At 33.6% G+C, this 264059-nt stretch overlaps 17 protein-coding genes, 2 long non-coding RNA genes and 23 other non-coding genes across 44 annotated transcripts; 12 read left to right on the forward strand and 30 right to left on the reverse strand.

The window, feature by feature from the left end:
• Positions 1 to 4423: 4423 nt before the first annotated feature.
• Positions 4424 to 4504, reverse strand: TRNAL-AAG. The gene has a single exon. It is a non-coding gene; the product is annotated as a tRNA-Leu (tRNA).
• Positions 4505 to 4574: 70 nt separating this feature from the next.
• Positions 4575 to 4655, reverse strand: TRNAL-AAG. Its single transcript has one exon. It is a non-coding gene; the product is annotated as a tRNA-Leu (tRNA).
• Positions 4656 to 26816: 22161 nt separating this feature from the next.
• LOC109172363 (transcription factor BEE 1-like) lies at positions 26817 to 28904 on the reverse strand. The gene is made up of 6 exons (XM_019321558.1): positions 28434 to 28904; positions 27989 to 28108; positions 27834 to 27899; positions 27630 to 27698; positions 27337 to 27414; positions 26817 to 27206 (listed from the first exon to the last, which is right to left on the reverse strand). Exons 1-6 carry the CDS (start codon positions 28797 to 28799, stop codon positions 27075 to 27077), a joined length of 831 nt encoding a protein of 276 aa, XP_019177103.1. The 5' UTR covers positions 28800 to 28904; the 3' UTR covers positions 26817 to 27074.
• A 9523-nt stretch (positions 28905 to 38427) lies between these two features.
• On the reverse strand, positions 38428 to 40596 carry LOC109172364 (40S ribosomal protein S7-like). Its single transcript, XM_019321560.1, has 6 exons — positions 40477 to 40596; positions 40312 to 40396; positions 40147 to 40220; positions 39939 to 40062; positions 38893 to 39075; positions 38428 to 38747 (listed from the first exon to the last, which is right to left on the reverse strand). Exons 2-6 carry the CDS (start codon positions 40384 to 40386, stop codon positions 38628 to 38630), a joined length of 576 nt encoding a protein of 191 aa, XP_019177105.1. The 5' UTR covers positions 40387 to 40396; positions 40477 to 40596; the 3' UTR covers positions 38428 to 38627.
• A 4928-nt stretch (positions 40597 to 45524) lies between these two features.
• On the reverse strand, positions 45525 to 50366 carry LOC109172140 (exosome complex component CSL4). The gene is made up of 6 exons (XM_019321286.1): positions 50058 to 50366; positions 48682 to 48756; positions 47215 to 47303; positions 46772 to 46856; positions 46363 to 46444; positions 45525 to 46065 (listed from the first exon to the last, which is right to left on the reverse strand). Exons 1-6 carry the CDS (start codon positions 50214 to 50216, stop codon positions 45974 to 45976), a joined length of 582 nt encoding a protein of 193 aa, XP_019176831.1. The 5' UTR covers positions 50217 to 50366; the 3' UTR covers positions 45525 to 45973.
• A 251-nt stretch (positions 50367 to 50617) lies between these two features.
• Positions 50618 to 53630, forward strand: LOC109172145. Its single transcript, XR_002052693.1, has 3 exons — positions 50618 to 50628; positions 52879 to 52881; positions 53511 to 53630. It is a non-coding gene; the product is annotated as an uncharacterized LOC109172145 (long non-coding RNA).
• Positions 52527 to 56572, reverse strand: LOC109172144. 3 transcript variants are annotated; one of them, XM_019321293.1, is made up of 11 exons: positions 56478 to 56572; positions 56144 to 56357; positions 55594 to 55689; positions 54683 to 54767; positions 54351 to 54472; positions 54191 to 54215; positions 54012 to 54095; positions 53861 to 53890; positions 53667 to 53772; positions 52907 to 52971; positions 52527 to 52800 (listed from the first exon to the last, which is right to left on the reverse strand). In XM_019321293.1, the coding sequence occupies exons 2-10, from the start codon at positions 56231 to 56233 to the stop codon at positions 52908 to 52910; spliced, it is 702 nt and encodes a 233-aa protein (XP_019176838.1). In that variant the 5' UTR covers positions 56234 to 56357; positions 56478 to 56572; the 3' UTR covers positions 52527 to 52800; position 52907. The 3 variants fall into 3 exon arrangements, 2 of the variants coding, with proteins under 2 accessions (XP_019176838.1, XP_019176837.1); XR_002052692.1 differs by having other exon boundaries at positions 53637 to 53772; positions 56144 to 56561; XM_019321292.1 differs by having other exon boundaries at positions 56144 to 56561.
• Positions 56573 to 66782: 10210 nt separating this feature from the next.
• Positions 66783 to 68749, forward strand: LOC109172123. The gene is made up of 4 exons (XM_019321269.1): positions 66783 to 67027; positions 67212 to 67356; positions 67470 to 67533; positions 68009 to 68749. Exons 2-4 carry the CDS (start codon positions 67247 to 67249, stop codon positions 68318 to 68320), a joined length of 486 nt encoding a protein of 161 aa, XP_019176814.1. The 5' UTR covers positions 66783 to 67027; positions 67212 to 67246; the 3' UTR covers positions 68321 to 68749.
• A 7913-nt stretch (positions 68750 to 76662) lies between these two features.
• On the forward strand, positions 76663 to 78946 carry LOC109172132 (NADH dehydrogenase [ubiquinone] 1 beta subcomplex subunit 10-B-like). The gene is made up of 3 exons (XM_019321277.1): positions 76663 to 77045; positions 77154 to 77223; positions 78610 to 78946. Exons 1-2 carry the CDS (start codon positions 76760 to 76762, stop codon positions 77186 to 77188), a joined length of 321 nt encoding a protein of 106 aa, XP_019176822.1. The 5' UTR covers positions 76663 to 76759; the 3' UTR covers positions 77189 to 77223; positions 78610 to 78946.
• Positions 78947 to 83363: 4417 nt separating this feature from the next.
• On the reverse strand, positions 83364 to 83436 carry TRNAR-ACG. Its single transcript has one exon. It is a non-coding gene; the product is annotated as a tRNA-Arg (tRNA).
• Positions 83437 to 84665: 1229 nt separating this feature from the next.
• On the reverse strand, positions 84666 to 84738 carry TRNAR-ACG. The gene has a single exon. It is a non-coding gene; the product is annotated as a tRNA-Arg (tRNA).
• Positions 84739 to 87073: 2335 nt separating this feature from the next.
• On the reverse strand, positions 87074 to 87146 carry TRNAR-ACG. Its single transcript has one exon. It is a non-coding gene; the product is annotated as a tRNA-Arg (tRNA).
• A 652-nt stretch (positions 87147 to 87798) lies between these two features.
• TRNAH-AUG lies at positions 87799 to 87871 on the reverse strand. The gene has a single exon. It is a non-coding gene; the product is annotated as a tRNA-His (tRNA).
• Positions 87872 to 97508: 9637 nt separating this feature from the next.
• TRNAR-ACG lies at positions 97509 to 97581 on the reverse strand. Its single transcript has one exon. It is a non-coding gene; the product is annotated as a tRNA-Arg (tRNA).
• Positions 97582 to 97946: 365 nt separating this feature from the next.
• Positions 97947 to 98019, reverse strand: TRNAR-ACG. Its single transcript has one exon. It is a non-coding gene; the product is annotated as a tRNA-Arg (tRNA).
• A 1477-nt stretch (positions 98020 to 99496) lies between these two features.
• TRNAR-ACG lies at positions 99497 to 99569 on the reverse strand. Its single transcript has one exon. It is a non-coding gene; the product is annotated as a tRNA-Arg (tRNA).
• Positions 99570 to 99854: 285 nt separating this feature from the next.
• TRNAR-ACG lies at positions 99855 to 99927 on the reverse strand. The gene has a single exon. It is a non-coding gene; the product is annotated as a tRNA-Arg (tRNA).
• Positions 99928 to 101054: 1127 nt separating this feature from the next.
• On the reverse strand, positions 101055 to 101127 carry TRNAR-ACG. Its single transcript has one exon. It is a non-coding gene; the product is annotated as a tRNA-Arg (tRNA).
• A 3047-nt stretch (positions 101128 to 104174) lies between these two features.
• On the reverse strand, positions 104175 to 104247 carry TRNAR-ACG. Its single transcript has one exon. It is a non-coding gene; the product is annotated as a tRNA-Arg (tRNA).
• A 1141-nt stretch (positions 104248 to 105388) lies between these two features.
• TRNAR-ACG lies at positions 105389 to 105461 on the reverse strand. The gene has a single exon. It is a non-coding gene; the product is annotated as a tRNA-Arg (tRNA).
• A 288-nt stretch (positions 105462 to 105749) lies between these two features.
• On the reverse strand, positions 105750 to 105822 carry TRNAR-ACG. Its single transcript has one exon. It is a non-coding gene; the product is annotated as a tRNA-Arg (tRNA).
• Positions 105823 to 106146: 324 nt separating this feature from the next.
• On the reverse strand, positions 106147 to 106219 carry TRNAR-ACG. The gene has a single exon. It is a non-coding gene; the product is annotated as a tRNA-Arg (tRNA).
• Positions 106220 to 106487: 268 nt separating this feature from the next.
• Positions 106488 to 106560, reverse strand: TRNAR-ACG. The gene has a single exon. It is a non-coding gene; the product is annotated as a tRNA-Arg (tRNA).
• Positions 106561 to 107318: 758 nt separating this feature from the next.
• TRNAR-ACG lies at positions 107319 to 107391 on the reverse strand. The gene has a single exon. It is a non-coding gene; the product is annotated as a tRNA-Arg (tRNA).
• A 1691-nt stretch (positions 107392 to 109082) lies between these two features.
• TRNAR-ACG lies at positions 109083 to 109155 on the reverse strand. The gene has a single exon. It is a non-coding gene; the product is annotated as a tRNA-Arg (tRNA).
• A 1218-nt stretch (positions 109156 to 110373) lies between these two features.
• TRNAR-ACG lies at positions 110374 to 110446 on the reverse strand. The gene has a single exon. It is a non-coding gene; the product is annotated as a tRNA-Arg (tRNA).
• Positions 110447 to 111587: 1141 nt separating this feature from the next.
• On the reverse strand, positions 111588 to 111660 carry TRNAC-ACA. Its single transcript has one exon. It is a non-coding gene; the product is annotated as a tRNA-Cys (tRNA).
• Positions 111661 to 112924: 1264 nt separating this feature from the next.
• TRNAC-ACA lies at positions 112925 to 112997 on the reverse strand. Its single transcript has one exon. It is a non-coding gene; the product is annotated as a tRNA-Cys (tRNA).
• Positions 112998 to 114105: 1108 nt separating this feature from the next.
• On the reverse strand, positions 114106 to 114178 carry TRNAR-ACG. Its single transcript has one exon. It is a non-coding gene; the product is annotated as a tRNA-Arg (tRNA).
• A 2596-nt stretch (positions 114179 to 116774) lies between these two features.
• TRNAH-AUG lies at positions 116775 to 116847 on the reverse strand. The gene has a single exon. It is a non-coding gene; the product is annotated as a tRNA-His (tRNA).
• Positions 116848 to 126177: 9330 nt separating this feature from the next.
• Positions 126178 to 126630, forward strand: LOC109172157. The gene has a single exon (XM_019321306.1). The coding sequence runs from the start codon at positions 126178 to 126180 to the stop codon at positions 126628 to 126630; it is 453 nt and encodes a 150-aa protein (XP_019176851.1).
• Positions 126631 to 131821: 5191 nt separating this feature from the next.
• LOC109172131 (carbon catabolite repressor protein 4 homolog 5-like) lies at positions 131822 to 136460 on the forward strand. The gene is made up of 14 exons (XM_019321276.1): positions 131822 to 132238; positions 132430 to 132593; positions 132905 to 132970; positions 133060 to 133112; positions 133252 to 133333; positions 133416 to 133462; positions 133595 to 133676; positions 133750 to 133842; positions 133929 to 133961; positions 134060 to 134154; positions 134353 to 134470; positions 134694 to 134779; positions 134857 to 134941; positions 135903 to 136460. The coding sequence occupies exons 1-14, from the start codon at positions 131902 to 131904 to the stop codon at positions 135969 to 135971; spliced, it is 1410 nt and encodes a 469-aa protein (XP_019176821.1). The 5' UTR covers positions 131822 to 131901; the 3' UTR covers positions 135972 to 136460.
• A 4070-nt stretch (positions 136461 to 140530) lies between these two features.
• LOC109172158 lies at positions 140531 to 141648 on the forward strand. Its single transcript, XM_019321308.1, has 2 exons — positions 140531 to 140855; positions 140966 to 141648. Exons 1-2 carry the CDS (start codon positions 140531 to 140533, stop codon positions 141646 to 141648), a joined length of 1008 nt encoding a protein of 335 aa, XP_019176853.1.
• A 12366-nt stretch (positions 141649 to 154014) lies between these two features.
• Positions 154015 to 156337, forward strand: LOC109172353 (cytochrome P450 CYP736A12-like). Its single transcript, XM_019321540.1, has 2 exons — positions 154015 to 154763; positions 155380 to 156337. Exons 1-2 carry the CDS (start codon positions 154074 to 154076, stop codon positions 156190 to 156192), a joined length of 1503 nt encoding a protein of 500 aa, XP_019177085.1. The 5' UTR covers positions 154015 to 154073; the 3' UTR covers positions 156193 to 156337.
• A 22248-nt stretch (positions 156338 to 178585) lies between these two features.
• On the forward strand, positions 178586 to 196964 carry LOC109172237 (DENN domain and WD repeat-containing protein SCD1). Its single transcript, XM_019321386.1, has 31 exons — positions 178586 to 179087; positions 179500 to 179593; positions 179760 to 179961; positions 180618 to 180759; positions 180863 to 180963; positions 181543 to 181606; positions 181768 to 181881; positions 182782 to 183002; positions 183419 to 183473; positions 183560 to 183643; positions 183872 to 184067; positions 184168 to 184297; positions 184401 to 184464; positions 184541 to 184585; positions 185206 to 185281; positions 185417 to 185490; positions 185576 to 185626; positions 188202 to 188359; positions 189672 to 189719; positions 190623 to 190680; positions 190839 to 190922; positions 191120 to 191378; positions 191458 to 191657; positions 192432 to 192496; positions 192636 to 192759; positions 194539 to 194720; positions 194868 to 194939; positions 195019 to 195179; positions 195315 to 195356; positions 196125 to 196333; positions 196540 to 196964. Exons 1-31 carry the CDS (start codon positions 178914 to 178916, stop codon positions 196633 to 196635), a joined length of 3645 nt encoding a protein of 1214 aa, XP_019176931.1. The 5' UTR covers positions 178586 to 178913; the 3' UTR covers positions 196636 to 196964.
• An 887-nt stretch (positions 196965 to 197851) lies between these two features.
• Positions 197852 to 198717, reverse strand: LOC109172159. Its single transcript, XM_019321309.1, has 2 exons — positions 198117 to 198717; positions 197852 to 197880 (listed from the first exon to the last, which is right to left on the reverse strand). Exons 1-2 carry the CDS (start codon positions 198715 to 198717, stop codon positions 197852 to 197854), a joined length of 630 nt encoding a protein of 209 aa, XP_019176854.1.
• A 12270-nt stretch (positions 198718 to 210987) lies between these two features.
• LOC109172236 (protein PLANT CADMIUM RESISTANCE 7-like) lies at positions 210988 to 215975 on the forward strand. Its single transcript, XM_019321385.1, has 4 exons — positions 210988 to 211207; positions 212073 to 212144; positions 212780 to 212989; positions 215812 to 215975. The coding sequence occupies exons 1-4, from the start codon at positions 211057 to 211059 to the stop codon at positions 215886 to 215888; spliced, it is 510 nt and encodes a 169-aa protein (XP_019176930.1). The 5' UTR covers positions 210988 to 211056; the 3' UTR covers positions 215889 to 215975.
• Positions 215976 to 222215: 6240 nt separating this feature from the next.
• On the forward strand, positions 222216 to 227666 carry LOC109172256 (peptidyl-tRNA hydrolase, mitochondrial-like). Its single transcript, XM_019321415.1, has 9 exons — positions 222216 to 222573; positions 222675 to 222759; positions 223507 to 223574; positions 223664 to 223714; positions 223793 to 223866; positions 224451 to 224509; positions 224593 to 224669; positions 224763 to 224962; positions 227351 to 227666. The coding sequence occupies exons 1-8, from the start codon at positions 222277 to 222279 to the stop codon at positions 224874 to 224876; spliced, it is 825 nt and encodes a 274-aa protein (XP_019176960.1). The 5' UTR covers positions 222216 to 222276; the 3' UTR covers positions 224877 to 224962; positions 227351 to 227666.
• Positions 227667 to 233390: 5724 nt separating this feature from the next.
• Positions 233391 to 241764, forward strand: LOC109172255 (AMSH-like ubiquitin thioesterase 1). Its single transcript, XM_019321414.1, has 14 exons — positions 233391 to 233717; positions 234882 to 234946; positions 235131 to 235206; positions 235292 to 235480; positions 236436 to 236530; positions 237009 to 237114; positions 237200 to 237246; positions 237457 to 237859; positions 237965 to 238054; positions 238144 to 238206; positions 238294 to 238368; positions 239637 to 239699; positions 241098 to 241150; positions 241281 to 241764. Exons 1-14 carry the CDS (start codon positions 233592 to 233594, stop codon positions 241453 to 241455), a joined length of 1626 nt encoding a protein of 541 aa, XP_019176959.1. The 5' UTR covers positions 233391 to 233591; the 3' UTR covers positions 241456 to 241764.
• A 2919-nt stretch (positions 241765 to 244683) lies between these two features.
• Positions 244684 to 247956, forward strand: LOC109172257. Its single transcript, XR_002052701.1, has 3 exons — positions 244684 to 244698; positions 245243 to 245244; positions 247887 to 247956. It is a non-coding gene; the product is annotated as an uncharacterized LOC109172257 (long non-coding RNA).
• A 4318-nt stretch (positions 247957 to 252274) lies between these two features.
• On the reverse strand, positions 252275 to 255990 carry LOC109172227. Its single transcript, XM_019321374.1, has 2 exons — positions 255339 to 255990; positions 252275 to 252997 (listed from the first exon to the last, which is right to left on the reverse strand). Exons 1-2 carry the CDS (start codon positions 255921 to 255923, stop codon positions 252347 to 252349), a joined length of 1236 nt encoding a protein of 411 aa, XP_019176919.1. The 5' UTR covers positions 255924 to 255990; the 3' UTR covers positions 252275 to 252346.
• A 5801-nt stretch (positions 255991 to 261791) lies between these two features.
• LOC109172229 lies at positions 261792 to 262735 on the reverse strand. The gene is made up of 2 exons (XM_019321376.1): positions 261876 to 262735; positions 261792 to 261834 (listed from the first exon to the last, which is right to left on the reverse strand). The coding sequence occupies exon 1, from the start codon at positions 262700 to 262702 to the stop codon at positions 262040 to 262042; it is 663 nt and encodes a 220-aa protein (XP_019176921.1). The 5' UTR covers positions 262703 to 262735; the 3' UTR covers positions 261792 to 261834; positions 261876 to 262039.
• Positions 262736 to 264059: the final 1324 nt, after the last annotated feature.

Below are 264059 nucleotides of genomic sequence, written 5' to 3' on the forward strand. Positions count from 1 at the left end.
CTTTGTGCATAAATGTGCATTGAATTTCTGATAGTAGCTTTGTGCTTTGTGTTTATTTATTTTTATTTTTTTTCGTGTCAGGATGAATGAACGAGTGGAATTAATTATTCATCATGGTTGTAATTTTGTGCAAAAACCTAGGTTCAAGTATTTGAATGGTGAGACACAAGTAGTGGATGTGGACCCTGACTTAATATGTTATCCCCACTTAATGAAGTATATAGCAGACCAAAAATATGGAAAAATAGTCTCACTGACATATAAGTTAACCAATGAACCCTTTACAGCTTTAAAACTACTTCATAATGATGCTAGTACTCTCCACTTAGCTCAGATTGCTAGGGAGAATAAAAGGTGTGAGATTTATATTGAACATGGGGTAGATGACCCTGATGTGGTTGCTTTATCATTACCTGGGTGGAGTGCAGTTCAAGCTGAGGGTGAGGAGGCAGAATTAGGGGGTGAGGAGGCAGAATTAGGGGGGGAGGAAGATGGGAGTGAAGGTGAGGCAGATCCAAGACTTGGTAGTGACTACTACAATGAGGAGGGGACTGGTTTAAGCAGTGGTAGTGAGCAGATTAATTGTGGCAATGAGCAGATTACTAATAAGGGGGACAAGAGGAAAAGGAAAATCAGAGTAGATGATGCACCAATACCACCTTATGTGCCAACACATGAAAATCAGAGTAGTGATGAGGCAGATTCTGTGTATTATGATTCAGAAGATCCACCAACAGTTGAAGAAGATCTAGAAAATGAGGAAGGGAATGAAGTACAATCAAAGTACAATGATAAATACCCTAAGTACAACCCTAAATCAGACCCACCATTTATTCAAATAGGTATGTACTTTGATGACAATGTGCAATTCAAGATGGCTATGATTAGTTATGCGGTACGCACAAAGAGGGATCTGTTTTGGAAAAAGAATGGTTTAAAGTATGTTAGGGTTGAGTGTCTTGGAAAGGGTTGTGATTTTCATGTTAGTGCAGGGTGGGAAGAAAGAACAAGGTGTTTTCAGGTGAAAGCAATTACGTTGGAACATAAATGCAATAATCAATTTACCTTGGGGATAGTTAGTCAGAAATGGTTGGAATGGAAATTTGAAGAGAAGGTGAGGCAAAATCCAACTATTGGTTATTCAGAGTTGAGTAGAGACATAAAATCTGAAATGAACTTGAATGTTACTATTAGTATGTGTAGAAGGGCAATAACAGGGATATTGAAGAAGTTAGATATTGGGTATGAGAGTCAGTTCAAAAGACTTAGGGATTATGCTCAAGAGTGCTTGAATTCAAATTTGGGTTCCACAGTGAAGATACAAACAACCAACACAGTGGAAAACTCACCATTGGTGTTTCAGAGGATATATGTGTGTTTTAATGCCATGAAGAAGGGTTTTGTAGAGGGTTGCAGGAGGTTTATTGGACTAGATGGCTGCTTTTTAAAAGGAAAACTGAAGGGTGAAATACTGACTGCTGTGGGAAGAGATGGGAACAATCAAATGTACCCAATTGCTTGGGCTGTAGTAGAGATTGAAAATAGCTCATCATGGAGATGGTTTCTGAAGCTTTTAAAGACAGATTTGGGAATTGTGGACAACACTCAATGGAGGCATTCAACAAGACATTGTTGAATGCAAGGTCCAAAAATATTATTCCAATGCTAGAAGATATAAGACTTTTTGTGATGAAGAGGGTTGCAAAGAAGAAAGCATTTTCAGAAAGATGGAATGGGAATTATGGGCCATGTGTGATGAAGAAATTGAATGAGAACATACTTGGCAGTGCTGATTGGGAGGTTATCTACAATGGAGCTGATGGATATGAGGTTAAAAAATGAAGATTCCAATTCAAGATCAATTTAGAGTTGAAGACATGTTCTTGTAGACTATGGCAGTTGACTGGTTTGCCATGTTCTCATTCCATTTGTGCTATATTTCATAAGGGGCATCAGCCAGATCAGTACATTTATCAATGGTACAGTAAGGACATGTACTTGAAGACTTATGAGCATGCAATAGAGCCAATGAATGGAGAAATGTTTTGGCCAAGAACTGAAGGAGATGAGATACATGCCCCAGTGCCAAGGAAGATGACTGGTAGGCCCAAGAAAAAAAGAAAGCTTGAAGATGATGAAAAGAACAAGGACAAAAACAAATTGAGTTTAGAGGTTAGAAAGCTATCAAGGAAAGGAAGAATAATGACCTGTCAACTGTGCAAGGGGAAGGGGCATAACCAGAGATTGTGTCCTACCCAACAAGGACAATCTGGTACTGATACTGCAGTTAGAGGAAGAGGGAGGGCTCCTACTAGTGTTAGAGGAAGAGGAAGGGCTCCTACTGGTGTTAGAGGAAGAGGAAGGGCTCCTACTAGAGCTAGTGGCATAAGAGATGACATTGTTGCTGTTGAAAGTGAAACAAGGATAATATTAACTCAACAAAGCACTCTTGGGACCTCAGGTAATTAGATTAAGCTAACACTTTATGTATAATGGTTCTAGGACTGTTGGATTATGATAATAAAGGTTTGTATACGTTTTTAGATTGCACACAACATTGAAGACTTAGAAGATAGCTGGATGAAGGGCTACAGTTAAAGACCTTTTGGCAGCACTGGTTGCAGCACTTTTTGGCTACTGAATTTATGAAGCACTGTTTGCAGTTCTTGAACACTTTTTGTGCATGTATATTGGCAGCACTGTTAATGTATTCTAGGAAGTTTGGATATTTAGTTTTGGCTACTGAATTTATGCAATGATGTTTTGGCACTATCTAAGGTTAATGCAAACTGATATTGGCAGTGAAGTTGAATGTGTATTTTGGCAATGTCTTAAGGTTAATGCAAACTGATTTTAGCAATTTTTGTTTAAAGTTTATGCAGTTCTTTGACTATGTAACAGCTACAGTTCTGGTTTATGTTGTTTGAAGTTTATGCAGTTCTGAATCTGTTTAAGGGGATGGCTGTTGTTTGACTCTGTAACAGCTGCAGTTTGCATGTTGAAAACCTGGAGTGGAGGCATAAGGAGATCACCTAGCTTGGTGGACCTAAAATTTAAACACTGTTGAGTGAGTGGAGGCTTGAATCTGCAAGTTTGATTCAAGTTTGTCCTTAGTGAATTGTGTAATACATCTAGAAAATGATAAAGACTGGAAAACGAATTTAAAATTGGGGCTTCTGTAGCTTGGCTGGGATTTGAATTTGCAGTAATTATTGAGGTCCATAGTGGAAGGACCATGTTCCTAAAATTATGTTCTGGTTGTTGTATGATACATAGTGGAAGGACCATGGTCCTTTTGATGCTGCCTTATATATATTGTTAATTTTTGGCAATGTGTACATGCAGTGGTCATTTTTGTTAACAAAATGCATACTGGAACACTAAATGCAAACTGCATTCTTCATTCTGCAACACAAAAATGCAAAATGCAAAATGAAATCTGAAACTGCAAACTGATCATTTTCATTACAATGTCAACAAATGATTACAATTTCTAACTAAAAATTTTGGATACAAGCACCACAATAACAATTAACAGAACAACACACTTTAAACCGGCGCCACATCAACTTATAACCGGCAACATATAATCAGGTTTACCGGACAACCTGTTAAAAATGCTAGATGAAAAAAAAAAAAAATTGATTTGTGTATCGAATCAGCACTTATAAAAGTTCAGGGTGCGGGATGAATAATCGCTTATAGTTCGTGGTGCCGGATGACACTTGAGCCGAAGGAAATATTACAACTAGGCGCCACATTAGATTATAACCGGCAACATATCATCAGGTTTACCGGACAACCTGTTAAAAATGCTAGATGAAAAAAAAAAATTGGTTTGTATACCGAATCAGCACTTATAAAAGTTCAGGGTGCGGGATGAAAAATCGCTTATAGTTCGTGGTGCCGGATGGCACTTGAGCCTTTAATATTTAATTTTATTATCTAAATATATAATAAAAAAATTTACCCGTGCGATGCACGGGTAATTGAACAATTATTTGTTCAAAATCAAATAGGATTAATATCAGAAAACATAATTCATACGACTCATTTCATCAACTGCACTATATAATATTCGTTGTTATAATTTATATTTGTATATCAATTCAAATATTCTTAAAGTATTATAAAAATCCATTATATGCAACGCACGGTAAAAATATTAGTTTTAAATAATGCATTATATTGTTACATAAAATTATAAATAATGAAAAATGAGCATATATTATAGAATGTTAGATTATAGTTAACCGGAAAAAAAAAAAAAAAATCGCAAACGCAGTTGGAGTGTTGGACACAATAACTGATTGCTATGTATAGAACCTGATAACCGAGAAAAAGTAGTTTGTATACATAAATTTAAATAATAAAACCGGCTCAATACTACTGGAATGGCTTTTTCACTGGGCTAAAAATTGTGTGTTGAGAGTGGGATTTGAACCCACGCCCTTTCGGACCAGAACCTTAATCTGGCGCCTTAGACCAACTCGGCCATCTCAACTAGATGTAATATTTTCAAGAGGTAGTAAATAATACTTGAATACACTTTTTTGTTAGGCTAAAAAACGGAGTGTTGAGAGTGAGATTTGAACCCACGCACTTTCGGACCAGAACCTTAATCTGGCGCCTTAAACCAACTCGGCCATCTCAACTGTGTACAACATTTTCAAAACTTTTAGATATACATTGATGGCCTAACTATTTACTTTTTACTCATAATTAATAGCCATCATAACTTCATGATTTTTACAAGACGTTATAAATAATTTAAGAATTAAAAAAAAAAAAAAAAACCAAAAAGCATATCATAATGTATGTTTCTGATAGTTATCTTAATAATTAATGAATTATAGTCATGGAAAGTCAAATAAAATAGTTTTAGAATCTCTTGTAATTTATAAATTCATATGCAGAGTATTATAGGATTGGCCTATCAAAAGCCATATAACTGAACTTTAAAGCTATGTTTCTTTACTATGATCCCAAAATTTCTTATCATAATGGGAAGTCACGCAAATCCCCTATTATTCATTCATGTTATGTATTTGTTACTATCTTAAAATATTCATGAGATAAGATTTTCAATTTCTAACCAAAAGGAACATAAAATTTTGGAAATTGGAGAAGGAAATAAATAAATCGTAGCATATATAGCCAAAGAAGGCATAAAGTAGGTGCTCTGGCCGATGCTATATCTATGTTCTTTGTTTTGGTTATTAGGTTTGGTTTGCTTTTCTTTCTCTGTTTTTTGTTCTTTCCTTAAATTTAGGTGAACAAAATTTTTAATAAATTTGATTTGATTGTGTTTTTTTTACGGTTCTGGATTAGTAAATTACAACGGTGTGTTTGGTTTCATTTTTGTAGGTAATTAATGATATGAATGATTTGTGATTGATGCTAGCGGATATACAAGGGGTTTGATTGTATTTCCCCCGTTGCTTTGTTTCTTATTTTGATTGTTGTCTCGAATGTGTCGCTTGTCTGCTAAGTTTAATTTATGGGCTTTGCGAACATGATTTTGTGATATTATATGCTGAAATTAAACTGATTATGTATATCAGTTAACCTACCAAATCAAAGTGGGGACATTACATGTTAGTAAATTATTTTTTTTATTTTTTTTTTAAAATTAATTAATTAATTAATATTATTATTATTATTTTATTACAAAAATAATTATTTAATTCTAAATTTATATTATATTTTATATTTACTTTAAACAAATAATTATTTAATTCTAAATTTATGTCAAAACGACGTCGTTTGATGCACAACATAACGATCCAAGTTCCACCAAATTGGCTTAGCAGAATCAATAAACACAGTGAAAATTTCCCCTCCCTATCTGGGCTGACATAGATTTCTCCAAGAGCTCCAATGATACTTATATCCCATTCTCCAAAAGGCTGAATCCCAATCTCAATGGACCCTCACACTCTGGCCCGACAGAGCATTTAGGAGGAGTTAAATCACAGTGACTCAATGACTTAGTAGAGAGGGCTAAATGCCGGTACGCATAACGGATCTGCCACTTTGAATAGGATACTTATATCCTTGTCTTCACTGTAAGCCCAGAACAAATTTGCAAACTATTTCACCAATTTCCTAATGACAGTAAACAGCAGCAAATGTATAAACTGGTAATACTTGAAGGACATTCTTAATAAGAAGTAAGAACAGCTCGATTTTACTCCATTACTTGCCATCCTTTGCATTTGCCACTGGACAAATAAATGTGCACATGAAACAAGTATATAGTAAACTAGATCTATCATGATTCATGAACAACTGCAATATAACCATTTGAGCATAATGGGTATTGGGTTGAGAATATACTAAGGATGCTTAGCTTATTAAAAAAAAAAAAAAAAAAGAATAATAGTTTGAGCACTCTACTCACCAAATAAGCCTTCAGAGCTTCACTGCTTCCAAAATTGCTCCCAAAACTCAAAGATAATTCATGGAAGTTCAATCTTTAGTGTATTAAGTCTGGCCAAAAAAAAAAAAAAAGAACAAAGACTGTTAGGATGTATGATAGGCTTGTATATAGTGGAGTTGAAGTGCACTTTCGTGGCTAGTTCTTGAGTTCCTTATTAAGGATGCCTAGAATTGAAGGTGAACTTTAATTTAGGGAGGGGAAATATCAGACTCTTTTGCAAACCAATAATGGCTTGAGTGATGATGGGAGAGAGAAGAGAAAGCTGAGTGCTAAGTTTGTGGTTGATAGAACGTAACGAAACTCCATTGATCAAGCTTATTGCCATGAAATGACAAAACAGTATCATGGGGTGTTTGGTTGGGGATTTTTGAGATGGGAATGCTAGCCAAGAGTTGTCCACTAAGTCACCTAGCTAGATTGATCTTACAACTCCTTCAGATGGAAGATGGTTGTTGGTTTGTTGAGTGTTGGACTTGAAAATCCCGCATATTTCACTTCCGCTAATAAGGGAGCTTGATTTAGGTTGCACGCTTTGAATACTTGCACTTAGAATACTTGTTAACACATCACCATATGCTCTCTACGCTTGGGATCCTCCTTTTATAGACTAGGAGGGATGAACACCAACTTTGATTTTGAATCTTCTCATCGCATTGTCAATATAATCAACAAGTGGTAGCAGTCCAAAAGCTACCACAATCTCCTAAAATTCGCTGCCATCTGATAAATTTTGCAGCTTATCCATAGGATAATGACTGTTTCCCAATTTACCTTATAAGCACTTTCAAAGTAAAAAAGAGATGCTCCTACGTACTTACCACCAATCTGTCTTATCCATAGACCTCAAGGTTTCAAACAAGTTGTGTCCTTTAAACGGCTCTTTTTGTTCTTCTTTGAATGATCTTCTTCTGATGAGGTTGATCTTCCTTAAAACATCCTTCAATGGGTCTACTACATGCTTAAAATACAGTACAGATTCCCTTTCATCATCTCGGAAAAACTGTCAAGACTTTTTCTAGTCTTAGATTTCTTTCGATCCCCTTACCTCCCTTCCGACCTGAATCTTTCTGCCTGTTTCCTTCCTTATTTCTTCCTTCCAAAGTCTTTCCTTCCGGATGCTTCCTTCTGAAACTGCTTCCTTTCGGTCAGTCCAATTGCATGCAAAGCTTATTTAATTTTACAATAAAAAATGAGGGGTCTAAAGTGCTTATACAATGCTCTTTAAAGCACCAAAATCTATTACCAATATTCCTAACATACATGAATATCCAAATCTAACAAATGAAAAAGAATTGTCTCATTTAGTTATGAATTGTTTAATCCTATCCTTAATGTTGGGACTAAGTTCAACATGAATATGAGATTATATTGATATATATGTATCAATAAAGGATATAAACAAATGCGATCATTTCATCATTGTATAGAATACTAGTTAGGTTTATACCATGCTCCTTATTATCCATGAAGAATGAATTGAAGGAGATGCTAAATTGGTAGGTTGTCAGTGGGAGTTATCACAGTATAAACTGAATTATATATCATACTAACAAGATGCGATGTTTCATCCTAGTACTACATTGTTATCTTATGAGGATACACTTAATAATTTAATATATGAACCGTATCAACTTAAAAATATTAATTAATTAATATGCAAGATGCATGAAAGACATCACTTCTACGATTGATGTGGATAACAAAGATGATTGCAGCCAAGAAATTTGAGAGGATAGTAATGACGAAGAAAAAAAAAAACAATTCATGGATATTATAAGTAAAAGAGGAATAAGACAGAATTTGATTCTTGCCAACACCTTCTTCCATAGAGTCTTCTTAATGCAGTTTATGTTTTCTTTGTAGTTTGAGAACTATTACACAAGAGCGGAGTTTACCTATAGCACATCTCGAAATCGAGAGGCTAGACCGGTGCTCACTGCGCACAAGGAGCCCCCCTCACTTTGAGAGGTTGCTCCCACACTGTCACTGGTGAGACTCAATCTCTAATCATTCTTCCAAAGTTTCACCTCTATGACCAATTGAGCTACCCATGCGGGCATTTTAAATTGATTCATGTCATGTGTTGAAGAAGTCACTTACGTCATAGCACTTTGAAATATATGTAACAATTCAAGGCACCGATTTGATATTGCTAGTGTTATTCGTAGTACAGTTGTTGTACTATTATTTTGTATTAATGCATTTAGATACTAATGTTTATACTTGATAGGAATTCTACAAGAATGTGACAATGACCATTGTTTTTTGCAGCTCGAACCTATTTTTACATTGTGATATCTGATCTATATCCTGTTGATTGAGCCATTTCATAAAAGTTTTATTTTGAGTTAATACTTGAAATGGTCTCTTGACTATGTCATAATTCTAATTTGATTCACTAGTAGAGATTTGACGATAAAAATTAGATCATTAGCACCTGTTGTTCTATTTCGTAGTGCAACTTATTTTAAAAGTTATAGCTTATTTTAAGTTACAAATAAGCTATAAGCTTTGTTTGGTAAAACATAAATTAAGAGCTTAAAATAATAGCTTATTTTGAAACGCTTCTTGTAGTAGCGTTTCAAAATAAACTTCGGGCCTTTTAACTTCTTTTTTCCTTTTTTTATCTTTATTAATTTACAAAAATGATACCATATATATGTCCTTCATTAATCAAAATTTTAATATTTTAGTTTATCTTTTTATGTCTTTTATACACTTATAATAGCTAACTAGTTTTTCTACTCGCTTTGCGCGAATGGGATAATGCCCAATGATTCTTTTTAAATAAGTATTTCAAAATATATCAATGCAATATTATATAGAAGATGTTCATGCATAGGTAAATAAATGTTGAATTTGTTTATTTAAATCAGTAATTTTTTTTTAAAGTATATAAATGCAAGATAATATATGAGAAATTGATTATATATAACTGTCACAAAAATAAATGGAATAAGGTTTAAATTTGCCACTAAACGTAACCTGAAAATACAATTAGATCACTGAACGAAAAAAAAAAAAAAAAAAAAAAAAAAAAAAAGAGTGCAATTAGGCCACTGAACACTCCAAATGTATGCAATTTCACCTGATAGCAGGTTACCATCAATTTTAGCAGGTTACCTGCTTACGTGGCAGCTGAGTTGGCATTTTTAATAATTTTTAATAAATTTTAGTAACAAATTTTTAAAAAATTAAAACAAATTAAAACAAATAAAAAAATAAATATATATTAAAAAAAAAACGACGGGGTGGCCGTCGGCTACGTACCCCGTCTATTTTATTTTTATTTCTTTATTTAAATTGTTTCAATTTTTTTAAAAAATTATTATTAAAAATTATTTAAAATGCCAACTCAGCTGTCACATAAGCAGGTAACCTGCTAAAATTGATGGTAACATGCTATCCGGTGAAATTGCATACATTTGGAGTGTTTAGTGGTTTAATTGCACGTTTTTGGAGTGCTCAGTGGCCTAATTGCATTTTTATGTTACGTTCAATGCCCAATTTGAACCTTATTCCAAAATAAATGTTTGCACCTTTGTAATAACGCTAGTCTAAAATCGATAGTCTAAATAAATACAACTTTTGGTTAAATTTCTCTAATTCTCGTTTGGGTAGCATTGTCATTGTCTTCATCTTCAGTACATGTTTTTTTTTTTTTTTTTATTGGTAGTATGTCATGTGCAATTACGTTATTGTTGGTAGCATAGAGAGGGATTCATCATGTAATGATATTATGGTGTAGGAAGCTTTATATTCGCCTTGTTGTGTATATGACTGTGATTTTAGTTGTGCTATGAACTCTTTATCTTACAAACACATGTTGATATTTGATAGTGGTAGTTTAATTTCCCCTACATGTTTCATGTGTTGTGAGATGTGTGTCATAGGTTATCATGTGAAAGTATTGAACAAAATATTAATATATATTTATTATATTTGTATTAAATACTTGGTAAATATATATATATATATATATATATATATATATATATATATATATATATATATATAACATATTTTGTATTATAATAACTTTGATATTTAATTACAAGATAATGTAAAAAGAAGACAATAGATAATGCAGTGAATATAATAAATTAATAAATTTGAAGGTAAAGAATCTTTGAATTGTATAAAATAAAGATAATATAACTAATGAAATTATATCTCTTTTTAATTTTTTTTATAACGGATAATTCATTTTAAATAAAGGCATTATAGACATCTAATTCTAAATTAATTAAATGCATATGTATTATTTTTTGTTGTAGCTACTAATTTATTTTTTAATTTAATAAGAGCAATAAAATGGCATACATACTTTTCATCCACAATAATGAAATCATTGATTTTTTTATTTCCACTTGTTGTTGACACAAATTGTTTTGAGAGTTTGTCAATGACAATTACTATCAATAGAGGATGAAAATAAATAATTCAAAATATAAAGTTACAATATATATTGGTATAATAATATAGTAAAAATTAATTTATAAATTTCAATTTTTTGAAGTTTTCATGCATTGATAAAAGCATAATTAAAATATTAAGTTTTGTTCTCAATAATCAAAATAAGATTAATTAAACAGAAAAAAAAAACTTAACTTAAATTTATTTTTTTTAAATGAAAGAAAATCAAATGATTTTCAAAGTTCCTGGTTTATAATCATTGAAAGCTATGTATTTAGATGAGCTCATTATTTGACCAAAGTTTATATTAAATTTTATATTATATTTTTAATACTTTGTAACATAATCGTAGTATATGTTTAACAATTATGCCAACTATAATTAGGATGTGGTTCAACCCTAAGATCTTTCTTATAGAAATTATAATGAGTAAGTTAAGAATAATAAATAGTTAACGGAATATTACGTTAAGAAAGTTTATACTAACGGAATTTAAGGTTATTTAAGGGAAGAAAACAATATATATAATAAAGGGTAAATAAGAAAAATCATTAAGAAATACTAAAATTAAAATAATATGAACCATTCATTTTAAGAAATAATTAGGACCGACATTTTTTATTCCAGTTAAGGGCCTAACATTATCGGCTCTTATTAAAATTGTAGATTTATAAATTAATTTTACCAAATATTTTAATTTCAATTAGTTAATTAGATTATTAGCTACTAACATTTCAGCTAGGTGGGTCAAACAAAACCTAACTAGCTAGGAGTGGTTGAAGTTTACTTTTCTCCTATAATAAATAAATTTTGAGACCAATTGCGCTTAGTAATGTGATTTATAGAATTATGGCCAAAATGATAACCCGGAGGATGAAACCCCTAATGAATAGTATTATATCTGAATCCCAGAGTGCTTTTATACCAGGTAGGTTGATAATGGATAATATTTTGATTGCCTCAGAGGTTGGCCATTATTTGAACAGGAAACAGTGTGGAGTGGTGGGTTGGAGTGCCTTAAAACTAGATATGGCGAAAGCTTATGATCGGATGGAATGGCATTTTTTGAAAGGTATGATGACGACCCTCGGATTTAATGATAAGTGGATTGATCTTATTATGATGTGTGTTACGACGGTATCCTATAATTTCCTGGTGAATGGGACATGGAGTGAATCACTAATACCAACCAGGGGCTTAAGACAGGGGGATCCATTATCTCCGTACCTGTTTATAATTTGTGCTGAAGGACTCTCTATGTTGTTACAACAAGCACAAAGAAGGGGTTTAATACATGGATGTAGAGTAGCAAGGGGTGTTCCGCCTATCTCTCATCTTTTCTTTGCTGATGATAGCTTATTGTTTTTTAAAGCAACTGTGCAGGAGGCAAATGAAATTAAAGGATGCCTGGCTCTATATGAAAGTCTGTCTGGGCAAGCTATTAATTACCATAAATCCGGTATATGTTATAGTAAGAATACAACAGAGGAGGTCAGGGAAAATGTGGCATAAGTTTTGGGTGTGGTTCAGGTTCCTAACTTTGGGAAGTATCTTGGATTGCCATCATTCATTGGAAGAAATAAGAAAGCGGCATTTGCTTATATAGAAGACAAGATCAGACAGAGAATAGGATCTTGGAACAAGAAACTATTATCACAGGCAGGAAAAGAGATCTTATTGAAAAGTGTGGCTCAGGCTATGCCTACCTTTTCAATGAGTGTTTTCTTATTGCCTACTAATATCTGTATGGCTATTGAGCGGTTGATGAATAGGTATTGGTGGGGCTCAGGGACTGACCAGAGAGTCCATTGAAAAGCCTGGGATAAGTTATGTATTCCAAAGAAGTATGGTGGATTGGGTTTTAAAGATCTAAGAGCTTTCAATGTGGCACTATTGGGAAAGTAAGCTTGGAGACTATTGACCAATACAGACTCTTTGGTTTCTAAAGTTTATAAGGCAAGATATTATCCTAACCAACCTTTTACTGATGCGGTTCTTGGAAACAATCCAAGTCACTGTTGGCGGAGCATTATGGCGGCTAAGAGTTTAATTTGTAGTGGGGTGAGAAGACGAATTGGGAACGGAGATTCTACCTTTGTGTGGGGACACCCGTGGTTGCAAGATGAAAATGACCCCATGATCCAAACAGAAATGCCACCCCAACTGAGTAATGCCAGAGTGATCAATTTAATTAACCAAGATACAGGCACTTGGGATTATGATTTACTTACTGATATTTTTGGGCCCGGTGACGTGAGTAGGATTCTAAAAACACCAGTCTCCCCAAGCTATGATGATATGTGGTATTGGCATGGGGACTCCAAGGGAAATTACACGGTTAAACATGGGTATAGGTGTATGGTGGGGAACTATGAAAATATTGCAAATGTGGGATTTGCGAAGTGGCTCACATTGTGGAAACAAAAAATACCACCCAAATGGAAAACCTTACTATGGAGGGCTTTGAGTGGTATTCTTCCTACTACCCAAAACTTGCTTATAAAAAGAGTGGAGATTGATCCGGTGTGTGCCATGTGTGGAGTTGCAAATGAAGATATTATGCATACATTGGTTTCGTGTGATTATACAAAGACCATTTGGGCACTATCTAACCTTCCATCTACAAATATTGTGACAAATATGTTTTATGAATGGTTTAGTGAAATATTAAATATTCTAGATTTTGATGGTATTGCCTACGGAGCTGCAATTATTTATCATGTATGGAGAGCTCGGAATGGTGCGGTTTGGGATGCATGTTTGCCCAGACCACGACGAGTGCTCGCCGCGGCCCAGGCCGATATTACAGCATGGCGTCGGGTCCATGCACCGAGAGGGGACCCGAGTCCCGTGACAGCCAGCGCCTTAGCGCAGCCCACTGCCCACGAAGCCGGAAACAGTACAGTCCACAATGCCGCACCCAGCCACACTCCAACGCAACCACCACCATCCAAGTGCTATGTCGATGCTGGATATCGTCACACGGACAACACAGCAACGGTAGGAGTGGTAATGATAGGACCGGGTGGTCAATTTATCTCAGCGTACTCCGCATCTTTGCCACATTGTTTTTCCCCACTCATGGCCGAGGCATATGCTTTTAAGGAAGCTCTTTCTTGGCTACGCGAGCGTGGAGAGCAAAATATAGAGCTTTATACAGATTGCCAGGTACTGCAGAGTTACTTAACGACACCACAGCTGCTGACACGATCATATGTTGGCTATGCAATTGATGGATGCAGGAATTATTTATCTACTTTTAATTATTGTCATGTTAACTTCTTACCTAGACCGCAGAATATTTTAGCACATAGTTTAGCTACTACAGCTTTCCAGTATGACACAGCTATGTATTGGGATACTATCCCACCTGACGCTATTTCAACTTATCTATGAATACAACCCATTGGTTGACCTTAAAAAAAAATTGATAAAATATTTAATCAAAATTTGGATTTTAGATCACCCAAATTTTATTTATTTATCTTGTTTTAAAAGATTGTAAAGCCAAAATATTGTATCACATGCAAAAGAGATCGGAGAAATACCTTGTTCAGTATTGTTCTAGCTCTTCAAAACAATGTAGTTATAATTAACCACTATTCAATCACCATCCATACAATTCTCTCTCCACTTTTGAAAGTGGGCCAAGTCCAATCCAAGAGGGAAATGATGGGCGCGGAGGCTAAGGACCGAATTAGATATATATGTTGTGCAACTGATCTTGGTGATCAAAGGTTGCAACAGGTGCTGGGAGAGGGATTGTTGGGCGTCATCCAGGTTGGTGAGTTCAACCCCTTCTCGGACGTGACATTGTGATTTACCATGGAAGGATGTGGTTAAATAGTTAATACCCAACTACTTATCATCAATTGATTTTAAGTAGGATATGGCAACCAGATATATAGTCAAAGAACTCTGTAGTTAAACATGCTTAACTTACAAAAGTCATAAGATGGGTGCATGTAGTGGCATTTTCGTAATTATCATCAATTTTACTATGCAAACTTGAACACTAAAATCTGCAATTCTAAGAATTTTTCAAATTTGCACATTTAGTATTAACATATTACACATTTAGAATTAAAAGATTGTACTTGCAAAATTGCACTTAGGGTTTCGATTTTAGAGTTTATGACTGCGTTTTTTATTTTATTTGGTTTAGTGGTTCACTTTTTACTACTTAGGATCTAGCATTTACGATTTAAATTTAAAATTTAATTTTTTTCATTGATTTTTTTAAATTTATCCAGGTTTGCATAATTATATGTTACATATTGCATATTTAAGTGTTCAAGTTTGCAAAAGTGAAGTTGACGACAATTACAAAAATACCACCGTATTTTTTTTTTTTATAAATCTAATCTGATCCGTATGGTTTTTACAGATGTAAGGCTAACATTGATTCTTAGTTTTCTCCCGGGGTGTGTTCTCATTGGATCTCTCTCTCTCTCTCTCTCTCTCTCTCTCACACACACACACACACACACACACATATATATATGTATATATATATATATATATGATCATATGAGAACACTTGCTTAGGTGAGAACGTGAGAACAAATTGTGTGCATCCATCTAATATTTTTTAATGGTCTAGATTAGATTAAGTGTGTGTCCGGTTGTCGTGCGGTTGTGTGTGTCCGGTGTGGTTGTGGGGTGAGATGAGAGCCATTGATCTTGTCAAGATCAACGTCTAGGATTAACAAAATAAAATAAAATAAAATGCGGTGGTAATTTTGCATCTAGGTCAAATTTAAGGTGCGTGGTTTTCCTTAGCTTCTTAAGATGCGTGTTTTATTTCTTAAGGTGCATGGTTTTTGTGCTTAAGGTCAGTGTGTTTTGTGTTGTGCGCTTAAGGTGCGTAAGTTGTTGAAAACTTAAGTGTCAGTATAAAGCTTTAGGTGCGTGGTTTTCCTTCTTTAGGTGTGTGATTTTCCTTCTTAAGGTGTGTTGTTTTCCTTTTTAAGGTGTGTCGATCTAAAGTTTTAGGTGCGCGAGTTTTCTTCTTAAGGTGCGTTGTTTTCCTTCTTAAGGTGCTTTGATTTTCTTTCTTAAGAAAAAATAAAATAAAATAAATTTTTATTAATTTTATAAACAATTTCATGAATTTCTTTATGTTATCTACAAGTGCTCAGGTGAGAGCATTAATGGAGAAAGCACTTTTTTTTAAAAAAAATTTCATTGATTTGAGCCGTTGATCTAAATTTGATCAATGACTCATATCTAACCTCATTTTTTACTTGGGAGCAACCCCGCTCTAGAACTCAGCCATAATATGTATGTGTATGTATGTGTATATATGTGTGTGTAGTGTATATATATATATATATATATATATATATATATATATATATATATATATAGAGGGGGTGATCACATGTGGTCATGTTGTTAGGTGTGGTCGTGTGGCGGAATTTCATAATACACCAATAGTTAAGTAAGATATACACCATCAACGTCAGGAAATGCACCACAAAAAACGCACACAAATTAGGTACGCATCACCAACAAAACATCATTAGGTGCGAGTAAAAACACCATACAGTGTTCGAAAATACACCATTGGGGTTGGTGAGTTATATGGTGTATTTTTTGGGTCTGTTGTGTATTTTTTGGTATTTTTTTGCATTTCATTGTGATGTGTTTCCTTTACACTGTTAGTGTATTCTGAAATTCCGCCACACCTAACAACATGACCACATATGAGCATTATTCTCTCTCTCTCTCTCTCTCTCTCTATATATATATATATATATATATATATATATATATATATATATATATATATATATATATATATGTATACATATTTTTTCTCCATAAAGACAACCTAGGTCCCAATTTTTACATATTATTTATTTTTTGATTTACAATCCTTTTGTGAAAATAAGAATTTATAAGTTATTCGAATATAGTGGAAAATCAAAATAAAGCAAAAGGTACTCTTCCTTTAGCCACTAAAGTGAGATACATGACCAAACTATTCCCCCAAACCTCCCTCCCACTTTTCAATTGTTTGATGATGAGAGTTGTTCCTAGGATCCTTGAATTTGCCCATATTTGTTCCTACTACTACCCATCTTTGTCCCAACTTCTTCATCAACTACAACGATATATGTGCTTTAATTTGCTTCTAGTGTATGTGACCTCTGATCTCATCCCCATTTGGAATAATATATGTATCTCTCTCTCTCTCTTTCTCTCTCTCCCTATCTCCACAATGTCAATTAATCCAAAAAAGGGCCCCACAAGTGACCTTCTACACTCCACCCACCACCTTGTTCATGCACAATCCAAATACAAGGCAAAATATTTGGTCAAAAGGGTGTCAAATTGAGGTGTTTTGTTTTGTTGAGTGGGATATAGATAGAGGAACAAAAGTAGCTTTGAAGGGTTGATTAATTGTTATGATTTTAGAGAAAGTTGGGAGATCCCCACATTGCCCCATCCTCTTGTGGGCATCCTATGGCCCATTCAAGCTGTTGCCTCTCCCTCCCTCTTGGATGCAATGCATCTGCCTTAATCCTTTTCCATCTCCCCACCCCATTCTATTCAATTAAACCATTTCTTTTTGTTCTTTGAGAATCGCCAATGCGGCTCTACTAAGCCACACCTTTATTCCTTGTGCTAATAATACTGCTTATAACTTACACATGCAAGGAAACAAAAGGATAATTGATGTCATTGTTTTCTAGTTTAATTTTTTTTTTTTTCTTTTTCCTTCTATTCTCTTGATCTTGCACATAAAACCTCTTATCATGCGTGATGCTTTTCTCTCACCTCGCTCTATTTTGGTCCACGGTACTCGAGCATGTCAAAAATAAAATTACAAGTTATATGAGGAGCGAAATTTACGACAAAACATAAAACTGTCATGACATGCAGGTCAGAGACCAGAATAGTCATTTTTCTCTTGATTCTCTAATCTCCAAAAAAAAAAAAAAAAAAACACTTATCATATGTTCTAGTACGTGAACCGGAATAATCTTTTGCCCTCATTTATTCTCTGATCTCACACCAAAAAAAAAAAATAAAAATAATAAAATAATAAAATAATTAAAAAAAAAAAAAAACAAAAAAACAAAATCATTCTTCCAAAAGGTTGAACCCCAACCCTAAAAAAAAACACTTATAATATGTTCTAGTACATGATACTTTCCTCTCACCTCTATTTGAATTTGTTCTCCGACAGTCATTTGTTTTAATTTAATCCATTGCAATGTTAAAAATATAATTACAAGTTATATGAGAAGCGAAATTTAAAACAACATAAAACGGTCATGACATGGCCGGGGATTGGAATAGTCATTTTTCTTTCCATTCTCCAATCTCGCACAAAAAACCGCTTATCATATATATTGTCCTGATACTTTTCCTTCACCTCTATTTGAATTTGGTCTCTAACAGCCATTTGTTTTAATCTATTTCAATGTTAAAAATATAATTACAAATTATATGAGGAGCGAGCAAAATTTAAGACAAAACATAAAACTATCATGACATGGGACCGAAATAGTCATTTTACCAACAATTAAAACTTACATTTGCAATTTCATGTAACTAATGTAATAGCTATACAAAGCCCTACTATTTTATTAAAAGAATGTTTATAGCACAAATAATTTTAGTCTATAATTTGGATGGAATACATAATTCAATATAGTATTTGAGTGAACAAAAGAATGTGAGTATTAATCTTACACCCTGCCCACCAGGCCACCACCAACATATTTCATGTATTTAGCAAAGTTAAAAATATATATATAAGACCCACACAGTGATCAGTGAACATATAATAATAGATGTGCATTTTAATTTATTTTTTATTTATGGAAAAATCTGCATCCGCTATTCGAAGGGCACTCTGGGTGAAACTCGTATTGCTATTTTAGTTGACAAAAATCTAAAAGGAGTTAAACCAGTCTAGGTTATTCATATAATTGACCAACTCAAACTAATAAAGCTAATAGACATCATCCATGAAAAGTTAAATTTGAAACATTGTGCTTACCAAATCAACTATTTAATTAATTTTTCCGGCTAGATTCTAATATTCATGTGCCCACAAGGAATCCAATCCAGACCTTTCAGCATTCTTGGACCTTTTTCTCATTCATGTTTCCCGTGAGACTCAAACTTTTTTCCATTCATGTTTTCAGTGGGATTGAAACCACCGTACCACACTGTCGTCCATTCATGACCTTTAATCCAGGTGAGGAACAAATTACACTAATCCCTGGACTTTAATTTAAATTTTTATTAAGGTCAAACACATAAACTAAAAGTACATATTATTTAAAATTATCTTTTTAAGAAAAAAAAAAAGGAGAAATTAAAAGAGAAAATTAGAAGGGGATGGATTGAGAAATTCTCTTGTAAGTTTCTCCCCTTCACTCAATGATTCAATTGATGAATTGGCAACATCCATTAGATTTTGAGCATCCATCCATTTGCGGGACCCACCAATGGGGGTTGGCCGACCTGAAAAAATAAATAAATAAAATAAAAATTTCAACTGTCTCTTCTTCTGTTACAAACATTTGGTTGTTCCCTCAAGTTGACACTCAAATGTTATTAACACCAATGAGCTTATGGAGCATGTTCTCCTTCCAAAATGAAACTGACAATATAGTGCTCCTTAATTATGCCAACAACTGGGATTTTTCTACACGTTCTTGCTGGTAAATCTCCTCAATATTTGGCCCTACTTTCCTCCATCATCATAATCCATTATGCCCATCAATTATGTGTTTTACCCTTCATACCTCCAATTACATTAAAATAATAACCGCCCGCATGGACAGCTTAGTTGATCACAGGAGTGAAGTTTGGAAACAATGATTCAGGATCAAGTTTTATCAGCAACAGTGTGGGAGTAATCTCTCAAAGCGAGAGGGGCTCCTTTTGCGCAGTAAGCAAATGTCTAGCCCCTTTTGAGAACAACAACATCTATAATAATATCTACTATTTACTATACTAATAAGAGTCCAAGAGAGTTAGACCTATAATGGGTAGAAAAAATGGTGGTCAAATTTTTTAATCAAATGAATGGCTCAGATTGATCATATTTTAATTTTTCCTTAATATTTTCTAATTTCTACTATACTAATAAGAGCCCAAAAGAGTTAGGCCTATAATGGGTAGAAAAAATGGCGGTCACAGATTTTAATCAAATGAATGGCTCAGATTGATTAAAAGATTGATCAGATTTAAATTTTACACTAAAATTTCCTAAAATACCCACACACCGTTACTAATTCCGTTAAAATTTTAAGAATTACCGTTAGTTCACCATTAACTTACTCATTGATTTCAATAAAAAAAGGTCTTAGGTTCGAACCTCATACCAATCAAAGTTAGCATAATTAGTACTCTGTTTTACTCTTATTAAATTATATAAATAATAATTTAGTAGTTACAACAAAAAATAATACATATGCATTTCTTTAATTTAGAATTATGTGTCCACAATGTCTTTATTCAAAAAAAAAAAAAATTATTCATTATCAATAAATTAAATAAGATAAATAATTTTATTAGTTATATTGTCTTTATTTTTCTTCAATATAAAAATTCTTTATATTCATATTTATTAATTGATTATATTCGCTACATTGTCCTTACAATGTCTTTATTCAGTGAAAAAAAATTATTAGTTATCAATAAATTAATTAAAAGAAATATTTTCATTAGTTATATTGTCTTTATTTTTCTCAAATGTAAAAATTTTTACATTCAAATTCATCAATTGATTATATTCACTACATTATCTATTATCTTTTTTTGTGCACTATTTTTCTAATTAAATATCAAAGTTATAACGTAAAGTAATGCTATATATTTATTTACCAAGTATTTTATTAATACCATGAAAAAATTAAAAAATACAATTAATAAAGTCAACCATATTAACTACTTGAGAGATTTTGTGACAAAGAGAGTATTCAAATCACACAACAAATTGAAGTGAGAACTACCTCGCAATGTCCTTATTTGACAATCAGCAGTTAACGAATTATACTAGCGGATTTGACCAGCGAATTTATTTAATTATTAACATTGGGTAGAAAAAATGACCGCCAAATTATTAAATCAAATGAATGGTTCATATTGTCCAGGTTTTAATTTTGTTCTTTTAAGATTTTCTAATTTATCCTTAATTATATGATTATCCATTTAACTTTTTCGTTAATTCACCGTTAGTCTAATTCTAATATTAAAGTCTAATATAGAATTATATCTACACCATTAATCTAATTCTAATATTAAAGTCTTAATAGAACTTAACCACAAATCCTAATGTTGGAATCTCCTCAAACAATATTAGTATATATGTAATATTTTATGCCCTAATTTTTATTTGTTCTCCCTTATGTCCCGTATTTGGTTTCAACCATACCTATACAATTATTTTATTGACAATTATAATCAATATTGACTATATTATCTTGCATTTGTAAACTTAGAATTACCTATTTAACCCGCACGGGCTTAGCTTAATGGTTTAGTGGGTAGTATTTGGGAGAAGAGACCAAGGTTTGAACCTCGGCGGCGGCAATGCGGGAATTATGTCCAAAGTGGGCAGATTCCTTGTGCGTATTAGCATTTGGCCCTGTCTGCTGAACCATTGAGTCACCGTGATTTACAACTTCCCACAATGCTCTGTCGGGTTGGAGTGTGGGGGGCCCTTGGGGTTGGGGACTCAACCTTTGGGAGAAGAATTACCTATTTAAATACGAAAATTCAACCTTCAATTATCTATGCATGAACAATTTCAATATAATCTTGCCTTAATATACTTTAAAGTACTTATTTAAAAAAAAAAAAAAACATTGGGCATTATCCCAATCGCGCAATGCGCGTAAAAAACTAGTATCCTTAATAAATATGATTATCCGTCAACTTTTCCGTTAAATATTATCTTTTCCGTTAATTTCTGTTAGTTCACCGTTAACATACTCATTGATTTCAATAAGAAAGGTCTTAGGTTCGAACTTCATCCCAATCAAAGTTGGCATAATTAGTACTCTATTTTACTCTTATTAAATTAAATAATAATTTAGTAGCTACAAAAAAAAATAATACATATACATTTCTTTAATTTAGAATTATGTGTCTACAATGTCTTTATTCAAAAAAAAAAAATTATTCATTATCAATAAATTAAATAAGAGAAATAATTTCATTAGTTATATTGTCTTTATTTTCTTCAATATAAAAATTCTTTACATTCAAATTCATCAATTGATTATATTCGCTACATTATCCCTACAATATCTTTATTAAAATAAAATTATTCATTATCAATAAATTAGTTATGAGAAATAATTTTATTAGTTATATTGTCTTTATATTTCTCCAATGTAAAAATTCTTTACATTCAAATTCATCAATTGATTATATTCACTACATTGTCTATTATCTTTTTTGGGCACTATTTTTTAATTAAATATCAAAGTTATAATACAAAATAATGCTATATATTTATTTACCAAGTATTTTATTAATACCATGAAAAAATTTAAAAACTATAATTAATAAAGCCAACATATTAACTACTTGATGAATTTGTTGACAAAGAGAGTATTCAAATCACACAACAAATTGAAGTGAGAACAATCTCGCAATGTCCTTGTTTGACAATCAGCAGTTAGCGGTTAGCGTTAGCGGATTTGACCAGCGAATTATATCAACGGTTGGTAAAAAGATATTTGAAAAATTAACTGTTTAGATTAACATGTAAAATGACTTAAGGATATAATAATAATAATAATAATAATAATAATAATAATAATAATAATAATAATAATAATAATAATAATAATAATAATAATAATAATAATAATAATAATAATAATAATAATAATAATAATAATAATAATAATAATAATTGTTTAAAAATAATAATTTAATAAAAAAATAAAATAAAATAAAAATAATAAAACATATGGGGAGCCGAACGTTCGCCCCCTTAGTTTTGTCATTTTTCCCACATTATGGGAAAATGGCATGGGCAAGCAATGAGCCAGTGAAACTAGCTCTTTTATTCAAGGAGTCGAAATGAATGCCTCTACAGTAATTTTTTTTTTTTTTTTAAATCTAGAGGTGTTTTTGGAAAATCAATCTAAAAAACGCTAAGTGAAAATATTGCAAATTGCAATGTTTGTATTTTCAGGGGTTTGGAACAAATTGTTGCTTCAAACTGTTGAATAACCAAACACTTTCTTTAGCATTTTGATCTTTGGGTTACATCATATTTACTAATCTTCAAATATCTTTGGGTTACATTATAATTATTAAAAATTTTAAATTTTTACTACATCTAAATTCCTTAAATTAGGAATTTCTTTATCTATAATAATTTATTCAACAATAATGGTTGAACTAAATGAACACTGAGGAAAACACATAAAGGACTGGTACCGTTGATTGATTCATTGATCTTGTATAAATGTGCATTCATTAAATATATTAGAAGCCTTTGCAACAAAAATATTTGGTTACTATTTAAAAAAAAGTTTAGTAATAATTATAATGAACCTCCTATATTACATTGTATTTATATATTGTGACTTACATATTTAAATAAACAAATTCGACATCAAATTACTTATGTATGAACTTCTCATATATAATATTGCATTGATATACTTTCAAATATTTATTTAATTATAAACATTGGGCATTAACTCATTCGCGCAATGTGCGTGTAAAACTAGTAATATAATTTTAATAAGAACCAATAATGTTAGGCCCTTAACTGGAATGAAAAAAATGTCAATAGTATTATTTCTTAAAATGAATGGTTCATATTATTTTAATTTTATTATTTTTTTTTAATGATTTTTCTTATTTACCCTCTATTATATTATTTTCTCCCTCTAAATAACCTAATTTCTGTTAGTATAAACTTTAGTAACGGAATATTCCGTTAACTATTTATTATTTTTAACTTACTCATATTAATTTCTATAAGAAAGTTCTTAGGTTCGAACCCCATCCCAATTAGAGTTGGCATAATTGTTAAACATATACTATGAATATGTTAAAATATATTTAAAAAATATGTTAATATAAAATTTAACATAAACTTTGTTCAAATAATTAATCCGGCTAAATACATCACATTCAAAGTTAAGCATCAAAGATTATAAATCAAGAACTTTAAAAATCATTTGATTTTTATGCATTAAAAAAAAACAAAAAAAAAAAAAAAAAAAAACAACAACAACAAATCTAGGTTAAGTTTTTTTTTTTTTTTTTTTCGTTTAATTAATCTTCTTTTGATAATTTAGATCAGAGCAAAACTTAATATTTCAATTATACTTTTGCATTATTGGTATAATTTAGGTCGTTATGGTAATAATATTTTTTGTATTAATGTATAATTTAATTTTTGCTCCTTTCGTTTTGAAAAAATAAAATTCATTTCATTTTAATTAAAAATGCATTGTCATTCATATTAAAATCTCAAAACTATTTACTATTTAGTTCATTAGTTAATATTATTTGAACCATAACCAGGAGGGTGTAGTTGAGTGGAATAAATTCATCCATCTTTAACCGAATATTAAGAGTTCGATCATTGACTTTAGGTATGGAGCAGCCTTAAATCTCCAGGTTCAGCAAAGGATTAATCACTGTGTCCGATGGTGGAAACCCTGGATACACACCCAAAAAAATATTATTTGAACCACCAAAAATTTTTACCACTCTATATATGATTTGATTTAGTCAATTCAATATTGACCAACTAATTCACAATTAACCAATAAATACATACAAAAGATTGTAATATTCGACTCATCAGCCATATCGAGTGATGCGTGCACAAATTTTTGCATAATTAACTAGCAATTTTTCTATTTTATTTTCCGTTGATTGCACCAAATTAGATTTTGAAATCTTGATGTGTTGCATTATGGAGTGACAACTACCTACTACTAAGTACTAACATGATTAATTAGGATGGGAAACAAACAATTAGAGAATAATTAGTAGGGTCAACCCAATTACGTTCATAAGATTTTAGACGAATTTTGTTCCCTCATTATCATCAAATCAAACACACACCATTTATCTAATCCAATTAATTAATTTTCTAAAATTTTGTCAATTCGTTTAGTCAAAAAGTTTCTTTGCATAATTTTAAAAAGCAAATTACGTCAATCTAATCATTATTAGCCGGATCATTATGAAACAAATCGATATATATAGAAAAAGAAACCATTTTTAGATTTTAGCCACGTTCAGTTACGTATATGGTCAAAATGTTTTATATCTTGACCTATATTGAGAGAGAGGCGCTTGACATAATTTTTATAGATAAAATTATATCTCGCATATATACCACGACACATCACGATGATATAAACTTGCGCGTGCTTAGATCAAGTATAATTTTATTGACTTTAATAGTAAAAATGACATGTGACTAGAAAGACTTTGTTTTACATTGAATTGATTATTGGTTTTGATTCAACTAATTAATTATTTCAATTTCTATTTTAAGAAAATAGAAGGAATAATGTAGGCACTCATGGCTTCATGGGAATTGAATTACTTTATTTCATTAGTGTACTTTCGTTATTGCAAATAGAATGAGAAAAACAAAGCTAAGACCGATGGATGATATAATAATCATATAAACTTGACCTTCAAAGTTCAAAGAAATAGGAAAAATAGCAACAAATTAAAAACCAACTAACTCGAGTAATTTTTTTCAATTTCGTCCTAAATGATTTTGGTGACCTAATGTAGTCCTAAATTTTTGTAGCTTTGCTCAATTTAGTCCTCCTTTTGTTATTCATTCCAATTGACATTAAATAAAGGGACAATTCAGTAATCTCAATATTGACATCTCTTTACTGTCAGCCCTACAAAGTGCAAAATCTCTCTTTCTTTTATGAATTACTCCTAGATCATACTTGCAAATCAAATTTTATATCCGCAAGTTTGGGAGTAATTCGTAAAAGAAAGCGAATTTCGCACTTCGCATGTCTAGGAGTAAAGAGATGTCAATATTGAAATTACTTAATTGTCCCTCTATTTAACACCAAATGAATGGAATAACAAATGGAGGACTAAATTGAGCAAAAACACAAAATTCTTGGACTACATTAGGTCACTGAAGTCGTTTAAGTTGAAATTGAGAAAACTCATTATAGTCGAGGATCATTTAGAGTATTAACTCAATAATAAAATTTCTCTTTACCTTTCTTTCCCCGACTAAACCTCAAAAGAAGCAGAAAAAAAAAAAAAAAAAAAAAAAAACTTATAACCCCCCAAGAAAAACAACTTGATATGTCTTCTAATATCATCAAAATCTGCATCCATCTCCTACTCTCTATACAGGAACTAATTAAGGTTGTCCGCATGGACTTAGCTAATTAGTTAAGTAAGCAGTATTTTAGAAAAGAAGAACTAATTAAGGTTAAAGTTTGGATATCTCACAATTAAAAATAGCAATAATAATTTGTGATTGATTGATTCACTAACAAGACAGCAAAATAAAATGGTAGAATTGAATGGGGTGTTTTGCTTGGCCATTTTGAAACTTGTTGTCAAAGTCAAAAAATATTTGGTAGTTACTAAATTGTCATTTAGTCACACGGAAGCAAACATCTTTTCTTGTCTCAAATTAATCATCAAAGATGGAACAATACATCTAATCATGTCTCGTTTAATCAACCAAACTATACTTACTTTGCTACATAATTTAATTTTTAAACGTGCTCTTCCAACAGTTTACTTCATTAACGTGTTATATGAATGGACGTGCACATGCTTTCTTGAGTAACCTTTTAATCAAATTTTTTATTCAACGATATGACATACATAATTAAGTGATCTATCATTATGAGTTACTCACGTAACTACGTAAGAAATAGATAATTATTCTAAAAAATATTTTAATTAGCAGATAGTAAGATTGAATGAAAGCTAAGGATAAAATTTATGTATTCAATAATCCAAACTACATGGCAATTAAGACCGAGTTACACTTAGTTTTCTCAACATTTTCAATATCTAAGTACCCTCAACAGGAAGTAAAAAAAAAAAACTAAAGAGTGAGATTATGCACTATGCTAATAATTGGTCATTTATCACTTTGTATGTTGAATTTATTTGCAAGTGTACAATTTTTAGACTGATAAAATCAGAACTTTCAAGAAAAAGGAAAAAAAAAAAAAAAAAAAAAGGATAATCCTCATGAGGTATTGTGTGGCAATGAAGGGTAGCACCCAAAGCTCTGCTGGTCAAAAGGGTTAGAAGTTGAGAGCCCTTCATACCCATCCTTCACTTGCTTCTGCATTTTCATATCTTCATATGCCTTTGCTCTCTGACAAAAATGAAATAAAATAAAGTTAGACTAATCCCGCTGAGTCTTGGTCGGGCCCCGGGCCCCATTTAGGGACAGCTCTCTCGAGGATGATATAGGAAAATTTAATGTAAAATGAGCAAAATTTTACCTGCATTGTTTCTATAATCTCTGTTTCTGAGTTGAAGTCATAATAGGAGCTTGCCTCTGTGAGCTTCATTGATAGAAACTGAAACCCAAAGGAAATATTGTCAAGAAATGACAATAATACTAATTTTTTTTTGTTAACACACATATTGGCTTTTGCAAACTTCTTTTTTTTTTTTTTTTTTTTTGAGTAGATCTAAAATTATTAAAGATAGAACTTAAAACCTATTCTGTGGAGTTTGGAGATCACTGAATTACAAAATTAGTATGGTACAATAGTGTTTTAACTCGACTTACCTCAACTTGATTTTGCAACGATTGAACATAGTTGATTATTTCATCCAACATTACAGCCATGCCCATTGTCTGCAATTTGATTAAGGAGACATTATTAGGATTAGTTTTATATTACCCAAGACAAACAAATTAAATTTATAATAAAATTAATAGGACTATGTAATTACCAACAAAAACATTGAATTATAAAACTATAATATTTACCTTATAGCATCCTGGTACAATATCTTGCAAGCACTTAAGTCTCTCATTGATTTTCCCTCTCCTAACCTGAATTTAAATAAATAAAAATTGTCAAATTTATCTGCAAAAATTATGGGAATAATGGGGGAAAAGAAAACAAAAAGATTTGAACTGACCCTTTCTGCTAAACTGTGACTATCAGTGGCCTGCCCTCTTCTGGCTCTTACATGCACAACTTCCATTGGTTTTGTATCCTCTTCTTCACTGCTTTTCTTTCTCTTTCCTTTTCCTACACTCTGTAACAAAAATAATATATAATCATAAGTAGGTCGATATTAACCATTTAACCACATCCTTCTTACAGCGTCACGCCGAACTCAGCCTTCCAAGCAGTAGTCCCAACAAAATTAAACCATGAATGTTTTTTTTTTTTTTCAGGTCATGAGGTATTTTGAGCATGCCCTAACTGTAGGAGGCACTTTTAAGTCCGTATCATACTCAAATTAATACTCATTCGCACCGGACCAGCCCAATTAAGGGCAAAGTGTTGACCAGATTGGTTTTTCCAAACCATGAATGTTAGTTAGTTCATCATATTATATATATGGCATTCAAACTTACATGTTTTCTCCTAGTTCCAATCTCAGAAACTGCAGGTGAAGAAGAGTTTGCTGAGCAGCTTTCCATGGTGGTGTAATCTGCAGGCTTCATCTTGGTCTCAAGGGCATCATTTTCGGGTAAAATCACGGCCCGGTGGCCCGTTTTCGCTTCATAATGAAGGGAATTGACTGCATATTCTTGTGGAGAAAATTCTGCAGCAGAAGGCACTTGACTGAGAAACTGGTCCTGCTGGGAGAATCCCATTAAGGTGTGGAAATTCGGGCCCGAAAGGTCTCCGAAATTCGGGTTTAGCTCTGGGAATTGGGCAACCTCCATGCTTGGATCCACGTTGAGTAGAGGAAATAGCTGCCTGAAGTGATCTGCCATGAAAGTTTGGTGCAGAGAGTTTCTCAGGAGGGGAAGGGAGGGATGGAGTGGATGATGACTTATTGGTAAGGGTGAGACTGTGAGTGCTTATATAATATATATACAAAGGGGGGCTACAAAAATAATACTACTAAGCATGGAGGGTGTATTATTTTATTATTTGTTTTGATGAAAAGAGCAAAAAAAGTTTTGAGCTTTTTTAGAGGGCCACGTGGCATACTGGTCTTCTGGGGTTTCTGCTCCCTGGCTGGACCCCATCTCAGGAGATATATCCAATAATATTGGACCAGAGTTTAAACCATTGGTTGCCTTTCACCCTCCCATGAGTTACATCATCAAAATAGTTTTTTTTTTTTTTTTTTTAAACATTTCCTTCTTTCTATGCATTACATTTTTCAGCTTATGCTAAATAAATCATAAGCCTTCAGAACTCCTGCCCAAGAGCGTTGGAGGAGGTAAATCGTCAGTAGCTCAATCAGTTGTTTTAGTAGAAGGAAAAATTAATGTTCTTTAGATTTTTTTTTTGAGTAATGTTATTTAGATTTAATTTGTAATGAAATATTCTTTTTAATAATTTTTTATGTGATGTAATTATTTTAAATTTATTAGTGGCTCACAAATTAATTGATTTCACCTTATATTAATTACTAGTTACCACATGTGTGTTGCGTGAATAGTTCAATGCCCAATGCATTTTTTAAATTAGTATTTCAGAATTTATCAAAGTATCATTCGATATCCTAGCGTATATCAATGCAAGATTATCCAAATTTTCATAAAATTAAATATTTCAATTTTCAAGAATGCATAACTATGACCTATGGCATAATTTTTCATAATTAACTGGTGTAATAGCGATTTTAGAGGGAAGCACCCTCATCAAATAATACTCAAGCATAATTTACAACACAAAACCCTATTAATTGGTATGATTCATGCTTCCTCTTGTTGCCACTTCCGTCAGAAATGAATTCTTGATTTAATCTAGTCTCCTGATGTGTTTCACTGCAATTTTAGTGCATTGGCGCAGTGCACCTTCAAAAACAAAATCAAATCCTCCTTCCCCAAAAGAGAGTGATAATAGGCATAATTTCTCATCGGTATTGAATATATATTGTAAATTAGGTGTACCGTTTTATCAATGCACAATGTGTGGTTCTAATTAATTGACCAAAGTTCATATTAAATTTTATATTGTATTTTTTTTTATACACTCTAACATATTCACTTTATATGTTTAACAATTATGTCAATTTTGATTGTGATGGAGTTCGAACCTAAAACTTTCCTTCTTAAAATCAATGAGTAAGTTAAGAATAATAAATAATTAATAAAATATTTCATTACTAAAGTTTACACTGACGGGACACATGGTATTTAAGAAAAGTAAAAGATATAATAGAGGGTAAAGTAGGAAAAATAATTTAAAAAATTCTAAAATCAAAATAATATGAACCATTCATTTCAACAAATAATTACACCAACATTTTTTTAGTTACCGTTAGGGGCATAACTTTATTGGCCCTTATTAGGTTTGTAGATGTAGATGTAAAAGTATTTCAAATACAAAAGATTTAATGAAAGTAAATTGGTTCATGTAAATTTGTTCTATATATAGTAAAATTCTAAAGTGCTGACCCATACACGTGCCAAATGCACCAAGTGCAACAAACCGGGCGTTTGGTTTGAGGAAATTTAAATTCCATTCTCACTTAATTTCCACATAATTTCAAAGGCCACTAAATTCCTTAGTTTTATTGGAAGGAATTGCAATTCCCTCATTTTCATAGAATTAAAATCCCATGCCCCCTTGGGATTTTAATTCCATGGATTTTAGGAAGAAAATGGGATGATGAGACAAAATTACCCTCCCTTTTTTTAACCTAAAATTGATGCCTGACAACAACAGTACAATGAGCATTTTGGACTTTATACTACTTATTCCCTTTCAATTCCTATGTATACCAAACATTGGAATTGAAATTCCCAGTAATTTTATTCATGCAAACCAAACACTGAAATTTAAATTTCCATTTTATTCCCAGTAATTCATCTTTCATGGAATTGCAATTCATTTCCCACGTAATTCCTTCTTTCCAACCAAACGCCCCGTAAAAGTGAATACAAAATATTTTAGAGTTTGCATCGGTGTAATGGGAACATTATCCTTAAAATTTTCTTCATTACATGCCGGATATAAACCCTGAACTTTTAAATTGCACGTAAGAAGTATCGGCACCAACAGGCGCCATAGATTATATAGATACATATATATTAATGTGTGCGTGCATGCTAGAAGATATTCGAATTTGGTATTTATATATATGTTTAGGGGAGAAGTAAGGAGGATTAGGTTTTGAGTCATAATTCATGTACTTTTGTTGGACTTGGCTAAAGCAAGTTTGGTAGTGTTATTGGGATTAAGGGGGCGTTTGGTTCAGGTTATATAACATAACCAAGGGAATGTAACATTCCAAAACTCAGATTCCTATGTTTGGTTCATATTATCTGAGGGAATCTAACATTCCCAAGGAATGTCACATTCCCTCCACATAGGATTTTGAAGGGAATGTGATTCCCTTCAATTTCTTAGGTTATGTAAGATAACCTTGGTTATGTTAGAGATATTATAGTGTGTGTATAAAAGATAAACCTAAACCAAACATGATTATATAACATACACCAATTTTAACCAAACACAGGAATCTAAGATTCCCAGTAATCTAACATTCCCAGCAATCTAACATTCCCTAAGGTAATCTGACATTCCGTGAACCAAACGACCCCTAAAGGTTTAATGGTTAAGGCAATTGTTTGTATAAATTTTAAACAAATAAATTGTAAAGACCATCATTTAATAAAAAATATCATTAAAATATTTGTGGAGAAAAAATGAAAATAATGACCCTTTTCATTTATTTATACCTAATTCAATTAATGATTTAATGGAAGTATACTGGTCCATGTAAATTTGTTCTTTATATATAGTACGTAAAATTCTAAGGTGTTGATCAACACTGGTGTCAAATGCATCAAGTACAACTAAAAGTGAATACAAAACATTTTGGAGTTTATACTCGGGTAATGGGAACATGGTCCTTACAAATGTCCTTCATTGCATCCGATGTACCTTGTGCAAGAAATATTGGTATCAATCAACACCATAGATTATATATATATAGATACATATACAATTATTTGTATAAATTTTAAAGATTTATACAAACAAATAAATTGTAAAAATCATCATTTAATAAAAAACATAATTAAAATATTTATGGAGAAAAATGAAAATAATGATCCTTTTCATTTACATATGCCTAATTCAATTAATAATAAATATTTACTCAAAGTGTTTACTTTAATTTTGAGATGTATATAATTAAAAGATTCTATTAAATAAAATGATTTAAAAAAAAAAAAAGTGAATAAAGAGTTTGATTTGACTTTGAAATAATAAAAGTTATTACTAGGAATATAAGACCAAACTAAGGGGATTATAATGTTTTGGTTGGAAAAAATTAAGGCTTGAACATGAAGCTAAGAAAGAGTGATGGTGAAGTGTAGACAAAAGCATGAGCAGGTTGTGTTTGGTGGGCAGTTGTTTTTGCAAGTACTATACACTCTCCATTCTCAAGCCAATCCCATCCTAACCTTAGTATGGTGCAATTCTGCAGATCAAATCAGATCCCACCCTGCCCACACATGGTTAGGTTTTGAGTTCAAATCCAAGATAGCTATTGTGTAATATATATATATATATATATATATATATATATATATATATATATATATATATATATATATATATATATAATTAAGTTCTTGTGCGGTGATTAATGTGTGTGAGTATTATACTTAAGGTGCATGAGTTTTGTGCTTAAGGTGCGTGAGTTATGTGCTTAATGTGCGTGAGATTTGGGTTCTTTTTGTGTTCTTAATGTGAGTAGTTGTTGAAACTTAAGGTGTATGAGTTTTGTGTTTAAGGTGCGTGAGTTTTGTACTTAATGTGTGTGAGATTAGTGTTCATAAGGTGTTTTGTTTGTGTGTTTAATGTGTGTGTTGTCCCCACCAAAAAAAATGTGCGTGTGTTGTGTACTTAAAGTGCGTCAGTTTAATGCTTAATTTGCGTCCAACCGCACAACCGCGCGGGAAGCCATATGATCCTTTCCATATATATATATATATATAGGATCCGGATCAGGTAAGGACCTAATCTTATGTGAGGACGTGCGGACTAATCTTGTGCGTTTGTATTTTTATTTGGATGACCCAGATTTGAGTTCTTGAGATGACATGGATTGATCTTTTTTGTTAAAGTGGGTAGTAGTGTCTTTTTCTATTTTTTTAAAGTGTGAACGCATGTGTAATCCTTGGCCAAATTGGTTTCCTATTTTCTTGGATCATCTCCGTTGCAATTTGGAGCCGCGATTTCTTCATCATTGATTGAGTGTTCGCCCATGCAAACTAATTAGCATTTTTTATTTTTTTCGCTCGTTCTTTTGAGTATAATATTGTCTATATTTGGATTGTCGTGTATATGTATAAATGCGTGGGTAGTAAGATTGTGCATTCGTGTGTGCTGATTGTGCAACCTAGTGTTGTAAGTTGTGTACTATAGGCTATAGAGTTGTGTATTATAGCACATAGTTTAGTGCATCGTAGGACATTGGGATGTCCACTGAATGATTTTTGGCGGGGTTTGAATGCACAACAATAAATTTATCGATGCACAACACTCAGTATAGGAATGCACAACACTCAGTATAGGAATGCACAACACTTTGTATAGGAATGCACATCTTTTAATAAGAATGATTTACCCTAAATTTATATATTTTAATATTTTAAAGGGATTTGTTTTCTTAATCCGTGTGATTTGTTCCTTTTAATCTCAGTCATACATCATTCTGATTTAATGGTCTAGATTAGTCCTCACGTCCTCACCTAAGATTAGGTCCTCACCTGATCCGGACCCTATATATATATATATATATATATATATATATATATATATATATATATATATATATATATATATATATATATATATATATATATATATATATATATATAGAGAGAGAGAGAGAGAGAGACACACACACACACACACACACATACACACATTCAGGTGAGAACATGCCTACTTCTTCAGTAATGCACGATAAGTTCTAAAATTATAATTCAATTATAATTTTAGATTGAGGAAATTTCCAAAATGGTCATCCGACTATGGTCCTTTCTCAAATTGATCCTATGACTTTTAATTGAAACCAAATTGGTCCTCCAACTATTAGATTTTAAACTAAATCGGTCCTCCGTTAGTTGGGTGTGAACTTGGCGTCGAATTAAAGGGCACTTTTCCAGCACTTTGCCCCTTAATTGGGCCGCCCTAGTGCGAACGGAGATTAGTCTGAGTATGGTACGAGCTTAAAGGTGGCGCTTACAGTTAGGGTCTGCTCATGAAACTTCGTGGTTTGACAAATATATATATATATATATATATATATATATATATATATATATATATATATATATATATATATATATATATTATTTGCGACTAGCTATTTTATTGATTTTTTAATCAAGATCCCTATCATCAAAAGTTGGAACTACTTGCGAAGATGAAGAATTGAAAATGAATGAGGATTTTTCATTTAAATTTCTTTGAATTATAAATTAATTATTTGTAATTTTTTTAGAACTGGATATTTAGTTGGGTTTATTTTAATGGGATGCTTGAAAAAAAATGTGATTTTGATTTTTGAATATTTGAAATCTTTTATTATAACTTATTGTGTTTTTTTAAACTTAACATTCGACATTCGATCCGCATCTAATCCACCGAATTTGCCATTAGTGAATCGGAATGGATTGGATTCACACCCCTAGCAAATGCAGATGCGAATGAAAATTTTCAAATCCATCTTTAATGGATTGGATGTGAATTCATCCTAAATCCCCCTCCATGCCCACCCCTAAATGTCCTAATATCTATATCTTGTTCATAAAATTAATCTTTATATTTTGTGAAATTATGTTGGTTGAAGTTTCATCTTCAGTTTCCTTTCTTTTCTATAAAAAGGAATACAAAAATGTTTTTGAACGCAAGAAAATAATAAATTTTGCAAAAAAAAAAAAAAAAAAAAAAAAAGGAGAAGGCGAGTTTTTAACTTGAATGCCCATGCTTCAATTCTTGTGTATTTGATCCAAAATGAGGTTTAATAGTTCTTACAAGAGCTAATATTGTTAAATTATAATGTGAACACAAATGGTGTTGGTATAATAAATTATACTAATGACTTATATTTTGTACAAGCTTTCTTTCTTGTATTTTTATAAATACCTTTTAATTTTCGCTTTTAGTTCAGATCTTTTGAGTGTTCAATTACTTAATGCAATGTGAATGTTTTGTTAGAATATAGTATAATGAGTCGATACAAAATCATGAAAATAACATTTAAATATCAATTATGAAACTACAATAATTCAATATTTATTTTGATTATGCAATTTAATTGCCATTTTTTTCTCTGTTGGTATTTTTTTAATGAGTTAATTCCAGCAATGGTCTTCCGACTATATTGATTTTCCACCATTGGTCCTTAGCTTTTAATTTGAACAATTTAGACATTTGACTTTTAGATTCTTTCCAATATTAGTCCTTCCGTCAAATGAAGGTTAAGTGGATGCTAGTTTGAGAGGTAAAATAGTCATTTCACTTGCTTAGTTCAAATAGTCCTTCCGTCAATTATATGCGACACTCTTCCCGGTTGCAAACAAGTCCAATCCGCCGGCAATCTTCAACATCCATGGAAGTTACAGAGAAGAAGATGATGAGCATAATAATAGAGTGAGTGATTGGAGGGCTCCTGGTAAGCTGGTTTCTTCCCAGTTGAACCACGACGATCCTAATGATGATCAGAAGAGATACAACGGCGGGGCGGCGAGCCGAGATTGAAAAATCAGAAGAGAAGAACACTGTGCGGTGAAGAAAACCGCAGGAGCAAAACTCTCGTTCCTGTATGATATGTTCTGTTTGCGAAGGTATTTGTGTGAAATGTGAAGACCATAGCAGCAAATTTTTATTGGATGACAAAAAATTGAACTTGGAACTTTTGGAATTACCCAGAGTGTACTAATTTATTTCAATGAAAAATGCATGCATGTAGGGGTGGAATCAAATGCTGTAATGCCCTACCTTCATTAAACTAAAATAGAACTAGGATGTTTAGGATCTTACTTTCCATCTCTGAGGAATCATGGATCTACTCAGAATCTACATGTAAGAAATCAAGAGTTATGATAACCATCTGTCAACTTGTTTATTGTGGATGAAAGAAACCATGCAACATGTAGTGTAGTTGGTGATCATTCTGGAGCTTCTTCAACTTTAGACCAGCATGGAAAGCCTGGGCTTCAGCTTGCAAGATGAGCAGAAGAAACACTGGAAATATTCGCCTTCTCCATCTTCATCCTCTGTGTCCTTGATACCAACCCAGCGGAGACGAGTGTTTTGCTCCGGCGGTTTTCTTCACCGCATGCAGTGTTCTTCTCTTCTGATTTTTCAATCTCGGCTCGCCGCCGCCCTTGTATCTCTTCTGATCATCATTAGGATCCTCATGGTTCAACTGGGAAGCAACCATCTTATCATCACTCACTCATCATCTTCTTCTCTGTTGTAACTTCCATGGACGTTGAGGATTGCCCGCAGATTGGACTTGTTTGCAACCGGAAAGAATGTCGCATATACAGGAAAGGGATAATTATAAACTAAGCAAGTGAAATGACTATTTTACCCCTCAAACTAACATCCACTTAACCTTCATTTGACGGAAGGACTAATATTGGAAAGAAATCTTCATTTGACGGAAGGACTAATATTGGAAAGAATTCGAAAGTCAAGTGTCTAAATTGTCCAAATTAAAAGTTAAGGATCAATTGTGGAAAATCAACATAGTCGGAGAACCATTGTTGGAATTAACTCTTTTTTTTTTATTGTACAACACGCATTATTTCACTAGTATAGTAATTGTTACAAATTTTTACCAATAGTTACAACCATACATTCATAGTTTCATATTCAAAATTACATTTGAGAAGGTTACAATTTTGAATTAAAATCATAGAAAATTACATTTGAGAAGGTTAAAAATTTGAATTAAAATCATAGAAAATGAAAGATTTCATATTTCTTCAAAAGTTAAAAGCTTTTCCTCTATTCAATTTGAAATCCTCTAATGACTGTTGCTCAATAGAGAATAACCAATTATTGTTGCTCATCTTAGCAAATAGAATAAAGAAGACAATGATAAAGAAATAACTTAAAGAAAAAAACATGACAATAATAGTATACCCATTCAACAAAATCACCAAAACAATTCAATTCAATGAATTAACAATACACATGCTCCAATGGTCCCATGTAAAAGTTTGGGGGGAAAAGAAACACAAATTTAATGCATAAATGTAATTTGTATTTGTATTTTACAATGGACCATATACCATGTGTTGAAGTTTCAAGTACTCAATTTTTGTCTCAAAGCCAATACCCACGTACTATGCTTCCTTCAATATAGGAAGGTACTTGTTCTTCATCATGAAATTAGTATAATGTATTGCTTCAAGCTAGGGCACGTGGAGAATGAAATTAGATCCACTTTTAGGATCTCAATTAATCAACACTTTCACATTTATTTTCATTATATCAATTCAAGTCTATAAATGTTAATTTTATGTGATGATTCAACATGATCCAAAAAATTAAGTCTTCTTCAATAGTGTTAATTCAAATTCACTATATTTGGATAGCAATATGATTGGTAATTATTTTGGTAATATGTTTTCCTTTCAACTTATATATATAATGAATAAGGTCCAAATTGAAACGAAAAAAAAAAATGCAATTAAAACAATGAACACCCCAAATATATACAATTTCACCTACTTGCAGGTTAACACTCATTTAACCCAATTACTTACGTGAATGGTGAATTGACATTTTTCAATAATTTTTAATTACAAAAAAAAAAAAAAAAAACTAAAAAAAAAAATCTTATTGAAAATATTAATAATCAAGGACTATAAATGTGATACAAATTAAATAATCATGCACCTAATTTAAAAACATTAATAGTTATGGACCAAATCTAAACATGTTCAATAGTCAATTGACCGAAAGTGCTATTTTTTCAAATAATAATAATAATAAGTAAAGACGACAAATTCAAAATATAACTTGGAGAGAAGACACACTTAAGAAAGAAGAGAAAAGAAAAAAAAAAAATTAAGACCAACTCACAATCCCCATAAGCCAAACAAAATGGATGGAAACCTATTATCAAGTGAAATTGCATACATTTCAAGTATTGTACTTTTTATTGTTCAGTAGCCTTAATACACTTTCAAGTTAAGTTCAGTGGTCAATTTGGACCAACTTATAATAACCACCTCAATTATCCTCCAACACTATTTTGACTGGCTTAATTCAGTATAAAGAAATTGGTGGGTATCCATCGAATACAAGACAACTTGGTTGGATAAAGCAAACATTCATCTTAGAAACAAATAGGGTAAATTTAAAACAACATGCATGCAGGCTTAAATACAAATAAAGTATAGAACCTAAACATTAAAAGGGGCTGTGTTAATTCACACACTATAGCAAGCAAATAATTAATTAAGTCACAGAAGTTTCAGAAAAGACTTCAAGAGTAATCTGCATTCTAAACCAACAAAAATGCCATCAAATGTCAAAATTTTGAAGGATAAAAACATTAATTTCAAGTCTCAACAGACATAAACAACAATAAGCCGGGCATACTCTTAAGCTTCTGTTAATGGGTACTCAAAGACGACATCTTTTCCTGCAAGTTTCCTGTAAACAGCAGAATATGTCTCTAGCTTGTATTCAGTGTCATTCTTCTGCTTTGGGTCAAGGAAGACCTGCATTCATGCAATTAAAGTGAGAATCACTAACACATAATAATGAAATTAATACTTTCTTATCATATTACTCAACCACAGCCATCTTAACAAACATTAGAGGGGAAAATAATTTAATATATTGATCATTTGTTTTAATATTCACCTTCATTATCTTGGACCCATCAAGGCGGTATCGGACTCGCTTCCCAACAATCTCAGCTGGAACAACAATGTCCTCCAACATGGCTTCATGGACAGCAGTAAGTGTTCTGCTGCGAGGACGCTGAACGGCAGACCCTCTCTTTGGGGGCCTAGCTATCCTCCTAGTGGCAATCAGAACAACATCCTGACAGCAATATTATAAAGAGAAGAAATAACAACAAAAATATCAGATATAAGAATGAAACCATTCTGATACTTAAGCAACATACAAATATCATTCTGATGCATAGATATGAGCATAATGAATGACATCTAGTACATTTGGAAAAAATACAAGGAAGATGCAAGCTCAGATTAATGTTTAACAAATAAATTCCCTGACCTACAAAAGGTCTCATAATGAGCTGGGATAAACATTTGTCATCATTGCTCAACTCCATCACATGCATGCAGTGTTAAACACAAATTCCAATTTTCATCTGTATGTGTTGATGCAAAATAGCTGAAGCACACAACTAAGGAACTTACAGTAAAATGAAAAATATATAAGATAGAATGCATATGGTGTTCTTTTTCAATTGATGAGTTGAAATGGATGATCAATCAGAACCATAAAGAGTACAAGATAATGGCCACATTTCTAACTGATCAGTACCATATTATCATACACATTCCTCATGCCCAATCCAGGAAATAGTGGCCAAGTAATTTCTTTGGGGCTTAGAACTAAGAACATTAAACTCTCTAGGCTTAGTATCTAACGCAATACCACCAATTGATGACTCCCCATTTGGAATCAATTAACATTACACTCCATACCAAATCACCATAATCATCAAGACTTGTGCTTCAACAACTTTATATGTAATATTACTCAACAACTCCCTCTAATGCCAAAATAAAAAAGGTTCTATGAATATTGCTAATTAATGGAATGCCAGTCCCCAAGTGTTTAGAATGTAAGAATATCCACAAGTAGCATCACTGCATCAATGGCATACACAAAACAATCACATCCAAGAATTAAAAAAGATAATATAGAAATACCTTTCCACTGAATTTCTTCTCAAGCTCTCTCACAAGCCTAACATGAATCTTGCGGAAAGCTTTTCTTAGCCTATAAGGCACGTGAACAACAACAGCTTTCCTGTTTCCAGCGACATCAATTTGCCTGCATAAAACCAATGAAATACAAAAGTCAACAATCGAAAACAAAACCAACTAATATCACTAAGCACTCCACAACGGCACTTACACAGCAGAATTAATGTACAGGTCCTTCAAGTCACTCTTGAGCTCTTGATTGGTGTTTTCCAAATCGAAAAACGCCTGTGGAGACAACAAAATTCCAAAACCGATTTACAAATGCAAATGAATAAACAGAAAGCATGCAGTTCACCAGTGTCGGAAATGAGAAAACCTGCGCAACAGACTCCTCGAACTCAGTTGGCTCAGCGTCCTTGTCCTTGCGGATTTTTGCAGCAGAAGAATACATCTTCACAGATCTGAACTCAGAGAATTACGGCTAATGAACGAGAGGCCAATCGATTGAGCAATAAGATAGAGATAACAGAGTAGAAAGTACCTGTGATTGAGCGCCGAAGAGCGAGCAGCTGCAGATCTCTCTTGGCTCTGTTCTGCCTCTAGTTACTATGAGAACCCTAGGGTTTTGGAGATTCATATATGGGCACAGAGAATAGGTTAAATAGTTGGACTAGGCCCTCAGGTTTTGTTTATATGAGTCAAGTATATTAGTGGTGGAATAAAAGAGGCCCAATATTGCTCTATATTAGGCTTAAGCTAGACGGGCCAAAACAAGTGTGCTAAAGCCTAGCCTCGATTTCCCAGTCGTTATATTATAGACCGCGGTGCATGTGCACCGCGGTCAAAAACGACGCCGTTTCTTTAAGTAAAGAAACGGCCCGCCGTTAGAGTTAACGGAGTCCGTTTGTTTGGTATATTAAACATCAACTGACACTACAGTATATTCAAACCGACACTGCAGTTATATCAAAATGATACTGTAGTTATAGTGAAATGAAACTGCAGTGTATATAAACTGAAACTGAATAACATTTCACATATTTGAGTGTATATTGTACAATGAAGCTGTAATTATATCAAAATGATCATGTAGTTGTATTTTAATGAAACTATAGTGTATATAAAATAAAATTAAATAACATTTTCACATATTTGAGTCTATAAATATCGAATGAAACTATAGTTATATCGAAATGAAACTGTAGTTCTGTTCAACTGAAACTGCAGTGTATACAAAATGACACTGAATAACAGAGTTATTTTTTGCAAAAGGGTGCGAAACGGCGGAAATAAACACTGTTAATTTTCATTTAAAAAAAAAAGACGCGCGGTGCATAATATAATTTGCCCGATTTCCTATGAGTTCTAGGGCAAATTATGTTGTGCATCGGTATGCACCAAGCATGGTGCATACTGATGCAAAAACGACGTCGTTTTAATAAAACGCGCGTCTCCTGTAAAAAAAAAAAATCAAGTTCAAAACTATAATTCCATAATCGATGAACTATAATTCCATAATCGATGAACTATATTTCCATAATTGATGAACCATAATTTCATAATCTAATCTATGAACTAAAAATTTCAGAATTATTGAACTATAGTTCCATAATCGATGAACTATAGTTCCATAATCGATGAACTATAATTCCATAATCCATGAACTAAAATTCCATAATGAATGAACAAAATAATGTTGTTACTAGGAATCGAACCTGAATTTTTAAAATGGAAGACGCGCGTTTTTAATAAAACGACGTCGTTTTTGCATCTGTATGCACCATGCATGGTGCATACAGATGCACAGCATAACTATTCGAGTTCTAGTGTTCTACTATGGCAAATTATGCTGTGCATCCGTATGCACCATGTATGGTGCATACGGATGCAAAAACGACGTCATTTTAATAAAACGCGCATCTCCCCTTAAAAAAAAAAAATCAGGTTCGATTCCCAGCAACAACATATGAACTAAAATTCCATAATCGATGAACTATAATTCCATAATCGATGAACTATAATTCTATAATCTAATCTATGAACAAAAAATTTCAGAATGAATGAACTAAAATTCCATAATCTATAAACTAAAATTTCAGAATCGATGAACTACAATTCCATAATCGATGAACTATAATTCCATAATCAATGAACTATAATTCCATAATCTATGAACTAAAATTCTAGAATGAATGAACAATATAATGTTGTTGTTGGGAATTGAACCTGAATTTTTTTTAAAGGGGAGACACGCGTTTTTTAATAAAACGACGTCGTTTTGGCATTCGTATGCACCATGCATGGTGCATACGGATGCACAGCATAACGATTGGTTCTACTATGGGGACTCCTAAATTCGACAAATTATGCCCTGGAAACGTGTTCACCATTCATGGTGAACACAAGTCCAAACAGCGTCGTTTTTATGCGAAAAAAAAAAAATTAGTTAACGTGCTGATTACGGCGCGCGTTTGGTCAAATTATGAATTTTCTGTTATGAGATTATGAATGTAATGTAAATTCATAATCTCATAACAGAAAATTCATAATCGCATAAAAGTAAAACATTTATTAAATTATGAATTTTCTGTTATGAGATTATGAATTTACATTTATGTAATTATGAATTTTCTGTAAATTCATAATCTGAAAATTCATAATCTCATAACTGCACATTCATAAATCCATGCCTGCACATTCATAATTTATGAATGTTGAAGAAGCTTGCGCTACAGAGGAGCAGTCATGGTTTCGGACGGGAATGTGTAGGCATGGTTCCAAAGAGAATGTGCAGGCATGGATTCATAATTTATGAATGTTCGAAATCATTGCTCACCTCAAATTAAAGTGAAACCGCGAAATGTGAAAATGAAGAAGAAAAGTCACGCGATTAATTAAGGAAAAAAAAAAAAGATAACAGTGTACTAACACCGTTGGGACCGTGTTCACCATGGATGGTGAACACGGTTCCATGGCATAACGATTGCATAAATTCTACTCCATCAATTATACTTCTTGATGTGGCAAATTATACCATGCACTAGGGCGCACAATGCATTGTACCTTTTCGCGTGTCCGTTGTTAACTTCTTGAAAATAAAAAATTCATGTTTCGAATGTACAAAACTGTATAATAGAATACACAGAATTTTATACCTGAAAACACAGAATTTATAACTAAATACACATAATCTTTTTTAAAATGATCACATAATCTAACATAATACATAATATACATAAACTCTTAACATAATACACCTAAACTCTTAACTCTTTAAAAAAGATCCATGTTTCGAATGTACAAAATTATATAATAGAATGCACAGAATTTTATACCCGGAAACACATAATTTTATAACTGAAAATTCTCATGTTTCGAATGTACAGAATTATAATAGAATGCATAAAATTTTATACCTGAAATTTACAAAACGACGTCGTTTTGGGAGGCGCGGGGCGCGCATTGATATGTGCGCCATGGTGTACGGTATAACAATTGTCCTGATGTGGCAAGCATGAATAGGACAATTTTTCTTGTGGGTCTAGAAAAAGTTGTCTACATTCCAGATTTGTGAGATGGAGTAAAAGTTGAGAGTAAAATTTGTGAATACAAGTAGTATTTTTTGTTTCTTATTATCTATTGACTTGCTTTGATTCTTTTGAACACGGGTTCCGCGTTTGTTAGACTGGAGCTAAGGGTGTTAGTGAACAGAACTTTGAATAAACTACTCGTATTTGTGTTTGATAAGCGTTTGTTTATGTTCGTTTATTAAGGTAAACGAACATAAATAAACAAATATAGTCTGAATAGTTGTAAGCTCGTTTGTTAAGAGCTCATCAACAAATACGTTTGTGCTCGTTTAATAACGTTCATGAACAAGCAGTTAAGAATATATATATATATATATAATATTAGGTTATGGTGCGGTTGGCAGCCCAGGTGCAATTGGGCGGTTAAATTTGAGCCATTGATCTTGCTTAAATCAACGTTCAAGATTACCAAAATTTTTTTTAAAAAAATGCGGTGGCAATTTGGTAATTTTTGCATCTAAGTAAATTTAAGGTGCTTGAGTTTGAGCTTAATGTGCGTGAGTTTTGTGCTTAATGTGCGTGTGATTTGTGCTTAAGGTGCGTGAGATTTGTGCTTAAGGTGTGTGAGTTGTGTGCTTAATGTGAGTAGTTGTTGAAACTTAAGGTGCGTTATGTTTGTGCTTAAGGTGGGTGGAGTTTGTGCTTAAGGTGCGTGGAGTTTGTGTTTAATGTGAGTAGTTGTGTGAAACTTAATATGTATGAGTTTTGCGCTTAAGGTGCGTGTGTTGTGTGCTTAAGGTGCGTGATTCGCATGCTTAAGGTGTCAGTGTTATAAACTAAGATGTGTGAAGTTAATACTTAATGTGTGCCATTTTAATGCTTAAGGTGCGTCCAACCGCACAATAAGCCATTCCCGCACCTGAACCCTTACTTATATATATATATATATATATATATATATATATATATATATATATATATATATATATATATATATATATATATATATATATATATATATATATATATATATATATATATATAGTCAGGTTCCTGTGAGAACAAGTCTTCCCGTGCGGTCAGTGCGACATACACCATTAGGTATACATAAATGCACCACACAGTGTTCGAAAATACACCATTATGTGTGGTGTAATTTTTTTTTTTTTGTGTGGTGCATTTTTGACATTTCATTCTGGTGTATTCTCGAACACTGTATGGTGCATTTATGCATACCTAATGGTGTATGTCGCACTGACCGCACGGGAAGACCTGTTCTCACAGAAACCAAAATCTATATATATATATATATATATATATATATATATATATATATATATATATATATATATATATATATATATATATATATATATATATATATATATATATATATTCTTGTTCACAAACGAATTGTGATCATAAACATGAGCTTGTGTTTGGTTTTTAAACGTTCATAAACGTGTCCACGAATGTGAACGAACATGTTTGTTCACTGATGAACGCTTAACAAACGAACACGAATAGGATTTTCAAAAACCTTAACAAACAACACGAACACGAACACTCCAAAAATCTTAACAAACAAACCCAAACAACCTTCGTTCGTTAATGTTCAGTTCGTTAACAGCCCTAACTAGAGCAAAAAATGTAGCAGAAAATTAGCTAATGAAGAATGAAAAAAATTTGATGGATCAAGTAATCAACTCTGCCTTGTGACCCATAGCTAACCGACTCAAACCAATGGACAAAAATTCAAACTTATGATCTAGTGATTACAAGTGTAGATCTCGTGCCATATTGATTAGGGTTACCCCGACTATGGCTATCTTAATGGTTAAAATTTTAATAGGCATTTAAGCATAGGAATATGCAATAATCAGTTTTCTGGATATTGGTTTTAAAGTTTTAAAAATATATACATTGATTTTTTCAATTTTTTTTTCTTTATCGGTTGGTTATGCTTGTGTTAACAATTTTCGATTATTTCCATTATTAATCGCAAATCAACCGAAATTGACCATAGCAATCTCTATGAAAAACTATCTTTTTCTAGATATAGTAAAACAAATTTTCTAAATCTAAAAACATTATGTTCATATTATATTCTGATTTCTGTCCATATTTTTAGGACTAATAATACGATTGTATGTTAATTTTAAAATATTGTACATCACATTTAAAATATTGATCTCAACATACATGCAGAAAAATAATCAAGGCATATCCTCAAGCATCTGTAAGTATGTACTCAGACAACATCTTAGGCTGCAAGGTCACTGTAAACACCAGAAAAAAGGCTTCCAGCTCATATTCACTATTTCAGTGTCATTCTTCTGCCTTTGGATCAAGAAAGACCCCTGTAAACACCCAAATCTACCATCCTCAATCTTAAATCAGGACCTTCCATTGACAACATTAGAGGTCTGGGATAACACTGCACAGTTCTCCGGCTTCAATAATAATCGAATCACAAGACAGCAACTACTCTAGTCTTCAATTAGTTAGTCAAGCTTCAACCTTAGCAACCTTTCTCTGTTCAACTTGGCCTGTCTGGGGGCACTGCATCTCTGTCCAACTTATCGGAACCATGGTAGCACCTATTTAATGGCCAGTATAAAAGATTATATTGGTTAATCAAATACAAAGTCACAAACACTTGTAGCATATCTAGTTCTTCACCAACTATTTTGTAGTGTGATGGCACCTCTGTTACCATTCTAAATGAGTGGTCACAGGATCGAAACCCTGTGATGGGGGCATTGGTTCTTTGGACTGAAAAAGCTTGAGAAAGTATAGAACAGATACTACCTTGTAAAGAATCATGATGATACAATAATTCACAAGAGATCAAATTAACACGAGAAATACTATGGAGAAAAGGAAAGAAGTCTCACCAGCTACACTTTCTGCAGATACAACACCGAGCTCATTCTTTGCAGTTGATAGATAATATGCACGTGCGTCTCCAAGTGATAGCTTGTTAAAACAGTAATATTAAGGCCAACTAATCATACTCAACATTGAGTGTTCTTAATATGTAACACAGCTGCGCAGTTAAGAAAATATTTTAAATCTAATTCATCTACCAAGATATGAAAGCCGTATTTGCCTCACTAGGCTTGGATGAGTCATGTGAAATTCGTTTTGTACCAACCATAAAGCACAAAAGGATGACAAATTTCACAACCATCAACAGGCTAGGTAGAAGGAACAGCTCAAAGCATATCAGTCTATTATTCATCAACAAAACAACAAATTCCTATTTTCAGCATTAATAAAGTTCAATTTTAATGCAAAGGATACCACCAAAGCTCTAACAATGTCACCCGGGCGAAAGGATGAATGCATATCAACTTTGTCAATCTCAGTCGCTCTAACATCCTGTTGCCTGTTTAATTCAAGAGACAAAAAGAAGTTTACAATCTTTCTTATATTAGAGAGAAAGAGAGAATGTTTTGACTCTTGGTCAAAGTCTTGCAGCATCATATTCATGAGATTAAGTTTATTTAAAAACCAAAAAATATTTATAACAAGGTTTTCCTACTATACACCTGTGATTAATAGAGTTGGTAACTGTAATTAAATTCAGTCAGCTATTGATAAGCAACCATAAAAGGTGAGAAAATAAAGCTAAGTGGAAAAAAGCTGGGTCCAGAGAGGAAAAACATGGCATTTATGCAAAGCAATATATGATTTGCAAAAAGACTTGATCTCTCACATTGGGCATAAAAACACCCATATATTACCTGATGATACCAGTGAATTTTTCACGAACAGCCTGGAAACCAACACACATTATATCTGCTGAAGCCATCCTGGCCATCACCTTAGTAACCTGCCAAAACCAATCAAGGATACACTTTTAGAGATCTCAAACCACAACTATAGCAAATAGAACATTAAACTTCTAAGTTTGAAGTTTCTTCAGTAAAGCAGTTCATCAAGGCAAGCAACAGCAAACCCCAAAACAAAATAGGGAAAATACATTTTTAAAAAATTTTAGGGGTCGTTTACTAACTTGGAAAAATGGAGAATTGAAGAAGTGGAAAAATGAAAATTGGAAAACTTGTTTACTAAAATCATTCTTCCAAATTCTTACTCTATCTCCATTCTCCATATTTCTTAATGATTTTGGAGAAAGAAAAAACCAACTTCTCCATTTGGAGGAATGGAAAGACACGCGTGAACAGTGTCTGTGCTGAGATCCAGGGATCGATTCCTGCTAGGTGCATGCGCGTCCCTCTTCTCAGTTGCTCACGGTTGGTCATGCATTCCCCTCCCCCTTTAATTATTGTTGCTCCGCATTACTAATTATTATTATATTTTTTCTTTTTTCTTTTTTTCCCCTCATCCTTATTGTTATTACTAATTAAATTTTTGTTATCAATAAATTATTATTATCATTTTTTCTTTTTCTTTTTTTTTTTTCCCTCATCCTTATTGTTATTACTAATTAAATTATTATTATCATTTTTTCTTTTTCTTTTTTTTTCCCTCAAAAATACCATTACCGTTATAACTTCCGTTATTTTTTCCACTATTGTTACTATGTACATGCCATCTACCATATATTTTCTTATATTCTTCAACAATATATATATATATATATATATATATATATATATATATATATATAATATTGAAATTATATGTAAGTTATTTCCTGACATATAAATATCAAATTTATAAAAATATTTTACATTATTATTATTATTATTTACAATAATTTAAATATTTAAAATTAAAATACATTTACAATTTTAATATAATGTACTAATATTTGGTCCCTATTTTTTGTGCATCGTGCATAAAAATACTAGTAATAAAATAAAAATTTAAGAAATTAAAAACGGGAAGAATGGAGAAATGGAAAACTGGAAGAATGGAGAAGGAAAACTGGAGGAATGGAGAAATGGAAAACTGGAAGAATGGAGAAGGAAAACTGGAGAAATGGAGAAATGAAAACTGGAAATGGAAAAACAGAGAAATGAAGTAAACGACCCCTTATTATTGTTATTATTTTGTAAATACAATCAAGAATGTTTATGTTATATTGCCTTCAATGAAGTTGAAAATGATACTATAACTCTAAAGACCAATAGTGTATGAATTTCTAACTAATAAATCATTGTGGTGTAATCCTGTCAAATATAAGCCATGTTTTAACGCCTGACCCATTTTGAATTAAGAAGCTTTATTTTGAGAAATCTTACTCTGGCTGTAACAACAACACCTGGCTGAGGAACAGGTCCATGAGCCTTATGTCCAGTAACCTCCACAGTCAGTCTCTGGTGAATATGTACAGAAACAAAGACACCATAAGCAACAGAAAATTCAAATAAACCATAACAAAATTTCAGCTAAAGAGTAGGACAAATGATTGTCTTTATAGACCAGAGGAAAGAACGATTAATAAAAGAAGTAAAAGAAAACTTCCTATTGCTCTTGCAGAACACTATACTATTCTTCATAAAAAGTAGACAATAAAATATGAACATCAGTTCAACATATGTGCTCAACCAGACCAGAAGAAAGGATGAGAAATGGAGATTAAAAGAAAGAGTTTAGAAAACCTTTTAATTCCTGAATTAATAGGAGTTCGCTGTTCATTAATCCTTATCTTGTTACAAATAATGCAAGCAATTTTTTTAAAAAACAAAATTAGAGAGAGAGTAACTCAAGGTCTATATGCTTCCTTAGTAAATAGTATCAAAAAGACTAATGTCTAGAGTAATCCATGTACCAAAATGAATAAAAAGCAACTCATTTATGAAACACAAATATCTAGTCAAGTGAGATATAATGGTACATGATATCCTCATCAACAATGTTTAAGATAACAACCCCGCTGAAGACATGGGGGGTCACTGGGAGACCCAAAGCCCAAGACATTGATCAGAGGTGATGAAGACTCCTTGTGCGCAGAGTGTACAGGCAGGGGTAGAAACTGAGGACTGATTGGGCGACTCCCAATTTACCTCCTCCAACGCCCTCAGGCATAATTCTAGGGGGCTTAGGATTAATCTAGCGTAAGTTGGGAAACCTAATGTATCAAAAATAAAAAAAAAAAAGTAACAACCCAAACACTTCCTCTCTTTGTTCACCACCGTTTTTTTATTTGGCTACTTGCCAAGTTAGAGTGTCACTTTGGGGCCTAAAATGAATAAGGAATTCAAGTAGCTAAACAGATATTACCCTTATTTTCAACTGAAAATTCACAGGTAAACTACCACTTTATGGCATAAGAAACTAGATATTCCATATTCTTCCTTTAAACAATAGCAAATCCAATTGCAAAACCTTCAACAAATATGTTTCCCAAATAAATATCCAGTTCAATTGAGCACTGTCACCTTTAGCTACAATGCCATTAAGACATTAAAAATACTCTCTCTTTTTTGGCAGATATTCACATTCCAGAAACAACTACCCAGCCATAAAGTCCATAACTAAACTTAACTTGTTCACGGCATACACACATTCAAAAAGATGCTAAGAAACAATTAACCCAGTTCTCGAACCAACTGCATTATAATAAACTTTAAAAATGTGAGTTTTAAGCGGAAAAGTGTGAAGATATGAGAATTACCTGGTCTGAAGAGTCGGAAGGAGGAGGTACGAAGGAGCGGAATCCAGTGATGGAGGCGCACACAATCTTATGCTGTCCTGAAAGGTAAGCCCCTCTCCCCGCTTTGTACTCCAAAGCCGATCCCAACACTTCTCCCGGCGTCACCAACACCCCTTCCATCTCACCTGTTCTTTGTCTCTCACTCTCTCTTAGCTTCTACACTTGCAGCGGCTTCAACTTCTTCTCCAGGAACAACAGTCTTTGGTGCAAATTCAAACCAAAACACTGTCTAAATCTTAAGCAAAATTTTCAAGATGATTAGTAGGAGATGTTAAGCAAGGGAAATAATTACGGCATTAGGGTTTAGCGGTCTGCACGAATTTACCCAACCACCCTTAACAAAAATAGGGAGAAAAAAATATCTAAATCATTCTTGCAAAAGTCGTACTTAGGTGTCGATTAATCGGCGCTTAGGAGTTAGGCGACGCTCAGGGCCTCCTCCGCGACCGGACATCTAGGCGCTCGAATCCAGGTCATTTTTGGTGAATAACTCCTAAAATTTTTTAAAAATTTAAAAAATTGGGCGCTTAGCGTCTTTTTTAACACTGATCTAAATAAAGGAATAAATTGCCAACTATCATGTAATGTGGTGACATTAGTTATCATTTTAAATGGATAGTCATAGGTTTGAACATGAGTGGTGAGAGTTTAGATTCTTTGGACTGAAAATGTTTGAGAAATTATTTTTTTAAAAAAATACTAGTAATTCTTTATAAGGTAATATATGTTCTTTATAAGGTAATATATGTTAATTGCCTAAATGATCCATTAACTATAGCGAAATTATCAATTTGGTCCCTAATAAACGGGCATCTAACATCTAAACAAACGGAGGGCCAAGTAAATTAAAGTTGAGGGACTTAATTAGTCAAAAAAATAGTCAAGGATCAAATTAGTAATTTCGATATAGTCAAGAAACCATTTCGATAATTTAGTATTTTGATTTTGAGTCATCTATTTATTGTTGAGTAGACTGAAAGCTCTTAACCTGGAGGGTGTGGTTGAGTGGAAGGAACTCATCCATCATTAATCAAAGGTCAAAGGGTTCGACCATTAGTTTTGGAAATGGAGCAGTCTTAAATCTTCAGGCCAACGAAAGAATTAATTACTATGCTCGACAATAGAAATCCTAGACATACCCTAAAAAAATAAAAGGCTGAAAGCCCTTTTATGCATATTGCATAGCTTACAAATAGTACTTAAAAATTTTTGTAAAAATAAAAGCTACGTGCTTTATATATATTTTTTGGGACATTGACAAATTAACTGACAGAGATTTCGACACGTTTAGTTTGATCATATTTTTGGAACATTGATAAGTTAATCGACAGAAATTTTGACACGTTTAGTTCAATCATTGAGAGAACCCATTCAAGGAGTTGATATCAAGATACCAACTTAGAACCAATCATTATTGTGTGGACCAAATTGTATGGACCATATTTTGTATACTATAAAATAATGTACATTCAGTACAAAATTAATGTACATTCAATATAAAAATAATGTACATTGTATTCAGGGGATGTACATTATTTGTATACTGAGTGTACATTATATTATATAATGGACATTTAGTACAAAAATAATGTACATTTAGTATATTAAAAATGTACTTTTTGTAATGGTCCATACAACAATGTGTGCACCATGGTCCATACAATAATTTGCCACTTGGAATACTATGGAGCCAAGGAGGGCGTCGCATCTCCTCCTATTTGACTACCTTCACTTGCCTACGTAAAGAGGAGGTACTTTTTTGCCCTTTTTAGGTTTGAATAAAGTGTTTTTTTTTTTTTTTTTTTTTTTTTTTTTAGGACTCAATTACACTATTTGCTTAACATAATTACATAAGGACTTATTTTACTTTTTTTTTTTTTTCTAAACAAATAACTACAACATATAACAACTTGGTAGGCGACTACACACTCTTACTATTTTTCTCAAGATGGAGATATTGCATCTTATCAAAGATTTTTCTTATCTAGACAGAGATAGTAACAAAAATATTCGTATGTGTTGTTATTTTAGATTTGACCACGGACGATACTCTGTCTGTAATATGAATTTATAGGGATTGAATAACATTTTTTTGGCGTACTTCTCCATAAAATGTAGTAGTTGGATATCCATCAAATTCCTTTTGAACTAAAAAATAAAAAATAAAAAAAATCATAATGTGTAATCACAAAGAAGCATTTTGTTTGATGGAACAACCAATTTAGATATCACAAGTAGCTCACTGGTTAGTAAACAGTATTTGGGAGAAAATACCAAGCCACAGTGTAGGGATTATGTCTAAAGTGGACAGATCCCTTGTGCGTACCGACGTTTGGCCCTGTCTGCTAAGGTTGGGGATTCAACCTTTTGGGAGAAGTATAAGAGTAGTTGTCTAACATAAAGAGAAACCATAAATGAAATTTCCCAATCAAATTGTAAAGCTATGGCCATTTTATTTTCCATGTGTGATAAGTTTCAATTACATGAAGAATCCATGACAAATTTCTGCTCTGTTACAGTCCCCATTCTTCACCAAGCAACTGCTAAAGAAGAGGCTGCCATGACAGACTTAAAATTCTCCCATTTTGAACAACAACAAACAATATCAACCTCAATATACAATGTATATATGATGACAAAGTTGTTTGTACTTGGCAGTTTGCATGAACAATATATTCGACTTTTCTATTTGGTTTCCCTCGCCCTGCAATTCAAAGTAGAAAACCAGTTTGTTCTGAAATATAGTACTAAGAGAGAGTAAAAGAATCCGGGGCAGCAGAAGTGAGTGAAGGGTTTACGTGTTGGTTTACCTCAAGATAGGATCACCAGACCGAGGTACGTTGCTGTGCAGAGAAACAAGAATGATATGAGTCCCCTGCAAACCGAAATTCTCTCAATTTTACGATAACAACAGAAACCAATGTTGCAGAAGGCGCTAGGCGGGCACCAGCGTCTAGGCGGCCGAGTAATTATTTAAAAACAAAAAACAAAATAAAAGGTAGTGGGTTGTGAGTTTTTTTTTTTTTTTTGGTATACTCAGGGTTTCCACCGTCGGACACAGTGACTAATTCCCTCGCTGAATTGTAGGCACCCAAAACCCCTCGCCTTGTAGGCACCTCTTTTGGGTGAGACAGCTGACCTAGAGATTTAAGACTGCTCCATTCCCAAAGCCAAGGATCGAACCCTTAACCTTTGGTTAATGATGGATGAATCCCTTCTACTCAACCACACCGTTCAGGTTGTAATGGGTTGTGAGTTGTTAGACTGTAATAATCCCCAAAACTAGTCACGTACACATGTTATAGACTATTAGTTGAGTACCGAAGAATATGGAAGAGGAGCAGCCGAGCAGGTGACGACGTACATGCGAGGAAATTAAAGAAAAAAACCACTCGGCCAAGTTAAGTTAGCCAGCCGACTAAAAGCCGCCTAGGGCTGAAATCCCTTCAGCCTAGGGGCGCCTAGCGCCTAGGCCGATTTTTACAACACTAAACAGATCAATTGGCAATTAGGAAGTATATGATTAAAGAGGTGGCTAACTTGGCACTTCAGTACTGCAAGTATGCTCACCAGATGACACCCCACCCGACACCAGTACAAGGACACGGGCACACTTCCGCAAACTTCTCAGCATCGCTGGTATGAACTCTTCGAGATATCAGATCACTGTAAATATCTGCACGTATATATACACGAGGATATGTTCATAGCATAATCAACCAATCCATCGAGCGTGAAATTTAATGATGTCGGGAAGGGCATACCACAGACAGAAAACAAGCTGTTCATTACACCTGCATGAAATCGAAACACAAATAAGCAACCATATTCTACACTGTATCGAAAGCAAGAAATGCAGCATCAGAACCTGCCCAACAAAAAGGGCATCGCATAGAAAATGGACCGAAATTTTACCAATGAACAGAATAATGTACCGTAGAATACGGATTTTGGTTGTTTCCTGCAGAATCCATATGACAGCAAGGAAGAGAATAAGACCTAAGGTTTAAAATTTAAACATCAGTACCACCAATATCTTATGACCTTTATTATTAGTCGAAAATTTTCTAAATCAAGAAATGAGAAGACCTTACCGATACAAAGCCCCCGAAGAGTCCACTGTTCAAAGGAAAGAATAGATGATCAGTAGAGTACTAGAGTTGCATCGTCATTGCAGAACTATGAAAATCATATTATATGGACAAATCTATGCTAAAATGCAAAAAGCCGCTCTAGAAGTAAATGGGAAATTACATTTTTAGCCACACAGAGAACAACAAGTAGCGTGACAGCTAAACATCCAGCGGCAACTCTTGCTGTCAGAAGATTTGTAGAGGCGAGGACTAAAACCATTCCCCAGAAAGACGAACCGAGGTCTGAAGTGAGATAAAAGGTAGACTTCAATTACTTCCATACACATCAATATATTCCACTAAGGATGTTCGGGCAGTTTGCAAATTTTGTATGGCCAATTAGTTTAAATAGATTTAGATGGTTAGACAAGCTTTATGGTTCAATTCACCGAAAATTGAAAATGCAGATGCACAATAAGACTAATAAGTCAAACAGGAAAGTCATGACGGTACATCCAGCTGGTAGAATGAACCAATATACACCACCACGTGTTTCGGTACTGCCACCTTCATCAGCATGAATCTGGATGCCTTCCACCTGCCAAGCTAAACAGGCATTACATATGAGCAACAGAGCAAGTGCAAAAATAATAAGTCCTTTTGAGGGAGTGATGGATCTGAGCACTGCTCTAAGTCAAGCACGCTTAACCACAGAGTTCTTTGGCTATCTGGTTGTCATATCCTACTTAAAACCAATTGGTGATAAATAGGTGAACATTAACCATTTAATCACATCCCTCCATGGTAAGCCACAGTGCCACGTCTAGAATCGAGCAAGGGCTGAACTCAGCCAACCAGGTTGACGCCCAACAGAGAGGACAAGAAAATAGTTGTTAAAACAGAATTAGCTCGCATGAATAGGTTGAATAAATCTTATTATGCCACTACAAGATATCGCAATACCCCATAGAAAACAAAATAATCACCCGCAACTTCTTCCCCAAAAATAGACCAACGCGAGGATTTGTTGTATTTGCAATATGCAGCAAGATGAAATTGGTTCATATTTAAATCTCAGGCCAAATATGATATATCTTGTGTTCTACCAATCGTTTCCATCATCATAGGCAGTAATCTGAAGTTTTTGCCCCTGTTTTGTAAGCTTGAAAATCTAATAACGGATTACTTGATAATGTAAGCAAAATAACCAAATTTGATCTTTTGCAGATTCATAATATATAAGTGCATTAACCTCTCTCTTATTAATGAGGGTCAACACTCAACGTAACATACCACATAGGATAACAATATCATGCATCTCACTATCACTTTAACAAATTATTCTTCACGATGTCCTCTATTCAATGCGGTTATATTCACATAATCACACACACACACAAAAAAAAAGGTGAAGTGTTGCTTACATGACCGCAAGTAAGTTTGCAAGCAATAGCATGACTAGCTTCATGAATGAATACAGTAACTAGTTTGAATGGCAGTAGCAGAACTGTCCTCCATAGCTACAACAAGAAATCAAGATAATTGTTAGAAAAGGGGTCCAAGATTAGGAAACTTCAACACTTAAAAGAGTTATTTTTTTTCAATTGGTATACTTTGAGCCCAAGATCACTTACCAATATGAGCAATTGGGTACCTATATACATTTGGTTCAAATGACATGAACATTTCAATAAACTGAATATTTAGTATGAATATTAGCACTGGCCATGGATATTTAGTTCAAAATTGATGATTTTGTTTAAATCATAATGAAGATCTGTTAACATTAACCTAGCAAGGTGAGCACCAACCCCCCCCCCCCCCCCCCCCCCCCCCCCCCCCTTCAAAATCCAATTCCAAATGAACAACTAGAAATCAGCTATTTCCAAGAAGAAAAAGAAAAACTAGAAATCAGCTAAAGTTAGAATCTTTATGAGAATAAACAGTAAAGGGAATTGAGAGAAAAGAAAGTACAGCAAGAATGACGACAGTGCAGACACCAAGTGTGGCAAGAAAGACCACTTGCTCGTGATTGCAGCATTTCCTGAGCTCCCAATTTGGCATTCCTTTTCTCTACTATTGGAGTAAGATAAATGGCAAATACCCTTTTAGATGGTGTTTTGGGGAGTTATCAGCGTATGAAGTGAAGTGTGGGTATTTCAATAATGGCAGCCACTCGAAAAGCGAGCTGGATTGAATAGTAAAAGGAATAGAATAATTTGATGCACAGAACTGAAGATGGACGGTAACGCTGCTCATCAACTCCATGATTGAATAATCTGTGAATCTTGGGAGGAAAAAGATTTACCTCATTTTTTTTAACCCTAGGATCTTGGCTTGGCGCATTGGGGGTTGAAATCACACAATCAGGATATGACAGAGTAAGAAATGGAGTAGAAAATGGGACTATGTGCAGTATTACTCAAAATTTAGGGAGAAAGTAATGAATAAACTTTTGTGTTTTAAATTTTTTAGTACAAAGTATGAATAACAAAAGTCTTTTATTTGCCTTGTTTAAATATAAAGCAAGGGCTCGAACTTATAACATCCCACATAGGAGTTTAACTCGAATGCCATCTGAGCACAAGATGCTTTACCAATTTGATTTTAGTTAAGTTTGAAGATCTTTTGAAGTTGTTTGTTTGATATAGATTCGATAAAATGTAAAGTACTGAATATAAGTGTTTGAAAATAAAAATGTAGAAAAAGATGTATAGTGGTTCAGCAGAAAGTGCACCTCTTAATGAACTCTCCTTATTATCAAGGAGAAAACCAGCTAATGTATATATAACACCAATATACAAAGGAGCGAGCTCAACTTTTTAAAATCTTTAAAAATATTTTTCTTGAGTCAAACAATCTGAAGTCTCAAATATTCTTTAAGGAAAATGTTTTCATACCTCAAAATATGTTAGAAAATAGTTTAAATTCAAATCTCAGTATGAAAAGATTAAAAATATTTATTGTGTATGTCTCAACTCGTTACTAGAAGATGACATGTGTTGGAACGTAGTAGAGCGAAGCAAGTAGATACCATAGTATACTCGATCTATCTCCTAAAATCTACATTGCTTTTATATTTGATGATAACACTTTAATTTAAAAATCAATATAACACATAATTTTTAGTTTTCATCTCCTAAATTAAAAGATCAAACTTGACCAAACTTATAACTTTTTTTTTTTGTTGGATACATCCAAAAAGACCTAGAGTAGAACCCAACACATCTTAACCCTAAGCTTTGAAAATTTTGAGGCATGTATTTGGGGGAAGCTAAGTTGGCCATATCATTTGGAGGTTAGTTAGTTGTTTCAGCACTAACATGCATGCCCCAATCCCTTAACTAACCCAAGTTAGCCACAGACATATATATATATATATAACTTGTTTGCTTAAGTGTTTTGCTATGGTTACTTAGTTGATGAGTCGGTGGGAGAATGTAAGTATTTTTCCTAAATACAATATATTATAATATATTGTATTATTGGGTGGCTGTAGTGCAAGTAGGAGATTGAGTCAATTAGTGACTTAATCTGTTATGCAACTCAGGATATTCAGTTAAGCTTTAACTGAATATCTGCCTATGTTGATGGCATGTAGGCTTCTAAGCAAAACAGTCTTCCCACAGCTCCCGAGTTCAGGACACGCACCATCACGTATTCGGGAGAGTAGTGGTAGACAAAACACTTTCTACAGGTTTACCATTCCAGAGGCAATTTCCACAACTATGGCTAGGAATGTTCAAAGGTCCTAAAGCTTCCGCTGTAACGAGTCAGGTTACTCGTTTATTTCAGTTTATGTTAACTTTATTATTATCTAACATGTGAGCCATCAAAACCCATTAATTGTATGTTGTATGGTTAGCTAAGAAACCCTACAAAGTGTTTTGCTGGTTAATTACTTAGTTGATAAGTGAGCCATCAAAACCCACCAAGTGTACGTATTGTTGTAGGGGATTAGCTAAGAAATTAAAAGCTACAAGTATTGTAAGGGTAGCATACTAGCATAACCAGCAAGGGCTATTTGTTGAAAGGTCAAACGTAGAATGCATCTTGCTCGAGAAGTGAATGAAAAATCTAATAAATTAAATTATGAAATCCATAAGAGCATCCATAATGTGTTGAGGATATTTGATGATATGAGACTAATTGATTCGGGATATGTGTGAATCAATAACCCTTGCATAAAATATAAAGAGTAAAATGGTAAAGGCAAATAATTATAGTAATATTGAATAGATTAATGTAAGAATATTACAGGAAGGTTGTAATAAGAGTAAAGCATGATTTGTCTAAATTGACATAAGTTATTTATACAAGTATCCAACCAACTTAATTAACTTCGTGGTGAACCGCGGGGTTGGGTCAAATCTCGTCGCCCAGGCCCCGGAGACGGGCTCTGAGGCGAGATGGTGAGTTGCCCGAGCCTGGGTGCGGAGGCCGGGCCTCGGACCCGAGACTTGGGCTCCGGGTCTCCGCTCCCAGCTCGCCTAATCCGAGTCCTTCATCTCGTGCCTCCGGATCCTCCACCTCGAGCTTCCGGGTCCCTCGCCTTGGGCTGCCAAGTCATCCATTTTGGATCGCCGGACCTTCTTATTGGACCCCAGGCTCTGGGCTCTTAGATCCCAAGTCCCCATTCTTAGATCGTCTTCAATATCTCCATCAATATTTCTCATCCACATTATCATTGGATACTCATCTATCTCTAGTACCTTGTCTTTTCATTGTGCATGGATATTTGTTGAGTCACCATCATTTAAATCATTTTTTAGTTATTTATTATTTATTAATCTTATTTTAAATTAAATAATATTTCAAATTAAATATATTATAATTATAATTATTTTTAATATAATTTATAATTCAATTATAATTATTTATAGTATATGAGTATTTACATTACACATGTCCAACAAACACAGTATGAAGCATCAACACTTATATTTAAAAATCAAGTTAAATATAAAGTATGAACACAGTATGAAGTACTTTTGAGTCCTTGTAGTCTAGTGATACCAAGTTATTATTTTATGTGGGAGGTTGTCGGTTCGAGCCTCAGTGGAGGTATTGACTTTTTGTGCTTTAATGGAACTGCATTGTAACAGAGTCAGTAGTTATAAAAAAAAAAAGTAGCTGATTGTAGAAAGATGTTTGGTAAATTAGTTATGAAAAAAAAAAAGTAGCTGATTGTAGAAAGATGTTTGATAAATTAGTTGTTAACTAATAGCTGTTTGGTATAATTTCTTTTCTTAAAAAAAAACTAATTGAGAAAGTTGCTTTGAGCAACTTTTTTAATTTTAACATTTTGGAGTTACAAAAAGCTAATTAACCAAACACTTATATTAATTTTTTAACAAAGTCAAACAACTAATAGTAGTGGTCAAATAAGTTAAAATTGGCCTATAGGCTAACTATTTTACCAAACAGTGTTATATATGTTGATACTATTATAGGCTAGCTCTACTGGATTTGATGAACTTATGGTGTGTTTGGTTCGTACATGGGAATCCGAATCAGAATGAGAATCAAATATTTTGGTAATGTGTTTTGGTGAAAGTATTTTGCGGGTGGAATTGAAATGGTTACGAATATTGATTTTGGTTGTGTATGACCCTATAATGAGAATAAATGTTTTAAAAATACAAAAATAAAAAATCAAAGCAATTGATCCTATATAAAGACACCCAAAGCATCAATATGAACAAAAACAAAATAAAAAAATTCAAAACAAAAATCTAAAAGTACTAATCCAAACTTAAAACTAGATTACCAATAAGATGAAATGTTACCCCTTTTTAATTAGGAAATAAAAATTTTAATTGAAGGGTAATCAAAACCCATAATTATGTTTTTAAAAGATATCAATCAAACACTAACTATGATTTTGATTCACATTCCTAATGTGTAAACCCATGAACCAAACACACCCTTAGGGTTCATAATTGGAGATTTGGCAGAAAATTATGTAGTTATTTTTGCTGCCCAGAGTGTATAACAAGGATAATGGGAGTATTTGGTAAATAGCTGTTAGCTGATTGAGTTAGTGGGTTTGACAAGTTAATAACAGTAGTTGATTGTAGAAAAGTGTTTGGTAAATTAGCTGATAGCTGATTACATGCAAAATTACTTTTTCAACAAATTGATTGAAAAAACTGTTTTGAGAAGTTTTTTGAATTTTAACATTTTGAAACAATAAACGATTACAAAAAAAAAACTAATTAATCAAACACTTATTTAATTGTTTAACCAAGTCAAATAATTAATAGTGGTTAAATAAGTCAAAATTGACTGATAAGTTAAATATATTACCAAATAGGGTCAAAGGCTTGGGAGGGAAAAACCGAAAAAGAGAAAATAGACATGATTTCTTCAAATCAATATCTTCATGTTTCTCATAATTCTGATGGAGATTATGGCAATTCCAATGAGTTAAATCCACCATCCACCTACCTAACAACTAAAGTTAAATCTACCACCATCCTAACAACTAACAAATGCGGATGTTAGGAATTAAGTTCATTGTTTCAATATAATTTTTTTTTTTGGGATAAAAACACCATTTTCAAACATTTAATGCGGATGTTAGGAATTTCAACTGTTTTTGTCAAAACGCTCAAACCTTCTTTACATTTAGAACTTTTCATTCATTTCTGAGTATTATATTTTTGCGAACCCCTTTTTTTAAGCAGTGTCATAAGTACCTTGACACGTATATTGATGACTCTAACAATGCATTGAATTCAGCCGTTTTGGGGTGTTATATTACATACATTGATTGACTTATATATGAGTCTATTAAAAATTATGTGTTGTTGAGCGTTGGTATTCAACACTGTACTACTAAAGACACACTCTCCTACATGCCTATATTACAATTTACTGGTTCAAATGCGGACAATAATATTTTTCGTGCGATCGGTATAGATTCATCATTAGGTATACAAAAATGTATCACACAGTGTTCAGAAATGCACCATAATGAAATGCACCAATGCACCACAAAATGAAGAACAAACCAAAAAAAATGCACCACACTTAATGGTGCAGTTTTAAACACTTTCTGATGCATTTATGTGTACCTAATGTTAAGTGACCACACGACCTCACGGGAAGCGTTGTCCGCACGAGATCCTGGCCTTAGCATATATTATTTATTTGTTGTTTTATAAGGGAATAAAAATTAAATTTGGGACTTTTATATTGAATCTCAAATGTATGACAATTTGAAAAGTGAAAACTTTTAGATTACAAGGCTTTATCAAATATAACTATGTTTCATGTATCAAACCATTTTGTAATAAAATCATATTATCTTGAGTTTATTCATCTAAATAATTCATAATAAAATTAATCAATTTATTTATATCTAATAAATATAAAAAGTTGTGGCATTTTCACAAGTCGCATAATCTAATATAATATTTAATTTAAAAGTTTAATACAAAAAAAATATGTTTGACATATTTATGTATGCCATGCAACATAATTTTAGATATAAATATAAATATTTAAAGAAATTATGATGAATTGTATGATCATATATATTATATAAAGGAGTAATATATAATCAAAAAAAGAAACTTTCATATAGATTATATTAACTTTAGAAAAATGATATCAATCTCTTCAAGTATTGATAACTCATTTAATAGTATTGCATTTAATTTTTTTACTTTTGAATATTTTGCATATCAATTGAAATTTTCCCTGATGAAGGAAAAATAACATTAACTCAAAATCTTGCTTAATAAGAAAATTTATGCTAAAAGTAGAATACTTTTTTATCTCATCGCATGCTATTTATGTATTATTATTATTTATCTCATATATCATATCACATTTCTATCATCATACCACATCAATACATGTGAGGATCGGATGCAAAATCTTTAAGGGGATGTTTGGTTCATATTATATGGAGTGTTTGGCAAATAGTTGATAGTTGATAGCTGATTGAGTTAGTTGATAGTTGTTAGCTGATCGGGTTAGTTGGTTTGATCAGTTGATAGTATTAGTTGGCGGTAAAATGTGTTTAGTAAAATTAGATGTTAGACAATAATTGATTACATATAAAAACATAAATATATTATGATATATATTTACTTCTCTTAAAATACTTTTAAAATTTATTGTCATCGATTCATCGTTGTGTTATTATTAATTATATTTTAACTATTATTTATTGTTTTATTATTAATAATGTTATAATTAAAATGAAATACTCCTTATTTAATAATAATTCAATATCAAAAATATAATTTCAAATAAAAATATAATAAACATAAGTTAATAATAATTATTATTAATTATATCATAAGTATATTGTGTTATTTACTTAACTCTTAAAATACTTTTAGAATTTATTAGCATCGTCGTATTATTATAAATTATAGTTGATTAAATATAAAATAATATATAAGGGCATAAGTATAAATATTAAATTTTAAAATAATTTTATGTTGAAATAATAATAATAATGATAATAATAATAATAATAATAATAATAATAATAATAATAATAATTATTATTATTATTATTATTATTATTATTGTTATTGTTATTGTTATTGTTATTGTTATTGTTATTGTTATTGTTATTGTTATTACGAATTTAGGATCAAATTGTAATTATATAAATATGCAGCTATTGATCCAAATCAAAGCTTGATTTAAGTAAGCTAAATCAACCCTAATTCATTATTCTTTTCTTTTGAAAAGCCTAGCACTGCACTAGGAGAAGTAGAGAACGACGAAAATCAACACCAATAACGGCAATGGTGAAAATCAACACCAGCACGATGAAAATGCAAAGAACTTTGGAAACCAAGTGTAGCTTCGTAGCCATATCGCAATTTTTAGCAAAATCAACACAAAAATCTATGGCGTCGATGACCTTAAATTGGTTGAGAACTTTGAAACTGAATGATGGCAAGAACTAAAGGTTAGCAATTATGAAAAATCACACTTTTGATCCATCAATTGTTGTCTAATCTGCAATGTGGTCCCCCACTGTCAATTTCAATCAATTGGGTCCCTCAAATCTTTAAACAGTAGTCGATTTGGTCCTCCGGTCAAATCTCTCTCAAACGAGTTAAATTTATGGATAATTTGGTAATTTTGCAATGTCCTTATTTAACCCCATCCTCCCAAGCCATTTACCCCAAAATTCATAACTTAATTTCCCCAACACTTCACCCCCAATTTCTAAACATAAGCTGCCATTACAGTATCCATTCATTCTACTGCAACTAGAGTGTGAGCCATCCGAACCACGTCGTGGTCAACAACTACTCCACTATGCATACCGCCCACCTCCACCAATTTGAGCGTGACGTCAATGCCCGACGCTACACACTTGACTTACATGGAGCCGAATGAACCGCAGCATCTTTCGCTCTGTGTTTTTTTCGGCCTTCTCCTCTTCCCTGCTCCTTCGAGAGCTAAAAACGCTGCCACCGCGGCGCTGCAGTCGTCTCCTCTACCAATTACGGCGACGGTAGTGTAATTGGAGTTAACTCCTCCTCTGGCGACATGGGAAACAACGACACCGCGATGGCGTGAATCGACGGCATCATTAAGGATCTAATCCACAGCTCGATTCACATCGCGTTTCCAACAGCGAAATAGTGCCGCCGTCATCTTTGGTTGTAAGGTGCCATATTTCCCCTTCTTTCTCAGTTATCTTTGATGGGTACTTTGATTTTGAGTCGAAGTAGTTGATAGTTTGATACACAAATCTTTTGGTGATGTTTAACTCCATTTAAGCTGGTCAGAGATCCCAACTTACCTTTCCAGATGGGTTTGTTCACTTTGTTGTGATGATGAATTGTTGGGGTTTTAAATGTTAAACACAATAAGTTATAAAAAAAATCATGCGTAGATTAGCATTTTGAAAAATGGTTGATCTGGCAAATACTTAATCCTAAGCCTGATTTAGGTAAGTCAAATCAACCCTAACTCACCATTCTTTTCTTTCCAAAAGCCTAGCGCCGCACTAGAAGAAGTGGAAAACAACGAAAATCAACACTAATAACGACAATGGTAAAAATCAACACCAGCACGACGAAAATGCAAAGAACTTTGGAAACCAAGTGTAGCTTCGTAGCCATAGCGCGATTTTTAGCAAAATCAACACAAAAATCGATCGTGTCGATGCCCTTGAATTGGCCGGGAACTTTGAAACATAATGATGGCAAGAACTAAAGGTTAGTAGTTATTTTGTTGAATTTTTAATTATGGTAGTGTGAGGATGAAGACTTAATTTGTGTTGTTTTTCCAATTTCTTCAATTTGCTGGCAAAATTTGTGAAGAGGGGTTTGTATGCCAGATGAAGAAAAGATTCAGGGGTAATTTCGATTTTTAAATGTTAAATGCAATAAGTTATACAAAAATATTGCCTAGATTAACATTTTGAAAAATGGTTGATCTGACGAATAATTAACCCTAAATTAAACTTGATTTAAGTAAATCAAATCAACCCTAATTCATTATTATTTTCTTTCCAAAAGCCAAGCGTCGCACTAGGAGAAGTGGAGAACGATGAAAATCAACACTAATAACGGCAATGGTGAAAATCAACACCAACACGACGAAGTGTAGCATCGTGGTCATAGCGCGATATTTAGCCAAATCAAGACAAAAATCAATGGCGTCGAGGGTCTTGAATTGGTTGGGAACTTTGAAACTGAATGATGGTAAGAACTAAAGGTTAGCAATTATTTTATTGAATTTTTAGTTATGGTAGTGTGAGGATGAAAACTTAACTTGTGTTGTTTTTCCAATTTCTTCAATTTGATGCAAAAATTTGTGAAGAGGGGTTTGTATGCCAGATGAAGAAAAGATTCAGGGGTAATTTTGATTTTTAAATGTTAAATACAATAAGTTATACTAAAACCCTGCCTAGATTAGCATTTTGAAAAATGGTTGATCTAACGAATACTTAACCCTAAGCCTGATTTAGGTAAGCCAAATCAACCCTAATTCATTATTCTTTTCTTTCCAAAAGCCTACTGCCGCACTAGGAGAAGTGGAGAAGAACGAAAATCAACACCAATAACGGCAATGGTGAAAATCAATACCAGCACAACGAAAATGCAAAGGACTTTGGAAACCAAGTGTTGCTTCGTAATCATAACGCGATTTTTAGCAAAATCAACACAAAAATCGATGGCGTCGATGGCCTTGAATTGGCTGGGAACTTTGAAACTGAATGATGGCAAGAACTAAAGGTTAGCAGTTATTTTGTTGAATTTTTAGTTATGGTAGTGTGAGGATGAAGTTATTTTCTGAAAGTTATTTTCTAGAAAATATTTTTTTTAGGTTTCTAAACAACTCTAAACGCTTTTATATGACTTTGATTGTTAGAACTTATAACTTATTTTAAACTACAAATAATATATAAGCTCGGTTTGGCAAACATTTGGAGTTTAAAATAATAGCTTATTTTAAAATGCTGCCCCAAGTAGCGTTTCAAAATAAGTTATTGGTTTTTTAATTTTTTTTTTAATTTTTTTTAATGTTTATTAATTTACAAAAATGAAACCATCTTCCCTTCATTAATCAAAATTCTAATATCTTAGTTTTATCATTTTATGTTTTTTTTTTTTTTTTTTTTTTTTTACTTATCAAGTAATTCAACAATTAATTTTGCAAAACACTTTAATTTCAATTAGTTAACTTATTAACTACTAGTCTTTCAGCCTTCAGTTTTCAACTAGCTTTCAGCAAATTATTGTGTGGACCACAGTCCAAAACGACGTCGTTTTGATGTTAAAAAATTTAAAAATTCTTTGTTCGCGCGTGTTAGCATACTGAACATTTCGTGGTAAGATAATATATTTTATGAGTTAGAATATTATACTTTATGTGTTGGAGTAATGTAATTTGGGGGTGTTTGGTAAATAGTTGTTGGTTGATTGAGTTAGTAGGTTTGACTACTTGATAGCATTAGCTGATTGTAGAAAAATGTTTAGTAAATTAGTTGTTAGTTGATAATTGATTATATGCAAAATGATTTTCTCAAAAAGTTGATCGGAAAAGCTGCTTTGAGTAGCTTTTTGAATTTAGCATTTTGGAATAAGTTGTTACAAAAAGCTAATTAATTAACACTCATATTTTGATTGTTTAACCAATCAAGCAGCTAGTAGTGGTCAAATAAGCCAAAACTGAATGATACGCTAACTATGTTACCAAAGATGACCCTTATGTGTTAAAATAATAAAATTTATGAGATAAGATAATGTATTTTATAAGTTAGAATAATGCACTCTACATGTTAAAATAATGTATTTTATGAGTTAGAATAATGTATAATGTACTTTGTGTTAGAATAATGAAATTTCTTACATAAAATAATATATTTTATGAATTAGAATAATATATATTTTAATATTAAAATAATATATTTATGAATTAAAATAATGTACTTTATGTGCTTTTAATCGTAATTTATATAGCTGTATAGATCATGATCCATTCATGCCATACAATTTATATAGCTGTATAGATCATGATCCATCCATGCCATACATAGCGTATATGGCTATATGTGCGTCCTAAACAAGTATTATATGAAGTGTAAAATTAAGGTTGAAAACACATGAAAAGATAATTGGACAATATTTGTTCAACCTAAATCAAGCCACGAGCCACTAAATCTCTACCGGTCAAAACGTGACCTAAGCTGATGCAGATTTTCATCCCTGGATTGTACGCATCCCTCTTTTCTTCTTCTTCTTCTTCCTCGTATGAATAGTCCCCAAATCCCTCCATTTTCAGTGTTCTCCGCCGTCCCCTCAAAATCTCTCTTCCATTTCTCCTCCTGCTTATTCGCCTCTATCTCTGACTCCTAGCCCTAAGGTCTCTCTACTCTCTTTACCTGTTATTTTGCGATAATACATATGCCCTTTTTGTTTGAATCACCGTATAATCGGCCTTGTAATCTGTTTAGCATTTGTATATATGTTTGCGTATAGGTCTTTTTCCTCTTTTTTTTTGGTTTGTTTGGTGTGAATCTGAAAAAAAAGGTTTGTTGTTTTTGTAGGAATAGGATTAGTGACGAGAGCAAGCGAGGGGAAAATGATGATGAGGGCTTCAGGAGGATACTCTTCAATCTCAAATGGTGTTGTGTGCCCCAAGCCTCGCAGAGTTAATGAATCCATCAGACCTTTTTGTTTCCTGGAGTTCAGGTTAATTTTTTTTTTTTTTTAAATTTAATTTATTTTTCCATTTTTTTGAGATTAGAGTTCATTTTCTGATCTTCGTTTTTGGTGGATTTGGTTTTCTTTGGGTCTTGTATCAGTGGACAAATGAAGGCTTGTGATTCAGATGCTGGGACTGAGATTCTGGACATTATTTTCACCAAGGTATTCTATTGCCCCATAGTTCATATGATTTCTGTCTTGCTTTTGCTCAATAAATTTTTGCAAAAATATAAGCTATGTTCTTATCAACTATCATCATGGAAGAAAAAAGGAGTACTTTTGTTCTTTAGATGTTATGTGTAGTTGGGTTTTGTTATTCTCTTCTTTCATTTTCTAGGTCTTAGTAGGAAATTGCAGTGAATTATATGCTTCTGATTCTTCTAGTTGAGGTTTCAGTTCTGTTATCAATTAATCTTATTGTTTTCTGTTTTGTTTAATTATTAGTAGTTACCTTCCAGATTTTAACAAAAGAAAAACTTCACAAATATCTTTCTGTGCTATATACTACTGGTTGTTAGTTTAATTGAGGTTTTACTGTTGTTTCATAGAGCAGATAGTATATTTGAGGTTTTATTATAGACTGTTGGTACTATGTTGTGGTTGGTCCAATTGACATGTATAGATTGTTATGAAACAGGAGACTTCTGGTGCTGGAAAACTCAATATCCATGAGGGGGCTTCATCACCGCCATTTTTCTTTGGTTCCCCACCGAGCAGGGCATCAAATCCCCTGATCCAAGATGCACAATTCAGCAATGAAAATTTTGTTCCATACCCATTGCCACTTGCAACGTTAACTTCAGCATCACCGCCACTGCCATCCTCCTCGCCCTCCTCTGCTCGTAAGAATGGAGGTGGGTGCGGGATGAAGTTTGGGCACAAGCCAGCTCCGGTGAGAATTGAAGGCTTCAACTGCAATGGGAACTGCAGGGTTTCGGCTGTAGCTTAGAATCGGAGGTGTCCATGAAGATGCGGACAGGGCAATAAATCAAAGTCAGTGAGAAATGTAGATTTTTGGGTGAGAATTACTAAACCAATTTCTTTGTTTTAGCAGTTACCTGTGTATATAGAGTCAGAAAATGCTAGTCTTGTCATTTTCCTTATATGCGATTCGTCTTCCCCTAATGAGTCAATCATGTAATGTGTATATATATATGTAATGGGGTGATGAATTTTAGGGAAGTTGATCCAAAACAATAATCACCAAAGAGTAGAAAAAGGGTCCAAAGACATCCCTTCTTTGGATTGTAAGTTAGGATTTGCCTTAGACAGCCTTCAAATTGTAACATTTAGGGTTTCTCACTCTTCTTTCCCTTTATTGTAATTGTAATTTGAAGGAGAGGAGATGATGGTCATTTAGATGTTTTTCGCTGTCTCATTTTCCCTTTTACAGCTTTTCTGTTTTTGTTGCTACAAGTTATCATGAATATTTTGTATGCTATGATTTTGTTGCTACAAGTTATCATGAATATTTTGTATGGTATGATTCATGAGCCACTGATGTTGAATGTTTCTTTGTCAAACCTTTCAACATGGACCCATGCCCTACAATAATTTGTGTGAAAGAGGAGATCACACTTTTAATTCTTCAGTTAGTGGTATAGCAGACTTGAATTTATTATTATTATTATTTTTGGATGACAAAAGAAACTTAGTTGACTATGACTGCTTTGTGAGTTTAGTCAGCAAAAGATCACAATGAGGGGAAATAGTTTAGTTTGTCCAAAGCTGATTAGCTCAAATTAAGAAGGTTGAGATTCGAACTTGTGACTTCAAGTTACAAGTTTGTATCTTTAGCCATTTTGGTTGGGGTTATCCTTCGGGCTCGATTAATTGTCTACAAGAGTGTTGGGACTTAAGAGGCTTAGCCAAGTAGTCAACCGAGTGATACAAATCTAGGTCTTAATTACACTATTTTGGTCTAAATTTTTATGAATCAAGTGATATAAACTCAGGTCTTATTACACTATTTTGATTGAGATTTTTATTTATCTACCATATCTTGTAACCGAATGAATGAATGATAAAAAAGTATCGTTCGGTGTTCACGCTATACGAGGACTGGGTTCAAAGGTTCATTGAATGGGCTCTACTATGGTGATGTAATGAAGAGTTGGGAAAGTATGTATATGGATGGTGTTTGGTATTTAGAATGGGTAAGAAGCGAAATTGGTCACGGCAAAGTTGGCATTTTTATATGTATAGGGAAACGTTGTAGAATACGTGGGGGTGTCGTGTTTTCTTATGTTTGTTTTCTTGGCATTTTGCCGTTTTGCCGTTTTGCCGTTTTGTATGCATTTGTTGATGGCTATTGCTTTCTTCTGTAAGTTTATCTTAATTTTTATTAGGGTTGAACAGATCATATCGGCTTTGGGTGCGACGTCGCTTTATGATGGTTTCCACGCTAACGGACTACAAAACGAAACCAATTGTTTTTTTTTTTTTTTTTTTTTTTTTTAAAAAATTATTATTAAGGTGCGGATTATTTATTTTATGGTTAATTTAATTCTTTTGTGATGATAACAAGGTAATAATTAATGATGATCATAAACTTTGATAAGAATATTTAGGGATTAGGGTTAAATAATGATGGATAGGGAATATTTCCTGAGTATATCCCTACTTAGTTTCATACACCTAGTCGATATCAGGTCAGGTCATCGGTAGGAACATGAATCAACCTTCTCTCGATCTTATACATGAAGTTTCCGACCTAAACGCTATAACCTGGCTAGCAAGAGACTGCAATAGTATTCCGTTTCTTAGGCACTGATCCCGACTAGTTCAAATCGAAACGATCGTCCTGAGCAAAACTACTTGAGGATTTGAACTTTGATTTCAAGCTTTAACCCAGTCCCATCTTAACGAATGATCAGGAATCTACGCACATGTGGTTATCAAAGCGTTGTTCCCGAGCACGTGTTAGTCATGCTGAGATCCCGGCATGTGTCCACTTCCCACCGCTATAAATACCGCATTAAATGTTACGGGGGTGGGGGGGGAGGATTTTGGCATTTCTACCTACCCTATTTAGCTCGGGAACCTCTAGCCTCCCGTCATATCTGAGCTTATTACTAAACCAACAAGCAGACCATTAAAGGATCCATCGACGATCCGACCCTGCAAATTGTATGTTTTTGTGGACTTGACTATATTTACCGCATCATGGATGAAATTATATAGCCAAATAATTTTCACCCATATATTACAATAAAACTATTTTTATTCATTGGTTATTGTGAATAAAAATGCAATTAAGTCATTGAATTTTCAAAGCATGCAAATGAATGTTACCTTTTTGGATCATTGTCGATTAATCATAATACTTGAATTTTGTTTTGTAAGAAAAAATACATTTTTAATCGTTTAGTTATATCGTAATAACATACTCAATTACTCTGCCAAGATATTTAGTTCTTAAGTTGTTAGTGAAATGTTATTGTTGGTCCCTTTGAATTTTACCTTCTATTTCTCCTCTCCAAATAAATTATTGGCTATGTATAAATATTGGTAACCGCCATCCATTAGACTTAAGACTGACCGAGGCCAAGGCCTAGAGCATCTAGGCCGAGCCCCGGGCTCAGCCTTGGTCAAGCAAGCCGAACATGGTCAAGGTTGTTGCAACTAATTTCCCTATTCACGAGGGCAATTAGGAAATGATATAATATATATTCAATTGTTATTGTCTTGTTAAGACATCGGGAATCCACTTGTAATAGTATTACAATATTCCTAAAGACAACATTCTTGCCCTTTCCATTAACATTCTTGTCTTTAGATTCATACATCTTATCTTTATTTTTATTCTTTAACTATTGAGTTAAGTAATTCGGAGTACCAGGATTAATTTAATCCATCACACTTTATCCAAATTTTCTTGAGAAAGTGAGAAGCTCTTATGTGAACAATCAACGGCTCTATTATAGAATACCTAAAATTACAAGATTTTTTTTTTTAGAATACCTAAAATTACAAGAATTGAAAGCAGAGTTCAAGAAAATGGAACGAAATGTACCTTGACACCCTTAGGATTACTTGTACTGGTAGAACCAGTTGTTATATTATAGACCGCGGTGCATAATCGATTATGCACCGCGGCCCATATACGGCGCCGTTTCTTTAAGTAAAGAAACGGCCCGCTGTTAGAGTTAACGGAGTCCGTTTGTTTGGTGTATTAAACACTAACTGACACTACAATATATCCAAACCGACACTGCAGTTATATCAAAATGATACTGTAGTTATAGTGAAATGAAACTGCAGTGTATATAAACTGAAACTGAGTAACATTTCACATATTTGAGTGTATATTGTACAATGAAGCTGTAATTATATCAAAATGATCATGTAGTTGTGTTTTAATAAAACTATAGTGTATATAAAATAAAATTAAATAACATTTTCACATATTTGAGTCTATAAATATCGAATGAAACTATAGTTATATCGAAATGAAACTGTAGTTGTGTTCAACTGAAACTGCAGTTGTGTTCAACTGAAACTGCAGTGTATACAAAATGACACTGAATAACAGAGTTACTTTTTGCAAAAGGGTGCGAAACGGCGAAAATAAACACTGTTAATTTTCATTTAAAAAAAGACGCGCGGTGCATAATCGATTATGCACCACGGTGCATAATATAATTTGCCTGGTAGCAACATGAGGGTGTAAAAACCAACCTCCAGCGATGTTCGTAAATCGAAGATGGGCAAGAAAACCTACAGACTTTGTAGTTTGGTCTTCAAGTGTTCAACCATGAACTCTAAGAAAATTATTGCTTCTAAGGTGGTGGCAAATTATGCTATGGATCATGGTTTACACTACAAGGTCGACTATTGATAGATGTTCATCTTTAGTATATTGAATGTTCGTTTTTAATGTATTGAAAACTTATTTTTAGATAGTATACCAAAAATAAATTTTCAAAAAAAATGAACGACATTCAGTACACTAAAGATGAACATCTATTTATGTCAGTAGTCCATTTTAATTTACAATTGACGGAGTGATGGAGTATGGGCCCAATAACAATTAGGCCAGAAGATGCCTAAAACTTTGCATATTTCAACTTTTAAGTTAGGTTTGAACCACCAAAAAGAGAAAGAAACACAATCACCGAAACTCAAACCCCTAACCTATATAAGTGCACAATCATACCTTACTCCAGCTAACCTGATCTCTCATATTTCTTGTGTAAGCGGAAGCGGTAAAAATGAGCTAAGGATAGGGTGTGGAGTGGCAACTCGTGGTGATAACAAGTGGGTGGACATGATTGATCGAAGAATGACTCTTTCATGGGTGGACAAACTGGACATGATTAATTGATGTATGACAAACACTCACTTCTCAAGCTGTAGACACTATAAATATGGCTCATTGTTCCCCTCGAATGTCATCCCATCACCATTAGGACACCTGGTCTAATGGTTTCTTCTCCACTCTCCCCCACTACCTCAAGAAGCTTGTCTTAGGGGCTAGAGTCAAATGTCTAGTCTAACTTGGGCTCTTGTTAGGCTAGCTTTAATATTTATTTATTTGTGGCTCAGTTGTAAATATTACTTGGATTCAGTGTCTTGATTAATAATAATAATAATATTATTATTTTTATTTAATTTTATATTTTCTATCCAATTTATGATGTGTTCGTCCCGTAAAATCATTTGCAATGTAATTCATGCATAGCTAATTATATAGAAAAACAACAAAACACAATAAAGTGAAAGTATAGCACAAATTTATTTGCATATAGAATAGGCCCAAATAAAGTAGTAGGTATAAGTACATTTCATCAATCAAGCTCAACTAATTAACATAGCATAGGTATTGATTTCCTTGTAGTCTAAATGTAAGTGGTAAGTGCATCTTGCAGCACCCACTCACCCTTAGAGTCTAGATCTTGATCTAGATCCACTATGTTTGGTTGTTTGGATTTGAACATTTTGGCAGTGGCTGGAGAAAGAAATGTTTTGTTTTTGTTTTTGTTTTGTTTTGTTTTGTTTTGTTTTTTTGTTTTTTTTTGTTTTTTTTTGTTTTCTATAGAAGAGAAAAAAAATCATATTAGTTAAAGACAAACATAAAATTTAATATTGTAAAATTTAATATTGAAAAATATAGTTAAGTAGATGAAACATGATTTTTTAAAAAATTGAGACTCGTGGGTTTGAGCCCAAAATATACTTATTATTATAATTACTCAAATTTAAGCATTAATATTGCCTAATTGCACACTTTTATAATACAATGGTGCATTTATATTTTTGTTATAAGTAGACTAATTGAGAAGTGTATTTGATTGTCACTGTATATATTTATGTGACGCTATTATGTTTAATTGATTTAGCTATCATCTTATTAATTAATAATTAGTAATAATATTTTTTTTTAAAAAAAAGGGAAATGACACTCTTATGGGGTGTTTGGTTGGCATGAAATTCAATTCCTTTGCAATGAAATTCATCATCCATGCCAATTACAAATCAAGGAGCAATCTTAGTAGAAGAGAAGGTAGAAGACTTTGTGATAAAGATAATCGCAAGGATGACAAGAAGGAGCATAGTTCGAAACCTATTGGAAACATTTTAATCAAGAGTTAATGCCATTTTTGGTCCTAGACTTATTGATGCATTGACACTTTTCATCCTCCATAATAAAAATTGTCACTTAGTAGCCACTGTTATTGATCGTTGGACAGTTTTGATCTTCCGTCAATGACGCCGTTTGTTGACCGTGAATTAGAAGGGTTTTTCTGTCTTTTTATGTTCTAATCCTTGTATTTCTCCATCCATTGGTCACTGATACATCCATTTCTTCAAACTGAGGTTATCCGCTTCAGTCCTTTCTAACATTAAGAAATCATCTTCACCCAACTAACAATAACGAATTTTACATTTGGCATCAATCTCAAGATAATGGAAACAAGTGCAGTTGGAATAGAAAGGGCGTTAGTCCATGCCTGTGGAAATTTTGTCGAGCATACAACATAACTAGCAAAGTCAGGAATATCACCCAACCACTCCCTTAACCTTTCTGCATCAACTATAATAGGTATGCCCCTACTCTTTGCCTCCTGCACTACAATCAAAGCAGTCTCATGCAGCCTTCCATCTAAGTAGACAATATTTATTCCAAGCGCTGAAGACAATTTTGATTTGGGTATGTAGACCCCCAGATATCATGGGTGGATATCCTGGAGTGAAAATGCACGTGCGAGTTTTTTTTTTTTTTTTTTTTTTTTTTTTTGTCAACAATGACATATGTGAATGGTGAGTTTCTTCCTTTGGACACCACCATAAAAGATGTATCAACACCATTCCTTTCAAGCTCATCAAGTATTCTTTCGCCATGCGAGTCATCAGGAACCTTAGATATGATCCTTGGATTAAGACCAAGACAAATTTTATCATACGGGTTTTATCAAAGCATTGCCAGTGTTACCACCTCCTTGAACCTCAAAGCTGGTGCTCCGAATTTTATCATCCGAGTTGGGGAATGAAGCTACAGCAGCCAGGAAGTCAACACCGGCCATTCCAACACCTCAGACAATGCGATTTTTGGGGAGCGGCGGATTCCACATTTTCAGCTTGAAACTTCAATGAATTTCAGGTAGAATAACAAAGTTTTTGAGGTTGTGCACCAAGTAGTTGTGGTCAGAGAGAGAGAGAGAGAGAGATGGGAAGGATGTTTGTGGTCAATATGGAAGGGAGGACTTACAGGTGCAAATTCTACATCACGCCATCTACAACTACAACTGCTATTTACCATAAGAGGGTTCGCCGACCTGCTGCCCTCTCTGCTTCGCCGGAACCAAAAACCACCGGTGAAGGCCCCAACCTCGCCGGATCTGTTGCTGCACCGCCAGATCTGCCTTACTGGTCCGTCGCCGGAAGGAGTTACTGCCTCGTATGCTCGCCGCCGTACCCACAACTCGCCGGAGAAGAACCTCGCTGCTACTCACTACCGACGGTTACTACTTAGCCGCCAAGTCTCGCCATCTCGCCTCACAGGAGTCACAACAGCGCTGGTCTAAACAAGATTAGAAGAATAAGACATAAAAAGACAGAAAAGTCCTTCTAATTCATGGTCAACAAACGACTTCATTGACGGAGGATCAAAACTGTCCAACGACCAATAACAGTGTCTACTAAGTGGCAATTTTTATTATGGAGGATGAAAAGTGTCAATGCCTCAATAAGTCTAGGACCAAAAATGACATTAACTCTTTTAATCAAATATCACACTTGGTAACAAAGGTTGAAGGAAAACTACAAAGTGGTATATGGTTCGAACCTAAGAGAAGACAAATAAATGGAGTAGCAAAGGTGGTAGAAGATGCATGGGGAGTAACAAATTAAGGTGGTAGAAGAGGTGGAATAAGCAAAGGAAAATCAAGATGCTTGTTTGAATTCCTATTTTACCATTTATCAAAGTAGAAGGACTGATACAAGAAGAATTGGTAGAAGAATTAATAGAAGACTTTATTGGAAATTTTGGAAAATATTCGAACCTAAGAAGAAGAGTATAGAGAAGTAGAAGGAGAAGTAGAAGGAGAGTAGAAGAAGAAGTAGGAGATGAGTAGAAGAAGTAGAAAAAGAGTAGAAGAGGATGTAGAAGACCTCAAATAGAGAAGAGAAAGTAGAAGACTTCAAGAAGAAGAGGATGCAACCAAATATTTCGTCTTAGTTATATTTGAATACTTCAAGAATACCACTCCCCAGTTAGTTCCAGCGAAACTTTGTTTTTCTAGCCTCTTCGATTGTCCACCCGCTGTTAATGTTCTCGAAGATTTTTACCAAAAATTAACTGAGTGGAGAAGGGTCAATTATTTATTGAGAATTGATGCAGAACAATCGAGCTGATAATGTATTGTAAAATAATAAAAACATCAAAAAATAGAGAGATAAGGGAGAGAAGGAAGAAGTAAAATCTCAACACATGGAAGTGTATGTCACCCTTTTCATTGATCATATTTCTTTACATATATGCCTACATTTTGTACTAAAAAAAATGCCTACATTCCAGTAACGTACTTTATAAATTATAATACAATCATCAAATAGGGAGAGAAAGCGAGAGATTATAGAATAATGACCCTAGCTTAATATTTATAACATTTCTAAAATTATTCATATTATTTGTTCATTATGTACCAAGTTATTATTTGTTAATATTTATATTGACTAGATCCGACTCAACCATCTCTAAATAAAGATTTGAGAGATGGTTTCACAAAAGTGTTATTGTATGACTGAATTATTATATAATTAATCAGTAAAAGATTTAAATTGAAGTAGGTATAACCAACCGAACCCCACCGAAATTCATTCATCTAACATTCTAACAGTTTTTTGCTACAGAGAGAGAGAGACTGAGAGAGGGACGGAGAGAGAGATGGTGAGGAAGAAGGGAGTTGTGTTCGACGATGGAGCTCCGGACGACTTCGACTCGGAGAACCCGTACAAGGACCCGGTGGCGATGCTGGAGATGAGGGAGCACCTGGTTCGGGAGAAGTGGGTAGATATCGAGAAGGCCAAGATCCTCCGCGAGAAGGTCCGGTGGTGCTACCGCATCGAGGGCGTCAACCATCTCCAGAAGTGCCGCCACCTTGTCCACCAGTATCTCGACGCCACCCGCGGCATTGGCTGGGGCAAGGACCACCGCCCACCTTCTCTCCACGGTGCGCTCTCAATTTTTCAATCTAACAAATTAGGGTTTTTTCCCCCAATGGGTGTCTTGTTTGTATTTTTTATTGATTGCGATCTTTTTTTTTGTTTTTGCATTTCAGGTCCTAAGGTTCAGGCTGTGGAGTCCAATAATTGAATGACAAATTGACTGTTTTTTCCCCATTTTTTCTGGTAATTTCCAACGAACACGTGAAATTATTGAAATGTTGTATTACCCTGTGGTTGAAAATTGAAATCCTTACATGTTCTTTTGCCAGGCTAATTATGCAATTCAATAATTTACAAGTGGCAGAACATTTAAAAATTACTTTTTTCCCATTATTTTGTGATATGCCTTCAAGCTAGAGTTTTGAGCTAAGAGTAATGAATGTTTGGTCTGTTTTCTACTCCATTTGAATGAGTGATTTGAGTTTTCTAGTTTATCTTGTCTTTCTTGATTTAGACTCTGATGAGGGAGTGGAATTAATGTGAAAAAGTTGGAAAGATTTATTTGCCTGGTGATAATTAAGCAGAAGAAACAGGAGTAGAAACTCTCTGATTTTAATGAATAATATCCTAGATGGCGCTTTTATGATTCTGGAGTTCATACTGGAAAACATCATGCACTCAATAGCTTCTCTCTATTTCTAGTTCCTTGGACACTGCCACTGCCATTGCTAAAAAAATTCGGAACTGAAGGTCTGTTCACAAGGGCATAGATAGTTCCTGAAATTAGTTATTTGTTTTCTCTCTTTTATTGTGAGAAATATGAAAAGAAAAGATGTAGTGGACGCCCTTCAATAGATGTGGTTTTTTGTAGGTTTTTCTTTTTCCCTCTTCTATTGGGAGAAACCAGATATGGTTTTTGCTGATCATAATAGCCAAGCCTAGGATCATAATCACCACATTGGTGATAACAGTGTTTTAATTCAAGTGACATTTTGATTTACTTTGTCACCGTTTATTCATTGAAATTACAAATCGGAAACTTTGGATGGTTTATCACAATATCCTTAAATTATTATTATTACTACTACTACACATGAAATTGTCGTGCTCTAAGCTGTGTACTGAGTTGTTATCTATTTCTAAGGATCCAATGGTGTTTACTTACTGCTTTTGCTACTGCTACTACTACTATACATGAAGTTGTTGTGCTCTAAGCTGTTTACTGAGTTGCTATCTGATTCTAAGGATCCCATTGTGTTTACGGATAGTTTTTTTTTTTTTTTTTTTTTTTTTAATCATTATTTATTTATTTATTTTCTATACCTTTCACTAATTGAGACTTGATTATGAAAGAAATTAGGAAGTGTTATGGTGACCACAATTACTTACAAAATGATGAATAGCTAATTACTCTGTTCAGATATTAGAGATTTGACTTATAAAGAAAATAGTTTGACATTAGAGCCATAAATTTTGGAAATGCATGCACAGCTTTACAAAATGATGAATAGTTAATTACTGTGTGTTTAGATATTAGAGATTTGACTTATCAAAAAAAAATATTTAGACATTAGAGCTATAAAATTTTGGAAATGCATGCACAGCTTTAATGTCTCATTTCTTTTGCAGGTGTCATCTAGTCTTCTGAGTTAATAAGATACTCCGTATAAAGTGGGAGAAATGAGAAGCGCATTGACTGTCAGTTCACTTTGCTGATGCGCCTGTCTTTCTGCCCAAGCATTTTTGTAATAAAACATTTAACGTGTAGAATTATAGTTCCGATACTTAGACATTGTCTTGTTTTCTTCATGCTTTTTGCTTCTATTTGAAATTTGAAACTGAGCATTGTGCACCAGAGCCAGAAATGCAAAATGCTAACAAAGCAAAAGTTCATTTAGCTTCATGGCTTATGTTTAGCTTCTTTCTTGCTCTTCATTCTTTTTAATGGTTATGGCGTTTGTTCCTATCCCAGTGTTGTTACAGAGCATAAATACAGAGTAATATCTTTTTTTAAGCTTATAAATTTTTTGGAGAACCAGATACTGTTAAACAGTTGGCAGGGGATGGAGTGTGAGCTTGTGATACGTTTCTCGGCACCAAGTAACCATTTTCTCCTTCCGATGGTTTCACTCTGGACTTTATCAAGCACCAGGTAGCCATTTCTTAAGTTGCCCTTCTGTTAGGCTGGCACCGGATGTGTGGATGGCTTTCACTCCGGACTCTTCTCAGTCTTCTAGAACCTTTTAAGTACCGGGTAGCCCTTTTCCAGTAGCTCTATCCCACCACACTTTGGTCTCTCAACAAGAGCACCAAATCATCGGCACTCAAGCTAAGACTCTAACTCCACCATAAAAGTTAGCTCGTGAGTAGAAGTTTGACGGTTGGGCATTGGCGAGGTTGGTTGATTTCAGCCCCTGCTTGATTTGAGACGTGGCGCTGTGACTACAATATTTGAAAGGAACTTGTGAATACATAACAAGGTAATCAATCGCATATATGTCAACATTGTGTGTTCGTAGTAATGTAGTATACGAATTGTGAATTTTTAAGAAGTAAATTGTGAACATTTAGTATTTAAATTATGAACATTTGGACGCGGATCCACCTTGCAATATAGACCCGAACCCATAGAATAATTTGTCATTCTCAATCATTTTTGTGAATTTTTAAAAGGTAAATTGTGAACATTTGGACGCGGATCCACCTTGCAATTTGGACCCGAATCCATATGTCCTAAACGACGTAGTTTTGAATTTTAATTGCATAATTTATGTCTTAAATTATAAAATTATGTGCTTATATGACATATATTGTTTTAAGGCAATATGACTCCATTGGGAAACGAACTGAGAATCTCTGGTTCCAAAGACCAGCACCTTATCCATTGAGCCAAATCTCTGGTTCCAAAGACCAGCACCTTATCCATTGAGCCATGGAGTCTTGATGTTAAACAAGACCCTTTCAATCGAAAGTAAAAAATGGCAAATTATATCGTGCACCGCGGTGCATAATCGATTATGCACCGCGCATCTAAACGACGTAGTTTTATTTAATGAAAAGAAACATAATTTTCGCAAAAAATAACTCTGTTCTTCAGTTTCATTTTGTATACACTGCAGTTTCAGTTCAACACAATTACAGTTTCATTTCGATATTACAGTTTCATTCAATATTTATACACTCAAATATGTGAAAATGTTATTTAATTTTATTTTATATCCACTATAGTTTCATTAAAACACAACTACATGATCATTTCAATATAATTACAGTTTCATTTCACCACAACTACAGTATCATTTTGATAATATCGATTCACCGGTTGTTCAGTATCTTGCTGGTAATTTATGTATTGGATTATTATGAAATTATGTGCCTATATAACACGTTTTTAGGCAATACAACTCCAATGAGGATCGAACCCAGAATCTCTTGTTCCGTAGACGAACACCTTATCCAACGAGCCCTAGAGTCTTGATGTTGAACAAAACCCTTTCAATCGAAAGTAAAAATGCAAAACACCTGTCATGGTTATCAAATCCTAATTTGTTAACATTGTGTGACTACAATATTTGAAAGGAACTTCTGAATACATAACAAGGTAATCAATTGAAAAGATGTTAACATTGTGTGTTCGTAGTATACAAATTGTGAAATTTTAAATGGTAAATTGTAAACAATTAGTATGTAAATTATTAACATTTGGACGTGGATCAACCATGCAATGTAGACCCGAGTCCATGTGTTCTAAACGACATAGTTTTGAATTTTAATTTTGACGGTTGTTCATTATCTTACCTAATTTATGTCTTGAATTATGAAATTATGTGTCTATATGACATATATTGTTCTTAGGCAATAGACCAACACATTATCCATTAGGCCATGGAGTCTTACTTTTAAACAAGACCATTTCAATCAAAAATAAAAAAGCATAACAACTCTCATGGTTATCAAATCCTAATTTGTTAATATTATGTTACTACAATATTTGAAAGAAACTTGTGAATACAAAACAAGGCAATCAATTGCATATATGTTAAACATTTTGTGTTCGAAGTATACAAATTGTGAATTTTTAAAATGTAAATTATGAACATTTAGTATGTAAATTATGAACATTTGGACGCGGATCCACGTTGCAATGTAGACCCGAATCTATAGAATAATTTGTCATTCTCAATCATTTTTGTGAATTTTTAAAAGGTAAATTGTCAACATTTGGACGCGGATCCACATTGCAATGTAGACCTAGGTCCATGTATCATAAACGATGTAGTTTTGAATTTTAATTTTTACGATTGTTCAATATCTTATACGTAATTTATGTCTGGTATTATGAAATTATGTGCCTATATGACATATATTATATTTAGGCAATACAACTGCACTGGGGAATGAACCCAAAATCTATGGTTCCGTAGACCAGCACCTTATCCATTGGGCCATGGAATCTTGATGTTAAACAAAACCCTTTAAATCGAAAGTAAAAATGCATAACAACTGCCATGGTTATCAAATCCTAATTAGTTAATATTGTGTGACTACAATATTTGAAAGGAACTTGTGATTACAAAACAAGACAATCAATTGCATATATGTTAACATTTTATGTTCGTTGTATACAAATTGTGAATTTTTAAAAGGTAAATTGTGAACATTTAGTCTCTAAATTATGAACATTTGGACGCAGATCCACCTTGTAATGTCAACCCATATCCATAAATTAATTTGCTATTCTCAATCATTTTTTTTGAATTTTTAAAAGGTAAATTGAGAACTTTTGTACGCAGTTCCACTAAATGTAGTATTGAATTTTAATTGTGACAGTTGTTCAATAGCTTACGTAATTATGAAATTATGTGCCTATATGACATAATGTTTTTAGGCAATACAACTCCACTGCGGATCAAACCCCGAGTATCTGGTTTCGTAGACCAGCACCTTATCCATTGGGCCATGGAATCTTGATTTTAAATAAGACAATCTCAATCAAAAGTAAAAATGCATAACAACTGTCATGGTTATCAAATCCTAATTTGTTAATATTGTGTGACTATAATATTTGAAAGGAACTTGTGAATACATAACCAGGAAATCAATTGCATATATGTTAACATTGTGTGTTCGTAGTATACAAATTGTGAATTCTTAAATGGTAAATTGTGAACATTTAGTATGTACGGGTCCATAGAATAATTTTCTATTCTCAATAAATTTTTCGAATTTTTAAAAGGTAAATTGTGAACTTTTGGACGCAGTTCCACCTTGCAATGTAGACCCGAGTCCATGTTTCCTAAACGACGTAGTTTTGAACTTTAATTTTCACCTTGAAATATGAAATTATGTGCCTATATGACATATAATGTTTTTCAGCAATACGACTCCATTGGGGATCAAACCTAAAATCTTTGGCTCCGTAGACCAGCACCTTCTCCATTGGGCTATGGAGTCTTGATTTTAAACAAGACAATTTCAATCAAAAGTAAAAAAGTACAACAACTGTCATTGTTATCAAACCCTAATTTGTTAATATTGTGTAACTACAATATTTGAAAGAAACTTGTGAATATAATACAAGGCAAAAAATTGTATATATGCTAACATTTTGTGTTCGTTGTATACAAATTGTGAATTTTTAAAACGTAAATTGTGAACATTTAGTCTGTAAATTATGAACATTTCGACGCAGATCCACCTTGCAATGTAAACCCGTAGCGATACAAAAATTTGCTATTCTCAATCATTTTTTTGAAGTTTTAAAAGGTAAATTGTGAACTTTTGTACGCAGTTTCACACAATGTAGACCCGAGTCCAAATAATGTTTTTCGGCAATACAATTCCATTGGGGATCAAACCTAGAATATCTAGTTCCGTAGACCAGCACCTTATCCATTAGGCCATGGAGTCATGATTTTAAACAAGACAATTTCAATCAAAGTAAAAAAGTATAACAACTGTCATGGTTATCAAATCCTAATTTGTTAATATTGTGTAACTACAATATTTGAAAGAAAGTTGTGAATACAATACAAGGCAATCAATTGCATATATGTTAACATTTTTTGTTCGTTGTATTCAAATTGTGAATTTTTAAAAGGTAAATTATGAACATTTAGTCTATAAATTATGAACATTTGGACGCAGATCAACCTTGCAATGTAAACCCGTATCCATACAAAAATTTGCTATTCTCAATCATTTTTTTTTTGAATTTTTAAAAGGTAAATTGTGAACTTTTGTAAACAGTTCCACCATGCAATGTAGACCCGAGGCCATGTGTCCTAAACGACGTAGTTTTGAATTTTAATTTTGACGATTGTTCAATATCTTAAGTAATTATGAAATTATCTACCTATATGACATAATATTTTTAGGCAATACGACCCCACTGGGGATCAAACCCAGAATGTCTGGTTTCGTAGACCAGCACCTTATCCTTTGGGCCATGGAGTCTTGATTTTAAACAAGACAATTTCAATCGAAAGTAAAAATGCATAACAACTGTCATGGTTATTAAATCCTAATTTTTTAATATTGTGTGACTACAATATTTGAAATGAACTTGTGAATACATAACAAGGAAATGAATTGCATATATGTTAACATTGTGTGTTTTTAGTATACAAATTGTGAATTTTTAAATGGTAAATTTTGAATATTTAGAATGTAAATTATGAACATTTGGACGCGGATCCATAGAATAATTTTCCATTCTCAATCATTTTTTCGAATTTTTAAAAGGTAAATTGTGAACTTTTGGACGCAGTTCCACCTGCGGTTGTTCACTATCTTACGTAATTTTCAACTTGAAATATGAAATTATGTGCCTGTATGACATATATTATTTTTCGATAATACAACTCCACTAGGGATCAAACCCAGAATCTCTAGTTTCGTAGACTAGCACCTTATCCATTGGGCCATGAAGTCTTGATTTTAAATAAGACAATTTCAATCAAAAGTAAAAGAGCATAACAACTGTCATGGTTATCAAATCCTAATTTTTTAATATTGTGTTACTACAATATTTGAAATAAACTTGTGAATACAAAACAATGCAATCAATTGCATATATGTTAACATTTTGTGTTTGTTGTATACAAATTGTGAATTTTTAAAAGGTAAATTGTGAACATTTTGATGTATATCCACCTTGCAATGTAAACCCGTATCCATACAATAATTTGCTATTAGTTTTGAATTGTAATTTTCACCATGAAATATGAAATTATGTGCTTATATGACATATAATGTTTTTGGGCAATACGACTCCACTGGGGATCGAACCTAGAATCTCTGGTTCCGTAGACCAACACCTTATCCATTGGGCCATGGAATTTTGATTTTAAATAAGGCAATTTTAATCGAAAGTAAAAATACATAACAACGGTCATGGTTATAAAATCCTAATTTGTTAATATTGTGTCACTACAATATTTGAAAGAAACTTGTGAATACAAAATAAGGTAATCAATTGCGTATATGTTAACATTTTGTGTTCGTAGTATACAAATTGTGAGTTTTTAAAAAGTAAATTGTGAATATTTCGATGCAATAATTTCTATTCTCAATCATTTAGACCCGAGTCCATATGTCCTAAACGACGTAGTTTTGAATTGTAATTTTCACCATGAAATATGAAATTATGTGCCTATATGACATATAATGTTTTTTTGGCAATACGACTCCACTGGGTATCGATCTCAGAATCTTTGGTTTCGTAGACCAGCACCTTATCCATTGGGCCATGGAGTCTTGATTTTAAACATGACAACTTCAATCAAAAGTAAAAAAGCATAACAACTGTCATGGTTATCAAATCCTAATTTGTTAATATTGTGTTACTACAATATTTTTGAAAGAAACTTGTGAATACAAAATAAGGCAATCAATTTTATATATGCTAACATTTTGTGTTCGTTGTATACAAATTGTGAATTTTTAAAAGGTAAATTGTGAACATTTAGTCTGTAAATTATGAATATTTTGATGCAGATCCACCTTGTAATGTAAACCCGTATCCATACAATAAATTGTTATTCTCAATCCTTTTTTTGAATTTTGAAAAGGTAAATTGTGAACTTTTGTACGCAGTTCCACCATGCAATGTAGACCTGAGTCCATGTGTCCTAAACATAGTTTTGAATTTTATTTTAATTTTGACGGTTGTTCAATATCTTACGTAATTAAGAAATTATGTGTCTAAATGACATAATGTTTTTAGGCAATACGACTCCACTTGGGATTGAACCCAAAATCTCTAGATTCATAGTCCAACACCTTATCCATTGGGCCATGGAATCTTGATTTTAAACAAGATAATTTCAATCGAAAGTAAAAATGCATAACAACTGTCATGGTTATAAAATCCTAATTTGTTAATATTGTGTTACTACAATATTTGAAAGAAACTTGTGAATACAAAACAAGGCAATCAATTGCATATATATTAACATTTTGTGTTCGTAGTATATAAATTGTGAGTTTTTAAAAGGCAAATTTTGAACATTTCGACACGAATCCACCTTGCAATGTAGACCTGAATCCATGTGTCCTAAGCGACGTAGTTTTAAATTTTAATTTTCACGGTTGTTCAATATCTTACGTAATTTTCATCTTGAAATATGAAATTATGTGCCTACATGACATATAATGTTTTTTGGCAATTACGTAATTTTCATCTTGAAATATAAAAATTATGTGCCTACATGACATATAATGTTTTTAGGCAATTACATAATTTTCATCTTGAAATATGAATCAAGATGAAATTATGTGCCTACATGACATATAATGTTTTTTGGCAATTACGTAATTTTCATCTTGAAATATGAAATTATGTGCCTACATGACATATAATGTTTTTCGGCAATTACGTAATTTTCATCTTGAAATATGAAATTATGTGCCTACATGACATATAATGTTTTTCGGCAATACAACTCCACTAGTGATTGTACCCATAATCTCTAGATTCATAGTCCAGCACCTTATCCATTGGGTCATGGAATCTTGATTTTAAACAAGACAATTTCAATCGTAAGTAAAAATGCATAACAACTGTCATGGTTATAAAATCCTAATTTGTTAATATTGTGTTACTACAATATTTGAAAGAAACTTGTGAATACAAAAAAAGGCAATCAATTGCATATTTGTTAAAATTTTGTGTTCGTAATATACAAATTGTGAGTTTTTAAAAGGTAAATTTTGAACATGCAATGTAGACCCGAGTCCATGTGTCCTAAACGACGTAGTTTTGAATTTTAATTTTCACGATTGTTCAATACCTTACTCCATATAACATATAATGTTTTTTGGCAATACGACTCCACAGGGGATTGAACCCAGAATATCTGGTTCTGTAAACTAGCACCTTATCTATTGTGCCATGGAATCTTGATTTTAAACAAGACAACTTCAATAAAAAGTAAAAAAAACATAACAACTGTCATGGTTATCAAATCCAAATTTGTTAATAATGTGTTACTACAATATTTTTAAAAAAACTTGTGAATACAAAACAAGGCAAAAAATTGTATATATGCTAACATTTTGTGTTCGTTGTATACAAATTGTTAATTTTTAAAAGATAAATTGTGAACATTTGGATACAGATCCACCTTGCAATATAAACCCGTATCGATACAATAATTTGTTATTCAATCATTTTACGACACAGTTTATGTGCGCATATGACATATAATGTTTTTGGGCAATACAACTCCATTGGGGATCGAACCCAGGATTCCCGATTTCGTAGACTAGTACCTTATCCATTGGGCCATGGAGTCTAGATTTAAAACAAGACAATTTCAATCGAAAGTAAAAATGAATAACAACTGTCATGATTATAAAATCCTAATTTGTTAATATTGTGTTACTACAATATTTGAAAGAAACTTGTGAATACAAAATAAAGCAATCAATTGCATATATGGTAACTTTTTTTGTTCTTCGATACGACTCTACCTTGCAATGTAGACCCGAGTCCAATTTTAATTTTCACGGTTGTTCAATATCTTACGTAATTTTCATCTTGAAATATGAAATTATGTGCCAATATGACATATAATGTTTTTAGGCAATACGCCTCCACTGGGGATCGAACCCAGAATCTCTGGTTCCGTAAACCAGCACCTTATCCATTGGGCCATGGAGTCTTAATTTTAAACAAGACAATTTCAATCAAAAGTAAAAGTGCATAACAACTGTCATGGTTATAAAATCCAAATTTGTTAATATTGTGTTACTACAATATTTGAAAGAAACTTGTGAATACAAAATAAAGCAATCAATTGCATATATGTTATTCGATACGACTCTACCTTGCAATGTAGACCCAAGTCCAATTTTAATTTTCACGGTTGTTCAATAGCTTACGTAATTTTCATTTTGAAATATGAAATTATGTGCCCATATGATATATAATGTTTTTGGGCAATACGACTCCACTGCGGATCGAACCAAGAATCTCTGGTTTCATAGACCAGCACCTTATCCATTGGGCCATGGTGTCTTGATTTTAAACTAAACAATTTCAATCGAAAGTAAAAATACATAACAACTGTCATGGTTATAAAATCCTAATTTGTTAATATTGTGTAACTACAATATTTGAAAGAAACTTGTGAATAAAAAACAAAGCAAAATGTAAATTGTGAACATTTCGATACGAATCTACCTTGCAATGTAGACCCATGTCCGACGCGATGTAGTTTTCAATTTTAATTTTCACGGTTGTTCAATATCTTACGTAATTTTCATCTTGAAATATGAAAGCGCCCATATGACATATAATGTTTTTAGGCAATACGACTCCACTGGGGATCGAACCCAAAATCCCTGGTTTCATAGACCAGCACCATATCCAATGGGCCATGGAGTCTTGATTCTAAACAAGACAATTTCAATCGAAAGTAAAAATGCATAACAACTGTTATGGTTATAAAATCCTAATTTGTTAATATTGTGTTACGACAATATTTTAAAGAAACATGTGAATACAAAACAAAGCAATCAATTGCACATTTTGTGTTCGTAGTATACAAATTGTGAGTTTTCAAAATGTAAATTGTGAACATTTCGATACGAATCTACCTTGCAATTTAATCCCGAATCCATATGTCCTAAGCGACATAGTTTTGAATTTTAATTTTCACGGTTGTTCAATATCTTACGTAATTTAATCTTGAAATATGAAATTACGTGCCCATATGGCATATAATGTTTTTGGGCAATACGAATCAACTAGTGATCGAACGCAGAATCTCTGGATTCATAGACCAGCACCTTATCCATTGGGCCATGGAGTCTTGATTTTAAACAAGACAATTTCAATCGAAAGTAAAAATGCATAACAACTGTCATGGTTATAAAATCCTTATTTGTTAATATTGTGTTACTACAATATTTGAAAGAAACTTGTGAATACAAAACAAAGCAATCAATTGCACATTTTGTGTTCGTAGTATACAAATTGTGAGTTTTTAAAATGTAAATTGTGGAAATTTCGATACGAATCTACCCTGCAATGTAGACCCAAGTCCATATGTCCTAAGCGACGTAGTTTTGAATTTTAATTTTCACGGTTGTTCAATATCTTACGTAATTTTCATCTTCATCTTGAAATATGAAATTATGTGCCCATATGAAATATAATGTTTTTTTGGCAATACTACTCCACTGGGGATCGAACCCAACATATCTAGTTTCATAAACTAGCACCTTATCCATTGGGCCATGGAGTCCTGATTTTAAACAAGACAATTTCAATCGAAAGTAAAAATGCATAACAACTGTCATGGTTATACAATCCTAATTTGTTAATATTGTGTTAAAACAATATTTGAAAGAAACTTGTGAATACAAAACAAAGCAATCAAATGCATATATGTTAACATTTTCTGTTGTGAGTTTTTAAAATGTAAATTGTGAACATTTCGATACGAATCTACCTTGCAAGGTAGACCCGAGTCAATATGTCCTAAGCGACGTAGTTTTGAATTTTAATTTTCTCGGTTATTCAATATCTTACGTAATTTTCACCTTGAAATATGAAATTATGTGCCCATATGACATATAATTATGTGCCTCCCAGAATCTCTGGTTTCGTAGACCAGCACCTTATCCATTGGACCATGGAGTCTTGATTTTAAACAAGACAATTTCAATCGAAAGTAAAAATGCATAACAACTGTCATGGTTATAAAATCCTAATTTGTTAATATTGTGTTAGTACAATATTTGAAAGAAACTTGTGAATAAAAAGCAAAGGAATCAATTTCATATATGTTAACATTTTGTGTTCGTAGTATACAAATTGTGAGTTTTTAAAATGTAAATTTCGATACGAATCTACCTTGCAATGTAGACCCAAGTCCATATGTCCTTAGCGACGTAGTTTTGAATTTTAATTTTCACGGTTGTTCAATATCCTACGTAATTATGTGCCCATATGACATATAATATTTTTGGGCAATACGACCCCACTGGGGATCGTCGAACCCAAAATATCTTGTTTCGTAGACCAGCACCTTATCCATTGGGCCATGGAATCTTGATTTTAAACAAAACAATTTCAATCCAAAGTAAAAATGCATAACAACTGTCATGGTTATAAAATCCTAATTTGTTAATATTGTGTTAGTACAATATTTGAAAGACACTTGTGAATACAAAACAAAGCAATCAATTGCAAATATGTTAACATTCTGTGTTCGTAGTATACAAATTGTGAGTTTTAAAATGAAAATTGTGAACATTTCGATATGAATCTACCTTGCAATGTATACCCGAGTCCATATGTCCTAAGCGACGTAGTTTTGAATTTTAATTTTCACAGTTGTTCAATATCCTACGTAATTTTCATCTTGAAATATGAAATTATGTGCCCATATGATATGAAATTATTTGCCACCCAGAATCTCTGGTTTCGTAGTGCAGCACCATATCCATTGGGCCATGGAGTCTTGATTTTAAACAAGACAATTTCAATCGAAAGTAAAAATGCATAACAACTGTCATGGTTATAAAATCCTAATTTGTTAATATTGTGTTACTACAATATTTGAAAGAAACTCGTGAATACAAAACAAAGCAATCAATTGCATATATGTTAACATTTTGTGTTCGTAGTATACAAATTGTGAGTTTTTAAAATATAAATTGTGAACATTTATTTTCACAGTTGTTCAATATCTTACGTAATTTTCATCTTCATCTTGAAATATGAAATTATGTTCCCATATGACATGTAATGTTTTTGGGCAATACGAATCCACTGTGGATCGAACCCAGAGTACCTGGTTTCATAAACCAGCACCTTATCCATTGGGCCCTGTAGTCTTGATTTTAAACAAGACAATTTCAATTGAAAGTAAAAATGCATAACAACTGTCATGGTTATAAAATCCTAATTTGTTAATATTGTATTACCACAATATTTGAAAGAAACTTGTGAATACAAAACAAAGCAATCAATTGCATATATGTTAACATTTTGTGTTCGTAGTATACAAATTGTGAGTTTTTAAAATATAAATTGTGAACATTTATTTTCACGGTTGTTCAATATCTTACGTAATTTTCATCTTCATCTTGAAATATGAAATTATGTTCCCATATGACATGTAATGTTTTTGGGCAATACGAATCCACTGTGGATCAAACTCAGAATTCCTGGTTTCATAGACCAGCACCTTATCCATTGGGCCCTGGAGTCTTGATTTTAAACAAGACAATTTCAATCGAAAGTAAAAATTCATAACAACTGTCATGGTTATAAAATCCTAATTTGTTAATATTATGTTACTAAAATATTTGAAAGAAACTTGTGAATACAAAACAAAGCAATCAATTGTAAATATGTTAACATTTTGTGTTCGTAGTATACAAATTGTGAGTTTTTAAAATGTAAATTGTGAACATTTATTTTCACGGTTGTTCAATATCTTACGTAATTTTCATCTTCATCTTGAAATATGAAATTATGTTCCCATATGACATGTAATATTTTTGGGCAATACGAATCCACTGTGGATCAAAACCAGAATACCTGGTTTCATAGACCAGCACCTTTTCCATTGGGCCCTGGAGTCTTGATTTTAAACAAGACAATTTCAATTGAAAGTAAAAATACATAACAACTGTCATGGTTATAAAATTCTAATTTGTTAATACTAGTATTTTCACCCGTGCGATGCACGGAATGGATTTATTGTAATATATTAATAATGTATGAATCAATATATAATTTTTTAAATTAGAATATCAAATATATTATAGTACAATTAAAGATTTGATTTGGATCGTTTATATATTTTGATGTTATCATTGCTTGAATTTGTGCAAATAATTGCTCAAATTAATAGCTACATTTAGATGCACGCATGCGGTACTATATTTTGAAGATTTTATTTATCATTATTTAGTATTTTCATAAATTAGGCAAATGTGCTCGTTATCTAACAACTCAGTTATAGAAATGAATTGTTATCCTTATTCACTTGTATGGAAGATATATATATATATATATATATATATATATATATATATATATATATATATATATATATATATATATATATATATATATATATATATATATATATATATGTATATATATATATATATATATATATATATATATATATATGTATATATATATATATATATATATATATATATATATATATATATATATATATATATATATATTATCAAGATATATAGCATTTTTTTCATTAAAAAAAAAAAAACTTAATATCACCGATTATATTTACACATTATTGAAACCTCTTTGTAGACGACATTGGCAGTGACAACACAATCTTGTTCATCTTCGTCTAGAGCTAACACTTTCAATCCATCAAGACAGGTTACCTGTGTGAAAATATATAATGGTAGAATATCACTTAATTAGTTATTCTTTTATATTTTCAGTTAATTAGTAATATCAGATTCATTTTTAGCCAATAATTTATTTTTTTTTTTTATATATTTTCAGTCAATTAGTCAATTAGAATATCAAATGCAATGATATTTTTACCTAATTTTCATTCCATTTTGATTTGATGATGTAGATATTATTATTGAAATATTTCCATTTCATTTTTAATTTACCTTTACTATTGTTTAAAATATGCATTCACTATTGATAATGTTGAATATTATTATTGAAATATTTTCCTTCAATTTTTAATTAAAATACAATGATCTGACCATTTTTTTTTTAGTCAATTATGGATCATTTTTTATTTGCAATCAATTATTAATATTCATTTCTTTTTATATTTTCAGTCAATTAGTAATATTAGATTCATTTCCAATCAATTATTCTTTTTTATTTTCAGTCAATTAGTCAATTATAATATAGATGCGGTGATGTTTTTACTTAATTTTTGTTCCATTTTAATTTGATGATGTAGAATATTATTAATGAAATATTTTCGTTCCATTTTTAATTTACCTATACTATTTTTTAAAATATACCTTTACTATTCGATGATGTAAAAATATTATTATTGAAATATTTCCTTTCCATTTTTAATTTTCCTTTACTTCTCAACAAACAAAACAAAAACAAAAACAAAAAAAAAAAAAAGACTTTGGATTTCTCAATACTTGTCGACATTGATGATCAAGTAATTATGTTTGTAAGAGAAGTTGGAGATCAAAATGATCGTACATCATTTACAAAGGGAACACCTAAATATTATTTAATAACTCACTCCAAACTGCTAAAAACTAAAACAACACATACATTTTGGGTTAATCTTTCTCAAACCCCACTAATAATAAATAAATAATAAATAAATAAATAATGAAAAACTTTAAAAAAAAAACAAAACAAAACAAAGCTAAGATTTCTTAAATAAGAACATTTTGACTTCTCAATACTTGCCACATTGATGGACAAACAATTATGTTTGTACCTCTTATATAGAAGAGCTCAAGAGCTCTTCTTTTCAAACATTTTCAATGTGGGATCAAAATGATCTCACATCATTTACAAAGGGAGCTCGTGGCTCCCCTTTGTCTTTTTTTTTTTTTTTTTTTTTTTTTTTTTTTTTTGTTAATTTTAATTTTATTTTATATTTAGTTTTGTTTAGATTATTATTATTATTAGTATTTTCACCCGTGCGATGCAGGGAATGAATTTGTTGTAATATATTAAGAATATTTGGATCGATATATAATTATTTAAATTATAACATCAAATATTATATAGTGCAATTAAAGGTATGGTTTGGATCATTTGTGTTTTTATGTTATCATTGCTTGAATTTGAGCAAATAATTGCTCAAATTAATAGCTAATGTGTAGATGTACGCATGCGGTGTTGTAGTTTTGGAGATTTTATTTATCATTGTTCAGTATTTTTATAAATTAGGCAAATGTGCTCGTTCTTTAGCAACTCAGTTATAAGAATGAATTGATATCCTAATTCATTTATATGAAAAATATTAATTTTGTACTATTTAATTAATATTCATATTAATTTGGGCGGGAATGTTAAAAATGAGGATTTTACTTTTATTAATAGTATATTTGAATTATTTATTTTTTCATTAATTATTCGCATGGTAAACATAAATGATATTGCAATAATTAATTTATGATATTTATCAAATTGTATCTTTTTTAAAATATAAAATTTTCACATGTTTATGGGTTGAAAAAATTTTAAATTATTTTTATTTTAAAAATATTTTCCAGCAACCCAAACACTCCATTAATCTCCCATCAAAAACTGATAAAGAAAAATCACTTTATTAAAGAAATTAAACTAATTAAATTAAATCTAGTCATGCTATATTTATTTGTAATGTATATTAATTTTATTTTGAAATCATTGATTCACATATTTGAATTATTTATTTTTTTAATTATTCTCATTGTAAACATAAATGATATTGCAATAATTAATTTATGATATTTATCAAATTGTATCTTTTTTTTTTAAATACAAAATTTCTCATGTTTAGGAGTTAAATAATATTTTAAAATTATTTTGAATACATATTATACATTAAGTGTGTGTGTATATATATATATATATATATATGTATGTACACACACGCACACACACACAAACACGCACATTTTTAATTCTATATTGATAAGCATAGTTTGTGTAAATGCTTTAAGAAAATATTTATTATTGAAAATGAGATATAATTTAAAAAGTAAATTATTAATTAGATTACCTAATATAATTGTCCTACTAATTGATTCAATGCTACTATGTATAATTCATATATTTGAAGACATGTTAAAGCTAAATACCTATTAATTATCTTAATAATAATTAAGATAATTTTTAGTCAATATTCAATAGTACTAAAAGTATTACTTTGAATTTTTATAAATAAGATATAATATTATTAAACCGAAATAATTAAAAATATGTGTCCATAGTACAAAAGATTTTATAATAGTAATTTTTATTGCTTAATAGAATTTGTCAATTATTAAACATTATTTGTGGAAGATTTTACTTTTATTAATAGTATAGATATAGAGTGGTGTAAATAATAATTAATAAATTATTATTTCCTTATAAAATTACACCGAAATTATAGTATAGATATAGATTGATGTAAATTATTATTTCCTTATAATATCACTGGCTTGAATTACAAATTATTGAAAATCTCTTTGTAGATGAAATTGGTAGTAGTAACAGAATTTTATCCATCCTCGTGTAGAGTTAAAACCTTCTGGCCACCAGGATGGGTGACTCGGGAAAAAGTCACGTACAATTGATCGTGATTAAAGACTGGGTTTTTAAGTAATAACCCAACGTGAGTTAGTGTTTGGCCCTGACTTTTGTTGATAGTCATGGTATATGCGAGCATCAACAGGAATTGTTTATGCTAGAACTTGAAGGACAATCTCGTACCAAAAGGGGTAAGAGACATTTTAATGGAAGATTTTACTTTTATTAATAGTATAGATATATATTGGTGTAAATTATTATTTACTATTATTAAATTAATAGTATAGATGGATTAATTTCATTTTGAAATCATTGCTTCACATATTTGAATTATTTATTTTTTTCTTTAATTATTATAAACAGAAATGATATTGTACTAATTAATTTATGATATTGATCAATTTGTATTTTTTTTTAAATATAAAATTTACACATGTAATTAGTGGTTAAAAAAATATTTTAAAATTATTTATTATTAGTAAGTATTTTTATTTTAAAAATATTTCCCGGCAACACAAACACTCCCTTAGTCTCCCATCAAAAACTGATAAAGAAAAGTCATTTCATTAAAAAAATTAAAACTAATTAAAGTAAATATAATCATGCTATATTTATTTGTAATTGTATATTAATTTCATTTTGAAATCATTGGTTCACATATTTTAATTATTTGTTTTTTTTTCTTTAATTATTATAAACAGAAATGATTTTGTACCAATTTATGACATTTATCCAATTGTATTTTTTAAAAATATAGTGTTTTACCCATTAAATTTTTTTGTTATTATGAATTTAAAATTAAAATAGAAAAAATAAAAAGATGTTAAAATGTACAATATAATAATATAGTTGGACTTTTATATATTTGGTCAAGTATCTATTTTCATAACATACAAAATTAAAATTAAAATTTTTTATGATTAATATAATCTCTAATCATGTACATATTAGATAAATTTATAGCAAAAATTCATATAATTAAGTTGATTTATTCCAAATTGTATTTCATATATATTATAATGCTAAAAATAAAAATAACTAAGAGAATCGTACTTAGAAATCAATAAAAATATAAATTCTATATTTTGTATGAATAAATATAAACTCTAATCGGACGCATATTCTTATATGATTGTATAATACATTGTATATACAAATATTGTAGCAATTTTTGTTATTAAGAATTGAAAATTGAAAATTGAAAATAGACAAAAATGAAAAGATGTTAAATTGTACAATATAATAATATAGTTGGACTTTTACATATTTAGTCAAGTATCTATTTTCATAACATACAAAATTTAAATTTTGTATGGTTAATAGAATCTCTAATCATTACATATTTAGATAAATTTATAGAAAAAGTTCACATAATTAAGTTGATTTATTCCTAATTATATTTCATATATATTATAATTCTAAAAATATGAATAGTAACTAACAAAATTATATATACTTAGAAATCAATAAAAGAATTTAAATTTTAAATTTTGTATGAGTAAACTTAAACTCTAATCAAACGCATTTCCTTATATGATTGTATAATACATTGTATATACACATAATATTTATTAATATGTATATAGGAAAATTATATAATATAATTTCATTAATTATAATTTATATTGATAGATTTTATTGAGCGGTTAGCATTATTATGATTGTTAGAATAATTCTATGTTAGTTTTCTATCATTTAGCTATTCTTTGTGTATATAAACCATGTAATCTTATTCTCTAAAATACACTGAAATAAACACTATTATATGCCCTCATCAATTTATAATTAAAAATTACATTTAGAATTTTTTTTTTAAAAGTAACATTTAAATTTTGTATTATTATTAGTATAGTGCATAAGTGTATGTATGTATTTATCTAAAAAAAAGTGTATGTATGTATATTTTTTAAAAATTATAAATATTCATGTTTTGTTAATTTTATAATTTCATTTTCTTAATTATATTTTATATTTTATTAATTATAATTTAATAAAATTGTCATAAATATTTCCACGGAAGAAATCTTATATTCATTATTGAAAAGGGGATATAATTTAAAAAGTAAATTATTAATTAGATTACCTAATATAATTGTCCTACTAATTGATTCTATAGTTGTATAATTCATATATTTGAAGACTTTTTAAAGCTAAATACCTATTAATTGCCATAATAATAATTAAGATTATTTTTAGTCAATCAATATTCAATAGTAGTAAAAGTATTACTTTGATTTTTTATAAATAAGATATAATATTATTAAATCAAAATAATTAAAAATAATGTATCCATAGTACAAAAGATTTTATAATGCTAATTTTTATTGCCTAATAGAATTTGTCAATTATTAAACATTATTTATGGTAATTATGCTAAATTTACAACATCAAATAATATCTCAAAATCAACTTAGTACTTAAAACTGAAATTACTATACAACAATATTTTCCTCAAAATAACAAATAATTAAACTTTATTCCTTCTCAACTTGTTCATCCCGAATTCCTATCCATGTTCACCTGTATAAATAATTTTACACAAAAACAGAATGTAGACAAAAATTAGCATAAGTTAAGTAAGTTTCACTTCACCGCGTAAAATAATGGTTTGAATTTTTTATATTTTCAAAACTCATATAATTTCATACTTTTCCAAAATAATGGTTAACATTTTGTGTTCGTAGTATACAAATTGTGAGTTTTTAAAATGTAAATTGAGAACATTTTGAATTTTAATTTTCACGGTTGTTCAATATCCTACGTAATTATGTGCCCATATGACATATAATATTTTTAGGCAATACGACTCCACTGGGGATCGAACACAAAATCTCTGGTTTCGTAGACCAGCACCTTATCCATTGGGCCATGGAGTCTTGATTTTAAACAAAACAATTTCAATCGAAAGTAAAAATGCATAACAACTGTCATGGTTATAAAATCCTAATTTGTTAATATTGTGTTACTACAATATTTGAAAGAAACTTGTGAATACAAAACAAAGCAATCAATTGTAAATATGTTAACATTTTGTGTTCGTAGTATACAAATTGTGAGTTTTTAAAATGTAAATTGTGAACATTTCGATACGAATCTACCTTGCAATGTAGACCCGAGTCCATATGTCCTAAGCGACGTAGTTATGAATTTTAATTTTCACGGTTGTTCAATATCTTACGTAATTTTCATCTTGAAATATGAAATTATGTGCCCATATGACATATAATGTTTTTGGGAAATACAACTCCACTGGGGATCGAACCCAGAATCTCTAGTTTCGTAGACCAGCACCTTATCCATTGGGCCATGGAGTCTTGATTTTACACAAAATAATTTCAATCGAAAGTAAAAATGAATAACAACTGTCATGGTTATAAAATCCTAATTTGTTAATATTGTGTAGACCCGAGTCCATATGTCCTAAGCGACGTAGTTTTGAATTTTAATTTTCACGGTTGTTCAATATCCTACGTAATTTTCATCTTGAAATATGAAATTATGTGCCCATATGATATGAAATTACAATCGTTATATCCTACACCACGGCGCACATAGCACTGTGCGCCGCGCGCCTCCTAAAACGACGTCATTTTGAGGTAGTGTTGGGAGGCGCGGTAGGAAGTTGCTGAGATTATGTGTATTCGTTCACAACGTTATGTGTATTCTTTCACAACGTTATGTGTATTGGTTCATACAGTTATGTGTATTTTTTATACAATTATGTACATTGTTTTTATACAATTATGTACATCCGAATCAGAAAATTTGTGTGTATTATGTTAAGAGTTGATGTGTATTATGTTAAAAGTTTATGTTTATTATGTATTATGTTAGATTATATGTATTATCTTTTAAAAAGAGTATGTATATTTTGTTATAACATTATGTGTATTCATGTATAACATTATGTGTATTCAAGTATAACATTATGTACATTCTTGAACAACGGTTTTTTTTTTAAAAGAAAAGCCTACTGCCATTCACTGGGGCGGGAAATTTCAAAAAAAAAAAAAAAAATTAAAATGATGTCATTTTGCATCTGGGCGCATAGTACAATGTACACCGTGGTGTAGGATATAAATTGCCATGAAATTATGTGCCACCCAGAATACCTGGTTTCATAGACCAGCACCTTATCCATTGGGCCATGGAGTCTTGATTTTAAACAAGACAATTTCAATCGAAAGTAAAAATGCATAACAACTGTCATGGTTATAAAATCCTAATTTGTTAATATTGTGTTACCACAATATTTGAAAGAAACTTGTGAATACAAAACAAAGCAATCAATTGCATATATGTTAACATTTTGTGTTCGTAGTATACAAATTGTGAGTTTTTAAAATATAAATTGTGAACATTTATTTTCACGGTTGTTCAATATCTTACGTAATTTTCATCTTCATCTTGAAATATGAAATTATGTTCCCATATGACATGTAATGTTTTTGGGCAATACGAATCCACTGTGGATCAAACCCAGAATACCTGGTTTCATAGACCAGCACCTTATCCATGGTTATACAATCCTAATTTGTTAATGTTGTGTTACTACAATATTTGAAAGAAACTTGTGAATACAAAATAAAGCAATCAATTGCATATATGTTAACATTTTCTGTTGTGAGTTTTTCAAATATAAATTGTGAACATTTTGATACGAATCTAACTTGCAATGTAGACTCGAGTCAATATGACTAAGCGACGTAGTTTTGAATTTTATCTTACGTAATTTTCATCTTGAAATATGAAATTATTTGCCCATATGACATATAATGTTTTTGGGCAGTACAACTCCACTGGGGATCGAACCCAGAACCTCTGGTTTCGTAGACCAGCACCTTATCCATTGGGCCATGAAGTCTTTATTTTAAACAAGACAATTTCAATCGAAAGTAAAAATCCATAACAACTGTCATGGTTATAAAATCCTAATTTGTTAATATTATGTTACTACAATATTTGAAAGAAACTTGTGAATACAAAACAAAGCAATCAATTGTAAATATGTTAACATTTTGTGTTCGTAGTATACAAATTGTGAGTTTTTAAAATGTAAATTGAGAACATTTTGAATTTTAATTTTCACGGTTGTTCAATATCCTACGTAATTATGTGCCCATATGACATATAATATTTTTAGGCAATACGACTCCACTGGGGATCGAACACAAAATCTCTGGTTTCGTAGACCAGCACCTTATCCATTGGGCCATGGAGTCTTGATTTTAAACAAAACAATTTCAATCGAAAGTAAAAATGCATAACAACTGTCATGGTTATAAAATCCTAATTTGTTAATATTGTGTTACTACAATATTTGAAAGAAACTTGTGAATACAAAACAAAGCAATCAATTGCATATATGTTAACATTGTGTGTTCGTAGTATACAAATTGTGAGTTTTTAAAATATAAATTGTGAACATTTATTTTCACAGTTGTTCAATATCTTACGTAATTTTCATTTTCATCTTGAAATATGAAATATGAAATTATGTTCCCATATGACATGTAATGTTTTTAGGCAATACGAATCCACTGTGTATCGAACCCAGAATACCTGGTTTCATAAACCAGCACCTTATCCATTGGGCCCTGGAGTCTTGATTTTAAACAAGACAATTTCAATTGAAAGTAAAAATGCATAACAACTTTCATGGTTATACAATCCTAATTTGTTAATATTGTGTTACTACAATATTTGAAAGAAACTTGTGAATACAAAATAAAGCAATCAATTGCATATATGTTAACATTTTCTGTTGTGAGTTTTTCAAATATAAATTGTGAGTTTTTCAAATATAAATTGTGAACAATTCGATACGAATCTACCTTGTAATGTAGACTCGAGTCAATATGACTAAGCGACGTAGTTTTGAATTTTATCTCTTACGTAATTTTCATCTTGAATTATGAAATTATGTGCCCATATGACATATAATGTTTTTGGGCTGCACAACTCCACTGGGGATCAAACCCAGAATCACTGGTTACGTAGACCAGCACCTTATCCATTGGGCCATGAAGTCTTGATTTTAAACAAAACAATTTCAATCGAAAGTAAAAATGCATGCCAACTGTCATGGTTATAAAATCCTAATTTGTTAATATTGTGTTACTACAATATTTGAAAGAAACTTGTGAATACAAAACAAAGCAAGAGTTTTTAAAATGTAAATTGTGAACATTTCGATACGAATCTACCTTGCAATGTAGACCCTAGTCCATATGTCCTAAGAGACGTAGTTTTGAATTTTAATTTTCACGGTTGTTCAATATCTTACGTAATTTTCATCTTGAAATATGAAATTATGTGCCCATATGACATATAATGTTTTTGGGAAATACGACTCCACTGGGGATCAAACCCAGAATCTCTGGTTTCGTAGACCAGCACCTTATCCATTGGGCCATGGAGTCTTGATTTTAAACAAAAAATTTCAATCGAAAGTAAAAATGCATAACAACTGTCATGGTTATAAAATCCTAATTTGTTAATATTGTGTTACTACAATATTTAAAAGAAACTTGTGAATACAAAACAAAGCAAATAATTGCATATATGATAACATTTTGTGTTTGTAGTATACAAATTGTGAGTTTTTAAAATGTAAATTGTGAACATTTCGATACGAATCTACCTTGCAATGTAGACCCGAGTCCATATGTCCTAAGCGACATAGTTTTGAATTTTAATTTTCATGGTTGTTCAGTATCTTACGTAATTTTCATCTTCATCTTGAAATCTGAAATTTTGTGCCCATATGACATATAATGTTTTGGGGCAAGACGACTCCACTGGGGGGATTGAACCCAGAATCTCTAGTTTCGTAGACCAGCACATTATCCATTGGGCCATGGTGTCTTGATTTTAAACAAGACAATTTCAATCGAAAGGAAAAATGCATAACAACTGTCATGGTTATAAAATCCTATTTTGTTAATATTGTGTTGCTACAATATTTGAAAGAAACTTGTGAATACAAAACAAAGCAATCAATTGCATATATGTTAACATTTTTTGTTCGTAGTATACAAATTGTGAGTTTTTAAAATATAAATTGTGAACATTTCGATACGAATCTACCCTGCAATGTAGACCTGAGTCCATATGTCCTAAGCGACGTAGTTATGAATTTCAATTTTCACGGTTGTTCATCAATATCTTACGTAATTTTCATCTTGAACTCAGAATTGAACTCAGAATCTCTGGTTTCGTAGACCAACACCTTATCCAATGGGCCATGGAGTCTTGATTTTAAACAAAACAATTTCAATCGAAAGTAAAAATGCATAACAACTGTCATGGTTATAAAATCCTAATTTGTTAATATTGTGTTACTACAATATTTGAAAGAAACTTGTGAATACAAAACAAAGCAAATAATTGCATATATGATAACATTTTGTGTTTGTAGTATACAAATTGTGAGTTTTTAAAATGTAAATTGTGAACATTTCGATACGAATCTACCTTGCAATGTAGACCCGAGTCCATATGTCCTAAGCGACGTAGTTTTGAATTTTAATTTTCATGGTTGTTCAGTATCTTACGTAATTTTCATCTTCATCTTGAAATATAAAATTTTGTGCCCATATGACAAATAATGTTTTGGGGCAAGACGACTCCACTGGGGGAATTGAACCCAAAATCTCTAGTTTCGTAGACCAGCACATTATCCATTGGGCCATGGTGTCTTGATTTTAAACAACACAATTTCAATCGAAAGGAAAAATGCATAACAACTGTCATGGTTATAAAATCCTATTTTGTTAATATTGTGTTGCTACAATATTTGAAAGAAACTTGTGAATACAAAACAAAGCAATCAATTGCATATATGTTAACATTTTGTGTTCGTAGTATACAAATTGTGAGTTTTTAAAATGTAAATTGTGAACATTTCGATACGAATCTACCTTGCAATGTAGACCTGAGTCCATATGTCCTAAGCGACGTAGTTATGAATTTTAATTTTCACGGTTGTTCAATATCTTACGTAATTTTCATCTTCATCTTGAAATATGAAATTTTGTGCCCATATGACATATAATGTTTTTGGGCAAAACGACTCCACTGGGGGGATTGAATCCAGAATCTCTAGTTTCGTAGACCTACACATTATCTATTGGGCCATGGAGTCTTGATTTTAAACAAGACAATTTCAATCAAAAGGAAAAATGCATAACAACTGTCATGGTTATAAAATCCTATTTTGTTAATATTGTGTTGCTACAATATTTGAAAGAAACTTGTGAATACAAAACAAAGCAATCAATTGCTTATATGTTAACATTTTGTGTTCGTAGTATACAAATTGTGAGTTTTTAAATTGTAAATTGTGAACATTTCGATACGAATCTATACCTTGCAATGTAGACCCGAGTCCATATGTCCTATGCGACGTTCGTAGTATACAAATTGTGAGTTTTTAAATTGTAAATTGTGAACATTTCGATACGAATCTATACCTTGCAATGTAGACCCGAGTCCATATGTCCTATGCGACGTAGTTTTGAATTTTAATTTTCACGGTTGTTCAATATCTTACGTAATTTTCATCTTCATCTTAAATTATAAAATTATCTGCCCATATGATATATAACGTTTTTGGGCAATACGACTCCACTAGGGATCAAACCCTAAATATCTGTTTTCATAGACCAGCACCTTGTCCATTGGGCCATGGAGTCTTGATTTTAAACAAGACAATTTCAATCGAAAGTAAAAATGCATAACAACAGTCATGGTTATACAATCCTAATTTGGTAATATTGTGTTACTACAATATTTGAAAAAAACTTATGAATACAAAACAAAGTAATCAATTGCATATATGTTAACATTTTGTAAACAAAGCAATTAATTGCATATATGTTAACATTTTGTGTTGTGAGGTTTTAAAATGTAAATTGTGAACATTTCGATACGAATCTACCTTGCAATGTAAACCCGAGTCAATATGTCCTAAGAGACGTAGTTTTGAATTTTAATTTTCACGGTTGTTCAATATCTTACGTAATTTTCATCTTAAATATGAAATTATGTGCCCATATGACATATTATGTTTTTGGGCAGTACGACTCCATTGGTTATCGAACCCAGAATCTTGATTTTAAACAAGATAATTTCAATCGAAAGTAAAAATGCATAAAAACTGTCATGGTTATACAATCCTAATTTGTTAATATTGTGTTACTACAATATTTGAAATAAACTTGTGAATACAAAACAAAGCAATCAATTGCAAATATGTTAACATTTTGTGTTCCTAGTATACAAATTGTGAGTTTTTAAAATGTAAATTGTGAACATTTCGATACGAATCTACCTTGCAATGTAAACCCGAGTCCATAGTGATGTAGTTTTGAATTTTAATTTTCACGGTTGCTCAATATATTATGTAATTTTCATCATGAAATATGAAATTATGTGCCCATATGACATATAATGTTTTTGGGCAGTACGACTCCACTGGGGATTAAACCCAGAATCTCTGGTTTCGTAGACCAGAACCTTATCCGTTGGGCCATGGAGTCTTGATTTTAAACAAGACAATTTCAATCGAAAGTAAAAATGCATAACAACTGTCATGGTTATAAAATCCTAATTTGTTAATATTGTGTTACTACAATATTTGAAAGAAACTTGTGAATACAAAACAATGCAATCAATTGCATATATGTTAACATTTTGTGTTCGTAGTACACAAATTGTGAGTTTTTAAAATATAAATTGTGAACATTTATTTTCACGGTTTTTCAATATCTTACGTAATTTTCATCTTCATCTTGAAATATGAAATTATGTTCCCATATGACATGTAATGTTTTTGGGAAATACGAATCCACTGTGGATCAAACCCAGAATACCTGGTTTCATAGACCAGCACCTTATCCATTGGGCCCTGGAGTCTTGATTTTAAACAAGACAATTTCAATCGAAAGTAAAAATGCATAACAACTGTCATGGTTATATAATCCTAATTTGTTAATATTGTGTTACTACAATATTTGAAAGAAACTTGTGAATACAAAATAAAGCAATCAATTGCATATATGTTAACATTTTCTATTGTGAGTTTTTCAAATATAAATTGTAAACATTTCGATACGAATCTACCTTGCAATGTAGACTCGAGTCAATATGACTAAGCGACGTAGTTTTGAATTTTATCTTACGTAATTTTCATCTTGAAATATGAAATTATGTGCCCATATAACATATAATGTTTTTGGGCAGTTGTGAAATTATGTGCCCATATGACATATAATGTTTTTAGCAGCCCAACTCCATTGGGGATCAAACCCAGAATCTCTGGTTTCGTAGACCAGCACCTTATCCATTGGGCCATGAAGTCTTGATTTTAAACAAGACAATTTAAATCAAAAGTAAAAATGCATATCAACTGTCATGTTTATAAAATCCTAATTTGTTAATATTGTGTTACTACAATATTTGTAAGAAACTTGTGAATACAAAACAAAGCAATCAATTGTAAATATGTTAACATTTTGTGTTCGTAGTATACAAATTGTGAGTTTTTAAAATGTAAATTGTGAACATTTCGATACGAATCTACCATGCAATGTATACCCGAGTCCATATGTCCTTTTTCACAGTTATTCAATATCTTACGTAATAATGTGCCCATATGACATATAATATTTTTAGGCAATACGACTCCACTGGGGATCGAACCCAGAATCTCTGGTTTCGTAGACCAGCACCTTATCCATTGGGCCATGGAGTCTTGATTTTAAACAAAACAATTTCGATCGAAAGTAAAAATACATAACAACTGTCATGGTTATAAAATCCTAATTTGTTAATATTGTGTTACTACAATATTTGAAAGAAACTTGTGAATACAAAACAAAGCAATCAATTGCATATATGATAACATTTTGTGTTTGTAGTATACAAATTGTGAGTTTTTAAAATGTAAATTGTGAATATTTTAATACGAATCTACCTTGGAATGTAAACCCGAGTCCATATGTCCTATGGCACATATGACATATAATGTGTTTGGGCAATACGACTCCACTGGGGATCGAACCCAGAATCCCTGGTTTCGTAGACCAGCACCTTGTCCAATGGGCCATGGAGTCTAGATTTTAAACAAGACAATTTCAATCGAAAGTAAAAATGCCTAACAACTGTCATGATAATAAAATCCTAATTTGTTAATATTGTGTTACTACAATATTTGAAAGAAACTTGTGAATACAAAACAAAGAAATCAATTGCATATATGTTAACATTTTGTGTTTGTAGTATACAAATTGTGAGTTTTTAAAATGTAAATTGTGAATATTTCAATACGAATCTACCTTGCAATGTAGACCCGAGTCCATATGTCCTAAGCAACGTAGTTATGAATTTTAATTTTCACGGTTGTTCAATATCTTACGTAATTTTCATCTTGGGTAATACAACCCCACTGGGGATCGAACCCAGAATCTCTGGTTTCGTAGACCAGAACCTTATCCATTGGGCCATGGAATCTTGATTTTAAACAAAGCAATTTCAATCGAAAGTAAAAATGCATAACAACTGTCATGGTTATAAAATCCTAATTTGTTAATATTGTGTTACTACTACAATATTTGTAAGAAACTTGTGAATACAAAACAAAGCAATCAATTGTAAATATGTTAACATCGATACGAATCAACCATGCAATGTAGACCCAAGTCCATATGTCCTTTTTCACGATTGTTCAATATCTTACGTAATTATTTGACCATATGACATATAATATTTTTAGGCAATACGACTCCACTGGGGATCAAACCCAGAATCTCTGGTTTCGTAGACCAACACCTTATCCATTGGGCCATGGAGTCTTGATTTTAAACAAAACAATTTCGATCGAAAGTAAAAATGCATAACAACTGTCATGGTTATAAAATCCTAATTTGTTAATATTGTGTTACTACAATATTTGAAAGAAACTTGTGAATAAAAAACAAAGCAATCAATTGCATATATGATAACATTTTGTGTTTGTAGTATACAAATTGTGAGTTTTTAAAATGTAAATTGTGAATATTTTAATACGAATCTACCTTGGAATATAAACCCGAGTCCATATGTCATATGGCACATATTACATATAATGTGTTTGGGCAATACGACTCCACTGGGGATCGAACCCAAAATCCTTGGTTTCGTAGACCAGCACCTTGTCCAATGGGCCATGGAGTCTAGATTTTAAACAAGACAATTTCAATCGAAAGTAAAAATGCCTAACAACTGTCATGGTAATAAAATCCTAATTTGTTAATATTGTGTTACTACAATATTTGAAAGAAACTTGTGAATACAAAACAAAGCAATCAATTGCATATATGTTAACATTTTCTGTTTGTAGTATACAAATTGTGAGTTTTTAAAATGTAAATTGTGAATATTTCAATACGAGTCTACCTTGCAATGTAGACTCGATTCCATATGTCCTAAGCAACGTAGTTATTATGAATTTTAATTTTCACGGTTGTTCAATATCTTACGTAATTTTCATCTTTGTTCAATATCTTACGTAATTTTCATCTTGAAATATGAAATTATGTGCCCATATGACATATAATGTTTTTAGGTAATACAACTCCACTGGGGATCGAACCCAAAATCTCTGGTTTCGTAAACCAGCACCTTATCCATAGGGCCATGGAGTCTTGATTTTAAACAAAACAATTTCAATCGAAAGTAAAAATGCATAACAACTGTCATGGTTATAAAATCCTAATTTGTTAATATTTTGTTACTACAATATTTGAAAGAAACTTGTGAATACAAAACAAAGCAAATAATTGCATATATGATAACATTTTGTGTTTGTAGTATACAAATTGTGAGTTTTTAAAATGTAAATTGTGAACATTTCGATACGAATCTACCTTGCAATGTAGACCCGAGTCCATATGTCCTAAGCGACGTAGTTTTGAATTTTAATTTTCACGGTTGTTCAATATCTTACGTAATTTTCATCTTCATCTTGAAATATGAAATTTTGTGCCCATATGACATATAATGTTTTTGGGCAAGACGACTCCACTAGGGATCGAACACAGAATCTCTAGTTTCGTAGACCAGCATATTATCCATTAGGCAATGGAGTCTTGATTTTAAACAAGACAATTTCAATCGAAAGGAAAAATGCATAACAACTGTCATGGTTATAAAATCCTATTTTGTTTATATTGTGTTGCTTCAATATTTGAAAGAAACTTGTGAATACAAAACAAAGCAATCAATTGCATATATGTTAACATTTTGTGTTCGTAGTATACAAATTGTGAGTTTTTAAATTGTAAATTGTGAACATTTCGATACGAATCTATACCTTGCAATGTAAACCCGAGTCCATATGTCTTATGCGACGTAGTTTTGAATTTTAATTTTCACGGTTGTTCAATATCATACGTAATTTTCATCTTCATCTACAATTATGAAATTATCTGCCCATATGATATATAACGTTTTTGGGCAATACGACTCCACTAGGGATCGAACCCTAAATATCTGTTTTCATAGACCAGCACCTTATCCATTGGGCCATGGAGTCTAGATTTTAAACAAGACAATTTCAATCGAAAGTAAAAATGCATAACAACTGTCATGGTTATACAATCCTAATTTGGTAATATTGTGTTACTACAATATTTGAAAAAAAACTTGTGAATACAAAACAAAGGAATCAATTGAATATATGTTAACATTTTGTAAACAAAGAAATTAATTGCATATATGTTAACATTTTGTGTTGTGAGGTTTTAAAATGTAAATTGTAAACATTTCGATACGAATCTACCTTGCAATGTAAACCCGAGTCAATATGTCCTAAGCGACGTAGTTTTGAATTTTAATTTTCACGGTTGTTCAATATCTTACGTAATTTTCATGTGCCCATATGACATATTATGTTTTGGGGCAATACGACTCCACTGGTTATCGAACCCAGAATCTTAGGTTTTGTAGACCAGAACCTTATCCATTGGGCTATGGACTCTTGATTTTAAACAAGACAATTTCAATCGAAAGTAAAAATGCATAAAAACTGTCATGGTTATACAATCCTAATTTGTTAATATTGTGTTACTACAATATTTGAAATAAACTTGTGAATACAAAACAAAGCAATCAATTGCAAATATGTTAACATTTTGTGTTCCTAGTATACAAATTGTGAGTTTTTAAAATGTAAATTTTGAACATTTCGATACGAATCTACCTTGCAATGTAAACCCGAGTCCATAGTGATGTAGTTATGAATTTTAATTTTCACGGTTGCTCAATATATTATGTAATTTTCATCTTGAAATATGAAATTATGTGCCCATATGACATATAATGTTTTTGGGCAATACGACTCCACTGGGGTTCGAACCCAGAATCTCTGGTTTCGTAGACCAGCACCTTATCCATTGGGCCATGGAGTCTTGATTTTAAACAAGACAATTTCAATCGAAAGTAAAAATGCATAACAACTTTCATGGTTATAAAATCCTAATTTGTTAATACTGTGTTACTACAATATTTGAAAGAAACTTGTGAATACAAAACAATGCAATCAATTGCATATATGTTAACATTTTGTGTTCGTAGTATACAAATTGTGAGTTTTTAAAATATAAATTGTGAACATTTATTTTTACGGTTGTTCAATATCTTACGTAATTTTCATTTTCATCTTAAAATATGAAATTATGTTCCCATATGACATGTAATGTTTTTGGGCAATACGAATCCACTGTGGATCGAACCCGGAATACCTGGTTTCATAGACCAGCACCTTATCCATTAGGCCCTTGAGTCTTGATTTTAAACAAGACAATTTCAATCGAAAGTAAAAATGCATAACAACTGTCATGGTAATTTGTAAATATTGTGTTACTACAATATTTGAAAGAAACTTGTGAATACAAAATAAAGCAATCAATTGCATATATGTTAACATTTTCTGTTGTGAGTTTTTCAAATATAAATTGCAATCAATTGCATATATGTTAACATTTTCTGTTGTGAGTTTTTCAAATATAAATTGTGAACATTTCGATACGAATCTACCTTGCAATGTAGACTCGAGTCAATATGACTAAGCGACGTAGTTTTGAATTTTATCTTACGTAATTTTCATCTTGAAATATGAAATTATGTGCCCATATGACATATAATGTTTTTGGGTAGTTGTGAAACTATGTGCCCATATGACATATAATGTTCAGTACAACTCCCCTGGTGATCGAACCCAGAATCTCTGGTTTCGTAGACCAGCACCTTATCCATTGGGCCATGAAGTCTTGATTTTAAACAAGACAATTTCAATCGAAAGTAAAAATGCATAACAACTGTCATGTTAATAAAATCCTAATTTGTTAATATTGTGTTACTACAATATTTGTAAGAAACTTGTGAATACAAAACAAAGCAATCAATTGTAAATATGTTAACATTTTGTGTTCGTAGTATACAAATTGTGAGTTTTTAAAACGTAAATTGTGAACATTTCGATACGAATCTACCTTGCAATGTAAACCCGAGTCCATAGTGATGTAGTTTTGAATTTTAATTTTCACGGTTGCTCAATATATTATGTAATTTTCATCTTGAAATATGAAATTATGTGCCCATATGACATATAATGTTTTTGGGCAATACGACTCCATTGGGGATTGGACCCAGAATCTCTGGTTTCGTAGACCAGCACCTTATCCATTGGGCCATGGAGTCTTGATTTTAAACAAGACAATTTCAATCGAAAGTAAAAATGCATAACAACTGTCATGGTTATAAAATCCAAATTTGTTAATATTGTGTTACTACAATATTTGAAAGAAACTTGTGAATACAAAACAATGCAATCAATTGCATATATGTTAACATTTTGTGTTCGTAGTATACAAATTGTGAGTTTTTAAAATATAAATTGTGAACATTTATTTTTACGGTTGTTCAATATCTTACGTAATTTTCATTTTCATCTTGAAATATGAAATTATGTTCCCATATGACATGTAATGTTTTTGGGCAATACGAATCCACTGTGGATCGAACCCAGAATACCTGGTTTCATAGACAAGCACCTTATCCATTGGGCCCTTGAGTCTTGATTTTAAACAAGACAATTTCAATCGAAAGTAAAAATGCATAACAACTGTCATGGTTATATAATCCTAATTTGTTAATATTGTGTTAATACAATATTTGAAAGAAACTTGTGAATACAAAATAAAGCAATCAATTGCATATATGTTAACATTTTCTGTTGTGAGTTTTTCAAATATAAATTGTGAACATTTCGATACGAATCTACCTTGCAATGTAGACTCGAGTCAATATGACTAAGCGACGTAGTTTTGAATTTTATCTTACGTAATTTTCATCTTGAAATATGAAATTATGTGCCCATATGACATATAATGTTTTTGGGCTGTTGTGAAATTATGTGCCCATATGACATATAATGTTTTTGGCAGCACAACTCCATTGGGGATCGAACCGAGAATCTCTGGTTTTGTAAACCAGCACCTTATCCATTGGGCCATGAAGTCTTGATTTTAAACAAGACAATTTCAATCGAAAGTAAAAATGCATAACAACTGTCATGTTTATAAAATCCTAATTTGTTAATATTGTGTTACTACAATATTTGTAAGAAACTTGTGAATACAAAACAAAGCAATCAATTGTAAATATGTTAACATTTTGTGTTCGTAGTATACAAATTGTGAGTTTTTAAAATGTATATTGTGAACATTTCGATACGAATCTACCTTGCAATGTAGACCCAAGTCTATATGTCCTTTTTCACAGTTGTTCAATATCGTACGTAATTATGTGCCCATATGAAATATAATATTTTTGGGCAATACGACTCCACTGGGGATCGAACTCAGAATCTCTAGTTTTGTAGACCAGCACCTTATCCATTGGGCCATGGAGTCTTGATTGTAAACAAAATAATTTCAATCGAAAGTAAAAATGCATAACAACTGTCATGGTTATAAAATCCTAATTTGTTAATATTGTGTTACTACAATATTTGAAAGAAACTTGTGAATACAAAACAAAGCAATCAATTGCATATATGATAACATTTTGTGTTTGTAGTATACAAATTGTGAGTTTTTAAAATGTAAATTGTGAATATTTTAATACGAATCTACCTTGCAATGTAAACCCGAGTCCATATGTCCTAAGCGACGTAGTTTTGAATTTTAATTTTCACGGTTGTTCAATATCTTACGTAATTTTCATCTTCATCTTGAAATATGAAATTTTGTGCCCATATGACATATAATGTTTTTGGGCAAGACGACTCCATTAGGGATCGAGCACAGAATCTCTAGTTTCGTAGACCAGCAAATTATCAATTAGGCAATGGAGTCTTGATTTTAAACAAAACAATTTCAATCGAAAGGAAAAATGCATAACAACTGTCATGGTTATAAAATCCTATTTTGTTAATATTGTGTTGCTACAATATTTGAAAGAAACTTGTGAATACAAAACAAAGCAATCAATTGCATATATGTTAACATTTTGAATTGTGAGTTTTTAAATTGTAAATTGTGAACATTTCGATACGAATCTATACCTTGCAATGTAAACCCGAGTCCATATGTCCTATGCGACGTAGTTTTGAATTTTAATTTTCACGGTTGTTCAATATCGTACGTAATTTTCATCTTCATCTTAAATTATGAAATATTATCTGCCCATATGATATATAACGTTTTTGGGCATTACGACTCCACTAGGGATCAAACCCTAAATATCTGTTTTCATAGACCAGCACCTTATCCATTGGGCCATGGAGTCTTGATTTTAAACAAGACAATTTCAATCGAAAGTAAAAATGCATAACAACTGTCATGGTTATACAATCCTAATTTGGTAATATTGTGTTACTACAATATTTGAAAAAAACTTGTGAATACAAAACTAAGAAATCAATTGCATATATGTTAACATTTTGTAAACAAAGCAATTAATTGCATATATGTTAACATTTTGTGTTGTGAGGTTTTAAAATGTAAATTGTAAACATTTCGATACGAATCTACCTTGCAATGTAAACCCGAGTCGATATGTCCTAAGCGACATAGTTTTGAATTTTAATTTTCACGGTTGATCAATATCTTACGTAATTTTCATCTTAAATATGAAATTATGTGCCCATATGACATATTATGTTTTTGGGCAATACGACTCCACTGGTTATCGAACCCAGAATCTTTGGTTTTGTAGACCAGAACCTTATCCATTGGGCCATGGAGTCTTGATTTTAAACAAGACAATTTCAATCGAAAGTAAAAATGCATAACAACTGTCATGGTTATAAAATCCTAATTTGTTAATATTGTGTTACTACAATATTTGAAAGAAACTTGTGAATACAAAACAATGCAATCAATTGCATATATGTTAACATTTTGTGTTCGTAGTATACAAATTGTGAGTTTTTAAAATATAAATTGTGAACATTTATTTTTACGGTTGTTCAATATCTTACTTTCCCATATGACATGTAATGTTTTTGGGCAATACGAATCCACAGTGGATCGAACCCAGAATACCTGGTTTCATAGACCAGCACCTTATCCATTGGGCCCCTGGAGTCTTGATTTTAAACAAGACAATTTCAATCAAAAGTAAAAATGCATAACAACTGTCATGGTTATACAATCCTAATTTGTTAATATTGTGTTACTACAATATTTGGAAGAAACTTGTGAATACAAAATAAAGCAATCAATTGCATATATGTTAACATTTTCTGCTGTGAGTTTTTCAAATATAAATTGTGAACATTTCGATACGAATCTACCTTGCAATGTAGACTCGAGTCAATATGACTAAGCGACGTAGATTTGAATTTTATCTTACGTAATTTTCATCTTAAAATATGAAATTATGTGCCCATATGACATATAATGTTCAGTACAACTCCCCTAGGGATCGAACCCAGAATCTCTGGTTTCGTAGACCAGCACCTTATCCATTGGGCCATGAAGTCTTGATTTTAAACAAGACAATTTCAATCGAAAGTAAAAATGCATAACAACTGTCATGTTTATAAAATCCTAATTTGTTAATATTGTGTTACTACAATATTTGTAAGAAACTTGTGAATACAAAACAAAGCAATCAATTGTAAATATGTTAACATTTTGTGTTCGTAGTATACAAATTGTGAGTTTTTAAAATGTAAAGGTGAATATTTCAATACGAATCTACCTTGCAATGTAAACCCGAGTCCATATGTCCTACGGGACATCGTTTTGAATTTTAATTTTCACGGTTGTTCAATATCTTACGTAATTATCATCTTCATCTTGAAATATGAAATTATGTGCCCATATGACATATAATGTGTTTGGGCAATACGACTCCACTGGGGATCGAACCCAGAATCCCTGGTTTCGTAGACCAGCACCTTATCCAATGGGCCATGGAATCTTGATTTTAAACAAGACAATTTCAATCGAAAGTAAAAATGCCTAACAACTGTCATGGTAATAAAATCCTAATTTGTTAATATTGTGTTACTACAATATTTGAAAGAAACTTGTAAATACAAAACAAAGCAATCAATTGCATATATGTTAACATTTTGTGTTCGTTGTATACAAATTGTGAGTTTTTAAAAGAGTGAATTCCATTTTTGTTCCTACTGTTATAGGGGTGTTTCCAATTTCAGTCCATTTTAATTTTTTTTGCCACTTTACAACCACTGTTATTGAATGTGTTCCACTTTTAGTCCACCGTTAATATTTCCGTCAAGAGGCCGTATAATCAAGTGGTATTTTGGTCTTTTTATGTTTGTCTCTTCTCTTTTAATCCAGGCGCTTCATCCTCCTCCTCCGATATTCGAAGATGGCTCTTCAAACAACGAGAATGGGAAGCCAAAGCTACATCGTTTCGTTCGTTCCAACATGGGCCGGCGAGGTTTTTTAGGTTTTAGGTTTAATGTTCTCATTTATTTAGTCAAACATAGTCTTGGATGAGAAGAAAGGTCAAAATACCCCTAGATTACACGGCCTCTTGATGGAAATACTAACGGTAGGACTAAAAGTGGAACGCATTCATTAATAGTGGTTATAAAGTGGAAAAAAAAATTAAGGTGGACTAAAATTGGAAACGCCCCTAAAACAGTAGGACCAAAAATGGAATTCACTCTTTTTAAAATGTAAATTGTGAACATTTCGATACGAATCTACCTTGCAATGTAGACCCGAGTCCATATGTCCTAAGCGACGTAGTTTTGAATTTTAATTTTCACGGTTGTTCAATATCTTACGTAATTTTCATCTTCATCTTGAAATATGAAATTTTGTGCCCATATGACATATAATGTTTTTGGGCAAGACGACTCCACTAGGGATCGAACACAGAATCTCTAGTTTCGTAGACCAGCAAATTATCCATTAGGCAATGGAGTCTTGATTTTAAACAAGACAATTTCAATCGAAAGGAAAAATGCATAACAACTGTCATGGATATAAAATCCTATTTTGTTAATATTGTGTTGCTACAATATTTGAAAGAAACTTGTGAATACAAAACAAAGCAATCAATTGCATATATGTTAACATTTTGAATTGTGAGTTTTTAAATTGTAAATTGTGAACATTTCGATACGAATCTATACCTTGCAATGTAAACCCGAGTCCATATGTCCTATGCGACGTAGTTTTGAATTTTAATTTTCACGGTTGTTCAATATCGTACGTAATTTTCATCTTCATCTTAAATTATGAAATATTATCTGCCCATATGATATATAACGTTTTTGGGCAATACGACTCCACTAGGGATCAAACCCTAAATATCTGTTTTCATAGACCAGCACCTTATCCATTGGGCCATGGAGTCTTGATTTTAAACAAGACAATTTCAGTCGAAAGTAAAAATGCATAACAACTGTCATGGTTATACAATCCTAATTTGGTAATATTGTGTTACTACAATATTTGAAAAAAACTTGTGAATACAAAACAAAGAAATCAATTGCATATATGTTAACATTTTGTAAACAAAGCAACTAATTGCATATATGTTAACATTTTGTGTTGTGAGGTTTTAAAATGTAAATTGTAAACATTTCGATACGAATCTACCTTGCAATGTAAACCCGAGTCGATATGTCCTAAGCGACGTAGTTTTGAATTTTAATTTTCACGGTTGTTCAATATCTAACGTAATTTTCATCTTAAATATGAAATTATGTGCCCATATGACATATTATGTTTTTGGGCAATACGACTCCACTCGTTATCGAACCCAGATTCTTTGGTTTTGTAGACCAGAACCTTATCCATTGGGCCATGGACTCTTGATTTTAAACAAGACAATTTCAATCGAAAGTAAAAATGCATAAAAACTGTCATGGTTATACAATCCTAATTCGTTAATATTGTGTTACTACAATATTTGAAATAAACTTGTGAATACAAAACAAAGCAATCAATTGCAAATATGTTAACATTTTGTGTTCCTAGTATACAAATTGTGAGTTTTTAAAATGTAAATTGTGAACATTTCGATACGAATCTACCTTGCAATGTAAACCCGAGTCCATAGTGATGTAGTTTTGAATTTTAATTTTCACGGTTGCTCAATATATTATGTAATTTTCATCTTGAAATATGAAATTATGTGCCCATATGACATATTATGTTTTTGGGCAATAAGACTACTGGGGATCGAACCCAAAATCTCTGGTTTCGTAGACCAGCACCTTATCCATTGGGCCATGGAGTCTTGATTTTAAACATAACAATTTCAATCGAAAGTAAAAATGCATAACAACTGTCATGGTTATACAATCCTAATTTGTTAATATTGTGTTACTACAATATTTGAAATAAACTTGTGAATACAAAACAAAGCAATCAATTGCAAATATGTTAACATTTTGTGATACGAATCTACGTTGCATTGTAAACCCAAGTCTAATTGTCCTAAGCGATGTAGTTTTGAATTTTAATTTTCACGGTTGTTCTATATCTTACGTAATTTTCATCTTCATCTGTCATAATGTTTTTGGGCAAGACGACTCCACTGGGGATCGAACCCAGAATCTCTGGTTCCATAGACCAGCACCTTATTCATTGGGCAATGGGGTCTTGATTTTAAACAAGACAATTTCAATCAAAAGTAAAAAAACATAACAAATGTCATGGTTATAAAATCCTAATTTTTTAATATTGTGTTACTACAATATTTGAAAGAAACTTGTGAATACAAAACAATGCAATCAATTGCATATATGTTAACTATTTTTGTGATCGTAGTATAAAAATTGTGAGTTTTTAAAAGGTAAATTAAATTGTTCGTAGTATACAAAATTTTAGTTTTTAAAAGGTAAATTGTGAACATTTCGATACGAATCCACCTTGCAATGTAAACCCTAGTCCATGTGTCCTAAGCAACGTAGTTTCACGGCCCATATGACATATAGTGTTTTTGGGAAATACGACTCCACTGGGGATCGAACCCAAAATCTCTAGTCTCAAGTCTCTAGTTCCATAAACCAATACCTTATCCATTAGGCCATAGAGTCTTAATTTTAAACAAGACAATTTCAATCAAAAGTAAAAAAAGCATAACAACTCTAATGGTTATCAAATCCAAATTTGTTAATAATGTGTTACTACAATATTTATAAAAAAAAAAAACTTGTGAATACAAAACAAGGCAATCAATTGTATATATGCTAACATTTTGTGTTCGTTGTATACAAATTGTGAATTTTTAAAAGATAAATTGTGAAAATTTTGATGCAATCCACCTTGAAATATAAACCCGTATCCATACAATAATTTGTTATTTTAATTTTGACAGTTGTTCAATATCTTACGTAATTATGAAATTATGTGTCTATATGACATAATGTTTTTAAGCAATACGACTCCACTGAGGATCGAACCTAGAATCTCTTATTTCGTAGACCAGCACCTTATCCATTGGGCCATGGAGTCTTGATTTTAAACAAGACAATTTCAATCGAAAGTAAAATTACATAACAACTGTCATGGTTATAAAATCCTAATTTGTTAATATTGTGTTACTACAATATTTGAAAGAAACTTGTGAATATAAAACAAAGCAATCAATTGCATATATGTTAACATTTTGTGTTCGTAGTATACAAATTGTGAGCTTTTAAAATGTAAATAGTGAACATTTCGATGCGAATCTACCTTGCAATGTAGACCCGAGTCCATGTGACGTAGTTTTGAATTTTAATTTTCACGATGTTTAATTTTCTTACATAATTTTCATCTTGAAATATGAAATTATGAACCTATATGACATGTAATGTTTTTATTTAGATAATACGACTCCACTGGGGATTAAACATAAAATCTCTGGATCCGTAGACCAGCTCCTTATCCATTGGGCCATGGAGTCTTGATTTTAAACAAGACAATTTCAATCGAAAGTAAAAAAGCATAACAACTGTTAGGGTTATAAAATCATAATTTGTTAATATTGTCTTACTACAATATTTGAAAGAAACTTGTGAATACAAAACAAGGCAATCAATTACATATATGTCAACATTTTGTGTTCGTAGTATACAAATTCTGAATTTTTAATACTGTAAAATTGTGAACATTTAGTATCTAAATTATGAACATTTTGACGCAGATCCAACTTGCAATGTAGACCCGAATCTTTAGAATACTTTGTCATTCTCATTAACTAGTATTTGCACCCGTGCGATGCACGGAATGGATTTGTTAAGAATATATGAATTTATATATAATTATTTAAATTAGAACATCAAATATTATATAGTGCAATTAAAGATATGGTTTAGATCGTTTATATATTTTGATGATATCATTTCTTGAATTTGGGCAAATAATTGCTCAAATTAATAACTAATGTCTAGATGTACACATGCGGTGCTATAACTTTAAAGATTTTATTTATCATTGTTTAGTATTTACATAAATTAGGCAAACGTACTCGTTCTCTAACAGCTCAGTTATAGAAATGAATTGCTATCCTTATTCATTTGTATGGAAGATATATTTTTTTTGTCTAGATATATAACAATTTTTCATTTAAAAAAACTTAATATCACTGGTTATATTTACACATTATTGAAACCTCTTTCTAGACGACATTGGTAGTGACAACACAATCTTGTTCATCTTCGTCTAGGGCTAACACCTTCAATCCAACAGGACGGGTTACTTGGGTGAAAATATATAATGGTAGAATCTCAATTAGTTATCATTTTATATTTTCAGTCAATTAGTCAATTACAATATCAAATGCAGTGATATTTTTACATAGTTTTCGTTCCATTTTTAATTGATGATGTAGATATTATTATTGAAATATTTTCGTTCCATTTTTAAGAAACTCGCATGTTTAACATTTTATATTTTATTAAAACACCAAACATATTTTTTAATAACTTAGCAATTTGCTACGAACTGCTAAAAACTAAAACAACACATATACCTTTTGGGTTTTAATCTTTCCCAAACCCCCTAATAAATTAAAAGAGTTTTTTAAAAAAAAAAAAACTAAAATAAGAAACCAATAAGATAATGTTTCTTAAATAAGAGTCTGATATTACATGTAACATGGTCAATCGAATAGTTATGTTGTGGAAGCATGTCCACCTTGCAAGGTGGACACAGTTCTATGTTCATAATTATAGAATTATATTGCTCATAATTATAAAGCTAAATATTCATAATCTTTGAACTTCATATCCATAATTATTGAACTCTATTTTTTTTTCACAATTACAAAACTCTATGTTCATAGTTATAAAACTATATATTCATAATTTTTGAACTTCATATTAACAGTTATTGAATCTCTATATTCATAATTACATAACTATATGTTCATAATTATGTTCATAACACTGTTCATAATTATAGAACTATATATTCCTAATTTTTAAACTATATATTCAAAATTATGAACAATTTTAAAACCGCGTCCACCTACCTTGCTAGGTGGACACAATTCCACAGCATAATTTGACCGGTCAAAAAAAATGAAAAAAAAAAAAGTCTTTGGACTTCTCAATACTTGCCCACATTGATGGGCAAACAATTATTATATTTGTAAGAGGAACATTTGCTCCTCTTATATAGAGGAAATCAAGAGCTCCTTTTATAAACATTTTCAATGTGGGATCACAATGATCCAACATCATTTACAAAGGGGAGCCCATGACTCCATTTTGTTTTTTTTTCTTTTTTTTTTTTTAAATTTTAATTTTATTTTGTATATCGTTTTGTTTGGATTATTATTATTATTATTATTATTATTATTATTATTATTATTATTATTATTATTATTATTATTATTATTTGATTATTGATAAATTCGACAAAATTTTAACAAATTCGTCATTTTAACATTTTAACTTTAATCAAAACACCAAAAAAAAATTATATAATAACTTAGTAATTTTCTCCAAACTGCTAAAAACTAATACAACACATACATTTTGGACTAATCTTTCATAACCCACCACTAATAATAAATAATAAATAAATAATAATAAATAAATAAAAACTAAAATAAGAAGACAAAGTTAAGACTTCTTAAATAAGAACATTTTGACTTCTCAATATTTGTCCACATTGATGGGCAAGCAATTATGTTTGTAAGAGGATCATTGTTCTCTCTTTTCAAACATTTTTAATGTGCGATCAAAATGATCCCAGATCATTTACAAAGGGAGCTCGTGACTCTTTTTTTTTTTTTTAATTTTAATTTTATTTTGTATATAGTTTTGTTTGAATTATTATTATTATTATTATTGTTGTTGTTGTTGTTGTTGTTGTTGTTGATATTATTATTGTTGTTGTTGTTGTTATTCTAATTTGATTATTTGACAAATTCGTCAAAATTTTAAGAAATTCGTCTATTTAACATTTTATATTTAATCAAAACACCAAAACTATTATTGAATAACTTAGCAATTTGCTCCAAACTTCTAAAAACTAAAATAACTCATATACGTTTTGGGTTAATCTTTCTTAAACCCCCTAATAAATTAATAAAATTAAAAAATAAACTAAAATAAGAAGCCATTAAGATAAGGTTTCTTAAATAAAAGCATTTTGACACGTTGGTCTGCAATAGGTTGAGAAAGTATACATGTAACATGGTCAATCGAATAGTTATGCTATGGAACCGTGTCCACCTTGCAAGGTGGACACAGTTCTATGTTTATAATTACTGAACTATATGTTCATTATTATAAAGTTATATATTCATAATCTTGAACTTCATATTCATAATTATTGAACTTTATATTTACAATTACATAACTCTATGTTCATAATTACTAAACTATATGTTTAAAATTATTTTCACAACACTATGTTCATAATAGTGGAACTATATATTGATAATTATAAACAATTTTGGAACCGTGTTTATCTTGCAAGATGGACACGGTTCCACAACACAATTTGTCGGGTCAATAGTACTAAAAAAAATTAAGAGCCTTTGAACTTCTCATTTGTAAAAGGAGCATTGCTCCTCTTATATAGAGGAGCTCAAGAGCTCATCTTTCCAAACATTTTCAATGTGGGATCAAAATGATCCAACATCATTTACAAAGGGGAACCCGTGACTCCCTTTTGTCTTCTTCTTATTTTTTTAATTTTAATTTTATTTTGTATATTGTTTTGTTTGGATTATTATTATTATTATTATTATTATTATTATTATTATTGTTATTATTATTGATAAATTCACCAAAACTTTAACAAATTTTTGAAATATATATTCATAATTACTGAACTATATGTGAACATATTCACAATTATTGAATCTCTATATTCATAATTACATAACTATATGTTCATAATTATGCTCACAACACTATGTTCATAATTATAAAACTATATGTTCATAATTGTTGAACTATATATATTCATAATTATGAACAATTTTGGAATCGTGTCTACCTTGCAAGGTAGACACAATTCCACAGCATAATTTATCGGGTCAATAGTACTAAAAAAAAAATCTTTGGACTTCTCAATACTTGCCCACATTGATGGGCAAGCAATTATGTTTGTAAAAGGAGCATTGCTCCTCTTATATAGAGGAGCTCAAGAGCTCATTTTCTAAACATTTTCAATGTGGGATCAAATGATCCAACATCATTTACAAAGGGGTGTCCGTGGCACCCTTTTATCTTCTTCTTATTTATTTTAGTTTTAATTTTATTTTGTATATCGTTTTGTTTGGATTACTATTATTATTATTATTATTATTATTATTATATTTTTTTTATTTAATTATTGATAAATTCGTCAAAATTTTATAAATTCATCATTTTAACTTTAATCAAAACCCCCAAAAAATTATATTGTAACTCAGTAATTTGCTCCAAATGACTAAAAACTAATACAACACATAATAAGCTTTATAATACTGAACACAGTTCGATTTAGCTTCATAATAATTCAATAACTATGACACAGTTCTATGTGTTCATATTCACAATTATGTAAGCTTTATAATACTGAACACAGTTCGATTTAGCTTCATAATAATTCAATAACTATGACACGGTTCTATGTGTTCATATTCACAATTATGTGTTGAACTTCATAATAATTGAACTTCATATTCACAATTATTGAATCGCTATATTCATAATTAGATAACTATGTGTTCATAAGTATGTTCACAACACTATGTTTATAATTATAGAACTATATGTTCATAATTTTTGAACTATATATTGATTATTATATTCATAATTATGAACTATTTTTGAACCATGTCTACCTTGCAAGGTGGACACAGTTTCACAGCATAATTTGTCGGGTCAATAGTACTGTATGGTTGTAAGAGGAGTGATCTTATATAGAGGAGATCGCTCCCCTTTCATCATTACATTGTAGTATCTGTTCATATACCTTCTCAACCTACTGAAACACAATGAACCAATAACGCCTCCACTGAGGCTTGAACTCATAATCTTCCAAATGGAAGTCCAACCCGGGTACCATTAGACCACATAGTCCTGGTAATTTTATTTTGTATATAGTTTTGTTTGGATTATTATTATTATTATTATTTTATTATTATTATTATTATTATTATTATTATTGTTGTTGTTGTTGTTGTTGTTGTTATTTTAATTTTATTTTATACTTGAACAATAATATTTTTATTATAATTGAACAATAATATTATCAATTATATTATAGAATATAATACCATATATAATATTACCAATTAATAGATTTTATTTAATTTCCATTTGACATTTACTTACCAAATTAGTTTTACTACAAAAGTTTTGGGGGAAAAATTTGTTAGGAGGATTTTACTTTTATATATATATATAGATATAGATTTTTGTGAATTTTTAAAAGGTAAATTATCAACATTTGGACACGGAAGTAATTTTGAATTTAAATTTCTACAATTATTCAATATATGACATTTATTGTATTTAAGCAATACAATTCCACTGGGGATCAAACTCATAATCTTTAGTTTGGTAAACCAACACCTTATCCATTAGGCTATGGAATCTTGATGTTAAACAAAACCCTTTCTATCGAAAGTAAAAATGCAAAACAACTGTCATGGTTATCAAATCCTATTTTGTTAATATTGTGTGACTACAATATTTGAAAGGAACTTGTGAATACATAACAAGGTAATCAATTGTATATATAAAACGACGTAGTTTTTAATTTTAATTTTTAAGGTGAAATTATGTGCCTATATGACATATATTGTTTTTAGGCAATACGACTCCACTAGGGAGCAAACCCAAAATCTCTGGTTCTGTAGACCAACACCTTATCCATTGGGTCATGGAGTCTTGATTCTAAACAAAACCATTTCAATCTAAAGTAAAAAAAAAACATATCAACTGTCATGGTTATCAAATCCTAATTTGTTAATATTGTGTTACTACAAGATTTGAAAGAAACTTATAAATACAAAACAAGGCAATCAATTGCATATATGTTACCATTGTGAGTTCGTAGTTGACAAATTGTGAATTTTTAAAAGGTAAATTATGAACATTTAGACGCGGATCCACCTTGCAATTTAGAACCGGATAGAATAATTTGTCATTCTCAATCATTTTTGTGAATAGTGTTTTTAGGGAATACAACTACACTGGGGATCAAACCTAGAATCCCTAATTTCATAGACCAACACCTTATCCATTGGGCCAAGGAGTCTTGATTTTAAACAAGACCATTTCAATCGAAAGTAAAAAAGCATAACAACTGTCATTGTTATCAAATCATAATTTGTTAATATTGTGTTACTACAATATTTGAAAGAAACTTGTACATACAAAATAAGGCAATCAATTGCATATATGTTAACATTTTGTGTTCGTAGTATACAAATTGTGAATTTTTAAAAGGTAAATTCTGAACATTTAGTCTGTAAATTATGAACATTTTGACGCGGATCCTCCTTGCAATGTAGACCCGAATCCATATAATAATTTGTCATTCTCAATCATTTTTGTGAATTTTTAAAAGGTAAATTGTGTACATTTGGACGCGGATCCACTTTGCAATGTAGACACGAGTTCATTTTTGTGAATTTTTAAAAGGTAAATTGTGTACATTTGGACGCGGATCCACCTTGCAATGTAGACACGAGTCCATGTGTCCTAAACGACGTTGTTTTGAATTTTAATTTTGACGGTTGTTCTTTATATATTGTTTTTAGGTAATACCACTCTAATGGGGATCAAACCTAGAATCTCTGGTTCCAAAGTCCAGCACCTTATCCATTGGGCTTCGGAATCTTGATTTTAAACAAGACCATTTCAATCGAAAGTAAAAAACGAATAACAACTGTCATGATTATCAAATCCTAATTTGTTAATATTGTGTTACTACAATATTTGAAAGAAACTTGTGAATACAAAACAAGGTAATCAATTGCATATATGTTAACATTTTGTGTTCGTAGTATACAAATTGTGAATTTTTAAAAGGTAAATTGTGAACATTTAGTCTGTAAATTATGAACATTTGGGCGCAGATCCACCTTGCCATGTCGACCCGTATCCATACAATAATTTTCCATTCTCAATCATTTTTGTGAATTTTTAAAAGGTAAATTGTGAACATTTGGACGTGAATCCTCCTTGTAATGTAGACCCGAGTCCATGTGTTCTAAACAACCCAAAATCTCTGGTTCCATAGACCAGCACCTTATCCATTGGGCCATGTAGTCTTGATGTTAAACAAGACCCTTTCAATCGAAAGTAAAAAAGCATAAAACTGTCATGGTTATCAAATCCTAATTTGTTAATATTGTGTGACTACAATATTTGAAACGAACTTGTGAATACAAAAAAAAAAAGGTAATCAATTTCATATATGTTAACATTTTGTGTTCGTAGTATACAAATTGTGAATTTTTAAAAGGTAAATTGTGAACATTTAGTATGTAAATTATGAACATTTGGACGCGGATCCACCTTGCAATGTAGACCCGAATCTATAGAATAATTTGACATTCTCAATCATTTTTGTGAATTTTTTGGACGCAGATCCACCTTGCAATGTAGTCTCGTGTCCATGTGTCATAAATGAGGTAGTTTTGAATTTTAATTTTGGTGGTTGTTCAGTATCTTACGTAATTTATGTCTTGAATTATGAAATTATGTGCAGGCTATACGACTCCACTGTGGATTAATCGGTGCCTAGCTGGTCGGGATTTTTGCAACACTAGAATTTTATGATATATTATAACATGTTTTGTATGAAAATTAAAGGCATTCTAGTCTTTAAAAATACAAAAACAAAAAAAAATCAAGATAATTCATCATAAGATTGGTGATGAAGTAAGGAGGCCACGAAATGAGGAACTGATGAAATGAGGAGAGATAAGGCTGAATCAATGGAATGAAACTTAATTTAAATTAGGTAATGTGTTTTGTAAATATAGGGGTAATCAAATCCTATACCCATGTTTTAAAAAGTTGTCAACCAATTCAAACAATGTCTATGACTTTAAAATTCTCATTCGGTATGTCTTACCCATGAACCAAACACACTCTGAATTATGAAAAAGTCACTTCATACATAATTAAGAGATAAAAAATGATGTTAATATAAATGAATGATGAAAAGTACTATTTCCTTATAATTTCGGGACGAGTGCCATTTCCCCTTTACTCATATTTATAATATTAAGTAAAAGGAGAAATTACAATGTTTGTCCTTCAATTATAGAAAAATTACACTTTTTATCTTTAAATTATATTTGTTACAATTTTTCGTTCCTCAATTGTCTGCACAATTATTTTCCTTGAATTTTGTTAGCATTGAGTTAAAAAAATTCACTGAAAAATGTTATTTCTTTATAATATAGGGACGAAAAATATAATTTTTCTATATATATATATCAAACCACCCCAATTATAATATACTTGGATTATAATTATCAAAATGGGTAGCACCACCTCATCAACAACATCCCACCCCATAGTGTTCTTGCTCTTGCTTTCACTCATGATTTCCCAGAGCTGTTGGCACGTTGATGGGCGTGGAATCAAAACTACCATCTTTCTCAACAACCAACTTCCTCAAGAGTCCGACGTCTTCAAGGTTCACTGCTTCTCCAAAGACAATGATCTTGGGTACCATGATGTCTCAAAAGATAATTCGCCATTTGCGTGGTCCTTTAGCGAGAACTTTTGGGGTACTACGTTGTTCGCTTGTCACTTTTGGTGGGGTTCCAAAGATAAAGCTTTTGATGTATTTGGAGGTGCTATCCATCCAAAAATAGATCCAACCAAGAAGTTCCACGCAGGGAAATACTATTACTATGTTAGGTCTGATGCTTTTTACCTATCTCATAATGGCAATCCCTCCGAAGCTCGAAAGGTTGTGACTTGGTAATTATTGCAACACTCGAAATAGAGATGCGTATGTAATGGATTGTGAAAATAATTAATTTCCAGAGATTGGGAGTTCGAACCATTCTTGTATGAAAAAATTAATTTGGCCAACATTTTACCCCTTAATTAGTTCAGCCCGGTGAGAATGAGGATTAGTCTAAGTATGGTACGGGCTTAAAGATACCTCTTACAATTAGGGACTGCTCAGGACACCTCATGGCGGCTTGACCAAAATATGGTTAGTGTAAATCACGGTGACTCAATAAATCCTGGCCCGATAAAATATTTGAGAGAATATAAATCACGGTGACTCAATGGCACAACAGACATGACCAAATACCGGTGCGCACAAAGAATCTACCCACTTTAGACATAATTCTCACCTAATGAATTAATGAGCTAAGTTCGATATAATCCCCGCCTATTGAACCAAGGAGCTAAGTTCGTACCGACTTCTGTATGATGGACCTTTGTCGGGGCAATTAGTATAGGGTTGGATAGTGGTTGAGAAGTAGGAGATCAGATAAGTGTGCCACACAAATCTTTACGTCAACCAATACCAAATTCAAGGGATTATTTCTTTTTATGAACGTGCATGGGAAGAATAGCAAATCGATCTTTACGTCAACCTTTAAGCCAAATTCAAGGGATTATTTGCTCATTGTTAACGTTTGTAATAGTATGTGTAGTATTGCTCGGGAGGTCAATTTTATGTCACAATGTGGGAATATGCCATTTTTCTTTTACTTTTAATTTTGATTTTATGATTTAATTTGTTTATTTGTTTTAAAGTGTCCGTGCAGATATACGAGTAGTGAAACTTTATTATTGCACGTAAATAAATTTTTACTTCAGTTAGTTATATTTAAATTAAGTCTCAAATGACAATAAATAAAGATGTCTACATATATATTATTATATCATTTTTAACTCTCCGAGTAAAGTGATTTTATTAAATTTGGCCATCAACTTTAAAATCAATCAATTTTGATATTTTAAATATTAGATTTGTACCACATTTAATTTTATAGTAGATTTTATGTCAAATGATCATTTCAAACAAAGTCAAAAATATGACCAAAATTGATCAATTTTAAAGTTAAGAATCAAAAATGACAAAATCACTATATTTAATGGACAAAAAATAGTATTAATTCAATATTATTCTCCAAACAAGTACGGAGTACTTTCTTTTCTTTTCAAGTATAAATTTATTTGAACCTGGGTTTAATCAATAAGGAAAAAAGGGGAGGAGTGTTCCACTTGTATTGGGATTCACATGAAAAAAAAAAAAAATAGCCTATCAGAACCCAGTCACATTAGGAGTAAAATTTAGGGAGTAAGATTTGAGAGTATATGTAGTAAAACTCTATGGCTCTGTTTGGTAAAAAATTGGCCTATAGGCTAATTTTGACTTATTTGATTACTGTTAATTGTTTGATTTAGTTAAAAGATCAATATAAATGTTTGGTTAATTAACTTTTTGCAACTTCAAAAAGCTAAAATTCAAAAAGCTACTCCAAACAACTTTTTCAATTAACTCTTTGAAAAAAAAATTATATCAAACAGCTTTCAGGTAACAGCTAATTTACCAAACACTTTTCTACCATCAGCTAATATTATCAACTATTTATACCCACTAATTAACACAATCAGCTAACAACCATTTTACCAAACAGGACCTATATGTAAATACTAATCATGGGCACGTGTTGCATGAAACTTTGTGCTCTGACTAAACATGATTATTAGCTGATAGTTGTTAACTGTTAGCAGATTGCCTGGTTGGGTTAATTAGAGGCCAGGATATAACTAGTTGACAACATTAGCTGATTGTAGAAAAGGTGTTTGGTAAATTAACTGTTAATTGATAGTTGTTTGGTATAATTTCTTTTCTAAAAAAGTTAATTGAAAAAGTTATTTTGAATAGCTTTTTGAATTTTAGCATTTTGGAGTACAAAAAGCTAATTAACCAAACACTTATATTAATTTTTAAACCCAAGTCAAACAACTAATTAATAATTGTCAAATTGGTCAATAGCTAATACTACGCTTCACATGACCAGGGCGCGAAATGATGTTTTCCTTGGTGGGTCTCACATTTCTGATAAAAACCAATGCTTTGCATGGTTATTTTTTTCTCTCTCCTTACCATCTCTCCTCCGCATAAGTCTTGTTTTCTCAAAAATCACACCAAAATGCATTGATGTGGATTTCATAGGCGCAAATTATGCCATGGAATCGTGTTCACCGAGAATGGTGAACACAAGGCAAAATGACGTCGTTTTTAGGCAAAAAAAAAAAAAAATCGCGGATGTGGAGTTAACGGCGCGCGTTTGATCAAATTATGAATTTTCTGTTATGAGATTATGAATTTTATGAAAATTCATAATCTCATAACAGAAAATTCATAATCGCATAACAGAAAATTCATAATCTCACAACTGAAAATTCATAATCTCATAACAGAAAATTCATAATCTTATAACAGAAAATTCATAATCTCATGGTTCCAAAGTGAATGTGTAGGCATGGTTCCAAAGTGAATGTGCAGGCATGGATTCATAATTTATGAATGTCCGTAATTTCGGACGGGAATATGTAGGCATGGTTCCAAAGTGAATGTGCAGGCATGAATTCATAATTTATGAATGTCCGAAATTATGAATGTAATGAAAATTCATAATCGCATAACAGAAAATTCATAATCTCATAACTGAAAATTCATAATCTCATAACAGAAAATTCATAATCTCATAACAGAAAATTCATAATCTTATAACAGAAAATTCATAATCTCATGGTTCCAAAGTGAATGTGTAGGCATGGTTCCAAAGTGAATGTGTAGGCATGGTTCCAAAGTGAATGTGTAGGCATGATTCCAAAGTGAATGTGCAGGCATGGATTCATAACTTATGAATGTCCGTGATTTCGGACGGGAATGTGTAGGCATGGTTCCAAAGTGAATGTGTAGACATGAATTCATAATTTATGAATGTCCGAAATCTTTGTTCACCTCAAATTAAAGTGAAACCGCAAAATGTGAAAATAAAGAAGAAAAGTCACACAATTAATTAAGAAAAAAAAAAAAGATAACGGTGTACTAACACCGTTGGAACCGTGTTCACCATGAATGGTGAACACGGTTCCATGGCATAACGTCTCTTTCATAGGTTGGTGGGTATAATACCAGGACTATGTGGTCTAATGGTACCCGGGTTGGACTTCCATTTGGAAGATTATGAGTTCACATTACAATGTAATAGAGCCAGTAACTTTCAAAAAAGGTTGGTGGGAATAATAATTAAATATAAAATCATTTTTAAACATTACACCGACCAAACTAACACCAAAATTTAAATTAATATAATTATATTTAATTATCACATTATAAAATGGATTGGTTTAGATTTTTAAAATTTAATAGTTTTGAATACAATTGTTACAATGCACATATGTTTGAACTTTTTTTCACCAATAAGCACTATAGAATAGGTACTAGTATAATATTTAAGAATATAATTGGACTGTGAAAGAGTATGACCCCCTGCATTATATAAGAAGAGTAAACAACACAAGAAACATCACATTATAAAATAAATAGATACATAACAATTTTATTGTAGTTTATTAATTTGCTTTCAAAACTATTAGTATAAACTAAATAAGTGAAATAAACACATTGATGGAAAAATGATATCTGAGCCTAAGGTTAATTAGGCCATGAGGTGGAGATTCGGGAGTTAATTTGGTCAATGGAATAATTGGGAACTAAGAGAAAGGTTTTTGAAGGCCTATAGATAGGAAGAGAAGAAAATTAGAGTTGAGAATAAGCTGAGGAATAGAGTTAATGGGGCTGAGGTGAAAATGTTAGAGGGATGAGGTGGGAAGTGGGACAAGGCGGAACGTTAAGGGAGTGAGAGTGTAAAGATAAAAGAGACGATGTATAAACTGAAGAAGATGAAAGTTTGGTGGCCAAAGTGCTGCAGGTCATAAAATTCAGGGTTGTAAGGTGCAAAAGTGAGGAAGGTGGGCTGGGCAGGATAGGCTCTGGGTGCATTTTGCAAAACATGGGGATAAAACAAAAACTCAAGAAAAACATAAAGAGGGGGTGGGAGGTGGGGGTGGGGGGATTTGCTCCCCCACCTAGCCAACAAGAGAGTCAGTCGAGCCCCGCGTTTTATTGCGGCATCGACCTAGGCAAGTGGGGGACAGTCGGCCACATTCGGTGGTAACACATCGTGGCTAGCGACGACGAGTTGTGGAGAAGCTGAGGTGGCGATAGTTGGCGATTTGGGAGTTTTGGGAAATGTTTGGCGACTTGGCTGAAAATTTTGGTGCTTGGGTGGGACATATGTGTAGCTAGGGGTCCTTGGGCATCTTGTTCCATTGACTCTCCATGATTTGTGGCTCCAAATTTAGTATAAGGGGGGTGGGAGGAGGGGTATGTCACCCTCAGACATCAGTATTAATGACGTGTAAGATTTTTCCTAATGATATATATTATATATTATATATTAGGGCTTATGACTAGAGTCGAAGGCTCGCGAAGCCAAGCCCTTTAATTCAGAGTGGCCCCCAAAGTTAATCCCACAAATACCATTAACACCGTTGGTAGCATGGTTGAGTGAGGTCTTGGCTTACATTGAAAAATTCAATATAGCGAGGTTACTTCCCCCCATAAGTTGGAGAACCAGATCGACAAGTAAAAGTACTGTCGATTCCACAGCCACAAATAGTATGGACACGAACGATACTAATGAGTGTTAGGAGTTGACAATGGAAATTGAGCTCCTTATGCAATCAAGAGGGCTTAAGGATCGGAGGTAACCCAATCAAGCTGCTAATGATACAAACTTGTAACTACAATGTGATATGCTCAATTAACAAGAGCAAGAAGTTAGTGATCAATGTAATCTTTGGTCAATAGGACTCCACAGAGACGAAAATGATAAAGATGGTGTATACATGGCATATGTGGGCAACCCGACCAAATCTTCTAAATAGTTTAAACTTTTTGACTTTTTTGAATTTTATCTCTTAAATATAATTATCACAAAACACAAATATTTAATACGGAGTATAAAATTTTAAAAAATTAAAGAATTTATATAGACTTGTTAATTTGTTGCAAAAATTTAGAATTGAATTATCTAATTTTTAAAAATTTAAATATAATTACCGGCTTACCGCTGAGGTTTGTGAATTGTCCAGCTCGAAGGCGGCGATAGAGTATACCGGAATACAGCTACTGTACATTCACCATCATTGAATGGGTCGATTTACCGGCGGCGAAATGCCTCCGGCTAAGGAATTAGCTAAACATCCGACTTCCTCCAAACGCAAAACTCCCCGTTATAATGGCGACCGCCGCGAGAAACGGAAGAAGCGGAGAGTAACAGCAGTGCAAACTGAGGCTCATAGCGAAACCCTAAGTCTAGCAGACAATTCAAATCGCACTTCGACGTCTCATATGCATGCGTACGCACATGCCAATTATCACAGGGGCGGAGAGCATAGGGGGAAACGAAAGAGGCAAAGGCCGCCGGCTAATACTGTGGATCGGCGCAAGTGGGTGTACTCACCTCGGGACGTTTCACATTGTAAAGGTATGTGGACGAGTGGATGTTGTATCTAAATTAATTATAACCTTTACAAATTGAGGATTTTTTGTTTGGTTACAATTTCCTAGAAATTGCTTTGTTATTTATTACTATTTGCGCAATTTGATATGTTTCTGCATTTATCAGTGGCTTAGCAGCATGTTTTTTGTTTAATTTTTTTGTGCTGGATATTGCAGATGGCTTTGTATTTGTGTCGTATAATCTATTGGCAGTGGAAAATGCGAAAAAACATCCTGATTTGTACCCTAATGTCTTGCCAGAGTTGATGGATTGGGATTACCGGAAGCAAATCTTATGCAAGGAAATCCGGGGATATAATCCAGGCATTATGTGTTTCCAGGTAAAATTTTATTTTTTGCATAAACACTAATTTCAATGTAAAGCAAGTGCAATAATTTTTGGTAAGTTGAGAAGATAAATGGTGCTGTTGACCTGATTGTACCAGGACAAGATACTAATGTGCCCTGTTGGATAAATACAAGGGTACACGGTATTATCTCTTGATGACAAGTGTGGAGCTTTTATTAGCAGAGATTGAAAGTTTTAAATGCAAAATAGTTTCCTCCTCTATCAAGGATATCTAGTTTTCTTTGAAATGAAAACATGTTTCAGTGTGTATTTGCATTATTTTTATTAAACCTGTTACTGCAGGAGGTTGATCGGTATGATGATTTAGATAATCTCCTTCAGAAAGATGGGTTCAGAGGAGTGTACCAGGTTTTTTTTTTGGACCATCTTTTCCATTAGATATGTTGTTCATGTCAATTGAAAGTATGCATTCCAACTGCTTGGCTTTGTTTTACTAGCCTCGTACAGGGGATTCATGTGATGGGTGTGCAATATTTTGGAAGAACGAGCTGTATGATCTTCATCTTATTTACAGAATTTGGTGCTTTATAATTGATCACTGTGCTATTGGTCCTCGCATTATTAGCAACATAAATCTCTAGCAAAAAGCTGTTCTATTTTGCATCTGAAATAAGCATATTGGAATGCAGATTTACCCTTTTGCACAAAGAAAGCATAGAGTTCGAAAGGTTTGGTCTACGCAATAACGTTGCCCAGTTTTGTGTTTTCAAGGTAAAGTTGTCTCTGATCTGGGTAATACTAATACTAAGCAACCTAATTTTGACATTCCATTCCTTTCCTTTTATGTTTGCAGAGAAAAAGGAAAGAGTGTAGTAACGATTCAAATGCTTTGACATCAGAGTATGAAGTACTTCATCATTTGTTTAAAATCAGTGCTTATCCCATAATATACTGTAGATAGAAGTAATAATGAGAACATTTTCCAAATTTTCTATGCATCTATGGGTTGTGAACTGTGCAAATTTGAAATAGGGACATGTCCTCTCAAAGTTTTCTGGTAGGGAACATCCATGTACTCTTCAATCCAAAACGTGGAGACATTAAGCTGGGTCAGGTGTGAACAATTGTTAAATTATTAGTTGTGTTCCCCAATAAAGCTGGGTTTGTCATAAATTGCCTTATTGCAGATTCGTTTACTTGTTGAGAATGCCCAAAGACTTTCACAGGAATGGGGTAATATACCAATTGTACTTGCAGGAGACCTAAATAGTATGCCAAAGGTAATTTGTTCTTGGTTTAACAGTATAAGTATCAATCTAATAGTAAATGCAATTTTTGCAGCTTACCAATATTTTATTTTTTTTAGAGTGCAGTTTATCAGTTTTTGACATCATCTAAGGTGAATCCTTTACTTCCCAGACATGAGTCAGCATTATTATTTCTTTTATTTATTTATTTTTTTTTTTTTTTTAAATTATATTATTTCCTTTCTAACAGTTGGACATCCGCATGCATGAACGAATACATATCTCTGGGCAGATTGATCCATCTGTGAAACCGACCTATCGATTTAAGAGTGTACCTGCAGCGAGGTTCCTTGCATATTTTTACTCATTTACCATCTTAATCGTTTTTTGATATTCGTGCAGATAAAAATGCTTCAGTCATATCCAAGTGCAAATATGTTTGGTTTTTGAAATTTAATGCTTGTATTTCAAATATTGTAAATAGCCCATCTCTTCTGTGGCATTTACTAGATCACTAATTCTGTATCTATTCAACGTTTGTAGGGCTAGAAAACCATTAATGCATAGATGGACTGATGAGGAGCTTAGGCTTGCAACAGGAACAGTATCTGTTCACCTGCTACATCAATTAAAGCTATGCAGCGCCTATGCCGGAGTTCCTGTAACATTTTTTTTTCTTGAAAGACTCTTGTTTCTTAACCTAAGCATTGGATACATCAATGTTTCTGAAAGATACGCACTATTTAAAATTTTTGTTAGACTATTTCCTTTGTAGTAACAAAACCATAACCCACAATGAACAAGCCTTTAGTTTCATTCTTACATTGTTTCGAAAATTGAGATGAGTTTTTTTTAAAAAATATTTGGTGTTTTCAAATGCTCAGGGAACCTCTAAGACGAGAGATGACCTTGGAGAACCCTTGGCAACGTCATTTCATTCCAAGTTTCTGGGAACTGTTGATTATATATGGTGCTCTCTTGTTTCACCAAAGACTCTTTCTCTGTTCACTTTTGGTTTCTCCTGTAAACGTATTTGAGGTGATGCAGGCATACAGCTGAGCTTGTTCCTCTGAGGGTTCTTGATCCCTTGCCTGTCAACATTTTGAGAAGGACCAGAGGGCTTCCAAGTGAGGTAACCATCATCTATTTAACAAATACAAGGGAAAGAAGTGCGTATAATGAATTACATTAGTAAGCAGATATTTGATGCTACTAGCCATTTTGCCCATACTAAATATCATTCTCATTACATTATCTGTTTTCTTCTGATCATCATCAAAGTGGTTAAACTGTTCCTTGGCTTCACCTACTATGCTGAATCCACTTGTGATCATTATCATTTCAGAAACTGTTTTCAGTATATTTAATTTCTTCCTACTTCCTCTTTCTGCATACCATTCATCTATTGGAAAATAATTCTGAATATTTAATAAACACACATACATTACATTTCCAAGCCACAGTGTGGGCTATGATTTGTTGTGAAGTTATAGAGTTCTATCCCAGCAGTAAACTGTCTGGGCCATGCACCTGGTTTTATGGCCTGTTTGGTACATAGGAATTGAAATTATTTTCCCTTGTAATAATTCCCACATGGGATTTACAATTCCCTCCAACCATGGAATTGAAAATCCTAGGCCCCAGAATTGGAATTCCACAGCAAATGTGGAAGGAAATAGAATTAATGCCACATGGGGTCCTCTGAGTATAGTGGTTTTGCCACGTTTAGGACTAAACGTGGCAAAATCACTATACTCGGAGGACTCCAGATGACTCAATAATTGTAATGACAACTTTGCCTTTATTATTAAAGGCATTATAGTCTTTATATCACTTCTTCCTTTTCAGTTCTCAGTAATTCTATTCCTTCCTACAAAACAATGTGATTTGAATTTCTACTTTATTTTCACCTTATTTCCACTAGATTACAATTTCTTTCCCCCTAATTTCCCTCTTCCAACCAAACGCCCCCATTAATGAAAGATAATAAGGTTTCAGTTTGAACTAATTTTAAATTGTACAGTCTCAAATGTACTCCATAGTAATATATTTTTCAGTTCTCAATGCGGACTGACATTTCTTTTAATTTGCAGGAATGGGGAAGTGATCATCTAGCTCTAGTTTGCGAACTAGCATTTGCAGGTGAAGGTGACGAGACGTGAATTGCATTTGTGGAAGCTGCTTGTTTGGCTAACCATTCACGAACTGTAATTGACAACGTGATGCTTCATTGCTCCACATAAATTATTCCGGTTTTCCAAATCTTATTCGAAAAGAACTGTAGAGACATGTCGCAATTGGATACCAAGATGTGTGATATATTAGGGCATCCCCATCAATGGTTTTTTAGATGGAAATGCTTGTGGAGGAGAGAGGGAGAGGAGAGAAAAGAATTGAGAGTGCTGCACGGAGATCTGGTTTTGGTTTTTAACTCTGCAATGGGTCTCACCAAAATGAACTTATTGTTGCATCAGTCGTGTGAAGCAAACTGCCCAGCCGGGCGTGTGGATATTCCACGCGCTCACTGGGCGCGTAATTTCCTTTTTTTTTTTCTTTTTTTTTCATTTATCCTTTTTCTCTCCCATGTTTTCTTTTTTTAGTCACACCTGTAAAAATTACTCAAAATCTACAACTATTAGAAATGTTTTTAACCGTGGTTGTTCATGACACATGGCAAGAGACATGTGTTACATTCAAACTTTAAGAAAAAAAAGTCAAAGGTTCAAGAGTTATATATCATGGGAGGAAATGACAAACCTAAACTAACAAAAGTTATAACTTTAAAGAGAAATGGACTCAAAATCAAGTCTTATAGAGTATATTATATGGTAGTACTCTGTATCTTTGTAGCTTTTACTTGGCATCCTTAGAGCATCCCAAAAGGGGATTTTGGATTGGGTTTTGAGGAGAAAAGTGTGAGGTGGAAGAGAGAGGGGAGAGTGTGTTGCTGGAGGTCTCCTAAAGAAGAAAGCAATTCATGGTCCGTCACATTTGCTGACATGTGTGTGTTTGTTCATGGTCCGTGTGTGTTGTTCATGGTCCGTGTGCTGGACATCCGTTGGATGCGTTCATAGGTCCGTGTGTGTTGTTCATGGTCCGTGTGCTGGACATCCGTTGGGCGCGTTCATAGGCTCCAATTTAATTTATTTATTTATTTTGAATTTTGCTGACATTTTGTTGCATTTTTTTTTTTTTACCTCCTTCTCTCATTTTCTCTTTCCTAATCACACCTACAAAAACTTTTCAAAACCCAATAGTGGGGATTTTGGTATGATTTTTGAAAAGTTTTTGCATGTGTGATTAGGAAAGAGAAAATTTACTCACCAAAAAAAAAGAAAGGGAAAATGAGAAGAAATAAAAAATAAAAAATAAAAAATAAAAACCAAAACAAAATAAGAAAAAGGAAATTAAAAAAGCAAAAAGCAACCTTTTCAGAAGCAAAAAAAAGAAGAGAACTGATGCACCAGCAGGCGCATGCACTGGGCGTCCTTGTGCGCCACACGAGCACTGCATCACGTTCAATTCTTTCTTTACTGTTTCGCGGGACCCCCAAAAAGCTCAAGATTTGCATAGCAACTGAGGGCAACTCACTCATTCTCTCTCTTCCCTCTCTTTCCTCCACCTCACTCATCTCTCAAAATTTGTTCCATAATCCTCCAAATGGAGATGCTCAGCATCAACGTAATCAAATATTATATTTCTGGGAGAAGAAATATTATATTTCTTATTCCACGATTAAAAAAAAAAAAAGAATATTACAAGGATTTGAAGAGCACATAGAAATTGAGAAAAATGAAAATCGCATGGATAATAGCGTAAATTTCAAATTTTAGGAATTTAAACTTCAATACTTTGCTTTAAAAAAAAAAAAAAAAAAACTTCAATACTTTAATCGAAAGATGCTATATTAAATTAAAACTTGGCTTTGATGGCTTGTTTTATGTGGATTGTGTAGGTTTGAGTGGTGGACTGACTTTATTGTGGAGGAAGAATAACATGGCAAGGTTAATGAGTTTTTTGAAAAATCATATTGATGTAGAGGTCAGTATGACTGGGTTGTCACATTGGCGGATGACTTATTACTATGGTTTTACAGAACGAAATATGCATAGTGAGGCGTGGGATCTATTAAAATGACTTGCTCCTAGACGATCTACTTTACCAGGGTTATAGTGGGTGATTTTAATGATCTTTTGTTCCAGTACGAGAAACGAGGGGGCAATCTGCACCCAAATAATCTCCTTCGCGGTTTTGGGGAGGTTGTTGAGCACTGTTGGCTGTCCCAGCTGCATATGGATGGTTACCAGTTTACTTGGGAGAAGGGGAAAGGAACGAGCAGATGGATTGAGGAGAGATTAGATAAAGTGTTGGCTACAGTTAAATGGCGTGAAATAGTGACAGGGGCGAAGGTCTCTAATATGCTCACCAGTAGGTCTGATCATTCGGCCCTTTTCCTAGCGATCCATGATCCGGTAGGAAGGGGGGAGTAGGAAGGCGGGGATTTCGTTTTGAGATGGTCTGGCTTTATGATGAGGGGTGCAGGGGAGTGGTTGAGAAATCTTGGGAGGATGGGAGGATGGGAGGAGTAAGGGCCTGCAAGATTGTGTTTCAAATTGTGGAAACCGCCTATCACAGTGGGGTGGTGACCGGCTCATAAATTTGGAGAACGGATCATGAGCCTTCGGAGGGCGCACTGATTTAGTTTCGTTGACTGAATTCCAACGCCTGGAGGGGGAACTTACCTGCCTAAAGGCTCAGGAGGATGCTTATTGGAGATAGAGGGCCAAACAACATTGGCTTAAAGATGTTGATGCAAATACAAGATTTTATCACAAGTATGCCTCCCACTGAAGAAAAAAAAAAAAAAAAAGAATGCTTTATCTAAACTTATGAATGATTCGGGGGATTGGGTTGAGGGGAAAGCTATGAAAGGAATTATTATGGAATATTTTGATAAAATCTTTTGCACTAGCAATCCTGGTACTAGTGATAACTTGTTTGGTAATATAATTCCACGTGTTACCCGCGCCCAAAATGAGTCTTTACTCCGGCCCTTTGAATTTGATGAGGTAAAAGATGCTCTCTTTGCTATGTTTCCTGATAAAGCACCTGGCCCTGATGGAATGAACACAGGGTTCTATCCGCACTTTTGGGATGTAGTGGGAGGGGATGTTTCACAATTTATAACGAATTGCCTAAATACCGAGTTTGTTCCTCCTAATTTGAATTATACGGATGTTGTGCTAATCCCCAAGAAGAATACCCCTGAACTGGTCACAGATCTTAGGCATATAGCTTTGAGTAATGTGGTTTACAGGATTATGGCTAAGATGATTACTAACAGGATGAAGCCTATGATGAAGGATATTATTTCAGACTCGCAGAGTGCGTTTATACCAGATAGACTTATCACTGATAATATTTTAATCGCTGCAGAAGTTGGGCACTATTTAAATAGAAAGCAATGCGGTGCGGTTAGTTGGGGGGCCCTGAAATTGGATATGGCAAAAGCATATGACCGTATGGAATGACCATTTTTGAGAGGAATGCTTTTGGCCCTGGGTTTTGATGAACACTGGGTAAAATTAATTATGCTATGTGTAACTACTGTCTCATATAGCTTCTTGATTAATGGCTCTCGTAGTAACCCGGTAACTCCCACTCGAGACTTGAGACAAGATGATCCGTTATCTCCCTATCTCTTTATTATTTGTGCAGAAGGACTTTCTTTACTATTACAACAGGCACAGACTACTAGTTTAATACATGGATGCAGGGTAGAAGGGGAGCCCCCAATCTCTCATTTATTTTTCGCGGATGATAGTTTGTTATTCTTTAAAGCTAATGTGCAAGATGCTACAGAAATTAAAAACTGTTTATCTATATATGAGAAGCTATCTGGGCATGTGGTCAATTATCATAAGTCTAGTATTTATTATAGCAAAAATACTGGAATAAATGACAGGGATGAGGTGGCCCAGATTTTGGGTGTTATTCAGGAAAATATTTGGGTTTGCCATCTTTTGTTGGGAGGAATAAAAAAGCAGCTTTTGCCTATATTGAGGTAAGATCAGACAGAGAATTAGGTCATGGAACAAGAAGTTTTTATCACAGGCTGGTAAGAAAATTTTATTGAAAAGTGTGGCTCAATCTATGCCTACCTTTTCAATGAGTGTTTTTTTATTACCTGTGGCAGTTTGCACAACCATTGAGAGAATGATAAACATGTACTGGTGGGGTTCAGGATCTGACCGAGGTATTCATTGGAAGGCCTGGGATAGATTGTGCATTCCTAAAAAATATGGAGTTTTGGAATTTAAAGACCTAAGGGCTTTTAATTTGGCAATGTTAGGCAAACATGCATGGCAAATGTTAACGAATCCAAGTTCATTGGTGTCACGTATTTACAAGGCAAGATATTTTCCTAACCAGACTTTTCCTGAGGCAGGGATAGGAAATAATCCCAGTTTCTGTTGAGCGCAGTATTATGGCAGCTAAAGACCTCATTTGTAGTGGGGTGAGACGGCGGGTTGGAAATAGTGGTAGTACCTTAATTTGGGAGCATCCTTGGCTCCAAAATGACCTAGTCCCAATGATCCATACAAAGATGCCCCAACAGTTGGCAGGAGCCAGAGTGATAGGTTTAATTGACCAGGCAACCGGAACATGAGATCACCACATTCTCACAGATATTTTCCAACCTAATGATGTGACTAGGATTATGAAAATACCTGTCTCCTCGGATTATGAAGACTCTTGGTACTGGCATGGGGACCGCAATGGTTGTTACACTGTGAAGAATGGCTACAAGCGCATTATTGGGAATTATGAGTCTAATAGTAATGGGGCTTTTGATAAATGGCTTACCTTGTGGCAGCTAAAAATACCTCCAAAGTGGAAGACTTTTTTATGGAGAGCTATAAGTGATATCCTCTCCACTACTAATAATTTGATTATAAAGAGGGTGGATGTTGATCCAATTTGTGCCATGTGTGGAATCATTCATGAAGACACTATGCACCCATTGGTTTTGTGTGGTTATGCAAGTTCCATATCGGGATAATCTAACCTTCCATTTCCCAATATTACAACAAATATTTTCCATGATTGGTTTAGTGCAATCTTGAATGTTACACTAATGGAATTATGTACGCAGCTACTATTCTATATCATATCTGGAGGGCGTGGAACGGAGTGGTTTGGGATGCGTGTCTACCATTGCCCAGGAAAATACTTGCCACGACGACAGCCACCTTGCACGCATGGAGGAAAGTTCACGATGTAATGCCCAACACACCGCTGACCGCTGCCTCGGCCGAAGGACTGCCGGCTGCCTCCACGGCCGGACTGCCGCCTTTCGCCGCTCCAGATCACGCAACCGCACTGTATCATCGAAGATGCTACGTCGACGTCGATTATCGCTATGCCACAAACTCGGCCACGGTTGGAGTAATATTGCTCGATGCGAATGGTGGATATATCTCGGCATACAGCGCCCCCCTTCCAAACTGTTTTTCACCACTTATAGCCGAAGCATTTGCGGCAAAGGAGGCACTATCTTGGCTACATGCTCGTGGAGAGCAGTCTGTTCGTCTATACACAGACTGTCATACACTGCAGTGCTATCTATCTTCGTCAGATGACCCGCCCCGAACTTATATTGGTTATGTTATTGATAGTTGCAAGACTTACATCTCGACATTTCATGCCTACTCAGTTCTTTTTATTCCTAGATCGCAGAATTATTTAGCACATATTTTAGCTTCTACTGCTTTTGAACAGGCTACGACTATGTATTGGGACTCCGTCCTTCCTGACTCTATTTCAGCTTATATCTAAATATAACCACACTGGTTTCCTTCAAAAAAAAAAATAATAAATATCAAGGTCAAGCACCTTGGGCTCAAATAGCACCCATGTGGCTCCCCTTGAGGGAAGGTCACAGGATCGAACCTTGGTGGTGGGGTTTTTACTCTTTAGACTGCAATAGATAGAGAAAGTATAGAACATATACTACTTTGTAACAATAGTATTCAAAAAAAATTAAATATCAAGGAAAAGAAAGTAATACATACCCTTCTAATGCAGAAAATTAGAAAATTACCTTGGACTAACCCAATTAAATGAAAGGATAAAGAAGGTAAGGACAAGAAGAATTCCCATAAAGGACAAGAATAATATTCATAAAGATTGCTTGAAGGTTACAAAAATTATCGCTGATCGCGTTTTGTCGATCCGACCTCCTTGTCGCCGGCTCATCGTGATCCACCGAACCAACCTCTTTGACCCGATCAGCCTTCTTTGGGTTGACCTTGAGGCAAGTTGTTGGGATCTCTCATCTTGGGTCAGGTCTGCTTCGTACTCATTGGTTCGAATCCCATATATATATATATATATATATATATATATATATATATATATATATATATATATATATATATATATATATATATATATCATCAGGCCCTCGCTCTTCGAGCTAAGAGACATCGACAACAAGAGAGAGTATCTACTACGAATTCTCTATGATTTGGACAATTCCATGTCATCCTTGTCGCTCAGGATAAAATTATTATTAATGAAGATGAGGTCTTCCTAGCTGATCTTGCACGGGTAGAGGGTGGTGGAGAGCACGACAAGTCCTCTAAAACCGAGTCAAAAATGGGAGCTTAGCAATAGGTTGCTTAGATTTTTATCCCTTTCATTTTGTTCTATTGTCTTGAATAAGGTATCCCAAGCTCTATCAAAGAAAATATTTCCTTTGATAGGCCTTCTTTTTCTTTGTTCCTTCAAGGCATGCGTTCATTTTGCAATCTTACTACGTGGGTTGACTTGGTCTCTCTTTGTCTTTAGTACATGGTCATTGTACGTATACATGTGCACACGCGCACACACACAAGGTTGGACCTTGTATTGCCCTTAGAAAATTACTTGGTCATTTTTTACTAAGGCATTGGCCTCGGCCAAAGGCTCTTCCATTCGATAATAGGCGAGGTCAAGTATTGTATTGCCCCTAGAGAATACTTAGATTTATCTTAGCTAATACTTGGGCTTGACCAAGAATGAACTCTTCCATTTGCTGGTGAGCGATGTTAGACCTCATACCACCCCTAAGGAAAAACTTAGCTTTTTCTTGGGCGAACTCGAGCTCAACAAAGAACGAGATCTTCCATTCGGTGATGAGCGAGGTTAGACCTAGTACCACTCCTTGGGAATACCTTCTCGTTCGATGCTATACAGGTCGGACCTTGTAATGCCTATAGTGAAAGCTTAGTTTTTTCGCCAATGATTGGGCTTAGCTAAGAATGAACTCTTCCATTCGATGGTGAGCAAGGTCAAAACTTGTGTTACCCCTAGGAAATAATTTCCCGTTCATCGCTAGGAGAGGTTGAACCTCGTAATGTCACTAATCTTCGCCAAAGCTCGGGCTCGACTAGGTACGAGTTCTTCTATCGATGGTAGCGAGATTGAACCTTGTACCACCTCGATCTAGGTAATACTTTCCTGTTCAATGCTAGGTGAGGTCGATCCTAGTGACGCCCCAAGGAAAAGACTTCGTCATTCGGCATTAGGTGATGTTGGACCTCATAACGGCAATAGGGAGAATCGAGGTCAGACTAAGTGTCCTTGACCTTGGCCACAAATTAATTCATTTCCTTGACATGCCATTTTGGAAAATTGAGGTCGGGGTCAACACCTTGGCCTCAGGGTCGGACCTCGCTCTCCCCTCAATAGGTGCTTAATGACTACGAATAGGAAACAAGTTTCCATATGTCTTACCCTACCTAAATTCCTAAGACTGCCTATTTTATAGAGATTCCAAATACTATATCTATATTCCATACCAAACCTATTTAAGTCAAGTTTGAATAGTTCGAATTTGAGTCAAATCAAGCTCAAACTATTAAAAAAAAATAAAAGTTTGAACTGAGTTTCAAGTTGATTAAAGTAAAATAAAAATATTGTTCAAGTACTCTTATGAATTACAAAGAAATTTTCTTCTTTCTATTTTTCTGGAGAACAAAATTAGTTTTCGACTAATTAAATATCTTTCTTCACCAAAATATTGTATAATATTGACCAAAACTGTATTAATTACATTGTATTTTACTCATAACTTTTATATATAGTCCAAAAACATTCAACTCTAATCAGAGAACCAAGTATTATATACTCATTATGCCTACTGGGAAACTCTTTCATCCGTTATGAAGATCTCATTTAGCCATTGGAGGTCTTCTTTGTTGAGTTCTGCCATGCGAATATCAACATCTTCCATCCATAAACTATCCAACATATCTTCTGAACCATAACCACAAGGAAAATCCTCAAAATCCAAGCATCTGAAATCACACTGCATTTGAATCACTTCTTCACTATTGTAGCCATGGTGCCACAGTTGTCTTGAGATGTTAACATCGACGAAATTATTATGCTCGAAGCCTAAACGCCTCAAGTCATTGCCAACCCTCGCATTTTCCTCGGTGTCGAGGATGAGACAACTAATTGAAGGTGAAGTTGAAAGTTTTGGTTCATTAGGTATCCCTGGAATAGGCTCATTGCCAACCCTTGCATTTTCCTCGGTGTCGAGGATGAGATGACTGATTGAAGGTGAAGTTGACAGTTTTGGTTCATTAGGTATCCCTAGAATAGGCTCATTGCAAACCCTCGCATTTTCCTCGGTATTGAGGATGAGATGACTGATTGAAGGTGAAGTTGAAAGTTTTGGTTCATTAGGTATCCCTGGAATAGGCTTATTGCCAACCCTCGCATTTTCCTCGGTGTCGAGGATGAGACGATGGATTGAAGGTGAAGTTGACAGTTTTGGCTCATTTGGTATCCCAGGAATAGACTCATCCACTAAAGTGGCACTGGACTCATGATGGGTTTGGTTCACTTTTAGTTTCTTGATAGGATTATTATCTTCTTCTTTGGTTGGATCTTCATCACCCTCTAGTCCCAAGTTGAATTCTTGGCATAATTGATCTTCCAAGAATTCTGAACCTGATTCTTGAGAAGCAACTGATGTTTCATAACATGGATTCTTCTTATCCTTGTCTAACATACTAAGCATTCTTTCAAATTCTGCCTTCTGGGCATCATAGGCTCTAGCAGCATCTTCAACACTGGCAAAAGTTCCCACCCATTTTCTTTTCTTTTCAATGGGGTTTCTAATCTCCACTGCAAATTTCCCCCATTTCCTCTGCCTAACACCTTTCGGCAATCCGAGTTTTCGGGCATAATCCTTACTAATCTTACTATGATCAATTTGTTCTTTATCTGAAATCTGAGAAGGGTTTTTTGCAATTGGAATAATCACCTCCTTAACAACACGTTTAACTTTGCTATGAGCATTCTTATCATCATCATCATCAGTATCAGAATCTGTAGCATCAGGATCATTGTAAATTATCTTAACTTTTTGCACAGAATTCAAACATTCTATTCCCCTCTCATTCTTAACTCTATAAGGCACTTTACTCATATCTGAAACCCTTCTACAAATTCAGAAGATCAGAAAAACCCTGAAACTTCAAATAGGTTGAATCTAAAGATCCAAAGAACTCTTAAAGGGATTCAAGAATTCCCCCCAATTTGGTATAAATTGGGACCCTTTTCTGTGCAAAAGTTCAATGCATTCCTGAACGAAACAGCCCACCCTGCAAGAAAACACAAAACCCCACCGTATCCCCATAAACCCCATCAACACCACATTACACAATTTCAATAAAAAGCACCAAAAAAACACAAGAATTTATTTACTTTCCTCACATATATGATCATTCAAACATTGGGTACTGAAAAAAAAAAAAAAAAAAAAAAAAAAAAAACCAAGTATTGAGAATTTAAAAAAAAAAATAAACAAGCTTTTTTTTTTTCCAAATTGTACACATTGAGAGTAAAGATCATACCTTTGGACCTGCGAACAATGGTTATTATGATCGCAAGGATGAGAAGAAAAGAGAGAAATTATGTGATGGGAAAGAAGAGACGACCGATCAGAACTATATGAATGGTTAAAGAGTTCTAATCCCAAACGACGTATAAGCAGTTTGGAGTAATTAATTTATACTCCGTAATATGGAAAGGAGCCAAAACGAATTGAAGCGATGTTTTCGAAGATATTTATGTCAAGAAAATACAGGGGATTCCGAATGTATTTAAAATAGTAAGCTTGCCTTAAATGCTCCATGGAAATTTCCTTTTTTCAGGCGATTTTTCCCGTTCCCAGCGGGAGTTTCGTCCCGCCCGAGCGCTCTCTCATGCAGAAATAGAAAGCGGGAAAAGTACTGGGCTTATTGCCAAATTCAATTATTCAAACGCCCTCCATAACTTCTAATTTCCCAATTGGGCCCTTTAGATAATTTTGGAATATAGTTTCTAAATTATGAGTTTTACTCGAGGGTGTTCTGATTTTTTCAATCATGATATATTTTTAATATACTAAATGTATATTTTTAATACATTAACCACACGTTTGATTCACGGAATGAATTTTGAAAAAATATGAATGTTATTTCATAGAGAATGGAATAAGCAAGGAATAGAACAAGAATTGTATTTTATGATTGGCTCGCTGAAGGAATATATTTTAGAAATTATAATCCACTGTTTGTTGGTTTAAGGAAAGATGTAATATATATTTGTAAAAGACATAAATATCATTATTCAAAATGATGATGATGATGATGATGGTGGTGGTGGTGGTGGTGGTGGTGGTGGTGGTGGTGGTGGTGGTGAAATAGGCCCTCCAACTATAAGCCAGAGTCCAATTAGCCCCATAAACTAACAAAAGTTTTAATAAGGCCATTCATCTCTTCACTTGTATGCAATTAAGTCCATAACTTTTTAAATTTGTGCAATTAACTCAATTTACAATTGCACACCTAATTTTAAATTTGGGTCTGTTAATTACAATCACGCATAGGGCATTGATGAAACGGTGCACATAATTTACATTATATATTCAACACAGGTGAAAAATTATGCTTATTATCATTGCCTTTTTTAGGAAGGATGATTTGGTTCTATTTTTTAAGGTGCATCATGTCAATGCACTAAAATTACAGTGAAGCACACTAGGAGACTAAATCAATCAAAAATTCATTTATGGTGGAAGTGACAACAAGAGGAAGCATGGATCACGTCAATTAATGGAATGTTGCGTTGTAAAAACTATGTTTAGGCTACTATCCAATAAGGATGCTCCCCTCTAAAACTGTTATTTCACCCGTTAATCCAATATTTCTGCCACAGGTCATAGTTATGTATTCTTAAAATATTTACTTTTATGAAAAATTTGATAAACTTGCATTGATATATGTCAGGATACTGAATGATACTTTAATAAATTCTAAGACAATAATTTAAAAACACACATTGGGCATTGGACTATCCGCGCAATGCTTGTGTGGTAACTAGTAGTAGTGAGGAGGAATATTGTCTATAACAACTACACTATTGTAAAAAAATAGAATAAAATTATTGTTCTAAAATCTAAATAGAATACATTATTGCAAAAACGACGTCGTAGTTTTTTTTGGTTAAATAAAATAATAAAAATTATGGTTGCAAAAATCGCCCTAGGTGCTAGGCGGCGCCTGACCGCGTCGAGGAACGCCGAAATCGACCTCCTCCACGACCGGCCGCCTGGGTGGTCTAGGCGGCCAAACTCTTTTCTTTTTTTTTTTTTAGGTTATTTGCCAAAACGACGTCATTTTGGCTTTCTAGTTGATTATCTCACATTTTGATTGCATATTGAGGAGAGCAAAAATTGTATTTGGATAAGGCTTTTGAAAGAGATCGAGTTATAGATTCTTTAAATTGGAGTGCAAAATCTGAAATACCAGTTTAATCAAAAATAATAATTAAATATTGATGAATATTGTATATAACGCCTACACTATTGTAAAAAATAAAAAATAAAAATTCCCTTGCAAGATGAATAACTCATTCCTGGCAGGAGTGGGTGTTGGTTCAATTTGGGTGACACGTGAATTTTATTTTGGATATTCGAAAATTTTGGATGATGTTTTTAACACTTGATATCCAAACCAAATTTAATTCGAATATATTTCGTTCTGGTGAAATTATTTTGATTTATTTCGAGTTAGTTTGGATATATCTAAAAATTATATTTTAATCGATTATGAATTTTTTTTAAGGATTTTATTATTTTTGTATCTATATTTTTCTATATACTATCAAATTAAAAATAAGACAAAATAGTAATTACTGAGACTTTTGAGAATTAATATATTATTAATTATGAAATACATTTAAAATTTTATATACATAATTTATATTATTATATTTATAATAATAAATTTTGGATTAGTTCGGGTATAGATAATTTTTTAATACTCGATATCCGAACCAAATTTATATTCGGATATACCAAAATTAAAATATCCAAATCGATAACTATTTGAGTCACCTGAAATTTAAAACTCAGTTCGGATTTCAAGTGGTAGTTCGGATAATTCAATTTACGCTCACCCCTAATTCTCGGGAACAAAAGGCATTACCAAACAACAGAATATGTATGTTCCCATGAATGTCATTTCATTCCAGGCTTATTCCGTGAACCAAACATGTTGTAAAAGATTTATTTTTAAAGTTACATTATTTGTATAATAAATGTTTATTGTTTGATAGTACATCAAATAATGAATCTGCAGTATATTAAAAACAAACATTTATTAATAATCCACATTCTAATGTGGACCATGATTTACAATATAATTTGCCATGATTTTTTAAGACAATTTTTACTTTTTTTTTTTAAATAAAGAGGAGGGGAACACCCGGAGATCGTTATGCGACCCTCACAGTAATGGCATCACCAAAAAGGCCAAGCTCATCTTCACGAAGATTTCTTTGAATGTCACTGGGTGGCCTTTCAAACCAGCTGAACTCATCATCTTGCTTGTAGGCTTGGTTCGCCATAACATCAGCCACTTTGGTTTTGTCCTCCGGGATCGGAGCATGATTGGAAGATATCTCCCAATTCCGAGTTTTTGCGATTCTGCAAAGATCAATGATATTCATTGCTACACCATCGTAGCTGTCAGTGCCATTGATTAGATGGTGTGTTCGACACTCTCCTTTTCTGCGCCACATATGCTGCAACTTTCATTCAGTGTGAATCCTCTCATAGATTTTATTCCAAGTCCTCCTTAGCTTCCTCCTTTGGCAGTGTTACTGTGTCCCAATTGACCATGCTTGTTTTCCATAAAAAGTTCCTCGTGGTCTTGTCAATTGCATCGCAAACCCCTTTTGGTAACAACATGGTTTGCATTGCATACCAGGGAATGGCATTAAGGACTGATTGAGTCAAAACTTGTCTTTACTTTAGACCATGCATCAAAGCACATCACACAAATAGTGAACTTTAATTATGCATACAAATAGTAAATTTTATGCATATAAATAATGATCATAGAAAAATAGTGAACCATATGCATATAAATAATAAATCATCAAGTTGTTTTTATATTATTTTATACAAATTCAAATAATGAACATTATGTATAAAAATAATGTATCCTATATATAGAAATAATGTACTCCATGCATAATTGTTTATATATATATACACACTATTAAATTTATTTTATATTTCGTGTAATAGTATTTTTTTTGAAACATAATTAATCTTTAATAATAAGAATACATATTATAATAGAGATATTATAAAAATAAATTCAATAATGCGTTTAGTAAAATTGTACTTATTTAGTGCACAACATTCACAAAGTGATAGATCATCCGAGGACTTTTTTTTTTTTTTTTTCATTTCAAAACATATTATCAAATGGTCTCTTGACTATAGCAAAATTACCAATTTGTTCATTGACTATTTTTTGACTAATTAAGTTCCCCAACTTTAAAAATCTTAACCAAGTTGGTCCTTCTTTTGTTTTGCCGTTAGACATTCGCTAACTAGGGACCAAATTGGTAATTTTGCTATAGTCAATGAACCATTTCGGTCATCACATGTACAATTTCCTACAAAAATTAATTACCGAAATGATGTCTTGACTATAGCAAAATTACCAATGTAGTCCTAAATTAACGGATGTCTAACAACCAAATAATCGGAGGACCAAACTGGTTAAGATTTTTAAAGTTGAGTGACTTAATTGGTCAAAAAAAATAGTCAATAACCAAATTGATAATTTCGTTATAGTCAAGAAATCATTTCGATAATTAACTTGTTTAATTAATTATCAAATATATTTTGATTAATTGTTGATTGATAAAATTTATAAATATCGATGTGTGAACCTGACAATTGGAAAATTTGTCATAGCCTGAAATGTTGAGTTGGGTTGAGTACGTGTTCATTGAGGCCAGAACCTCCTGTACTATTGCGAAAAACTACCGCTGCTTCAACCTACTACTACAGAATTTATTTTAGAGCATCCATAGTAGTAGAGATTTTTTTGCAATTTTTGAAAAGTTTTTGTAAATGTGATTAGAAAAGAGAATATGGGAGTGAGGAGAAAAAAAATAAAAAAAAAATAATAATAATAAAGAAACAATGCGTCAGGTGCGCTGTCAGCGTGCCTGACACACTACCGGGCGCGTGCAAACGTGCACTTTAAGTGATAATTTCAAAAAAAAAAAAATACTGTTTCAATATTCATCCTTTGCAAAAGAACTCAAACTACTCTTTCTCTCCATTTTCTCTCTCCTCCACATCTCCATTTATAGTTCCAATAACCCCAAATAAACTACTGATAGGGATGCTCTTAGAAACTTTGGCCTGTTTTGTAAAATAGTTAGTTTATCAGCTAATTTTAATTTATTTGACCACTATTAATTGTTTGATTTGATTAAAAAATCAATATAAGTGTTTGGTAGTTAGCTTTTTGTAACTTCAAAATGTTAAAATTCAAAAATCTGTTCAAAGTAACTTTTTCAATTAGTCTTTTTAAAAAAGAAATCATTCCAAAAAACTATCAACTAATAGTTAATTTACTAAACAATTTTCTACAATCAACTAATGTTATCAACTAGTGATATCTTTTAATTAACCTAATAAGCTAATAGCAAACATCTATCAGTTAATAATTACGGAGTATTTACCAAACAAGGACATTGCTATTGAGGGAGCGTCAGGGGCGGAGCCACCCCTACTCCAAGGGGGGTCCTGGCCCCCCACCCCCACCCCCACCCCACATTTTTAGTAAATATATAGGTCTATATTATTATAATATGGATAAATTACACTTTTGGCCCCCCTCCTTTAAAAAAAAAAATCTATTATTTATATATTAAATGAACTCGAAAGTTACACTTTTCGTCCCTAAGTTATTAAATAATTGTAGAATTCGTCCATAATTGTTGGTCATGTTCACTTTTCGTCCCTAAGCTATAATTGACGTTGTAAATTTCGTCATTTTAATAACAAGTTGCGGTCACTCTTCCTTTCTAAGCTATACTTCGTTCCTAATGTTTTGTTAGTAAAGGGACGAAATTTGCAACATCAATTACGGAGTATATTTTAGGGACGAAAAGTAAGCACGACTAATTTGACCGCCATTTTTTCTACCCATTATAGGTCTAACTCTCTTGGACTCTTATTAGTATAGTAGATAGATACGATTCGGAAAGGTTGTAATGAGTTAATATCTTATATCTAATATCGATTATAATGATTTTTCTTCATATAATTCAAAAAGTTTTTTTGTAATACTTTCTTTGTCAATACCCAACTTAGTTATCCACTATAGTTTTGTCTAATTTAATCACCAACTACCTCCACTGAGGCTTGAACTCACAACCTTCCAAATAAAAATCCAACCCGAGTACCATTAGACCATATTATCTTAGTCTAATAGTCAACAAACAGAAAATTTGATAGAGGACTCAATTAAATAAAACCTTCAAAGTTCATGACCCAATTAAGGATAAAGTTATTTAGAATTAAATCGAGAAAAAACTACTATAATAAAAGAGTAAATTGAATATGAGTTAATTCAATTTCTTGTCCTAGATTTATAAGTGACAATCCATTTAAGTCTTTTTTTTTTTTTTTTTTATTATAACATCCACTTTTGATCCTAGTATTATATTTTTTGTCCTTTATCAATAAAATAGTTTAAAAATCATTAACAAGGACATTTCAGTTTTCAATTATAGATTTTTTCAAATAAATAAACATAAATAATATAGCGGTTCAACCTACTTTGTATAAAAAAGATTAAAATGTCTTTGTATTTAATAACATTTCAACGATTTTGTCAAAGTGATCATGCTACAATAATACTAAGACAAAATACGAATATTCTAATAAAAAATGACTAAAAGTGAATTGTCATCTATAAATCTAGGACAAAAATGAAATAAAAGAGTAACTATTGCCTGCTAAAACGAATATAAAAATTTAATTAGTATAAGACGTGGGATAATGTTTTATTAAATATAATAAAAAGACCCGATAGCTAGCCGCCAACTCGCCAAGGAGTCAATACTGGCAAGCTTGCTTTATATCACTTTCAAAATATTTAATTAGTACATATAAGGCCTGGGATAATATTTTATTAAAATCGCCTGATAGCTACCCTCCAAGGAGTCAAATAGTCAATACTAACAAGCTACCTTGCTTCATATCATCACCTTCAAACATTATATTGAAAAATTTTAATCTCTACGGACCAATATAATTTACTATCAATAATACTATATATATATATATATATATATATATATATATATATATATATATATATATATATTCCCGAGTATTATATGTATTGCTATTATATGATATGTGCTATTAATGTGGACATGAGTGCATTTATCGATAAATGGTACTATTGTGTGGTGATTCTCGAAATATCGAGAATGAGCTTCGACGTGTCGAGCCCTGTGTGTGTAAATCGTTGGCTTGGAAAATTTTAGTGTATATACATGTGGTGAATTTTGTATTACCTTTATATTGTTGAGTAAAAATGATTTTGGACAAATCATATGGAGAAAATTGTATTTTGAAAGAAATTGTATTTTTGAGAAAAGTGTATTTGGAGAAAATTATATATTATGAAGAAAATTGTATTCTTGTGTGGAAAGTGTTTATCTGTGGAGAAATTGTATTTTTGAGAAAAGTGTATTTGGAGAAAATTATATATTCTGGAGAAAATTGTATTCTTGTGTGGAAAGTGTTTATCTTTGGAGAAATAATATGAAATATATATATATATATATATATATATATATATATATATATATATATATATATATATAGATTTTGGTTCCTGTGAGAACAGGTATTCCCGTGCGGTCAGTGCAGCATACACCATTAGGTATGCATAAATGCACTATACAGTGTTTGAGAATACACCAGAATGAAATTTCAAAAAATGCACCACACAAAAAAAATACACCACACATAATGGTGTATTTTCGAACACTCTGTGGTGCATTTATGCATACCTAATGGTGTATACCGCACTGACCGCACGGGAAGACATGTTCTCATAGGAACCTGACCCTATATATATATATAACTTATGGTTAAACCAAAATCATTAAAATAGTAATAATTGTATATGATACATACTATAATACTAATCAACATAGTAAAATTTTTCGTATTATATGTGATGTTGTTTTATATATTATCTTCTTTGTCAGATTATATGTGATTTTGTTTTTTTTATATTATTGTTACGTAATTAATATTCTTTGTTAGAAAACGGTGTGCTAGTCTCTTAAAAAACCATACTATTTCTCGGCAAGTACTTGGATGAGCATGTGCCAAAATCAATCTCTTGGCAGGCTATCTTTTTTATTTGGAAATATATATAAAAAGAATTAAGAGTTTTTAAATGAAATAAGTACAAAAGTAGTCTTATTTTCTGTCAGTTGCATGTGTTTGATTTGATTAATGAAGTTTTTTTTTGTGAGTATTACTGATTCTGTTCTAATATATTATATGTTCATAATTACTTTCTTAACTTACTAAAGTCATGATCGGGAAGTCATCTCGTGCCACTAGACCACCTAATATTATTATATAAAATTTATATATTTCAAAATTATATTAAAAGTAGTATTAGTTTCATTGTACATTCTCTTCATTGTATACTACGAAAAGTTTTTTTGGTTTCAACAGATACTCCAAATTTCAAAAATGGTTGCTTCCTTTCATCTATATATATAGTGAGAGGGAGGGAATTAGGGCTATCAAACACAGGAACAACTTAACGTAATCTTGTATTGCTGTCAAGTACGAGAATATCGTATCATTAATAATGTCTTCTGTTGGTTTAGCGCTTCTCTCCATATTTCTGGCAACCCTTTGGTGGTTCTTCCGTCACCGGAGGGCTGAAGAGTCGTCGAAAAGTGGCCGGAAACTTCCGCCGGGGCCACGTCCGCTTCCTATCATCGGAAACCTCCACCAGCTGGGCACTCTCCCGCACCGGAACCTTAACGAGCTGTCAAAAAAATATGGCCCCATAATGTACTTGAAGCTGGGGAAAGTGCCAGCGGTGGTGGTTTCGTCGCCGGCCGCCGCGGAGCTGATCCTTAAGACCCACGACGCCGTGTTTGCCAGCCGGCCGAAGAACGACGCGGTGAAAAACATCGCCGACGGGTCGAAGGGGATGGCGTTTGCGCCGTACGGGCCTCACTGGCGGGGGAATAAGAAATTTGCGACCCAGGAGCTTCTCACCGCGGCGAAGATCGAGTCGTTCGGGGATTTGCGGAGGGGGGAGATGGTAGCGTGGGTGAAGTCGATAGAGGCGGCAGCCGGCGGCCGGGAGGCGGTGGATCTCACGGCGGAGGTGGGGAGGTTGATTGAGAACGTTACATACAAAATGCTGTTTGGGACTAGTAACAATGATAACCATGACTTGAAACTCATCGTTCAAGAGATTGTGTCGTTGATCGGAGCTTTCAATATTGCAGACTATCTTCCCTTTCTAAAGCCATTTGATCTTCAGGTAACAAATTGGTTACACGTTGGGACAACCAGCCAATTAGTTAGTTATTTGATAATCATCATCACCTTTTCAAAAATCAGTCTAGGCCCCGCCTATGCGCCCTTAAACCGTGGTGATTTCTGCTGTAGGCGGCGCTTAACTCGGCCGACTAAGCAACAGCCTAGTGCCTATGCGCCCTTAGACCGTCGCGATTTCTGTCCTAGGCGCCCAGTTGATCGGCCGCCTATGCGCCTAACTTGGCCGACTAGGCAACAGCCTAGTGCCTATGCGCCCTTAGACCGTCGCGATTTCTGCCCTAGGCGCCTAACTCGGCCGACTAGGCAATCGCCTAGTGCCTAACTTGGCCGAATTTGATGTGTGCCCGTGTAACATGACATATATACACTCACCCATGTGCACTGTCTTTTTTTAGTTAGCCGCATAGGCGGGGCCTAGGCAGTCTAGTCGCTACGCTCTAGCGCCGGACTAGCGCCTAACGTCTACTGCAACCATGATAATCATATGGTTTCAAATTTAACTCCCTATGCCAGCTGTCTATTGACCTTTTTGGTTTAAGCGGATCAGCAATCTAGACTAGTTTATCTCTAATTCAACTACGCAAAATTGTTAATTTCAGGGCTTGAACAAGAGACTTAGGGCACTTGGAAAATCAGTTGATAAACTATTTTTAGAAATCGTCAAAGAGCATGAACAAGATGCAAAAAATGGTGTACAAAAGAGCAATAAGGACATTGTAGATATGATGCTGGCCTCCATGAAGAACCCTTCATCGTCCCACAAGCTTGACTTGGCAAGCATTAAAGCACTTCTCTTCGACATGATCGTAGGATCCGTGGATACCTCGTACGCATGGATCGAGTGGACTCTAGCAGAAATCATGAGGAATCCCAGGGTGATGAAGCTTCTCCAAGAAGAGCTGGAGAACAAAGTGGGACTGAACCGAATGGTGGAGGAGAAAGACTTGCCAAACTTGGAATACTTGGAGATGGTGATCAAGGAAAGCTTCAGGCTCCATCCCGTGGCCACGTTGCTCGTTCCCCGAGAGTCGTTGGAAGATATCGAGCTAAACGGGCACTTCATACCCAAAAAATCGCGAGTCATGATAAACTGTTGGGCAATCGGGCACGACCCCAGCATCTGGTCGGACAACGTGGAAGAGTTTTTTCCCGAGAGGTTCATGAGCAAGAGCGTGGATATCCGGGGGCATGACTTTCATCTCCTGCCGTTTGGGTACGGGAGGAGGGTATGTCCCGGAGTGAATTTGGGATTGATTAACGTTAAATTGATTGTTGGTCAGTTGATGCATTGTTTCAATTGGGAACTGCCTAATAAGATGTCCCCTCACGAGTTGGACATGACCGAGACATTTGGTTTGGCATCTCCAAAAGTGCAGCACTTAGTTGCCGTTCCCTCGTATCGCTTGCTTTAATTTGCTGATTACCTTATAGTCTCATGTTACAATTAATTTGGTTTCGTTTATTATTGTTTAGTCGAAATAATTTTCTGTAATAATTAATGGTTTTGTACCTTTCCACATAAAATATGTTGAGACAGAGAATGAGTGCGTTATGACATGTAAGAAAGTTTATTGACCAATGTGGGGTCTTATACTGTTCATGCAATCTTTATTTAATTAAATGATCTGATCTTCATGCAATTTAATAATGCCTCACCATCTATATTAATAGATGTCTAAATTATTGTTCCCAAAGATTCTCGCCACGTCCCGGTCCAACAGACTATTTGACTCGATATAAATTATGGTAATTTAACTGATCATAAATGTTAAATCTTAGCTTACTTCGTATAAGAAATTCCCTCACTTTGAAAGGTTGCTCTCACACTATCGTTGGTAAAACTTGATCGCAGATTATTATTCTCAAACTTCACTCATGTGACTAAGTGAGTTGTCCATACAGGCTAAATTATCATAATGTGAATTGAAATATGAATTGTTACTAACAAATTTTTGCATCATAATGTACTTTCACATTTTTACAAGTACAACCTTTTATTATTAAATGTACAAAATATTAATATTAAATGTGCAAAATGTTAGTATTAAATGTGCAAACTTAAAAAATTCTGAAAATTATAGATTTTAGTGTTCAAGTTTGCATAGTAAAATTGGTAATAATTACAAAAATGCCACCACATTTAAAAAAAAAAAAAAAATCAGGTCTGGTCTATCCAATTTTTACAGATGTACAAATAAAATTGGTTCTTAATTTTCTCCTAAGAACTTATTCCCATATGCAGGGACGAAACTAGGGGGAGGGCAGGGGGCAGCTGTCCTCCCTCCCCCACCCCATATATAACCTTTATATAACCTTTATATATATAGCCTCACCACCTCGCCTGACAAAGGTAACCTCACCGGATCCAAAATCTATATATATATATATATATATATATATATATATATATATATATATATATATATATATATATATATATATATATATATATATATATATATATATATATATATATATATATATATATATAGGTTTTAGTATTAATTTGTATAAAAAAACAAATGAATGTTAATGAGAAGTGAGTTAGATTAGTTAGCAAAGTGTGTGTTTGGTTATAATGAAGGTCAAGGGTTTGAATCTTCAGTTGTGTTTTTAATAGTTTTTTAAAATAACACACACACACATATATATATATATAACATTCTTTTATATTAATAATGACATATATTAATAATGAGATGTATGTGTAATTTATATTATGTTTTCTATTCAAATTATTTTGATCAAATTAATTATGTTTCATATTTTGTTATGAATTTTATAAAGTTTTGATGTATTTTATTTTTTGCTCATATCCAACAATATTTGTACCTATATTTCTTAGGTAATTTTTTTTGTTCAAATTATCTCTTTTTTTTTTTTAATGTTTTGCCTTCACTAAAAATTTCTTTTAAATCCGCCCCTGCATCTTCGACTCCCTCAACAAAATTTCTGACTTCGTACCTGATCCAATATATATATATATAGTATTAAATATTAAAAAAGACTACACAAGGCTGTGCATGTATACAACTGGCGGGCTAGTTTTATTTGTGCATGCATACAATGGCGGGCTAGTTTTATTTAGAACAAAATTAAAAGGCATGCAGAAAACAGCGCTGCATGGGCAGACACTTGGAAAGTGACAGAAACACATCACCTAAACTATATGGCTGGCTGTAGGCTTGACCGTTCTAGAGCCGTGAAAACAGATGGACGATGCATGACGGGTCAAAGCTAGCCAGCAGAAGCCTAGCGGATCAATGACTAGAATGTGTAGAATGGGGTGAGAAATTGTCAAAATGTGTGCTGATTTTTTTTGATAAAAATATACAAAACTCTATTACCAGTTGCATTTTTGAAGGTATTTAATTCGTATTTTTTTTCGTTAAATACTTAAAACGCAACTGGTAGTTGCGTTTTTCGTATTGTATACGAAAAACGCATCTCCCAGATGCGTTTTCATCTTAATTGAATACGTTAAAACGCAATTGGGAGATGCATTTTACGTATTATACTTGAAAATACGTAAAACGCAAGACCAAAATGCGTTGTGTTTATCAGCGTATTTCGCCGGAGAAATTTACAAAAACGCAAGACCGAATTGCGTTATTTGAATAAAACGTTAAAACGCTAAAACCACTTGCGTTTTATAGGCGGTTCCAGCGCCGGTAGTTCGTTTTGTTTACTGTTCATCGGCTATTTAAGTATACTTAAAAAGACAAATATTAATAGAATGTGGTGTTGCACAATTGGTTCAGCGTGGTGATTGTGAAAAAAGTCCTTGCACAATTAATGCGACTTGCGTTTTGTGGTTCTTGCCGTCCTTCAAATTCGCCGGAGAGGCCGATACAAAAAAAAGTCAAAAACGCAACTTAGTTTTGCGTTTTACGTATAATACGTAAAACGCAAAAGTTGCGTTTTGGGGGATACCGTATGCGTTGGAAAACGCAAGAGCGTAATGCGTTTTACGTATACGAATACGTAAATGCAACTACCTCTTGCGTTTTACAGAAATACACGAAAAAAAATATACACCAAAAACGCAACTCCAAAATGAGTTTTACATATTGTTGTAAAAAAAAAAAAAAATACGACACATATTGGGAATTTGGGGCTTGTTGACCGCACATTCTAGTCATTGTCCGAAGCCTAGCTCCTTCATAGCGGGATAAATTCTTTTGTGAATCATAAACAAAAAGTACTTCATATACTTTTAATAAATAAATAAATAAAAAGTGTCAAATTGGCCTCCTAAATTAAGTAGATAGTGCAATTAGGTTCTCTAAGTGAAAAAACTTCATTCAAGTCCCCTAAATTGGTAAAATTGTTCAATTAAGTTCAATTTGACTTGTTTATCAGGTTAAATCGATGCGGTGTTGACACGTATCTTTTTTATTTTATTTTTTAAAATAAATGTTTTTATTTATTAAAAATTAAAAATATTATTTATTATAAATAAATAAATTAATTAAATAAAAAACAGCTACTGGATGTCTTCTTCACGGACAGTCGTGACTGTCCGGCAGGACGGCCATGGCCGACAAAGGAAGATGGCCATAGCCGTCTTCTAGATCTAGAATGTGGGCTACGACCTTGGCCGCCACCCTCGTTCCAGTCCGATCTTTGTTCTTCCCGATGGCGAAACGGCTCAGGACCAACAGATCCGGCAACCCATGTTCTTCCCAATGAAGTAGCGGCAGTGGACAGTGACGACACCAGCGACCTCCAGCTTGGTGTAGCTTCTTCCGATCTCCTTCTCGGACCCGCGTGTACAGTAGTCTGGACTCGCCTAGGCCTTCACCGACGACTTCCTCCGGCATCTTTGACAGCTGATCTTCGTCTCCCTCACCCTCTCGTTCGAACGGCTCAGCAGGGGATTAGCATGGGAGCATCGTGAGTGAATGGTCCTCCGGCGAAGCTTGGATGCGATTGAAATGAGGGCAGCGGCCAAGGCCGTAGCCCTCGTTCCAGATCTAGAAGGCGACCATGGCCGTCTTTCTTCGTCGGCCATGACCGTCTTCCTTAGACGACAGTGGCCGTCCTGCCAGACAACCGTGACAACCACGGTTGTCCGTGAAGAAGACAGCTAGTGGCTGTTCTTTTTTTTTTTTTTTTTTTTTTTTAATTTAATTAATTAATTTATAATAAATAATATTTTTAATAAATAAAAAACATTTATTTAAAAAAATAAAATAAAAATGACACGTGTTAACACCGCATCAATTTAACATGATAAACAAGTCAAATTGGACTTAATTGAACAATTTTACATATTTAGGGGACTTGAATGAAGTTTTTTCACTTAGGACGCTCAATTGCACTATCCACTTGACTTAGGGGGCTAATTTGGCATTTTTTCATTTTTAATATATTAAATGTACATTATTTATTTATTAACGGTACATTATTTGATAATATATAAACTAATGTACATTCAATACACAAATAATGTACTTTTACTATATTTGTATCATTACTATTTTAAAATGGCTTATTATATATTGAAAAATAAATAAAAACTGAAATCATAAAACTATAATATTCAAAAAATTATGTTTAATTATACTATTTGAATCTTACTCCAAAAAACAATTTAATATAATAATCTTATTATATTGAGTTAGCAATCATATTATCTAATTTTGATTTTATATATGTAGACTGTTTTTTTTTTTTAGAAATTTAATTAAGGGTCTGTTTGGAAAGCAGGAAAATGACTTCTGGAATATGTTTTCTGGAAAATGGGTCATTTTTCGGAAAATATTTTCCTTTCCAGTGTTTGGTTGCATTCTGGAAAACTGTTTTGGTGTGTTTGGTTCATTTTCTGAAAAATGAGTAGAATTGTATAATTAAACATTTTAATTATTTTATTTAGAATATTGCAACATGTATAATAATATATAATAATAATTTAAAATATAATAAAAAATAACTAATAATATATCAAAAATATTATGGTGGTATGGTAGTGATGGTGGTGGTATAGTGGTGGTGGTGGTGGTGGTGGTGGTGGTGGTGTAGTGGTAGTGGTGTTATTTGTTATATAATAATAACAATAATAATAACTGGTGGTGGTATGACGGTGGTGGTAGTGGTGGTGGTGGTGGTTGCGGTGGTATGGTGGTAGTGGCGGCGACGGTGGTTGTGGTGGTATGGTCATGGCGGCGGCGACGGCGGTGATTGCGGTGGTATGGTCGTGGTGGCGGTGACGACGGTGATGGTAGTGGTGGTGGTGTGGTGGCGGTGGTTGTTGCGGTGGTATGGTGGTGGTGGTGGTGGAGGCGACGATGGTTGCGGTGGTATGGTGGCAGCAGTGGTGGTGGTGGTATTGGTGGTGGCGGCGGTGGTTGCGGTGGTATGGTGGTGGTGGCGGCGGCGGTGGTAGTGGTGGTGGTGTGGTGGCGGTGGTGGTTGCGGTGGTATGGTGGTGGTGGCGGCGATGATTGTTGCGGTGGTATGGTGGCAGCGGTGGTGGTGGTGGTAGTGGTGGTGTAGTGGCGATGGTTGCGGTGGTATAGTGGTGGTGGCGGTGACAGTAGTGGTGGTGATGGTGGTAGTGAGGTGGTGGTTGTATGGTGTTGATGATGTTGGTGGTGTGTGATGTTGGTGTAAAAGTTGGAAAATGACTTCCCAAAAAAAAGGGGAAGTCATTTTCCTTCAAAACAAGCCTATTTTCCAAAGTCAACGGAAAATGATTTCCGTTGACTTGATTTTCCAGGCACATCCAAACAATGGAAACTTGGAAAATGATTTCCAGAACTCATTTTCCAGGTTTCCAAACACACCCTAAATTGAAATAATGGTTTAACAATTGTTTTTGTCCCGAAAAATAGTCAGTAGCTTCAAGGAAGACGCCATCATTTGATTCTATGGAAGTTTGATTTGCTAAGAGATATGGTAGCTATATGAAGAACAAATAAGAATTATTTCTTATTAAATAATTTTTAAAATTTTAGAAAATATTACTTTGTTTGAGAGTTGTCTGATGCAAGAATTGATTTTTAATACTTGCATATTTCCAGCACCTGATAGTGAAATGATCTTTTAAACGAAACAGTACAAATCTTGTATGTCAAATTATCTATGAGATTTCTGCTATGTAGTATTGAATTTTATTCAATTTAGTATTTATATCATAAATCTGTTCAATTTAATTTATGCATTTTAAAATTTTGTACAAATAACAATAATTAATGGTGTTAAAATGATCATTACACTATTACAGAAATGTATTACAACATCGTCTTTTTAACGTTGGTTCTTTACAAAACCGACGTTTGAAATTTAAAATTATTTTATTTTATTTTATAAATATATATAACGTCGGTTTTTAGTAAAAACCGACGTTATATGTAAAGAATTTTTTATTTTTTTTTTAAAAAAAAGGAAATTAGAAATTATACAGTTATTGAATTAATTTTAATTTTTTTTATTAAAGTTACGGCGTCAGTTCTAAGTAAAACCGACGTCGTAACTTTAATAAAAAAAAAAATTAATATTTAAGATAAACGACGTCGTACCACAGACTGATTGCTGTAATTTGGGGCAAACAAATAATACCCGGAGTATTCGGGTTGTCGAACCACGGAGAGGTGGGGTACTAATCACTAGCTACTAGGTTACTCATATGAAACTAGTCTGAACAAAACTTGAAGGTTGATTAATTGCATAAAATAACAAGCAGAATAAAATAAGTAGCAAGGTTTTGTAGACAATAGAGCAAAATAGGATTCTTGGGATCACAATGTTTAATCACCTAGTGCCAATTAACGTTTGTAATATTTGGTTTGGAATTAAGATTTGTATGGGAATGCAAAGTGGAATCGAATTACTCCCGTAATCTCTATTCCTAGTGAATTTCCACTCCCATGGCTTAAACACCCAATAAGATCAAAGATCAGCATTCAATTATTCCTAATTACTACCATCTCCCGATGAGCAATAATCTAGAATAAACTTCCCCTAATAAGTTCTCCTTTCCCAAGGACCAACCATTAGGTGCAATCGTGTGTGCCCTAATTTATGCCCCAACTCCCATTGGTGACACAAACATGACCGTGAAGCTAGTAATTTAGGCCTTTAACTACCAACAACGACAGATTAAAACAAGATTGCAACACAAATCATAAAACCAAACATAAATATATTAAGAAATTAACGAACTAGGCACATAGGTTCATAAACAAATTCACCCAAAAATCCTTAAAGAATTTAGCCGAGCATGGCTAAATTATACATAGCAAATATGAATAAAGGATTACAAATCATCAAAAGAGTACAAGAATTAACCAAGCGATTCTCCCAAATCTCCTTGGCTTCCTCCTTGCTTCCAAAGACAACTTGAGCCTCTTGATTTCTCTCTTTCTTGTCTACAAAGAACTCTAAAAATCTCTCGGTGTCTCATTAGGGTTGAGGAAGGGGGGATTTTATAGTGAGTACAAAGTTGAGATGAAATAGGAATCTTGTACAAAATTGGACTCAAATTATAATTCCTATATTTAAATAAAGAAATTGCCGACTTTAATTATTAGGAAACCAACCCCTTTAATTTTTGCTTGGAATTCAGCGCCAGTCAATATGGAATTTAGTGTTGTCCCTTATGATTTGGAGAATAATGCACTTAAACACCACTCAAACTTCTTTTGTAAATTATTGTTGCGTTTTGCTTCAGCGACGCTCGACGAATTTTACTTGCGCGACTTTCTCGACGCGTCGAATTGAGGCTCGACGCGTCGAGCCTCTTTGGCTCAGTTTTCTAATGCTACTGGAAATTTTCGACGCGTCGAGTCCTCTGGGCCCCGAACTTGTCCAAAATTGCTCCAAACTCATCCTTGAACTCCCCTTACTCATATCTTTGACCTAAAATGGTTCAGAAACACTAACAAACACCGTAAAACATTCAAAACAAGTGCGAACCATAATTAAATGATAATAGCAAGGAAAACATGTATTAAATAAGCAAAATTAAAGAACTTAATTACTGTGATGATTCAAAATAACCATAAAAACAAGCACAGATGTGATAACATCACCCCCCCCCCCCCCCCACACTTAAGTTTTTGCTTGTCCTCAAGCAAAACTAAGGAATAAAATCACAAGTCAAAACATACAAATTACTCATGCTCTCTCTTGCACAACCTTTCAAACCACCAATCAACTTGCTACAAAACAACAAGCTTCAAGAATCAAATTAGTTTGGCACATAAGAGACCCATTTCCAAGCCAATAACCAAGCACCAAGAATTTAAAGTATGTGAGGATCAAGTGTGGACAATTACTCAGTTGAGATTATGCAAGACACGGCTCATGAATGAGATCCCATAGGCTTGCCCTTCATACTCCCCTAGATCAAATCTAAGAATTCATGCTAAGATCAAATAGGACTTTATTTAGCTTGAAATGGGGCTACGGGTTATAGCTAACAAAGAAGTGGTATGGAAAAATTAATCAAAAAGAGAGAATGTCACAATTTATCTAAACTTTTCAAAATTTGGAAGAGATGAGATAATCATAATTCCAAGGAGCAAATTTCTTTTAAGAACTTAGCAACTCTTTGGTAAAGTGGGGATCCAAACTCAAAAACTTTCAATCTTTTTTTTTTTTTCTCATTATTTTCTTTGTCTTTGGACTTCTTTTGGATATAGCAAGATAATTTTAATCCAAACTTTCATGACCTCCACACTTGAACATTTGTAACACTAGCTGCTTTTTTTTTTTTTCGTAGCACAACTCCATAAAACTCTTCTTACGGAAAAGATAAAGATAAAAGTTTCATTCTCTCAAGGGTGGAAGGGAAATATTTGGCCACGGGCTAAGGGTTATAATAATGGGGTAAATCAAAGAAAAACAATCACAAAGAGGGGATAAGTGCTTAGCACTTATTTGAACAAACAAAAGGCACAATGGGGACACGAAGGATAAAAATATATATAGGGACAGGTTTAAAGGGTATGGCTAAACAAAAAAATGGCCTAAATCACTTCAAAACATGCAAAACTTAGACATCACTTAGGGAGTAATGAGGCAAGTTCTAGCAAAACTCCCATCACCGGAATCTCACATAAGCCTTCACTAGCAATGCAAAACACAAGATCAAGAATTAATCCAATTATTAAGTGGTTAACAAAGCTATTGGCAAGGGAATAGATCAAATATGTGTTACACCTCAAATCATCCATCACAAATTGAGATGCAGCAAGCACCACTAAAACAAACCACAAACCAACAAGAGAGAATAATTGTAACTGCATGCTAAGACAAGTAGCTTATTCACCAAAAATAGCATATGAGTCATTCAAGCAAAAGCAAAAATTCTAAAAATTTAGAAATATCCCTAAATTAATGATTCCTCCCCCTCACACTTAAAACTTTGCATCATCCCTGATGCAAAATAAAAGAAAAGTAGAACAAGAGAAAAGAGAAAACTAAAAAGCAATAAAATAACCACGAACTAGAAAGCAATAAAACTAAATAAAACGAATCTAGAAAGCAATAAAATTAAACTAGAAAGCAATAAATATGAAAGAAATAAAAGATAACATGGGGTGCCTCCCATGAAGCGCTAAGTTTAACGTCGCTAGCTCGACCTAACCTGGTTATGGAGTGCTCATCCTGGTTGATCCGCGAGTTTGATCTCATCACCCCATAGACTCTTCAAATGCGAATACTCATCATGTGTCACCTTGAGAGTAGGGTCGATGTGCAAAATTGACTTGCAATCAATGATTTTTGGCTCATCAAGAACATTAAATTCCACATTTTCCTCCCCAAAGTCAAAAATCATGGACCCTTTCCTTGCATCAATCATTGCTCCAATAGTGGCTAGGAAGGGCCTCCCCAAAATGAGTGGAACGTCTAGGTTCCTTCGGACATCTATCACAATAAAATCACAAGGCACAAAATACTTGTCCACACGAACTGGGACATCTTCAAGAATTCCAATAGGCTTTACGATGGATCTATCCGCCATTTCTAAGGTGAATTGGATTGGTTTTGGTTCTCCCAACCTTAACCCTTGACAAAGAGTAAGAGGCATAACACTCACACTGGCTCCTAAATCACAAAGGGATCCCTTTAAAGGTCGGCCTCCAACCACACAAGGAATTGTGAACTTCCCCGGATCTCTATGCTTAGGTATATTCCTCCCAATTCCCGGGGTCAACGCTTGATACTCTTGTGCCACAGCTACCATCTCTCGTTCCCCATATTTCTTTTTCTTAGCTAGAATCTCTTTCAAAAATTTTCCATAAGAGGGAACTTGTGAAAGCAAATCAAGTAAGGGAACTGAAACTTTCAAACTCTCAACAATCTCCAAAAACTTTTTCCACCTACTTTCTTTTGTTGTTTCAAGATTTTGAGGAAAAGGCAATGGGGGTACATACCTTCTCACAGGTTTCTCTACTTCCTTTTGAACTTGTGGATTATTTTGCACAGCAATTGGCTCATCTTCTATACCACCAAGTATCTCTTCAATCTTCTCCTCAACTGTCTTTTTAGGAATTGATGCTTTGATTGGAAGAGGTGGCTCTTCAAGTACTTTGCCACTCCTTGTAACAATTGCATTTACATGCTCCCTTGGATTTTCAGGCATAGCTGGCAACTTCCCTGTGACTTTAGTACTTGATATAGAAGGTTGATTTGCTAATTGCTTTTTAACCATATTTTGGCGAGCATCCATTTTATCCATCCTTTCTGTAATCTCTAACTGACCTTTAATCAATTTTTCCAACAAAACTTCCGTATTCGATTGTGGTGGGGCCTCTGAAACGGGAAGTTTAGATTGAACTTGAGTACCTTGAAAATCCAGAGGACCTCTATTAACAAAGTGTTGAGGGTTGGCAGCTCCCATTGGGTTGCTCCATGAAAAGCCGGGATGGTTCCTTGAATTATTAGGATGGTAGGTCCCTTGAGGTTGGAAAGACTGTTGATGAGGCCTATTATATCCCAACATATTAACTTGCTCCATAGAGGTTTGGGAATTTAACTCGTCGATACAATCCCCTGACTTGTGTCCACCACCACAAAGTTCACACATCAAAACTCGTCCAAGAGTAGGAGGGTTAGAAACATGACTCACATTGTGATTTTGGATGGTGATTTGGGCAAGTTTTTGGACCAAGGAGACCACATTATCCAACTTTGTTGACAAATCGGCTAATTGCCCCGCATCATGGATTCCTCCTACAAGCTTTTGTGGAGACCTCTCCGTGTACCAAGTAGATCCATTCATAGCAATTTTCTCCAATAGTTCCTCGGCTTGTGTTGGCTCTAGAATCGTGAACGAACCACCCGAAGAATCATCCACCAAAATCCTAGAATTATCAAGCAATCCTTCATAGAAAGACATCATCAAATCCCAACTTTGAAATCCATGGTGTGGACATTGCCTCTTCAATTCCTTAAATCTCTCCCAAGACTCAGTGAGGGACTCAGTTGCCAGTTGCTTAAAGTTTTGAATTGCCCTTCTCATCCTTTGAGTTTTAGAGATAGGATAGAACTTCTTCAAAAATTCTCCATGTAATTTGTCCCAAGTGTCAAAATGGTTATCTGGATGTGAGGATAACCAATCTTCAGCCCTGTCCTTCAGTGTAAAGGGAAAAAGCCTAAGTCTGACAGCATCTTGAGTGACTCCATTTATCTTGAAAGTGCCACAAAGTCGTAAGAACTTGGTGGCGTGAGCATTGGGATCTTCCGTGGGCATCCCTCCAAATCGATCTGCCGCAGTCATGCTGAGTATGGCCGGATTGATCGCAAAGTTATTGGCCTCCACATTTGGAATATTGATGTTACCATGCTCCTCAACATCCGGAGCAAGGTAGTCAGACATTGATCTCCCTTCAGCTTGGTTTTCTTGTACCTGTGTCATCCTAGTTTGTTTCCTAAGAAACTTGGCTCTTTTCTCAATCTCAAGATTCAAAGGTAATAATCCTTCTTTCCCAAGAGATCGTGTATGCATAAAAAGCCAAGTTCTTAGATTCAAAGCAAAATCACACTCAAGAACAAGGAACTTGTTATGGATTAGCAAATAAAATAAATAAATAAATAAATGGACTAGACTCCTAAAGTAAGACTTTCACTAATGTCAGTACGTAACGCCACCTCCCCGGCAACGGCGCCAATTTGATTGCTGTAATTTGGGGCAAACAAATAATACCCGGAGTATTCGGGTTGTCGAACCACAGAGAGGTGGGGTACTAATCACTAGCTACTAGGTTACTCATATGAAACTAGTCCGAACAAAACTTGAAGGTTGATTGATTGCATAAAATAACAAGCAGAATAAAATAAGTAGCAAGGTTTTGTAGACAATAGAGCAAAATAGGATTCTTGGGATCACAATGTTTAATCACCTAGTGCCAATTAACGTTTGTAATATTTGGTTTGGAATTAAGATTTGTATGGGAATGCAAAGTGGAATCGAATTACTCCCGTAATCTCTATTCCTAGTGAATTTCCACTCCCATGGCTTAAACACCCAATAAGATCAAAGATCAGCATTCAATTATTCCTAATTACTACCATCTCCCGATGAGCAATAATCTAGAATAAACTTCCCCTAATAAGTTCCCCTTTCCCAAGGACCAACCATTAGGTGCAATCGTGTGTGCCCTAATTTATGCCCCAACTCCCATTGGTGACACAAACATGACTGTGAAGCTAGTAATTTAGGCCTTTAACTACTAACAACGACAGATTAAAACAAGATTGCAACACAAATCATAAAACCAAACATAAATATATTAAGAAATTAACGAACTAGGCACATAGGTTCATAAACAAATTCACCCAAAAATCCTTAAAGAATTTAGCCGAGCATGGCTAAATTATACATAGCAAATATGAATAAAGGATTACAAATCATCAAAAGAGTACAAGAATTAACCAAGCGATTCTCCCAAATTTCCTTGGCTTCCTCCTTGCTTCCAAAGACAACTTGAGCCTCTTGATTTCTCTCTTTCTTGTCTACAAAGAACTCTAAAAATCTCTCGGTGTCTCATTAGGGTTGAGGAATGGGGGATTTTATAGTGAGTACAAAGTTGAGATGAAATAGGAATCTTGTACAAAATTGGACTCAAATTATAATTCCTATATTTAAATAAAGAAATTTCCGACTTTAATTATTAGGAAACCAACCCCTTTAATTTTTGCTTGGAATTCAGCGCCAGTCAATATGGAATTTAGTGTTGTCCCTTATGATTTGGAGAATAATGCACTTAAACACCACTCAAACTTCTTTTGTAAATTATTGTTGCGTTTTGCTTCAGCGACGCTCGACGAATTTTACTTGCGCGACTTTCTCGACGCGTCGAATTGAGGCTCGACGCGTCGAGCCTCTTTGGCTCAGTTTTCTAATGCTACTGGAAATTTTCGACGCGTCGAGTCCTCTGGGCCCCGAACTTGTCCAAAATTGCTCCAAACTCATCCTTGAACTCCCCTTACTCATATCTTTGACCTAAAATGGTTCAGAAACACTAACAAACACCGTAAAACATTCAAAACAAGTGCGAACCATAATTAAATGATAATAGCAAGGAAAACATGTATTAAATAAGCAAAATTAAAGAACTTAATTACTGTGATGATTCAAAATAACCATAAAAACAAGCACAGATGTGATAACATCACAGACCTATTATCACGCAAGCACAAACCTACGAATAATGATTCAAGAATTATTAACGATAACAAGTCTCATACCTGTGTTGTCATCCATCTTCAACCTCTGCACCCTACTTACAATGAAATATCAGAACATAACGGCAGTAATATTATACATGTGGAGTATATTTGTATACTGTTTATTTCCATAATATTTGTAATCTTTGATTATGGCAAAGATTCCAATCTATTTATAACCAAAAATACCACATGCCTACAATTACTTTTACACCCCCTATTTAAAAAATAAACTTATTTAGCATTAAATTCCTCATTAATTTCATCCATCCATTTCAATTTAACAAATGGATGGGATGTCATCTCACCATCTCATTTTATAAGGGGTCTCATGGGATCCGCACCCTCTATATATATATATATATATATATATATATATATATATATATATATATATATATATATATATATATATATACACACACACACACACATACATATAGATAACAGATCCTATGAAACAATTGCCTTAGGTGAAAGTTAATTATATCCATAGATTGAGTCCCGATCAAGGGTCCAAATTGGAGATATTTTAAATAAAAACGTGATGACATTATGGTAATTTTGTTTACACAAGTTTTTTTTTTTTTTTTTTTTGGTCTTCTGGTGCATATTTTCCCTTATTGCAAAGCACAATGTTGTGCCTTCCAGAGCACCCTGATATACCTTCCAGTGCCAATTGCTTTACTCCACAAAGCACATTGTTGAGCCTTCAAAGCACATTGAGACGTGCAGGAACAAACTGAAAAATTTGATGAGGTTGATTTTCACAATATTTTTAGAGAATAGAGACACAGATTGGATGGCCAGCTTCTTTTTGTTCCATGGGAAGGGTAAAACTCTCATAGCTCCCCTGATGCTATTAAGAATATCCTTCATGTTGACAAATGACAAGGTTGGTGAGATCCACCCGAGAGGTAAATTATTGTGTGGACCATAATCTATATAGTTGTATCATATTTTTGTAGATTATGTATACAAAGTACATTTTTAATATACTAAAAATATATTATTTTTGTACTAACGGGCTGTTTGGTTGGAGGTAGTTTGGGTGTAATTGAATTGCAATTCCGTGGAGGTCACAATTACACCGTTTGGTTGGAGGGAATTGCAATTCCACTGAATTGCAATTCCCTCCAAATGCTGAATTAGAATTCAGACTCCCTCCCAAAGAATTGCAATTCGGTGTTTTGGCGGGAGAAAAAGAGATGGTGTATAGACAATTTTACCCTCTAAAATATACCCTTTGTCTATTATCCTCACTGCCGCCCACTGCACCACAGCCTCTGTTTACTGTTCTCTAGCTTGCTCACCGCCGTCAATGTCTACCGGCTCGTCCAGAACCCCTCACCGCCGGCCACCACAGCCTCCAACGCCACAAACGTCGCCGATCTGCTGCAGTGAAGTCGTTTAGATCTGCAACCGCGATGACCAACGCCGCCTCCACCGCCTCCCCTGCCGATCTGAGGAATCGTGGTTCCCTCCACCGCCTCCCCTGCGTTGCCGCGCCTCTCCTCCGGCCTAGAAGACACGCCACCACCGTCGTTCCCTCTGCCGCATCCCTGAGGAATCGTTGTTTTTTTATTTTAATTTTTTTTAATGGCTTACCAGTATGATCTGCCCAGCGTCCGTATCCAATAAATTTGTTTTTTTAATGGCTTACCAATAAATTATTATTATTATTATTATTATTATTATTATTATTATTATTATTATTACTACATAGGGGCATTTTAGTCATTGTATCACTTATTCCATTTCAATTCCTTGTCTTATTTCTACATACCAAACACTGTAATTTGAATTCATACTTTATTCCAACCTACATACCAAACATTGTAATTTGAATTCCTACTTTATTCTCACCTTATTCTTTCCCCACCGAATTACAATTCCTTTCTCCCCTAATTCCTTCCTTCCAACCAAACGCCCCGTAAATGTACATTGTTCAATAGTATATAAAATAATGTACTTTTAGTACTTAAATAATTTACTTTCAAATGCACTTTGTGCTCAGATGCCACCTCTGTGACTCTCCTTAAGAAAAGGTTGTAGGATCGAATCCCGGTGGTGGGATATTGACTCTTTGAGCTGCAATAGTTTAATTGTTTAAGAAACAAGGTCGTTCCATAAAAAATATGGGGAATATAATAGAGTAAACTGCAAACACAAAGACAATAATAAATTGGAGAGAACATATGGAGAGAGAGAGAGAGAGAGAGATTTTTTTAATATTTAAATTTTGCTATAATGATAAAAATTTCTATTAATAAAGGTAAGAAACATAATCTACCTCTGAAAGATGAAGATAGAAGTCTAGAAGATCTATAAAATCTCTATAACTAAGGTAATTGAGTTTAAATCCATTTGGACTTTAAGTTATTTTAACAAAAATAAAAATATAATTAAAATTGTTGTCCAAATACAGAGTATAATGCATAAAATTTAACAAAGAAAGAATACAATTCAAAAATTAATTTAAAAGTGCAATTTTTCGTTCATATTTAAATTCAAAATTATTCACCAAAATTTCGATGTCAATTAATTCTAAAGTTTATTTTCGATTACAATTAAAATCAATCTATGAATTTTTTTAAAAAAATTATCAAGCATACAAAATTATAGATTATATCTAAAATATATTTTTTTAAAAATTAGGCCCAAAAAATTGGGGGTCTTGTGTGATCGCCCTGGCCAAGACCGGCCTCGTTGAAAAAGTATATAGAATAGATACTACCGGCAATTTATATCGTGCACGGTGCATCCAGGCACAACACGCGCGCGTTTCATGCTGACGTCATGCTGATGTCACTCCGTTTATCCGAATAGACCAAACATCATTATGTGTATTCAGTTAAAATGTTATGTGTTGTGTTATGAGTTTATGTGTATTCGGTTAAGAGTTTATGTTTATTATGTTAACCAAACCCATTATGAGTATTCAGTTAAAAGTTTATGTGTATTGTGTTATGAGTTTATGTGTATTATGTATTATGTTAGATTATGTATTCTGTTATGAGTTTATGTGTATTCTGTTATGAGTTTATATGCATTTAAAACATGAAATTTTTTTTTAACAACTTAACAAAACGACGTCGTTTTTGGGAGGGCGCACGGTATAACGATTGGATACTACCTTGTAATAGAGTAAATAGTACTCAAAAAAATAATATACTTTTAATATATTAAAAATACATTTTTTATTTATGATCTACACAACTGGACCATAGTCCATGTAATAATGTTTGCATCCGAGAAGAGCCCAACTATGGTTAAAGTGTTTTTTTTTTTTTTTTTTTTTTTGGGATTTACCTCTCCATTTTGATAAAGAAAAAGACCAAATTTATTAATTTAATACTGTAATTATAATTAATAATTAAATATAATCAAATTTAGAGTAGAGAATATTTGATGAGATTAAAAATGAAATCAACACTTTATACCTAGGTCTATAAGGTCATGTTACAGAAGTTAAAAATTTGCACTAAAATCTTTCACAATTTAATTTTGCAAATACATCTACTATATCTATCTACTTCTACTATACTAATAAGAGTCCAAGAGAGTTAGGCCTATAATGGGTAGAAAAAATGGCGGTCACAGATTTTAATCAAATGAATGGCTCAAATTGATTAAAAGATTGATCAGATTTAAATTTTACACTAAAATTTTCTAAAATACCCACACATCGTTACTAATTCCGTTAAAATTTTAAGAATAGCCGTTAGTTCACCGTTAACTTACTCATTGATTTCAATAAAAAAAAGTCTTAGGTTCGAATCTCATCCCAATCAAAGTTGGCATAATTAGTACTCTATTTTACTCTTATTAAATTATTATATAAATAATAGGGAAAATCAACGATTTGGTCCCTCAATTGTTAGCGAAATATCAATGTAGTCCCTTAATCGCGAAATCATCGATTTAGTCCCTGGAAATAACTGTTTTTAGTTGATTTGGCCCCTCCGACCGTTCCCCGTTGAAAATCCGGCGAAGGCTCCGATGTGGCATGGGTAATTTAGTCTTTTCACACCATCTTCTTCATCCTCCCTGACTAAGCTTCACCGGAAAACGTTCGTCGGCTGGAAAATGGAGCCAAGTCCATCTATCACGAAATATGCCGCTGAGCCGATTTGCACTGGGTACGGTGGTCCGTCGGATCTGCTGGTTCGCTACCTGCCTGACCGGAATTGCTTCTTAGGGACATCTCGCTACCTGCCTGACCGAAAAATACACATCTCGTTTCTGATGGGGATAGGGTTCCACTTAGTCATCATAAGTTTGTGGAGCCTCATGATGGTATGGAGTTTGAATCCAAGGAGGATGTCTTTTTGTTTTATAAAGAATATGCAAAATCCATTGGATTTTCTATAATAATAAAGGCCAGCCGCCGATCAAGAATATCTGAAAAATTTATTGATGCAAAATTTGTTTGTACCCGATATGGATGCAAACAGAAATCTTCTGTATCTGAAACTCTAGAAGCTGTTGCAAATATTGATGGCACAGACAATATCCCAATCAAGAAAAAGAGAGGAAGAAAAAACCAATCTTTGTCAAAAACAGATTGCAAAGCTTGCTTGCATGTTAAAAGAGGGTCAGATGGGATGTGGGTGATCCACACCTTCATAAAGGAGCATAACCATGAAATTGTTCCAGTCCAGTCCTATAATGTTCAAGGCCATAGGAACAGAATTTGGCTTTAGATGAGCGAGATGCCGAAGTTATGCTTGACGTTTGTTTGAAATGGTTGAGGTTGGATGAAAGCATTCAGCAATTTGCAGCAATTCCGGTTTGGCAGGCAGCGAACCAGCAAATCCGACGGACCACCGTACCCAGTGCAAATTGGCTCAGCGGCATATTTCATGATAGATGGACTTGGCTCCATTTTCCGACTGACGAGCGTTTTCCGGTGAAGCTTAGTCAAGGAGGATGAAGAAGATGGTGTGAAAATACTAAATTACCCATGCCAAATCGGAGTCTTCGCCGGATTTTCAACGGGGAACGGTCGGAGGGGCCAAATCAACTAAAAACAGTTATTTCCAGGGACTAAATCGATGATTTCGCGATTAAGGGACTACATTGATATTTCGCTAACAATTGAGGGACCAAATCGTTGATTTTCCCTAAATAATAATTTAGTAGTTACAACAAAAAATAATACATATACATTTCTTTAATTTAGAATTATGTGTCCTCAATGCCTTTATTAAAAAAAAATTATTCATTATCAATAAATTAAATAAGAGAAATAATTTTATTAGTTATATTGTCTTTATTTTTCTTCAATATAAAAATTCTTTATATTCAAATTTATTAATTGATTATATTCGCTACATTGTCCTTACAATGTCTTTATTCAGTGAAAAAAAAATTATTAATTATCAATAAATTAATTAAAAGAAATATTTTCATTAGTTATATTGTCTTTATTTTTCTCAAATGTACAAATTTTTACATTCAAATTCATCAATTGATTATATTCACTACATTATCTATTATCTTTTTTGTGCACTATTTTTCTAATTAAATATCAAAATTATAATACAAAATAATGCTATATATTTATTTACCAAGTATTTTATTAATACCATGAAAAAATTAAAAAAATATAATTAATAAAGCCAACCATATTAACTACTTGAGAGATTTTGTGACAAAGAGAGTATTCAAATCACACAACAAATTGAAGTGAGAACTACCTCGCAATGTCCTTGTTTGACAATCAGCAGTTAGCGGTTAGCGTTAGCGGATTATACTAGCGGATTTGACCAGCGAATTTATTTAATTATTAACATTGGGTAGAAAAATGACCGCCAAATTATTAAATCAAATGAACGGTTCATATTGTTCAGGTTTTAATTTTTTTCTTTTAAGATTTTTTAATTTATCCTTAATTATATGATTATCCATTTAACTTTTCCGTTAATTCACCGTTATTCTAATTCTAATATTAAAGTCTAACTAATATAGAATTATAACTACACAATTAATCTAATTCTAATATTAAAGCCTTAATAGAACTTAACCACAAATCCTAATGTCGGAATCTCCTCAAACAATATTAGTATATATTTAATATTTTATGCCCTAATTTTTATTTGTTCTCCCTTATGTCCCGTATTTGGTTTCAACTATACCTATACAATTATTTTATTGACAATTATAATCAATCTTGACTATATTATCTTGCATTTGTAAACTTAGAATTACCTATTTAACTCGCACGGGCTTAGCTCAATGATTTAGTTGGTAGTATTTAGGAGAAGAGACCAAGATTTGAACCTTGGCGGCGGCAGTGCGGGAATTATGTCCAAAATGGGCAGATTCCTTGTGCGTATCAGCATTTGGCCCTGTCTGCTGAACCATTGAGTCACCGTGATTTACAACTTCCCACAATGCTCTGTCGGGTCGGAGTGTGGGGGGCCCTTGGGGTTGGGGACTCAACCTTTGGGAGAAGAATTACCTATTTAAATACGCAAATTCAACATTCAATTATCTATGAATGAACAATTTCAATATAATCATGCCTTAATATACTTTAAAGTACTTATTTAACAAAAAAGCATTGGACATTATCCCAATCGCGCAATGCGCGTAAAAAACTAATACTATACTATATACTAATAAGAGCCCAAGAGAGTTGGGCCTATAATAGGTAGAAAAAATGGCGGTCAAATTTTTAAATCAAATGAATGGCTCAGATTGATCCGATTTTAATTTTTCCTTAAGATTTCCTAATTTATCCTTAATGAATATGATTATCCGTTAACTTTTCCGTTAAATATTATCCTTTTCGTTAATTTCTGTTAGTTCACCGTTAACTTACTCATTGATTTCAATAAGAAAGGTCTTAGGTTTGAACTCCATCACAATCAAAGTTGGCATAATTAGTACTCTATTTTACTCTTATTAAATTAAAATAATAATTTAGTAGCTACAACAAAAAATAATACATATGCAATTTTTTAATTTAGAATTATGTGTCTACAATGTCTTTATTCAAAAAAAAAAATTATTGATCATCAATAAATTAAATAAGATAAATAATTTCATTAGTTATATTGTCTTTATTTTTCTCCAATATAAAAATTCTTTACATTCAAATTCATCAATTGATTATATTCGCTACATTGTCCCTACAATGTCTTTATTAAAAAAAAAATTATTCATTATCAATAAATTAATTAAGAGAAGTAATTTTATTAGTTATATTGTCTTTATTTTTTTCCAATGTAAAAATTCTTTACATTCAAATGCATCAATTGATTATATTCACTACATTGTCTATATTTTTTGTGCACTATTTTTTTAATTAAATATCAAAGTTATAATACAAAATAATACTATATATTTATTTACCAAGTATTTTATTAATACCATGAAAAAATAAAAAAAAAATATAATTAATAAAGCCAATCATACTAACTGCTTGAGGGATTTGTTGACAAAAAGAGTATTCAAATCACACAACAAATTGAAGTGAGAACTATCTCGCAATGTCCTTGTTTGACAATCAATAGTTAGCGGATTATATTAGCGTATTTGATCAGCGAATTATATCAACGGTTGGTAAAAAGATATTTGAAAAAATTAAATTAGATGTTTAGATTATCATGTAAAATGACCTAAGAATATACATATATTTAGTAGTAGTAATAATAATAATAATAATAATAATAATAATAATAATAATAATAATAATAATAATAATAATAATAATAATAATAATAATAATAATAATAATAATAATAATATAATCGTTTTTAAAAAAATAAAAAATAAAAAATAATATAATTAAGTCAATCATATTAACTACTTGGGAGATTTATTGACAAAAAGAGTATTCAAATCACACAACAAATTGAAGAAAGAAACTGCCTCGCAATGTCTTTGTTTGGCAATCAGCAGTTAGCTCTTCAATATTAGTATATATTTAATATTGTATGCCCTAATTTTTATTTGCTCCCCCTTATGTCTCACATTTTGATTTCAATCATACCTATACAATTGTTTTATTGACAATTATAATCAATCTTGACTATATTATCTTGCATTTGTAAATTTAGAATTACCTATTTAAATATGCAAATTCAACATTCAATTATCTATGCATGAGTAATTCTAATTTAATCTTGCCTTGATATACTTTAAAGTACTTATTTAAAAAAAAAATATTGGGCATTATCCCAATTGCTCAACGGGCATAAAAAAAACTAGTTATATATAGGGAAAATGGCACTTTTTTCCCCTGAGTTATATACTTATAGCATTTTTCTCCCCTGAGTTGTTTATGTAAGCACATTAGCCCCCTCAATTATTTTAAAAGTGGCAATTTTTCCCCCTGTTATATTAAATTGACATTCCTACCCTTAAAGTAAACATTTTATTTATTTTTCTTCTTCAACAAATTATTGCTTATACGTAGGGATGACCATGGTTCGGTTTGAACTGAACCGGACACTATAACAATCGAATTGAAAGTTTCCAGTTATGATTCAGATTCAGAACCCAATATTTTAGATTTCAATTTATTAAAATTATGAATAAAAAAACTGAATTCTGAACCGTGAACCGGCGGTTCCGGATCCGATTCGCGATTTTGAATTGTCTTTATTTTAACATTTTATTTTTTATTTTTAAAATAGTCTAAATTCAACAATAAATGTATTTTATTTTTTTCAGTTCGGAAAATGAACCGGCCGTTCCTGTTCGTGATTTTAATAAACTCTAAATATCAAGTTTTGATTCTAAATTGTAATTGGAATATTTCAGTTTAGTTGCTATAGTGTCTGTTCAGTTTGAACCGAATCGTAGTCATAATTTGTTGGAGAAGAAAAATAAATGAAATATTTATTTTAAGGGTAAATATGTCCATTTAATATTTCAAGAGGAGAAATAGCCACTTGAATAATTTAGGAGAAAAAAGTGCTATAAGTATATAACTAAAGGGGAAAAAGTGCCATTTTCCCTTATATATAATATGAAATGAAATCGCTCAATTCATAATAATTAATAAATAATTTTTGTTTTTAAAAAATTATTACATCAAACAAATTTGATGAAAGATTTTGATCTGGTTAAAAATTTTTAGTCTCTATAATTTTATCCGTGTCAATACGAGTATTTTGGCTCCCCAATTAAGCAAATTTTGTAATGTTTACTCCAACCATTCAAGAGTTAACCTCATTAGCAGCTATGAAGAGGTGAGGAGAAGGAGCTTCCCGGTATAAGAAATCTACTGAAACAGTCAACTACTCGCCGTGTTCCCATTTCGCCATTGAATGGATCTTAGACCCGATGCGAGCTAAGCTCACGACTCGTTTCGAATTTAATCGTTCATCGGTTTTGCAGCTAGAGAGAGAGTTCTCAGCTCATTGGATCCGAAGCAAATTCGCCGTTGTGTCTTTCCATTCTTGTAACTGACCTGAGAGGGTTTGGCTTTTGGTGAGCCATGGCTGGGATCTTCGAGTATTTCGTGGTTTGCGGAATCGGGCCGGAGATTCGGACGCTAGAAGGTCAAAGAGGTTACAATGGGACAGGGATCATGTACTTGGCTTCTCTTCTGGATCAGTACCCGCCTCTTAATCACTCTCTCTATCCTCCTCCTCCTCCTCAGCTTTCTACTGTAAGCATTTCTCTCATTTTCCCCATTTTTTTTTAAAAAAAATGCTTTTAGCAAATACTATCTTCATTCCAAGTAATTGGCATTATTCATGGATAGTTAACAGCATTTGTTTGGTTTGGGTATTCAAAACGATGAGAGTAGATATTAATAATTGCACAATTCTTCAGTGTGCCATGAGATCATTTCAGTATTAGATAATAGATATCTGATGAAGTTGCTTTGTGCACTGTCACTGTGCTTAAGGTGTATTAGTAGCTAGGATTTCACGTATTGCTTGTGCATCTTATTAGCTGGAGGGTTAGTTTGAAGGTTATAATGTGCCTCGTTGCGCATAGTGAAGTAGGATTTGATGGTTATAAGTTCAAAATGTATCCTATAGTGTGTTGGCTGTCTAACAAATTATTCTTTGCAGTGTGTTTTGCCTGCTGGTGTGGAATTCTATCCATCTGGGTTTGATTCTAATAATCCATCAACTTTTCCAAAGAGTTATCCCATTGTTTTAACTGGTATGCATGCATGTTCTCTACTTGCTGATTAACTTTCTGGATTTCCAGTGAACATCAATCCCATTAATGTTATTCGTTTTTACTTATCTTTGGCATAGGGATTATTCTCCTTCCTTTCTTATGTTTTTCTTGCTCTCTTTTTCTTGGACGCAACTTTTATCTACAGAGGGTGATGGGTCAAAGATTTATGTTAGTTGCATTGCGTTCCGAGATCCTGTTTGTGAGGATATTGCTGAAGCTTATCGCATTCCTGCAAATTCATTTGCTGATAAATGCATCTGTCTTGTTTCACGTTCACCTAGTTTTAGAATTCTACGAGAAGCTCTAGAGGAAATTTTTACGCTTTGCTTTTCCTCTTCCGGAAGTAGGTATGGATTTAAATTGTATGCGTTTAAACAATCATCAACTTGGTAGAATTTAACAGCTGTATTGCATAACATTTCAAATTTATATGAAGAAATTGAATCTTTTAGTTTTGAAGTTTAAGCCACATCAGTTTCTTACCCTAGAAAACAGAACAGGTAGGTGTCATGTTTGGCAGGAAGGTTTACCTTACTTTAATATGATGCAGAGGTTCTTCCTCAAATAAAAGAAATGAAGATAGTAGCTTAAACTTTTCAAAGAACATGGTCCTTCCTTGGTCTTTGTCTTGCCAATATGTTCAAACTTGGGCTACTAGCGGTGTTGTTTTTCTGCTGCCAAAATGGGCCACTTAACTATATTTATGAATTCACTATTGCAAAAAGGTCTTGATTTTCAAATAATCTGCATCCTCATCTTCATATTCTAGATGTGCCTTTTTACTCATTAATCTTTTTCCTCTAGTTAAAACCTCCGTTCTCATGCCAAATTAAAATTAGCAAAAGGAAAAATAGTGTTATAATTTCCACTAACTTCATATAAATGCTTCATGATACTTTTTTTTCCCCTCCCTACTTTAATCATAAAATTACTTGACAACAGAAGTCTCCCATTTTATTGTTTGTCATTGTATTAAGTGTTCACAGCTCTTCAATAATTTCAGCAAGCCATTGTGGGATGTCATCGCATATGTAGTCTCCAATGTACCTTTGCCTAATCCTGGAAGGGATAGGGTGCTGTTTGCTGTTGAGAATAGCCTACTTTCTGTTGAGGTTCCACCAAAAGATGGGCTCCCCCATGCTGATGTATGCATATTAGTTTTGTTTAGGCTTTGTTTTTAGAGATTTAGTTTGATTTAGTATTTGGAAATTTGACATACTGTGCATTGGATTTTTTGTTTAATTCCAGATATCATTCCAGCCATTGGTTCAGTGTTTGGATGTTGACAATGTCATCCAGCTGTTTATTGCTGTGTTGCTTGAAAGAAGGATATTACTTCGATCAGACAAGTATATTTTTGTATTCTATTCTTAGAGAACGAATGTGGTTAAGATGCGTCATGCTTTCTTTCGGAAATTGCATTTCACAGTATCATGCATGACTTCATTTGCTTTGCCATTTTGAATAGCTGTAGTCTATAGCCCCCTCTATTTATTTACTCTTTAAAAATTTAAAGAGTTTATAATCTCTGCTTTTTAGGGATTGACATTTTGACTAGCTCTAGTCTAAAGCACTATTTTTATTTATATATTGTTTAACAATTTAAACTACATTTATAATCTCGTCTCTTTTGGGATCTCATTTTTTCTTTTGGCTGTTGTACTTGTAGGAAAAAAAAATTCTAGGCTCATTTGTTATTGAAATTGAAATATTGCACATATGGTGCATCAAAGACTTATGTTTAACCGTCTCTAATGTGAAAAAAAACTAGGGAGAGTTCTTCTATTCGTTTAATTCTCATGCCGTCCATGAAATCCAATTTTCATTTATTCAATGCGTTAGTATTGTTTGGGTTCATTTTTTGTTGTCTAGAAAGATGAATTAAACCCAAAATTCTTGTCTATCTAGTAATATGCTATTTTTATCAGGTATTCTCTTTTAACCCTCGTATCAGAGGCAATATGCCATTTAATCTATCCATTTCGGTGGCAGGTATGTTTACTGGAATGATAAATATACTCTCTTTATAGACGCTCTGTTTATAGATGGCCTATAAGTGCAGTTTAAGTATTGTACAATGCTATATAGAATTAATCAGATTTTAATCTTTCCGTGGACTGTCATCTGATACTTTTATCTTTCTTGTGCTGAAGCATGTCTACATTCCATTACTATTTTTCAGTGGAGTAGACTATATTGATGCACCTACACCATATATGATGGGACTTCATTCTGGTGTTGATACATATGGTCTTATGATGGACGGTGTAAGTTCCTATACTTCAACAAAAAGTTCAATCAACAGTTGGATGCTCAATTTCCTTGCTCAATTTTCAGTACCAGTTGTTCATTCCGCTTGTTACGATTTTTTGTAATGGTTTGTTGGATTGCATTTCTTCACTATGCTGTTTACTCTTTTTTGTTTTTGTTTTTTTCCCATATGTCTTTTTGGTTATATGAAGGATGGAGCAAGCTATTTGAAGGATATAGCAAACTTTTGATGAACAAATCATGTTATGTACTTATGTGTGTGTGTGTAATGATTTTGGAAGACCATAAGAATCTTTGCAGATAGTTTTAGAAAAGAAAGCACTAAAATTAAAGACAGTAGTTCCAACTTGTTAAATACCGTGAGGAAGTTGTTATGACATGATATATGCTTTTACTATGGAAGGTTTATTAGGACTATGATTAATCATTATTAGTTCTGAACAATATTTAACATGGTCATTGGTAGGAAGTGTGTTCTTACAGAAGCAAGCATCATAACTTGAAACATTTAATGTTCCTTATGACTTCATTTACATCAAAGCTGAGAAGGAAAAACATGAAATCTGAGGAAGCAACTAAACATTTGTTAATTGTGATATTTTATACTGGCCTTGGGAGATATTCAGTGGGCTATGCTGCAATTTGTCAAGGATGTGTTCTTATTGTGGAATGTTAATATCTTTACTAAAAGTAAGATATTGGACTTCAAGTTCTTGCCTAATGGAGCTAGGCCCTCTTTATTTGCTTTACCAGTTTGTGAGGCTTCTGTGTTGAGACCACAATGTTTTTATTGCTGCATTGCCATGCCTATCTACTGTCTTCTTCATCTTTTATTTATTTATTTATTTATTCTTATTGATAGTAACTTAGATGTTACCCATTCTTTGATGTTGTAGGTAGTTATTGTGGACCTTGAACATAATACCATCACTACATCTGAGGAGATTCCCTCTGTACCAGAGCCTGAGTATAGCACTTTGCGTGGTGAAATTATGAAGCTGTTGTATCCAAATGTTGTTGGGATAGACCAGATGAAGTCCAGTATGGGTAATGCCACAGAACAGAATCTAAGAGGTGGGAGCAGGCCATGGGGAGAAGATCATGATCTTCAGCTTAGGTTGTCATTGTGGAAAATTAAAATTTCATTGACTACTCATTCTTTCCTTGGATTAACTGCTGATTTTATGTCTGAAGTCCGATAGTTTTGTCATTTTGATTGGTGCTGATTTTTAATAAATTCTGTCTAATTCAATGGAGTGATAAACACCTATGTTTAGTGATAATTATTGCCATGTAGTGTCATCAGAAATGTTCTGTGTACTGCTGCAAAATGCCCATTGTAAATTTCTTCACTATTGGCATATTGCTACATTTTTATGAGTTAAGCACTTGCAAGTTGGACTAGTGCTTATCTTTTTTCTTTCAACTTCAGCTCTGTGCTAGTTATATTCATCTAATTAATGCTATGCAGATAACATTATCACAATGCATTTCCCTAAGTTTCTCAGTTCTTGTATTTGCTTCAATGTGCAGGTTCATATTCTTAAAATTCCTGGCTTCCATATTAGGTGGCTACCGCAATTTTATAGTATGAATCTTTTTACTTTTTCTCTAAATGAATAATTCGTTAGGCAATATGAAGTGACAATTACTATTATCAACGTTCTTTGTCAGGAAAATACTGCAACTCAGGTCTTCAACACTCAAGCTTTCTTAAAGAAGCGCTCTCGGTCAACCAACCAGCCACCAGATTCAATGGTGATAATTTTCTCAAATTTATAACACTTCAAATTTTCTCATGCATAAAATATGTTAGTAGTTATCTACTTAACATATCCAAATGTTAGTATTTTATGGACTATGAAAATTTGAAACATTTTCCCCTAGGAAAATTCTTTCTTACTAGTTCTAATGTTTTCCAATTTCTCTTTTAATTTTAAAAGATTGTCTTCCAACTCAAATATTTGTCTCTGCTGGTTTCAACAGATAAGTCAGTTTTTAGAGTCTCAGGGTTTCATGGATTACCTGGAAAGAGGTCTTGGTTCAGATGAAAGCAATAACAATCTCCTTGATAAGTTGCAAGATGCCATTGGCAGGGATCAGAATCCTTTATCAATTCTTCCATCTCTTTTATCTGAGCCAGAGATTATAACTATATCTGATCTGGATGTTGGAGTATCAGGTATCTTAACCCTGCCATCTACTGAATGTTGACAGTTCAGCCTGTTGTCCAGATGAAATATTCAACATTCCAGATGGGACTGAATTTTTCCGTCCACCAGGATCAGGTGCCAAATATTGTTACGACAGGTTTCCTGCAAATGAGAGAACAGAAGAGCAGGAGGAGAAGAGGAAGCAGATTCTAGCCACAGCAAGTGGAGCTCTTGAATATTCTGGCAGGCTTACTCCTAGGTATGTCTGATGTGAGAATTTATTCTGATATTTTGTGGTGCCTTACTAATATTACAGGTAAGATCATTGTCAATTAATACTAAATTTTACACAATTTTATTAGTTCACCTTCGGCACTTGCTGGTAATGACTCAAGAGCTGAGAGCCTAAGTCCGAGGGAGAGAGCAGTAAGTATCCTAATCATGATTAAAATTTATGTGATTAAGGCCTATATCTTAAGACAAATGGATTTCTCTCTTGCAGGCAGAGAGAGAGCGCATGGTTTTGGACATAAAAGTAAAGCTGCAGGTAAAACCTTTTTTGCTTTTGAAAAGATTTCCATTTAGTCAGAATTCTCACTTCTGTGCTGCTTTCCTCTATGTTTCAATGGGTAGTTCATATTGGATTTATTTGAAAAGAAATGTAAGTAAGAATAAAATTTATAGGAATTTGAAACAATGGTCTTTATTATCAAGTCTTACCCTCTTTTTTTCCATTTTATACTGAGTGTTTACTTTCCACCTTGAGTTGTCTCTAAGTGATAAACTATTTTCCTAACAGCGTGTAACATATTTATTTAAAATATCATTTTCTTTTGCCTTAAGGATTCAGATCCTTCTAGATATATCTTTGTATACATGCCTTATGCTCTTTGTTTTATGTTCAACTGGAAAATGGGACATTTTCTGGATAACTTTTAGTGCTGAAAATTCTTCATTGATCTTACTTTGTTAATTTGTTTTATTTTATTTTATTTTTCATAAGTTTTGAAGTCAAGGTCATAGTCCCCATTAGGTTCCCCATTCCCAATACCCAACATTGAAGATTAAGATAATAATCATATGCAGATCCAAGCAAGTCCCTTAATTTTTGTTTTTAACATGCTATTCAAGTTCAAGTGGAATGATTTATGTTTGCTTTGTGTTTAGGGACTATGGTTACGCCTCTTGAAATTGGGTGCAACTGATGATCCTCTATCATCATTTGAATATGGAACTATCCTCGGTATGCTTTTCCAGAGAGATTCTGAAGTTCATTTTTCATTAATCTCCCATTCTTTGTTGATATTTATGCCAAATGTTATTTGTCTTGCACTATTGAACACATGAATTAACAACCTGTGTTGACTTTTTGAAACAGCTCTAATTGAATCTGATGCAGAGGGGATTGGTGGTAGTGGCTTTGTTGAATGTATAAGAGAGCACATATATTCAGTATGTAGCTTTCACTTCTCATGATTGCTTAAGATGTTACCCTAATATTAAGTCTATTTTTACATCTATTTTATTTGTTGTATAGGGCTGGAACTGTCAATTGACTGAGGAGCAGTTTATTGCTGTGAAAGAACTGGTATATATCTAAACAAATACTAAATTGCCACAATTATTACACACCTTCACTTCGGGTATGTTTGGAAACTCGGAAAATGTTTTATGGAAAATGATTTCTGAAAAATTAGTCATTTTTCGGAAAACATATTTTGGTTTTCATTTTCCAGTGTTTGGCTAAAGGTCATAAAACGGTTTTTTTTTTTTTTTTGGCTAAGTCAAAAAATTATATTTTTTCTATTTGGTTTGTTTTCTAAAATATGAACAATAATCTATTACAAAGTTATTTCTTGTAAAATAGTAATTATATTAATGATGATAATAATTATTACTTGTATTAAAATAAAGTTACAAATTAAAATTTGTAATAGCTATAAATATTAACAATAACTATAATAAAATGGTGTAAATGTATAATTTTAGCTTATAACTTATTATAATAAAATAAATACATAAATTGATAAATATAAATTGCAACTTTTTAAAATTTTTGGATTGTAGGTCATGTTAGAACAAGATTTTTATTGTTTGGATTGCCCCAACCCGACCCATATTTGATTAGACAATGATAAATGTAATAAGGAATAAGGTCCAGATTGGCCACTGAACATAACCTGAAAGTGTAATTAGGCCACTGAATGAAAAAAAAAAGTGCAATTAGGTCACTGAATGAAAAAAAAAAGTGCAATTAGGCCACTGAACACCCCAAATGTATGCAATTTCACTTGATAGCAAGTTACCATCCATTTCTTCCGGTTGTCCACTTACGTGGATGGTGAGTTGACATTTTTTTTTAAATTCCTTTTGCTTTACTCTTGCTTACGGATGATGAGTTGGCCCTATTTTTTTTTTTTTTTTTTTTTTTTACTTTGTCAATTGACTATTGTACATGTATCAGATTTGGTCCAACTATTTAATTTGTATCACATTTAGTCCTTGACTATTAATATTTCAAATTAGGTGCATAACTTTGTAATTTGTATCACATTTGGTCTTACTGTCAATTTTTTTGGTCAAGAGACCTGTTGATCAAATAATTAAATTAAATTTTATTTAAAAAATATTTTAATAATTTTTTAATAAGAAAACATTTAAAAAACCGCCGGGGGTGGCCGGCTCCTTCGTCTCCAAACTGGAGACGAAGGAGGGTGACCGGTGGCTACCCGATAGTTTTTTTAAAAAAAGATTTTTATTAAAAATTGTTTAAAAAATGCCAACTGACCATCCACGTAAGCAAGCAACGGGAAGAAATGGGTGTTATCAAGTGAAATTGCATATATTTGGGTGTTCAATGGTTTTATTTTATTCTTTTTTGAAAGGAGGTGTTCAATGGTTTAATTGTACTTTTTTTTTTTTTTTTTTTTTTTTTTTTTTTTTTTTTTTTTTTTTCATACAGTGGCCTAATTGCACTTTTAGGTTACATTCAGTGACCAATTTGGACCTTATTCCATGTAATTATTCTAAACTAAAGAAATTGAAGAAAAAAATAATTAAAAAAATAAATTTTGAGTTGTGGGCTAGGTCAAGTTTTTTTATTGTTTATTCTAGCCCAACCCAATCATATTTTAATCAGGTATTGATAAATGTAATAATTCTGATAAATAACAAATTTAAAATTTTTAATCTTTTGGACTATGAGTTGGTCTTAGCCGGGCTAGGATTTTTATTGTGTAGCCTCAAATGACCCATATTTTAGCTGGGTTAGCCCGGTCTAGTTTAAATAATGACCACAGATGCGGACCAAGCCACTCATTTGACACCACTCAGAGAGCGAGAACTGTGAAAGGGATTTGGAAAATGTCTTCCAACTAAAAATGTAGAAAAACATTTTTTCGCCAAAATGGGTCATTTTTCCTTTGACCAGAATGAGTATTTTCCATTGACTTCATTTTCCTTTGATAACCAAACACTTGGAAGTCATTTTCTGGGTTTCCAAATGGATCCTTAAAGGACTTTTTGCTTTATAGTTTTCAACTTAAGAAACATGATGGGAAATTAAAAAAAAAATAAATCTAGGAAGACATTTTCCACCAAAATGGGTCATTTTCCATTTGACCAAAATGAGTATTTTCTGTTGGCTTCATTTTCCTTTGATAGCCAAACACTGGAAAATCCAGAAAGTGACTTTGGAAAGTCATTTTCTGGATTTCCAAACGGACCCTTAAAGAACTCAAAAAAATGGAAAAAAAAAAAAATTTGCATAGTTTTGCTTTTTAGATCTGAAAAGTGTTTTCACTCTTGGATTTTATAGAATTAGTAAGATAAGATGTTTTAACCTCCTGCTCATACAGAATTTAGAATTTGTTTTTAACTAAACAATTCAGAAAAATTTCTTAGAAAACTGAGATAATGCTAATATCCTGATATTGCAAAATTGGCTTATCTTGTAATTGCTATATGAACATAGATCAATATTCTGCATTACAATATCCTCCACTTTTGAAACAAAATGAATTTTGAACCGTACAAAGTGGGTACAATAAGGGTCTTTGCAGAAGTAACGTGATACAAAATGGAGAGGTCCAGTTGGGGAAGAGGTTTAAAAGATCCTCATGGTCATGCTTTCTATAACATGAATTATTTTTGCAAAACTGCAGCTAAAAACGGCTATTAGCCGTGCTACTTCCCGTAATGACATGGCAACAGTCAGAGATGCCCTTGAAGTTTCTGCTGAAATGTACAAAAAGGACACGAATAATGTTTCTGACTATGTTCAAAGACATCTTCGATCTCTTTCCATCTGGGAGGAATTGTGGTATGCTTCTGACATTCACCTGTGTCAAGCTAAAGGTCTTTCGTGTGAAAATAATTCATTTTTACGTGTTCTGTTGATTAACAAAGAGAAAGGTTCATATGACTGTAAGAGTGTATATTTTACTGATGATGAAACTATACAAGCTAGGCTATTTGTATAGAAGGATGAGAGACATTAACCACATAATTGAAACTCAAAACCCTAGGCTAGGAGTTAGTCTCTCAACTCCCCACTTATCTCTCTAACATGTTCCACTCCATAAATTGTGTTTTTCCTTTTCATTTCTTTCCTGTCTATTCAGTTGTGCACTTCTGCCTTTTCTGATAAGCAAGTTGTGCCACTTTAAATTCAACCAAAGGCATGCAACTGAGTTGTTGCAAGTTACGAACTAGTACCAAGACCACTGTAAAACCTGAAAAGCAGCTCTTGTGAATATGTCAAGAGTCCTTAATTGAACCCCAAATAATTGTGTATAAAAACGTTGTGTGAACCAAAGAGCTGACCATGTAGAAAGCTTCTTTGAGCTAAAAACCTAATGAGATTCAAGAATTGGATTTTTGTTTGGCACCTGCAGCTTATTTGCTTCTTCAAGCTGAGATTAATTTGTATTATTTACTTCATCCATTCTTTTGTCTTCTACTCATTTTCTCTCTCCTATTTTTGAATAGTGTCCATAATTAATGCTTCTATAGACCTCTTACATTCACAAAAATTTATCAGCATCCTCTTGTCCTTAACCAATTTTCTGTCCTAGGTGCCCTAAATATCTACCTGTAAGCACTTGGTCACTCCACAAGGCTCAAACTTCTATACATATTGTTGAGGATAAATATAAGATGTTTAATGTATATCATTGCTAATTGCTTTAGCTTTTAGTTGAGGTGAAACACTTCATTTAATATGGGGTACTAAAGCACACAAAAGGTCCTGGTTTGAATCCCGTGCACCAGTGCACTACCAGTCATAAAAATATGGCCTTTTATTTGACTCATCAAAAAGGTATTTGGCCCACATGCGAGTGGTGTGAAATTTGTTAATATTTGATTAACCATTATCTGTACAAAAATTATGTTATACATGATTTCTAAACAATTGATGAATTCACAGTTATTTGTTTTCTGAAAATGTAATTAACTCCAGTCGTTAAATTTGCTGGTAATGAAATGAATTGCAGCAATTTAAAGTGTTCAGTGTCACACAGTTTCCGGCTTCAGTTCTCAGTGTTGTAAAACTGGCCCTAGTTAGAAACTCAGATGCTTCTCAAATATTTTATTTGGCTTATTATAACTATTATCCATTTGATTCTTTGCAGCTTTTGGGAAGGTTACTTTGACTTTCTACTGGATAGATATTCTAGCAAGTAAGGAATGCTGCTTTGTGATTTCCGTTTTGTATGTGTGTGTGAAAGAGAGACCTAATTCCTCACTATATATGGGTCTTTTCTTCATCACTTTCACCTTTATTTTTGTTTTTTTGTTTTTTTTCCTTTCCATGGCATGCTTGAATTTACTAGTTATTCAATTTCAACCAGTAACAAAATGTTTGCTATCTGAACTCCCCTAGTACTTGATATACATTTGGTTTGTATCCAGCCTAGGCATAAGCTCATCTAGAATCCTTTACTCTTTTGTGTATTTATTTGCACAGTTAACCTGATAACAAGCATGGGGATTTTATGATGCATTTCCACATTTGACATCAATAGCTCTTGTACTTCAAGAAAGATGCCTGCCCACACACTTATCCTATTTTAAGAAAATCGGAGTGTTCTAGCCACTTGTTGTCTGTATGTGATGGTAACCTGGCACATAAAGACAATTTTTAGTTGAAGATTTGTGTAATAGTCATACATACTATACAAATATTTTATTGAAATGATATTCAAATCACATTGGATTAGTTTTATTACTCAGTTATATACTAACATAGGCCCAGTTAAGAGTGTATTACTTCATATCTTGAGAATGAAGAGTAATGGGTACATGAATCTAGAATGCATATTAAGAAGTCACCTAGAGAGTGTGAAACTCCCATTATGCCTAACATGCACACTGTCCTTGGTTGACATTGTGAGTGGATCAGCTTGCATGAATTAGTACTAACATATATGTGTCTGTGTATACATATTAAAATTTTTTGGTTGCGTGTCTTATGAACATTAATCCACCCCCAATGTTTATATAAAAGTGCAACTTGGAAATCTGGAGACAAAAAAACGTTATAAATTCACGCGTGTTCATGCAAACCCTTGTTTTTATGTCAGGTCAACAAATTACGCAACTTTGGTAACAACTCAGCTTATTGTTGTCGCAACTCACATGGTAATGCCTCCGTACTCCCCCCCCCCCCCCCCCCCCCCCCCCCCCCGCCAATGCTGAAAGAAAAAAAAAAAGTTCTTTCTAGCAACTGTTAAATTTTTCTTTTTTAATCAACAGCAGTTTCTGGTTAGTCATTTCCTAATCTTCTCTTGTTATATAAGGCTGGGCTTGGACTTCATGACAATGATGCGTGGTATATGATTGAAACTATTGCTGGGAAGAATAACATTGGTTATAAGCATATTGTAAGTTACTTTATAGAGTTTATGCACTGTTCAACTCCTCTTCAATTTCAGTTATGATACTAACGTTCAGAACTAATTTGTCTTTGTTCTCTTTCAGCTTAGATTTTGAAAGTCTAATATGAGAAAATGAAACAAATAGTAATACTTAATGTTTGTGAATTTACTTGTAAATGTGATGATTTGACCAATTGAATCAGATAAGACTTCGGGGATATCTATCACATATCCGGCAGATGTTCATTGGTTACTGGGGAATCTATTCAGTCAAATCACAATCTGTATCAGCCTTTGGTGTTCCCTCTCCACGTAAAGATGCCGCTGATGATGCTCAACAACTGGCTGAGGTATCAGGTGTTGGGCGAAGCTGGGTCCAGAGCATGTTCAGCAGGGAGTCTTCACTGAGAGCCAACTCATTTAGTCGGGTTCGCAAGTGGGCTTCTGATAGTGGCTCTTTAGGTACATATCCTTTCAAAGTCTAATACAATAATTCCTGCGTAGAATTGCCTTTTGAAGCCTCATTATCTTCTTCATTTAGCCTCTAATGAGAATGGGGCTCCTCGCAAACAAGAATTGTCTGCAGCTGGGCAAAAAAAAATGCATACCAGCATTCGTATGCTCAGAGGCCACACTGGAGCAGTCACCACCATACATTGTGTGACAAAAAGAGAGGTGTGGGATCTAGTTGGGGACCGTGAGGATGCAGGTTTCTTTATCAGTGGAAGCACTGACACCACGGTGAGATATCATAATGATTTAAAATATTATGTTAAGAAGTTTTCCATTCAGGGCCACTCCCCAATTCAAGTTCCTTGCTTTTATGTATGTAGTATTTGATGTTAGAGAATTTAGCCATTGCTCCCTTGTATGAGTGCATTTATGTGTGTATAACCTCTATATTTTTCTTGAGAAATTCAAGTGTTTTCTCTCCCAATATAACAAAAAATATGTTATATAGTGTTGGGCTCAAAAGATAAGTGTTGAGGATAAATATAAAATGATTAATGAATATCTTCACTAATACTTTAAGCTTTTACTTGAGGTGGATCATATACTTCAATATGATATTAGAGTAGGTAAAAAGTACTAGGTTTTAACACCGTGTGACACCCATCATCGGAATATTTTCATGTGTTTGGCATCTCAAAAAATATTCGGCCCACACGTGAAGCAACTCATTGAGTTACCAAATGGTCCCTAACTATTGGGAATCATGTCTTAGTAGTCTTTGGACAGACTTAATGCAGTTAAAAACTTTATGTTGATAAACTCTAAAATGAGAAAGGGTGTATTCTTTCTGGTGAAATTATAATTTGTGGACACAAGTGTTGGTGCTTTAAAAATGGTTGGCTTGACATAATATTCATCTTATGGGGGTAGGAGGTTTTTGGTTTAACCTTCTTCTTACAGTGGAAGGAGGATTTTTCAGTCCTCTATTCACATCTTTGTTGTCCTTGTTTCTGCAACGTGAACTTCCATCTTGATTTGAAATGTATTGTCTTATTTGTGCAGGTTAGAATTTGGGACCCCAGCCTCCGTGGTTCTGAACTTAGGGCAACATTGGAAGGGCATTCTAGGTGCTAAACTTTATCCTTCTTTTAATTGGCTGATTTTAACTGAATGCCTGCAAAAGATATATAAAGTTCTTAGCTTTAGCTACATACAAAAAAAAAGGATGTATTTTTTAAATTAATTTTCTATTTATCTTCTATGCAGGACTGTCAGGGCAATTAGTTCTGATCGAGGGAAAGTAGTATCAGGATCTGATGACCAGAATGTGATTGTCTGGGATAAACAGACAACTCAGCTACTTGAAGAACTGAAGGGCCATGAGGCACAGGTTTGACACTACATCCTATCTTAACATATCTTATTTATCCCCATGTGCTACTTTATTCAGATACTTCCACTTTTCCAAATGGAGTATTAGGTTTTCTATTTTTTGTAAAAGCTGCAAGTTGCCAGAAGAGGAAATACTTAGGTATGGGAGAAGGAAATACTTAGGCAGCTGCTAATTTGAAGTAATAATGATCATAAAGGGTACAGTAAAATTGAACTTTGTGTAAGCTCAAACTCTAGAAAGGTAAGATTAGAATAAGAACAGCCAGTTCCTTTGTGTCCAATAGTTCCACTTTTTCACAATAAATATGTACTTGCTTACTTAATTTGAATGGGTAGAGCATATGGTGCAAATATGTGATGCACAAAAGCTCTTAGGGGTCAATGTTTTTGTGTTGCGGACATATTTCCACATTGAAAACTCACCAGAAACATTTTGGAGACATTTCCATAATTAAATAGGTTTCTAGGCGCATTTTCTAAAAATAAATGCATTTCAGGGGTCTAATTGAAAAAGAAAAAAGGTCAAAAGAAATGCGGATTCTTATTCCTTACGCCAGCCCCTATATACTCTGGTCTATATATCCCAATAGTGTATGCACTTTTAATTATGGAACCAGTTGACAGTTAATATTTATGCATATTTAAAAAATATTTGCAAATATACCCCTATATATATATATATATATATATATATATATATATATATATATATATATATATAGGGAATGGTTCAGGTGCGGGGAAGGGTTCCCGTGCGATTGTGCGAAGGATGCACCTTAAGCATTAAAATGGCGCACCTTAAGTATACAAACCACACACTTAAGGTTTTAAAATGGTTCACCTTAAGTTTCACACAACTCACGCACCTTAAGGATACAAATCACGCACCTTAAGAAGAAAACCCACGCACCTTAAATTTTAACAACTACTCACATTAAGCACAAAACCCACGCACCTTAAGCACAAAACTCACGCACCTTAAGTTTCAACAACTACTCACATTAAGTACACAACCACGCACCTTAAGCACATACCCAAGCACCTTAAATTTGACCTAGATACAAAAATTACCAAATTGCCACCGTGTTTTTTTTTTTTTTTTTTTTTTTTTTAAATTTGGTAATCCTGGACGTTGATTTAAACAAAATCAATGGCTCTCCTCTCACCGCACAACCGCACCTGGACGCACCAACCGCATTTGAACCTAATTCTATATATATATATATATATATATATATATATATATATATATATATATATATATATATATATATATATATATATATATATATTTGCATGTTTCCCTTACGCTTTGTATTCTACATTTTTAAAATTGCCATTTCCCATTTTCCCCATATACCGTGCCTCATTTCCCGTTTCTATGCTACCTATGTGCAAATTGAATAATTTATTATTTGGAGAGAAGCAGGTATAACCATAGAGTTAATTTTACTTTTGCAAGCACCTCATACTTTTCAAGTACAGATTATTCCATTCAAGAGATTTGATACTGCAGCGAACAGATTTCTGTTCATTACTAATGCTTGCTTCTTGGCTCCTTCCCAAAATTATGCAAATTGGCCAGAGCAAAGGTTTCTATCCATATGAGGCTTTTGCTTAGTGGCTTGGACTTTAAAATGTTTCACTTATAAAATAAAAAATGTTCATAGAATGTTTTCAGATTGTTTATTACGGAGTAATAATTATGGAACTGATCCTTTTCACCATATCTTGCTGAAGACATTCAATTCACTTATCACGGTCATAAATCCTGTAGGTCAGCTGTGTGCGCATGTTGTCAGGTGAGCGAGTACTTACAGCTGCTCATGATGGAACCGTAAAAATGTGGGATGTGAGAACAGATACCTGTGTGGCTACCGTGGGTCGTTATTCAGGTGCTGTTCTCTGTATGGAATATGATGATTCAACAGGAATCTTGGCTGCTGCCGGCAGAGATACGTATGTTGCTTAGATTTTTCTACTGTTCAATTATGTATTTTTTCCTCTCTGAGACTTTTTATTATTTGTTTCTTCCTTTTACTGAGTTTGTATTTCTATATTTCTGTTACAAACAAAACCTGACCATCTATTAACTCTTGTTTGAAGGGTTGTGAATATTTGGGACATCCGTGCTGGAAGGCAGATGCACAAGCTAATGGGTCACACAAAATGGATCAGGTCAGCAAAGGACATGCAATATTTCATATCCAGTTATGTATCTCATTGATGGTTATTCGATAATAAATTTGTGAAACAGGTCAATTAGAATGGTGGGGGACACAGTTATTACAGGTAGTGATGATTGGACTGCACGGATGTGGTCTGTCTCCCGAGGGACATGTGATGCTGTTCTAGCTTGCCATGCTGGTCCAATCTTATGTGTGGAGTACTCTTTGCAAGATAAAGGGATAATAACAGGTTACTGATTTCTGGCTCACTTCTTGACCAAAGTCTATAAATAGATAATTTCTCAAGATTTTACTATGGTGGTGCAAAACCACACTTGCCAGATTCATCAAGATTACCTTCTAAGGTGCGATGATATCTTTTCAGGTTCAACTGATGGCCTTCTCCGGTTTTGGGAAAGTGATGATGGTATGAATGGCATAAATCTTTTCAGATTAATATCTTTAAGATTATGTTTCTGTTTTCAATTTACCCATCTTCTGCCTCTTCTATTGAACAGCATCAAACATAACAATGGTTATACATATACTTTTCCAAAAAGAAATAAGATGTTAAATGCTATTCTCGTCCCAACAGGGTTGTCCTGTGTCATTTTCAAAGGGTCAACGAAATCTAATTTTGACCAGTCATTTAAAACATACAGAGTAAGTTTTTAGAAGAGTTTTGATTCTTGAAATAAGTAATACATAATTTGTAGTTTCATAATATCTAATTTTTAATTTCACAAGTTCGAGTATTAAAAGAGAAGATTTAGTCAAATTGACCCTCAAAATAGTAAATGTGACAAACAAAATGGGACACACACAGTTATTGATAACCGGGTAGCATATCAATATATCTAATGCTGACCCACTTTTGGAAATTTCTTGCATGATTTTTCTGGCTTCATTGATAATTCTAATCTGCTGTTGGAGTTGAAGTATTTTATTTTTGCTTTTGCATAGTTAAAGGAGGTGCTTTGTTTATGTAAACTGTTGTTTGCCCTTTTGCTTTTCTGTGAGTTCTTTAAGGTTAAAAATGGTATTTCATAGTGAATTATGTCCTTTATTTCGTCCAACTCTCCAAGTAAAACATGTTAACTGCTATGTTTCATCGTTCATATTACATCTTAAAATAATTAATGCAATATGTTCTGTAATTAGTACTTAACGTTCTTCTTCTTGTTTTGATGTATAGGTGGTATAAGATGTGTGAAGAACGTTACTACTCATACTGGTTCCATATTATCCATAAATGCTGGAGAACACTGGCTAGGAGTTGGGGCAGCGGATAATTCAATGTCTCTCTTTCATCGACCTCAAGAGAGACTAGGTAATTTATCTGGGACTGGTTCCAAGATGGGTGGATGGCAGCTTTACAGGACTCCTCAGAAAACAGCTGCAATGGTTTGTTTCCAAGTCTTCACGAGAATTAGTAGTCTTACATTTCCAGTTTACCATAACGTGCTTTTATTTTTCCTTTCAACTCTTTACTTTGTGTGCTATCACAACTCGCTCCTTTTATTTAGCATCACTTATCGACTGCACGAGCCAGTAACTTTTGAACTGTTGTTATCCATTGCCAATTGATATTACCTTTTTTGTGTTTTTAGGTACGGTGTATCTCGTCAGACCTTGAAAGGAAAAGGATATGCAGTGGTGGACGGAACGGGTTGCTTAGGTTGTGGGATGCAACAATTAACATCTAAATTCTGCTTCCCAAATCGTGTATTTCAATGGATTTTTCACAGTTTTTCGTGTTACATATGTTATCTGCTACCTGTTTTGTATCCTTGTCACTCTCCCTCTCCTGCTAAAGGCTAATTTTGGAATCTTTGTAACGTAAATCCTTGATGTTTTTCTTTCCAAAGAAATTGCCAATAGTTTGAGGAAGTGTTTTAAAGTTGGATTAGGAGATTTCTGTGATTGTTGCCACAAATGGTTAGCACCATTAATATACAAAACATCATAATATATTGTTCTACTATAGATATACATGAAGTTTTTGACATTCTGCGGAATTCACAACTTTGATAAACAATGTTTTTTGGCTGTGAGTAATTGCACTCATTTTGTATGTTAAGTTGTTAACACTGTATTTAAATGAAGATATTTGACATATCAATATTTATTGTGTTATACATAATTGAAACTTTTTTTTGGTCAATTTATAGATTTTTGGACGGATAGATGAAATAACAAGGACTTTGACCCCCAAGGACCCTTGTAGGTAGGCAGTTTATTAAGAAACAATATATGCTGTATGAACAGCATCTGCCCAGAAAACTTTAGGGATTTTCATTTGAAACAACAAGGCCCTAGCAACCTCCAACAGATGGCGATTCTTATGTTCTGCCACACCATTTTGTTGGGGAGTGCTGACACAAGACGATTGATGTACCATCCCATTTTGACTCATATAACTCGAGAAGGAACGAGAAAAATACTCAGTCCCATTATCACTCCGCAAAACCTGTACCATTTTATTGAACTGAGTTTTGACCATCGCACAGAAATTACAAAAGATCCAAAACAACTCATCTCTAGATTTCATGAGGTATAGCCAAGTGTGTCTAGAGAAATCATCTACAAAAGTTACAAAATATTTAAACCTAGATTTTGATACTACTCGACATGGACCCCATATATCTGAGTGAACCAATTGAAATAAAGACTCGACTCTATTATTGACTCTAGGAGGGTATGGTACTCGACAGTGCTTAGCAAGCTCGCATGACTCACATTGCAAGCTCGACAAAGATTCTAACCCCGGACACAACTTCTTTAAGACAGACAAAGGCGGGTGACCATACCGGGAGTGCAACTGCAACGGAGACATACTTCCCAATAAACCAACCGGAACACCTCATTTCAGAATCTTCGGATAGCCGTTCTAACACGTACAGCCCACCGACCTCCTTCCCTTTACCAATAATCGTCTTCGTCAACAGATCCTGAAACAGACAATATCCAGGGAAGAACATGACACAACAATTTAGGTTCCAGGTAATTTGACTAATTGACAATAAATTGAATGGGAACTTTGGGAGATATAACACAGAAGTGAGAGGTAACGGCGAACTAACATTCACACTACCTTTACCTAAAACAGAGGTGGACGAACCATCTGCTAAGGTAACCGTAGGACCACATTTAAAAGAACAATATTCGGAAAACATACTTAGATTACCTGACATGTGGTCACTGGCTCCAGAATCAATGACCCACTGTCGAGACGAGGAGGAAACACAAGCAATAGGATTACCTGTTTGAACAAAGGTAGTTGAAGGAGACGGCAATGACCCTGGACTAGCGGGAGACTGCGAGGAAGACAGCTTTAACTGATTAAACAAAACCAATTCTTCTTCAGTTATCATAACTGTCCCTTCTGGTCTAGAGGCAGAATTAGCAAATCTCCTATGGTCGGAGAGCTGTGGGCATTGGTTGCGCAGATGACCGGGATCACCACAATTATAGCAAGCCCTTTGCCCTCGACCTCCTCCGCGCCCTCTACCTCGTCCCCTGAACCGACCTCCTCGAATATTGGCACTATCAGTCCCACTATCTCCCTGTGAGAAAAAGACTTGTTTCTCCAACGTACCATCAGTACCAAGGTTCACTGACGCATTTTGAACCATAGAAAAAACTTGGTCGAGCGAGTCTAATTCCTTATTCCCCAATAATTGTGATTTCAAAACATCATACTCCTTATCCAACCCAGAAATCCAACTAAAAATATGCAACTGATCACGTTGTTTTTTCATTTTATCCACTTCATCAGTAATCGGCATAGCAGCTCACAATGCCTCACTCACATTCTTAAAGTCATAATAGTAATCCCTGATGTCCCGCCCTTTTTGAGACGATCGATGAACATCCTGGGATAACTGATATAACTTCCTCAAATTATTTGCCCCACTAAACCACTTATTCACTAAATCCCACACTTCCTTCGCACTCTTACAGTGCTGTAAAGATAGGATTATTTTCCTATCAATACAATTTATTATACGCAAAAACAGGGTGTCATCATCTTTCTGCCACGCTTGGGCTTCGGTAGGGTCCACCGGACATGTTTCAGTTAAATGTCCAGCTTTACCCATACCCTTCAAGTTCACTTCAACTAAGAACTTCCATTCCCCAAAATTGGACCCATCAGGTGCCAACACCAAATCAACCAATTTAGATTGAGTTGACACCATAGTAATAGTCCTATTTTCTGCCATAATAAACACACACAAGAACCAACCTGGAAGTGCAGACTTCACTTCTACGCAGAAGACAAACCCAATCTGGCAGCAAACCCACGCAGCAGAATCACGCAACAAAGACAGATCTGAAAAATGCAGCCCACGCCAAACCCCCTCAACACCTGATGAGGATACTACTACAGGAGTGTTGGGCGCACAGAGACGAAACTAGCCGCGTCGGCGGCGACCGGAGGCGAGGTCGGGAAACGGCGCACGCGCCGGCGCGTGGCGTCGGAGCCCCAGAAGTGTGGCGGCGCGTGAGTCTTCCGACGGCTGCTCCGTTCCTCCCGGCGGCGGCGCCTCCTCGTTCCAACCAAAGCCCACTACCCACATCTACCGCTCTGATACCATATTGAACTCTAAGTAGTGAAGTGTGTATATTGAAATAGAGAATGGAATCGAATAAATGAGTACAGGGAAACCTACACATATATACAAGCTAATAGGAAACCCCAGCCACTTATTTTAAGATTCAAATGGGTAGCTAGGAGTATTCTTCTAACAACCTTCTAATAATTAGGATGTTATGAACCAAGGAGGTTGATCTGTGTTATTTTCCTTTGTCATTTTCCATTTATTATTTTTGCAGTTGTTTTGTTGTTATCTGCTGCTGAATACATACATCTGTTATATTCCATCTTTATCTTCCTTATTTATAGGAGTTTGTTAGGATAGGCTATAAGATAGAGTCGAATGTATTGGGCGGATAGGATTATGAAATAGGATGGATGAAATTATATTTTCTTCTTCACTCTTCTCTGCAACTCTCTGGAATTCTCTTCTTCCCTTTCTTGTTCTTTCCCTTCCCTTCTTTCTACAAATATCAGTCCTTTCTTCACCTAAATTTCTGCTTAAGCCCTTAGATCATCACATTTGGTATCAGAGCCCCTTTCCTGAGCAGAAATGGTGACCAACAAAGATAGATTCAAAGCACTACAAGAAAAACAAACCGAGTTTGAAAAAAAGTTGGAGGCCACAATACAGGAAGTGCAAGCTTCCAGACAAGAAGCAAGAACAAACTCAGATAGTATGATGAAAGCCTTGGCAGACATGAGGGCTGAAATGATGGAGTTATTCCGCCTCAATAGGCCTACAACACCAGTAATGGAAACACCTCCTAATGGTTCCACAGTTCAGGGGAGAGGAAATGTGACCCCCACCACACAAAACTCTTCTATTCCAGTCACGGGGGAATGCAGTCAGGAGCAGGAAAGAAGACAAATCAGAACAGCTAATCCCCAACCTCATGCTCCAAACCCTACTATTGCCCAAGGAGAACCATTCCCTGAGTTTCAAAACCATGGCCCAAGACCAAGGATTGACTTCCCAGATTTTGACTACTTAAATCCCAGGTTGTGGATAAGGAGGGTGGAAAGGTATTTCATGATCTCTCAAACCCCACCAGCCCTTTATTTAGATTATTTCCTTGTGCTCACAGGCATTTGGCCCTGTCTACTAACCCATTGAGTCACCGTGATTTACATCCTCCCACATGCTTTGTCGGGTCGGAGTGTGGGGTGCCCTTAGGGTTGGGGATTCAGCCTTTTGGGGTAAGATTATTTAACATTAAATCTGTTTGGGAAAGTAGGAGTCTGGCTTGAAGGTTATTTAAACAATATGATAGGTGGATTTAACTTGGGACACTTTGTAGAAGCTATTTGTAGAAGGTTTAGCCTTGGCACTGCTTCTATAGATTAAAAATTCACCATTTTTAAACAGTCAGGGAGTGTGGAAGAATTCACTGATAAATTTGAAGGGATGAGAAGCATTTTGCTCCAAGTGAGGCCTTATTTAACAGAAGAATATTTTTTAGAAAATTATGTGTGCAGGCTTAGACAAGCTATCAGGTGCTTTGTGAGGTCAGCTAAACTAGAAAATTTTGAGGAGGCCATTTGGCTAGCCATGCATTTTGAACAAGGGATGAAGGCCCCAGACTTCTTCCCTGAGCTGCCGTATCGACAGAGAAACCAAACCGCGAATCCTAATGGCACTCCTAGATTGCTACCACCACATGGGCAGGAAGGGTCTACTAACACAATGGATATGAGGAACAACTCTGAGATGGATAGATTGAGGGGCCAAAAACTATGCTTCAATTGCAAAGAAAGGTGGCAGTATGGTCATAAGTGTAAGCCCAAACCTTCCATTGCTGCAATAGAAGGAATAGATGAGAATAATGAATGGCAAAAACAGGATGAAGCAAAGCCACAATAAACAGAAGTGAGGTCTAAAGAGGTTGGAGTATTGTAACACCCCGAAATTTCAAAAACTTTTAAAGACTATGTAACAAAGGTAAATGATCATAAATCCCAAAATGCTTATAAGAATACGGAGTGTTATGCCACACCCGAGCTAGAGAACTCAGGTGCACAGGCTAAATTCTAAAACCTCAATCAGTATCAATACAAAATCATGGCACGCAGGCCGAAAGGGAAAACTATCTAATCTACGCCCAAGCTTCTAGCGCGCTTCAGTGATCTACTCGTCTGTGCCTGAAAGCTAAATATATCTGTTCAGCGAGAGATGCTGGTAACCCACTCCAACGCGTTGAAATACAATACATATAGATATACGAAAAACCATTTCGAAGCATGAAGATGTATCCTAAGAGACTCTACCTTTCAAAACAGGGAATAGACTCGACAGATAGGGATACGCACAGTCAACAGTTATACCAAGCATATACAGTTTTCCAGCATAAAGAACAGGCACGATAGATAGAGACAAGCACATAACCAAGCATATACAGTTGCTAGCATAAATCCTATAGTCACGTTCTCAAAACACACATAACAACACCTTATCCATATCTCATCACATAAGCACACTTTGTTGGCGCCACAGGACCAATCGCATGCCCATACATGAGGGTCAGCGCATATAGCTCTGACACGGCCCCGCAGCACCCTGCCCCGTATCGCAACACGGAGGGGTCGATCGCAACCGACCGATGAACCGCAGCTCATCATAGTTTGATCGCAACCAAACAGTGGACCGCAGCCCAAGAGTATGTCATCTGACCGCAGCCAGGAAATATGAACCGCAGCTCATGTAGAAACGTTTGATCGCAACCAAACGGTGGACCGCAGCCCAAGAGTGTAAATCTGACCGCAGCCAGCTTCTGAACCTCAGCTCAGGAATAACCAATCCGATCGCAACCGGATTGGGGTATCATGCACACATAACACATAGCAAGCACATGCAACCCACATTAACACATTGGGAAGGGGGGGGGGGGGGGGAACGTATAACAAAACCTATGCGTGATCCTTCACATGCTAAGGATAATCCTAAGGGGAGCACCTGGGTTCAACGGGATACCAATTCATCTAGCATGCAATATATAAGACTCGTACAACCTACGAACGGTACCCGAAATATCAAACTAGACAAAGGCACGATAGACGGAGTCCGTTGGGACGCCATGGGGATCGAGGGAACATCAAACGGGGAAGCCGGAATCCCATAGTAGGGTATTTTCCAGCGGGTAGGCGGTGGGTGAGGGTTCACCCGCCGGCTGCCCGCCGGTGGCGTAACTCCGGGCAACGGGTGCCCGGCGGGCAGCTGCCCAGCTGCCAGCTGCCCGCTGCCGGCGTTGCCCATGTTGGCCACGGGTAGGTGGCGGGTCCCCTACCCCCACCTACCCCCCACTGACTCTTTTTCACCAAAAACGCCCCGGGAACCTTTGTGGAACCCGAAACCATGCTTAGACACTTTCAAACGCAATTGACAACAATATGTAGACAATTAATGGATTTAAAAGCAAGAACATACGTCACATAACCTATCATGCTTTTCTAAACATAATCAACACCCAAACATACGAATTCCCACCCAATATACTAAGAATAATACCATACGAGTTCCACGATACAACCTAGGGTTCTAATTACTTTTAATTCAACAAGAGCACAATTCATCTTCTAATATTAAGATTCGGTAAGAATATCACATAAACATCAAGAACATCATATAATCATCAAGAATATCAAGAACACCATATAATCATCAAGAATATCAAGAACACCATATAATCATCAAGAACCTTTCATCATCAAGATTATCCATGGAATCATAATACCAATTACCAGGATCAATATAACGAATCATCAACACACAAGCATATGGGGGAAATCCTAAGAGGGGAATCATAGCTATGAAAATAGGTTTTGTTGAGACATGGGTTACCTCTTAGCCTTAATTAATTCCTTGGCTATGAAGGGTCTTTCTTTAAGCTTTCTTCTTTCTTGATTTCTCCTAGGGGAATTCTTGGTGTAGTGAGAGATTATTGTGGTGGGGGTTCTAGGTGCCTCCTATGTCCCCTATTTATATATCTAAGAGTCCTAATTAGGGCCCAAATACTATAGGCTTGTTAACTTTATTCCTTTTAGGACTAGGGGTTGGGTTTAGAGAAGAGGGCCCACGGACTATGGTGGGCCTTTTCCTAATTAATTATTGTAATTTAATTCTTTCTTTTGGGCAATTGGTCAAATGATTGATTGGTCTTAGGGGTCGTAACACGGGGTGTTACAAGTATCCTGGAATACTATGGAGGGGGAGAAAGGATGAATTCCAACATTTAGTTAAACATTTCCCAAACTATGATCCTTGGGGACAAGGATCTGTTCAAGGGGGGAGTAATGTTATGAACCAATGAGGTTGATCTGTGTTATTTTCCTTTGTCATTTTCCTTTTATTATTTTTGCAGTTGTTTTGTTGTTATCTGCTGCTGAATACATACATCTGTTATATTTCATCTTTATCCTCCTTATTTATAAGAGTTTGTTAGGATAGGCTATAAGATAGAGTCGAATGTATTGGCAAGACAGGATTATGAAATAGAATGAATGAAATTATATTTTCTTCTTCACTCTTCTCTGCAACTCTCTGAAATTCTCTTCTTCTCTTTCTTTCTGTTCTTTCCCTTCCCTTCTTTCTACAAATATCAGTCATTTCTTCACCTAAATTTCTGCTTAAGCCCTTAAATCATCACATAGGAATATAATTTCTTGAAAGGTGAAAGATATTCTAACCTAAGGGGGTTAGATATTTTTTCTTGGACAATTATGAATGTAGTTAAATATATGCTCTTCTAGTCTTCTTGCCTCTCGCTTGTCTTGTAGTTGCTATAAGCTTAGTTAGAACTTTTATCAAATTATTTATTTGTATAAAATATTTCTTTAATTACCTTATTTTTTTTTATTAACAAAAAAGGAAAAGAAAAAAATCCAAATAATCTTTTTGATCACTAGATGAACATTAATGCGATGGTGTGTTACAATTTGATTATTTGTGTTGTAGAGAATAATGTTTTGTTGGTTTACATCGGTGTGCTAGATTTACATTTTTTAGTCTAATTCATGTCAAAACTAATCAAATGATTAATGTTTTTTTTTCCGTACTGTGGTTTTGTATGTGATTTACGTTTTTGTGACACTGTCAAGGAGGCGGAAGCATTTTGTGTTCGTGAAGCCCTTTCTTGGTTAAAGGGTACGGGTTTGGGTGATGTGAATGTTGAGACAAATTCTCAGTTAGTTTTTAATGCTTTACGTTCAGATTCTTTCTTTTCTGCTTTTGGTTACATTATTGATGATGTAAAATAAGTTGCTTCCACCATTCATGGAGTACACTTCTGGTTTGCTAAGCGATCTGCGAATTGTGTTGTCCACACTGTTGCTCGGGAAGCCATTTCTGTGTCAGGTTGCAGGGAGTGGTTTGATGACCTTCCTTACTATCTTGTTTGATTGTCTTCTTTCCGATTTAATGAATTAATTTCTTATTCTCAAAAATAGTGTAACATCAAATATAGGAGTATTAATTAATTTTCTTTCAACAAACACATCATTTGGAATTACTTCAAAGGAATTTAATTGGTAGAAATGTACCTTACAATTTGATATATATGATTATTTTTTAATATTAGTATATTTAAATATATTTTGGATAATATTAATATTATGTAATCTGTTTAATTAGATAAGATCAAAGAAGTTTGAACATATTCAAACTCTTCCTATCTTCTTTTTTTTCTTCCAACTATAAATAAGAGTTCTCATGAAGATCATAAAAACATCTAAAACTTTGAAGCTTATTCAGAGATCACAATATGATCCTGAAAATAAAAGCCCCTCCATGAAGATCATACCATGCATATTGATCCAAACCTCTATTGAAGATCAAGTCATTTGAATTTGGAGACCTTTCAACGAAAAACATAGCGCCGACGACGCATCATTCAAATTTCTACCCTATCAACTTTCAATTGTAATTGTAAGATAGTGGCATACCATGGTGGTGACGGGTGACGATGAATTAGGGTTCGATCACACACCAAGATATTTTGCCAATGCAGAAAAATTCATACCAACCATGATTTGCCCATTTTTCCAAATATCAGTTTGTACTCAACATAGATACATATATAATTAAAATAGCATATGCTTAGGTTTTCATATATACACATAAAATCAGTACCCATATCGCATTGATAATACTTGTAACCAGAATTTTGAATTTTAATTTATAATTCAATTTTCTATGTTAAAAAATTGGCACATCAACTATTCCTCTCATCTCTTCATATGCACATATATTTCAACATCTCTTCATAGGCTCATACATTTCAACCGATGATGGGGGCAAATCCTTCATGATGTTTGAAATGGAGGAAACTAAACGATACTCATTGGCACGAGTTAAAACGACCTCATTTCCTTCATGGCTCCTTGACACCAGTTGAAACGGCATCATATCCTTCAAGGCTCATTGGCACGAGTTGAAACGACCTCATATCCCCTCAAAGCTCCTTGGCATGAGTTGAAACGGCCTCATATCCCCTCAAAGCTCCTTGGCAGAGTTGAAGCGGCCTCATATCCTTTAAGATATTCCTTGGCACGAGTTGAAACGACTTTAACTATATTGTCGAGACTTCATTGCACTACATACTTTCGAGTGGTATATGCTATCAAGTGGTATACAAGCAAGTCTCGAGGGGCATTTGTTGACACTGAAAATTTGATAAATATGATTATTTTTTAATATTAGTATATTTGAATACATTTTGGATAATATTGATATTATCTAATTTGTTTAATTAGATAAATATCAAATGAGCTTAAAGGCTTGAACATATCCAAACTCTTCCTATCATTAATCTCCCTACAACTATAAATAGGAGCTATCTCATGAAGATCATCAAAATATCTTAAGCTTTGAAGCTTATTCAGAGATCACAATACGATCCTGAAAATAAAAGTCCCTCCATGAAAATCATATCATACATATTGATCCAAATCTCTATTGAAGATCAAGTCATTTGAATCTTGAGGCCCTTCAAGTCATTTGAATCTGGAGACCCGAGAACAAATATATATATATATATATATATATATATATATATATATATATATATATATATATATATATATATATATATATATATATATATATATATATATAAAAGCTGTCACTTGAGTTTCGGATGCCCCTCAATGGAGTGTTCTAGGCATCCAAGTGAAAAATCAGAAGACTTTATAGAGATCTTATACCCATATCGTATTGATACTACTTGTAACCAAAATTTTGAATTCAATATATATAATTCAAATTTTGGGTTCACAGTACCAAAAGGCCTTTCTAGTAAAATCGTGATTTACAATAAAAATATTTGAAGGTAGAGTTAATTCCCAAAATGGTCCTCTGACTATGGCATTTTCTCAAATTGGTCCCTTGACTTTTAATTTCCCCAAAGTGGTCTCTGACTTTTGACTTTTAAGTCAAAATGGTCATCCGTTAGCTTTGACGTTACCTTTGTGTTAAAATGAAGGGTAAAACTGGAAATTTAGATTCTGCGCTCCAATTTAAAGTAATCTGTGATTCCTTTTAGCAATCTGCGTAGGTTTTTGCTTTCCTAAATCTGCAATCAAAATGTGGGATAATCAACTAAAAGGCCAAAAAAAGTTCATCTTCAACTTCATCCACAAACTTCCCAAGGCAAAGATTTCTGGTCTTCCAGTTGATTATCCCATATTTGATAGCAAATTTAGGAGAACAAAAACTTAATTTGAAGAAATATGTGCGCAGATTGCTAAAAGGAATCACATATTGCTTTAAATTGGAGTGCCAAACCTAAATTTTCAGTTTTGCCCTTCATTTTAACACCAACTTAACACCAAAGCTAACGGATAACCATTTTGACTTAAAAGTCAAAAGCCAGAGGACTACTTTGAAGAAATTAAAAATAAAGGGCCAAATTTGAAAAAAATGTCATAGTCCCGAAGACCATTTTGAGAATTAACTCTTTGAACGTATCATATCATGAGAATAATTGACAAAAGTGAATTTGTGTAACTATTGTTTCTATGAATATAGTATCATTTTTTTTTTTTTTGGGTCATCAAGTTGTTGGTGTTGTTATTTACTTCGAAATTTTTGTCACTTTTGCCAAATTTGTTGCAAACATTTTTTTTTTTTTAACATGTGACATTAAAGTTACTTTTGTCCTTATATATAATGTTATTGACTCTATTACAATGTAGTATCTGTTTATACATATTTTTTCAATTTCTTATTTGAAGGGCCACAACTATGCCATTCGACCACTAGGCCTTTGACGTCCTTTAATTTAATATTATTCATTTAGAATTTTATTCACTTAAGGTGCATCGAGTATATAGATAATTTGGACTTTGAATGATCTAATTATTAAGATGTGTATTGTTGAAATTCATCATGGAAGAGAAACTCTTAAAAGACTAATCTTTATAATTAGAACCATCACCAGAATATGATCACTTGTTTTCTTTCAAGTTTGGAAAATTGTTCAGTTCTAAACTTTCTCGAGATAAGGTTTTGGATGTATGTTAATTTTCTTATCTTATTTTTCAATTTAATCAAGTCAAATAACATCCCTCTTAGGTTCAATTTAAAAGTCAAATAACATCCCTCTTAGTTCAATTTAATCAAGTCAAGTAATTGTATTAAATTTATTTCTCTTTGAATATAACCTTAAACTTTTCGCAACTATAAGTGGTGTTGGGTCTTTGTTCAAAGTTGCTCGAGTCATGAGCTAAAGTGCTTCATAGCACTTTTAGTTCTCTTTTGTCTTTCTCCTTAGTTATGTGCAAAAAGTGTATGAAGAATATAATTTAGATATCGATGAATTTCTTAAAGAAGAAAGAAAATACTTAAAAGGCCGGTTTAAAGTGCATTGCAAGATATCACAAGACATTACTTATGCAAAAGGCATGCTTGTTTAAAAAAAAAATAATAATAATAAATAAATAAATAAATAAATAAATATGGATTAATATTATATTTTCCCCATTGTGATTTTAGAATAGCCAATTCACAAACTAGCCTCAACTAGTGCTTGTCAGGACCGGTGCGCGCAAGAGATATATATGTCCACTTTGGACATAATCCCCACACGGCCGCTGTCGAGGTTTGAACTTTAGTCTCTTTATTCCAAATACTGTCTACTGAACCAGTGAATTAAGCCCGTGCGGACCACTTTAAAACTCTTCTTTATTGATTATTGAAAAAAAAAAACTTTTGCTAGCATCCTTAAAAAAAAAACAAAAACAAAAACAAAAAACAAAAAACAAAAAAAAAAAAAGAAAGAAATTATCACTCATTCACTCCCCATGTTAAGGTCTTGGAGGCCTTTGATTACATATCTAGTTGAATTACCCTATTTGCACCATATTTTTTACTTTTAGCTATATAAAAATGAAATAGATCAAGTAATTAATTTTAGATCTTTTCCTCGTTAGACGACATTGCACATTGAGAAAATGCTCTTGCAATGAGAAATTAACCTTAAAAAGTTTAAGTAAATGTATCGACCTTAACAAGTTTAAGTAAATGTATCGACACGATAATTTTAACAAGTTATTAATGAGTTAAAATGTAAAGAGATAAACCTTAGTTATTTTTGCATCTAGTTCTATAATGTGTTAATACATCAGGTTAAAAAAAATGTCAAATCTAACAAAAATGAACAAAAGTAGTACTTGTAAAAATAAAATAAAATAAAATAATCAATGATCAATTGCCAAAGGCTTTGTGGTGCTGTGACCCCTCAAATGAGAGGTCTCTTTATGCTTAAGTAGGTAGATAAAATATGTATAAACAGATACTACATTCTAATAAAGTCAATAATATTCAAAAAAAATTAAAAATATATATATATTTCTTAGAATGTCAGTTCTTAAAACATCGTAACATTCGAGTTTGACATATACTTGGTGGTTGATCGAAGTAGTGATTTATCATCCAAACATGCTGGCATGCATGTTCAATCGTTAATTGAGGGATTAATAAAAGAAAGGTTGACTTTGACTTGGTCGTTGAAATAGCATGTTCAATCCTATATTAACGATTCTTTAATATTAATTAACTTTAATTTATGGAAAAACACATAACCGTGACAAGAAAGTGTGTTTTGAGTAAAATCAGTCTTGTAACTTTAATCGACAAAAGATATGTAAATTAGTCCATTGCTCATAGCTAATAGGTTTAAACTAAAAAAAGAAACCAATAAACAACTTCACAGAAAATAAAACGTAAGATTTTGTGATCATCAAGTTAACTGTGGAACCGATTTAACTGGGAGTCTTATATATTACTTAAATAATAATATGAGAAAATTTCAATTTTGGTCCTATGACTATAGGGGCCGGGCTTTGTTAATTTCAGCACCTGACTTTCAAAAGTGTCAATTTAGTACCTTGACTATGCAATTTTTATCAATTTTGGTCCCTCCGACCAAATTGTCGGCCAAATTTGGCCGGAAAATATTAAAAGGTTAAAATAATGAGGGTATTTTTGTAATTTTACCCCCACTTTCTTTTTTTCTTCCCGGAGAATCCGCCATTAAAATTTTGTTAAAATTTTCCGGCAGATAGTAATCTCAATTTGGAGTTTTGTCCGACAGCTGTGTTGGGAGATGGAATCCGCAAGGTGGGATTTGGACGCGGTGGCTAGTTCAATCCAGATTGATTCCGCTGCATTCTTGAAAGTAAAAAATCACCGATGTTTCGCGTTTGAATCGTATGTTTGTCAGGAGATGTTCGACGGTTTCAACCGCCCAAACTTCAACATCTCCGGCGAGCGAGGCGTTGCAAGATCCGGAGAAAAGCGAAGGTTACTGTCGGGCAGATTCACGGAAATGAACGGTGCGAAGGCGGCGAACTACCTGGCCCGGAAACCAAAATCGATATTTGCGAGGTTTTGCAGCAAGAATCGCTGGTTCATCCGGCCAACGAAGAATCGCTTTTCGACGGCGATTGTGATATCAGAAAATGGTGAAATCTAGGGAGTTCCCAGCGACGGGGTTCTTCTCTTGTTTCGCGAAAATGGCGAAACATGTGTGGTTCTCCGACGATTATGAGGATTCTCCGGGAAGAAGAAATAAAGTGGGGATAAAATGACAAAAATACCTTTATTATTTTAACCTTTTAATATTTTCCGGTCAAATTTGACCGGCAATTTGGCCGGAGTGACCAAAATTGATAAAAATTGCATAGTCAAGGTACTAAATTGACACTTTTGAAAGTCAGGTGCTGAAATTAACAAAGCCCCTATAGTTATAGGATCAAAATTGAAATTTTCTCTAATAATATAATGTTGCATGAACATATATAATATAATGCAACAACCTTTTTTGTTGACTTTAAATGCTTGCTTCACCACCACTACAAATTCCCCAACATGTATTAGTATATTGTTATGATGATATATTCTCAAAGGACTCCAATGCTATATATATTTGAATTAATTACTTCAAGCATTCAAGCTTGAATTGCTACCTTTCCTTTCTGCACATATTCATACACTAACTTGTTCTTTCTATTCTCATATATATAGCTATTATATATAATGTGTGCAAATTATGTTAACAGTGAAGTGGACGGAAAAGCCGCTTATGGCCAGCCGGCACCGGCCGTGGTCGGAGCTCCGGTGTTCAATACTGGAGTACCCAGTCAGTGGACCACCGGCTTATGTGGTTGCTGCGAAGACTCCTCAAATTGTAAGGCTCTTCATTAATTTTATGAATTCAGAACACTTTTTTTTTTTTTTTTTTTTTTTTCATTGACATTTTTCTCTTCATAAAATATAGAGTTAATACTCAAAATAGTCCCTCGACTATGTCGTAATTACCAATTTGGTCATCGACTATCATTCTTACCCAATTAAGTCCTCAACTATACAATTTTTACCCAATTTAGTCCTTTGTCGATTTGACTGTTTGTTGACTGTCAAAAGTGAAAATAAAGTTGTAATTTTACAAGTTTTCTCCTTCCTCCTCATTTAGCAGTGCCAAACCTTGTAGCAATAAGCTTCGGTTGGGTTCTAAACCTGTCAGTATCGAAGTAGTGGTTATGCATCGGATAGCCCATGAATTTGATTTTCAACGATTTTTGACGATCGAAATCTGATCGGAGTGTATTGCTGCATGGTTTGGCGCTGCTAAATGGAGAGGAAGAAGAAATCTTGTAAAATTATAATTTTATCCCGACTTTGACAGTCAACAAACAGTCAAATTAATACAGAGGACTAAATTGGGTAAGAATTGTATAGTTGAGGACTAAATTGGGTAAGAAGTGTATAGTTGAGGACTTAATTGAGTAAAAGTTACATAGTTGAGGACTTAATTGGGTAAAAATGGTAGTTGAAGACCAAATTGGTAATTATGGCATAGTCGAGGGACCATTTTGGATATTAACTCTAAAATATATCATTTCGATAATAATTAATTTTAACTAATTAAATAATTAATTGTTTATTTGTGGGTTTTGGTGCAGGCTGTGTGACTTGGTGATGCAAGTCATTTCGATAATAATTAATTTTAACTAATTAAATAATTAATTGTTTATTTGTGGGTTTTGGTGCAGGCTGTGTGACTTGGTGCTGCCCTTGCATCACCTTTGGCAGGAATGCTGAAATAATTGATAATGGGGTTACATGTAAGAAGCCTTCATCAACAGATAAATCCATGCAAACAAGCACTCATGTTATACTTAATTTCAATATTAATCGCTAAATAAGTCTTGTGTGAGATCGTCTCATGTGAGGTGTACGTATAATATTTTTTTAGTTAAAATATATAGAGTAAGAACATCGATACGATTTGATTCTTTGAGAATTTTTTCAGATCCAAACTAAAAACTGGTCGGGATGAGGCTTTTTAAACTATTGGGGCCTGGGGTGATTTCTTTTCAAAATTTTTCTCATGTAAAATTTTTGCATGACCCATATATTGAATGGGGAAAAAAAGTAGAATAGGTTTTTGCAACAATATTTTTATAAAGTTTATGTTTTATTTTTCGCCCATATCCAACAATATTTATGGATATACTTCTAAATGTTTCATTATTATTTTTTTCAAACTATCTCTTTTGTTTGAATGTTTCGCGCCCACTGAAAAAAATTTCTAGCTCTGCTCATGCCAGTGTGCGATGGGCACACCTGCTGGGTGTGCAATTAAGGCTGACAGTTTAACTCAATTGATGAGGATGCTCTAATACTTTTTATATCTCCATAGAAAAGTATTACGATTTACAAAAAACGTATTACTATATATATGTGTGTGTGCATGCAGCTTGTGGTCATGGTGGGATTATATACTCTCTGCTGGCCTGTGTTGGGTGTGCATGTTACTATACATGCACTTACAGAACTAAACTCAGAGCTTTCTTCAACCTGCCTGAGGATCCATGTTCTGACTGTTTGGTTCATTGTTGCTGTCTCCCTTGCGCTCTATGCCAGGAACACCGAGAGCTCAAGAACCGTGGCGTTGACCCCACTCAAGGTTTTTTTTTTTTTTTTGAACACCAAAACTACATGCCTAAATAATATGAATCATCTATATATATGCAATCCTAATTAAGTTAATCGGTCAGACTATTGACCCGATAACCACATGCATATGCATCTTACTAGGGTTTAATTTTGTATAATGATACGCTCAAATGGAAAAGAATTATGAACGTTTTAGATGGGTATATCTAGGGCTGGGCACTTCGGGTTTCGGTTCGGTTTTTTTCGGTTTCAGTTTTTCGGTTTTAAAAAAATTAAACCATTCAGTTTAAAATAGAGTTCGGTTTCGGTTTGAAAAGTTCGGTTCGGTTTTGGTAGAAGTCCACTAAATAAACGTTTCCTTTTTTACTTGCCCGATTGTTCAGTTGGCTCACTTGGAGTGCCACTTGAAGTGTTTTGTTGATGATAATATAAAGAATCATCCATCTATAGTTAATATTTGAAAAATAAGAATTATTAAAATGTCAAATGTTGAGATGAACAAAATTGATATTTGAAAACTATAGAGATGAACAAAATTGATATTTTGTTTATTAATAATGTAAACAATTTTGATATAATTTATACTTTGTTTTTACAATAAATAAATAAAATATATATAATACTAACCAGTAACCGGTCACATATATTGGTGCGTGTGCGTGCCTATATATATATATATATATATATATATATATATATATATATATATATATATATATATATATATATATATATATACACACACATATATGATTTACTATTCTTAGAAATTTAATTAAAATATAATCAACAATTAAACTAATTATATAATGATTTTAATAAAATGATAATTAAAGAATAGGAAAAAGATATCATAGATAATTAGATATAGGTGTATGATAATAATGATAGAATAATGAAACTTTTAGAATTAAATAATAATGGTGTTATAACGTTATAAGGGTATTTTAGTCTAACAATAATGTAGTAGGGATAATTTTGTCTATTACAATTGAAGTTTACAACATTTAATAAAACTATATATACCTTTATTAACATACAAATGTAAATATTAACAGAAATGTACTTTTAGCTTAATGGGTAAAGCTCTTAACTTCAAATTTAGTAGTTAAGGGTTCAAACCTTTAAGTATATTGTATATATTTATTATATATATATAAAAAATAAAATAAAAAACCGATCGGTTCGGTTCGGTTAAAAACCCGAACCGATCGGGTTACCCAAATCGAGTACCGATCGGTACTTCAGTTTGGGACCGAATCGAACCGAAATGCCCAGCCCTAGGTATATCAAATATTATTATTATTATATGTTTGTGAGGGTAATTAATTTTATCTTTTGAATGCTTATTGTAATTCTAGTCCTTGATCCAACAAGCCCTAGAAATAATTCTTACGTCTATTATGCCAACGAACCAAACAATGGAATGCATATTCATTCTAGAATAAAATTCATATTCCTCTCTCAGAAGTCATTTCAAGAACCAAACATGACATGTCGTAAATGTTTAACCTATAATACGTGACTTTAGTTAATTACAAACATTAAATCGATATACTCACTAAAGGGGGTGTATCAATCATGACTTTTATAAAGTTTTAAAGACTTTTATGAACTTTAAAAGTTTGGGGGTATTCAATTCAAACTTTTAGAGAGTCTTTAAACTAAAAGTTAGGCGGTATTCAATCAAGATTTTTAAAGAGTCTTTAAAAGTCGTGTGGTATTCGATTAAGACTTTTAGAGAGTCTTTAAAAGTCACGTGGTATTCAAAAAGTTATGAACTTTTGTAGACTTTTTAATTTTAAGACTTTTGTAGACTTTTTCTTCTCAAATATAAATAGTTGAAATCCAACCATCAACCCCCGGATTTCAAAATTTTCTTTCTAACAACTTTGAATGTTTTCTCTCTCTATTTAAACTCCATTTTTTCTCCCAATTTAAACCTTATAAACCTATCTAAATTTAATTAAATTATTTTTTTCTTCATTATCATATATTTTCCTCATACTTAAACTCTACCAATTTTTTTCTCTCTCTCCTAAACTTTACAATTTTCCTCTAAAAATTCGAAAAATATTATTTTTTACTTCATTATTGGTTGTTTAGATTGATTTTTATTTTTTCTATGAATTTTTGATCCATAACTTTCTCTAATTCTCCCTAAATACATGAACAAAGCAAATTTTTCATCATCAAATTTTAGTATATGTTCTATAATATTCATATAAATACTTAAATATTTTGTTTTTTATTCTTTTTATGTTTATATTCCTAATATATATTTTTCCTTTTTTTTTTAACAAGTTACTACAAATAGTGAACTATTATTCACAAAAACAATTTAGGGTTGCAAACAATAACATTTTGTTGTTATTCGCAGTCTCAAATTGCTTTGTGAATTTCAATGACTTTTGTAGACTTTTTTAAAATAAAAAGTTGATAAAAGTGTATGAATGTTTTTTATATAGACTTTTATAGAGTCTTATAAAGTTTTAAAAAGTTTTGAACGACTCTATGAAAGTCAATCAAATTTTATTAAAATCTATCGTTTTAAAAGTCTTTAAAATTCTACAAGAGTCAGGATTAAATACACCCCCTAAGTATAAATAATTAAGTTTGGAGGACATGTTTCCATATCAAATAGGACATACTGATGTGTGGAGATCTAATAATGGTTTGTTTTAGGTGAAATAAAATTATGATATATATATTCCTATTATTTTTTTTTTTTTTTTTTTGTAACCCAGGTTTAATTTCTAGAATATTTGAGGTTGATTTTTATGTCTAATTAATTATGTTTATTTATGTAATGTTATTTTGGTTGGGGTGAAGGATGGATGGCGAATGCACAAAAATGGAAGCAAGTTACAATGGTGCCTCCACCTGTTGCACCTGCCATGGGTCGCTGAGTTCACCTTAATTTGGATTTTAATTTGATGGTTTTTAATTAAATTAATTACATTATTATTGTCTATTTCCTATGTATTTCAATTCATGCATGATTGGGATTGTTTATATGAATTCGAAATGTATGTTGTCTTATTGTTACTATATTGCTGTTGGAAGTTATCAGCGACGTGTTTTCTTGTAGTTATATGATGATATTTGTAACATTCAAATAATTCAATATAAATGATCATTCCTGAAATATATTTCTTTAATGAAACAATGGAATAGAATTTAATTATATTCTATTCATTTTCCTATAACATAACATTCGTATTCATTCAAAATTCGTTCCATGAATCAAACATATTGTTAGTTTTTTTTTTTTTTTTTTTTTTTTTTTTTTTAAAGATTAAAATTTAATGAATTAAATCGCGAATAAGATAGCTTATAAAGAAAGGATGAGCAGTATCAAACCACTCTCCACAACCTGCATCAGAACTAGCCTCCCTAGCAACCGTGTGTGATGCATAGTTCGCAGATCATTTAGCAAAACAGAATTTAACATCATCAATCATTGATGCCAATTCTTTAACATCATCAATTCCAAAAGTAGAATTAAACGAAGGACTAGAAAGAGAATAACAAACAGTTTGAGAGTCCATTTTCACATCTATACCACTCATTCCCATATCTTTCAACCAACTTAAAGCCTCTCTCAAAGAAATAGCTTCAACTTCGTTGATAGTGTAAGTCCCTTCAAGATGCATATTATTTGCTGCAAAAAATACTCCTTCATGATCTCGTAGGACCCAACCTAGCCCATAGAATTAGTTGATGCATCGAGCGACGCATTCTTGTTCAGCTTTAGTCTTCCGCCTTCTGGTCGTGTCCAGCGTTCGTTTCCCCCTGACGGGTGGCCTGCATGGATGTTATTGTTGACATGAGACCAATTATTCCAAAAGGTAAGTGCACGGTGGAGTAGTAATTCAGCATCAAAATTAACCCCTTTCCACACACAATCATTGCGACTTTGCCATAGTCCCCAACATGCCATTTTAAACTTTGCTAAGAGATCACCATTTAAACAAGTTATTAAGGCCAAAAACCAATCAATAACATTACCATATGCTACACCCATTGGCACGCCAATAAGGTTCCAAATTTCCGCAGCTTCAGTACACTGTGCAAACATGTGATAAGCACTCTCTCGAGCCCTCCTGCACATATGATAGGCCAAAGAACAATGAATATTTTTGGAATGAAGGGCATCCCTGGTTGGCAAAAAAGAAGAGGCCAACTGCCAGCAAAAGTGCTTGACTTTTGGCGGGACATCAATATTCCATAAGCGAGACCATGGTCGCACTTCAGATAACTCACCCTTCACCCGCTTATAGCATGTCTTGACAATATATTCACCTTTGCATCCCAGTACCAGTACCACGAGTCTCTCGGCTTTCTGATGGAGATAGGTATATTCAATATTAGCTTGGCATCTCGGACGTCAAAGGTATCCTGGATACGATTCACATCCCACCCCGTTCCTTGGGCATTAAACAGAGTGGCCACGGTGACTCAAAAACCTCCTCACACACTGGTGATGTTATCCATGGACCACTGTCTATTGGCAACCACGCATGTCTCCCAATAATTGTGTCCAGCCCATTCCCAATACTCCGCCTACAACCATCCCAGAGGACATCCTGAACCTCTATTAGGCCCCTCCAAATAAAAGACGGATTACTACCTGCAACTGCATCAAAATATGAACAGTTTGGGTAATACCAAGCTTTGTATACCTGTGCTACCAAAGATGAGGGGTTTGTAACTAATCTCCAAGCTTGTTTTCCCAGTAAAGCCAAATTCATCTCACGTAGAGATCGGAAGCCCATTCCCCCGGCTGCTTTTGGGGCTATTAAGCCAATCTAAGATCTCCATCTTAAGCCCCTGCCATTTCCCACTGTGCCAGTCCACCAGTACTCATTCATCAGGGTAGTGGCAAAAGGAAAACCATCATCGCATAGCTAGGCGTTGCTTGGATGACATTTTTCAATAGTATCTCACGCCTAGCTCTCGAAAGAAATTTAGCATTCCAACTTCTCACCTTTGCTAAAATTCTATCTTTCAGGCACTCGAGGATCTGTTTTTTCCTTCTTCCCACGAGAGATGGTAACCCTAAGTATTTGCCAGCCGTGTTGCCTTCGGTCACCCCAAGTGATTGAGTCACTGTGCTACGCACTGGAGGTGTAACATTAGTACTGAAGCATATCATAGACTTATCATAATTAATCCTCCGTCCCGAGGATCTCGAATAGGTGTCCAACACATACTTCATACAATGAGTTTCCTGGGCATTGGCACGTAGGAATAAGAAGCAGTCGTCCGCAAAGAGCAAGTGAGATATCGACAGTGCTCCCCGAGCCACGCGAATACCATGCAACCTTCCCAGATTCATATACTTCTCTATCATCACACTCAGACCCTCAACAATCAGCAAAAACAGATAAGGTGATAGGGGATCGCCCTGACACAACCCGCGTCCCAGTATAGTAGGACCAAGTTGACATTGCTCATACAAGATGTGGTATTTCACGGACCGAACTGTTTCCATGATAATGTTAACCCATCTTCGTTCGAACCCCAACTTAATCATTATAGCCTGGAGGAAGTCCCATTCAACACCGTCGTATGCTTTACTCATATCGACATTTAAAGCAATGACTCCTTCCTTCCCTTGGGTTTTTCGACGTAGGTAATGATGGACCTCATAGGCTAGCATTATGTTGTCCATAATGAGACGTCCTGGAACAAAAGCACTCTGGGCATGCGAGATAATTCCCTCCAGTAGTGGTTTTAACCTGTTTGCACAGACCTTTGCAGCAATTTTGTAAACCACGTTACATAACGCTATCGGCCGTAAGTCCTTCATGGATTCTAGGGTTGTTTTCTTTGGGATCAAGACAAAAAAAGTTTCATTAGCCTTTGTTGGGAAGGAAGTCGTATGGAGGAAATCCCTGCAAAATGAAGTTACTGCTTCCCCAACAATATCCCAATAATATTGGAAAAAGCCTGGACCTAGCCCATCCGATCCTCGCGACTTATCTGGATGCATCTGGAAAACTGCTTCCCTTACTTCCTCCATGCTCACCGGACGTAGAAGCAGTAAATTATCATGTGGACTAATCCTTGGCATAATTGCATCAATAATTTCGGCCATATCCCCTTGATCTGACTCAAACAAATTTTGGAAATAGCTTTGCATAATATGCCTAATTTCCTCCTCCGTTTCGAACCAGTTCCCATCATCATCGTTCAACTTAAAAATTTTATTCATTCTCTTTCTTGATTTTACAGAATTGTGGAAGAACTTGTTGTTTAAGTCACCGCCTTTGTACCAATGTTCCTTCGCCCTTTGCTTCCAAAAAAGGTGTTGTTGCTCAAGTAAGTGAAGGAGATTTTTTTTCAGTATTAGCATAATCAACCATACTGTCCTCATCTCGACATGAACGAAGAAGTTCTAACCTCCGTTTGTAGCTGTCAATCTGTCATTGGAAGTCTTTGTTGTAAGTCTTCCCCCAACGCCAAATATCCTTGCCACAACAATCAATTCGCATAAGAACATCTAACCCCATTGTTCATTCCCAACTTTGAGCAACTATCTCACGGCATTTATCCTCCCTTAACCACATATTATTAAAAGGAACCGCTTCCGTCGAAGGCCACTAACCGTAGCCACCGGTGTTAGCAGCAAGGGCAAGTAGTCGCTATACGGGCAAGCCAAAGACGTAGCTTTTGCACCCTCAAACATAGAGAGTCAATTATCCGAGACAAGAATCCTATCTAGTTTTTCCTCTATCATATTGCTTGTACCCCGTGACCGCTCCCAGGTGAATTGATTGCCATTAAAGGGGAAGTTTTGCAGCCCGCTATCAGCAACCGCATCACAGAAACCATTTAGCAACCATGGTGGATGAGGGGCTCGCCCATGTTTCTCAGACTGATACATGCGAATCGTTATAGTCACGCATAATTACCCACGGCATAGGACTTCGATTCGCAAAATGACGGAGCATCTGCCAAGCTTCCCTTCGATGTGATCTCTTGGGGTAGCCATAATATCCCGTGTAGCGCCAAACCTGACTACCCACATCCATGCTCAACGTAGTATCAATGTAATTGCTACAATAAGCAGTTATTTGGAGATTCACTGTATTAGACCACAACATTGCAAGGCCTCTATGCCCAACTGCATCAACTGTAAAGACACTGTCAAAACCCAAATGTACTCGCACATTCTCCATTCTGTGTTTGTCAACGAAGGCTTCTATTAAGAAAACCACTCTTGGCCGCTTAGCGCGAACTAGGTCCGCAAGTACTCGAATCGCCGTAGGGTTGCCAAGCCCTCGATAATTCCATGCTAATAGATTCATATTTCTTGGCGGGCTTGCGATGCAAGACCCGCCTTCTGGCCGTTTTTTGGGACTCCGTCATCAGTCTCCATATCATTCTGAGCAGTCTCCCTAGACGTACTGCCTGTGTCAACCCTCTTCCTCTTCGAGTAAGATGCCACATACACAGGTCCTGTCTCACTGTTTGCCGGAACATCACTCGCAAACATGTTAGGTGCCTTCCAGTCTTTACGCTCAACATCCAATTCAGGTGCTACCCATCGCTGTCTTGCTGTGGGGGTATTCCTACGTGACCCTGCACGAAGCCACAGCACATACGGTTTATCAGCCTTGGTATCAACCCCATGTGCAATTCTTGGGCAAACTCGATCACCATGCCCGATGATCCTACAGATGAAACAGAAAGTTGGAAGCCTTTCATATCTGAAGTCGACATAAGCACATGATCCATTGTCCTTTTTGAGCTTCATCTGCTTCTTTAAGGGCTTGGTTACATCGATAGCCACACAGACTCGATAGTAAGTCCTCATTGAACCCCCAAAATTCTTATCATCTGTATATGCTAAAGTAACCAAAAACGATCCGATTGCGGGGACAACTGCATCTGATCGGAGGCCAGCCGGCAAAGAGCGAATCTGCACCCAGAACTCGACATGATTCAAGGGAACAGTCTCCGGATCATCACCTGGTTTGACCTTCTGCATTATCAGTAAATTCTGTTCGTATGTCCATGGTCCATCACTAAGGATTCTAGCAAGATCAGTTTTGTGATAAAACCGGATGAGATAACGCTGTGGTTGTAGCTGTTTCATTGTGACCCCCATCGCTAGCTGCCACACAGATGCCATAGTATCTTGAAAGAAGTGAAATTTGATTTGTTTGTTTGTGACCAGCTTACCCACTGTGTAAAAACTCGTTTCTCGATTCTCGTCGTTGACTTGGACGTTCGGTACTTGCATACTTCATCATCATCAGCGTCAGCTAATGTTTTTTAAGGAAAATGTTAGTGGTTTTAGAAACCAAAATTTTCTTTCACCATTCAGTGTTTGAGTACTAAAAGAAAATGAACTCAAAGGAAAATATTTATTATAATCAAGGAACAAAGGCCCAATTTGAAGGAAAATGTATTCTTTCGTTTTTTAGTTGGGAGACATTTTCTAGATTCTTTATTTTTCATCTCTCTTCTCTGTTAAATTATTTTCCAGATTATTATTATTACAACAATCACCACCACCACAATTCACAAACACCACTACACCATAAAACCACAATCACCAACACAACCACCAACACCAACACTACTACTACACCACCACCACTGCCACTAACACCACCATCTCCACCACCGCCACTACTACTACTACAACACCACCCCCACCACCAAAACCAACACCACCGCCCCAATATCACCACTACAATCACTGCCACCAGCACCACCACAAGTCCACAACTATCACCACTGTCGCCGCCGCCACTACCACCACTATCGGCACCAACACCACCATCTCCACCATCATTACCACCAACACCTACACGGCTACACCACCAACTCCATCACCACAACACCGCAACACCACACCACCACCACTACTACCACACTACCATACCACCACCACCTTCACCACATATAATAATAATAATAATAATAATAATAATAATAATATATTATTATTATTATTATTATTATTTTTATTATTATTATTATTATTATTATTATTATTATTATTATTATTATTATTATTATTATTATTATTATTACAACAAATAGTATGTGGAGAAAAAATAACTTTTGACTAAACAGGAAAAAATAATTTTTTAACACTGACTAAACATTAAAAAATTAAAATATTTTTTCAAAAAAAATTGAGTTCTAGAAATTATTTTTCATATTTATAAAGAGATCCTTAATTCACTCTTATTTACGCCTGTGCTGCTCTATGCCTCTATATAGCAATAAATTGAATTTCGGTTGGGATCGTTGGCCTTCAACTATAAAACAATCATGAATTTAGGTGCCCCAATTTCTACCACTGCGCTATCAGCCGCCGGCTGCCGCAGCCACCGCCTCTCCTTATCCTCCTCCACCCCTTCCTGGCCCAAATTCACAATTTCCTCCTTGTACCGGAGGAGGTGGAGGAGCGGCCCTACCGGAATCAATCCCTCCCATCACTTCTTGTGTTCAATGTCAACCTCATCTGCCGGCTCACCGGAGCCCCTGCCGGAGAAGCCGAAGCCCCAGCCTTGGCTCGTCGTCGGCCTCGGCAACCCTGGCAAATTATACAACGGGACTCGCCACAATGTTCGTATACTACTACCCCTTTTTTATCAGTTGAATGAATTATATATTCGTATGTGTGTATAGTCTGGTAATTAAATTTGATGATTATAATTTTGATACAGGTGGGGTTCGAAATGGTGGACGCAATTGCTGAAGCAGAAGGCATATCAATGAGCAGCGTCTCCTTCAAAGCCCTATTTGGAAAAGGTTCCTCTGTTTACCCACATTTATATTTTTGTTTTGTTTTGTTTTGTTACTTATTTGCCTATTAAATTTCTTTTTCCTAGTCTATATAATCAGTTAATATTCACTGTGATGTCCATTGAACTACCCATTGAGAACTAATTTAACTCCTTGCATCGTAGCTATTCTTGAAGTACTATTGAATATATTGGGATCTAATATGGAAAAACCAGAATGTTCATCGCTTCAAGTCACAAACTTTATGAGTGATGAAGAAGGAATTAGGCTGTGTATGGTACTTATTTTAGACTTTATAGCTTATTTTAAGCTGCAATCATTTATAAGCTCTATTTAGTAAAACATGGGAAGCTTAAAATAATAGTCCGTAGCTTATTTTGTGTTTAAGAGTCGCACATTGAAAAAATAAGAGAGAACATATGGTTTATAAGGCAATGAGTTAGACTAGCTATTTGATTAGATTTAGTCTTTTACTTTGGTTGGCCCATGTGCATTATAGTCCACTTGGGTGACCCGGTTGTCTACCCGTGTATTGGTGGCCTCTAAGCTTTCGTTTGAGGATGCGTTTTTACACTTATAAGCTTATTCAACATCTAATTTTATGAAACACTTTAATTTCAATCAATTAGCTTATTAAATACTAGCTTTTCAACTTTCAGCTAACTTTTCAGCTAGTGTACCAAACAAAGCCTTAGTATAGTTGTTCTAAATGCATTTTCTCTCGTGCTTTTGGCTTTTCTTATGATTCTCAAGGTTTCATTGGAAATGTTCCGGTTATGCTTGCTAAGCCTCAGACTTTTATGAATGCAAGTGGTGAGTCTGTAAGTTCTCCAACTGCGCATGTCTTTGTTTTCACAAAACTTTCTGCAAGTCACTGACTGTGTAACTGTGTTCTGGGGACTTTTAACAGGTTGGAGCAATCGTTTCATTTTATAAGATTCCGTTGAAGCAAGTTCTTGTGGTAAAAATTTCTATTGAGCCTTGGAACTAAGCATTTCTTTTTGTGCAAGTACTTACTCTATTTGTTCTTCTGTTATAGATTTTTGATGACATGGATCTACCTTTTGCGAAATTGCGGTTATTGCCTAAAGGTGGACATGGAGGGCACAATGGGTACTTTTCTTGTCTTCAAACTTTTTATCTGGTTCCATTTGCCTGTTCATGCCTGACCTGAAAAATATAAAATTATGGCTAACTTTCTGAGGAGGTTAGTAACAATTCATGCATTTTGTCACAAGCTAGTTTAGAAGTTGCTTTCTGGGTAATAATGATAGTTATGACAAGAAGTGCCATTGCATTATAATACTTTATTGTGATGGCTTTATATCATAGCATTACTTGCAATGTATTTGTACTCCTGAAAGAGAAATATTTAAAACTTGATAATCAAGATTAAGCAAACATTGGTCAGTATTAAAACTAATTTAAAAAGTTCAAGAACAAACCTTGTGTCTTGAGGCCAATGACCTTGTGGTCTAGTGGCATGAAGTGGCTCTCCCAAATGGGAGGTCATGGGTTTGAGTCCCAGTGGGGGCGGTATTGACTCTTTGTGCTTCAATAGGTTGAGAAAGTAGCTATGAACAGATACTACATTGTAACAGAGTCAATGAGTCAACGGTATGTATGCTGTTTTAGAAGCATGTGTTGCAGTCTTTTGTCACAATCTTTGTGTCTTAAAATATTCTCCCTTTTTGAAGGATGAGGAGTATTATTGATCACTTCAAAGGTAGTCGGGATTTTCCACGTTTAAGAATAGGTACATTCCTCAGAAGTCCAAAGAGTTTCTTGCAATTACTCTTACTTTTTAAGCATGTGAACAAATTTGTTTATTTCATGTAGGAATCGGGAGACCTCCAGGGAAGATGATTCCTTCAAGTTTTGTTCTCCGCCCATTTAATAAAGTAGAACGCACAGAGGTACTTTATCTGTTCACCTCCATGTTCTGAGAGACTGACTATATTAGATTTTACTATTTTAGATGTTGATGGTGGGGTTTTCTTGTTTTCTAGCTTGATTTTACATTGCAAAATGGCGTGGAAGCTGTGCGAATTCTTGTGTTGGAGGGTTTTGACAAAAGTGCGACACTTGTTAATAGCGCCAAACCATTACAACAATTTAGTTAAATTATTCAATTTACAGTCTTGCTATTGTCAAAAATCATTTCAAATGCAAGGAATGAAGGGATCTGCTCATCTGCCACTAACACCAGGTAGTACAATTTAATTCAATCTGATGAAGAAAGTTAGCTCTAAAGATATCATTTACTTTTAGGAGGTGATTATACCAAGTTCTGAAAACATTTTTAGCTATTGTTTTTATTGATACTAGTATTGTACTCGTGCGATGCACGGCCTATAAATAAAATTTTAATTTATAGCGTTATTGTAATAAATAAACAAAAATGGAATGGATATGTGATAATTTGTTACTTTAAGAAATCAGTAAGTATAATTTGGTATTGATGCAATTTTTGACCATATATATATATATATATATATATATATATATATATATATATATATATATATATATAAAAGCACACTATAAGTGATAAATGTTTAAAAACCAAACCTAAAAGTTCACAAATCCTTCACTTTCTCAACTTTTAACAACAAACTTCTTAAGACTTTTTTGAGCTGTGTGAATGAAAATCACTGTCATTCTCATCTTCATTTTCCTACAAAAATTTCTAAATAAAAAGATAAACAATAAATAAAATTAATAAAATTTGAAATTAAATAAGGGCAATACTAAACAAAAATACCAAACTTATCATCCCCAATATAACTTAATTAGATCATGTTAATATTGAATATTCACAAAGGCATTAAATTGAAATTAAATTGTTCTGCATTTGGTATTGAGTGATACTACTATTTATACGAACTAAATATTTATTAAAAAATATACATTGATTTGTAATAAGACTACATAAGACAGATTTTACAATATAGGATGGTATCTCTAAGTGAAGAAACAAAAGGAATTCTACAAATTACTTCTCAAAACAAAAAGGAAATTTACAATTTACATAAATCATAATCTGTTTCATGCTCAATAACCTAACATTATTAATACCCTACACAATAAACTTTGGAACCAAAAAACTCGCGTAGTTTACTACCTGCTTTGTACTTTGTAGAATGGCCTGTAACTGAAAACATACTTAGTTCCTGTATCAACATAATAGAGAGAATAAGTAAGACTTAACAATATACACATTCATAAAGTAATAAGAAAAAAAGAATGCTAAAGCAATCTTGAAAACCATTGCAATACCACGTAATGCTTAAATTTCTGTTGGCAGTTTCTTTGTTATTCTCTTTACAATAGACATATACAGAGAATAAGTTAATCATTACAACGGGAAAATAGATTTCATACATACCTCCAGATATCTTTCGGTCAACTGCATTGCTGTCATGCGTATTAGTTCGTTGTAGTCTCTATCCCATAGAAGAAATGACTCATTACCGTCTTCATCTACGATCCTCACCACAAGGTGTAAGCTTCTTAATAAAAATAGCATGTAATCCTTTCTGTCTAATTATGCATTTAAACATAAATACAACACAGATCTATTTTATAATAACAGTCCTGAGTTTACAACCTCAAATCTAATGAATAAAAATTCAAATTTAATATTCTAATGAAATGTACAGTGGATATATAAGTATATGTATCATACCAAATGATAGTGACTTTTCTTTCAAAATAAAAATGACAATTACTTGTCTCCTCTCATAAACAACATAGTATTGATCACCAATTCACCATTGACCCACGGGTGAATTCATCAAATGCATGTGTTCCCATAAGATAATCTTGTTATTGTATTCACACTCCAAAGAGGAGTTTGTTCATCGGAAAGACTAAATATGAGCATGCAAAAAGCATAATCCCTGTAATAGTATCTAGAATTAGAATAGAGAAAAAATAAAGTTATATACTCCGTGGGTATTATACACAGGTTACACATACATGCATACTTCTTTTGCCATGAAAAACACACTCCTTACACTTTATGCTTTCACTGCCCTTCCTATCATGTATATATATCATACTTACACACACTTAGCTTGATAGCAGTGCTTGTTTTCATAGGAAATAAATCAGTCGCCGTAGTGAAGAGAGGTGCCACATGGAGATCGAAGATTATATTTGCAATCTGAAACAGTGTTGTGCTGTTTTTGAAACTGTAAGGTGAGAATGTATTTTTATAGCTGTGTTTGGAGACATTGAAGAGATATGTGATTTAATGCTATTTTTTTCGGATAACAAAGAAACACAATTCTAAACTGTGTGAACAAATTAATTAAACAATAAATCATAATCAATAGGATAACCAAGGGTTGAAAATCAAAAAGCCAACCTCGATCTGTTCATTTCTATTCAAATATTAAAGATTACATTGAACCACTAAAGTGATAATTCCCAAAAAATAGCTATAAATGAGAGGCCAAAATCGTTTTTACACTACTTATTACAAAATGGAGTCGTTTTATTTGAGCGGGAATTATTTACCAAATTTATTTTCCCAAGGGGTGTGACTTTTTTATATAGTAAGATAAAGATTGTTTGTGTTTTCATTGTTTAGGGTTTGAGCCCTGTAGTTGGAAATCATTTTCACGTTTTCTGTCACTGCAAAGTTATTCAAGGATGGAGGAATTGGAACTATTTGCTCCTTTGGAAGAGTGGTAACTATGCAATGGTGTATTCATATTTTACATTATTATAAGAATAATGACAATCTTATCTACTAAAATCAGTATCTAAGAATCTTATATCACATCTATATGAGGCTTAGAAATGAAGAGTTACATTTGAAATGGGCATTAAGTTTGAAGACAGAAGTATTGGATTTTGATTCTTGGAGTAATTTTTTTTAATGTAAACTTTTTCTTGAATGATCAGCTTAGCTCTGCAAGTGCAATAATAATAGTGGTTATTGCCTCCCCAGCTTTTGATTCTTAACTTAACAATCAAGATTCAAGACGTACTCTCAGCTCACTTGACCCTTCACACCAGTGCAGTTCGATCTTGTCCCAGGCAGGCTTCTAATATTGTCCTGTCCTCGTTCAAAAACGTCAAACAGTTATCCAAGCTTTTGTTTTCTGGGGATAAGAGAAACGAAACTTCTTTTATCTGACTATTTCTTGGGCTTTATGGGTAACACATGCTACATACTTTTCCTTCCTAATGAAACCAAGCTTAGGGGCTTGTGTCTTTAATTTTATTATATTTGTTGTTTTCTTGACAAGTTTCTGTACAGTGTTTGTTTACTGTTGTTGTGTTTTGAAAATATATATATTTGCTGTTAGTTGTATTCATAGTTCCGGTTCCATTTAACTAAAAAAGATTTGACAACAGCTATGTTTTGCCCAGCTATTTATTTTTATCTAAATAATATAACAAACAAAATATTTAAAAAAAAAAAAAAAAGAGTAATGTTTTGTACTAGTTTCTGATGGAAACCAGTTTGGTTTTGTCGGAAATCACTCAAAGTAAAAAACGGAGGATGACGGAAGAAAGTTGATAAAACATTCTCGGAAGAAAGCAAAGGAAGAAGTCACGGAAGAAGCCAGGAAAAAGAAGCACTTCGATTTGGAAAATGGCTTCTCCCAGAAAAATCAAGCTATTTTCCCTTTGACCGGAAAAATCATTTAACATTGACTTCTATTTTTCACTATCTTTCAAGTTTCAAACACCGGAAACACGAATGTCATTTTTTGAATTTTCTTGAGTTTGAATATCAAAGAAAAATTAAGTTAAAGAAATATATTTATTCTGCTCAACATTAAAAAAAAAATACTCAATTTGACATAAACCGTCTTCCCACATTTTTAGTCAGATGACATTTTTCATATTTTATTTATTTATTTTTTTCATATTTATCTTCTCTATCATGTATTTTCGAACTAGTGCCACCACCATCACCACCAACATCACAACAACCACCAATTATTATTATTATTATTATTATTATTATTATTATTATTGTTATTGTTATTATTATTATTGTTGTTATGTTATTGTTATTGTTATTATTATTATTGTTATTGTTATTATTATTATTGTTATTCTTGTTGTTTTTGTTGTTGTTGTTATTGTTGTTGTTATTGTTATTATTGTTAGTATTGTTATTGTTATTGTTATTGGTGTTATTGTTGTTATTATTATTGTTGTTGTTGTTGTTGTTGTTATAATTATTATTATTATTATTATTATTATTATTATTATTATTATTATTATTATTATCGGTACTGCTATTATTTATTGGTCAAATTAACTATTTATTCATTGTTTATTTTTTTTAATAATTTTTAATTATTTTAAATTTAATTTTTTTGCGTTTAATTATATTTTAACATAGTTTCTAAATATATAAATTTTATATATTAATACTAAATTTAATATTATATAAAATTCAAGTAAAAATAACTCCAGTCAAATTTCGTTAATGGGACGGATGGAGTATTATTATTATTATTATTATTATTATTATTATTATTATTATTATTATTATTTTGAAAAAGAAAAACTCAATGCATTAACTCAATAATAGTAACAAAAAAATTCAGGAAGGAATTCTCTCAAGTGTAACGAACAAGCTGAGAATCTGCGTCCATCGCAAGATAGTGGGCCAATTGGTTTGCTGGGCAAGGAATAAAGCAACATAAATAACAAAAAGAATTTAAAAATATTCAACATTTATCTAAAATATGACCATTATACAAAAAATCTTTGTGTTTGTTAGTTAAGATCACCATGACGTTGTTGCAATTTGTTACAAAACAAATCTTGCTGAGGTTCTAAGACTTGAGCCAGGAGACAGCCTCTTAACGAACCAAAGCTTCGGTCTGATAGGGATCCTTAACACAGGACAAGGGATCATTGACTGCGGCTAGAAATCCACCTGCTATGTCGAGTAAGACTGCCCCAAAGTTTGCTGCTCCCGTAGACGGAATAAGAGCAGCATCAACTCATGTTGTTGTTGTTGTTGTTGTTGTTACTGCTGCTGCCACCACCATTATACAACCACCATTTTTTTAAAACACTCATGATTCACCATAGAGATTCAATCATGTGACCACCCATTTAAAATAGTACTGTAAATACAATGTTGCAAAAAACGTTAGGCGCCCCCTAGGCGCCGATTTATTATTATTTTTTTTAATTAAAAATAAAATTAAAAATTAAAAATTTTTAAAAGTTAGTAATAAAATATAAGGTTTCGATAGTTATTTCTTACAAACTATTTACGTAAGTGGTTGTAAAAGTGTTTAAAAGATTGTTGAAACCATCTAAATACATAAAAAAAAAAAATTAAAATAAAGAGCAAAAGAAGCATTTTTTGCAGAAATTAGAGGGACAAACCGCCTTTGGCTGTTTGCGGTGGATAGATCTCGAAAAAATACGCGATTTGAAAAAAAATTGTCCAAAACGGACAACCGAGTCAAGAGTTATGCCTTCCTGAACTTTTCCCACTTGAAAACGCAAAAAAAAAAAAAAAAAAAAAAAAAAAACAAAAAAACAAACAAACAAACAATTTCAGCGCCGGTTCAGCCGGCTAGGCGGCCGCCTAGATCGCCTAGCCGGCCGGCCGCGGAGGAGGCCGATTCCGGCAGCCGCCTAGCGCCTAGGCGCGATTTTTGCAACCATGACTGTTATAGATATGTCATCACACTATATAATAGTTGGCAATGAAACTTTAGTTAACAGTGTTACAAAAAAAAAATGAACTATTTAATGGTCGATTAGTTGAGAAGTTTTAAAATGTTAATTTTAATAAATTAATAAATTTTTCTGAACTTTTTTTTAAAACTTAATTTTTTTTTTTTTTTTACAAATAAAAGTAACGTATAATATTAAAAAACTCGATACAGTGCTAAATCGACAGTTCGATACTAGAAAATTTTATGTGAACACTAAATTTTTTGGACAATAACGTAAAACCTTAAAATTAGTGGTTTTCATCTAAAACGCAACATAAGACAAATGCCACTTATGTTAGCGCAGGCGGCTAGCGGTTAGCCAGAGCCCAAAATGGGTAAATAATTGTTAGCTTATTGAGTTAGTGGATTTAACTAGTTGATAGGATTAACTGATTTAGAAAGATATTTTTTGCTTTTTTTTTTTAATAAAAAAGCTAATTCATTATTCATACGATGAAAAGTATAAGATCGATGGAATGATAAAACATTCTTACAATCAAACATTGAAACAAATTTTCAATGCTACACGAAATTTGAATCTCTGACTATTTTTCAAGATTGAAGCTGAATTGTTTGGAGAACTTGAAGCTTCTTTGATATTGTTAATGATCTTGCTATCCAAGTCTGACTCTGTTGCGGCTCTTCTGTCCATAGACAATATCTCCATTAATCTGAACTGCATATCAAGATTCAGATCTTCTTCGGTGCTCGGGATAAAGCAAACATACTCCATTATCAGATAAATTGTTTCACCTTATGAAAAAAGAACTCGCCAAATAAAAGAGAGGAAAACTCACTAAAGACACAAGAGGAAATAACTTGCAAACGAAACGAGAAGAAATAACTTTAACAAAACAACAGATGAAAATCAAATCTAAACCAGCCAAAATAAATCCTAAACACCAAACCACTAACCAATATATATATATATATATATATATATATATATATATATATATATATATATATATATATATATATATATATATATATATATATATATATATATATGGAAGGGATCAGGTGCATTTATGGCTTCCCGTGCGGTTGAGCGGTTGATTAATGTGCGTGAATTTTATACTTAATGTGCGTGAGTCTTGTGCTTAATGTGCCTGGAATTTGTACTTAACATGTGTGAGTGTGTAATGTTAATGTGCTTGAGTTTTGTACTTAATGTGCCTGAGAATTGTGCTTAATGTGCGTGAGATTTGTACTTAATGTGCGTGAGTAGTTCAGAATTATGAGCTCAGAAGGAAGCAGAACAGAAAATTTTCACAGTCTCATTCTTTTTCACAATCTTTGAAAGAAGGAGATTGAGAAAAGCTCAGAAGCTAAGGAGACTGTTTTATCACAGATTGAAACATATGTGCGTTTACACAAACCTCATAAGCTCTCATTAGCAGCCCCTCAGTATGCAAAGCAAAACAAGACAAAATTCATTCCTCCACCACTTCGAAACAAAAACATGAAAAAAATTGCAGCAGTGGATGCGCATAATTTTCACAGCAGTGGATGAAGAACACACTCACGCAAATTAAACACATAACTCTCGCACCTTAGGTACAAGACTCGCACACCTTAAGTACAAAACTCACGCACATTAACATTACACACTCACGCACATTAAGTACAAATCGCAGGCACATTTAACACAATACTCACGCACATTGAGTACAAATCTCACGCACATTAATCAACCACACAATTGCACGGGAAGCATTCAACCGCACCGGAACCTTTCACTATATATATATATATATATATATATATATATATATATATATATATATATATATATATATATATATATATAAAATTTATTGAACCGCTGACAAAAGGTAAAGAAGTTTGGATCTGGAGTTGGAGATGGTGAGGGACAGTGGTGAAGGAGGAAGAAATGTCGGTGAGGGATCGGAGGAGATGGTGGCGGTGGAAGAGCGGCGGGAAGAGGTGTAGGCAGCGGAAGAGAGGCCGAAGGACAGACGATTGAAAGATGGTCGGAGTATGGGAAGAAACGAGAGGAGGCTGACGCCGCCTCCTCAAAACGAGCGGAGGCAGCGGCCAATCAATGGAGGATGAGGAAAAACCTTGCAGAGAGAATATTAGGTTACGGAAAACCCTTCCTTTAAATAGAAAGATGTTTAAAAAATTAACTATTAGCTCATAGCTGATTATATACAAAATAACTTTATTAATTTGAAAATTTGAATTTTAGCGTTTCAAAGCAATAAATGGATACAATAAGAGTTAATTCCAGCAATGGTCCTCCGACTATATTGATTTTCCAAAATTAGTCCTTGACTTTTAATTTGGACACTTTAGGTCCCTTGACTTTCAATTTCTTTCCAATTGAGGTCCTTTCGTCAGAATACGGTTAATTGAATTTTAAATGAAGGGGTAAACTCATCATTTCACCTGCCTGTGTATTATTCTTAGTATTTCTCCATTGTATATGCGATATATATCAAGATAATCTTAGTCGAAACCGTAAAATATTCATCGTCGTTCCCCATTTGCTGACTACTCGTGTGTGCGTTCCTCTATTATTGAGATGTTTACAAGGTATAACAGCGAAATACGAAGGGAGAAATACGAAGAATAATGCATAGGCAGGTAAAAGGACGAGTTTACCCCTTTATTTAAAGTCTAATGAACCGTATTCTAACGAAAGGACCTCAATTGGAAAGAAATTGAAAGTCAAGGGACCTAAAGTGTCCAAATTAAAAGTCGGGGACTAATTTTGGAAAATCACTATAGTCGGAGGACCATTGCTGGAATTAACTCCAAAAATTTAATTAATCAAACATTTATATTAGTTGTTTAACCAAATCAAATAATTAACAATGATCAAATAATTAAAATTGATTGATAAGCTTTACCAAATCATAAACTCTTAAGCCGTAACAGCCATATCCTCCAATTTTCATCTTTACCCCTGCCGAGACTTAACTAGCCAGCCCACCTTATTCCTGCACACAATTCCTCTCTCCCTCTACAGAAGATACCGACGACTCGAAGTTCTTTCTCTTCCGCGGATCGCCGCCGCCGCCGCCGCCGTGCCGACAGTTTGGATGCTCAGAAAATAGAACATAATAAGCAGAGGCGATTCTTAGCTGATCGTAAATGATTACGAGGTCGCCTTCTTCTTCAGGAAGAATTAACATCGCGTCAAGCGCTAAGAAGCTTGATGTCGATCACCGTTTTTCTCTCCGCGTTTACTTCCGTATCGCTGATAATATCCTCAGACAGGTCCTCTCCTTCTATTACCTATTACTGTATCTATTTTCCGTAATTAGGTTCTTTTTACCTTCATAGGTATTGGAATTATATTTAGGGGGGGTTAGGCTAGAGGGTTTTAAGCATAGTGAATTGAAGTTATAGTTCCTTGCATAGAAGCTTTGTTTTATTCTTTGGAGTTTTCGTTTCAGATGCTAATAGTTTGAATTTTTATAGTAGCTATAATTTTGTACAATTGCTAGTAAGTTATTGCGGAACGAGTTGAGATTTTACCTAAGAAAAGTAATAGAACGTTTCTTAGTTTCTGATTTCTGAACATTATTTTCTAAACTGTTCGATCAGGGCAGTGAGTGTTCACACTGCTCCAGTGTGTCCAGTTCTTGTTATTTTCTGAGATCGACTTCAAAATGTCCTTGCTCAAATCTGATGGCTAAACTTGTAATTGATAATGTATTTCAAACCCATGCTTCATAAGTGTGGCTAAATCAATACTTTATTTTTTGGCTAAAATCCAGCAGCTAAACATGTAAATAATAATGAATAATGTATTTGATGCTCTTGCTTTGCACATGTGGTTACTGATAAGAACCTAAGGAAGAAAATAACTAAATCAAAATGCTAAATGGCACAGCAATAAATTTATATTGAACTTCGATCCCAAAGACAGTAGGACACACTTTTATGAGATGTAGTGTCTATATGGTCTGATTACACTTTCCTGTTAAATAGTCCCTAGAGTACTGTGCAGTACGAATGTGGCTAAATGATAAATTTATCTACAAAAATATCTGAGAATTGGAATACTAATTCAGATATTATGTTTTTACCCAAAAACTCATCTTTCCCTTGGGCCTTGTTAAGAAAGAAAGGAAAGACTAGTATTGGTACTTGCTTGTAAGTGGCATGCGAAAATAATTAGGGCTCAAATTAAATCTCACTCTAGGAAGAGAAATGAAAAAAAAGGAATAATAAAACAAGATTGAAACTTTAATAATACTAGTCGGTTAGGTTCCGTATTCCGCCACTCTTGAGGATTCATATATATAGTTTTTCCCATTCAATTAATTTGATAAAACTTTGCATGATTTGAAGTAATTCAACACATCTCATTTAGCATTTACATAATAACTAACTATGCCATTTGATTTGACTTTCCTTTGGTGTCTATGTATTTAGGCTGACATATTTCGAGAAGAGGGGAACATCATAGATTTATATGTTATGCTCCTCAGGTTCTCAAGGTGAGAAAGGAAATCACATGACCCAAACTAATGTGACATTATATGCAGTTGATTTATTTTACAGCTATCTGGATGTGGTAATAATAGGAACTGATTTTTTTTTTTTTTCAGTGATTCAAATGCTTTCAATCTGTTTTAAAGTCCTATTAATGCACTTAGAGCTTCATATACTCTTTTGTTTCAGTTTGGTTTCTGAGACAATACCATGCCACCGAGATTACAGATTATCTTCACAAAGCAACAAAATTTATCTTAGAAAGGTGGATCAACACTTGTCTCACATCTTTATATGAGGAGCTTTGTATATGTGTGCCAGTTCTAACAACTTAAATGTATCTTTTGTAGAAATTGTTAAATGCAGTGGCTGAGCTTGAGGAACTGAAGCCAGGTGTTCAAAAGAAAATTGAAGAGCTGAACAGACGAAGTACATATCAAGCAAATAAATGGAGCAATAATCATCAAAATAATCTTATTGGGCCACCAAAAGATCTTCATCTTGTCAAGAAACAGAATTTTAGTAGTTATGGAACCAAGGTATACGTCATGCATCACAAAAATTTTGTTGTTCTCTTGCTCACAATTCATCCTGATCCTTAATACTTGCTCTTTGCTTCAACTTTTAGTGGTTGTTTAATTTCACCTGAAACCTAATCACTCTTCAAGTGTAACAAATGTTTCTGTGAGATGGTTAAAGAAAATATTTTAAGATATTTCGTCCTCTGAACCTCATTCGAGTCTGATTGAACCATTACTAACAACTGGCAAGTTATCAATAGTTAAGTTCACCTGAAACCTAATCACTCTTCAAGTGTAACAAATGTTTCTGTGAGATGGTTTAAGAAAATATTTTAAGATATTTCGTCCTCTGAACCTCATTCGAGTCTGATTGAACCATTACTAACAACTGGCAAGTTATCAATAGTTAAGTTGACCTGAAACCTAATCACTCTTCAAGTGTAACAAATGTTTCTGTGAGATGGTTTAAGAAAATATTTTAAGATATTTCGTCCTCTGAACCTCATTCGAGTCTGATTGAACCATTACTAACAACTGGCAAGTTATCAATAGTTATAGCAAAGTTGGGTAGTCCATGTCAATGGCTATTTCTAATCGTGCTTAAATTTTCTTATTTGGAAACATCATGTTAGAATTCTAAGGGTGGTCCATTTCAATGGCTACTTCTAGTCATGCTTAGATTTGCTTATTTGGAAACATCACACTATTTCTAAGAGCTCTTAAATTTGCATACAATACCTTGCTATTCTAAGAGTTGCCTTTGAAATTTTAGTTTTCATTGATGTTTCAATTCTAAGTCACTGATCTTTATTTAGTCTACATACTGAGCCCAGTTCTTGAGTTGAGCTCTGTAATTGGGTTCCTGATTAAACATCTCCCACAATCTGGGACATTATAATTCTGATAATCCAATCATTTACTTGGGATAATACGATGGAAGAATACATTTTTAAAGATGTTCTGCATCTATCAGGCACCACCATATGCTACACAAGAATTCCTCAGCCAAGGTCCAAGGTCTCAACAGCTAACACTTGCCAAGCCAGTAGATGAACAGTTTCTCCGATTGTAAGTTTCTATGAGAAGAATTCCTCTATAATGAACCGATAGACTTGGGGCCGTCGTGCTCTCAATCTATTGTCACAATTTCCCAGAGTTTTTATAATGATTTGCATTCTATTTTGATAGTTTGAGACTTTGACTTTCAAGTATTACTGCATTATAGCATTTTGGTGTCAAATTTGCCCATTATGATACTCATTTGGTACTGGAAGTTGGAATCACAATACGTATGAACCCTAAATTTGTAGCATGATTTCTTTTTGTGTGTCAATATGATATGCAGTTTGTTGTCATTGTTAATTGTGTATATCAAAGAATTATCAGAAGAAAACTATCTCAGCAGCTAAAAAGAGCAGATGTAACACATGCAAGTTTAGTGTCTCAGACTCTCAGCTAAATTGAACACATGGCAACTTCTAGAATTGTTTGAGACCCTGACAATCTCATCTTTTGCTGCTTGTTGTTGATTCTCTATCTGTGGTAGGTCAATAAGTATGCCCCGCCCGAAGGAAGAAACTCTGACCAGACATTCTATTTTGGGTCCAAATGGACTACGTGGGCAATGGCAGCCACCTATTAGCAATATGGGGGTATAATGATTTCCATTGTATCTCTTATTTTATTAATTAAAGGATAAATGATAAATCTCTAACTTCTTTCTACTTTCAAATGCAGGTGACATATCCAACTAATATAGATCTCACTCCTGTTGAGATCCCAAGGTTTGGTTACTTAACATTCCCTCTATTTTCTTGGCAATTGAAATTTATATGCATGTGAACCAAGACACATGTAGTTGGCTCATATTTACTACAGCATATTCTTATCCATGATGTAAATTATTCTGTTTGACTGTGCTTGGCTTTTATTAAACTTAAATGTCTTTTTTATTTTTATTTTTATTTTTAATTTTTTAATTTCAACATCAATAGAGGGAATGGCCTCCAGCAGATTGAGGGAGATGGAGCTTTGGTTAAGAAAGATGATAGCATTTCTTTGGAAAGACCAAAGCCAGAATCAACGATTCCAATTAACAATGACAACTCAATGCCTCGTGCTGAGGAACCCCCTTCATTGATATCTTTTGAAACAGAAGAAAGCCCTAAAAATACACAAGTTACCCAACAACCATCTCCTTCTCCTGTTCTTGCGGAAGTACAAGATTTGATTCCCCCACCTCAAGTGGTCAGACAACCATCTCCTCCTCCTGTTCTTGCAGAAGTGCAGGATTTGATCCCAAAATCATCACCCCAAGTCCTTGAGACAGAAGGGGGACTGGATAATCCTATGCCTGATAATTTAGTCCGCTCTGAAGATCCTCTGCAATTGCACATTGTAAGTTCTCTTATTTTGTACTCACATTTTTGGTAGTCTCATTCTTAACATCATTGTTCCTATTATTTGTTGTTTGTAGTTGCTAATCTTTTTTTTCTTTTATAGTCAACAGCTTTGATGGATAGCTTCATGAAGTTAGCGAAGTCAAACACAAACAAGAACTTGGAGACCTGTGGCGTTCTTGCGGGATCACTAGTCTGTGCAATCAACTTAAACACTTCTTACCTGTTTCTATCACTTAATTGATATGATATAATCATCACCCAAACTATTGTTTCTCTCAGAAAAACCGGAAATTCTATATCACGGCTCTTATCATCCCTAAACAAGAATCAACATCAGATTCAGTGAGTCAGAATTCTGCACTTTGTTTTTTTTTTTTTAAATATATTTTTTACACCAGGTTCTTGAATTACTAACATGTCTCTGTACAGTGTCAAACTACGAATGAGGAGGAAATATTTGAAGTGCAGGATAAGAGATCGCTTTTTCCTCTGGGTTGGATTCATGTAAGTTTATCCCGCCTGGGTTATGCTACTGATCAACTTCCTACTTCTACTATTATTATGGTCTCCTTGCTTTTGAATAATGTTGTAAGCCTTCCCTCTTTAGAATTAGTTTCATTACTGTTGGCTAAACTGTAACTTTAATTTCTTATGTTTATACAGAGTAATTATTTGGTTTCATATGTAAATCTGTTGGTTATAAAGAAAGATGTTACCAATCCATTATCACACTATACCTTATGCAAGCTAAATCTAGTCCTCAAGCCTCGTAAAGAGGCTTCCCATTACTTTAGTTGTATCATGCTACTTTTCAGCTTTAGTAATAAATATAAAAACTCTTATTATAGTACAATTATTCACAAGAGAGAGCAAGTGAAAAATTGAATAGGGTGAATGACTGCAGATTATTTTTTTCGGTTTTTGGTGGATAAGTATGGCGTGGATTCTTATGTAATTTGCTTCCTTCCATCCTATCCTTCCTTATGTTCCTTTGTCAGTTATTCTTGTGGAAAATGATAAAACTTGCTTGCTGCCTTCTATACATATGTATGTATGTACATATATATATATTTATGACTTTAAGATCACATACCTTACACTGCTTACCATTTGCACTTATTTTTAATTGAACTATTCCCGTTGTTGAGTGCTATGTATTCAGTGTTCAGCATTTCAGTTACTAATAGGCAGCAACTATACTTGGGATAAGTGAAACTATCATGTTTGAGAAAGAATTACTATACAGACTGATGTGCTTTTGCATATATATATATATATATATATATATATATATATATATATATATATATATATATATATATATATATATATATATATATATATATATATATATATATATATATATATATATATATATATATGCTTGCGTTCAGGTTAGAACTTGCTTAATGTGACACCGTGCGAACAACTGCATGAGTGCACACATTCTATTACATGAATGCACACTAACTACGACGGTGGAGACCCTGGGAGTAGTTAGTTTGCATTCATGTAGTAGATTGTGTGCACTCATGCAGTTCTCACGGTCTCACATTAAGCATGGTTCTTATTTGAACGCAACTCTCTCTCTCTCTCTCTCATATATATATATATATATATATATATATATATATATATATATATATATATATATATATATATATATATATATATAAATGTCTGTGGAGGTGTAAATATACCAACTATATCATATGTTATTGTAGTCTGGAATTGCAAAAAAATTTAACCTTCTATTCTGATTTACTTTGCAGACACATCCCACACAATCGTGTTTCATGTCATCAATTGATGTGCACACCCAGTACTCGTATCAGGTTTGTGCTTCCCTTTCTCCCTCACTTTCTTAAAACAAACAAAGTGCCTAACTGTGGTGGGTAAGGAAAATATTAAAATACAAAATAAGGTAAACAAAACAAAAGAAGAGTGGAAATACCATCAATTGAACTGTCAGTCATTTCTTGGAGACTTCTCTGTGGATTAATCTCCTTAAAATAAATGTGATTTGACAGAGTTCTCCTTAGGAATTTCTCAAAACCTTATTCCACCAGTTATATTTTGCCTCCGAATATTCTATTTGCATGTGCTTAGGGCTGTTAACGAACTGACATAAACGAATGGAAGTTGTTCGTGTTCGTTTGTTAAGAAATTTGGAGTGTTCATGTTCGTGTTCGTTTGTTAAGGTTTTTGAAAATTCTGTTCGTGTTCGTTTGTTAAGCGTTCATTAGTGTTTGTTAACGTTCGCGAACATGTTTGTTAAATGTTAACGTTCGTGAACGTGTTCGTTAGTGTTAACAAACACGTTCGCGAACATGTTCATTAACAAGGACGTTCACGAACATGTTTATTTATGTCCGTGAACACTTAATAAACAAACACCTGCATATGTTCATGATCACAATTTGTTCGTGAACAATAAATAATCAACGTTCACGAACAATAATCAAACAAACAACATAACTACAAAATTAATATAAATAAGTGTAATAACTGGATAAGTCCACTCGTAACATCTAATATCAAAATAAAAATCCAAGTCTTAGACACATAATTTGTCTGTTCACATTACAAGCCAAAACATTAAAACATAAAGCATGCGATATTTAAATTTTGCATCCATCATCCCAAAATTTTAATACCTTAACTCCAAGTTCATTCCAGTGATATCGTCTTTACATCTTCAGTAAACTACATTAAATGATATATATTATTATATTACATATTAAATGTGTGTCATCTTATAGGATAACATAATACAAATTAATGAAGTATGAGTGAATGACTGCTGAAGATGGGAAACCTAATAAGAGTATGAGACCATTAAATTACCTTATTACCCATGTATAATTTATATATATACATACATATATATATATATATATATATATATATATATATATATATATATGTGTGTGTGTGTGTGAACATGTTCGCGAACATTATTAAACGAACACTAAACGAACTTGTTCGCGAACACTAAACGAGCTTGTTCACGATCTCTTAGCAAACGAGCTTACAACTGTTCAGACTCAACCGAGCTTTAAATTTTGTTTGTTAATGTTCGTTTATCTTAATAAACGAACGCTTACCGAACACGAACACGAGTAGTTTGCCGAAAGCTCTGTTCGCTAATACCCCTACTGATGTGCTGTGTCTATTGCAGTGATAATGCCATAATATATCATGACATTCCTGAATGCATATTTATTTTGCAGGTAATGTTACCAGAAGCTATTGCTATTGTCATGGCACCAAAAGATTGCTCGAGGTAACTCTAGTCTCCTCTAGCTTGGCTTATTATTAATTTATTACTATTACTACCATTTGTATCATTCTTATTGTTACTACATATTTTACTCATTTAACTAACCTCGGAGTCTTGTTTCATCTGCATATAGAAACCATGGAATTTTCCGGTTGACAAATCCTGGTGGTATGACAGTAATCAGACAATGCCCAAGACGCGGGTTTCATGCCCATGATCCCCCTGCGGATGGTAGCCCAATTTATAAACACTGTACAGATGTTTATATGAGCTCTACATTGAAGTTTGATGTTATTGATCTTCGGTGATATGCAAATCTCATAAAATGATCATTAATTTGAGAAAATACGGGTCGGGACTGGTTGGTGTTCTATGTAGCGTGAATACTTGGGATGTGTCCTGCATTTTGGAAGAGGATTTCTATGGCTTGTTTGAATGTCCTTATTGTGGTCTCATATGATGTTTCTTTGTCCCTTACAAGCTTACCAGTCAAATAACTTGTATAGATTGACGTTCTTCTCGACATTATTGCTTGTAAGTACACAAATTCAAGTTTGTAATTAATCATTTTGTTTCAATATATACTACTTGAATCGCAGATACTATTTTTGGAGTGCCTTGTTATGTTTTCGTTCTAAAATCTTTGCTCCTAGTCATATTATTATGTTATTACTCTTTTATTTGATTATTGTGTAAATCTTTTGTTAATGATTTAAATTCTATAGATAACATTGCAGAACTAATAGATGCTAGGACGGGTAAATAATACTCCGTATTTTTTTAAATTTTGAAAGAAGAAAATATTACCTCTTTTATATGAAAAATATAACTTAAAACTTAAAAGTTTGGGATGGATTAGTCAGAATGCAAAGAGAAATGATTAAAAGGAAAAAAAAAGATTAAAAGAAGAAGAAAAAGGGAGTTATTAAGTCATTTACTAGAATGAATGATAAGTCCAACTGCGAGTATTATATTAAATTACGAAAAGAGGTCAGCCGATGCAAATTGTCAAGATGAAGGTTGAAGTTCCAATTCAAACTGTAACACGATAATACAGAGATACAAATACCAAACACAATTAGCTTAACTATTCTATTGTGTTTAACTATTCTTATACAATAAGTAACTCAGCTAAAGTCACGTTTGACTACAACAATTTCTAATTTATTATATTCTATATTCTAATATATCTCACACCCCTCCTCAAGCACAAGGTTGGAGGGGGATAACATTGAGCTTGCTTCGAAGAGTTGCGTAGCGGGCTGCTGGTAATGGCTTCGTGAAAACGTCAGGCAACTGATCATTCGTAGATACAAAAATGACTTTGGGATCACCGGATGCTACCTTGTCCCGGACAAAGTGGTAGTCAATTCCCACATGTTTAGTTCTAGTATGAAAGACATGGTTGGCGCACATGTAGGTGACACCAAGGTTGTCACACCAAAGTGTTGCAGGACACCCAGAATGAAGGCCGAGCTTGCGTAGTAGCGACACAATCCATGTTACTTCAGCAAAAACATCAGCTAGTCCCTTATACTCGGCTTCATGAAGAACGAGCAACCGTGCGTTGCTTGTGGGATACCCAAGAAACCAAGTTCGAACCAATAAACACTGCGTACCCGCTAATGGATTTCCTGTCCACCGGACACCCGACCTAGTCCGAGTTTGAATAGGCATGTATGTCACATGAAGAAGAGGGTGATAGGCGCAGACCATACGTTACCGTACCTTTTACATAGCGGAGAACACGTTTAAGTAGCCCACAGTGCTCCTGAGTAGGAGAATGCATAAACTGGCACAAACGGGTGACCGCGTAGGACAGATCTGGTCGCGTGATAGTTAAGTACTGCAACGCACCAGCCAAGCAGCGATACTGCGTGGGATTATCAAACAGCTCGTGGACAAGGACACAGGTTGAGTGACTGAGGTCGGAGTCGCCAATGGCTTGCATTTAGTCATGCCGGCGCGTTTTAAAAGATCTCCCATGTAGCGGCGTTGTGACAATACCAAGCCCCCATCTACGAACAGAGTTTCAATCTCGAGGAAAAAACTAGGCGTGCAAAGGTCTCGTATCTTGAAAATCGACGAGAGCCGCAGGAGGAGCGTGTCAATTAAAGCCAGGTCGTTGCCCATCATGATGATGTCATCTACGTAGACCAGGAGGAATACCCGCGAGGCGCCAGCGGAATAGTGGAACAAGGAGACGTCAGTCTTAGACGCAGCAAAACCGGTAGAAAGCAAAAAATCATGAATTTGTTTGAACTAGGCCCGTGGTGCCTGTTTCAACCCATACAGAGAACACTGGAGGTGACACACGTGATCTGGTTGACCTGGATCTTCATATCCTGGTGGCTGCCGCATGAAGACGGTTTCAGCCAAACGCCCATTAAGAAAGACGTTGTGGACATCGAGTTAACATAAAGTCCAGGCCTGTGAAACTGCAAAGGAAAACAACATGCGAACCGTAGTTGGTTTGACTACGGGACTGAACGTATCGAAGAAATCTTCACCCCCTACCTGGTTGAAACCCTTGGCCACTAGGCGCACTTTATAGCGCTCTATGGACACGTCTGCCTTACGTTTCGTGCGGAAGACCCACTTGCACCCAACTATGTTCATGCTTGGCTTCGCCGGCACGAGCTGCCACGTGTCATTCTGTAGGAGGGCATTGAACTCCTGGTACATGGCGTCACGCTATTGTGGATGCCATACCGCTTGAGAAGTAACAAGTTCGATCAGCATGGACATCGGTTGCAGTTAAAGCATGAAACTGCTCTCCTGTGCCATGAGTTATGTATCGAAGCCGCATGACGTGAGCCCGCTCTGCAGGTTGAGCTCGAGTTGCACGCCTCCGAGTCATGGTAGCCACAACAACGCCATTTTGGACAGCCTGTGGAGCAACAGCTGGGCCAGGTGAGAGTTCAGTGACTAGGACTATGGGCCTCGAACCCCAAGGCACAGTGGGTTCAGGTGGCTTAACCTGCAAAGGCGAACTTGAAGAAAAAGGGAATACAGATTCGTCAAATCGAACATGGCGACAAATAAAGGTTTTTCCCGTATTTAGATCCATGCATCGATAACCTCTAAAAGACGTGGGGTAGACTAAGAAGACACATGGAGCTGAACGGAACTCTATCTTGTGTCGATTGTAGGGCCGTAGATACGGATAACAAAGGCACTCGAATACTCGAAGGAAAGTGTGTGTTGGGGGTGATTTATATAGACGGTAATATGGACTCTCAAATTGTAGCAAAGTGGAGGGGTAGGTGATTTATAAGATAGGTGGCTGTTTCAAAGGCAGAGTTCCAATATTTTAAGGGTACTGAGCCTTTAGGTAGTAAAGCTAAGCCGGTTTCAACAACATGTCGATTCTGGCGTTCTACCCACCCGTTTTTCTCGTGTGTATAGGCACATGATTGCCTGTGCACAATACCGAGTGACTCAAATATTTTATGCAAACGGCGGTATTCACCCCCTAAATCAGACTGTATAGATTTGATAGAACGTGAAAACAAACGTTCTACCATAGCATGAAATAAATCAAACACTTTGTAAATGTCTGACTTTAAACGTAAGGGATAAAACCAGCAATAACGTGAATAATCATCCACGAATAAAACAAAGTACCTAAAACCGTTTGCAGAAATAACCGGGGCAGGACCCCAAATGCCCGTGTACAAAATATCCAAAACATTATTACTTGAATAATTAACTCTATCTAAGGGGAAACAGGAGGATTTGCCAAGATGACAGGCCGAACATAACCCCGCCAAACCAGATTTGTGGGCGGTGACCGGGCAGTTTTGTAAGACACGAGCATGTGGGTGACCCAATATGCTATGCTACACCACGGGCGAGGTACGGGCGGAAATGAACGCTAAATGTGACCGGGGAATCGATAGCTTGTACAGATCACCTGAACTGAACCCCTTAAGAAGCACTCCTTTGGTGAGGCAGTCCTTCACAACAAAAAATTCGGGTGAAATTCAAAGAATACGTTATTTTCCTTTGTAAATCTTTGAACAGACAGTAATGACACAGATAAGTCAAGCACATGGAAAATATTTCTTACATATTTATATCAAGATTAATGAGTAGTTTAGTGGCAGAGAACTATTGCTATTATCCAAAAGGTAAGAGTTTAAACCAAACTTTTAATTTTTACCATATTAAATAATAATAATAATAATAATAATAATAATAATAATCAAATTATTATATGTCACCCGGCGTTAACGGCAATCGAAACTGATTTTTTTCTTTTAAAATCGAACACGCGTTTTTAATCATAACGACGTCGTTTTTACAACCGTGTGCACCATACACGGCATAATTTGCGGACTTAGGGACCTAACAACCTAACAGATAGTTTGACCCATTATGCATTTAAACTTGTCACCGACGAAAGTTGTCCGGCCAAAAAGGCAAAAACTATGACCTTTTGCCCTTTGTTTACACTGGTAGTCCTCAATCCCCCGTAGTTTGACATTATACATGAAGTTTTGAATCTTGTTCTCACATTTCATGAATCCCATATAATACGCCACCTTTCATATCAACATTCACTACCTATTATTAATTTGATCTCTGAAAATCCCTATGGCCACCAATGTGATCTTAGAAACTCCCAGCTTACCAAATACTCCAAGAATCTCACTTTCTCATCATCTTTGCCATAAACCTGTTTCTGTTTCTACTTCTGTTTCTGTTTCTTCCCTTGAAGATTACCCATTTCGATGGGATTCTTCATTACCAGGTTCCACTTCTGATTTTGACAGGACTTCAGAGATTTCCAGTTTGCTGACAAGTCCAAGAATTTCATTTTCTCATGATCTTTGCCATGAGGATCATACATCAGTTTTTTCCCTTGAAGATTACCAATCTAATTCTCTGTTTCTCGATTTTGGCTCCGATATCGATTTGATCTCAGAAAATCCCAGTTTCCCGACGACTCCAAGGATTTCATTTTCTCATCATCTTGGCCATGAAGATTACCAATCTGATTCTCTGTTGCTCGGTTTTGGCTCCGATATCGATTTGATCTCAGAAAATCCCAGCTTCCCAACGACTCCAAGGATTTCATTTTCTCATCATCTTGGCCATGAGGATAATAAATCAGTTCCTTCCCTTGAAGATTACCAATCTGATTCTCTGTTGCTCGGTTTCGGCTCCGATATCGATTTGATCTCAGAAAACCCCAGCTTCCCGACGAGTCCAGGAATTTCATTTTCTCATGATCTTTGCCATGAGGATAGATCAGTTTCAGTTCCTTCCCTTGAAGATTACCAGTCTGATTCTTTGTTGCTTGGTTTCGGTTCTGACATCGATTTGGTTTCTGAAAATTCCGTCTTTTCAAGCAGAAGAAGCTCAGATTCTCTCAACATTTACTCTGTTTCTTCCCTTGATTACTTCTCCTGCAGTTCGGATTTTGATTTGATCTCAGAAACTGTGGGCTTTGATTTCTGCATCGGCAATGACACTGCTAAACAACACTGTTCATCGGACGGCCGAATTCAAGATAAGGGTCTCGCTTCATCGGAACTTATTCCACTATCCGGCGCCGTTGGATTGGACCGGCGGCAAAAGAATCAGTCGGAGTTTCTCCGGCACTGCAAAGATGGCCACAAGAAGAGGAGCTCACTTTCATCGTTACCGGTTTTATTGCGCAGCTATTCAACTGGTTCCTTGCTAGTATCATGATCAATTAGTCTACTCAAAAGTATCATGATTTGTTTTAAAAAAAAAAAGTATCATGATTTTTTTTTTTTGTTTTTGTTTTTTTTTTTTTTTTGTTTTTTAGATACATTAGGTTTTGAAAGAGCTGTTGGAGAAGGTAATTTGATGTGAGTGTTTAAACTTCTCCATCGATTCTTGTTGTTAATTTCTAACTCCAAGATGTTGGTGGGGGTGGATGGAGTGCTGACTTTTGGGTACTCTTCTATTTGAGCTAACTTTAGGAGATCTCATGTTATTATTAAAATGATGACTTTAGGTTAGGTTGTACTTAGGGGGCGTTTGGTTCAAGTTATTTAAGATAACAAGAGTTATCTTTAGCTGGTTAAATGACATTCCTATTCGATTGAGGTTATCCGACTTTCTATGAAACAAAATTTCACCCCCACATCAATTTTTTCCTTATTTTGAAGGGAATGTGATACTCGTGATTTTCTTAAGTAATGTAAAATTCTCTTGCTTTTTACAAATTGTACTCTACCCATTCACTCTTTTCTTAGGTAATGGTTTACTGATTCTATAATCCTTTTTAATGTTAATTTTCTCCTTCTCATCCTTTAATGAGCCATTATTTTCACATTCTTATTAATTCCCATTTTGCCTACTGTAAGTATTGGTTCTTCTGCAGTGAAGTTTAATACAAAATTGAAGTGCACCACACATACTCAGTATTGTAATGAAAGTTAATATAAGAATTGGTTCTTTTGCAGTGAAAGTTAATACAAATTTTTTTAACTTCATATATTGAAATACATGAAGAAATGTTGTGAGTATTAAAGTAAAATAGCCATTATAACATAAAGAACAACCCTTCAACCAAACAGCTTTATATTACATATCTCAGTTTTAACCAAATACAAGAATCTAACATTCCAAAAAATTCAACATTTCCAACAATCTAACATTCCATAAGGTAATCTAACATTCCGTAAACCAAATGACCCTTAAAGTAGTGACTTTTAAGTCAAGTGATTTACCATTTAAATTAGAGTAAATACCGGCGGAGGTCCTCCGACTTTGGTGGCACTGCCACTTTTAGCCCTCAACTTTTAAATCAACCACTTTTAGTCCTCTTACTTTTTGTTTCTAGCCATCTATGGTCCTTTCGTCAGACTTGACCATCTAATGCCATTTTCTAAAAGATAATTCAGTCCTTTCATAATTAATTTATTAATTATTATGTTTAATTTCCTCATCAGAATAGTCAAACAATGGTTTCCCAGCTATGAACGTGTACAAAACCAGCTCGTGAATCAAAATGGCGTACAAAATCTGGTACGAAGGTTGTGCCAAAACGACGTCGGGATATCTCGGTATGACTCGACAAACATAATAATTAAGAAATTAATTATGAAAGGACTGAATTATCCTTGAGAAAACGGCATTAGATGGTCAAGTTTAACGGAAGGACCATAGATGGCTAGAAACAAAAAGTAAGAGGACTAAGAGTGGTTGATTTAAAAGTTGAGGACTAAAAGCGGCAGTGCCACCAAAGTCAGAGAATTTCCGCTGGTATTTACTCATTTAAATTAATTTGCCAGACTCTACTCTATAACTGTGGAGTACGTAGTGATTTTAGATAAGTGGTCTACCGTTTAAATTAACCTCACGGTTCTATATTTCCTTCTCTATTAAGGGATAAATAAGGGTGTTGACTTACTCTCGTGGAATTTAAATTTATTTAAATATTTGCTATGCTTTTGGTCGTGAGGCTGCCAATTCTCTCAAGTACCAGTTATCATTTCCTCATGTATAAATACATACTTTGCTTCAGTTTAATAATAATATTGTTTCCAATTGATTATTTTGATAATCACAAGATTCAGTGAATAATTTATTGGTCTTCTTGATTGATTTATTTCTTTGTAGTCTTTTACTAGCTAAAATCACAAGTAGAATTTACTTAGTGCATACTTATGTAGTGATTGTTATTTCACTTGTCACGAAAGAAAAATAATAATTGACTGTATTTTACAATTATGATGGGCTGCTCAGGCAGACCATTGGGGCGGATCGCTCGGGCAATTAGTGATGTGATTGGCGATGGCTAGAACGTGGTCTATGACGTGGCATGTGGGGAGATATTTAACGGGAGAGCGCGACAGTACACCTAGTGGGATACACGTATGGCAGCCCTATGAGTAGTATAAAAGAGAGGGGTGGGGGGGGGGGGGGGGTATTTGTTCCAAGGTATCATCATCAACTCTTCTTCTCTCTTGACCTCTCCTTCAATCAATGGCGTGGTACATCTTTTGTCCCAGCGGTCTGCTAGACGCAAGTTAGTAGTGGTTGTCCACCCCTATGGTTGGGCTTGGTAGTTGGGCTTCTTGGGTCATATTTATTTCCCTTTTAAGTACCTCATGAATTGCAATTCAACAAAAGGTAGAAATTACAATTCCGTAGAATTGCAATTCCCTCCAACCAAACATTGTAATTTGCATTGCCGTTGGATAAGGTAGGAAATGAATTCCAATTACATCTAACCAAACACTCCAAGAGTGTCTAAACGACCTCACAATCGGTCCTTGTTGTTGACTCCTAGCTCTAAGATGGTGGGGGCGGATGGAGTGCTGACTTTCAAGTGCTCTTAAATTAATCCTGCAAGACTATCCTGTGATTGCAGTAATATTTTTAGATCAAGTGGCCTACCAATTGAGCTAGCCTCACGTACAAGTCTATATTTGATAGAGTTCTACTACATAGACTCTCAAAATTCTACTCCCTCATTTATACTCCTTGAGGTGGCAAATCAGGATTGGTTATTTTCATCATGTGGGTCCACAGAAAAATGTCTACATCAAAAGCATGTGAGAGGGAGTACAAGTTGGGAGTTTAAAATGGGAGTACACCAAGTATTTTCCTATTTGATATTTCCTTCTCTATTAAGGAATAAATAAGGGTGTTGACTTATTCTTGTGGTCGTAAGGCTGCCAATTCTCTCAAGTAGCAGATATTTCCTCCTATATAAATACTTTGCTTCAGTTTAATAATAATATTGCTTCTGTTTGATTATTTTGATAAACACAAGATTTTAAGTTTGATTTCCAGTGAACAATTTATTAACTTTTTTGGTTGATTTATTTGTTTGTAGATTTTTACTAGCTAAAGTCATAAATGGAGTTTACTCAATACACATTTTTATGCACCGATTGTACATGGTTTCACTTGTCACTAAAGAAAAAATAATAATTGACATATTTTACAATTCGGATGGATTGCTTAGACGGACCATTGAGGCGGATCGCTCGAACAGTTAGCGATATGGTTGGCGATGACTAGAACGTAGTCTACGACAGTACATTATTTGAGTATTGAAAGTACATTATTTTGTATAATGTACATTCAATATACAAATAATGTACATTTAGTATATTAAAAATGTATTTTTTGTTAACATAATAATAGAAAATACTTGGTGTACTCCCCTTTTAAATTCTCAACTTGTACTCCCTCTCACATGCTCTTGATGTAGACATTTTTTTATGGACACACATAATGAAAATAACTAATCCTGATTTGCTACCTCATAAAGTATAAATGAAAAAGTAAAATTTTAGGAGTCTATGTAGTAGAACTCCATAATAATTTGCCAAAGTGTTTGCTTAATTCTAGACTTCTAGTCCAATAAACAAGTTGTGTATTTTCCTAATTCCTATTCACGTTAGGATTACTTCTTAACCTGGCCCATGTGTCTTTTCCCAATCGTTATGCGTTGGACCCGTGTCCAGCATGCTTGCTGGACACGGGTAACAGTGCCGTTAGGCACTGTTATCTCCTTCTTTTTTTTTTTTTTTTTTTTTTTTTTTTTTTTTTTTTTTTTTAAATCAGACCGCTTCATTGTAAGAGTATATGTTCATAATTTTATTACTATATGTTAATAACTATACATTCATAACTCCATAACTGTACGTTCATAACTCTATAACTGTACATTCATAACTCCATAACTGTACATTCATAACTCCATAACTGTACATTCATAACTCCATAATTGTACATTCATAATTTTCGAAGCTCTATGTTCACAATTTTAGAGCTCTATGTTCATAATTTTATCACTATATGTTCATAATTGTAAGTTCATAATGTTAGAGCTCTTTGTTCATAATTTGATCAATAACTGTACATTCATAATTCCATACTGTAGATTCATAATCTCATAACTGTAGATTCATAACTCCATAACTGTAGATTCATAACTCTATAACTGTACATTCATAACTCTATAACTGTACATTCATAACTCCATAACTGTACATTCATAATCTTCGAAGCTCTATATTCACAATTTTAAAGCTCCATGGTCATAATTTTATCACTATATATGTTCATAATTGTAAGTTCATAATGTTAGAGCTCTGTGCTCATAATTTCATAATTGCATAACTGTATATTCATAACGGCATAACTGTACATTCATAACGGCATAACTGTACATTCATAATCCAAAAAAAAATAACGCCGTTAACGGCAAAACGCGCGCGAAATTTTTTTTTTTTAAACTAAATGACGCGTTTTTTTTTTAAAAACGACGTCGTTTTGGGCCCGTGTCCACAATTCAATGTGGATACGGGTCCAGGGCATAATTTGCCTCTTTTCCTGGCATGTTTGATTTTACATTTTTGTGTTTAATTTTAACACCTATTTAACAAAGATTGAACAGAAAGATTAAAATTGGAACAAAATTAATAGTTAAGGGATCAACTTTGGTCAAATTAAAAGTTAATGACAAAAATTGATAAAAGTCAATAGTCGAAGGATCATTTCTGAAATTAACTCAAATATAATAAACTTATTAAAAATGAATATACGGTACAATATATACAAAAGAATAAATATGCAATATACTAACAATGAACATACATATCAATGATCTACTTTGTAATGTGGACCATGGTTCAAGGCATAATGATTAATTACAATGGATCGAATTAAAATTTTTCACCCAAATCTTTCACACTACTCTATGTGACATACAATATATAATTCTTATTCAAAGATTTCGGTAAAATTTTTTATCCGTGTAGCTTTATCGCATAAACAATAAACTTTTTAGGATACTATAAAAATTCTCATAAATATAATTATAAACAAAATCCATAAATAAAGAGTTGTGACATTCATATATTAAGATTTAGACCAAATAAAAACTCAATCCATTTTTTTTTTATTAAAAAACTCAATCTCAAATAGCAAAAGAAAAAGAATATTTCTCCAACTACCAACTACCAAGGAGGGGGTGTGGGGGCACAATAATGTGGGGAAATAAATAAACAAAAAGATGAATAAATAAATAAATAGAAATGTAATTTGTGTATAAATACAATTTCATTTCTTCTTTGGCAAATGTTGAATTCCTAATTTCAGACTCAATATTTGGGAAGTTATAAATCACAGCAACTTAGTGACTTAGCAGACATGATCAACTATCATTGCATAAGAAATCTGTCCACTTTGAATACAGTGTCATTTCTTAGAATTGAACATCATGATTTTGGGACCAAACCTCATTAGCCTATCCAAAGCAAGGGGAGAAAACTTCCTAGCAAACAAATGACAAACCCTACTCACCCTACCATTATACACACATCGGCTACCGTTCCTCAACCTCTCCAAGAAATCAACGGTGATCTCGTACCTCCCAAACTTCGCAGGGTGGGGGCCCTGCTTTGACCAGTCAACCCAGGTCAACGTCCGGTTCCAGTTCCTGCCCGGCGACACCATGGTCACAAACGTCGGAATGTAGTGCTCGTCGGAGTAACACGACGGCCGGCAAAACCGCTTGAACAGAGCGCAGTATCTCTCGTCGGAGATGACCTCGACGGCGAGCTCCCGGTCCATGGCGAACCACTGCGACCCCTTCCGCCACTGCTGGATGGTGACCCACGGGCGCATCCGGCGGTTGTAACGGCCGCGGGCGACGGCGCCGGGCTGGTCGTAAGCCTCGACGAAGGTTTTGTTGGTGTTGATGAGGTAATCGTAGACGGTGGTGAAGTTGAAGAGAGGTATGCAGGCTTCCGAGAGGAGAACGAAGCGGTGGTTGGAGATATCGAGCAGGGCGTTGGCCAGCAGCCGCCGCTCCGCTTCGATCATGCTAAATGTTCCCCATACTACGTTCTGCATATACATACAAATAAATAAATAAATACTACATTGTAATAGAGCCAGTAGCATTTAAAAAAAATTAAATAAATACTACGTCTCAACACCGCATTCACTGAGACTCAATCTCATAACTTCCCATATGAAAGAGTTACTACATGTCTGAGTTATTACAGAAAATTATTGAATTTCCGACCACCTGAAAGTGATCTTAAATCAAGTTGAAAGCAAAAAGTTGTCAGAAATAGCAACAAGAGTTTTTCCGGATACCAAAAGTGATCGGAACAAGACTTTTGACTTGATTTAAGATAACTTTCAGGTGGTCGGAAATTTCAAAATTTCCAGTAGTGACATGTCATCTGAGCGCAAGGTGTTTAACAGTCAATTATTAGTTAGAATGCTTTAGAAAATGAAATATTTCAATTATTGAATTGATTATGACTATGTTAAAATATTTCAATTTTCATCAAAATCGATTGACACTGATTATTGCATACCTCTAAGAGCAACCACAATAATTGCTCAAAATTGTTTGGTCTTTAATTTGTCCGACAAGAAGAGAGGATGAGAGGAAAATGAAAAAAAAAAAAAAAAAAAAAAAAAAGAGACAAAATTTTCTTTAAAAAAAAATAAAATGTTATCAATGTGCTCGTGGGGGCATTTCTAGTGCCAACATTTTTTTTACTCGACTTATAAAAACCACAATTCTTATATATTTATTTTTTTTCTCACTCTTTCCTTCTCGTCCATCCACCTAATTAAAAACTCAATTTATTGTAGTTGCTCTGGATATAGTAGTGGGCCTATGTGGGATCTAGATATATCAAACTAAAGAAGAAAGGAATTTGTTATAATTTAGTGTTGAAGCAAATACAAGAATAAAAGTTTATGTCAACAAATGAAAAGGAGTAGAATGAAAGAAAAGTACAACAAAAAGCTCCAAAAGTATCTTGTTTATGAAGGCAACAACGGTGGAAAATGTTTCAATTACTTTGACAACGTACTTTTTAGAACATGATCACAAAGCATGCAAAACCTTTATAGCCGTATCAATTACATTACTATTTCACAAAATATTTCCCTACTTTCAGTGTAAATAAGTTTAAGTTATTCAGATAGAGTCACTACCCGGTGTTATGTACAAAGAGAACATTTTATTTACATGGGTCTTTACTTGCGAATTGGTTTATCATACCATTAGTTAATAAAAGTTCACACAAAAATTAAATATAAAAAAGATATCTAGTATATATAATAACATGTTAGGTAGTGAATATTATGTAGGAGAATGTAGCATGACATACAATATTTAATCAAAATTCATATAAATTAGTTGACTTCAAAATTCTGCTGAATGAATACTCTAGTTGACAAAGCCTAATTATTAAACACTCACTAACACACTACTAATCACTATGATTTAGGAAACATTAGCGTAATGTTTACACAAAATTAAGTGGTTTTAATGGTTTTATGTGTCTAACGTTGATTTTAAGTTAAGATAACGCCGTCCTAGGATGAGAAAAGAAAAACCCTATTTTGGTTTAAGATTCATCTGAGGTTGTTTTATTTGTTACTTGGAGAAAGATACGCCTATGATTGCAATATTTATACTTGAATATAATACATTAACAGCTAATTTAGTTGACAAATATATATATTTTCCAAACCCAATTTTACGGACTGATCCAACAAGTTCTGTCTAGCTTGACTCTTGACCTGGAAAATACTACATAATTCTAAAATTTATTCTTTTTTTTCCAAAAGGCTGAACCCCAACCCTAAGGGCCCCCCACACTCCAACAGCGTTTGGGAGGAAAAAAATTTATTCTTTTGAATCACGAGAGAAGTCGCAATTATTTTTTTCTAATGATAAAAAATTCAAAATTATTATTGAAAGGTGTGTTAGGTAAATTCCATTTTGTGTAAATCAACCTAAATTGTATATAGTTGACCGACCAACTACAGTGTAGTGTGATAGCATCCTGTTACCATTCCAAATGAGTGGTCACAGAATTAAACCTCGGTAATCAAGACAATTGAAGCATGTATGTGCTCCATCTCACGCTCCTCACGTGTGCGAATATGATGCCCTTCCGTAAGCCTTTAGCATGACTCTGATACCAAATTGAAGCATGTGCTCCATTTCAACTAAAAATCTAAGCTGATAGCAGTTGGATTGCATATCATTAATGGTTATATACTCAACAAAGACCATTCTTTGGGTTGAAAAAAATTGAGAAATTATAGAACATATACTACTTGAGAAAATAAGAGCACATGTCTTCCTAGAGGATGAATGCGACAGGCGCCTAATAAGTAACTATGATTATTAAATAGTGTAAAAGTAACTTACCTTACTTGGAATCCTTCTGCCATGGAAGATGGGGCCCTCATGAGGCGCAACTCCATTGAAGGATGGCTGAGAATGAATGTATATGGAATAAAGGCCTTCATGGCCTCTGAAGAAAAGCTCCCAGAATGGAGCCAAAGGCAAGCTTTCCCTAGCCAGGAACATAAAGGCGATCTTCGCCGGCGTTTTCCCGGACGACGGAAAACCACCCGCCTTCGACGCCCTCCGAATCAGCTCCGCGTCGTTCAGCCCGTGCATGGCGCCCGTGGGCGCCTCAACCCGTTCGTGCTCCGCGGCGGCCGCATTCTCCGGGAGGGTGACAGAGGTTTGCGGTGGCGACGGAGACGGGGGCGGTGGGAGGGTTCCGGTGAGTTCCGACGCCGGAGGTAGCTGGACGGCGTAAAACTTGAGGGGCAATAAGTTAGTGGGAATTTTGTGTTTGAGGTAAAAACTAAAGGAAAATCCAAAGACTAAACCTGAAGAAAGTACGAGGAAATAAACAAAAATGGTATTTAGGTACTTTTTAGATGTGAAGAGGAGGTTAAGGTTTGGTGTTATTGAGAATGGTTGGTTTTGATAATTCTTCATTATTTTTCTTCTTTGGGGGAGAAAGAATTCTTGCTTGGAATTGTGTCCTAAGGGTTTTGAGATTGCCTTCTTTCCCGGTTGTACATATTTATTTATATATATATATATTTAACTAAATCAAAGTCTTGGAAAGGAAGGTAGTAATGGGGCTACATTCTAATTTCTATATATGATTTAATTTACAACAATTAGGGTTTCCTAATTAATAAAAATTTGACTTGTATAAACATGAAAATCTTGTCACTATCTATGACTTTCCAAACAAAGAATATGTCTATAACTAAATAATTTGAGAGCAATTGGTAAATAGGCTATTAATGTAATGCAAAAAATTTGTATGAGACCATCTTGATCACAGCACAAATTCTTTTTCGGGGGACGGGTCAGGTTGTAGACAACTGTGTGGGATGCTCAATGAAGATACACTTTGTAAGTATAACAATTTTATAAGTATTACAATATTTATCATTCTAAATTGTATCATAATTTCACATATCAGCTAAGTATTACAATATCAATCATAAGTAACAATTTATTTTTAATTCAAATTGGTATTAAATTTGCCAAAGGCCTTGTGGCCAAGCATAATCATGGCTTTCTCAAATGAGAGGTCACATGTTCGAACCCCAGTGGGGACATTGACTCTTGTGTCTCAATAGGTTGAGAAAATATATATGGAAAGATAATGCATTGTAATAAAGTCATAAGCAACATTTCAGTTATAAGTACAACAATATTTATTATTACTAACAATCTTTTTATCGTAAATAGTATCACAATTACACATATAAATATCACAATATCTATTTAAGTAACAATTTATTTATTTAAGATTGATATTAAATTTTCTATAATAAATATTATGATTTATATCATAAGTAACAAGCAACTATATTAGATTCGACCCGTCTCACGGATCTTAATTCGTAAGACGATTTCACACAAGTGTAACTCTTATTGTAATTTTAAGGTGGGATATTAAGTATATGTACACTTTTTTCTTTTTAATTGGAGAAGATAAAATTAATAATGATGAACTATATATCACTGTCTATACATGGATTCTATGATAGAAGAGTGGGAATGAAAAAGGAAATCAGGGTTGGAAAAAGAAAAGAAAAAGAGAAAAGAAAGAAAGGAATAGAAGGGCTAGTAATTAATTTTTTTTTTTGGGTTAGAGAGTAATTTAATTTGGTTTCAGGGATTAGGAAATAGGGAGTGGAAGTGTGGAACCCAGTAGCCCAAAGAAAATGTGACGAGGTTCTTAGCTTCTGTCGTAGGGAATGCGTTATGGTATGAAATGGGCTGTCAATTGGTTGGACAAGTTAGTCCAATGTTCGACCACTAAAAGTCCCAATCATTATTGTGTGGACCGTAAATAAAAGAGATTAATTCTAAAATAATTTCTTGACTATTATCATTTATCAATTTTTTATCATTTTAATTTTTAATTGGATCATAAATAGTCCATTGACTATTGATCTTTATTAATTTTTTTATCGACTTTCAATTTAATTATAAGTGGTCCTTTGACTATTGATTCTTTTTCAATTTTAGTCTTCTAATTAAATATTATTTTAATAAACATTAAATTTAATGATAGGAAAATGACATTTTTCCCTCTGTGTTGTTTACTAATAGCACATTTTCCCCTGTGTTGTTTATGTAACCACTTTATCCCCCTCAATTGTTTTTGAAGTGGCTATTTTCCCCCCTCTCAGTTAAGTAAGTGTTAGGGCTGTTAAATATGAGGGTAAAAATGACATTTCACTTCTTCTTCTTCTTCTTATTATTATTATTATTATTATTATTATTATTATTATTATTATTATTATTATTATTATTATTATTATTATTATTATTATTATTATTACTAATGAACGACCCACCCAACGCCCTAATATACTGCAGTTTGCAAACCAAATTCATTGCTAATAATAATAATAATAATAATAATAATAATAATAATAATAATAATAATAATAATAATAATAATAAGTCCCACCCAACGCCCTAATATATAATGTTTATTTTTATTATTAACAATAAGTTATTTAAAACTTTTTAAAACTTTGTAAAACTATAAAATTCTATATAAAAAACATTAATAAACTTTTATTAACTTTTTTACTTGAAAAAGTCTACAAACGTCATTGAAATTCTAAATTGAATACATCCTTACAAACTTTCAATGATTTCGATTCTTATCATTTATACTAGTTTTTCACAATCCTATTCGGTAAAGCTTGTGCTTCCACATCATGTTACACACTTGGTAGAAGAGGTTGACTTCCAAACCTATCCACTTTCCATCTATAAAGGAAAGTATTAGTAAACAGAAATCACTCAAATCAGAAACAACATAGCACATTGCCACATTGAGCCATTGGGGCTCAGGGCCTCAGGCAGACAAGCAGTAACACAAAGTAACAGAATTAGGCACATAGACTAATAATCAGACAGAATCATTAAAAAATTCAGAATCAGCGCACTTACACATTTCACCATGTATCTAGATTCCAAAATTAAGGGCTTCATGGCTTCATTAGTTTATTTAAGGGTCATATATCCGTAAACTTGCACATTACAAAAGAATTCAGAATCAAGCAGACATGCACTTAAAAAAGCTCATCATTTATCTGGATTTCATAACTTAGATTTAGGATTTAGGGGCTTCCACCAAATCACCAATCAGGGGCCAACTAATAATTGTATCAATTATATTTTATTAATTAATATATTTAATAATTTAATTAATTAAATTATTTTGTAGGTATTTGAAAGCAATCCGTACTCTACCAATGAAATTGATGAGATTCGAGACTATTGGGCAAAGTACTTCTTGGAAGAGTGCATGTAACTTGTTTTTTTTGCTAGTAGGTTAATTAATTTTTTTTTAAGTAATGCATGTGTTAACTATTTGGATGGATTGTGAGAGTATTGTATGTGTTGAAAGTATTTGGATGGATTATGAGAGTATTGAAAGTGTATTATTGATAATATTATGTTGATCAAGGGGAGTATTGTTTTTATAATATTGTGTTGATATATATCTAATTTGTGAATATAATTTTGTACAGAATTTTTTTTAAAAAAAAATTGGGGATTTTAAAAATAATAAATTAATTTTAAAATAAAATAAATAATCCGCTACCCTTTCTAGGAAGAAAGGGTACCAGATAATTAGTAAAAGAAGAGAAATCCGCTACCCTCGGAAGAAGGGCAGTGGATAGTCTAGTAATCCACTACTGTTCTACAAGGGACGCGGAAACATATAGGGTTTTCGCGTCCCCCGAATCCGCTACCCTTGTACAATGGTAGCGAATAGCCCTGTACAAGGGTAGCGGATTTGCAGATCTGTACTAGTGTTCGGCACATAAACTAATAATCAAACAGAATCATTAAAAAAATTCAGAATCAACGCACTTACACATTTCACCATGTATCTAGATTCCAACATTAAGGGCTTCATGGCTTCATTAGTTCATTTAATGGTCATATATCCGTAAACTTGCACATTACAAAGAAATCCAGAATCAAGCAGACATGCACTTAAAAAAGCTCATCATTTATCTGGATTTCATAACTTAGATTTAAGATTTAGGGGCTTCCACCAAATCTCCAATCAGGGGCCATTATAATTGGTTGAGAAAATTTTAAAAACTATTTATATAAAATTTTAATAAATTAATAATTATATCCCTAATTTTTTCTTTTTCTTTTATACAAATAAAATTAACATATAAAAACATAGCATTAAAAAAGTTCTAATTGAGATCTTTTAAATGACACCCATTTTGATTTTTTTTTCAATTTTTAAAATTAATCTATCATTACATTAAGTCATAATTACATGTTTATTAAATCACTACTATAGATTCATTCATGCATTACAAGATCTATAAATATCCCTTCCGCGGTCCCTCAAATTTACAATGTATATTTCCTAAATTTTGGATCTTTTATTCACACAGTAAAGAACTATTCAAACTTGCTAACATAAATACTTCAAACAATTATTGTCACTAAGGTATTTGTAAAAGACAATTGAATGTGCTATAAAAATTATAGTTACGCCTTCAAAAAAAAAAAAGAAGTATAGTTACCGGTTGCTCTTTACTAAAAAAATTCCTCCATATATGATGAAGAAGTTTATATATATGTTTACCTTCAATATTATATTATGTATTTAATCATAATATAACATTCATAATAAATTAATTTAATCATAATTATAAGATAATTATAAATATATTTGAGCATCACTCAGGATGGAGATTAGACTAATGGGTAATAATAAAGATACGATGTATTTTTTAAGGTTAACAATTCTTTTTTTTAAACAAAAATTTTAAGTATTAAACTACAAGATTTTAAAATTTAAAATTCAAATATTTAGGGGTGTGTCGGATGATTATTCAGGTTGATCTATGGACCAAATTGTGTAACCCATAGGGCCGAGAATAGTATAGCACAACTTGCTTTAAAAATAGGTTAAACATGTCCAGACAGACAAGATGATCAGCCTGTTTTGACAGCTCTACAAATATATGGCTAAACCTTTAAAAATGAAGACATAACGTCCAACCTTATCTGACCTTATTTTGAAATAGTTATTCCATTTCTAACCTATTTTGTGAAGCATGGGAGAAGAAAAATGGAAAAATAATGGTTTTATGTTGAAAGAGTGGGAAATAAAAAAAAAAAAAAAAAAAACAGAAATAGATGTAAATGGGAGAATGTTTTCTAACTTTGGTATAGAAAGGAACCAAAACACTTTGTTATTACATTTTGTTTTTTGGGTTGTCTCCTTTCTTCATTTTGAGAATTCTTCAAATGAATTTTTTTCCATATTCTGGAAAAAATAATTAAAAATGGGCTAAGTTTTTAATTTTCCATTCACTAAACAAACCCTAATTCTGCAAAGCAAAACATCATACTGATAAGCCCAGCACACCAAACTTTACACATAAATCTACTGCCCATATTAATACTGTTTAATTGGAGGAACCAATTCAAGGTGAAAATGGTATTGAAGAATCAAGTTGAAGAAAAGTCTCTAATCACACAAAAAGCAACTAAAAATGCTCCAAGCTTAGCGATAGATGCATAATGTGAATGTAGAAATGTTTTGGTACTAAATAATCTTCATTTAGTCAATCATAGGCTGTAAAGATAATGATGAACATAAGTCAACAAATTACATGGTTTAAATTTGATGATCTTAATTCTAGGATCAATAAGTATTTTATATAATCTCAGTTTTTTTCAAAAATAAATGTTTGAAAGGGTTCTAGTTAAGAAGTTACTGCAAAAAGTGTAGTGTTATATATCTGGTCTTTCCTAATTAGAAAGTCTGTTTCGGGTTATGAAATGTCATTTTAAACGAAATTTGTCTTGCTTGTGAGCTTTTTATTATTTTGCAGCTGAAAGTAAGTAACATTATCTTTAGTGTTGATTGAATTGGGTCATTAAAGATGGGGAGGGTGGTCAAGGAATGCTGATGCATATTATGATAAGAGTTAATTCCATCAAAGGTATCTTGTCTTATATATGATCAGTTTAATTGGTTTAGGATTTTACTAAAAATCGGTTAAAAAATATGGTTACTAAAAATCAGAGGTTACTTAAAGTTCTAAACCAATTAAACCGGTTGAAACTGAAAAAATAACAAAAGAAAAATATGAAGAGACAAAAATACCCTTACTAAAAATAGAAAAAATCATGAGAAGGATTAAAAGTGTCCAAAAAATAATAGTATGTAAAATGACAAAAACGATAGCTGGGACTAAATTTGGAATTGTCACCAAAGACAAGGGACCTCTAATGGAATTAACTCTTATAATAATAATAAAATCTAAAAATTAATTCTCAATATCTCCTTATATTTATAACAATTAACCCTCACAACCTACCTTAAAAAATATTAAAAAAAAAAAACACCATTACAACCAAAGATATTGTAGTTGAAATGATATAGATGTGAGACTTTATTTAAAAGGTCTATTTATGAACCATTACAACTAAACATATTATACTCAAAATGATATAGATGTGAGACTCTATTCGAAATGGATTCTTTGTTATCTCCTTGCAGGTAAAACAATGAACCATCATCACAGTGATAATTTCTTGTTCTTTTCTTTTCCATTTCGAAACAAAGCCCCAAATCTGAAGAGATTAGCAGCATCCCTGGGCAGAATGTTAATCACCGGATTAATCCGAACCCCATCGCCGCCGTTCCTACGCGGCGGCGATGATGGGAACGTATAGAAAGTTGCAGAGGAGGAAGAGCTCCTCTGCAGCCGCTGCTTCGTCTCTGCATTAATCTGTTTCTTCCCTTTCCCAACCGAACCCACGGAGAAGCTCCGCCGCAGCAACGGAAACGACGACCAGAAGGGGCTTTTCTTGTGGGTAGCTTCACAGTGGAGGCTACTGCTCCGCCTGATATGGCAGAGAGACTTTGGTGGGGTCTTGGGGAGTGGCGGCAGAGACGAAGAAGATGGCGGTGGGGATTTGGAGGGGATAGGGAGTTGTTGGAGGGGAATGGGGCGGATTAGGCCGCCGGAGAAGAGTTCATCTGCGGAGGAAGTTGAGGGGTTGGGGGTTGTGGAGAAATTGAAGTCTGCAGAAATGGAGAGTTGATGAGAAGAATGTGAATGGTGTTCAATGGAGGAAGGGGAAGTGTCTTTGGGGCAAAGATCATATGAGAATGATATTCTTGGACTTGTTGGGAGGCTGCTGGGATTGTTGTTCTCGGAGATCAAATCAATGGCCATGGGTTTTGGTTGGAAAGAGGCTAATTGTCTTTATGATTCTTGTAATGAGAGAACAAGCTAATATATATATATATATATATATATATATATATATATATATATATATATATATATATACTCTCTTCCATTAATCGGTGTAGACAGATATGACCCATTAAATCAATAGTCTAGATTTTTCTAACAGTGCAACTATGCAATGTGTAATTATACAACTACACAATTGAAAACATATAAATCGATCTCTAACTTTTAATAGACCAAATCTATTCATACGGACTCATAGAAAGGGAGGGACTCACTTAGAACACTATTTTCTTTCATTTTCCACACATTTAATTACGAGTTTGGATGCATTTTATAAGGCAAGTTTTGAGTTGTTAAATTCATTGAATTTGCACAACAACCACTATTCGAGATTGCGTATTGGGTAAATTCATCTTGACCCTAATCATCAAATGACCATAATGGTATAAATCAGCTTAAGTTGCCTATAGTAAATCGGTTCAAACTAAGAAAGTCAATATACCACTCTCACCAAGAGTCGAACTTGAAACTTAATTTTCAGAACTTTTGATACATATAGGGTCCATTTGAAAATTTGAAAAATATTTTTCCCAAAAATGATTTCCACAGAATGTGGTGATGGTGTTGGTGTTGGTGTGATGGTAATAATAATCTGAAAACTAGCTTGAAGAAAAATGATGGGAGAGAGAGAAAAATATAGTTTGAAAAATGTCTTCTAACTAGTTTTTTTAAAACACTCATAATTCTAAAATATCAATGCTACACCACCAGGGTTTAATCTTGTGACAACTCATTTGAAATGAAAATATAGGTGACATCACACTATATACTAGTTGGTTAAATTAGGCATTTTTCCGTTGATTTGAATAAGAGTAAATACCCAAAAAGGTCCCTCGACTATAGCTAAATTCACAAATTGGTCCTCGACTATTGATTTCAACCAATTAAGTCCTTAACTTTCCAATTTTAACTCAATTAAGTCCCCCATCTATTTGACCGTTTGTTGGCGCCGTTTTGGAGGGAGAAGTTCCGCTTGCTGCTTGGGGATCATGAGTCGGTTCAGCTTGCCGACGTCGCTTGGAGTCATGACTTTCTCGAAGAACCGCTCCTGAGACTTCGCCGATCTATCTGTCTCCGGTTTCGGGGCAGTGGTCATATTGTTAATGTTGAAGGCGCGGCGGCTCTGCTCAAGCTCGTCGGTGTAGGTGTGCTTGCGGAGCATGTCGACGATCTCGGCCTTGGAGTGGGAGCTCAAGAACACGGCCTCGTAGTTGTTGTTTCCAACAAGGGCTTGAAGTTGGCGACGGCGTCGTGGTCACGAAAGTGCTCACCG

Source organism: Ipomoea nil, unplaced genomic scaffold, assembly GCF_001879475.1.
Source record: "Ipomoea nil cultivar Tokyo-kokei standard unplaced genomic scaffold, Asagao_1.1 scaffold0415, whole genome shotgun sequence".
Taxonomy (NCBI): Eukaryota; Viridiplantae; Streptophyta; class Magnoliopsida; order Solanales; family Convolvulaceae; genus Ipomoea; species Ipomoea nil.

Coding starts and splice junctions, on each gene's coding strand:
- LOC109172363 (XM_019321558.1), bottom strand. CDS start 28,799: ATGGCAGATCACTTCAGGCAGCTATTTCCTCTACTCAACGTGGATCCA. Junction 27,699..27,833: donor TTGTACCAGGATGCTATAAG/GTAAATATTATA, acceptor ATCAAATTGCAG/ACAATGGGCATGGCTGTAAT. Junction 27,415..27,629: donor CGTTGCAAAATCAAGTTGAG/GTAAGTCGAGTT, acceptor TTTGGGTTTCAG/TTTCTATCAATGAAGCTCAC.
- LOC109172364 (XM_019321560.1), bottom strand. CDS start 40,386: ATGTATTCTTCTGCTGCAAAAATCCGCAAGGACAAGGACGCTGAGCCA. Junction 40,221..40,311: donor TCGAGGAGTCTGTTGCGCAG/GTTTTCTCATTT, acceptor TTGTCTCCACAG/GCGTTTTTCGATTTGGAAAA. Junction 39,076..39,938: donor AGAAGAAATTCAGTGGAAAG/GTATTTCTATAT, acceptor TATTGCTGTCAG/GATGTTGTTCTGATTGCCAC.
- LOC109172140 (XM_019321286.1), bottom strand. CDS start 50,216: ATGGAAGGGGTGTTGGTGACGCCGGGAGAAGTGTTGGGATCGGCTTTG. Junction 48,757..50,057: donor CTTCCGACTCTTCAGACCAG/GTAATTCTCATA, acceptor CATATTCACCAG/AGACTGACTGTGGAGGTTAC. Junction 47,304..48,681: donor GTGTTGTTGTTACAGCCAGA/GTAAGATTTCTC, acceptor TGGTTTTGGCAG/GTTACTAAGGTGATGGCCAG.
- LOC109172144 (XM_019321293.1), bottom strand. CDS start 56,233: ATGCCAAATTGGGAGCTCAGGAAATGCTGCAATCACGAGCAAGTGGTC. Junction 54,768..55,593: donor GCAAACTTACTTGCGGTCAT/GTAAGCAACACT, acceptor TTAGCTTGGCAG/GTGGAAGGCATCCAGATTCA. Junction 54,473..54,682: donor GTTCATTCTACCAGCTGGAT/GTACCGTCATGA, acceptor ATCTCACTTCAG/ACCTCGGTTCGTCTTTCTGG.
- LOC109172123 (XM_019321269.1), top strand. CDS start 67,247: ATGATGATGAGGGCTTCAGGAGGATACTCTTCAATCTCAAATGGTGTT. Junction 67,357..67,469: donor TTTTGTTTCCTGGAGTTCAG/GTTAATTTTTTT, acceptor GTCTTGTATCAG/TGGACAAATGAAGGCTTGTG. Junction 67,534..68,008: donor TGGACATTATTTTCACCAAG/GTATTCTATTGC, acceptor GTTATGAAACAG/GAGACTTCTGGTGCTGGAAA.
- LOC109172132 (XM_019321277.1), top strand. CDS start 76,760: ATGGTGAGGAAGAAGGGAGTTGTGTTCGACGATGGAGCTCCGGACGAC. Junction 77,046..77,153: donor CCGCCCACCTTCTCTCCACG/GTGCGCTCTCAA, acceptor TTTGCATTTCAG/GTCCTAAGGTTCAGGCTGTG.
- LOC109172157 (XM_019321306.1), top strand. CDS start 126,178: ATGGGTAGCACCACCTCATCAACAACATCCCACCCCATAGTGTTCTTG.
- LOC109172131 (XM_019321276.1), top strand. CDS start 131,902: ATGGGTCGATTTACCGGCGGCGAAATGCCTCCGGCTAAGGAATTAGCT. Junction 133,843..133,928: donor ACCTAAATAGTATGCCAAAG/GTAATTTGTTCT, acceptor TATTTTTTTTAG/AGTGCAGTTTATCAGTTTTT. Junction 133,962..134,059: donor AGTTTTTGACATCATCTAAG/GTGAATCCTTTA, acceptor CCTTTCTAACAG/TTGGACATCCGCATGCATGA.
- LOC109172158 (XM_019321308.1), top strand. CDS start 140,531: ATGAAAATACCTGTCTCCTCGGATTATGAAGACTCTTGGTACTGGCAT. Junction 140,856..140,965: donor GGTTTTGTGTGGTTATGCAA/GTTCCATATCGG, acceptor TTATGTACGCAG/CTACTATTCTATATCATATC.
- LOC109172353 (XM_019321540.1), top strand. CDS start 154,074: ATGTCTTCTGTTGGTTTAGCGCTTCTCTCCATATTTCTGGCAACCCTT. Junction 154,764..155,379: donor TAAAGCCATTTGATCTTCAG/GTAACAAATTGG, acceptor TGTTAATTTCAG/GGCTTGAACAAGAGACTTAG.
- LOC109172237 (XM_019321386.1), top strand. CDS start 178,914: ATGGCTGGGATCTTCGAGTATTTCGTGGTTTGCGGAATCGGGCCGGAG. Junction 180,964..181,542: donor ATATTACTTCGATCAGACAA/GTATATTTTTGT, acceptor TATTTTTATCAG/GTATTCTCTTTTAACCCTCG. Junction 195,357..196,124: donor GTTTTGGGAAAGTGATGATG/GTATGAATGGCA, acceptor TTTGATGTATAG/GTGGTATAAGATGTGTGAAG.
- LOC109172159 (XM_019321309.1), bottom strand. CDS start 198,717: ATGCCGATTACTGATGAAGTGGATAAAATGAAAAAACAACGTGATCAG. Junction 197,881..198,116: donor AGCCAGTGACCACATGTCAG/GTAATCTAAGTA, acceptor TGTCTGTTTCAG/GATCTGTTGACGAAGACGAT.
- LOC109172236 (XM_019321385.1), top strand. CDS start 211,057: ATGTGTGCAAATTATGTTAACAGTGAAGTGGACGGAAAAGCCGCTTAT. Junction 211,208..212,072: donor CTGCGAAGACTCCTCAAATT/GTAAGGCTCTTC, acceptor GTTTTGGTGCAG/GCTGTGTGACTTGGTGCTGC. Junction 212,990..215,811: donor TGGCGTTGACCCCACTCAAG/GTTTTTTTTTTT, acceptor GTTGGGGTGAAG/GATGGATGGCGAATGCACAA.
- LOC109172256 (XM_019321415.1), top strand. CDS start 222,277: ATGAATTTAGGTGCCCCAATTTCTACCACTGCGCTATCAGCCGCCGGC. Junction 223,867..224,450: donor GGACATGGAGGGCACAATGG/GTACTTTTCTTG, acceptor CCCTTTTTGAAG/GATGAGGAGTATTATTGATC. Junction 224,670..224,762: donor ATAAAGTAGAACGCACAGAG/GTACTTTATCTG, acceptor CTTGTTTTCTAG/CTTGATTTTACATTGCAAAA.
- LOC109172255 (XM_019321414.1), top strand. CDS start 233,592: ATGATTACGAGGTCGCCTTCTTCTTCAGGAAGAATTAACATCGCGTCA. Junction 235,481..236,435: donor TTAGTAGTTATGGAACCAAG/GTATACGTCATG, acceptor TGCATCTATCAG/GCACCACCATATGCTACACA. Junction 239,700..241,097: donor ACACCCAGTACTCGTATCAG/GTTTGTGCTTCC, acceptor TTTATTTTGCAG/GTAATGTTACCAGAAGCTAT.
- LOC109172227 (XM_019321374.1), bottom strand. CDS start 255,923: ATGAAGAATTATCAAAACCAACCATTCTCAATAACACCAAACCTTAAC. Junction 252,998..255,338: donor GCAGAAGGATTCCAAGTAAG/GTAAGTTACTTT, acceptor ATGTATATGCAG/AACGTAGTATGGGGAACATT.
- LOC109172229 (XM_019321376.1), bottom strand. CDS start 262,702: ATGGCCATTGATTTGATCTCCGAGAACAACAATCCCAGCAGCCTCCCA.